The 288,358-nt window shown below is 35.1% G+C and overlaps 3 protein-coding genes and 1 long non-coding RNA gene across 20 annotated transcripts; 3 read left to right on the top strand and 1 right to left on the bottom strand.

Moving 5' to 3' along the window:
• The first annotated feature begins 55,282 nt into the window (after positions 1-55,282).
• On the top strand, positions 55,283-284,650 carry LOC106618396 (nephrin). 17 transcript variants are annotated; one of them, XM_036370819.2, is made up of 27 exons: positions 55,283-55,750; positions 60,598-60,674; positions 101,355-101,796; positions 114,101-115,168; positions 208,937-209,108; positions 210,487-210,635; positions 213,718-213,888; positions 217,000-217,158; positions 218,587-218,663; positions 224,303-224,401; positions 224,582-224,741; positions 224,851-224,962; positions 237,648-237,829; positions 238,206-238,381; positions 238,498-238,629; positions 238,796-238,911; positions 239,500-239,884; positions 240,402-240,531; positions 240,765-240,860; positions 242,963-243,121; positions 245,816-245,898; positions 248,564-248,750; positions 253,750-253,779; positions 258,030-258,170; positions 268,905-268,999; positions 272,185-274,266; positions 275,842-278,127. In XM_036370819.2, the coding sequence occupies exons 4-27, from the start codon at positions 115,039-115,041 to the stop codon at positions 277,504-277,506; spliced, it is 6,888 nt and encodes a 2,295-aa protein (XP_036226712.2). In that variant the 5' UTR covers positions 55,283-55,750; positions 60,598-60,674; positions 101,355-101,796; positions 114,101-115,038; the 3' UTR covers positions 277,507-278,127. The 17 variants fall into 17 exon arrangements, 16 of the variants coding, with proteins under 16 accessions (XP_036226712.2, XP_036226711.2, XP_069968260.1 ...); XM_036370818.2 differs by having other exon boundaries at positions 55,283-55,874; XM_070112159.1 differs by having other exon boundaries at positions 55,283-56,325; positions 101,355-101,512.
• LOC118682348 (uncharacterized) lies at positions 82,986-84,755 on the bottom strand. The gene is made up of 2 exons (XR_004978116.2): positions 83,253-84,755; positions 82,986-83,186 (listed from the first exon to the last, which is right to left on the bottom strand). It is a non-coding gene; the product is annotated as an uncharacterized lncRNA (long non-coding RNA).
• Positions 263,500-264,848, top strand: LOC138857944 (uncharacterized). The gene has a single exon (XM_070112165.1). The coding sequence runs from the start codon at positions 263,950-263,952 to the stop codon at positions 264,844-264,846; it is 897 nt and encodes a 298-aa protein (XP_069968266.1). The 5' UTR covers positions 263,500-263,949; the 3' UTR covers positions 264,847-264,848.
• On the top strand, positions 265,078-265,796 carry LOC138857698 (uncharacterized). The gene has a single exon (XM_070111300.1). It carries the CDS (start codon positions 265,143-265,145, stop codon positions 265,794-265,796), a length of 654 nt encoding a protein of 217 aa, XP_069967401.1. The 5' UTR covers positions 265,078-265,142.
• Positions 284,651-288,358: the final 3,708 nt, after the last annotated feature.

Below are 288,358 nucleotides of genomic sequence, written 5' to 3'. Positions count from 1 at the left end.
ATAATACGAATAAAGGTAGAAAAAAACTTTAATTATCCAGAAAACAAGCATTAATCATTAAAAACCAAAAAAGAAATAAAAAATGCCGTATGTTATAAAAAATTCACGAAACAAACAGGACAGAAAGTCGAATTCAACTGTCGGACAACGCGCCAACGTTGCACGTTGTACACGCAACAAAGGTTCGAAAGTTATCTGAACACGCTTAATGACACCTATTGCCTTATTGAGAACGTATTTTCATGTCAATCAGAAAATTAATTTACGTTTGACAATTTTTAGCGTGCGATTTAAAATTTGTCTGAAAAGATAGCTTTGTATCATAATTGCTGGTAGTTATTAGTGAGAAGAAAATTGACAGTTACTCTCACAAAGAGCGAAATAACGAAAATGTAAAGAAATGGAAAACCAGCAGATATTTGCAAAAAATTATCAAAATCATGTTTTTTTAGAGTCACTTCATATCAACACTTGAAATTCAATCAATAGACTTTTGATTTTCATAATTCAAAACAATGAAAATAAACAAAATCAAAGCAAATGCGTCAAATATCGCTTGTGTATAGTGCTTTAACAGCTGTTTCTTAATATGGCATTAGATATTTTTTGCTTGAACATGAAACTTTGCTAGCTAGTAATAGTTAGCAGTTAAGAGGCAAACATGTGTCTACATATACAAGTGTGTGTGCCAGTGTATGTTGCGAATACACACATATGAACATAAATCCAACTAATGGACCAAGGCTTGTATGTTGAAAAAAATTTACGGAGAAGAGAAGGAAACAATAAGGGAATTTTGGAAAAACTACAATATCATAAATGCTGTAGAAATCATAATCCTTTCTTGGAAAGAGATAACTGAAATATCTTTAAAAGGATTATGGAAGAGCATTGGCCAAATTTAAGTAAGAGCGAAGAACAACAAACCGGTATAAATGAGGTAAAGGAGGAAAACGTCGAAAAAATAGTTCAAGAAATAGCAGCTAGTCTTTCAAATATTTTGACAGTAGTGATTTCAAATAAGAGCAGAAAGAACTTTCGATACCGTTTGTAAAAAGAAGTTTGACCACTATAACTGTAGTTATGGACCAAAATATTGAAATGCAACCAAATTTTTAAAGGAGTTCATAAGTAAGACATTTGATGTATATAATTTATCGAATTATCAACAACTTTTAACAGAACACAAATGGAAAACCTCTAACCCCATTATTTATATTTTAAGATAGCCTCGCTTAGCGCTGTTTCGCTTTACGCTCTACTTTGATATAACATATCCTACGAGTTAAGCGGGGTCTTACTGTGTAGATAACTGCTTTGCGGCTCCCGCAAATGAGCAGTTTATTTCACGTTGTCCATTAGTATATATATTTAATAGGTTTTACGATGTTTCGTTTTTGGTGTTAAAAACTTCGTAGCAAATTTAATATACCCTGTTCAGGGTATAATAATCCAGTGTGATTAAGCCGGTGGAATACTTGTTCACGTTAAAAGCAGTGGATATTGATAAAGCTTGCAGCCGATCTTTTGAAACCAAATGTTCTTGCTATAAATTCCATCAATAATATTGATTTAAATCACTCTCTCATTATAACCCAACTTTCGTAATCTCCAGCGTTCTAATGTGTTTCGATGTCTATCTTTCAAAGTAAATAATCAGAAATATTTATACATACCTATATCATCTTGCTATACATTTCATTTTACTTAACTTTAAGTTACGTTTTCTGTTTGTTTTTCAGGTAAATGAACTTATATATATAATCATATAAATATATATTCGTATATATATTCGTTTGTAGCACAAAACTGGAATCCAGCAGTCTAATACCGTAATTCCTAGCGATCGCCGTATCTTAAGTCCATGTAAGTCTTCATTTAATTACGCAAATCTCCTCATAGGCATTCACTGATTGAATTGAAAATAAGATTAAATGGGGTGTGTAAAATAAAATTACGAAATAGCAGACAACGCAGCTAGGTTACAGATTTCTCAATATATTCCGCACCAGAATTACATCGATAATTTTAAGAATTTTATGTTGTAGTTATATATACATTTTAGATGAAATGAGTGATTCAAAATACAATATATAATACACACGAAGCTCATAAAAACAATATTATCTAGAAAGTGGCAGACTAATATTTGCAAAAAAAAACAATCAGGGCAAACGGTTTCGCTTAATATTGCAACCAGGGTTTTTCACATCTGTATAAATGCGAGGTGTGTTCAAAGAAAAAGGTGAATTTTGAATTTTTTTGAAAAGTACTTATTTATTCATCAATATCAATTGTGTTCCCTTCAAAGTAATTCCCCTCGGATATAATACACTTGTGCCAACGCTTTTTCCAATCCTCGAAGCACTTCTGAAATGCACTTTTCGGTATGGCCATCAGATTTTTTTTCGATTTTGACTTGATCTCATCAATTGTGGCGAAACGCTTTCCTTTCCTTGATTTCTTCAGTTTTGGGAATAGGGAAAAGTCGCAGGGATCCGAATCTGGTGAATAGGGCCATTCAACAACTCTTAAGCGATATGCGACTTTGTTTTTGGTCAAAACTTAGCAATTTCGAAACAAACTTTGCAACCACACGTTTCATGTCCAAAACATTCGAGAAATTGACAACATCATCTGCAACTTCCTTAATAGTGATTCGACGATTTTCAAGAAAAATTGTATTTTTTACTGTTTCGATGTTTTTTTTCGCTTGTTGACGTGGTCGCACCTCCAGGATGCACATCGTCATAAACATATTCTCGACATTCTGTAAAGCGCTTGTACCACTGATAAATACTTTGTTTTTGACAAAGTAGACTCACCGAATGCCACAGTCAACATTTCAAGTGCCTAGGAGCACTTTATTTCATTTCTAACGCATAATATAATACATATTTTTTTATCCATTTCTTTCAAAAGTCAAAAAGCGCAGGGCACACAAAAACGTGATTAACCTTTTCTTTTGTCAAAAACAAATTACTAATCGAAATTGGGCCCTTTGAAGACACCTCGTATGTACATACAAATAAACCAGTGCCATTCATGAGAATTTGTAGTTAGTGTGAATAGCAAACAATAAATGAGGTTTTTTAAGTGAACACAATTTTTAAGTTCAAATTTTGTTGTAAATACATCTGATAAAAAATATTGCCTACCAAATTCTTTTGCAAACTACCAAAGGCAAATTAATCGATCAATCAGATCGGACCGATCGGTGCCTAGGAGCACTTTATTTCATTTTTAACGCAAAATATAATACATATTCTCTTATCCATTTCTTTCCATTGACGCTGATTGCAACATGTACGTTTTATCGTCGCCTCTCGATTGTCAAAGAGCGCTGCCATCACAGGTGTTACACCTCAAATGCGACGCGAATGCTGTTAATAGGGTAACTAAGAGTTGATATCAGTGTCGGAATGCAGGTGGAGTATTCAGCACATTGAATCTAATCTCAAAAATCTAAATCTGCTTACGAAATAAGAACAAAGTTGACTGTAAACCACCTGTAAAGAGTGACAAAAGTGAGCAAGAGAAAAAATTAAATCAGAGCAGTGACAAATCATGTGAAATAGCAAACGCGCTAGCTAACTGAATAATTGGACTCATATGTGTAGTATAAACTTCAAAAATAAATATTTATTATTTTTTGCAGATTTAGATAGTGCTTTAAAAATAACAAACTCAAATTTGGATTGAATTTTTGAAATACTCAAACCCGCAGAATACGGTATATGTGGAAGATAAACAATGTTCAATTAGAATAAAACTTTCTTCATTTTCAACTAGGGCTGTATTTTCTTGATTTCGATCCAAAATATGGACGCCATATCCTTACCAGCTAATTATTGTGTCTTTCCACGTTTAAGATTCGATTCACTGCGTACAATTCACTCTGATAAACGATTGGACTCTTGGGAAATGATAGATGTTTTACTTGTATCAATTATTATAAATGGTTACAAAAAATAAATCTCTCCAAACACTGTTTCGAGCCATCAATGCGTGGTAAAAGCCAGGATAACACTCACGATGCCTCTCTATGGTATCAGGAAATTTTTTCGTCAGAAGAATTTCCTAAGCACACGTTTTTCTAAATGTTAACACATTATACAAGTACCAAAGTCACGTACTATACCCAACCATTTACAGTGTATACAAATGTAATGGAAAATACAATGGTCGAAAGTCTTAAGTAAGCCCAAATTTTAGATATTCAGCAGTCGATATTTGCACAATTTTGAGTAATATTACACAAGCATTTATTTATTAAAAATGAAATATTTATTAACTATGTATGAAATGTGCTTCAAATTTAATAAATAATTTAATTGCAACTAAATTCAGTTTGGGTGGGCTACAATGTGCCTTAGCATGTATTTAACTTGGTGGTTAAACTCTCCCGTTTAATATTTAGTGCAGGGTTGTTTTTCTGTGGAAGTTGTACGCACTTCCTGGAAAAAACTTCTTTTGTGGCAATTAGAACGTAGGTGAAAACCCGTTATAAAAAACACATTGTTTACGAAAAAATTGGCAAATATAAGCGATCACGGCTGAGAGAATGTATAAGTTGTAAATAATCAAATTAAATGCGTGTGTGACGATGGGTGTGTGTGTAGGGCCTCCAGTTTAAGCGGGTGTGTTTTTAGGGTGTGTGCTATTGACACGCTGTGATTTGGCGCTGTATGCGTGCAATACAACAAACAAAACGCCGGTTGCTATAAGCCCGAAATCTAGCATAATTGACGAAGCAAACGACAGCAACAACACTAGAAACAACTATTACCATTAACTGGAGAAAAAGTCAGAAATCAGTGAAAACCGTCGAAAAAGTTCGAGCAAAAAAATTTATCGGCAACAATAAAAACAAATTGTCCACGATGATGATATTAAATACGGGAAGAGATTATGCTCCGAAAGGGATTTTCAACTTTTCCACAGCTTTTTAAGTTTTTCTAGTTACCAGTAGTTGCTACGTATTTACCATGTTGTTTCGCTGCACACATTCCCACACACACTTCTGTATATACAATAACAAACCCTTTCATTTCGCTTTATTGGATTTCAGTTGGTTCTCATCCTCTCAGCGAAAGGGGATTATCGCTGGCAATTAATGTCTGCTTTTGAATGGGGTTAAATTGAAATCAATTTCATTTAATTAAATTAAAATGCTTTGCATACAAGTTTGCACGTTATTCCGACGAAGCGAAATGAGAACAATCGTTGGCGGATCTGGTGAATGCACGAACGTTTTGGCTACTCATCAATTGCTCCAGTTTTTGTTGGTTTTTGTGTTTTGCTATTTCTTTTCCATGTTGCTACATGGACGGTTTCCAATGAGTTATTTGATCTTATTTCTCTTTGTTGGTGTGTTATGAGCGTATTTGTGTAGTTGTGAACAATCTAACGCTAAACATTTGAAAAGCTAGCAGTTCGTCCGATTTTGTTTATTGGTTGAGCAATGTGTACATATAATATAATATTTACGCGTATCGGTTATGATCAATAATTAGTTATTAGCTCCGGTACAATAGAAATTCTTAATTAAATACTATATCCCTGGGATTAGGTGGTTATTCGGTGAATAACAGTCTTCTCATATTTATATGTTATAGTGCGAAAATAAGCGAAATCGGATTACAACCACGCCTATTATACATCCCATATAACACCATTTTAAATTCCATCTGATTCTTCTAACTTTGATTTACAGGGAGCCAAAAAAACGGAAAAATTGCATATGCGGGAAATGTTCCACGGATTCTGAAGATCTTTGCCTAAGATAATATGGGTCTAAAACCGGTTTCGAGCCAGAGAAGTGAATTTTATTTTTCAGGATTATAGAAATTTCTTTGACACAATGCTGCATTTTGAGATTATACTGATCGTTTGCCGGAATCGGCCGGATCAGATAACTATATCACATATCTCCCGTACATCCTATTAATCTGTCATTTTACTTTCCGAATGCCTGCCTTTAATTAACAAGCTCTTAGGTAATTTTGCAGAACTGTTCTCCAATACATACTTAATAATGACAGTGAAAATAAAGAAAATCGGACAACTATATCACAAATCTTTCATACAACCAATTATTCAGATTTTACTCTGGAATAATCCCTTTAATCAAAAAGTTAAAGCTTGAATTTTGCAAAATAGTCCTCTAATATATGCTTAACATAGACAATGAAAATAAACAAAATCGGACAGCTATATAGTTATAACATATATCTCCCATAAAAAAAGCATAAAATAAGTGTGAAGTATATTTTTATAACCCGCATTCGAAAAATATTTTCCATTTCATAAATTATAAATTTCAATTAAAAACTCGAAGAGACAAGAAAAAAGTCGTTCGTTTTTACTGAATTGGTTGTATGGAAGATAGGTCTGTTTGTCTGTTAAACATTTGAACTCAGATTCTGAGCAAGAAGTTTCTTTACAAATAACACGATGTCTCGAAACAGCTTTACTTACCTCCTAGGATATGTTTTATGGATATTTAATAGTTTCATTGCCGCTCTAACGAAGTCTTCCACATTGTAACATACAAGTATGAAAGATTTTTATCTCGATGTACCACTTCAATTTTGGTTTATCCAGCTATAGTTATGTTATCTACGAGGGGTAACGCTCAATTTAAAAACTTTTGAAAATACACATGCCACTTTTGGATTGGACTAGTATTTTTTTCTCTTTTATGACTTAACTAGTTGCTGACTTGCAGTTCTTAGTCGGTCCGACAGACATCCGAAAGTTATGTGTATGTATGTATACCCGAAAGCAAATTTTAGGTACTACAAAGCAACACCGAGGTGTTTAAAATACTTTAGATGTACCCAAACACGAAGTTACCACAAAAAGAGGAAACTGTCAAACATTTTACAAAATATCTAAAGCTAGAGAAAACTCTTCAGGGTTGCGGAAAGTTTTCTAATTGTTTTAAATTTTCATTTATATTTCTATATATATTACGACATTCTTCTAGGGCTCTCCAATATTTTAAGAGTTCTTCTGCTAATCTGGGTTGATATTCGTACAAATTCAACAACACAAAAGTTATTATTTCCTGGAACATGTGTTTCTCCGGTTTAAATCCTACTATATTGTGGTATTACCAGATAATTGAACATCCAAAATATAAGAGTGGTCAAGCAGAGCTTTGCTTCGTATATATTACAGACACATCAAGTCGAATATTTATACGAACCATTGTGTTAGTTTTGTTATTGTCTCCTCTAATTTGCTGCCTCACTGACATTTGGCTGCTTTGAATGACGCAATTTCCGTGATGAAACCTTACACACACGTATTTATACCAATACTTATGTACATCTACATCCCAGCAGTGCCCGCGCCAGCGGAACTACAAGTATTATCTGCCCTTGCATTGCCGCCAGTCGCCAGTTTTCTTTACGCTCCACATATTTTTCACCGCCGAAAAGGCGTCATCATGCGGACGCGTTCAATCGTACCCAAAAAATAAATGAAATTTATTTATCTCTGTGTGGGAATGTGCAAGAAATTGAAAAAATAACCAACATTTATACATATTTGTCGACAAAAAAGGCAGAGCGTGCAGTTGCAGTTTGCACTGGCGGATAAATAAAATCTGCATTTGCCTCCGCTCTGCAAATAGCCACCAACGCATACACCTTGATATGTATGTGAGTATGTGTGTGCAGTGACAACAGTATGCATGTGAAAACAGGATAACAGCTGTCAAGGTGCCGTCGGGCAGATTGGCAAGGTGCTGATTGGTGGCACCAAAAATGGCTGGCTGCAGCTGAGAGCCTCACACACATGCACACGCACAAGAAATGATGAAATGCAAAGTGATGAGCCTTGAATTCATCAGAGCGGAACCCACAATTTTTGCACTGAAACGTGTAATAAAAATGTATACTCGTAGTCTATATGTATGTATATATGCTTATGTTCATGCACTCGTCCTGCACATATTTGTTTGCAAATATATACTTATTAAACCAACTACGAAAAGCTGAATACGTTAAACACGCGCATTGAAATATTCCACGTGTATGTTTGTATTTAGATGTACTCTTGTACAAAGATTCAGAAAATTGGTTGCAGTCAGCTACGCTGGCACTAGCAATGCTTCAGCAATGTTGCCACTTCAGTTATGCTCATGTGGTCGCCATTTTACTATTTTTATACAACGTCAAACATATGCGACGATCTCGTATGTAAGTAGATGTCATATTATCGAATATATAATATTTCAAGGCAGCATTGCTAATCGTGAAACCTATTTGTGTTTCCCTACGACATATACATATGTAGTAAAATATAGCCTTAGTATCAAAAAGAACCCCTTCTATGCGGCCCATCGATTTATGTCGTTTAATGTAGCTTGCTTAAGTCTAGCTAGGGTATTTGGGAATTCACCTAATCGAAACCGCTACATCATCAGTTTAGTTCACGATATGTACCCCCTCCTTTTCTAGATCTAACAACACATTATTCATTATTAAGATACAGAGAAGTGGAGATAACACTCCTCCTTGAGGTGTATCTCTTTAGGCAGATCTGCACAGCATTGACATTCCCAGAGTTGAAATTATTGACCTGCCCATAATCATCTTTTTAATCAAAGAGATACCCAGATATTTAACTGCTCCCAATATGGCCTTGGCCGGATGTTATTGACAGCGCCTTCTATGTCAAGGAATTCTACGTATTCTTTAACTCCACAGATTTTCCAATCTCAGCTACCACCTAGTTTAGTTTTGTTTCTGTGGAATTACCCTTAGATTACACATGTTGCGAAACTGCCAGTTTAATTCTATTAATAATTTAATATTTTCTTAAAGAATCTTACCTTTATGTATCTGTGGGACTGCTCTAAATGAGCCGGGAATATACCCTCAGGTCCCGGCGATGTGAAGTTCTTGAAACTGCTTATCGCCCAATATACATTGCTTTCTGACACTATATCTTCTATAATGTAATCGGTATCTACTCCCTTGTTTTGCATGTAATCCTTAATAATAAATTATAGAGCTACCCGGGAAGTGAGTATGCATTAGTAGGCCTTAAGACTCTGTCCTGCATACGCTTACGCTTTCGCATACGAATACGCATGTTATAGAACTTAAACTTTGGTAATGTTTTAATGTAATTAGGAATCATAGGAAAACGAACTGGCAGATGCACATGCAGGAGCTAAAAAAGCGTATTCCTATGATTCCACCATTCCAACCGGAAAAGAAAGAGGACCTAGACATCCTCGTTAAACGATTCACAGAATCTTGTCGTCAAGCACTAGAGGTAGCTTGTCCATTAACGCACAGTAGGGGAAGAATTAGACCTCCTTGGTGGACCTCAATACTTAAGAACATGCAGAAGAATTGCAGGAGGCAATTCAATTCTGCCAAACTATCCCAAGAAGATATAGAGTGGGATAACTATCACAACCACCTTCGGGCATACAAAAAGGAGGTAAGAAAAGCAAAAAGAAATTCGTGGAAATCTTTTTGTAGCGACATCGAAGATACAGCAGAAGTATCCCGACTGAGAAAGATAATGACACAGTCGAAACATAGCATCGGATACCTTCAGAAGCCAGATCACAGCTGGACGGAATCCAGTAAAGAGACTCTGGGCCTACTAATGGACACTCACTTCCCAGACAGTTCCGAGAACCTCACAGGGGGGCATATAATGGGGAGTGAAGTAAGCTCAGAGACCCCTCCGCTAGACATAGTGTCAGATGACAATGTTTATTGGGCAATAGGCAGCTTCAAGCCTTATAAAACGCCGGGACCAGACGGTCTATTCCCGGCCCAGTTACAGCAATCCCTGAGCTACACAATAAACTGGATAACAACCATGTTTAGAGGGGCGCTGAAATTGAACTATATTCCCTCGACATGGAGGGAAGTTAAGGTGATATATATCCCAAAGGCGGGCAAAAGCTCACATATTAATCCAAAGGATTTTAGACCAATTAGTCTTTCATCATTTCTTTTAAAAACGCTGGAAAGACTAATAGAAATACATATAAAGGACATACTAAACCCAAGAAAAATGGCAGTTTCGCAGCATGCGTACTCGAAGGGTAGATCCACAGAAACGGCATTAAGCTCAGTGGTAGCAGAGATTGAAAAATCTCTGGAAATAAAAGAATACACCCTCGTAGCCTTCCTAGACATAGAAGGTGCCTTTAACAACATCCAGCCGAAGGCCATATTGAGCGCGCTTAAAGATCTGGGCATATCTGAGCCTCTCCGGAAATTAATTGAACAGATGCTCTTGGGCAGGTCAATTATTTCAACGCTGGGAGCTACAACGATGTACAGATCTGTCCGAAGGGGTACACCCCAAGGAGGCGTGTTATCCCCACTTCTCTGGGTCCTGACAATGAATAAAATGCTTGTGGACCTAGAAAAGAAGGGGGTACATGTTGTGGCCTACGCTGATGATGTGGCAGTCTCGGTTAGGGGCAAGTTCCCGAACACCCTCGCTAGTGTCATGCAGACAATACTAAACGAGATTAATCGATGGGCCGTATCATGCGGACTGAATTTAAAAGCTAGCAAGACAGAACTAGTATTGTTTACTAAGAAACACAGTACTCCCGAAATCACGCCGCCATTTTTAAATGGCACCAGGCTAACTATAGGGGATAAAGCAAGCTACTTGGAACTAATTTTGGACAGGAAGCTTTCTTGGAAACAAAACCTGGAAGCGAGGGTAAAGAAAGCTGATAAAGCGCTTTACACATGTAAAAGAATGGTGGGGCCCAGGTGGGGACTGACACCTCGGGTGGCTCACTGGCTGTACACAGCAATTGTAAGGCCGATCATGACCTACGGGATAGTAGTATGGTGGCCAATTACAGAAAAGAAATATGCGATTAGAAGCATGGAAAGTATACAAAGAGCAGCTAGTATTTGCATCAGTGGAGCTCTCAGAACTACGTCAAGCCAGGCACTCAACATAATTTTACACTTGCTGCCAACAGACTTATATTGCAAGCAAATGGCAGCGAAGTCAGCTCTAAGACTGAGGGAAGCCTCCCTATTAGTCGCCTGTAACAAGGCACATTCTAGGATACTTAGGAAGTTCCCGGTTCTTCCCATAACTACGGATTTTCGCAATCCGGTGGAGCTGAACCTAAACGGTCCCCAATATTACCTTTCCCTCCAGAGAGGAGTGGGAACGGGATGTAGTGGACAAGGAAGAAGGGATTAGCTTCTATACGGATGGTTCCAAACTGGATAACCGAGTAGGCGGCGGTGTCTTCTCGGCTAAATTAGATACCAAAATCGCCTTCCGGTTACCAGACCACTGTAGTGTCTTCCAAGCAGAGGTCACTGCAATTAAAGAAAGCCTTCTTGTACTAACAAAAAGCGTAATCACAACAAGAAGTGTATTTATATATACAGACAGCCAAGCGGCTTTGAAATCTCTGATGTCTCATAGGATTTCGTCGAAGACAGTGAAGGATTGCCATGATCTTCTAGCGGATCTGTCATCCTATTTCACTGTAAATCTGCAATGGGTTCCAGGACACAGTGACATCCCTGGTAACTGCGTAGCAGATGAACTAGCCAGAGCAGGCACCACCCTACAACTAGATCCTGGTAAGGTGGACATAAATATGCCTCTGGCTACGTGTAGATACCTAATCGACAAACATGTCATTAATATAGCCGAGTGTCAGTGGAATCAATCCCTGACCTGCTCAACCAGCAGGCAAACGTGGCAAGAATGGAATATGAGCCGCACATGCCGACTGTTAAAATTCAAGAGGAATGATATAAGAACTCTCGTAGGAGTACTAACAGGCCACTGTCTAATAGGCAGACATGCAAGTAGCCTTGGCGCGCCATATAACGACTATTGTAGAAGCTGTCAGGAAGTAGAAGAGGAGGAGACCATTTAACATCTTCTATGCGATTGCGCAGCACTATATAGGAAAAGAATCGCAACCATGGGTCGTGGGTTTCTTGACGACGTCTCGGAGGTTGCACAGATAAAACTTGTCACACTGATGAAGTTCATCAGAAGTACGGGGTGGTTCAGAGAGGAGCCAGTAGAGTGAGGGGATCACAGTCCCAGTGGTATCACAATGGGCCTCCTAAAGGCCTAAGTGTGTCGAATGGCAGCCACTTTACCTACCTACCTACCTTTAATGTAATGAAATTTGAAAAAATAAATTTTATACATATATAACGAGTAACATAAGGAAGGGCTAAGTTTGGGTGTAGCCGAGCATTTTCTACTCTTGCAATTTATGCACAAGGATACATTGTCATTAAAAAACATATTCTTTTAATTTCATTTAGGTAACTCATATATTGACCGATATATGCAGTATAAAGTCAGCCGTAAGTTCGAAAACTTTTCTATTAGGTATATGGTGGCTAAAAGAATTATTTTTTCTGATTCAACCTATTTTTGATGTACAGACATACTATTATCAGAAAAGAATTCTTTTTGAATATCCATAATATATCTTACAGATTGACCGATATTTTAAATGAAAAGTTCGCAATAAGAACTGGAGTCCACATATTTGGTATCTAAGGGCTTGTGCATAAGGCGGCATACCTCAAAGGCACTATTCGTGCAAAGTTTTATCTGAATTCATTGATTAATTATTGAAGGAATCAGATGGAATTTAAAATTGTGTTATATAAAAAGTAGGCGTAGCTTATGTCTGATTTCACCCATTTTCGCACTGTCCTCTAGAAATATTAGAATAATATTGTATTACATACCAAATTTGGTTGTAATCGGTCAAGTAGGTCCCGAGATATGGATTTTGACCTAAATGTCGGCGGTGCCATGCCCATTATCCAAATTTGACACTGGCTTCTATATCATCCCATCCCTTGTATAAACTTGTATATCTCTGAAGTATTTAGTAATTTATTTATCGCGCTGTTATTAGTTTTCAGCAACACCGTTAGATTGGGAGGGGGCGGCGTTATAATCGGATTTCATCCATTTTTACAGTTTTGTTTTTTTATATAGTTTGCTCTAAGCGAATTTGGTTGCTGTAGCTTTAGTGGCTTAGGAGATAGATGCCCCTTTCTACTGGAATTTGCGGTACGAAATTCCACCTTTATATCTTTATTTAGTGCTTAGTTATGGCATTTCATAAGTTTTCGATTAATGGCGTTTTGTGGGCGTGCCAAGGATTCTATTACGCCCATTCACGAACTCGTCCTTTGTATTTTGCCAAGGAACACGTGTACAAAGTTTCATTACGATATCTAATTTTTACTCAAGTTACAGCTTGCACAGACAGACAGACGGACGAATGGACAGACATCCGGATTTCAACTCGTCTCGTCACCCTGATCGTTTATATATACGTATATAACTATATATCTAACTCGAATATTTTTAAGTGATACAAACAGCCGTTAGGGGAGCAAAACAATTATACTCTGTAGCAACATGTAGCAAGAGTATAAAAATTAAACGCTATTTCTTTATGTACCCGCGGAACGTCGGAAACACAGCACAGAAAAATGCGAAAACTTGCACAGTTGTTCATTTATTCCAGAAGAAGGTCCTTATGGGGGTCTGTTTTTGCAAACTCGCCGTCGATTTTCCAATTAAATTTGATAAATGTTGAACAAAACATTGCCATATGATTAGAAATAGAGCATGTGACGCGTCCTCTTTTGTTCTTTCCTGCACCGTTACACAATATAACTACTGTGTACACTCGGTAAGTTATAGAAAATGCAGGGCGCTAATATTACATTAAAATGGAATAAACCGAACTATTTTGCAAAATTTTAACCCGATATCTGGCTCTCAATTTCTATACTGTGAAGAAATTCAGAAGTTTAAAATTTTTTTATATGAGAAGTAGGCTGAACTCGTACATAGTAATATGGGAATGTCAGAATAATGTTATTAACCTAATTTCGTTGAAATTAGTCAAGTAGGTCAAAAGTTCGTTATTTTAAAGTTAAGTTGATTCAATCACAATTCAACTGTGTTCGGTTGTGAGGGGGATTCGTTTTTCTTTTTATTTCCACAGATAAAAGTTAAAAATATTATATAATAAATCTTAAAATTTAAAACCAAAAGCTTTCGAAACGCTTTATAATTCCTGTGAAGTTTAAATGCTCTATTTACGAGGAATTGATTGAATACGGCAATCAAATATTCAGTTCACTTTAAGCTTCTCTTCACAGTTATTATTTACATTTACAATTTTCCATTTCTACCGAAATCAACTTTTCGACTTCTCTTCATTCGATTTTCTATTCCCATTGAGTTATTTATTTTATTTAACTCTTTGTTTTTCCGAAATCTCGAGGTGGTGACAAGACTTGTTTTAAATTTGATATACAATACATGTTTTTTTTCGATAGTTTGACCATGTTGGGGGGAACAATACGGTGCATGTTTGAATACCATAACTAAAACTAATTCTAAATCATTATCATACTTCCGGTATTTGAAAGTTTTGTTGAGTTTATAGTTGAATTATTGCTGTAGGGTAAATTTTTGTCTTTTTATCGACTGTTAAAGCCTTTTTTGTACTCATTGTGTGGTTCAAAAAAATAATAGCTAAACTCAGGCTTGAAACAAGTGGATTTAAAACTTATCATTTGGATTTTAGAACCCCAAGTCTTATTTTAATATTTTGATTTCAGAGTTTTAATATGTGAGCACTCATTTTATCCAGATACAAATACTATGCTCTTTTTGTTTGATTGAAAGCTTTGACAAAAAATATCCAGTAATTCAATCCGACTCCAATAGTATATCTGCATATCCTAGTTTTAATAATAATTAGTAAAATTATCTTTATTCAACTTTGTCGACAAATTTTATTATTTTATATTACTGGTGTTTAGAACGGTTCTCACAGAAAAATGTAGATAATGACTCCTTATGCGTGTCGCGTTCAATAAATGATTCATGATTTTCTGAAAAGAAATTAATTGACGGTCGCCAGAGTTGGTTATACCTATATTAAAAATCAGCACTATATTTTAACGTCACGTATTGGTTTAGATATGTTATTTTAAACAAAAAAAGTTTGATATTTTAGTAAGTCTCCTAAGAAACCTTTCACCACGGGTAGTTGCGTTTACGGAGAGTTAGATATTTGCATGAACTAATCACTAAAACAGGATCTCAGAACTTTAAGGCGGTCTGCTATCTGATTCTTTCACTTTCCACTATGCAAATCAAGCAAAATATATAAAGCAATCTCAAACGAGTACCCCGTTTGACTTTGCGAGAGTATAAAATGTCCGGTTACATCCGAAATTAGCCCTTCCTTACTTGTTCTTAATTGTACTTGTTTTGTATATGTATTTTATCTTAATATTTGCATATAGATAATATTATGTGATATGGGTTCGTTTGTGTACCCATTGAATTTACAATTTTTTGGTACGAAATATATTTTTTTATTCAATATAATCTCTCTTAACTTCAATAAGCTAATTCCAATGATCCTCCAATAATTTTATGCCATCCCAAAACACCAATGCAAAACACACGTCGACGGCTATAATAGCTTCTTCATTCGAAAAAAACGCTTTCCACGAAGGAATTGTTTCAGGTTTCTGAAGAGTTGGTAGTTGCTGAGAGCCAGATCTGGTAAATACGGTCGATGCTCAAGCAATTCTTACTTAGTTCATTGAATTTTGTCATTGTTAAAACACCTTGGTACACTTTGATGAAAAATGATTTTTTGTGCTGCAAGCCAGATTTTTTCATCTAGCTGATCCAAAAGGCGCAATAATATTCAGAGTTCATTGTTTTACCTTTCTGCAGATAGTGAATCAACAAAAACTGATGCCATAACCTTCTTTGCTGATCGTTTTGACTTCACCTGCTTTGGAGCTGAACAACCTGCTTCGGTCCACTGTAAACGTTCTTGTTTCAATTTAGGATCATGGTGGTAGATCCAAGTCTCATCAATTATTAACGACGTAAGAAATCGGTTTTATTTTGCTTAAAACGTTCCAAATTATGCTGAGAAATTTATTTTCGATCCAGTTTTTGTTGAATTTTAACGTGTGCGGCACTAACTTTCCTTTTTTTATATGTAATTCTCCATGTAAAATATAAAGTACTCGTTCGTCTGAGATGCCTATGGCATTAACAATTTCACGCTTAGTCAAACTTGGACCTTCCCTAACAATATTATGAACTTGCTCAATGATTTTTGGTGTGATTGCGGTTTTTGGTCGTCTTTCGCGTGGATCGTCTTCAAGCCTAGTACGACCACGTTTAGGACTCCTTATACACTTCTACCAATTGTTAATAAATTTCCTTTGCCTTTAAATCTTTCAAAAAAAAGAATCTACTCACTGCGCGATATTAAATTTTTTCGATATTAAGAAAATACTCTGACCCGTCAACTTCAAATTACTTGTAAACAAAGAATTAATTAATGACTTGTAACTTGGCATGTGTTCTCATGACTTATGTACCAACTTGAGAAAAAAAAATGTGGAAAACGGTTGGCCTCAAGGGCCATCCCTGCAACTTCCCTCTAATTTAATACGCTAACGTTCAAATTTCGCTTTTTTCACTGCTTTTGAGCTCTTCGAAATTTTTCGTTTTCGATATCTCGCAAGTAAATCAACCGATTTTGACCCAACAACCGATTTTGTGGCAAACGATGTGTTTTTTCAAGGTTTAGAACTGATTAGTTTTTGGTGTCGATCGGTCAAGTCGTTTGGAAGAAATTCGAAAAAAACGATTTTTCAAAATTTTTATTTTTGAGATTTCTCAAAATCTACTGGTCCAAACTCGGTTGAGCCGTTTAAAAGTTATAAGAGGGTCACATACATCCACACACACACACATACATCCACACATTCATACAGACATACGGAAATCATCGTAGAAATGTTCGGGGAAGCTTCCTCGACCCTCAAAACGTCGAGATCTGTTGAGAACTCGATTTTTGCAAAATGGGGTGAAACCAATATCTTCCCGATTTTTAGAAAATTTTCAATTTTCTTAGCGGGAAGTTAAAAAGAATTTGGAACTAGTAGTGCTATTTATTGGTGAGAGCAGAAGCTTTACAACCAACCTGTTTGTAAATGCATATAATTTTATGTGCTTGTTTAATTTTATATGAATATTTTGTACTGCCTAAGCATTATCAATGATAAAAATGTTCAAATATATTTGAACAAAAAGTATTGCTTCATTGAAAACCACGCGTTTAAAAAAAATATCTGAAGTGGATGTCGTTGACACCACCCACGCACTAAAAATTGCAATAACTTCAATCTGAGCTGGGTTTCAAAGTTTTAGTAGTTTTTGAAATATATCTTACCCCTTATAAACAGATAGCTCGGTCACAAACACAGAATGATAGAAAGCGATTTAAACACAGTCTTGCCCAGTTACTCTTGTGGAGTACGTTTGCCTGACAAATGTATTTAATCGGGACATCATAAATCAGAGAAGGTAAAGGCTTTATTTACATCTCCTATGTAAGTTTGACAGCTCGTTTCTTTCATGAAGAAAATTGCCGCAACTCTGTAATCTATCAGTTTTGTCCATAAAACGATGATTGTTACTAAGGTATACTTACAAATACAAAATTAGAGCTACCCGGTATTGCTGCAGCAGTGTAATAATTTTAAAAAAATCTGAATTACCTGTTAGGAATATACGGTTCATTTTAAAAATAACTGAACTTTTTGAATGTAGAATAAAATGTACATTATATTATCCATGAGAGTTATTATTTATTCAGAATAGATTCTATTAGACTCAATATAACGTTTGGAACGATTACCAGCGCATGTATAGATTTTTTTATGTAATTTATAGGACTTCAGCAGTTCGGTTAGGACTGCTTGAATGGCTGGGATGTCATCTTAAAATGCTCCTTTCATGTTAGTTATCAGTTTTGGAAATAGAAAATAGTCAAATGGTGATAGATCCGGCGAATACAGAGGGCGATTGATGAGAAGAATCCGTTTTCATCAGCTGAGTGTAATTGGACCACTGCCACGCCCGCAAAACGCCATTAAACGAAAACCTATGAAGTGTCATAAATACTGATACAGGAGATCACAATGATGAGAGACACTTGTAGGCGAAACATTTTTTTAAAGTGGGCGTGGCCCCGTACTCTAAATGTTTAAATGTACATATCTTCCAAACCTCTTAAGCCGAATCATGCAAAATTGCCGCCAGGAAGTCCTTTTAGTACCTCTTCGTACACTGTGAAAATGCTCCCCACTCTCCATATAACGGTTATGTTGAAAACTACTTAAGGTACGATAACTCACTGAATAAATGCGCCATAAGCAATTAATTTCAAAACCAAGATTGTATAAACGGTTTTACAGGTTCGCGTGTAAAAATTGGACATGGAGCATGGCACCGTCCACCTTTAGGTGAAATCGTATTTCTGTTGAGAGATTAAACCAATTTCAACCAAATTCGGTGTGTGAGATTATCTCAACATTCCTATTATACGCGGATGATAACTACGCCAACCTTCGACATACCAAAATTTTAAGTTATATATGATTCTTCACTTTCAGTATACAAATCAAATATCAATGAAGTTATCAGAGTAAGAAATTGCACAAATAGTGAACTCAAAGTATGTCATCTAAAATCCAAAAATTATCGCAATCGGACTATAACTTTTCAGTGACCCAGACACCAAATACGTGGACCCTAGTGCGTATGATTAATTTATTACCGAACGTAGCGGTCAATCTGTGAAGTCTAGTGTTGAAATTCAGGGAGAATGTTATGACAGCATGCCCTTCCGCCAAAAATGGGTAAACTCGGGTCATTACTATTCATATTCCCCATTTACCTAATATAAATATATGCAAACTTTTGGTTGACTTTATACCGCATCTATCGGTCAATATGTAAGAAATCTTAATGAAATTCAGAAAGAATATATTTCTAATAAGTAAGAAAGGGTTAAGTTCGGGTATAGCCGAACATTTCATACTCTTACAACTTTATTATAAGAAATGTACCGAATCTTCAACTTCATTATCACTTAACTATCAGTTATATCCCCCATATATCTTACATAAATTTTCGCCCGATTTTATCTATTTTAGACACGAAGATACACTGTTATTAGAAAACACGCTTTTTCAATTTTATTAAAATAACTAGCACATTAACCGATATATAATATATGGTATAAAGTTAACTGTAAGTTCGAAAATCTTTATATTATGTATACGGGGACTAAGGGAAGTATTGATCCAATTCAACCCATTTGGACACAAGAGTATATTATTATCAAAAAATCATTTTCGCCAAATTTCAACTATATATCTCACAGATTGACCGATATTTTCAATAAAAAGTCACCCATAGGCTCTGAGGACCACATTTCCGGTATCTGGGGGAATAGTGATGGTCCGATTTTGACCATTTTTAGACTTGTGGTGGCATACATTAAAGGAAATAGTCACGCAAATTTTTATCCCGATATATTAATAAAACTGAATATAAAGTTGTGTGGTATGGGAAGAACGCGTCGTTACTGTCCGATTTCGCCCATTTTCGCAATGGAATGGAAATATAATCCTATGTACCAGATTTGGTTGAAGTTGGTAAAGTAGGTTCTGAGACATGTGCTTTCACTTAAATGTGGGTGGTGCCACTTCCATTATTAAATTTTGATATCTGCTCTTATACTGCTCTTTTATGTCTTCTCGGATGTAAAATTTAATGTCTCTGACGCATTTCCTTATTAATTTATCGCAGTTTTAGCAGTTTTTAACAAATCCGTTATGTGGGGAGTGTACGTGTCCTTTGCAAAATTAGGGTATACATAGCTTGAATAGTTTGGGAGATATATACATTAAACCTATGTAGGGGCGGCGCCACACCTACTTTAAAAAAAATGTTCAAACCACATGTGCTTTTCATTATTGCGTTTTGTTGTACCAAATTGTGGTTTTGTGTCTTAGTTTGCAGATAAGTAAAGACAATTTATAGGTTTTCGATAATAGCATTTTGTGGGCGTGGCATTAGTCCGATTATGCCCATCTACGAAGTTTTTTGCCAAGAAATACGTGAACCAAGTTTCATTAAGGTATCTAAATTTTTACTCAAGTTTTCGCTTGCACAGATGAACAAACGGACGGACTGACAGACAGACGATCCCTCGGATTTCAACTCGTCTTATTATCCTGATCATTTATATAGATATATAATGATATACTTATCTGACTCGATTGTTTTGAGGTGATACAAACAACCGTCAGGTGAACAAAGTTATTATACTTTGTAGCAACATGTTACAAGAGTATAATAACAGTGTATTCTCTTGCCTAAAATGGATTAAATCAGGGCAATACTGCCCCTAGTTATTATAAAGTTTTGTAACACTTGAAAGTATTTTGATCTTCGCAAATTTCTTGGGGGTTAGCACATCCTCACCGGGCAGACCTTTCTTTTAGTCAAATCTTCACTTAAAATTCTCTAAATACTGTTTATATCTTTATTGATCCCTCGGCCATCATTCTCGTGGTAAAATTTGCATCTCAACCAATAATTTCACGGTCTTTTTACACTAATTCAGCATAATTACTAGCTCCTGAACGACCTGGCCTATGTTCAGCGTTCAAATCCTCCCGACCATTTTTAAATCTGCAGACCACGTATAAACTTCAGTGCGGCTCATACAATTATCACCATGAACTTTTTAGTCAATTGGTATGTCGCAAAGATTTTTTTTTCAACTTTAACTCAAAATTTTTCATTGGCTCATTGTAAAAATTAAACGGTTGGACCCTTTTCTTTATTTGAAATGGCTTAAACTTTAACATATGTCTTCCGATATACATGAAGTTAGATGCGTTTGAAATATATATACATATCAAGTTTTCGAAAGATAGCGCTACATGTTGTATGATTTATATAAACTTCGGCGTTTTTTGGACACACCTTGTATATACGACACACCTCGTGTTAACTTTAAAATTTATTTATTTTGAACAAACGTAATGCCCTATACACTAACCTTTTATTTCCAACAGTAAAATCTATTTTTTCTAAGATTGAAAAATTGTTACCAACATGAAAGGAAAATACAATATTTTCGGAAGCACTTTCAATTAATAAAAACAATATGCTCACAATTTAAATGACCAATTTCTGCACTCAGCTGAACTTTTTCCACAAAAGTAGTGCCTAGAGCTTTTTTTGCAAAGCTTCGCTCTGTTCAAGTTTTTATTTTTCTTAGCTGCGAGCGCAGACTAAAAAGAAAATCCCAATAGCCCCACCCAAGTTGCAGCCAAGAGAATGGAAGTCAATATCCAATGTCGCCGCTGCTCGCCTGACATTTACGGTCACCAGCGTTTTTTCTGTTGAAAGCCTTCGAGGAGAAATGAAACTTCGCGCAAAAGTATGACCAAAAGAAAAATATAAATAAAAGCGATGTGACGAAAGAAAGATTATTGCATTATCTACTCTTAGACAGTTGGGATTAATAATAAGAATTTTATCTATAGGATTTTATAAACTTGCTTTTTTTCATTTATTAACTCATGCTTTATTTAAGGCTTTGTTGTTTATGTGTGCTGGGGCTATTATTCATAATATAAATAAGTTGCAGCCAAGAGAATGGAAGTCAATATCCAATGTCGCCGCTGCTCGCCTGACATTTACGGTCACCAGCGTTTTTTCTGTTGAAAGCCTTCGAGGAGAAATGAAACTTCGCGCAAAAGTATGACCAAAAGAAAAATATAAATAAAAGCGATGTGACGAAAGCAGCAGAAATAAAAAACTGTGAGGAAAATCGTGCAAAGCGTACAGCGACGCCCACAAAAGAGCACGCGGAGTTGTTTTAATGTAATTAAGCATCATCATAATTCCCCAAGGCTGATTAACAATAACAACAACAAAAATAACATCAATAGCAATAAAAACAACTACTTGCAGCAAACACAATGGTCATTGCCCATTAAAACACTTTAAAAACATCAATAAAAGCAACAACTAGACCGACAGCAAAAAATATATGGACAACATATAGCTGACGGTAGAACAAAATGCCAACTCAACAGGATTACCAACAACAGAGAAGATGCAACACAAAGCAATAAAGCAAATTGCACAAAAAAAGTGAAAATGTCGAAACGAACATAACACAGCATGGATCGTGGAGCGCTGACGCCAGGGAGGTGGAAACTGTGCGAAAACTGCAAAAAGCACAACAAAAAGTAGAAAAATGTTAATCAAAGCGTTCATTCAGTCGCGTATTGTGGATAACATGCTTTTGGGCGTTCCAAATGAAGTAAGCTGGGAGAAATGCGGAAAAGTTCTAGCAAGCGGAATGATGGAAGTGAGGTGGGTGAGACGAGACAGCGAAGAAGGAAGTTTTGAGATATTCATATCTTATCTTCTTGCAAGCAGCTTATATTATGCGTATTTGGTAAAAATTTTATCCTTATTCGGGGACCCCTACAAGTAGAAAGAAGTTAGCTTTATTGAGAGTAAAGAAATCACAAGTTTTTTTACGATTAACTTCAGCACACAAGAATCTTGTGAGTACTTAAGTAGCCAAGCTCACGAGAGACCTAAAACGCAAGAAACCCGGGAGTTCTGACCCGTTTTTATTCTACTGAGAGCGCAACTAATGTACCCATCTTTGCAAGCAAGTAACTCAATGCCATTGATACAGAGGCTTGGCATTCTTTAATTAATCTCAAGCTCACGGTGAAGGAGGCTGTGCTCTAAAGCAATAGTACCGCTACCTTAAATGCAACCACATCAGCTTAAAAAAAGCTGAAATAGTCAGGAAGAGCAAGTAGTAATAGACAGTTCCCGGTAGTATAATCCTTAATCAGCTATCACCGATAGGTGACGTGGTCATAAAAATTAATTCTGAATAAAGTCGAAGCGTGCCAGAAAGCCGAACTGTTCAAACATATATTTATCTAGATACTCAGATACCTGCCGACCATAATATTGATAAAAACCATTTACGTTCCACACTTCTTCACGATAATTATGACAGAAAAATAAAAAAAAAAAAAATTTAAAGGCTTACATCACCTCACAAGTTATATCCAGTTATATCCACCGGTATGATTAGTATGATTCTGAAACAACACACATTGGTATCAAATAAAGCCGCAAATTATTTTTTCGAAAAATATAATCGATTTGGTCAAAATGTGATCTAGGATAAGTTCTTAAATTAATCAAATCGTATAAGACATGTTCTTGCAGCAGTCATTTTGACTCATGATGTTATTGTTGTTGCGACCGAAAACATTCCAAGTATAAAAATCTGAGTAAGTTCCTGTTTAGTTGACCGTACTCTCGTGGTGCAGATACTATTTATTTCTCCATTTCTTTCCCTCCTCTCCCATTAATGACAAATATTGTTCATAATTCATTTACTGCTTCATAGAATTTACTTCTATTCACTTAACTATAGTATACCAATTTAGCAGTGTCGACTTGTGAAGATCCGATGGAGAACCGATTTTCATTTGTGGGTGCTCGATTCGTGCACGCTCCAGACTATATTCATGTCAGATAGTACCAGCCAGTATCTAACCACCATTCGAGGAATCGCAAGTTTTATACGTTCAGATTTAAATTATAAAATTATAAATAAAATAGAAGTGGAGGCCACACAGCTGTACAAGTATGTAGGCATGTTTGTAATCCTCCGATAGGATATTCGTGTTATATAAATTAAAAAAAATATTTTTACAAGCTCATTGTAAATGACGATCTTAAGAAACCCACAAACAGTTTAATGTACGTGCTAGAAATGTTATAAATTATGACAGATATCCCTTTTACCAAGATCGAGAAAATTTTGATTTGTGACAGACAGCTCATATAAGCTTGAAACCAGTACTTTATTTATGTGACTATTTTAAGACCAGAGGAAAGTGAGAGAATCCCGCATTTTTCTTCATTTTTTCAAATGCTTTAAGTTTTAGAAAAAATGTAGACAGAAGAAAAAGGAGCAACTGCAGCACAAAAAGTTTAAGCCAACTACAAAAAAAACAGAAAAGTTACAATAATAAAATCACAAGCTGCCAACTGACTGTTGACGTTCATTTGCTGCCTGCCAGCCAGCCTTCAAATGGCGTGCCTGTATTTCTGCAACCAATTTGCCGTTCTCCTTTTTATTGCCATTGCATGCACACATACACTCTGATAGCTATTTATGTCTATAAAATGCTGGCAACTTGTCCATCAGCGTATGCCTCAAGTCACTTGTAAGCTTTGCCGGCAGCACACGACAAAATACGAGTGCATAGTTGTCGAGAAGCGGTTCGGAGATTTGAGTGCGCTCTTGTTAAGAGTTTCTGTTTTTTATACTCCTGCAACATGTTACTACAGAGTATAGTAGTTTTGTTAAATAACGGTTGTTTGTATCACTTAAAAATAATCGAGTTACATATAGTTATATAGTTTATATATATAAATGACCAGGATGACGAGACGAGTTGAAATCCGAATTACTGTCCGTCCGTCCGTCTGCCTGTGCAAGCTGTAACTTGAATAAGAATTGAGATATCATAATAAAACTTGGCATACGTGTTTCTTGACCAAAAAATTAGGACGAGTTCGTAGATGGGCGAAATGGGGCTAAATTTATAATTTAGTATAGGGCAAAAACTTTTGAGAAATTAGTGGGGCCCCGCCCTCTAATAAGTTTATTGTTAATATATCCAAAATCACTTCAGCTAGAATAACCAAATTCACTTAGAACAAGTTGTTAAGAACCCCTATCGACAGTGTGAAAATGTCAGAAATTGACTTATAACCCCGCCCTCTCCCCATATAACAGTTTTGTTAAAAACTACTAAATGCGTTATAAATCAATAACTAAATGCACCAGAGAGTTGAATTTTACACCAAGGATGACACAAAAGAGCTTTATAGGATTCACTTTTAAAATTGGACGATGGACGTGGCACCGCCCACATTTAGGTGAAACCCATACCTCGATTTCACAACAAAATTTCCTGGGTTGCATTACCATGGTATTTGTATATTGTAGTGTGAAAATGAGTGAAATCCGACTGCAACACGCCCACTTCCTATATAACACAACTTTAAATGGCATCTAATTTTTTCACTTTCCAGTACACAAATCAGACACCAATGAATATCGTCTAAAAATCGTCAAAATGAGACCATAACTGTTTAAGCTCCCACATACCGAATATGTCGAATCCAGTGCGAATGGCTGATTTTTAGTCGAAAATGTAGGCCCATCGATGAGATATATTTCTGGAATTCCGAGAAACTGTGTCGTTGATATTAGGTATATATAATGTCAAAAAATCGGGTTAGTATTTCTCTTAGCCTTCATATAGCTATCATAAAGATTTTCGAAGTTCCAGTTGACTTTATATTCCACATGTATATCGGACAGTGTATTTTTGGGCCTAAAATGAATAAAATTGGGCGAAAACTTGCCTTAGCCGCCATATAAGTGATATTCAGGATTTTCAAAAATCCAGCTGACCTGTCTCCATGTATAATATAATAAAATAAAATTGTTTGAAAATATCTTCCCAAGTAAACCTGAATAATGTCAAAAATTAATGCATTCCTCTGCCCCCAATATGCCCTATGTAATGATTTCTGACTTTCCACCTCACTTTAAAACGTTTAGGTTGGTCGAAATGTGTGATATTTTAATAAAATTAAGTGGACACAGTTTCTTATAAGTAATGAAATTCTATTTATGGTTTGGCGCTCAATACAATTGTGGGGTTTTTAATATTGCCAATACCTGAAGCTATTTCTCCGGCTCTGATCCTGTCAAGCTGCAAGAGTATAAAATTTTCGGTTACACCCGAACTTAGCCCTTCCTTACTTGTTTTTGTTTTCAATTTACAGTTCCAAATTACATATAAATAAATTTACTTGTGCACTTGGTGTATTCCAAAGCTACCCATCGACCACTTGGTTATTAAGAGCAATGCAGCGGCAGCCCATGTAAACAACGCTTACGGATATGAGTAGACAACGAGAAACCACTTGAAGTCGGAACGCACACACACATGCACGCTACTTTGCTTTTACTTGCAATAAAATGCTTTTGATTGTGTGTGTGCAGCGCTTGTTTGGGAATAATTGCAAAATAATAAAAAGCAGACAGAAACCCTTGTCTTTAAACACAATGATACCACCATCATTGCATGTATTATTTATTCATACATAAAAGCATTATTGGAATTACAAGTATATGCATTGCAACGCACTTAAATGTCAGTACTTGAATATATAGGGTGCCTGTTTTTAGAGAGTTGAATTCCGAACTTCTGTCTGTCCGTACTTTTGTCTGTGCAAGCGATAACGTGAGTAAAAATTGAGCTAACTTCATGAAATTGGAATACATTTTTCTTGGCACTCTATGCATTTTGATATTGCAGATGGGCGAAATCGGACCCTTGCCACGCCCGCACCATTCCGTTAATTCGAAATATATAAAAAGCCATAACAAAGCCACAAATTTAGATTAAAACTTTTATTTCGTATAGGCTAGCACAGTAGGGAACTTAGTCTGCGATTTAAAATTTACAAATAAATGGGCATGGCCCTGCCTTATAATTGATTTGATTTGCATATTTCACAAACCACTACAGCTAATTCAAGTAAGTTGCTAAGGGTAAGAAAGTGCTATAACTTGGTCATGTAGTATGAAAATTGATGAATATAGATTAAGACCATGCCCACATGCCATATGTGGATATAATTTTTTTATTTTTTTTGAAAACTAATATAAGTTTAATGTCACTAAAGAAACATGCAAGGAACATTAATTTTAGAGTGAAGATGTTACGAAGTAAAAATAAGACAATGGGCGTAGTACCGCACACTTTTAGTTGCAATCCCAATGTCAAACAAATTTGGTGCCTAACATTATTTTGATATCTAAATGTCACAGTAAGAAGTAACCCCCATATAACACAACATACTGGCTATATCATATTTTGAGTGCTTATGGTTGAAGCTAACCGAAACCCGAAATAGTATTTTTTAATCTCTTCAAATACTTAGATTGACTGTCAAAGATATTCAATTAACAGAGTCACGAAATTATTTTTAATTGACAACTTTTCTGAATAATATTAGTAAATATTAACGGTAATTGAGACTCATTCTGGAAACTCTGAGGAAACACTGACGGAAAAATTTTGAAAAGTAAATATAAAGGCAATAACAACAATAAAACATCACCAATGACAATCGCACGGCCGGAGTGCATTGCTCCCTTGCTGATGTTGCTGTTGTTGATATTGTATTTGCTGTTTCTGTTGATGATGTAAAACGTTCAATGTTAGCAACATTGCGTTATTTTCATTTTTAATTAAATAAACAACCTCGGAGTCGGGGGACATAGAGAGCTCTTTTCGGCGCAGAGACAATACCCTGTTGTGGCTTGGCGGATTTGCTTGTTTCCGCGCATTTGTTACCGTTTTATTTGTTGCTTTCGCATTATTTCATTTTATTAAAAACAAATGTGAAGTTATGTTTGAGTTGCAATGGCAGCATCAACAACCGTAGGGCACAAACAGCAACCGTGAAGGAGCATTAACATTTAAAAAATACCGGAAAACTTCCTGTCTTCCCAATGCAGGGAAGTTGGCCAAATATTATATAATGTGAATAGAAAATAAAAAAGAGACAGAGAGCAGCCGACGAACGGAGTGAATAAAATTCAATGCCGTAATACGACAATAGCAAGTTCAAATAATGGGATGTGTATAATTATTTAAAAATTAGTCGCACTAAAGAAACAACCACTGGTTTCGCTAATTAAGCGAAATTTTCTGGAAAGAAGAGTGAAGAATACTAAAAAAAGCTGGTTTTCAATTTGCAAAGTTAAACAATAGATATAACTTCCATTTACAAAATATCGAACACATTATAGTTACTAATTTACTTTAGATTAATTGAGATATGTATGTAACTTCAAAGCATATCTCTTTCTTATCATCCGAGATAGAACGAAAAGAGTGAAACATATAATATTTGTTTTATCTAGGAGAGGGTTAAGCAAGTGTGCAAAACGATATATACTATATATACACATTTAGTTACATATACAACTAATAAAGTACTCTAGACATAATCTAATGATTTTCGTTTTTTTCTCGGAAAATATCTTCCGACTATGTGATTTTTCTACACTCTAGGTGGTGTAACTCCTTATTTATTACGAGCTTATTCAGAATTTCAATGGGTTTGTTTTATATGACCAGCACGTTAAGCCATCATAATTATATTAGCTTATTAAAATCTCTCTTAGCTTGTATGTTCAACTAGAGGCATTGACATTTGATTATTTTTTTCGTTCAAATTAGCTGCTTTTTTGCAAAACAAAATCGTTGGAAATACCGACAAACCTTACTTTTAAAGGTTAACCCAAAATTACAAATTCTTGTACTCCTTTTACTCTATTGAGATCAATTAGAACCATATACCTCCATTCCGTTATAAAAATTCAATTGCTTTCGAATCCCTGTTATGAGGTGTTAAATTGTGAAAAGTAAATATATATTTTTTTTACTATCTGTCAGCAGTTGAAGGCTTAGTGCCGGATAGACGAGGAAAAGTGTTGAATTGACAAGCTGTTACGTTATGTATGTAATATAAGGTTTTGTTGTTATTATAATATACTTAAATTTTTGCTGCATATTTGTTCCGATGTATATATGTGTATAAACATGGTTCACTCCGATATATACAAAAATTATTTGCAACATTAAATTCATTTTTACTAATATTTATTCATTGTTGTTAAAATTAGTTTCATTCTGTAAGTATGATTCGTAATTATACTCTGAACAGGATATATTAAGTTTGCCACGAAGTTTGTAACACCAAGCAGGACACGTCTGAGACCCTATAAAATATATACATAAATGATAAGCATGATGAGCTGCGTTGATTTAGCCATATCCGTCTGTCTGTCCCTCAGTTTTTAAACTATCGATCTGAAATTTTGAACATGTCCTTTTTTCACTAAGAAGCTGCTCATTTGTCGGAACTAATAGCAGCCATACAAACTGAACAATCGGAATCAAGTACTTGTATGTGAAACTTTTTTATTTGACGAGGTATCTTCACGAAATTAGGCACGAGTTATTCTTTAAGGCTCCGCTGAAATTGCTCAGATCAGATCACGATTGCATATACCTGCCATACTAATTGTACGATCGGAAGTTTTTGTAAACAGCTTTTGTATATGTGAAGGGTATTATAGCTAGTTAAGGTTTTTTCTTGTTAAATAATTAATTTCTGTACATGAATACAAATAAACGTTACATTTGCACTTCCATCTCAAAAATACTGTACGGTATAGTCTTCATCTTCCTATTGAACTCCATTCAACTCAGTGCCGCATTTGACCAAATCTAAGTCATCTTGAGGACTCGGTCTTTTAAAAGTTTTTATAGTTAATAATGATTGCGAGGGATGTGGTGAAGTTTAGCATGAAGACCGTGATGATGAATGAGAAGAATCGGAATTTATTTCAAGGGCTGACGGGCGACATCTACAAGTATTACGATTTAATAAGGAACGGATGACATATATCTTATATATAATCTTTTTATATTTCTCCAGCAGTAATCAGCCATAATATTTGCTTTCTCACGACCCTGGGATCGTTCTTTCATAGTGCCAATATCGTGAAAGAAAGTGTTCTCCTTGTTTTTCCCTTAAGTTCTTAAGAAATTTGGCCCAACTCAAATGAATCCAATCCATGCAGTCATACAATTAGTAAAATGTTGGTTCTTTATTAGTCAAAATACCAGCTCTAATTGTTTTTGTGCTCAATTTTGGAAATATTTTACTGTCATATTTAAAACATTCCTCATCCTTGTTCAGAGCTTTTACAAACTGTTTTATCAGACCTAACTGTATATGAAAAGGGGTTAACATAATACGGTCTCTGGCTACTAGAGGATCATTCATCACATTCATACTACCCAGTACTAAATTCTGTCTAAGCTCGGCTAACCCATAAGCACATGAAGCAGGGGTATTTGGTGACCAAGCCTAACTTCCCCTTTAACTTTTGTTGAATGTCCAATGAGGAAACAGTATTTTTGATTTCCACTACTACTAATTCTTTTTAATCTGGACATAGCGGTTTATTTATGTAATTTAGTAATTTTTTGCCCTACAAATTAATTCAAGTAATCCAAATAACGATATTTCAAGAAGTACCCGTATCACTAAAACTAGAGCTGCTAGAAAGAAACTGAGGGTAGATTTGAAATCAGTGAGAATAGTAAGAAACATTTTATAAATTTCATAAAACAAAATTATCAATGAGAAATATTGTCTTAATTTTTTCGAATCGATTCTTGGCAATGCATTACCAATAACAAACAACTTAAAACTGTTTATTTCAAGTCAATCGCATAGTTAAAATCTTTAAAGCTTCAGTGTGTCTTTTCAATTATTTCAGTGCCGAAAAACTCAATGTCCCATTCATCATTTCTTGTAACTTTTACAATAAAATTGTAAAATGTTTATATTTTGCTTCTTCACCTTCTTCATTTGTAAGATCTTCGTTATCAGCAGAACCAACAGCTTTTGAGCAAAATTTAACTATGAAAAATTTTAGGCACGTCTCTGCGAATTTTTAACACAAATTTTCGACATAAATAAATGGTTTTTGTTAAAGATCGTGTGGAAGGTGTTTTTAACATTGCGAAAAATAGTTCAACAAGTGAAGTATTTCAAATCGACTCTAATTTGTGCACTGAATAAGCAATAATATTGTACATTCAAGAAAGAATTCTTTGTAGTTACAAAAAAAAAAGTACTGGAAATTCTGAGAACAAAAGTTCCGAGATGTTCTACATGAATTCAATCCATTCAGAAGAAGTAGAAGCTTCGAGTATGTTTTATTAAGAAAATTCTCTTTTCCAAAGAGTGCTGCCGCATAGGATGAATCAGTGTTGATTCCTACTAAGTTTCTAATCAAAAATATATGTGTATCTTGCAAACTCTCTCCTAAACTTTATCTAATCGGTCCATAACATACCTCTTTCAAACCGTACAGAATGGCCAATATGTGAGGCAATTAAGAAAATTGAATGAAACATGAAATTAAGATCTTTAAAACATCTCCTACAATCTGTCATCAATTATTTTTCTGTGAGTATATGGGTAAGAAAACTATCTTGCTCAATATCATTTACGGTCCCTTTGATATGACATTTGTATAGCTGTGATGATCTACTGTGTATTTACATAGAGCTGTAAAATTTAGCTATCTGCTCGAAAGTAAAGCTGATATTATTACCAATATCCTTATAATCCTAATATTGTATCGTTCGACATATATCTGTTGTTACAAATGCATCTACATAATTATTTAGCCTAGTCCATGTCGCCTAACTTAACGTCAATCCTTGTTTATGCGACTTTTCAATACCTCACTCGCAGCACATCCGCTATCATTGGTCTTTCCATTGAATTTAAATAAATTGAATTCAACTCAGTTTGACTTAACAACGCGCGACTCAATTGAAACTGACACTGAATGGCAGTAGAAGCTAACGTGAACTCGAATCCGACTGTGCGAATGCGAATTGAATGGAATTGCATTAAAAGGAATTCAGTTGTTTTAAATTGTTTCGACATTCCACTGCCTGCTCGTTCACTCGATCTCCGTGCGTCGCAGGCGGTCGTTATGTTGGAGCGCCGCAGTAATGTGACGGCGCCTAACGGTGGCGATGACAGCGCTGCAAAATGGACGATATAATGCAAATCAATACACGGACTGACATATATTCACACCAATCCACACACTTACATGCACACTTTGCTTTATCCATTTTGCAATGCACATTAACCTCGTGATTACTGTTCCGGTAGCTTTATGCACACACACGCTCGTCCTGTCAGCAAGCCGCGATCATTTCATATTGATTATGCGTATGTATGTATGGGCGGCATTGTTTTATATCCAACGGACTTGCTCCTTTTTGCAAAAAACAGCTTTTATTTGCGATTTTCCATTGCAATTAGTTAAGTTCTTTTTACTTGTCTGCCTGTCGGAATGCCATTCTCTTGTAGCCATTCTTTTTTTGTTATACTCTCGCAACCTGTTGCTACAGAGTATAATAGTTTTGTTCACCTAACGGTTGTTTGTATCACCTAAAACTAATCGAGTTAGATATAGGGTTATATATATATAAATGATCAGGATGAAGAGACGAGTTGAAATCCGGGTGACTGTCTGTCCGTCCGTCCGTCCGTCCGTCCATGCAAGCTCTAACTTGAGTAAAAATTGAGATATCTTTATGAAACTTGGTAGACATGTTTCTTGGTACCGTGAGACGGTTGGTATTGCAGATGGGCGTAATCGGACCACTGCCACGCCCACAAAACGCCATTAATCAAAAACAAATAACTTGCCATAACTAAGCTCTGCAATAAGATACAAGACTGTTATTTGGTACACAGGATCACATTAGGGAGGGGCATCTGCAATTAGATGTTTTTTTTAAAGTGGGCGTGGTCCCGCCTCTAATAGGTTTAATGTGCATATCTCCTAAACCGCTAATGCTATAATAACAAAATTCACTGGAAGAAAATGTTTTTAGCACTTCTTAAAAACTACTAAAAGCGCGATTAATCAATCACTAAACACGCCAAAGATATTAAATTTTATCTCTGGGATGGTATGAGATGACTTTATAGGAACCGCGTTGAAAATTAGGCAGTGGGCTTGGCACCGCCCACTTTTAGGTGAAAACCCATATCTTGGGATCTGCTTAACCGATTTCAACCAAATTCGGTGCATAACGTTCTTTTCATGTTTCTATGTCATAGTGCGAAAATGGGCGAAATCGGACTACAACCACGCCTACTTCCCATATAACACCATTTTCAATTCCATCTGATTCTTTCACTTTACACTATGCAAATCAGGTAACAATGATTATATCGGGGTAAAACTTTGCGTGAATAATGCAATTAAAGTATTCCACCTTGCGGCCAAAAATTGTCTAAATCGAACCGAAACTGTTCAAACCCCTAAGTACTAATTATGTGGACCCCAGTGCCTATAGTTGACCTTCTACCGAAAATATCAGCCAATCCACAAAGAAATCTTAAACGAGTATACCATTTGACTTTGCGAGAGTATAAAATGTTCGGTTACATCCGAACTTAGCCCTTCCTTACTAGTTTTTGCATTATTTTTTTGTCAATGTGTAACAATGCTCTCATTTGTTTTATATGATATAAATGAGAGAAAGAATTGAATTGAAATTTGAGGAAGAGTGAAGGCAGGTAGGCAGACAGACAGTCTAACGGTGCAGACAGTCGCATGTCTGCAAGTCCATTTCTAAATATTTGCACACCCACAAACACACATACAGGCGCTGCAAATTTTACCATTGTGGCGCTTACTTTTCTATAATTAAACCCGCCCTTTACAATTAGTCTGGTTTTTCACTCACTCACTTCCACTGCATTCCTTATGCTCATTTTTTCCTGACCTCCTTAGCCTTTCCATTTGCATATGTCATTTACTGCCCTCTTCAACACTTCTAAAACCCAGTAAGGATATACATACATATGTGTTTGTGCGCTGTCAATTAATTTGACATTTCAATAGGAAAAAAACGACAAAAAATGCTTGGAATTTTTCATGATTTGGCTACTTGACTTAAGCACAAATACCCTTAAACAAACAATTCACACACACACATACATATGCAAATAAGTCTTGTATCTTCAATAAATTATGAATTTGCTGACATGTTTTAGATTAGTTCTCATTAAATAAGCACAGCTCAGAGCAAAAACAACAATGCCGTCTCGTTAGTGAAACTAAGTCAGATGACAGGGATATAAGTATATTTGAGCACATAAGGTGTAGGTGCTTACTCGTAGTTGGGCACATACAAAAAATAACACCGAATATATGGGTATCAGTGCACACTGCTGTCTTTTTAGACTAATTTTCTCATACATAATGTGGTAAGCCCCATGTCCGTAATATAAAAGAATTGCAGATCATATGGTTGACCTTTTCCTTATATACCCAATATATTGAATTAAACCCTTTCGATTTAGTTTACATCACATATATCTCATTTGAGTTATCTCATACCCGAGTTTCAATACTTATTAATTTTCATACCGGTTATTACGTTCATTATTATTACACCTTAAAACGTCGGAGATCCTCCAAGTATATATGGTATATAAATGATCAGCCTGACAAGCTGAGTCGATTTAGCCATGTCCGTCTGTCTGTCCGTCTGTCTGTATATACGCGAATCAGTCCGTCAGTTTTAGAGATATCGGTCTGAAGTTTTGCACACGTATTTTTCCTCTGAAGTTGCTGCTCTTTTGACGGAACCGCCGATATCGGATCACTCTAGCATATAGCCGCCATACAAACTGAACAACCGCTTGTATGGAGAACTTTTTTATCTAATCTTCATGAAATTTGGCTTGGGTTATTCTATAACGCAATAATGCAATCTCTGAAGAAATCATTCAGATCAGATCACAATAGCATGCAGCTGCCAAACAAGCAGAACAATCGGAATCAAGTTCAACTAAGGAATCTTTGTGTATTTGTGAGGGGATGTTAGCTTCGGGGCAACCGAAATTTACGTTTTTTCTTGTTATATTTATTATATTCGCATTACAACTTTACCCAGTGATTCCTTCTGATCACATTCGTATTGCCGAGGAGCGTTCACTGATGATGCGCCAGAGAAAACAAAAATTTAAAAAGAATGTTACTTATTTTTTATTTTCTTCCCAAACTAAGAAAATAGTATTTCTAGTTCTGAAATTCGAGGTATATATGTACATATATGGCAACCTCGTGTACAAATCAGGGCTATCGCCTTCTAGAGGAGGTAATTAGCCTCTTATTTTGTAAATGAAAGTAGTGTTATTTTTGTTGAAATCATGAAGAAGCTTCAATAAACAAAGCGTATGATTTTACTTACTTTACTTTTTTCTCTTTAATGAGTGACACCCAGCCTTATATTTACGCGGGAATTCATTGATGACTTATCAAGCAGCTGTTTAAGGCTCTTCCTACTTCTAACGGAGCTTGTGGTGTTACTAAATATCCTTTCAAAGAGCGTTTTATATTTAATAGGAATGTCCAATTTATATAAGGTGACATTGGGTATTCTGCGATAGCCAGCTACACAATTAGATAAAGAATCTGAATTATTAGTCCTCGGTTTTAGAAGCGCCCTGCCAGGTTTTCATCAGTGACGTCTTTTATGTCTGTATCATATCACAGAAGCTCATATTATTGGAATCGGAGCATGTCAAATTTGTTATCCATTACTTGGCTGCTGTTGTAATTGGTATACGGTGATGGTAACTTTTTTTTATGCGATATTCGGATTACACATTTTAAATTTTTGTACTTTTATAAAAATATATTCCTCACGGTTTTATTTTATAGCTTTAGTCATTAATTATGAAAAGTAACGCATGCTACAAGGTATTAAAAATTTTATGATTGAGGTTTCGGTGCTGATTTAGGTATTACACACGTTCACATAGGGGATAAAACAAGAAATTTTACACGAGCAATTTAAGCGCAGAGAAAGAGTAACTCGCCGCTTAACGTTGTACTTTCCATAGAAAATTCATTTCGCTGTAAAAACACTCAAACCGCAACATGCGGCACGAGCGCGCGCAGAAAATGCAGTTTAACCGTAACTTCAACATTCCGCATCAGTACATTAAAACCAATTCAGGACGAATTGACATCAGTATAAATGGCAATGAAATGTATAGCAGGTGTGTGTTTGGGTATGTCTTGGAAAAAAGTATGAGCAAAATAGCAGTAGATTTAACGGGAATGAGCTTAAGGCTACAGCGGAACGTGGAAGAAGGTATTCAAATATGCAAAGCATACGTACCTATGTATGTGCAACTGAACACTGACTAATGATACGCAACACATACACACTCATAAGTACATGCGCATGTAGCAGTCAATACCACGTACACCACCACACATACGCGAACGTGCGTCAAAGCATATGTGGCTTAAATATGCACGTACTGAACATGGCGAACGCGTGTATTCACCGTACAGCGCGCGCATTTATTTGCCGCCATAACACTGTCTATTTATTCCACCGACACGTTTTTTATCCTTTACTTGTCTGTCTGGCTGGTGGTTGGTCTGTCAACGCGCGCATTTGCGTTTGCAAATATGAAAATCTCGCCGAATGCGCGCACATTTGGCTAAAATGCCGTATAGAAAAATATGTTAGTGAACCCACACACACACACTTTTCTGACTGCCAACGTTTTTACTCTATTTACCCAACTTAATCCTTTTTACGCGCATAAAAGGATTTGAAATTGAAATTGTGCTAGTGTTGTTGTTGTTTTTGCTTTTGTTTGTCATCAGTACACCATAAGCGATTTACGCGCTTGGCGCTCGCTCGTCAAATCCTCAAGTTGATGCTTTTGCCCTCACTTGCAGCATTCACATAATTTTCCCACCGCTTTGAATTTGTTTTTGGTATACCTTGAACAGGGTATATTAAGTTTTTAACACCTAATCTTCACGAAATTTTGCATGAATTATGGTCCAAGGCAACGGTACAATCTCTAAAGAAATTTTTCAGAGCGGACCATTATAGAATATAACTACCATACAAAATGATCGATCAACACCCAGTTCTTGTATGGAATCTTTTGTATTTATGAAGGGTATTATAGCTTCTGTATAACCGAAGTTAACGTTTTTCTAGTTTTGTTTTAGCTTTAATTTTAAATCGTTGCTTTATTAGCTGTACGCTGCATGTAAGTGTATTTGCTTTTTACGTTATTTTTCTCATATGCGAGTTTTTGAATTTCATTTGCATTCGACTTGCAAGCTCCCGAGGTCCCCTTGGGTACTCAACTTATCAGACAGACCTTAGACCTAATATACTCTTATCTGGCTGAAGCAGCAACTAGAAGGCCATACATACAAATATACAAATGGGTACACAGATTCAGACTAATTTATCTGATTTGTTCGGTTCTACGGCGACACAGTTGATTCGGCGCCAAAACTTTCGAAGGCAGATCGGCGAACATTTTGGTTTTCAGCGCTTTGTGCATGAAAGGGCATACGTGGGTTATTGCGTTTCAACGGAGAATTCAATTATAATAGGATTATGCAATGGAAATTTGTGTGTAATTACGCTTGTCAAACTGTTTGTTGGCTCTGTAGTGTAGGTGGGCTTATTTAAATAATTTTCTGCTTCGGGGTATAGGCAAATGCTATAGTGGCCCGATCTGAAAAATTTGTCCAGACATTTTAGCATTGCTTTAAAGAATAGAATATGCCGAATTTCGTGAAGATATCTTATCAAATAAAAATTTGTTTCATACAAGAACTCGTATATACATACGTACGTATAAATTTGTTTTAAATATAATTAAGATAAACAATGCTATATGTAACCGTGCACTAAAATTTACATTATGCATGGCAAAAGGCAATAACATACACTATAATGTTTCTGCTACTCTTTTGGTAAAAGTTAAGTATTAGGATGGACGGTAAAGATTCCCCTGTCGTAGACTGAGTATACGTGAGGACTTTTGATGATATGTATTTCCCAAAGAAGCTTGAAATATAAGCAGCAGTACATTAGTAACTCTCCTACTTTTAAATAGTATGATTGAAATTGGGAATCATTCTTAAAACAACCCTTGCCGTCCACAACAAATTCCCACTACCCCATACGATCATAATTATAAGAGCGGTGGTGGTTAAATTCATAGCTTATTCGTTGCTAACGGTTTGAAATCAAATAACCATTTGCGGTTCAGTTAACTGTAGTTGATTCCCAGTTGGATTTCTTTGACTAAACTGTTACTTCTGCCTCGGCAACGTGGAATATAAGCTTCGGCAAAGTCAGTTTGCGTCATGTTTGAGTACCAAAGCCGATTTAGTAGTGTGTTTGCGTGTGAATGTGTAACACTCACTCGTACCGGAAAGATTATCCACGCAGGAAATCATTAAATTATGATTGGTACAGAAATCATAACAAATTATGCCGCACAGTGCGGACACACATACAAAAAAGACAAGCAGACAGTCATATATAAACAGAGGGGGGCTGGGCAGGTATGCATCAGGGAACTTTCTGCGAATTCTGAAGGAAAATTGAGGAAGAGGAAAAATTAAGAAAAAGAAAAATTCACTTTCTCATTACAAAGTAAGTACCACGGTGCGTATGATAAACAAATTTGCTGTCAACTCAACAGGGGAAGCTGCATTGAATTGACTGAAGCCACGCAGGGCGGGTGAAAGTGGCAGTGAAGACAGCAAAGGTGCTTGGAGGATAACGAAGCGGAAACCAGTCATATGAACCAAAAAAAAACGCTGAAACAAACAAAGCAGACGACTTCTGAGAGGAATGCAGCGGGGAATGCGAAAAAACCAGCAGAAAAAGAATGAAAATAAATGAAATTTTGTGGTGATTGCTAAAAGAAAAGAAACAAGCAGACATAAAAAAACAAAACGCAAATAAGGGAAAGCACGAAATGCTCGGTCACACGTGCGTGTTTTTCACCCACACGCACTCACACATGGTGAGCAACAAGCAAATCATTTGTTTCTTTTGAATTCACCATTGGGAAATGATGAAGAAGTTATTATTATTATATATTAAAAATTCTACTAAGCCGATTGCAAGACCAAGAACATTGTTGAATGATTCCGAGATGGTTTATTATATACAATTGTAAATTTTTGAAGCAAATGTACTGAGTATACTTTGATGTACAAAGGTTGCAAATATATTGAAATTCTTCTAATTTGAGGAAGTACCGAACATATACATACAAAAATAAAATATTATATCACAAACCCATCACAGCTAACTCACCATACTAAAGATACGCACTATTAGAAATTAACCATATATAGATAAACTTACCTCTGGAGAGTTAAACATATCTGGACATAACTTACTAGAATTGCATTCAATGTCACAATTTCTTGAAGTTATCGAATCTCCAAACTTTTTTCTCGCTATAAGTTGTCAAGATCAACTTCTTCCGATTGCGGCTGGAAAAAGTTGGCTATCATCGATCTTTACCGCTCTTCATTGACAGTAACGGTGCCACCAGCTTCATTTCGAAATTCCAGACCAAAAACCACACAAAACTGTCAAGTTTGGTGAATACTTGTATAATGGTTGTTCATGAATAACTTGTGGATTTTCTTCGCACCAGAACCGACAGGTTTATTTATTTACCGCACCACTAAAATGAAAGTAAGCTTGTTCGGAGAATATTATTATGACCATAAAATGGCAAAAGCATACGAAAAGTTGCAATTGGAGAACGATTATTTTGATAATAAAATTAAATAATTTGTAAACATTGTTCTTGCGTATATCTTTCCATGCTGAAATTGTTAACATTACTGAATACAATAAAAAACAAGTAAGGAAGTTTTAAGTTCAGGTGTAACCGAAAAATTTAACCTCTCACAACATGCAAGGTTTATATTAAAAGAATTATTGATCCGATTCAAACAATTTTTGAAACAAAGTCAAAAAATGTATTAAATAAATTTCAATTATATATGTTGCACATTGACCGATATTTTCGGTAAAAAATCAACTATAGGCACTGGGGTCAACATATTCAGTTCCTAGGGCTTTAACAGTTTTAGTTCGACAATTTACGTAATCCGATTTCACCCATTTCCATAACATAAAAATATGAGAAGAATGTTATGTACTGAATTTGGTTGAAATCGGTTAGGCAGATCCCAAAATATGGGTTCTTACCTAAAAGTGGGCGGTGCCGCGACCACTGTCTAATTTTGAACGCGGTTCGTATAAAGTCATATCACACCGTACCAGAGATAAATTATAATATCTCTGGCGTGCTTAGTTCTTGATTTAACGCGTTTTTAGTAGTTTTTAACAATATCGTTATATTATATATTTGGTATACTCCCCACCAAATAACAGTCTTGTATCTTATTGTGAAGCTTTGTTATGGCAGTTTATTTGTTTTTGATTAATGGCGTTGTGTGGGCGTGGCAGTGGTCCGATTACGCCGGATACAAACAACCGTTAGGTGAACAAAAGTATTATACTCTGTAAGAACATGATCCGAGACTATAAAAATTAGATGATCATGACATATTAGAAATGGCCGAAACGTCACTTAGAAATCATAGCATCCCTATTGGAAAGCCCTTCATTTTTAAGCGATTTGCTACACATTGCTCCAGTCAAAAATTTAATTTTTTTTAAATCGTCATTTCGCCAAAATTTCATCAATTCAAGCGTACTCACTTTTACTAGCAAGACGTATATAGATAGAGAAAAAGGGGTTCCGATTAGAACAAAATTGAATGTTTTGTTTAAAAATGTGAATATAAACTGCTTTTTATAAACTCAAACGCGTGTTTAATAGTTGCAGGACTTTTACACCCTTCTCCTTTGTCCGAAAACAGATTGTTAAAATTAGGCTTTTTTAGGGCTTCTAACCCCTTAATATTGAATAATATGAAATTTTCAAAAATATCCTCATCTAGTCAGCAGGTCTGTATCAATACAAACTTTCTTTATATTAACTATAGCTATAAACACAATAAATCTGCATTTTGTTTCAGATCAACTCATATTCCGCATTAAAGCTTCAACCTTTGATATTTGAATGGTTCGTTGAACCAAAAATATACAGACAAAATTTTTCTGATCAAAAAAACTTCCATAGGGAGAAATCTACAGCTAAGTTTTACTTAACCAATAAAAGTTTAATAAATATCTTTTGCCATTGCATGAGTTATTAAATATTATTTAATGGGCCATGGGAGCGAAAAAATATAACACAAATGCTAAAGTCTACCCTAGTGAAGAAGTATTTTATACTTTCGTATTAAATTAAATACAAACAGGGCGTGCAACAAAACAAGTCAAACACACAATTGGCACCGATTTAGAGAAAGTGAGCTTGCGTCGTGTCACAAAAATTTGTCCAACTTGTAATGAGATGCAAACAAAGTGACAGCTTACAGCGACGCTCATACTCACACGAGTACTTGTACTGCCGATGTGGGTGTGCCTAGGCGAGGCTGTGAGTAAACGATAAAATGGGGTAGATTCCCACACCATCATTTAGTCAAGCCTTACATGTGGAAGTCTATGTGTATTTATGGATACGTTAATCTCGAGAAATACCCTTAGAAAAGTACTACTCAAATCTTATATGAGTTGAAATTTAGCAGGAATGTTTTTAGAAAAGTGCATTAATGTATAAAATGTATGATTTACATTTTTATTTATGATAAAAGACTACTTCGTAATAAAAGATATATTTCAGCTGGCCATAAATAGAATGCTATTTTATAAAGAACTAACAAGTTTTTTCACAAAACGGTATAGAACGTAAGAACATTGTGAAGGACAACTTTGCAACAACAAACGTCCTTAAATTAGATATATGAACGTAGTTATTAGTTTTAGGTAATACAAACAACCGTTAAGTTAACCAACTATTAAAGGAAAAAAAATTCTTCATCTCTGTTTTGTAGTCCAAACACTGAAAACGATTCTTCGTTCAGTGTTTAGTACGTGTGGTTTTTGTTGTTTATTTAGCACACAATTCTTTTTCGCAGTTAATTTATCCTTTTGAAACATTTTTTCATTTTCATGTTTGCACCCAGTTGAAGGGCACATCATAGTTTAGTCCGTTTATTTTACGGTGAAACTTGTTTATCGTTTGTAATTTATCTTTTCAACGTCTCCCCGTTCATTCTTCAGTTTCGCTTTTGAAATTTCTTAGCAACTCGCGATTTATAATATGCACTTGCAGATATTTGTTCAGACAAAAATGCGTTTTTATGATGAAAGCGAACAGCTAGAAGCTCTTCAAATATTTAACGAAGTTTCGCAGAATTTCTTTCGTTTTTTGTTTTTGGAAAGTAAATTGATTTCAAATTGAGATTCCTTGAAGTGAATGCAGATTTGAATAGTTTACTGTTTCCACTTTTGATATTATTACTCTTCTAACTTTGCTTCTTATTTCATTCTTCTTCTTTTTTTTTTGACCGAACTGTTTGCAACTTTTGATGTTTGTGTGCTTAAATTGCATTACGGATAAAGAATCTCATTTAACAGTTAGATTTATTTGTTTATACTAAAAATTCTTGTTGACTTTCCTTTGTTATTCATTTAAATGTATTCTTCACCCCTGATTAAATTTGAAAATCCGATGAATCATAGCTATTAACTACATCCATCCACTATTCTTTTAAAGAAATGAAATCGTTTACACGATTGTTAAAGAACTATTTACTAATAATAATGTATTGTGTATCAAGAGTTATTTGGTTGTTTTGATTCATCGTGGATGAATAAAGTTTCTCATTAGTTGCTCTAGATCGAAATGATTATTATTTAATTATATAAAGAATTTAGACAAACGACACGAAGTGAATTTACAGAAGAGTGTATTACTAAAATCAGAACTCTAACCTACCTATTATTTAGACTCTAAATTAAATATGTATTACTAAGGCAATATTCAATTTTTTGACTTTTCTTACGTCATATCTTCATTTAGTTGTCGTCAGTCGAATATTTTGATAATAATATTAGCTATAGCTTTTGGAAAAAAGTAAGAGTTCTTACAATATTAGTTCCGTACTGAAATCTTCTTAAAAACAATAGAAATCGTTAACGTTGCCAGCACCGAAGCTATAATCCCTATATACCCTTTACAGATGCTTTTTATACCTTGAACAGAGTGTATTAAGTTTGCCACGAAGTTTTTAACACCGCGAAGGACACATCAGAGACCCAGAGATAAAGGATATATAATATGTATATAAATGATCAGTGTGACGAGCTGGGTCGATTTAGCCATGTCCATCTGTTTGTCCGTCTGTATATATACAACTAGTCACTCAGTTCTCTGAGCTTATCTCACTCAGCTGATTCAGTATCGATCTGAAATTTCGCACCCGTCCCGTGCACCGCACCCGTAGCTTCCAGGAATCAACGAAACACTTACTTCAAAGTACCTATAAGACACATTTAGTTCATAATCTGGCATTTTTTCTTTCTTAAGCATGCCTCTGAACTATCCCACATATTATCCTTATCATATATGGTATTTAATAGAACAGACATGACAAGCGATGCCCATATGACGTTACTTTTATTTCGTCGATAACTGTGTGTATTGTTTACTTACTACTGATGTATCTTCTTCATATTTCGGAGTCCCTCTTTTGGCATTATTTATGCAATTTCATTGTCCCGGGCGATAAAGATATCCTTAAGATGCACGAGTCGATCAATAAAGATGCTGACAGAGATGACATTTGAAAGTTTTTTCAACTGACTTTATTCACATTATTGTTTTTATTATTTTCCCATGTGACCAATAGGTAGTAGATCGAAAAGTCATTTCGAGAATTAATTGCTTAATTTAATCCTGCATTGTGTAGTTGCAACAATTGAAGTGCACTTAAATTATTAAAAAAATATGCCTCTGAACTCACTCTTAAAACCGCTTTCCATAATTAATGAGCGAAATATATTCCATTTAGAAGGAATTTATAATGTTCTACAAATTTTTACTAATACCGTAAAAATTTAACTAAATTTTGGCTTGTCTGCTCCTCGTTTAATTAGGGTGAGTTTCGAATTTGAAGCTGTGCATGACAGCAGATATTCGCGCTTCGTTACACTGAATCGCCACATCTTTTTTGGCAGCTTGAGCGAACTTGCCTCGGCTACTTTACAACCACCTTCAACCTTGTCTACAAACATCGCGTCTTCCACTATTTATGTCATGTTCGCTTAAGACATTAAAATATTACGAATGTTGCTCATTAAATGCTGGCAATAAAAAGGTATACAGTGGCCAGAGTGTGGATCTGAAGCAACCCCCAGCCAATTCCAGACAGTTGTGAAGACAATGATGATAATGATGTTGATGGCATTAATAACGATGATACTAGTGTAGTCAATGGTTGTGATGGTGTTAATGCTTATAAAATGCAGTATAAAGCTGAGCAAATGCAATAATTTCAACAAAAATTAAATGTTCCACGACATTAAAACGCATCTACGCGCTTCCAAATCATAGCACATATCACCTCTCTGCTCTCCAACATACACACGTGTGACACTAAGAGCTTGCTTCCTATTTGCCCAATACCTGTCCCAGTACCTGTCCTCAGCCAATCCACCTTTCCTCAGCCAATCCATTTGTGTGCTCGTTTGTTCATTTTCGCCATAATGGCACCCACTTGGCGGCCCACCAATGCCCGTGGGGTGCCCGTCTGTCTTGTGAAATAAAATGAAATGAAGTGGAATTTTCGGAATAAGCGATGCGAATTGCAGGCGACTGGCAGCCTGCGCGTCTTGCTCCTTGTACCGATGTGAAGAAATACCTGTTCAGTTTAATATTAAATGACCGACTCAAGGCAAGTGCAATTGCTAATGTTTCCTCGTTGAATTATCCCTCCCCACGCCACCACTATGCTGTGTCACCCCCCAGCATGTGACTTCTTCTTAAATTCGTGCTGTGTCTTTATTTTCATATTTTATTTGCATTTCGCCTTGCCTGGCGGTGCAATTGGGGCAATCTTTGGCAATTCTGCAAATGGAACCCAATTGAATTTAGCTGAGATATCGGAATTGCTGATAAGATTTGAAAGCGGGAGCATTGAGCGGACTTTCGCTCTAAATGGGGCCTGAAATTTTATTCCAATTGATTTTACGGCGAACACAAATGCGTATTTATATAAGGGGGTTTTAAGCAATGTTGAGTGATTTTATGGAGCAATGAAATTGAAAATGATATCTTTCTCCAATCTATTATGAACATAGCTATGTATTTACGTTGATTTAAAGTGCTTGTGAAACTGGGATTAGTGAATGAATTTTGAATGTAGGTGATCGGATTTTAGTTGTCACGAAAGTGAATTTATAGAAAGACCGTGACGAGTGTTTAGTGTATAATGCAATATATACATATATACTCATGTATACAGTGTATAATAAATATATATGTCAGGAATATTGCGGTAAAATAATGATTATCATTATTAGTGATATGGTGAAAAGAATTGTTCCGAAAACTTTTTAAAGAATGTAAAAGGCCTTTCTAAACTGCGAAGGATAAAAAAAAATTATGAATCTAACACTTATCATATACCCTTGCGGTCAATAAAAACGCACCACCAAATATAATTGAAATAACATGACATGAGCAATTTGTTTATAAAATTATAATATCAGGGCCATTTTTATTTGCTTGGCGGCATAGTGTAAATTAATTATCCACAAATTTTTTCTCGAGAATGGTTGTTATAAGGAATAGCAAATTAATATAAAAAAATTAACAAAAATGTACATTCCATAATATTCAGGATTAATTAAAAAAAAAATTTGAAGTTAATTAAAACCGACTAAATCATTTTCACCATTAACGGAAGAAATACAGCCTGGGATTTAAATTGGGCGAGTTTCCAGGCCAATCCAAGTTGTATCCCTTGATCGTTAAATGTATTGGCCTACTAAAAATAAAAATTCGACCTCAAAATAATCAAATTTACTAATATTGCATAAATGTTTTATACAAGATTTGTTTCTAATCAAAACTTCCCAATTTTGCACGATGACATGGCGCTGAGTCAGTTTAGAAGATTAGTTTCGCGTAAGAATAATGCTTTCAATTGCGGGTACTAAAAAATTGTTTACCACTGTCCCATATTTTTGTGCATTCATTTTTCCATCAAAAAGGTGGAAAGCAAAATTTTGTAAGTTTACCTAATTAAATTTGCTTTCGTCAGACCACATAATCTGTTCCCAATCATTTTATCCCAATTTTGGTAGATTTTAGCCTAAGAAAGTCGTGCAGCCTCATTTTTTATGTTAATAGTGACTTTTGGACAAGGTGTCTTCCATATAAATCCACATCTCTAAGCCGTCGGCGTGTGGTTTCGACACTTAAATCCACTTAGTAAACCCCTCTAAAAAGTGCAGTTTTGAAGTGATGGCTTAAACTTATCCACCACAGTAAGTTGTCTGTTCTCTCAGTTGACTTTTGAGGACGACCTGATCCCTTACAAATGGAAGTAGCACTCCCAGTAAAACTCGCAAACCTTCATAGTAGTTATATAAAGAACATATTCTCGTGTTCGTTTTATTCTAAGCTTTTTCTGTCAAGGCTACTCCAAAAAAGTGTAGGAACGAATCTAACTTTCTTCATCTGCAGACGAAACTTAGCTGCCATGACATTAAAGATAGTTTGGTTTTGTTTGTTTGTTAGTTTCGTTCAAATATTTTTATCAAAAAATTATCAGAAAGAAGAATTGTGCGAAAATTTAAAGCATTATTCCTATGGTAGAAAGAGGAAAACACCAAAAGTGAAAAGAATGTTGCTCATTACGACAATCAAGAAAACAACAAAAATATAAAATTAACTAATATACCATATATTTAGATTTATTATGGGGTAAATGCAAATTGAATATGTACAAATAGTGTATAAAATATATTTTTTTTAAATCCATACATAATCATGGAGTAGTCAATTTTTTCTAATATAAGATAAATTAAAGGTGTTCAATTGAAAACAAATTGGTTTATAAAAGGTGTTAACGTATGTTTTCAGCAGTTTAAAAAAACTTCTAACGAGTGGCTTTCTATACTTCTTACATTTTCCTCTTCTGCCCCTTTCTACTAGATATAAGAGAGACAAGAGAAGCTTGATAAGCTAAGAAAAGGGTCTGCCAACAAGAACGACGTAATTGATATAAACACTCAAATTTGGTCAAATACATTTGTTGTTGTTGTTTTTTGTTACGCAGGTAATTTAATGACATTTATGATTTGAACAAAATGTGTGTTTACGCCAATTTTCGATAAGCCACTGCAGCATTTCCCAATCACCCCAAAGCGACAATTTTGTTTGTGGACAAAGAGATTAAGCCAGATCTAAGAATATGACTTTCCGTTGAACGTGAATTTGTAAATTTTTCAGTGAAATTAAATTTGCTTAATAATCTTGGACAATTTTCAAGCGTTGTTCCAAAGCGAAACGTGACACGATTAAATGGCCATCCTTACTGAACACACTGGCAAATTTTTAATTAATTAATCCGTAAACATACATTACCGTCACGAGCTGTCAAAATCACGTCATCTCTATTGGAAGACTTTTTTGCTTTTAAACTACACTTAGGGAACTAAACTATTATTTAATAAGTAAAACGCTAAAAATAATCTTTTCTGTTCAATACATTGTAATGTCAAAGTTTTCGGTCAGCTTAACAATGTTTTTTTCGTCCTTTTCTCGAAACTTAGGTATATTTCAAAAAGGGCGACAATGGTACTTATAGATTAAAACACTAATTCATCTATTTGGAATTTTAACTGTAGCTAGGCAAGCGGTAACATTATATACATAATAGACCATGACCAATTTCATTTGTTAACTAGCAAAACGTTTTCCGTTGGTTTCAAACCGGTTACTTTACGATTTTGTTATACATATAGCTGTTGTTATTGTATCTTTCGTTTCTAATGTTTTTTCCCTACTATAATTTTTTATTTAAAAGTGATCTACTCTGGTCTATACATATGATGTTTATTTACAGTTTACTACTAATTTTGTTCGGTAAAAAAATTAACTTTGAGAAGGCTGGCATAGTACCAAAAAATCTGTATGAAATATTTTATATTCATTCAAATACTGTAACATACATATGTATACATTCGATTGCTTATTCGTTACTCCCAAATTTAATTATAAAGTTAAGTTAAGCAGGTTGAATAAAAAAGCCGCAAATTAGAATAAGAACCTTTGATAAAAGAAGTATATTATTATTATAAAAAACAACTCAACTGTTGTTTCAGTTATGTTGAAGAAAGTACTTAAATTCTAATCATTATTGGTATTATGTGTGAAGATTATTTGTTATTTCGCTATATACCAAATGGATTTAAGGTGTGTTTTAGTAATTAAGCTCTTGCATTGTAGTAACTGGCATTTTACTAGCTACTACTGCTAACGAATCTTTTCACAGTATGTATGTATATTGTACAATTATGCAGCAACTTGTCGTTTGTGACAGGTGTATCTTTACTAGCACATACCCTTATGTTGCTGTTGCTGGTTATTCTAAGGCGACGGAATTCCTACATTCATAATACCTTATATACAAACTTATTCACATATATACATATCTATACTTATCCACATATGTATTCGTATTCATATACCAACAAACTGACCTTTGTCTATTTCATACACCTAAAATAAACCTGCCACTAATAAGGGTGTTTTTGGAGGGCAAGGGTGAATTGCAAGACGCGCGGAAGAGCAATCTATAAAATACATGAAACAAAGTATGTAAAGGTTTAACTAACCGGGCAGGTGAGTATTACACCTAATTCTACGATCCACAAATGTTTAACTGCAATCAGCCCTCGGCTCTGGTTGTATGGATTGTTGTTCTGGGTTCGCAACATACCGTAATTGTAGCATAAATGTGAATAAGAACAAGAGAAGTTCTGACTGTTTCTCACATTGCTGTTATTATATAACAGTTACTCAAACATTTGCTCAAATATCATTCCGTTAACGATTTTGCCATTGTTTTCCTTTTATGTTGAGTTTGCTTACACATTCATTTGAGCTGTTATGAATTTTTATGGTTTCGCTAACTTACATATTTTGTAATTACCTCTGACTTTATTATTCTTTTTTGCTATATTTGTGCCTAACTTTACTTTAGATATGTGTGTGGTTTTCGTTGCTATTGTAAGGATAAGAGAGTAAAGAATTTAATGACTCAAGGCGCACTCCGATTGTGAAATTTTGAAAAAAATCGATTGTTTTTAATAGGTCGATAGTTTTATTTTTAAAAATAAAATCCGAAAATGTCAAATTAATACCTCAAATAGTTTTTGAGTTACAGGCACTTAAGCCGTAGCCATCCAGTTCAATCAGCTCGATCAGTTTATCTTTACACGCGTTTTTCTCAAAAGAACATTTTTCGAATTTGCGTCATTATTATAGGACTTGTTTCAAGAGTAGTTTGTTGCCATATCAAAATAAAAGAGAGCAGTAATTCTTTATTGAGTTAATAAATCTAATTCTTACATTATTCATTATGATATAAGTCCCATTAAGATAGTAAGCCGTAAGTATCCTTTCTAGTGTTATTAATATCAGATATCTCAACTCAACATGATCTTCAAGTCTTCTCTAATAAATAATATTGATTAGGGTTTAATTCATAACAAAGAAGAAAATTTAATGGAAAACAGAGCTCCAAAGTATAAAAATATTCTTAGAGTTACAGTAGTCCTAAGGATTATTCATATTCAATTTACTTAAATGCTGATATATAAATTACTTTTAAATTGCCTAGAATTATTAGACTTACTCACCATAAATAACGAAATCTGACTATTGGAAGCTGAAAATAAAGAATAAAAAACGTATTGTCAGCCTATAAATATAAATAATATAAAAGTTGAAAAATGTATGTAAACACTAATGCCTACAATAAAATAAAACCGTTCATCTAATATACCTGATTTTTGGACTAAGCATTTAAATTTGGTCTAGTTCAATCAAAAGAGAGCTCTGTTTCTGTACTGCTAACTACCAATACAGTGTCTATCAATAGGGTTGACGTGATTTTGACAGTCACTTCATCAAGTCAGGTTCCATTTTGGTTCTACGCTTGGAAATTGTAAAAGATTACTTCGCAAATTCACGTTCTCCTAACTACTGTAAGGGCTCTTTGAGAAAATATGATTTTCTCGAATGAGGCCCATTTTGGGCTTAATGACAAACATAATTGTCGCTATGGGGTGAGTCAAAGTCCCGTGTGGTTCAGAAACGCCATTACATCTCCAAAAATTGAGGGTTTGGTGCAGAATGTGGTATGGCTTCATCATCGGGTTATTTCTTTCGAGCCGTGGTGGTCATTCAGCCCACATTGTGTTCAAATTATAAATGGCATAAAATTATATATTTTAATTAAAATGGTCGTTGCACCCGTTTTCAAGAAGTATGAATAACACAGTACATATCAGATATTTTTTAATTAACCGTTTCTACAATATGAGATAATTAATTTGACGATTTATGGAAATTCATCCGTTAAATACAAAAACTTTAAGAAACCAGGGAGTCCAACTACAAAAAATTTCCTTAAACTTGTTGAAATTTTCATTCAGGCATCCTTATAAATTATATCTTGTTTTCATTTCGTTTTTATTTAAAAAAGTTCACAATAGAGAGAAAGTTTTTGCTTAGGACCGTTTTTCCAATGTCTGCTTAATATTATTCTTAACCGCTGGTAGCTTAACTGGATGATAGCTTTAACTGACAAAATCGTTTCCACCAAGTTGTGGTTAGCTGACCTACAGATAGTTTGATTATTCTTGAGCATTATTCTGCATGTTCAGACGAGGACACTTTTTGCCGCCCAACTGGGAGCTGCTACGGAATTCGGCATTCCCTTTCATTTTGAAATTCCTTTCATCGTTGCAACAGCCCTCTGTTTCAAAAGATTATTTACTTTATGTTCGGATATTTAAATGTTCCTACTCTTTTTTGTATGTAATAAGCATATATGAATGCAATTATGCTTAATAAATAATGATAACGAGCGACAAAAGAATCTCCGTCTGAACTCCGTCTATACTTATAGATATTACAGTTGACATCTGTCATTCGTTAAAGTTTACCTGAACTTAACTGAGAGATGGTTGCTAACAATTTATTGAGAAAACAATTTTTCAACATATTGTAGATAAAATTCTGGTTAAACGCTTAACCAGACTTTGAGAAAACGGCCCTTAATCCGATTTGCAATCTTAAGACATTTCTATTCGATTTCTCAGAGGATATGTCCGCTTCTCTCTCGTTTTAATTACTACCTTTTGACCTTTTCTGATACAAAAATTGCAGCATCATTGTATCTGTCTGAGCGCTGCTGGAAAGAATCACCTACACCTGTTCTTAGGATTGTTAAATAAAAAGATTTGTGTTGTTTCTTCTTTACTTTAACCATACGCTGTCTGTTGCATAATTATCTGACTTAGCGCCCAATAAAATAATTAAGGCACTCGAGCGAACAGGTGTTGAGCTATTGTACCGAATGGGCAGCAGGTGAAAGAGTTTGAATAGATGAATTTATAATAAGAGAAAATTATTCTGGGTCATATGAAATATAAATACATATATTTTATATACATTTACATTTTATATATGTACATACATATATATATTTAGATTTATTTAACATGTTAAAGATAAAATAAAAATCATCTTTCAGATCGATAATCACACTTGAAATGACTTAACGTTATCGGTATTTTTGTTTTGCTAAGCTGATTCGTCTTTTTGACCTGCAGCTGCTACCGTATGCATTGCCTTTAGTAGCTGCCACGAAGTATATAATATATATATGTGTGTATGCGAGTGTGTAACGGCTTGCGCAACCAAAACAACAGCAGCCGCTCAGCAGATGTACCGGCATTACGCTCTCACTCTCATTTATGGTCTCATTTTATTCCAGAAAAGCAGAGTTTGCTATAATTTTTTCACCATTTTGGAGACTTTTCTTTCGGCGCATGATTTGGTGGTATTTTCTAGCTATAAGCGTTTTAAGCAGCGGCCTTCTTTTAGCGACTATTTTCATATTTATTTTTGTCGTTTTTGCTCTTGCATCTTTTCGATTGTACGTTAGACGCGCGTTTGTTTTGGCTTTGGGCCAAATGACCAGCGAAACGGCAATATATTCAGATTGTCCGTCAAACAAACAACCACCGCACCGAATTCACTTGCAGCTCGCACAAACGGGCGAAACATTCGGGGTGGCATTTAGTCAGCTTTCCATGGGAATAGCAAATGTCACCGTAGTTGTCCCGTTTATCAATGCTTCTGGCGTTTTTAACGATTTCCACGTTTGTGGTGGTTCATATTTATTTATTTGCCTTCCTCTATTACTAAAAATAAGAATGAGATTGAACATATATTAAAAAAAAAATTACTCAACAAGTCTCTAGTTTCTTTCAATTCCATTTCGCCGAATGTTTCAGTGAATCTCTTAGTTTTCATGTTAATTCTGTCAAATTTTGAAATGGGTTTGCCATATGTTTCAGTGTTTTATCTATCTACATATGTACATACATAAATATATACATAGTATATCACAAGTATAATAACGGTACATGATCAGAAAAAACAAAATTTTAAGAATCACATTTTTACGAATTATGGTGGTTTCAATATAACTAGGCTATAACTCACTATAATTTTTTTTCTGATCCTGAATCATTTTATTATTTTTATACAAAATTTACAGTACATCAAAATGAGAAAGAATAAATGTGAAAACAAATATGAGAAATCTTATGGCCGAACATAAAAAAAAACACTGAAGTCGGCTGAAGCGTATGAGTTCTGCTCTTGATAGTTACATGTATTTAAATTCTTCAAGCGTAAGACTTAAATTAGTAAAACTGAGGTCGCAAATTTGATACATGTAATATTTTAAACTAAGTTTAATGAATAAATATTTATAAGATCGTTAAAAAAATTTTTTACCTATTTTCTTTTTCCCTTAATTATATTTTCTAAATATTTAGTATCAGACCGGTATATTTTTGACCGTTATCTGAAATTTTATATGACCTGAATATTAAAAAGTTGAGAAATATCGCTGGTTTGTATTAAAGAAATACCTTTAAGAAATCTATTACTCGGTGAAGTGAATACAACGGTTCTATAGGGTAAAACGTCAGGAATTTACTGTAGCTTGTTTTGGTAACTTCCTTTTTGTTAATATAAAATAAAATGATTTCCAATACTATGTCCGGAATACTCAAGATGCAGAGATTATTGTAGAACATGCGTAAAATTGCAACGTGACAACTGAAAGCCGTAAATTATCCAAAGCAACTGCGCATTTTTATAAATATTTATACCATTTATATAAGACCATGTTTTTGTTTATTTCGCTTCGTATGAATTGTGAATATTTTATCGTGTCTTTCTCCTAGCGAGTAGGTTCTAGTAGGCATTCCAGTGCATAGTGCATACGAAAAATGTGGCTCCCATTTGCACTAAATCTATGCGCGATCTTGAATTTGTGTTAGTTGGACCGTTTGCATGAGCTATTTTGAGACGCGCTGGTGTAAATTTAAGTTCATATAGTATACGTTCGAGTGTGCTCGTGTGTGTACACATTTTATTTATATAACAAGTGAACTTGAACTTTTTAATGCGCTGGAAATTTCTGGCTTAACGGCGAATCATTTATTTTCGTTTTTTTAAAGGAATTTTTAGAAAGGAATACGTTAAGAATCAAGCTAGCAGTTGTGCCATTTTTAAATCTGCTGTTGTTTATAGAAAATACAATTAGACATTAGAAAATTCAACAGCCAAGATCGACGACGTATATAATATATACATATGGCCATATGTGTATATATCTTTTAAATAATCCGGTATACTATACATTTGGCGAGAGTGGAGTGAGATGAAAATTAAGCGGTGTTATATCAAGGTAGAGGGCAACAGTAACATTGAATCAAAAAGTTATGTAGTAAGATCTAATCTTTAAAACACTGTGTATAAATTACACAGCGGTCCAAAAAATTGTTGGAGAAAAATAGCGCTTTGAGTGAAGGGCTGTATGTGTAAAAAAATATATATATTCGTAAAATTAAAAAAAAGACATATTTTATAAAAAAAACTTAAGTCACATAAAAATTTACTTTCAATGTTTTTCTGATCGCATTCAAGAATAAGCTTCTCCGAAATCAAGACAATCAAACTAACAACAACAATGTTTCCCAGACATTTCTTATTTCACTGGAGCATAGGACCTCAACATGGGTTTTCTTACACGGTACAGCGCTGTTATGTTTACGTCGTCCCTAACTCTTGTGGTACAAGTTCAGTGACGCATGCTTCATAATCGAAATATATAGAGAAAGCCATGTTTAGAATATATGCCAAGTTGTTTATAATCTCACGACCTGCACTTACTTGTTAAACATGCATACACACATACATAAAAAAAAGTCGTACCACCCTAGAAACAATTTAGCATGTGAAATTTGATGCGAGGTGAACACCGAATCGCTTAAATAACCTGCTTCAAATTTTCGAGAAATTTGAGTCTCGTGGTATTATCTACATGAAGTAAGGCCCTTCGAAAGCCTATATAATATTCCAAACCGCAGAGAAAAGTAGTTCTCGGACTTTGTTATTATAGCACTAAAAAAAAGCTTATTGATGTCTTAAGTAGAAAGTTTTCAACTTCTCTCGAGGATTTTGAAAATTTGAAGAGATTCACGGGTCATAGATTTTGAATATTATAGTGCTATGTAAGAATTATTTAATTTCAAAAAGCCTAACTAATACGAGTATAAGAATAATTCGAATATGTTAAAGATTTGTCCCTGAAGGAGAAATATTGAAAATTTTTTTGGTTTACATTAGACGGCGAAAAACCATAATTTTTATAACAAAAAGTCAAAAAGTACATTGCAGCGAAAAATGTGGAGATTATCCATTATTTGAAATAGAAAATCTCTTCATTAACACAAGAGCTATTTCCTACGAAAAAATAGATTTACGAATGGACGAACTGAGAATTGAAATTTATAATCAAACACAAATGGATCGCTTGCTCTAGCTGTTTTGGCGCTCGTTAAAGAATGCCGCACGAAATTCAATTTGCTCTCAGCGCAAATGTTTGCTGTTATTTACATATATTTTTGCTACTGTTGGCCACTTGTCGCACAATTGAGTTCACATGGCATGAGGGCCAATTTCTGTTTGCGACAGCGCTTCGTTGCTTTTGCCACGCTGGTTTTTATACATACTTATACACACACGTCATTTGGCTGCGAGAATGGCAGCTGCAGCAAGCAGCATACATAGGTGGTAAGAGCAATGAAGCGGCAACATTTACACTAATAATTTAGCCACATTCTCTCTGAGCCATTAGTGCGCTTGAGGTAAACACTCAGAGAGCGCGCGTTTATATGCGAGTGTGTGGCACTTTTTTAGGGGTTGATGACTGTTTGTTGTCGCCTTTGCTTTTAACTGTTTCTCTTCGCATGGCTTTCATTCTTTATTTTACTGTTTTGAAGCGTTTTCGCTTAACCCTTGTCCGTTGGCGTCTTGCCACATACTCATTCATGTTGCTAACAGTTATTCACAGCGAATGTCAGCAGCCACTTGCCACCAATTCTCGACGACCGTCTGCTGCCACAGCGTCGTCGACCTGCAGTTCGTCTGTCCAGCCATTTAACTACGGTTGACGGCTGTCGGCGACGGCAGACGTGCTGTATCACATTGTGCTGGGTTGTGTTTCGTTTTGGCCAACTGTTGTGCGCGCTCCTTTTGCCGTGTTGTGCTTCCGCTGTCGCTTGTGTTGTGCTCCGACCGCGCAGCGCAAAGGCAGCCAGCCAGCTCGTCAAGTGGAATTCATTTCAGTTTCATTTCAAACGTCGTGCGGTGTTCAAGTGTTTTGCGGCCCGTTTCTTCCGCTTCTTCGAGTTGAATTTCATTTTAAACGCGTCCGTTTTCAATTCTCTTGCACATAATACAAACACACACTCATAAATTTTTGAAAAGCATTTAATTTAAAAAAAAACACCGTTATTGTGTTGCTGTGTGTACGACGACGACAGCCGGAAACCGTTGTGATCAAAAGGAAACGAGTAGCAACAATAAAAAAGTAAATTACTACACACAAAAATAAAAATAAAAAGCTCTTACAAAAATTAAATTTGATTTTCACGATTTTGTGAATTTTATGCGACACAAGTGGAAAAGTAAATCGTAAATTTTGAATTCTTCTGGTAAGCCCACACATTTGTTCACTCCCTGAAGTGGATTCAAAGGCGAAATGTAGCAAAAGTGTGTTCAGTTGATTGTGAAAAGAATATTGTGCAAAATATGCTCGATATAAAAAATTGAGGCCAAAGTTAATTTAAGACTATACACATGATTAGTGAAACAAAGCAAAAACAAAAACATATCTGTACATGTGGCATAATTTCAGCGAAATAGCAACAAAAATACAATATTTGAAATATTTGTACTATTATTAATTAGAAATATTTTACATACAATATTTATTTGTCGGGTGATTTGTGGTAAAAATAAAAGATTTGGCAACAAAATTATGCCTGTCTAATAAAAATTTAAAAAGTATATATTTTTAATATGAATCATATAACCAAAATAAAAAATTCCCGAGTTTATTGCTTCTGTCACTGCTTTAATTAAATGAGACCAAACTGCTTAGAGGTGTGTTTTAATTGTTAAATATTCTTTCATGAACGAACGAAGTGTTCGCTAAAATCATATAGGTTAAGAACATAATATAAAAAATTGTTAAAACTGTTTATTTCTTTCTGTCTAGACTGAAATTTTACTCAGCTGATTTAAAACAAGAAAAAACGTTATAGCATTAGGGTGTTCAAAGATATATTTTTCGATTTCGATCAGTCAGTTTGTATGGCCATATGCCGATATCGGCGATTCCGGCGAATGAGCAGCTTTTTGGGGAGAAAAGGACGTGTGCAAAGTTTCCGATTGATATCTCAAAAACGATCGATATCCCGTATATACAGACAGACGAATCGACTCGTCACTTTGGTCATTTATATATGTACATATATACTTTATAGGGTCCCCAACGTTTCTTTCTGGGTATTACCAACTTAAAAATAATAAATAAAGTAAAAACTAAGTAAGGAAAAAAAAACACAAATTTTTCTATCGCCAATCATTTTTTTATGTAAGTATTTACCCTGCTTAAAGAAACGTGAATTTGACATGCTTTGAAACCAGTTTGTGCTATAGTAATCACATTCTTTTTAAATTCACTTTCCAATTAATCCTATTCTAAAATGTATAGAATTAAAAAATATTGAAATAAGCAAAAAAATTGGACCTTTGACATAGTGCTTTAGCCGAAAAGTTACTATATCTTAAGAAATAAAACAATTATTTATTAATTTTGCGAAAAAAAATGTTTGCGAATGCTTAATGATAACTAAAAGTTCTAAAATTTCACTGGAAAATGTTGTCCTCCATCTTTTAAAACGTTTCTTGTTGTTAATGATATAATTGTTGTTGTAAACGAGTGTACCCATCTCAGAGAGTTTTTAAAATCTTTCACGGTAGCTTGTCTGAATCCATTTGTTACCATATACATATATGATATTTCATATCTTGCGTAAATATTATACTAATATTTATAATGTCGAGGATTATTTTGAAAGCTTGACTGCTTCTCATGGTGTTATTCGGCTTATTCAAATTTCGACAGTTTTTGAGTGTTCTGACAAGAAAAAGCTTTCCATTAATATATTCGACCATTGGAAAGCTCTTTAATAGTAGTGAATCCCTCGATGTGGCGTATGACGTCAAATTGTGTGCTGCAAATAAGCGCTAATGCTCGATTATAAATCTAAAATAGACATAAATGCCAACTATAAAGCGAAATAAATTATAATTAAAGCAAACGGTGTTAAAACAGCGTAACAAATTTGCAAAGAAAATACAAATAACATATTATTTAAACTGACTGCGACAACTGGTGACCATATAATTCCCACTGAAATTTATTTCTACCCGCTTCTTGTGTGATTTTGAACAATGAATAATATTTGCTTACAGTTATAAAGCTATTTACCTTTCATTTCAAAAATTTCCTGTTCAAGGTATTCCTGAAATTTCTGACGGGTAGAGATACTGTATCATAAGGACCAAGTAAATAATAGCAATAAAAATTATATGGTCGTGGTTTATATTCTCTAACAGTATATAATCCATTTTATTAGTTGTGCTTTTCCTACTTTAATTTCTGAATCGAATTTAGTTGTTGTCCATTATAATTCTTCTCCCATATCAAACGATTTTTTTTTATTAAAAGCAGCAATAAAGTTTTACAGCTGAAAATTTATATTATATAAGAGAATATTTTTGTATTATCTAAAGTGGTATAACCGTTTACTATTCTAACTCAATTTAAATATGCCAGTGTATTTGGTTTATACTAGCTGTTTGTTTGATTCGGCCTTCTCCAATACATAATACTTGTACATAAAATTTTAAAGCATAAAAATAAAATGTCTAAATTAAACTAGCAACAGCACCTACACAGAAGAGAACCCAAGTGACCTCATAGTGAAGCATCCAATTTGGCAGAAACAACAAAGGCAAGCGGAAAAAGTCCGCGGCAATCGAAAATGAAAAGCGACAACAAAAATATTTTTGCTAAATATAAATTATTTCGTATAAAGCGAACAACTTTGCGTATTTCGATTATTTAATTTTTATATTTTGATTTTTCACTGAGCGGCTTTAAAACACACAGAGGACATATATCCATACTTGTACATATATTTGCTTTCGCTGTCGAGTTTTATTTTCAAAAGTGTGTCATGCCTACACTCTTATTACTTATGCCTCCTCGGTCTACAGTTAGTAGTCGGGGAATGAATATAATAGCAGTCGTTATTTGAATTTCGAAATAGTTAGCGATATTTACTGTATTGAAAATAACAGATGTGAAATAAAATTCAACTAAATTAATTGAGTTGATTAAAAATAAAAATTTTATTACCAAAAATTTTTTGTGATATATTTTTATTTTACCGTAATTCATTAATATTTCTTAAATAATTTCCCTTTTGCTAATGTTGATATTTAACATTCATAATAATAGCGCAATATTGTTGGAAGAGAGTCCTGAGCTCATTAATTGAACGCAATATCTTTCCGGTTACCACCATCCGATGTAAATTAAAATTAAACTAAATTAGTTTTAAACTAGATATTTCTCTAACTAGATCCAATCTTCGCTTCGGGATCATCTATTTGACTCATATTAATCAAAGTACTAACAATCATTTTGACTTACACTAAGGTAATCTTCGCAATACTGTTAACTAGACACGTACATACTCTCTCTTTTTATCGCTTCCGTCTACAGATCTCTGACCTCTGGATCGATTGTTGAGATTTAGAAAATGTCTCTTCTTTATGTGACAAGATTACAAAGACAGACTACAAGTATTTTCGTTTGGCCATTGGTGTTCGATATTAAAATTTCATGAATAGATAAATTAAAAGAAATTACGAAATTCTAATACAGTAGAAGACAACGTTCACAGCATAGTTTATTTGGTATATGACTTCCACTTAGTGGATCGTGAGTTCAAAACTAGCAAGTTGTAAAGTAACAAGTAAGGAAGGGCTAAGTTCGGGTGTTACTGAACATTTCATCTTGCATCTTGCAAGGATAAAATACGGGAAACACACTTTCAGGTGTTTCATATTAAAACGACTTAAATTCAAAGATTCAATTTCGTGAACCAGTTTCTGATATTTTCGGCATTGAACTATAGCATTTCCAAGAGTATACGTTCCATCACTTTTGCTGATATCGACCAATATATAGAGTATAAAGCCAGCCGGAAGTTTGAAAATTTTTTTCCATTGGGTATACTATATGAGAGATAGGGGGAGTGCTGTCCCGATTTTATCTATTTTTGACATTATTCATTTTAGGCCGATATATGCACCGATGTTAGAAAAACAAGCTCTCTTAATAATATATAATTGGTATAAAGTTGGCCGGAAGTTCGAAAATCTTTCTATGAGCTATATGAAGGCTAAGGGAATTATTGATCCGATTCAACACAATTTTGACATACAAGTACATTCAAATATCTGCTGGGACTTAATGCAGAAATTTCCGTATTGCTTAATGGGTCCCTTCAACATTATATTATCTGCGATATACCGAAAGACCAAGCATAAAAAAGAGGACAGCTGCGAGAATTTATGAAACAGTTACCAACGGTCAATTGGCACCTGCTTTTTTAAGCTTAGGTTCTAGGTAATGTGTTTAGAATTTAATATATTTTTTAATCTTTAGAGATAACTCAGTAGAGATATTTTAAGACGATCTAGGAGCTTTAGCTCGAAATATGACAAGTAATGCTTTGCCAACCTTTAGTTTTTAGGTAGAAATAACAATTTTAAAATTTTAATTGTTGGATCAAAATGATCAACTTCACATAAATGGCTAAATGGTTGGATATGGAGCACCAAAGGAAGAGTGTTAAAATCGCAAAAATAACCTCTTTAGAAATCCTGTTGCTAGCAATTGGTCGAAGATGCATCGCAAGACTGTTTTTCGACAATGATAGAAGCAATCTTAGAACTTGTTGTATATCCAACTATATGTATATACAAATTCTGGTCTGCTTAGATTTATGATAGTATATTTTTTTTGTAGAACCGATAGACCCTGCTAGAGTTTTTTAAATAACAAAATATCATCTCATATACGCCCCAGAGATGCTTAAAATATTTTAGTCCGGTGTGTCACTAGTGCAACTGTACTCTAATCACATAATAGTCTAAATGATATCTGCATTTAACAATTTATGTTTTCCTTTCGTGTACCAACAAAGCTTCTAAGTTTTATATTTTATACTAATACATACATGTACATACACACACGTATGCGTGGGGGTCCTTATAATTCGCCTTTAATTTCAGAACTCACAACGGTCAAGTCTGGTTTACATAGCGAGCAGAAAAATTGAAGCCGAGCGCATTCTTCATACAATTTAATTGTAAGTACACTTCGTTGGCTGACTTCCTGAACTCACTGACTAACTGTCTGACTGCTTGTAAGCTAAAACGAGAGGGGAATTTTGAATTACCGCTTCGCTGGCCACCGGAAATTCCTTTAATGACCAAACAATACCATAACAGAAAGAAAAAAACTAAGTAAAACGAAACAAGTATTGCTTCCTACTCTACATTCAGTTATACTTAGTACTCACTAGAAGGGTGAGAACTAATAAAAAAGAACGCAAGCGGTTGTAAAGCTGTGAGGCACGTATCGGCTAAAATGTTTCGTTCACGCTCAGAAGTTTAGGCTATTTTGCCGGTACAAATACCAATGCAGCTTAAAGAGCGTGTAATAAAAAAGAGAGCGAAGACAGCGCAACGAGTCAGAGCGTAAAGAGAGAGTGCGTTGCCGGGGGAGATTTCGATGCGGTTTTTGTGGCGCCTAATTCAAGAGTATTCTTTTTTTGTTGATGTGTGTGCGTGTGCATGTGAGCAGGCCCATGCATATGTGGCGCTGTTTGGACTATGGTGGCACGTCTCGTAAATTTGCAACGCAACGTTACATTTTATTGTTCTTGAGGCCATTTTACACAGCCGACTTTCTCACAAACATACATATATGTCAATTGTTTGTATGTATGTGTCTGTTGCTGCCAGAAGTACTGTTAGGACTAAGTCTAATGTTATTTTATTTCTTTTATTCGGCTGCAATTACTTTTGTTGCTTTAGTGTTCGTTCTGCGATCTCAGCTGTTGCCTAGCGGCATCAATGCCACTTAGAGAGAGGCGCAATATGTTTGAAATATTCGAACTCGGCTTTTGCTGCTATTTTATTGCGCTGCTACGGCAGCAATACACACATTGTTGCCCAATTATCGCGACTAAATATGAGATGAGCGCGTGCGGCTGTGTGGCCCTGCCAGACAGCGACCTTAAGCCCTGTAAAATCGGCATTAGTTAAAGACAATTTTCCAGCGCTCAAATGAAAATCCAATAAAACTTAACTTAGCATTTGAGAAAATGTGAATTATGCGCATGAGTGCACTTGTACATGCCGCGCATGAAGCATACTTGTAGGCGCACGCGGCAAATTAGGGATTCAAATTTACAAACGCGGATTTCAGAAAAAGAATATTACCGACCACAAAAATAAAAACGACGACAACGAAAAAAGAATAATAACAACAAAAAGTATGACAGTTATCGCTAAGCTCGCACGATTGCGATTGTTGAGCATAAATTACCACTGACATCTGACAAAAGTTAAGTTGACAAGCGAGCATTTTTCAAACAGACAGCGAACCAAATAACCAGCTAACAACCCAAGTCGATGCGAAAAGTTTGAGTTTGGGAGAAATGTAAAAAGACAGCTATTAAATTGGGATTAAACAGCTTGCTACGCGTCTTTAATTTAAATGAGCACATATTTAGCTACATGATAAAAAACAGCAGTTGCTTTGATAATGCATTCACGCCTTTATAAATTGTAGATTTCTTTCCGATCGAAAGCTTTCCATAAACTCTAGTTTTAGTATTCCCTAGCACTTCAGTCTCTAGCAAGCAGAGCGGCAATATTGACCATGATCCCACTGACTGTGCTCTCATTAATCTTCTTCAGTTTTAGACTTGTTGCAGTAATTATCCACAGCAGAATCGCTAGGAACTAATGTCTATGAGCTTCCAACAAAGTGTACTATCGCCCTAATGTCATCACACTGGTAGTGAGTCGGAGCTCCATTGATTGGACAATATTTAATAGGCATCATGCGGTGAAGTGAAATATTTTCACCAGAGCCACTTGTCAATAATTTTTTCGGCAATCTTTGATTCGAATTTTTCAACTGTTCTAAGGCGACTGTATCGTGTTCAAAATCTAAAAACAAATCAGCAAATCTTAACAAAAGACTTTCATGTTCTCTTTAACTATTTGTGTTTCATGGAAATCTTGCGCATTTTAGGTTAGCCTAATATTATATTAAAGTTATTTAAGAGAACTCGAAATGGATCTCAGCAGTAATTATAATATACTTTTGAAAAACATTTTTAAGATTAGCTATTTTTACTATCATTCGAAAATAATTTATTAACATCCATATAAATTTTAGAAATATTCTAAATGATTTTTCTCCATATATTTATGTGAAAATATTTTTAAAATGTACATAAGCATATCAAAGAATATCAACCAACTAAGAAACGTATGCATACTCATACAAGAACATACTACAAAAAGAAAACAATTTCTTGTGTGCTGTTTTATTTAACGCCATTAGTCGTCAACAAATGCGTGACATTGAAATACGTCTGTATGTATTGTTATGAGAGTATATCTGTATCGCACCGGAAGCAAGAACTACCATTAGTTTTTATGTGAATTTCTTTCATTCGACTATGACCACATGAAAGGTGTCTAAATTTAAAAGTATTACAAAATCGTTTTGTTATTTGGAAAAACAATCTAATGAGCGCATAAATTTCACACATCACTTTTGTTGCTGCTGTTTTTGTTGTATCTGAAAAATATTTATATATAAGCATTAAAGAAATGAAAATGTGCGCGTAAACAAACAGCTTGAAAAACAAATAATGAATAATTGATTGGGACACTGTTGCGCTTCTTGCGATGTGTTTAACAAATGCCGTTAATATCGCAGCAAAATTTTATAAACACCTGCCAATTGATGAACCAGCGAAGCAATAAAAAGGATTTATTTGAGTATAAATGGTAGCTGGTTCTGCGTTAAATTTATTTTGGGCAACATATTTGGATACTTTTCGAAAAACATATTCCTTTGGTAAGTAATATAATTCTAATAGTATTTTAGTGAAATTTTTTTGAAAATTGGTAATTCAGATGCCCTTTATTTATACAAAATAAATAGCTTTTACTAGTTAATATTGTTACTGGTAATAGCTTTTAATTACGGAATAAAGAAATGCCAAAACTGGAGCAGACCACGAGTAATTCTTATTATTATGATTTTTTAATAACCTTTTGGGAATAAAGTTAAGTAAAATAATTTCCAATATTTGCGGCAGTCTAATATACTTCTGGAAAATTTTGATTGAGCACCGTATTTCAGCAGGTTTATCATTTAGTACTTATACTTGGACCTCTAGAGAAAATAAATTTCAGTTTTAATTGTAATTCAAATATAGGTGTGATACGAAAAAGGATGCAAAACTTTATGTATTGCGTCTCACAACTCGGCTCAGTTGAAATTAAATTGAAACAACTACAGCTTGAGCATTGCGAATTAGAATTACTTGTTAATTGATGTTGGCTTCCTGGAATTCTGTAATGAAAAATTGAAACCATACAAATAAGTTAGTGATTGCGAAAGTCTGAATAGGGTAGGTAGGGTAGGTAAAGTGGCTGTCATTCGACACACTTAGGCCTTTAGGAGGCCCATTGTGATACCACTGGGACTGTGATCCCCTCACTCTACTGGCTCCTCTCTGAACCACCCCGTACTTCTGATGAACTTCATCAGTGTGACAAGTTTTATCTGTGCAACCTCCGAGACGTCGTCAAGAAACCCACGACCCATGGTTGCGATTCTTTTCCTATATAGTGCTGCGCAATCGCATAGAAGATGTTTAATGGTCTTCTCCTCTTCTACTTCCTGACAGCTTCTGCCATAATCGTTATATGGCGCGCCAAGTCTACTTGCATGTCTGCCTATTAGACAGTGGCCTGTTAGTACTCCTACGAGAGTTCTTATATCATTCCTCTTGAATTTTAACAGTCGGCATGTGCGGCTCATATTCCATTCTTGCCACGTTTGCCTGCTGGTTGAGCAGGTCAGGGATTGATTCCACTGACACTCGGCTATATTAATGACATGTTTGTCGATTAGGTATCTACACGTAGCCAGAAGCATATTTATGTCCACCTTACCAGGATCTAGTTGTAGGGTGGTGCCTGCTCTGGCTAGTTCATCTGCTACGCAGTTACCAGGGATGTCACTGTGTCCTGGAACCCATTGCAGATTTATAGTGAAATAGGATGACAGATCCGCTAGAAGATCATGGCAATCCTTCACTGTCTTCGACGAAATACTATGAGACATCAGAGATTTCAAAGCCGCTTGGCTGTCTGTATATATAAATACACTTCTTGTTGTTATTACGCTTTTTGTTAGTACAAGAAGGCTTTCTTTAATTGCAGTGACCTCTGCTTGGAAGACACTACAGTGGTCTGGTAACCGGAAGGCGATTTTGGTATCTAATTTAGCCGAGAAGACACCGCCGCCTACTCGGTTATCCAGTTTGGAACCATCCGTATAGAAGCTAATCCCTTCTTCCTTGTCCACTACATCCCGTTCCCACTCCTCTCTGGAGAGAAAGGTAATATTGAGGACCGGATTTAGGTTCAGCTCCACCGGATTGCGAAAATTCGTAGTTACGGGAAGAACCGGGAACTTCCTAAGTATCCTAGAATGTCCCTTGTTACAGGCGACTAATAGGGAGGCTTCCCTCAGTCTTAGAGCTGACTTCGCTGCCATTTGCTTGCAATATAAGTCTGTTGGCAGCAAGTGTAAAATTATGTTGAGTGCCTGGCTTGGCGTAGTTCTGAGAGCTCCACTGATGCAAATACTAGCTGCTCTTTGTATACTTTCCATGCTTCTAATCGCATATTTCTTTTCTGTAATTGGCCACCATACTACTATCCCGTAGGTCATGATCGGCCTTACAATTGCTGTGTACAGCCAGTGAGCCACCCGAGGTGTCAGTCCCCATCTGGGCCCCACCATTCTTTTACATGTGTAAAGCGCTGTAGCAGCTTTCTTTACCCTCGCTTCCAGGTTTTGTTTCCAAAAAAGCTTCCTGTCCAAAATTAGTCCCAAGTAGCTTGCTTTATCCCCTATAGTTAGCCTGGTGCCATTTAAAAATGGCGGCGTGATTTCGGGAGTACTGTGTTTCTTAGTAAACAATACTAGTTCTGTCTTGCTAGCATTTAAATTCAGTCCGCATGATACGGCCCATCGATTAATCTCGTTTAGTATTGTCTGCATGAGACTAGCGAGGGTGTTCGGGAACTTGCCCCTAACCGAGACTGTCACATCATCAGCGTAGGCCACAACATGTACCCCCTTCTTTTCTAGGTCCACAAGCATTTTATTCATTGTCAGGACCCAGAGAAGTGGGGATAACACGCCTCCTTAGGGTGTACCCCTTCGGACAGATCTGTACATCGTTGAAGCTCCCAGCGTTGAAATAATTGACCTGCCCAAGAGCATCTGTTCAATTAATTTCCGGAGAGGCTCAGATATGCCCAGATCTTTAAGCGCGCTCAATATGGCCTTCGGCTGGATGTTGTTAAAGGCACCTTCTATGTCTAGGAAGGCTACGAGCTTAATGCCGTTTCTGTGGATCTACCCTTCGAGTACGCATGCTGCGAAACTGCCATTTTTCTTGGGTTTAGTATGTCCTTTATATGTATTTCTATTAGTCTTTCCAGCGTTTTTAAAAGAAATGATGAAAGACTAATTGGTCTAAAATCCTTTGGATTAATATGTGAGCTTTTGCCCGCCTTTGGGATATATATCACCTAAACTTCCCTCCATGTCGAGGGAATATAGTTCAATTACAGCGCCCCTCTAAACATGGTTGTTATCCAGTTTATTGTGTAGTTCAGGGATTGCTGTAACTTGGCCGGGAATAGACCGTCTGGTCCCGGCGTTTTATAAGGCTTGAAGCTGCCTACTGCCCAATAAACATTGTCATCTGACACTATGTCTAGCGGAGGGGTCTCTGAGATTACTTCACTCCCCATTATATACCCCCTGTGAGGTTCTCGGAACTGTCTGGGAAGTGAGTGTCCATTAGTAGGCCCAGAGTCTCTTTACTGGATTCCGTCCAGCTGTGATCTGGCTTCTGAAGGTATCCGATGCTATGTTTCGACTGTGTCATTATCTTTCTCAGTCGGGACACTTCTGCTGTATCTTCGATGTCGCTACAAAAAGATTTCCACGAATTTCTTTTTGCTTTCCTTACCTCCTTTTTGTATGCCCGAAGGTGGTTGTGATAGTTATCCCACTCTATATCTTCTTGGGATAGTTTAGCAGAATTGAATTGCCTCCTGCAATTCTTCTGCATGTTCTTAAGTATTGGGGTCCACCAAGGAGGTCTAATTCTTCCCCTACTGTGCGTTAATGGACAAGCTACCTCTAGTGCTTGACAACAAGACTCTGTGAATCGTTTAACGAGGATGTCTAGGTCCTCTTTCTTTTCCGGTTGGAATGGTGGAATCATAGGAATACGCTTTTTTAACTCCTGCATGTGCATCTGCCAGTTCGTTTTCCTATGATTCGTAAATTTCTCTTCCCTAACTACATTTTCTTCAATTATACACTCAATGTAGCGGTGGTCTGAGAAGGAGTGTTCTTCCAATACCCTCCAATGTGTTATTTTATCCACCAGTTCTTCCGATACCAGTGTTATATCTAATACTTCCTGTCGGTTTCTGGTTATAAATGTTGGCGTACTACCTTTGTTACATAACAGAAGCTTACTTCCTATTAGATAATTAAAGAGCAACTCACCCCTTTCATTAATGTCCGTGCTTCCCCATAGATTATGGTGCGCATTGGAGTCGCATCCAAGTATGATCGAACACTTGGATGCTTTGGCGTCTCGTACCAGCTCCTTGAACAGCTGCGATGGTACTGCTACCTCGTCGTACGGCATGTAGCATGATGCGAGCCGGTATTTCCTCTTGCTCGTCTCCCAGCTTACCACCGTAGTGTCGTTACTACTGTAATTGTGTAATAAAAAGACATTAAGCTTTTTATTAGCCAATATACATGTCCTAGGCTTACCTACACAACCATTCGCGTATAGATTGTAACCTGGTGTCCTCAGACCGCAAATACGCCCTCCGTTAACCCATGGCTCCTGAATGAGGACAAAGTCGGGCCGTTCTTCTGCCATGCGGTTAACTAGGGCTAGAGACGCTAGTTTGCTGTGGTGTAAATTAATTTGGAGAAGACGCATTAGTTATGGTCTTCTCTGCATCATCATGAGATTCGCTTAAAAGCTCACTCTCAGTGTAGAGTTTAGAGAGTCTGTCCGCAAGTTCAGACCCCGAAGTACACTCACCTTGATCCGTGATTTCTGCGTCGCTCGAGGACTCCACTGGATCTTCCTCGACTTCGCACTCCGATTCCGATGCCAAGTTTTCTCCTGCATCGGCGTCTGATTTGTAGGTCATGACCTTTACTTTTGTGAATCCGTAGTTGATCTCTCCGCCACTTTTCGCTAGCGGTTCTACGGATTCTTTTGTTAGAAGCAGCAGAATCTGCATTGTGGCTCGCTTCGTCTCCACTCCAGATTCTGCTGCGGGGTCGTCAAAGGCCTTGACGAATCTCCATCCCTCCGTTGGCAGATTTGGGTTGCAGGCTCTTATGAGCTGCATTATTTGGTCCGGCTGCGATGGTGTAGCCGGGATCCATACCCTTGCTCTCGGTCGGGATGGGATATCTTTCCTGTCTACCGCCACCAATTTGGCTCCGGGGTAGACCTCTCCCACCTTAGCTATTGCTGCTTTATATAGCTGGACCGATCTCTCGTCGTCACACGCTATCATCTTTATTTGCCCTTGATACCATCCGGCATCCGCACATGACGGGGGTGGACCTGGATTGCTAAGTAGCACTTCCAAAGCCACATTCGTCAGTGCGGCTTGCACCCATTTCCATTGGGCTCTGGAGATTTTTCCTTCGGGATCACCCTCATCCAGTACACCAATGACAATGCGGTTTCGGGCCACATCAGCAAAAGATCTTACGGGCGTCACGCCCTTAGTTTTCGGTCTCTTAGCTGATGGCTTAGCCTCTTCAGCGGACCTTTGTCTTTTTGTTGCCACTACCGGCGCTTCTAGTTTGAAGTTAGGTAGGACAGCTCTCGCGCAATCAATGGATTCTCGGAGCTCCTTTGTGAGCTCCTCATTGTTTGGCGGTTGCAGCTCCACCTTCTTCAACAGGTATGCAGCGCGTCGCCTCTCTGCATACTTTGCTTTTGCCGGGTCATCAATCCTGAAGGAAGGTCACTCTCTGGCTGACCCACTACTGGCAGCTTCGCTTTTAGCATCTCCCACCTTCTCCTGCTTAGCTGCCAAGCCTTGGCTACAGGGGTTGGTATGGGCTACCTCCAGCGTTGCTGTTTTTGTGGCGCCAGCCTTGGCTACTGCCCCCTTAGTATTCGCCTTTGCTCCAGGACCAACCTTCGCTCCTGTCCTCGCTTTGGCTGTTGTCGAGCTCGTGCCAAACGCTGCTCTTCTCTGGGAGCAACCCGCTCCCTCCGGTCTTTTTGAAGGAGGTCCGGACTCCTTTTTGTTTTTATTTACAATGTTATTGTTTTTGCTCATATTTTGGACCCACGAGTGTAGGGGAAAGTATGTCCGCTTGCGCATAGCCTCCGCTTTGCAAGTAAGGCTATCTTATTACGGAGGGCGCCAGGTATCCGTAAGCTCCGTGCGAGACTGGGCTATTTAAGGGCCCCCAGCCAGGTTGATCTTCGGCACGGGTCGCATGACACCTTGATCCAGCCCTTTACCTCCTACCATGGTAAGACCTCCTATCTGGATGCTGCACTATCGAAGAGTACCGAACACCCAGATAGGAAGCCTGACCTTAGCTAGACACCTCACTACTAACGACGTGAACCTGTGGTATCTATTTCCAGTCGGCACCCTCGTGGAGGGTTCAGCGGAGGATTTTTGCCAACCAAGTCTGAATAAATCAGGGATAAAGTTATGCCCGACTTATTCCAGTATGAGGGCGCCTCAAAATTAGCGTTTTTTATAACATTTTCCATTGTAGCTAGATTTAACAGAATAATTTTTAGGCATATAAATTAAAACACCCAAAACTTATTACGATTAAAAATTATTATATATATATCTGTTTAAAATATGGAGAAACCATTTAAATCTTTCATTTTGTGATATGTTTAAACAACTATTTATTTAAGTTTCAATACTTAATAAAGTGAATTAAACGTATTAGCTCTCAATTAGTAAATGTTTTTTATCATTTTCAATTGAAAATTATTACTACGAAGCATGACATCACAAAATATTTCATCATATACATTTCAATTTCGCGTTTTCTTTAATTTTTATTGTTTTACAATTCCCCCGGTCCCTCTTTTTCCGAATGCGAAACGTTAAACCCTCCTGACCTCAACTCAACTGTAAAGGTGCAGGAGGAAATTTACTGTCTCACTTCCAATGTTAGCATTTCTTTATCTCAGGACTAAATATTGAAACGAGCACTAATTTCTATAAATTTTCCAAAAAAAAAATTGTGATCATTTGAAAGCTCTTTTAATTTGTTTTTCCATTTTCAATAATACTTTTTTCGAAAACAGTTTCAAAAATCGTTATGGAAACTGCTAGTAAAACATTCCTGTTTCTAATGTCCTGCATTAAAACAGAGAAATATAGGTAAAACAATAAGATTTGGATAATTTTTTTTTATGTTGACTATTAGGCTCGCACAGAGTCATTCGATTTCTTAAAATTTTTAAGCATTTCGTTTTTGATATTATATTTTAAGGTATTTCTTACCCACATAAAATATGTAACATTTCTAACATTTACATATACTAGTAAAAGGTTTTCCAATAAGAGGGATATGGTCAAAAAAAAAAAACACATTAATTGTTTTTATTTAATGTGTTGTACAATCGATACAATTAAGTTATGAATATAACATCGTTCGAATGGCCCCCACGACTTTTTTAATATATTTTCGAGTACTTTTACCACTAAATCAAGTCATTTGTCATGAAACGCGTTCAATATTGGCTTTTAAAACTTGAAGAGAGTCTGGTTTATTGCTAAAGACCAATGACTTTAAATAGCCCCACAAGACGAAAGGTTCTAAATTACAAAGGCTTGAAAGCCATTCAATGCACAATTTCTTGAAATTATCGAATCTCCAAACTTTTCTCGCAATAATTCGGTTGTTGCACGTGCTGTGTGGCACATAGCCCCGTCTTAGCGGAACCAGATGTTGTCAAGATCAACTTGACAGTAACGGTGTCACCAGCTTCATTTCGAAAGAAGTACGGACGGATGTTTCCACCAGACCAAAAACTACACCAAACTGTCAATTTTGGTGAATATAATGGTTGTTCATGAATAACTTGTGGATTTTCTTCACACCAGAACCGACAGGCTTATTTATTTACCGCACCACTCAGATGAAAGTGAGCTTCATCGGAGAATATTATTACGACCATATAGCAAAAGCGCACGAAGAGTTTCAGTTGGAAGAACGATTATTTTGATAATAATTTATAAACGTTCTTCTTGAGTTTATCTTTTTACGATAAAATTGTAAACATTACTGAACATAACGAATAAGATTACAGATCATGACATATTAAAAATGGCCTCAACGACACTTAGAAATCATATCATCCTTTTGGAAAACCCGGCTAGGTGTTGCTGTGGCTATGGCATACATTAAGTGAATACTATTGTAATAAATTCCTCAATGACATTCAATGCAATTAATATTTGCAAATAAAGGCAAACACATTATTGTCGGTATAAGAATAAAAAATATTATGAAATTTCCATTTGGTATTTTATTCAAAATTATTATTATTATTATTATTATTATTATTATATTAATTTTTTTTTTTTAATTTTCAACACGTGGTTCTGTCGGGAAATATATTTTCTTTATTTAGGAATTGTTTTGACCTTTACTATAATTGAAATTTAAACTATCTTATCTTAAAGTTAGATTAAACTGCACACACATAGCACTGCACTTTTCTATAATCGGTTTAGTAGCTTAAGAGTTTACCCCGGAGAAAACGAGACACCTAATTCTTATATGTATACATATTTAATTAAACAATCGAAATCATTGAAAACGTTTTAAAATTATAGCTAGATTTTGATGCAGTGAAAATAGACCAACAAGAAAACAAATGAGTTGCGGGAACTGTAGTCGCCCCCTTCGGCATTGAGGTATTTACTTCAAAATTTCATCGAGAATGAAAAATTAGCAGTGCAACTATCTGTACTTCCTTATATATAAGTAGAAAGGTTTTGTAGATGATTAATATATGGAAGTGCTTGAGATTATCTTGAAAGAAATTGTTGACTTCGGTTCACCTGGCTTATATCACCCTCTCATGCTCTGCGCCATCTATAAAACTGATCGTAATGATAAAAATTTTAACAATGCATAATAAGCTAAGTTATACCTGTGAGTATGTAGGTATAATTTAAGGCCATATCCTCCACATTTTGAATGCAATCCCCGATGTCATACATTTACCTTTATCACTTCAGATGACCCAAAAATGCAATTACAATTCTAATCGCCTTAAAGTATGCTGCGCTTGAAATTGAATTTTAAATATTCAAAAGAAATTGTATTTAGTTTTAACTATAGTTTCTTCGGTATGCGCAACGCAAGGGTAACTGAAACAGGAGAATCGTTTAGTGATATTTGCAGCAAAGCTGTTGGATTTGGGTAGTAGTTGAATTGGTTTTGCTGATGGGCATTGGTTAGCTCCAACGGGACTTTAAACAATTGTCAACGATGGTTGAGAGCTTCAGTTTATTTTCGGCTTATATACTTTTTCGCTTGTTCTACTTAATTCGTTTGCTTTCAACTGCCAACAATAAAGTGATTCTAAAAGCAGTCTTCAGGGGAAGGAGCTGACTTGACGTCGAATGCAAGGCCACAAAAGACAGAAAAATAATAACACAACAGAAGAAAAAGCATTTAGCTTATAACAATGGAAAAATTGAAGCAAATTTTTAGCAAAAACGAGCACAAAATTGACAGAAACGAAGCAAAATGAAATGAAAAATTTAGACAATAGCCACAACAGTTAAAATTATTCCCAAGCTGCGACAAATGACCACGACCGGTGGCGCTGACCGCGCTGTGAATCGTATATTTTCTAAACAGTAGGTTCGACAATGTCGGCTTCGGGGAAAGGAATGGTTGTGTAAAGCGCTGCGGCGGTTGTAATTTCGCTTAAATCAAGTTTACTTGGTGCTGACATTAAATAAATCTTTTTTGTCATTGAGTGTGCGGTGGTGAGTAAGTAAAAAGTTCGTTTCTCTTCTGTCAATAGCTTTCTGCAAATCTCGCTGTGTTTAGTTACCTTGTTTTTTGCTTCAGTTATGCCTTTTCATTAATCTGTTATATTGATGCATCGAGTTTTAAATATTATTATAAACGATTATGGCAAAATGGTATAAATAAATGAAACTATAACAATCCTATGCAATATATCCATAAAAGATAGATATCATAGTCTACTAAGCGAGAGAACACGACGAGGCAGCACAATGATAAAATACAATAGAAATGTCAATACGAGTATATCATAGTAATTGTAAACAAAAACTTCGTTCATTCATGACAACACGAGCTATTATATTTATCTGTCGAACACACTAGAAAAAGTAACGTTATGAAATTATGATCATCTCTATTTTTATTATTCTTGGTGTCTACGCGATATACTTGTATGTACACGTATATCTTTTTTAATAACGTTTTCTGCGCTCTAAAGTATAGTTTAAGTCAAACAAAAAATTTAAAATCACAGACTGGCCAAACACGATAATTGCTTGGCGATTGTATCGTATGTAGTGTAGTATAATACAATTGTCATATACATATGTATGTAGCTCAGTGCGCTGTTTTTAAGACATAACTTAATTTGTTCCAAAGTAAGTGGCATAAACACAAAATTCTATTGAAACATAATATTTCTATTTAATTATAATGTATGTAAATATTATTGCAGAATAGTGTAGTTTGTTTACCCCATACATTTTTTTATAGAAGAAAATGAATTTGAGGAAGGTAAAATGTTATCGATTAGCGGTGATTATCGATTGTTTTATTGCTCCTGAATTCTACAATCAAATCTGAAAAAATTTGGTAACTATCCAATAAACTTCAATTTGCAAATCATCCAAATTAAATGTTAGGGTTCAAAGGCGAGAACTATGCGCGGAATGGCGAATTCAGTCGCTGAACACAACAAATGATTCAAAGCGGGAATACAAATAAACAATTTGGAGAAAATTTTAAATTACTCAAAAGTTAGTTTCGCGCTAGACAAATATATATACATATACAAACACACACACTTATATATTTGTATATATACAGTATCTCTTCTAACCGCTTTACGATTTCCTTGCTAAAAAGCTCATAAAACCAAGGAACAGTAACAATTTACGCTTTCGATTGGTTTTCAAAACTTTTTAACATTTTTATAGGCCCTCTGTATAAATATATTATTTACTTTGTATATGCATTTGTATAGCGACCAAGCAAATGATTAGCCAGCTCGACTGCGACGAAAGAGCGCGCAGCGGGACAAACGAATGTTCGTGTATTTTCAATTAATTGTGCGCCGACTGTGCGCATTCTTTTATATGTGTGTTTATTTTATTCCATTGCCGGTTTTCACTAAACTATTTTTCAATTTAAAACGTTTTGTGCTATGTTCGCACGCACACCCGAAGGTAGCAAGACGCCGAGGCAATGAGTAGCGGATTAAAACAATTTTTAAATATTTACACAAGTATTTTCAATATTTAATTGCATAGTTTAAGGCATTTAGCAGTAACTGCTTTAGATGTGCCAACAAAATTTTTACAGCCTCGATTGCGTGGCAATGAAGTAAAAGGGAGGATTGCTTTTCTAGGCTGAAGTGTAGTCTAAGAAGTTTGTTGACATGGACAATATTGCGAAAGCACGGGAAAGTACAGAGACTACAAAGCAAATACCCACAAGTGTAAGATGAGGTTGAGAACAGTTACGAGCGATTTTGATACTTGGTATTATGCATGCCAAAACATACTGAGGCATTTAGAGCTTAAATAAGAGTTTTTAATAGAAACAATCGTTCACATTATTCGCAAGACGGACCAGGTTAAAAAAACACACCAAAAATACTACATAATATTCATTCAAATATTATTTGATTGCTTGTGTAATTTTTTGACAGTGGTCGTAGCACACCTTGAATTTTGACAATTTATATTAAATTCAAGTTTAAACTGATCATTCTTCGCCTGATCATTCTTCTAGATTAAACATATCACAAATCTAGTTTGGTTTAATGATAATGGGCGGGAAACTAAAAAACTTTTCGATTGAGTACTTATTCCTGAGGTTTCATCAGTTAGGTAAAGTTAGGTTAGATGGCAAATTCCTCGGCAGGGCGGAATGATCACGCTTTGACTGTTATGTTTAGACTTTTGTGAAACAAAACGAAAAACTCCTGTAGTTGGATATTAGCTATCGGCAAAGCGCCCTGAACCTATTACAAAGCAGCTAAGGTGTTTTATTTATATTTTTGCTATTTCACCTAGATGTCTAAGTGTTTTTACTTGAACTGGCATATGCGGGATATTTGAGGGGAAGCGCTGAGATGTTCTATCTCATCTTTTTTCAAACAGCTAATACAACTGTATCCGATAAGATGTTCAATCTTACAGCATGAGTCCCGCAGGCACAGTGTCCAGTTAGAGCTTCTACACCTAAATAATAATAAAATATCAGAAAAATATCTAGTCGAGTTGGTTTAAAGCGGAATACTTCCAATGTAACTTTCTTTAAGTCCATTGAATTGTGCCTAAGTGGGGCTACTTGGATCAGATACCAAATAGTTTCCTTAACTGCACCAAGGAGAAGCAGCAAACCATGCCTCAATAGTTTAAGTTTGAGTATGCTTTGTATAATTAGGAGTTCCATACCTTGAGAACTTAGTATGTTATTTCATGCGCCTTTCTAATTGTTGGTGTAAATTTAAATAGCCATATTTATAATTTATTTAGCATAACTTTAGCCGCCAGCGTTTGGTACGTCTATATGTATGCCGTAAGATATGTATATAACACATATCCTATTATGAAATCTATGTCTTGCTCATCGTTATACGTCAACCCAATATAACATGCACTTTTTAGAACGAGGCTTTTCATTCATTATATTGACCCAAGTAAAAACGCGTAAAACTATGCAACACATAACCATGATTTATGTATATGCAGTACTGCCACAGCCAAAAGGGACAACATTTGGCGTTCACAATAGTTACACTTTGGAAACCTTGCCTGTTCGTAGTATCGAAAAAAATTTTAGTGACGATCGCAACAATAGTTTACGCTGAAGCATTAATAATACAAGCAATAAAGACCGAATTGTTATCTGCAGGGTTGCGGTGTGCTTTTAGGCGTTTTTTCCATGGCCTGTCCACTATTTTTTCATTTGTTTTGGTAAGAAGCTGTGGTCAGCAGTGTTGCTGAAATGAAATTCCCAAAATTTGTTTGCTCACTGTCTGTTCGCGCTTTTCGTTTCGCCGTCTGTGCCCTCATACCTACTAGTCTTACATAAAAGTGAATGCTTTTTAACAATATTTGACTTACTATGGCTTGCTTTGCGACCGCCGGGTCGAGACTTGCTACATTTCATTTACATGAAAATATATGAATCATATGTGTGTTGGTGTTGAGGTGTTTGTATGAGTGGTTTGTCTGTCTGTCTTTGGCATATTGTGATAATATAACATGTTTAATATGTTTGAATATTTACTTTCTCACTGTATTCTGCTATAGTCGTTGTCGGTGCTTGAGTTTCTATTTTGCAATGGATCTAGAAAAATATATAAACCGCCGTTAAAGTATTATGGTATCAGCGCCACCTTCAATATTTACATTCAAAAATGAGCACGGACACAGGGTGCATTTGCATGACTCTGCAGGATTGCAACTTTTACCACAAATATTTTTATACTTTGAAGCTAAAATCGATCTAAATTAGTATGAAGAATTCACAATATTGTGCATAAGTTATTCCAGACTCAATGTCGCATTTTTAAGCATGAATGACATAAACAATGACTATAGATTATGATATAACAAGATATTGTAAACAGAATTAACCAAAAATCAAAATACTTGATTAATTGAACGTAAGTTATTTTTAGTATTCTTGCCTACTTATCTTATGAGGATACGTCTCGAGAACGAGAATCTTTGCAGATCCGATCGCTGAGGAAAAGCTTATTTGAGCTCATATTAAATCGTACTCTGTTTTTGGTTTTGTATTGGATATATTTAACCCCTAGTAAATGCTGTTTTATTTTCAAAGCTTACACATTCTTTCGCTTTAGTTTTTATTGCCTTGGCAACGTTTGGAGCGGCATATTTATATTTGAAATTGTTAGTGAGAAAATAAGTTTTTTTATTATTTTACACACAACATTTTATTTTAACGCGAGTTTAACAATTTAAAAAAATGTTTTGAAATGCTTGCGCACAGATTCGGGCTACTCATTCTGTTCGGCGCTGCCATAACATCAGATTGTCCACTACACACAGTGCAAACGCAACTATGCGCGCTTATTGCATAAAACATTTTGTCGTTCCAACATTCGAATTCGAAATATGTTAGCTGCGTAAAGTAAAAAATTGGATTAAGCAATGTCGGAAATTTCGTAATCGTCGAAAAGTATGCAAAGAGTTTTCCATATGCAAAAACTAGAGAGCGCTTAGTACGCAAAAAGAAAAATATGATGATTGCGTCGGGTAAATCGTTTAACGTTATGCAAAACGACGCTGCCGTAGGAATGCAGCACTGTAAAATATGCAAACACTTTTAGAGCGTGTTTTTAGAACCTTATATTCGATTCGGAAATGAACTTTGTTTATAGCCGGTAATATAACAGCTGACAATTATTTAGAGACCATTAAAAACTTTTAAGTTTTCACTGCAAATCAAATTTCCGCTGCGCATAACTGCCAAAATTTAGAAAAATAAAATCACCTACCTGAACTTGCTTGTCAAATAATTATATATTCGCAGCTTATACAAAAATATAGAGCAAATTGGTTGTAATGCTAACTATTAAACGCATTGAATATCGTCATTGACTTTTGCTATTCACCCCTAAACATGCTGTTAGCCAAGTCGTAGCGCTTAAAAGGTTTATCATCACCCAGTACTGCCACTTCACAATTCAGCTCCTACCAACCGTTATGAAGAGTCGTAAAAAACTTGCTGAGTAACCACAGGAATTCGTGAGCCTTCGACAAGGCAGTAATAATATATGAGTTGCTAATGCGTCTAAAAATAGGCGAACGCACGCACAAATCGCATATATCGCTTTGATTGTGAGAGGGTGTGCGCCTTTGTTTCGCAAATCACATTAAAATCCGTAGTGGCAATGAAATTGCGCCTCAGCAATAAAGTTATTTTACGTTTATAACTTTTTATACGACACATGAAAGCGAGTCAGCAAATTGGCAGTGGCATACATTAAGGCGCAAACACAAACACTATATGCACCTGTGAGTTCCGCAAAGTAAAAGCGGCGCGCATGTACCTTGAGTATGTGACTTTAGCAAAACTCAATATTGTCGCCACGAACACCGCAAAGACTTGAGCTGCTCATACAAATACTTGTTCTCCTCTGATTTGCGAGGGAGATATGTAATTTTTACAAAGTTAATAAAAGCAAACAAAAATAAATTTTTTGGGTGTGTGTTTAAGTTTCAGATATATATATATGTGTGCATGAGTCTTCTATGTCAAATAGCTTGACAGCAGTGCGTGACTTTTGCCGACGTCAAGTGTGAATTATAGACGCTTGTAGTACACACGCCATCAATTGACAGCGTGTTTAAATATATATGTGTTCATACATAAACACCCTGTATAAGCTAAACCTATATTTCAGATTGAAGAGAGAAGTGAACAGGGAGCTTCGTAGCGGTGTGCAGACAAATCAAATTGGCGTTTGCCTTCGAGTTTGATACTTGACACTACTGACACAGCTGCACAATCGTCCAATAAATATCGTATGTGGTGCCATATTCGGCGCTCAGCTTCATCAGCCTCTGAGTAATTACACAACAAATCAAAGCAAGTAAGCTCATTAAGCTAATTTGATTATGCAAGCGCATTAAAAGCACAAAGTTGTATTGTTTAATTAAAATTTGACAAGCGCAGTAATGTTCCATATTAAATCAGAATTGTCAGAGTAAAATTATTAAACAAGCATTGTGTCGCGCTAAATTGTACAGAGACATTGCAAAGTTTGTATATATTCCTTTTACCTACCTAAAAACATAACTCGGTAGTAAATTTCGTTCATCAGTGAATTTTTTGAGCGCTGAGATTAGCATGTAGTGTTGGGTTCTCCCGCTGCACAAATATCCATTTATCTCCAGCACCCTGTTAAATTCCGAGATTGTGCTGGAAATCAGAGAGCCAATGTATTCCCTGCTTGAGTTTTTAGATCCGAGAATTCAACTCGTTTTTATACTCTCGCAACCTGTTGCTACAGAGTATAATAGTTTTGTTCACCTAACGGTTGTTTGTATCACCTAAAACTAATCGAGTTAGATATAGGGTTATATATATATAAATGATCAGGATGAAGAGACGAGTTGAAATCCGGGTGACTGTCTGTCCGTCCGTCCGTCCGTCCATCCGTCCGTCCGTCCGTGCAAGCTCTAACTTGTGTAAAAATTGAGATATCTTTATGAAACTTGGTAGACATGTTTATTGGTACCGTGAGACGGTTGGTATTGCAGATGGGCGTAATCGGACCGCTGCCACGCCCACAAAACGCCATTAATCAAAAACAAATAACTTGCCATAACTAAGCTCCGCAATAAGATACAAGACTGTTATTTGGTACACATGATCACATTAGAAAGGGGCATCTGCAGTTAAAACTTTTTTTTAAAAAGTGGGTGTGGTCCCTCCTCTAATAGGTTTAATGTGCATATCTCCTAAACCGCTAATGCTATATTAACAAAATTCACTAGAAGCAAATGTTTTTAGCACTTCTATTGACGGTGTGATAATAGTTGAAATCGGGTGGCAACTCCGCCCACTCCCCATATAACGGTACTGTTAAAAACTACTAAAAGCGCGATAAATCAAGCACTAAACACGCCAGAGACATTAAATTTTATCTCTGAGATGGTATGAGATGACTTTATAGGAACCACGTTCAAAATTAGATAGTGGGTAGTAGATAGGTGAAAACCCATATCTGGTTTTTAAATGTACGAAATCGGATTACAACCACGCCTATTTTCCGTATAACACCATTTTAAATTTTATCTGATTTTTTCACTTTCTACTATGCAAATTAAGCAAAAATGATTATATCTTGCGTGAATTATACGTTTAAAGTATGCCACTTTGTGACCAAAAATTGTCTAAATCGAACCAAAACTGTTCAAACCCCTAGGTACTAAATATGTGGACCCCAGTGCCCATAGTTGACCTTTTACCAAAAATATCAGTCAATCCACAAAGAAATCTCAAACGAGTATACTATTTGACTTTGCGAGAGTATAAAATGTTCGGTTACATCCGAACTTAGCCCTTCCTTACTTGTTAGTTTTTAACCTTTTTTTATTTAAACTATCAAAACACTTCGACCTACAACATTCGTGCATGTATTTTATTACAGCCCACTTTTAGGTGAAAACCCATATCTTGAGATCTGTTCAACCGATTTCAACCAAATTCGGTGCATAACGTTCTTTTTATGTTTCTATGTCATAGTGCGAAAATGGGCGAAATCGGACTACAACCACGCCTATTGCCCATATAACACCATTTTAAATTCCATCTGATTCTTTCACTTTCCACTATGCAAATCAGGCAACAATGACTGTATCGGGATAAAACTTTGCGTGAATAATGCGATTAAAGTATGCCACCTTGTGGCCAAAAATTATCTAAATCGAAATAAAACTGTTTAAGCCCCTATGTACTAAATATGTGGACCCCATTGCTTATAGTTGACCTTCTACCGAAAATATCAGTCAATCCACAAAGAAGTCTCAAACGAGTATACTATTTGACTTTGCGAGAGTATAAAATGTTCGGTTACATCCGAACTTAGCCCTTCCTTACTTGTTTTGTTGAGTGTTATGCATTCAAGATGCAGGTGCTGCGGAGTTTCCGCTTCCATGTCGCACAAGCGCAATTCTCTGAACGAACTATATCCACGATATATAGATGCTCTGAGGTCTGCAGTGGTCTGTATATAGTGCCACAAGTAAGCTAGTTTTGTCCCTTTAGGTGTTAATAAGTTCTTCAAACATATCATGCATATCAAATTGATATAATTTCAAAGGTAACGACTTTTTCTGAAAAATCCATACACTAACTGACTTGCCTAAACAAAAGCGGCAGCAACATTTTGTAAGTATCAATTTAATTCATTTTGCATTTAATTTCGTTTTGTACTCATTTCAGCACTCAAGCCAGAACTTGAGGTAAAACTGCCACTTCATTTAGGTCTGCCAGTAAGTCGGCGCTTGATGTCATTATCATTTCGTAACCAAATTGGTCTTTGATTGACTTGAAATTGCAATTAATTAAGGATATAGCAAAACTATTACTCTGATGTGCAGCCTCCTTAGGAAAGATTCAAGACTTTAGTTCACTGACCCTGCGCTAGGTAATAGTTAAGGAACGCCTGGCTCTATTATCAAATTGTCGGGATGATGCGTTTAATCTTGTCCCAATATCAACAGATAGATATTGGGTCGGAGTACTATTGCCATCTGATTTAATACTGTACTATTTGATCTCGTGTGTGGAATTTGAACACATATTAACCGTAAATATTTCAATATTATTTGAAGCAGCTTCTTGCTCAAGGTAAATCACAAGAGGTATAGAGGGATTCTTGCCTTCTGTAAGACTAACCGTTCTCTAGTTCCAGGCTAAATAAAAACCGATTGCTTCAGCATGCGATTTAAAGACATTTGCTAGATTAGGTTTATCTACTCACTTAAAAATGCAGATTAACTGTACGACTTTTTGTATAAGGGCTGCTGATGTTATCAATTTGACTTGCAATTACACTCTTTGCATTACATAAATTTATCTGTTTCGTCGATTTGCTAACACAATGGTCTGTCCATCGATCGAAATGGCACATTGTTCGTGTCCCTTTTTGTTGCAACAGCCGCTTAATGTTTACTTGTGTATGTATGATGAATTGTTAATACGTTTTAATTCAGTTGAATATTTAATATTCGAAATTTTGTACTTCTAATACATTTGGTTTAATTACTATTGGTTTTCTTGAATATTTACACTCACAAAAAGTATAGTCCTCATTTTTTTTTTTATAAAATATCTTACTTTCATTTTATCTGCCGGCTGTGTTTATAGGCCAACGTCATTTAAATATTAATGGATTTGCGTTTATATGTATTTACTAAGTTATTTGATTTTTGAAAACATTTATTTGCTACTTTGTAGTTATTAAAGCATGTGGTTGGTAAAAATTAGTTATTATGCTAATTTAAAGCAGCGCGCAAGTGATGTGGTAATTAAATTAGGAATTTGTAATTCACGGTATGCATAATAAAATAAATAAATTCTTTTATTTTTAATTTTTTTATCAATCGTTATAAAACCAAAACAGTCATAAAGTTCAATCTGAATAAATTGTTGTTTAGACTTAATGGCGAAGTGCAACGATTCTAGAGCCTCGGAAAATTCCGGTATCTAACTAGGTGACTAGATAACCAAAAAAAAAAAAAACATGCTGCGGCAGTGAGTACGTACCAAGCATTCGAGCGTTGAAGAATTGTTAACTAATTCTGAACAAACGTAGTAGTTTTATTTTCAAAAAAATGTATTGGAATATTTTACGGAATTTTGGACAAAAAGTCGTATTCTGCGATAAAGATAAAATTTGCAATTAGCCAGGGCAACTCTGCCTTCTGAAAACTACGTTTGTAAAATCGTTTTTCAGTAGATTGTTTAGAAAGTTGTAGAAGAAATATTTTCCATTTCATCTATTCCAAAATATGGGCTTCGAACAATACTGAAACTTTTCCAAACCACAGCTAAGTTAGCACATACAAACTGTAACATGATACTAGGTATGCCAAAGATCACCTTGGAATTAATATGAGTATTCAGACTAAACTTCGATAGTTTGAACCGTTACAGAACACTCATAGATAACAGTAAAAACTAAATTATCATATACAGTAAGATATTAATTACGGTGGGATTATATGTAAATACTGTAATTAATAGGTTTAATATACATTACCTCCAAATCACTTTATCTAATCATATGCTTAAGCATTCGAAATTGTAAAAATGGTTGAAATCGGATTTTAATACCACCCACACCCCTAATAATGGTTATGTTGAACTAAAAGTGCGATAATTCAATAAATGAAAGCGTCAAACACTCACAACAATAACACAAATTTTGTTCTCAACATGATAAAATAAAGCATGGTAACTGTATAGTTTAGGTCTCCCAACTAAGGAAGCCTCAAAAATGAAGTTTAAAACGTTTTTTTTTTATTTTTTTTTATAAATATGCATTAAATATAAAAAGTTGTGATACATTTAACTTAATTGTTTTATTTTTTGCTTTGGAAAAATTACATATTGTTCAAGTTTTTGGTGTATTTACTCCTCTTCTTCATAAATGTTTCTGAAAATGTATATTAAAATATCAATGTTAGTGCACTTTTATTGTGATATTAATAATTACACATACTCTGCATCGTGATAAAAATTATTATCGAAGTTGAGAGCCGCGAAAAGGAGTTTGACGTGATTGAATTATGAACATCCTGGTTTTGGACCGACCAGGGTTATTTTTTTGAATCGCGCCCGAAGGCCCCCAGTGCAGAAAGGAGTTTGACGTGATTGGATTATGAACACCCCGGTTTTGGACTGACCAGGGTTATTTTTTTGAAGCGCGGGCGAAGGCTACGATCTCCGATATTCGTCCATACCATCAGATCGCGGCGCAAAAGAATTTGTGACTGTTACATTTCTTCAGTATATTTTTGTTCAAATGTTTAACACCCTGAACTGGTATTTAGAGCTAAGTTATCTGAATTCTACAGAATTTTGCCGCTACAACAACAACAACTAAGTGACTTGAATATGTGTTATGTGCAAAGTGTGTTAAATGAATTTTTAAAAATATACATAAATTACCTAAAGCATTATAGAAGCCGGTATTAAAATTGGACAATGTGCGTGGCTCTGCTCATATTTAGTTAAAAACCCATATCTCGGAACCTGCTCTACCAGTGCATAGATAGAGATAAGCAATATCATACACCATAACATTATAAATATATTGTATTAGTGCATAACATACTTGTACAACATATAATAAGAAATCATTCTTAGTCTAGTTATACTAAAAATTAGTCAGAATAATACATAACATAATTTAAATTACAATAGTTCTAATCCACTTCCCAATAACCTTATTCAACGTTCTCTTAGTACAATTAAGAATTTTAAGATTATTAGGAAGTAGATTAAAATATTTTACAGTCACATTATACGGATTAGTGTTTTATTCATTTTCGGTAGTGATATCTATCTAGTTCGTGTATTTATTTTCCTCTCATAATAAAGTAGTTTACAATCATCATAGTAGTAAGATAAAGCATTAACAGTAAAATAATGTTTAATTTTTAAAGGTGCAAGCAGATCATATTCTATTCTCATTTTACTTATCAATTTATTTTGTAATTTCGCAAGTATTATCATAAGCACCACCCCATGCAATTATTCCATAGTTGATGACACTTTCAAGAAGTCCATGATATATCGATTTCAAGATAACAGGTTTAAGCACTTTACTCAATTTATAGAACAAGATCGTAAAATATTTGACTTTCTTCATTAATTCAATAATATGCTTGTCCCACTTCATATGACAGTCAAAGTAAATACCTCAATATTTGCAATTTACTACTCTTTCTAATTTACTATCATTAACGAATAATTGCAAGTCATTAGGAACACTATCGGAATAACTTCCAAAGTTAACAAAAGTAGACTTATCAACATTTAGGGTAAGCTGATTGTTCTAGCCCAAAAATAGATTAATGTCCAATTTACAATTTTGATTTTATTTAATTTAATTTTACATATAATTTTATTTTCACTCTTAACACTCCTAATGCTCTATTAATAATGTGCTTAATCTTATGCTAGCACGGGTTTTTATCCCGTCTTGTGCTTATTTTCTCATTACCTACCTACATATGTAAGCATATGCGTATATGCTTATGCGGGCGTAGGTACGAAAATATGTATTATGTATGTGTACATGTGTATGTGCTTATGTACCTACTTACAAATTGCAAAGCAAAAAGTGAGAACATAAAAAATGCAATTATGTACAAATCATAGAAAATCGAAACATATGTATATGAATGAAAGAATTTGTGTGCATATGCATAAGCGGTGCTCTCACAGAGGTGAATAGCCTAATTCACGGTCACGGTCATCCGATTTTGCACAGTGTCATACTTCAGACCAAACATGCTCCATCGGAAATAGGTAATGGTGCAACTTTATGGACTGCTCTCCGTATAATCCCTTTTGTAGTTTTGATATCCACAACCCTCACTTTGCCATCTGAACCTGGAGCGATATCGATAATTCTGTCAAGTGACCACTGTTGTGGAGGCAAGTTGGTTTCATGGATGATGATCATTTGACCAATTTCGATGTTGGCCTGCGGCTGCAACCACTTGGAGCGTTGTTGTAGGATAAGAATATAGTCGTGTGCCCATAGGTCCCAGAAACGCTGCTTCAAATACGACGCCCGTTGTCATTGCGTTAACGAAGATACAGTGTTGATATTGATGGCTTTGTCTGGCATCGACAGTAATGACGTTCCGATCAATAGATGAGCTGAGGGTTAACGCTTCGCCATCATTAGGATCATTTGAAAGAGGCCTGAGCGGGCGAGAGTTTAAGATAGCTTCAACTTCAACCACAACGATCTGCAGTTCTTCATATGTTAGGTGTGCATTTGATATGTTTTTTATCAAAATGGACTTCACCGATTTTACTGCCGCCTCCCCATAAACCTCCGAAATGCGGAGCGCGAGGCGGAGTAAAACGAAACTCGAACCCAGTGTTGGTGCTGTAATTAGTGATGTCATCAGTAACCGCTTTATTGAAGAACTGTTGATGAAGATCCTTCAATTTGGCTTGAGCACCGACGAAATTTGTGACGTTGTCGCAGTAAATGCGTTGAGGTATTCCGCATCTTTCTACAAAGCGTTTTAGACAAAGTATAAAATTATTAGTAGACAAATCGGATACTAATTCTGCATGTGCGGGCATTTATAACCCATACTCGCTGACGCAACAGACTTATTAAAACCTTTGGGCCAGCATGTAAATGCTTTCGATGAAGATACTCTATGTACAATGATGTAAATCTATGATCTTTCGGAAGAAGTGCGGGAAATTTTGCATCAAAAGGTATGGGTGCTTTTGACGAACGGCCACCGACTCTGAGCACTGAAACTGTCACTCCGTTAAGATTCATTTGATGTAGAAAAGGAGTCAGCTTCTGTATGAACGATTTAACTTGTTGTTGTTTTTGAAGTCTTTCAATTTCATCCACGAATTCGATCTGTTGAATAGCGATGATGATTCTCCACCGAGTCTGATCAAGCTCCTCTACCGGTAGACGAAGTATCATTGCTGGGGTGAGTTGCTTGTTGACAGCAACTTTGTTGAAAACACGAAAAATGTATGTAACTGTGCGAAGTAATCGGTGGTACGATAAACAGCGGTTGATAATGACGTTGATAACATTTCCCTCGTTGCTGCTTTTGCTACACTTGAGGTTAATTCCTTTTCGCTGTTCCATGTCGTGCATTTTAATTTTAGCTTCCTTCTTGCTTACAGGCCATTCTGACGAATTTTTCATTAGAAACTCTGGGCCAGAGAACCAAATTGTCGCTACAAGATTTTGAGCACTGCACCCACGTGAAACAAAGTCTGCAGGATTATGCGTACTTGGTACATGTTTCCAGTTAATGCCAGATGAAATTTCTTGAATTTCAGAGACCCGATTGGCAATAAAGCAATTTAAGGTTGCCGCATGAGTGTTGAGCCACTTCAGCACTATTTCTGAGTCAGTCCAAAAATAAATATTGGTGCTGAATATGACTAACTTCTCCTTAGTTTTTTGCCAAGTCCTACTCAGTAACAGTGCTGCACGTAGCTCCAAACGAGGAAGCGATTGTGCTTTAATAGGCGCTACTTTAGATTTCGCAATAAGTAATGTTGTTTTGTAGGTGTGATTTATCTTAGAACGTATAAGCCCATACGCGCGCGTTGATGCGTCAGCGAAACCATGAAATTCACAATCAGAATTGGATGTTGTTTGTACCTAGCGGGGAACTCCGATTTTATTAATGAAGTTTAAATCGGCCTTAATCTTGTTTGTATGTTATGTAGATCGGGTGGTAGTGTTTCATCTCAATCTAATCGGCGAATCCAAATTTCTTGCATTAATATTTTGCCACGTATGATCACGGGGCTCAACAAACCGAGGATATCAAATATTTTGGAGATAAGACAGATCGCTTAGTAACTGACTGCATATCTGGTAACTCATAGCGATAAAAAAGGGTGTCAGCTAAAGGTTTCCACGATGTACCTAGAGCTTTGGTAATATTTTCTTCAGTTGTTTTAATTATGACTTCCTTATAAGATGCGTCACATAATTGTGTAGAATTCGAGTGCCATTTAGTAAGAGAAAGACCATGAGAACGAAGAACTTCTATAATTTCAATTTTTAATTTTTGTAAATTGTCTATGATTTCTGCACCAGTTAACAAATCGTCAACATAAAAGCTTTCACGAATAGCAGACGATGCAAGTGGAAAGACATCTTTATTGACGTCAGCAATATGAAATAAACTGCGAATCGCGAGGAATGGTGCAGAAGCCAAACCATAAGTTACAGTTTTGAGTTGAAACAACTGCAATGGCTCATAGGGTTCGTTTCTCCATAAAATTAGTTGATATCGTTGATCTTGTTCGTCAATCAAAAATTTCCGATACATTTTTGATATATCGGCGGTTAATACGTAAGGATACAAGCGAAATGACAATAATGTCATGATTAGTTCTGGTTCAATTGTTGATCCGACCACAAGTATTTCATTTAATGAGCGATCAGAAGTAGTGCGCGCAGAGGCGTCGAATACAACCCGAAGCTTGGTCGTAGTACTTTGTGGACGAAAAAGTTTTTTGTAGCAACCATGTGTCCAAGTTCAATGTATTCTTTTATAAAATCTGCATACATATTCTTTAATAATTTGTAGTTAGATAGACGTCGTTCAAGAGCGATAAATCTTTTCCTGGCATTGTGGAAAGAGGTGCCTAATATTGTAGGCGAAACCTTAAATGGTAACCGAAATTGAAAGAAAAATATTTCTGCATTAAACAATAAATCTATACGTTGCGGTTTGTAGAAGTAAGGATCCGCAAGCTGAAGGTTTGCAGGAATATCCCATTTAGAAGTGTTGATAAAACTACTTGGTATGTGTATTGTGATCTGTTTAGTTATAGCAAATTGCGATATACAAGTAAAATTTCCAATTCGCGATTTGATTTTCGCATTTACTGCATACTTTGAATTAGAACGAATATCTGAAATACCTGAGATTTCCTGATGTGAGAAAAACCTTTTAAGCTGCAACCGCTTCGCTGTTTCCTCGGTGATGAAATTTAATTCGGAACATGAATCCAATAATGCACGAGCTGGCTGCATCACTCCAAATTTGTCCTGTATGTAAAGTAAGGCTGTTGGTATTATCGCTCTTTTGCGTGTGCATGCGATGAGTGAAACTCATGGATTGGTTGGTGAATGATGCGATGGATTCGACGAAGTAAACGGCACAGATGTTTGGTCTTTCTCTTTAGGTTCTAACTTTTGTACAAATGGATAATTTGTAGTTCCAACGGTGGCGAAATGTAGATGAGAGTGGTGCGATTGATGACATATACGGCAACGAGATTTCGATGAGCATTTAGACATACTGTATGTCCTTTGCGTAGGCAATTGATGCAAGCACTTGTTTGCTTCCCCCAATCAAAACGCAGTTTAGCTGATAACTGTAGAAATGAAGGACAATTGCTTAGACTATGTTCTGCGTTATTGCAATGTATGCAATTTGACATCGCGTTAATTAATGAATTTGCTAAGAGGAAAATAGGTTAGATAAGAGGGAAATAGGTCTGTAGTTAGTAGTGAGAAGTTTATTACCGGATTTGAAGATTGGGATAATTTCCACTTTAAATTAAAAAGATATTCCAAAGGAATACTTTCAGTACTTTGCTATGAATATTATTAACTCCTCCAGCTTTGTTCTTTAAATCGTGTATGATTTTTTCAATTTCATACTTATCTGTTGTTACGAAAAATATACTATTACAACTATGTTCAACGGTTTCGTTGATATTAATTTGATTATGAGTGCCTATTTTATTTGCAACTTTCACCTATATCACTTGTTATCCGTAATGATTTCTTCAACACAAATAATGTATTCTAGATTATTATCCACTTTACCTTTACCAAGTTTACCATTAACATACAAGTACTGCCAAAGTTTTTTACTATCATTATAATAATTTTTCCCTCTTTCAGACTCAAAACTACATTTAGCAGTTTAATTAAACTATTGACACTTTAGTTCAACATTGTACTTATCTAATTTCCAGATCTTATATAGGAACTTTTAGTCTTACACGAAATCATAAGACCTTGAGTAATCCACAGCTTTCTAGGTTTATTTTTATTACTTTTGTTTTATTTTTAATTCTCATCTTAGAAGCACAATGATCGGAGGCTCTATCCTTATAAAATTTCTGGTTATAGAGCACACAGTTTAAACATTTCTATGTTTGACTATTGCACTGATCAGTCTCATGACTACCATCACAGATCAAACATGTACATATTTACTATATTTTTTATGTTTGTCGTTGGATCTTCCACATTTCAGATTAAAGTAATCATAGATCTTACAGTATTGATGACCAATGTATATTCTAAAACCATTATTTCTAAGACGTAGATATGATTTCAATATAAGTGTACGATAATCAGAGCGGGTGACATAGCCCGCAATAATAATTTTTAGAATCATTCAAATATAGGTTATGACATAAGTCCTTTCTTTATTGAACTTTATGAAATAGTTAAATCTGGGCAATTATTTACGAGCATTACCATCCAGCGTGTTTAGATCCACGTTGGCATTATAGGTTAAGTCCACTGTATCATGATTAGGACATATTACCAGCAATTTACTAACATATTTACCCTTCGAATATTTATTAAAGTCTCTTTCATGAAAAACATTTTCACACGCAAGACAGATAACAACTTTTGGAACTTTTATATTAGAATGACGCTTATCCCGACATAACTATGTTACAGTGTGAAAATGGGTGAAATGAGACTTTTAATGAAATTGAATGAGTGAGTTTCTCTTTGTGAATATAATGGATCAAATGGGGAATGTTTACTATCATTCTAAATAACATTCCTTGGCATTTATTTTTTGATTGATATCACACGATCTTGGTGACCAATCGACCTGGACCGCTATATTTTCTTCACTGTGCTGGTTATTCGGTCGAATATTATTCAATGATGAATGCTAGGTCTCAAGATGGATGATGGTGTGTGCGAATAGGATGCTCAGTAGGCCGATTATGTGGACCATATGTTGAAGCGCGCGCGCACACATTCTTAACACAACATGAATTTTCGTAATAAAGTTGAACAGTTTGTAAACGTTGTTCAGGCGTAAGTCTTACCATTATAAAATCTTTCTAAAATAAAAATAGCATGGCAGCTTGACACGACTCACGCATGATCTGTCAAAAAAGGCTATTAAAAAAGTACCTCTATTTAGATCACCCGTTACTTACACCATAAGTAATATGTTACCGTCTGCCGGACTGTTGCAACCGGAGAAAACGCCATTACTTTTGGGCGTTGCATTTATTGTACTATTTAATATGACCAAACGGTAGCTTTGTTAAAATACTTTCAAAACTCTTCTAATTTACGTACCTGTATTACGTTACTGACGTCATAGCTATAAACCTGGTAGTGTTCTTAGTGGTTCCCGATCTCATGTAAGGTAGGTAGAGGGGAATCTTTAAGCAAAATATCACCTGTGGTAAAATACATACAGTCTGTCGTCCACTGGCTCTTAGTTGCAACAACAATAGCCATATAATTACTAACAAAAGCATCAAAATGTTGACAACACAATGACAATGAAACTATCAGACAAGGGCATTGTCACGGCAGCAGCATCGGATACATAACGGCTTGAACACCTCAACAGGCAGACATTAAAACAAGTATAGGCGATTGCAGATGCTTTCAGATAAAGGCTTTCACACTCATTATATGCTTCTATGGTATAGGTATAACGGTATTTACACTTTTGCACATAGTGGCACTTTTACATATTTACATCGCAACAGCAGTCATAAATGCAGTTACAGCAGCTGTTACTTTAATGTTATTGCCACAGAAGGGTTGGTTGTTGACAAGAGAAATAGTGGGATTTTAATTGTTGCAACAATTTAAGAGTCAACCGCAACATTTTAACACCGCAATAATGCCATGGCAATGGCAAAAAAGTATAACCTCAAATTATTTATGTGCGACCAAGAGCCGAATAGCGCTGCACTTGTGCCGGTGACCGCTGAAAAATGTGTGGAAAATCGCTATTTATTATTACAGCGTCGCTATAAATAATTTGCAATGAAAAATACAGTTTTAAAGGAGCAAAATGCTGCGATTGAAAACAACAACATACGCGTCGACAACTTTTTAATTAGAGTGTAGTGAAAGGCTGATTAAAAGTTGGTGAAGCTAAATTCGCTGGGCATATTAACAAATTTCAAAGAAATTTATAACAATAAAGATATAAAGTAGCCAATCAACAATGCTTTAATTGTAGCGCTCAAATTTGCATGACAATAGTTGCGCCTGCAAGCATGCTGCTTAAGTGCCTATAAATATGCTTTAATTTATGGAGAGCACGCTAGCAGATTGTGTTGGAGCATGAATTGTTGCAAGTGATGGTTATGCTGATGTATGTATGTGTGTGTAAAATACCATTCTCACTATCTAATTTTTATTTTATTTTTTATCTCCAAATATTATTGTCGTTTATGATGCCACAACTTGTCGTAATTACCTGCACTTGCCACCCTCTCACCACTGCGTGGAAAGCCACTACGACCTTTATCGTGTGACATTTTAGTGGAATTTTATCGCATTACAAGTGCCCCGTTTTATATTAGTCACACCGCGTGACTATGAATGTTGTTGCAGGCACAAATAGCTCACAGCGTGCCGAGGTGTCGGTTATGTGCTTCATCATCCACAATGAATACGCAGCTGTGTTGGGACAAAAGAGGATCATTATAATTGCTCTGGCTAAACAAAAACTATAGTTACTCGTGTGCTGAACGTCATTAAACACATTGAGAAAGTAGAGAACGTTTGTCGCTTGTAAAATATGCTTAATGTTGTTGTTTTTGTATTTTGTTTATTACGTGCAAATAGGTCTTAGTGTGCAATATTTTGAAGCTTTTTCGTTGTTTTTCGATCAGTCTTTAAGCCAAAGAGATGGGTTATAATAGTTAATATCTTCACTTTGGGAAAACTCTTTCATAGCTATTAGTCCTAGGAGAATCCAAAAATTAATTGTAAATTAAATTGAAACAAGAAAAACCGTTAACTTCGTTGCGCCGAAGCTATAATACCCTTCACAAATACAAAGGCCCCTTACAAGGACTTGATTCCGAACGTTCAATTTGTATGGCAGCTATATGATATAGTGATCTGATCTGACCAATTTCTGTGGAGAATAATTTGTTGCCTTAAGCAATAACTCGTGAATAATTTCGTGAAGATACCTCGTCAAATAAAAAAATTTTCCATGCAAGCACTTTACTCCGAGCGTTCAGTTAATATGGCAGCTATATGCTATAGTCATCCGATCTATACAATTTCTTCGGAGATTAGATTAATGCTTTAAATAATAATACATTCCAAATTTCGTGAAGATACCTCGTCAAATAAAAAAAATTTCCATACAAGCACTTCATTCCGATTGTTCAGTTTGTATGGCAGCTATATGCTATAGTCATTCGATCTGAATAATTTCTTCGGAGATTACATTGTTGCCTCAAATAATAATCCGTGCCAAATTTCATGAAGATACCTCGTGAAATGAAAGAGTTTCCCATACAAGCACTTCATTCCGATTGTTCAGTTTGTATGGCAGCTATATGCTATAGTCATTCGCAGCAGCTTCTTTGTGAGAAAAGGACAGGTGCAAAATTTCAGATCGATAGCATAAAGACTGAGGGACTAGTTTGTATATATACAGACAGACGGACATGGCTAAATCAACTCAGCTCATCATGCTGATAATTTATGTATATATTTTATAATGTGTCCGAGGTTTCCTTCTAGGTGTTACAAACTTCGTGGCAAACTTAATATACCCTGTTCAGGGTATCAAAATAATGTTTTGATTGGGAATTCAGTTTTAAGAAAATTTAGTCTATTAATATTTTTGTGCGGCTATTGCTAGAATTTGAAAATATTGCTGAAAAAGTCCTCCTTCACTAAGGATACCACTCGGGTAAAAACACTATAAAAATTCAAAAATATCAACTAGACAACTGCTCACATAAACGGGACTTAAACATACTCCAAACTAATGAATTGTTTAACTTAAATCTAATCCCAGCTAAGCGTGTACAATTCGACAATTATAAAGTCAATAATTCAATTTGTCTAAGTACTTTTTTGTTGTTCGATTAGAATTTTTATACGGGTAGGCGATTATTGGAAGTGCTACCCACAACCACATCAACCCTGGCAATCCACAAGCTATCACAATAATTCCGACGAACAGATTACTTACTTCATATTTTATTGTCCAGGTAGTAAGAAAAAAAATTAGAACAACGTGGGAATTATGAAAATATTTCACAGTAACATAGGTATGTTATAAGGCTGAGAGAGCTCATATAAAACAATTTTAGTATGTTTAATAAATGTAAAATTTTTTTAGACGAGCTTCACTATTATGCACTTTTTGCACACTTTCGGTTCGATAAAGTTTAGTAACTACAAGTACTTACAAACAACTCAGACACTTTGGGGATCTCTAAAAAGTCCCGCCGTCCTCAACGTTAACTATAATAACATTAGTGGATTCCACCGCCTAAGGTCTGAGTTGATGCGACAAACTTTTTCAATAATTTAAATACGGGAAGAGCGCTGTTTCAATTGACTGGGGTTATTATTCGCCAGTGTATCCTTCTGCGCTAGCAAAATGTTTGTTATATATTTATATGCACATGTATAACGTGTGATCCAAATAAAGATACGTTTTTTATTATTATGCATTTTATTATTTGGCATTTTATCATGGAAATACTTACGCCTAAACAACGTTTACAAATCGTTTAACCTTATTACGAAAACTCACGTTGACGTTTGACTTTTTCCGGTAGGAATATGTGAAGTCCAAAGTTTATGTGGACAATACCGCTTCCATTCAGGCCTTGGAGCAAAACATCACGCGTTTCATTCGCCAGTTACCAGTCGAAATGCTCGAACGAGTCATCGAAAATTAGACTCAACGGATGGACCATTTGAGACGTATCCGCCGCCAATATTTGAAAGAGATAATCTTCAAAAAATAAATGCCAAAGAATACCGAATGATAGTAAACACTTCCCACTAAATTTTAATAATCTGTGGTTTCTTCTTTAAAAAATTAGGGAACCTCAAAATGGATCACCGTATATATAATAATATATTATGTATATAAAAGTATTTCGACTACTTTTTTTTATATGGCAGGTAATTATTTAAATTTTTAAAAATGAAAGCTTGGGATACCGAAAAGAGGGTTGGGATAATGCAGCGCTACCATGCCTTGCAGTCCGTCATTTTGCTCCAAAGGGAATTCAAACGGTAACTGGCGGCACTCCATCGAGTGGATGGATCGTTATGAGGTTGGTAAACATGTTTGCCGATTCTGGAAGTATCGCCAGAAGACTGTACCATCGAGATCCGTATGTTCATGTTGAAGAAACAATCGCGGCTGTTGCATCGTCAATTCAGACAAGTCCAACGACACAACTTGGAGTACACAACTTGGAATACACAACTTTCCGTACAAAGTTTAAATAACAAACCCTCTTAATTTGCCTATTCACCTGGAGTTTCGCCAAAAAATTATTAAAATGGCCGAAGAAGACAATAACTTGATAAAATGACTGTTAATATCTGTTGAGGTCCATTTTCATCCAACCGAATTGTAAACAAGCAAAATTCCCGTATATAAAGTGAATCAAATCCAGAAATAATCCACTAGACAGAATTTCACCCAGAACAAGTCACTGTGTGGTGGGCAGGTTCATCAATGTGTATCGTTGTCAATGTGTATTAAATGCGGTTTTTTACCCAGAACTGCGCAAAAACGTATCCGTTTCAATAGCGGTTGGTTCCAGCAAGATGGAGGACCTGCACGCAAAGCCAGATTGGTTATTGTGGGACTCTAACGAAAAATTGAAAACAAATTAATATCCAGAAACTCCGCTTTCCGCTGGCCCCCAAAGTCACCTGACCTGACTGCACCAGACTTTTTTATGGGGTTATGTCAAGAAAGAGGTGTGCAAAACAAAACCCAGAAATCGGACTGAATTGTAGCAGTCCAGTAAATCGATAATTGAGGCAATCGCGATTTCACCCTTCAGGCCGCAATGAATAATTTTCTAATTAGTTGTCGCATTGCGTGGCATGCCTGGAGCATCATTTACGGTCCATAATTTTTAAAAATAATTAAATATATAAAATAAAATTTGGTAAACAATAAAATAATTAATATAATGCAAGTTATTATGGTTTGTTTTTGTGGCATGATTTGTGAGCCACTCTCTATCAGTGTAAGAATCTGTTATTGAAATTAAAAAATTAATATTAACAATTAAGTGCAAAGCATAACCTATCCTTAATATTAGTTATTTAAAAATGTATATATATTATCACAGTAATAGTCAAGAATTATAAGGTAAACAAGCTTTTTCCGAATCTAATTTAAAGAAATAATATTTTTCAAATATTAATTACACATAAAAGAGTAAAAATACGAAAAAATTCATAATTTAATATTTTAGTAATTTGTATGCTCTTGCAACATCTTGCTACATATTATAACAGTTTTGTTTACCTAACGGTTATTTGTATCAGCTGTAAATAATCGAGATAGATATAGGGTTATATATATATAAATAATTAGGATGACGAGACGACTTGAATTCCGAGTGACTGTCTGTCCGTCCGTCTGTCTGTGCAAGCTGTAAATTGAGTAAAACTTGAGATATCTTAATGGAACTTGGTACACGTGTTCTAAGCTCCACAAAAAGATACACAACTGTAATTGGTACAACGATTTGCAATAACGAAAGCCACCTGCGGTTTGAAACTTTTTAAAAATGGGCGTGGCCACTCCCCTTATAAGTTTTATGTATACATCTCCCAAACCATTCAATCTATATCACCCAAATTCGTGCATAAGAATTTATTTCAAGAGGTCGCGACAGTGTGAAAATAATTGAAATCGGGTGATAATTCCACCCGCTCCCTATTAAACGTTGTTTTTTTTTTTTAAATACTAAAAGTGCGATAAATCAATAACTGAATGCCTCAGAGACATTAAATTTTACATCCAAGATGATACAAGAGGGGTTTATGGAGCCGGAGTCAAAATTGGACGATGGGCATAACACCGCCCACATTGAGGTGAAATCACATTTCTCCGGACCTACTTGACCATGTTCAACCAAATACGTTGCTTAACATAATTCTGACAGCCCTTCCTCACATTGTGAAAATGGGGGCAAGCGGACTTAAACCACGCCTACTTCCCACATAGTACAATTTTAAATTCCATATGATTCTTTTACTTTTCAGTACACATCACAAAAACAAATCAGTGTATCTGGATAAAACTGTGCACAAATGTCGCTTTTGAGGTATGCCATTTCGAGTCTACAAATTTTCAAAGTAGGACGCTAACTGTTCAAACCGCCACATACCGAATGTGGACTCCAGTGCGTATGGCTGACTTTTTGCCGAAAATATCGGTCAATCTGTAATTATATTATATATATAATAATAATATACTCTAAAAAAATGCCAAAAATCGGTTGAATGGGGTCAATACTCCCTTAGCCTCCATAACCTAATATCAAGATTTTCAAACTTTTTGAAGACTTTATACCACATTTGTCGGCAAATTACAACATTTGTGTGGCAGTTATTTTAATGAAATTGAGAGAGCGTATTTTTCTGATAACAGTGTATCTAAAAAGGATAAAGTCGGGAGAAATTTTGTCTTAGTCACTTTATAACTTATATTCAGGATTTTGAAACGTCCGGCTGACTTTACTCCATATATACCTATGTTTACGTTTACATATTTATTAAATTTCTTGAAAATAAGTTCTCAAGCATACCTGAACTATGTCAAAAATTAAGGCTTTCCTTTTCTCTGCCCCTAAAATATCCAATAAAATTATTTCCAACTTTCCACCAGACTTCATACCATTTAGGTAGATCAAAATGTTTGATATTATATTAATATATGTGAAACTATATTAATGGCTTGGCCAATATTCATAATTAGATGATGTGTTTTATATCATCTTAATATAATAAATTTAGCCTCTTCGGTTGTGCTTATATCACATATATCTCATTCGAGGATGATTTAAGTATAATTTTCGCTCACGGGATGTAAAATATAGTAATAAAACTATGTGGGTCTATGACATTCCAATTAAGTTAATATGATACCAAATTTGGTTGTAATCCATTCACGATTTCGTCGAACAATGAAGTTGAACCCTTTCATTATATATTATATTTAAATATAAAGTTTTGCCAACCCCTGAAGGTATTTAGCCGGCTTTGATCCTTGCAAGTTGCAAGAGTATCAAGTATTCGGTTACACCCGAACTTGGCCCTTTCTTACTTGTTTTGTTTATTTTATAATCCAACGCTCACCCCAATCGGGGTTACAAGGCTCTGAAAAAAGTTGCGTTCTACTAAAAACTCTCTACTGTGTATTTTGTTTACTGTTTTGCTAGTCGCAGCTCCCAATGCTTTTAAGGCAACACTCCACTTTGCATGCATGCATGCTAAAAAATTAAGGGATTTAAAATTTTCCTCATTCGTTAAGGCTGAGGTCGAAGTGTAAATTGCGCTGCAGCCACAATGCCGCTAAGCCAATAAATTAAATCAAACAACAGCGATAAACACTACCCCCACCACACACATGACTTTTTAAAAAGCATATCATATCAGTTTGCATATATTAATACACACTTACATATATACATGCGCAGGTACCTGTATATGCATATGTATTTATATATACTCGTTTCTTAAATTTATTTAATTTCTGTTTTGGAATTTTAGCCACGCATAAGCGTTTATCGCTGCCAGAGCATAAGCGAGAGTTGATTATTCTTTTTGTTGTTGCAGTTTAATTCTACAACACTTCAGCAAGTCCTGACTCAATCAGGCATGCTGCAACGTATTTTCCCGGTAGCCAAGCTATTTTGCTATACTTCTATGGATGGATGGGTATATGCGCGTGTAAGTATGCATGTGTGTGTATATGCATGCTATTGGATACCAGCACGTAAAAAGTGCTTTAAACCATAAAAAGTGCTTTAAACCATAAACATTTGCTTTTCGTCGCAAGCGCTTGGCAACTCTGCAACTCTTTCCACAACACCGCCAAAAATAGCAATCAAGCCGCCCACTTTAGCTCACGCCTGCAGTTGACAGTCGCTACAAACCTTACAAGCGCCACAATGCTTGCCACCACACAACGCCCAATCGAGCTGTTTCCAATTTGCTCCGCCAGTACATCAATTTCTCCTACCCCAAAACCCTCGCACGTGCGCTCACGTCGCAGCATACCAGCGTTGCCACGTTTCGCCTGCGTTGCTCTGTTTGGTTGTGTCATTACGCACATTTGTTACTGCCATTGTCTTTCCTACGTCTATTGTTTGGGAATTCGTTGTTGGTATTGCCACAGTCGCCTTTGCTCATTTTGGAGCAACCCTACCCTGCTTACTTGGTTTTGTTTGCATAATTCCGTTAATTTCTGACACTTCATTTATGAATATATTTGACACTTTGCGAAATAAATCACCAAACAATTGTGGGCGTGTGCTGCAGTGAAAAAAACAAATGTTGTGTATCGAAAGATAATTGAAGTCATTCATCAAAATGCAAAACATATTGATATGGAGGTGGCACTATATAATCTTACATATAAGCTATATGTAAATACTTTCCTCAAGACTGAAATAGAGATGTATGCTATGGGTATCTCTGTAGGTATATTTACTTCATAGAGCAACAAAGTGTAGATATACAAATAAATGCACTAGTATATCCTGCCACGTGTTGCTGCGGCTATGTTTTACATTAAATACTGGTATAAAGACTATTTAATACAGTGAAAATATTATTTACGGATAAAGGCTATATATATATATATATATATATAATTATTATAATTATATTTATTATTATTTTTTTTTTGATTATTAAATGTAGTGTTTTGACTTTTTTCCATCTTCGGCATACGCTCTATATTTTGCTGATTTCATATTGCCAAATTTCTGAATGCGATATCCCAGGGGTTAATGCTCTGTAATGATCCCTACCGTATTTCATAGTTTATTTGCCGAAACCTTTGCCGTTTGGCCTCTACACCATTCACACTAACTCAAAATAATTTTATGCTGGTGTTTCAAGTATCAGCCATCAGTTCAATTTAGATTTAAAAGAGGCGCCTTCTGTTGAACTTTCAAACTTGGCTTAAAATACAAATTTCTGATTAGTTTATTTGAATCTATCTTCATTCTATTATTTGATTGTGTTCTAAACAATGGAATAATATAAAATGTTCGAAATTCGTCGATTGAAATTTCGTTTTTCTAGATTGGTACAACGTTTTTTTATGTTCGTGTGAAGTTGGGTGCCTATATGTGATTTAGTATGTGTTTGTGAGCTGTTGTGCTTACGATTGAAAAAATTTTGTTGGGCGATTTTTATACATTGTGTCAGTGGGCTCATGGGGCGTTCCCCGAAGCAGATTTTTCAATTACCAAAACAGAAAAAAGTTACAAGGAGGCAAATCTGACCAATGCGATAGCTTAGCCCTGACTCTCTCTTCGTGTTTGGCCAAAAAGTTAGTCACAATCATGCTAATATGTAGCGGCGCATTCAGGTCTTTTGGTACGAGTCTAGCATTACCACGCCTCATTGCGTTAACATTAACCAACATGTGTTGGCACATAAGAGATGTTGACATCCTTTTCAATCTCACTGATTCCAACACGACGATTTTCGCGCTATACTTCTTTAATTTTTTCGATGTTATCATTATTAACTGAGATGAATGGAAGACTCACATGAGGAAAGTATTTTATTAACTTCACCACCTTCACTGAATGACTAATGCTACTCAAACACTTGTATTCGTACATCAATTCAACCGAAAATTTTTCATCGATTAAAATTTGATATTGAGTATATATAGACATATAAAGCAATAGGAGAATATGTCACTGCCTTGTCACTGTTATTGCATAAGCTCTGAGGAGTATACATTCAGGCGTCAGGGTTTTTGTCAATATTCTTATTTTACTCTCACTATAGCATCAAGCTACTAAACTCTTCGTCATTAGTCTGTTAAACCGTCAGTATTACAAGGTAATAACATATACTTATCTTGATGTATCAGACTTTTGTTTAGCTTATAATGAAAATTTGAATACACCTTGCTATTAATTGAGGTCGAATTACTACGTAAAATTAAAAATATCTAAAGCGCCACATGTTAAGAAACTTTTACGATTTGTTTTTTGGTATTTCAATAGCTTTATGTGCTTCTGCCAATCCAGTCAGCCATATTTATATTGCATACAAACCAAAAACTGCCAAGTAATAAAACGAGAAAACCCATTATATGGCTACCTCATGAAACAAATCGACTTAAATATGTTTATGCATAATTTTGCAGGCTTATGCATATAATATACACATTAAGATACGGTAGACTTTTATTAACAAAGCCATATAATACTTAGGTATATATATTTGTACATACCTATGCGCTTGTACATATGTATTGGGTCAAGTAGAGTGTGACGGTCCAATGGACTGGCCAGCCTCACATGAATATAAAAGCAATTTTCTGCTTGAAAAAGCGTGCGAAAATAAATACATTGTCGAGAAATGGCAACAGATGGAAATAGCCAAATTAAATGAACAAGAAATTGGTGAACATTTTCGCCAACAAAATTCGGCAGCAAAAAAAGAAGGCAACAGGAGTAGTGAGGGAAATGAAATGTAAGATCATGGATATAAAACAAATAAGATAAACTAGGAGCATGTATGTTTCAAATATATACTTTAGCTTTTATTTGTATGTATGTGTGCGATAAGTTTAGAGTACAATGCGTTCAGTTGAAATTTGTAGCGCAATCAGACACAGTATATGACCAAAAATACTAAATTACGAGAAATTTAAAAAAAAAGTTTAATAAGTTTTGCTAGCTAGGCATATTATATATACATACTTGAATGATAATCGGTATACCGAACTTTTTTATGACGGAGTTTTAGCTAATATTCACACTTCTCTTCTCTTCCTTCTCTTTTTAGTTGACTGCATTTGCCATTGAACGAGCTTGAATGAAGCGGAAACTCAGAACTAAGCAGCAAATAAAGAAAAAAGACGTGACGCCCAAAAAGTCCAATTCACACTGACACCGAAATTAAAGCAGCTCAGATCCTGCAAAGTAAAAAATACGCTCTCGAAGGTAACTGTGGAAACAAATGCAGCACCACAAGAAAAAGGGAAGAGAATGTGACAATTCACGAGAAAAAAGATATTCGATTTTCGGACTCGCATTTCAGCTAATGAAGGCAGCAAGCTTGTGATGACCTCCAGACAATTTTATTCAATATGCAAACACCAACGCAACAACAACAAGTGTGCAAATAATAATAAAACGAACTTGTGAATAGCAAACAAAGTGGTGGATGAAAACGTAGAATGTTTGAACAAAATTCATGAAGAAAATTATAAACTCAATGAAAGCGGGTAAAAGCAATAAAAAAGAACAAAAACTGACTGAAAGTATTATGAGTGTTGGTCAAAGTTAACCAATGAAAATTCGGACATTTAAGAAATAATATATCTTAGTGGATATAGACCACAATAACAAAATGTTACTTAAAAACAGAAAGCGAACACAACTGAATTGTTAAGTTCTACAAAATAGTTTTTTATATATGACTCAAATAATCTTATAGTTGAACAAGAGCGATACCAATTAATTAAATTTTTTAAATTAGCTTTAAGGTATACCGTTATACAATCAAGGGCAAAAATTAAGATTTGAGATTGACGGTTTTAAGGATTCTTTAAAATTACAGTAACATTGAAATAATGAGTTTTTTGCGGAAACAAATAAATGGCGGCTTAAAAGGTTTATATCGATTTAAGAAAAACTCTCTATTTTTAAATCGATTCAGTATTCAACCACGTTTCCGTCGATAGTGGTACACTTATTATAGTGACTTTCCTACTTATCGGCAACATTTTTGACTCTCGTGTTTGGTCTATACTCCGAAATAAGCTCTTCATCGTCACTTTAGGGAAATTTATCGCGATCGCCCTTTTAAGCTCCGAGGATATGAAAAAATGGTTGAAAACCAGATCTGTAATACACGGAGGATGCGAAAATATTTCTGAACAATTTTCATGTAATTTTGCTATCGTTTCCATCAAATTGTTAAACTTAACTTTTTTTCGTAAGCTGAACCCATTTTCCATGATTTCATCTTTCAAGTAATAATCTCTAATGGTATTTCCCTTTTCAATAGAGTCGATCAAAATTATTCTATGTGACTCCCAAAATATATACCCCATAAGCTCGTGCAGTGCACTCAGATGACTGCCCATTGGACTCCAGAGTGATGTAATGGAATTATATCCAAGCCTTATTACGATTGAACTGCTCCTAATACTGTTCATAATAATTAGTTCGTTATTCTTTTTGAACGATGGTGCGCTCGTGTGACTTCAGATTTTTTTTCATGTTGCCTTGATATATGTAGAGTGTGAGTTTTTCTCTTAATTTAATTTCTAGATCATTAATAATTTTTTTGTGTGTTTCGTTCATAGCTGCGTCTATGGGATGTCCATTGTATTCACCGTTTTCGTTGCTTATCGGACAACTCACCAAATTACTATGAAGTCAAGTAGCTTTATAGACGTATCCTTTGAAAGTTAGAATTGATTATATGGAATCAGTTCTATTAGAGTCCTCTCTTAGGAATAATATACTCCCCACTCGTAGATCTCATTTAACAGTCCATCTTGTAAATCTAATTTGCAAGATACTATAATGAATTTTCTAAAAGTGGAAGGCAATATATATACCAAATGAAACTTTGAATAAAAATTAAATGAAGTTATTTATAATAACTGGCTGAGGCACTTACATCTTCAAAATACGCTCCACTTTTTCAGGACAAGTTTTAAAAACTTTTCACGTTTTACATTTTTAAAAAACCTTTTACATAAAGTTATTCTGCGGTATTTCCAAATATATTAGGGTGAGTAACTTGAAATCTAATAAATGGTGTCAATTTAAAAGTTTTGCAAAAACTCCATATCAAGTAATTATTTATGTGAACTGTAATTATTCTCGTGCTCGTTCTAGTTAATTTCTGCAGTCAACTATTGTACATTCAAGGTTCAAGTCTCCACACCTGACTGCGCTGTCATCAAACAGGTGTGTCTATTCGAAAAATTCTCCACTCACTTTATGTCCGATTAAGTAACATTAAAGTCACCCTCGTAACAGCACATTTCCTTTTGGCACTGAACTCCTTTTCAAGCAAATACTTTATCCTTCAAACCAAAGCAGCGGCAGTAGTCGGAGAAAATAGGATAGACACACACACAGAAAAAAATGTACAGGCATAGATATTTAGTTTACATACTTTTGGAAGGAAAGTTGAGCAGTTGTGGGTGAGTTGGACAACACGAAGTGGAGCGGTGCAGATTAAAGCGCCCAAAAGTCGATTTCATTAAGCACAAACAAGTAAATAATTTATAGGCTTTATAGTGGCACACATGCGCCCAGAGTCACAAAAAATACAACAAGTCAACAACAGCAGCACGTTAAACAGAAGTTAACATGGCAAGCGGTTGCGTTCCTCACCAGGATAAAAGACAAAAACATACAGTGCTGAGTACATTGAGCAAATGCTGCCGTGTATGACTCGCAAATGAACTATTGTAAATGACTGGCTAGTTGATGTTTTCACTCCTTCATATGTTGTTGCCTCGGAATGGCATGGAATGTCACCATATGAAGCATGCAGCCCACTCAAGTCCCTTAATGTCATGTGTAGACAAATCTTCGTAAATTCCTAAAGCGCTGCCGCTGCTGCCGGGGCGTATGAGCGACATTTATGTGTGTTTATTTGTTCGGCTCGCCCTTTATTCACAAGCATGGTCAGAACTTTTATTTGATTCATGCTTGATGCTGCCAGCTGAAGTTCCGTTACAAATGCATATTCCAACACACAAGGAGTGAGACTAATATACAGGCATTTTTGCTTCCTAGAAAGTTATATTCTTCCTTCTTCTTCACTGCTGTTTCGCCCCTCACCTAATCACCGCCTCTATCATTCAATCAAACGAGTCAGGTCTAAGTTTGCCGTTTTCTTTATTCACGCACACACACGAGTGTTAGTGGTAGTTACTTTAGCACAATTTAAAGCATTTATGTCTGCCAAATTGAAGGGTAGTTATGTTGGTTAATATGGAGGGAATTTATTTTGAGTTGGTAAGCACGTAGAATAACGGAGCAGTGACTGCACGAAGATGACATGCAATAATGGTAATAAAACACTCCACAGAATTAAATAATGAAGGATTACCGAGACTTTTTATTTGCAAGCAATTTTTTATTAAAAAAGCAAATGACTAACTGAAAATATATTAAAGCAGAAAATTGATTGAGGATTATTTAGTTGGCTTACTATGAGTGCAGAAGACCCAAATAAATCCCAAGTAAAGCTTTTTAGGCAAAATTTCTTCATAAAAGTAGTAATTGATTTGATATTCAGATATACCTACATATACTATATGGTTAAGCTTTCTCGGTTAGATTTGGTATATGTGGGGTATATATTTTCATATACAACTTTAATTAGGTACAAACAGCTTAGTCATATGGAGGCTTGCTTGCGAAATACCTGTAACCTTAAAATTACGATTTAAAAAAATTGATTGCTTTTATAACTTCCTTAAGTAAAAAGAACGGGATTAAGTATTTTGTATTGAAACGATGCAAATTTGAAACTACAAACAAAAATATGACTCCTGTGGATGCTTTTTGGGGTTACTTATACCGAAAAATTTTAAGATGATTCGCTCTTATTTTAATTTTCAAGCAAACTGCTATATTGAACTTGGTGTTTGTGTAGTCATCTAGCTAAAATTTCATATTTATAAAATAGTATTCAGTTTAACTTTTCTGATGGCAACTCTGTGCCAAAACATATATTTAAATCTATATAATATTTTTTGCTGATCTCCAAACACCATTTTATGGTATACTTTTTGATTGTTTCTGAAAGACTTTCCTAAAAGGCAATTCATCATACTAAATATTGCAATATTTTCTGTACTTCGTTGATATACAGAAGTTAAGGATTCTCAGTACTGAAGATTACACAGCTTTGCAAAAATAACAAATTTATACTTTTTTGAGTTATATGAGATCTTCGACTGCGCTAAAAAAGGTCCACCAGTGATTTGGGCCTTCACCGTGGATGAAACCTAAAAATAAACAAATAAGGAAGGGCTACGATTGGGTGTAACCGAACATTTTATACTTTCGCAACTGGCAAGGATCAAAGCCGACGAAATACTTATTCAAAGCTGTTGTTCATATTGAAGGTCATGTACACATTTAATTTTATTTGGAAGTACAAAAATATTTATTATAGGTATGTACATGGCGGCTAAAAGAAGCCTTCATCCGATTCAACCCATTTTTAGCATGCCGTTTTAAAAATAGGATTTGCTCGAAATTTTAATCTCACAGATTCACTGATATTTTCGATAAAATGTTCGCTGTAGGAACTGTGGTCCACATATTCGGTATCTAAAGGCTTGAAGAATTGTTGTCTGATTTTGACCATTTCATAAGGTGGCGTACGTTAAGCGCATTATTTAGGCAAAGTTTTATCCTAATTCATTCATGGGTACGTAATTTGCATAATGAAAGAATCAGATGGAATTTAGAATTTTGTTATATGGAAAATAGGCGGGTACTCCAATTTCGCCCTTTTTTGCACTGTGATAAAAAATGTCATAATTATGTTTTGTGCCGAATTGATTGAATTTGGTCAAATAGGTCCCGAGATATGGATTTTTATCGTTTTTTTTTCATCGTCCTATTTTAAGATCAGCTTAAATAGAGCCATCCCGTTCCATCCCGGCTTTAACAATTAATGTATCGGGCGCATTTATTTATTGCTTTATCACGCTTCTAGTAGTTTTCAACAGAACCGTGGTATGGGAGTTGGCGGGTTTGTCATCCGATGTTATCCATTTTTATGTCGAAGTTAAGCATGACTTAAGGGATTTGTCCTCAGGGAATTTGGTAATTGTTTCTTAAGTGCTTTAGGAGATATGTACATTAAACGCCACGCCCATTTTCACAAAGTTTTTAGCCCACAGATGTCTTTTAATACTGCGATCTCCTGCGCACAATTAAACTTTCATATCTTATTTTAAGACTAAGTTATGCCACTTTATAGATTTTAGTTTAATGCCGCTTTGTGGGCGTGGCCATGGTCCGACTACGCCTATATACGAAATCGTTCTCACTCTTTTGCATGAACACGTGTACCAAGTTTTCACAAGGATATCAATGTTTACTCAAGTAACAGCTTGTCGGACACACGGACGGATAGACAGACATCCGGATTTCAACTCGTCTCGTCATCCTGATCATTTATATATACATAACTCAATACCTATCTCGATTAGTTTTAGGTGATACAAACAACCGTTAGGTGAACAAAACTATTACACTCTGTAGCAACATATTGCAGGAGTATAAAAATTCTCGTTAGAATAGAAGATATTCTCCGTACAAATCAAACCCGACCAAAAAATAGTAAAATAACAGCGTTTAAGAAAAAAAACATGGTTGAATTTTAGTCACAGTTTTGTCACTTTTGACATGCTATTGATAGTCGAAAATTTTCATAACCTGAATCATCAAACTACGAAGAAACTGTGCAAAATATGCGGACAAATTTGCAGACTCTAGGATCAAATATGAGTGTAAAGTTCATATGATGTCAGACTACTGCTGGTTCTTAAAAATAATTTGTCCCCTGGAAACTTATGAAAAAAATGTTCATGAAAGGAGCTTTATAAAAGTAAAACATATATTTTCGATAACTCTATTTACTTTGAGGTGTCCCTATTTTTCAAAACAAAAGTGATATTACAGAGATATCTGATAATTTGTTCATGTTTTCTGATTCTTGTAATGTAAAATGAAAATAAGTAAAAGGTGCGTTTCAAAGTAAACAGTAAAAAAGTAACAAAGTAAAATTTTAGTGGCGCCATCTATATGTCGACTAGTGCGTTAGAATCTGCTATCCTTTATCGAGTTTCAGTAAAAATTTCATGACAATTCATCTATTGGAAGGGAAGCTATTGCGTTTTAAGTGTCAGTATGTTTATGTCATCGGTGCGAAAATGAGCTTCGAACAAAGAGCCAACATTAAATTTCGTTTTAAAATTTGTAAAACTTTAACCGAAAGGTTTCAATTGATGAAACAAGTTTATGGCGATGATTGCCTATCCCGTAGCAGAGTGCGCGAGTGGTTTCAACGTTTTCAAAGTGGTCGTGAGGACATAAATGAGAAATGAGCCGAAACCCAAAAAATCGCGCCTGGAGAAGTCAAAAGTGAAAACAATGCTGATTTGTTTTTATGATTCCAAGGGTATTGTCCACAAAGAATTTGTTCCACCCGGCTAAAACGTTAATGCGGTATTCTACCTTGGAGTTTTGAAGCGTTTGGTGCGCCGTATTCGACGTGTTCGGCCCGAATATCGCGAAGATGGAAGTTTACGTTTGTTGCACGATAATGCACCGTCTCATCGATCGACGCTTGTGGCCGATTATTTGACCAAAAATCACATTTTAACAATCAACCACTCCCCGTAACTTTTGAATAAAATTAATTGATTTTGCCGATAAAACCATTTGTTCTGTCTTTTTTTTTAAAAGTCCTGTTTTATTTTGAAACGCACCTTGTATTTAAAAATAAACAAGAGCAAATCGATCTAATATCTAAGGCAAAAACTGTTCTTCACCAGTGTTATTACAAGTATTGTGTCGAATTCTAAAACAATCGGTGAGATAGCGTTGAAGTCTTAAGGTCACAAAGAACTTTTATTTGGTAATTCGGTTGACGAATCGCATCGCTTTTTTTGTTATTCCAATTTTTAGAATTGATTAAAAAACTTATTTTATGCCAACTCGCTATCTATATATATATCTAGTTATATAATCTTATGACAATAATCACCCAACCTAAACTTCCTTACTTGGATTTAAGTATTAAAAACCTCAAATTATTATTTAATAATATTAATTAATATGAAAAGCAATTTTTTCAAAAAAAAATTTATTATGTGTCATAAGAAAAAACAGCCAATTTATTATTCTCTCAAAAATGAAATATATACATAATTAAAAAGCCAAACTTTTTGTTAGCACATTTATGGCTTTTATATAAACGCTATTAAATAGACTTTACCCATACACACATAAATAATATTATTTATTAAGTAGAGCGTGGAATAAAGATTGCACACTTACATAAGTTGTGCTCTTAGGCCCAAACATACTTGCACCATGTAAAAAAAATACTATGGCTTGCCACGTATACATAACCTAATTACGTGTAATGGTGCGTAAGCTATAAATATCTCAAGAAAATGAGAGAAGAAATCAAAACGTTATTGATGTTTTCGCTTTTGATCGTGAAATTCTGGGTAAAGGTAAGGCAAGAGTATATGCGATATTTATTGGGATTTTCTACATGCAATTTGTCCTACATATTCATACTTACCGTTTTATATATGTACTCGTAGACACGGCAACAAGATATAAGAGTGTCTTGCGACTCTTCCGCTTACATATAAGCATCTTTGGTCACAAGCCGCACATTATTAGTGCGTTTGGACCCAGTCATCGCTACTGGCAACATAATCCAACTAAATAAAAATAAGAATTTCAAATCAGGCAACCAATCTGAGCGTCTTTAATATGTTGCCCGCAGGTCAATGATTGTGAGGGGTGCAATGAGGATTCAGTTTTACATATGTGAAAGCTTAGGCGCCTACTAATTTGGTACATGTGCAAGAGTTCTTATGTAAAATTGCCTGTATGCATGTATGTATGTGTATAAAATTCGCATTAGATAAAGATTTGGAGAAGTTATTCCTCTTGCTCTCTCAAATTGCTTTTTCATAGTATTCGACTTCATCAAATTTTTGAAATTTTTTTATTGCCAACATTTTGCTCTCTTCATTGCTTTACCCAACCCTTCCTAAACATATATTGAGTAATAATTGTCTAATCTACTGCCAGTATTGCCGCTTGACGTTACTTTGAGTGACCATCCATTAGATTCTGCCAACCTTTCTCGTCGGCCTTCGAATTTTCTTATTAGAATTCTAAAGCTCGAGGCGCTGGCTAAGCAAATACAGAGCAAATTTGATTTTCTTGTATTCTTTTGTGGTCATCTTCTGCTTCGTCGCAAGTTTTCGAGAGGGCAGCTCTACTTTTGGTTTTTGTAGCAGTAACTTTGGAAAATGATGTTGTTGTAATACATAACTGTATATGCATATGAAATATTTCGTGTTTAATTCCTCATTTATTGTCTACTAACCAAAAACATTTGAGTTGTTCGAATCCTCTCGACCATATAAAACGAATATAGGTTATTTTGGCTAGCAGCAATCCCAATTTATGTATTTCTTCTTAGCATTTTCCATGCAAGCGCCAGATTTACATATTTTCTTACAAACATATGCGTTTTTATTTTGCTTGGACTCACAGACATTTTTGAAACATTTTTATAGTCTCGCAACTTGTTGCTACAGAGTATAATAGTTTTGTTCACCTAACGGTTGTTTATATCACCTAAAACTAAACGAGTAAGATATAGGGTTATATGTATATATATATAATTATCAGGATGAAGACACGACTTGAAGTCCGAGTGACTGTATGTCCGTCCGTCCGTCTGTCCGTCTGTGCAAGCTGTAACTTGAGTAAAAATTGAGATATCTTTATGAAACTTGGTACACATGCTTCTTGGTACCGTAAGACGGTTGGTATTGCAGATGGACCCACAAAACGCCATTAATCAAAAACAAATAAATTGCCATAACTAAGCTATACAATGAGATACAAGATTCTTATTTGGTATACAGGATCACATTAGGCGTGTGGGGGTCGGCACTTGCAGTTGAAACAAATTTTTTAACTGGGCGTGGTCCCGCCGGGTCACAACCCCGCCCACTCTCCATACAACGGTTCTGTTAACTGTTAAAATCTACTAAAAGCGCGATATATCAAGCACTAAACAAGCCATTGAGACATTGAATTTTATCTCTGGGATGGTATAGGATGATTTTATAGGAACCACGTTCAAAATTAAATAGTGGACGTGGCACCGCCCACTTTTAGGTGAGAACCCATATCTTGGGATCCGCTTAACCGATTTCAACCAAATTCGGAACATAATATTCAAATTCGGCGAAATCAGATTACAACCACGCCTATTTCCCATATAACATCATTTTAAATTCCATTTGATTTTTTCACTTTCCAGTATGCAAATCAAGCAACAATGATTGTATCGGGGTAAAACTTTGCGTGAATAATACGTTTAAAGTATGCCACCTTGTGACCAAAAATTGTATAAATCGAACCAAACAAGCCACTAGTTACTGAATATGTAGACCCCAGGGCTTATAGTTGACTTTTTACATAAAATATCGGTCAACATAGAACAAGGCGGCAAGATCCACAAAGAAATCTAAAACGAGTATACCATTTGACTTTGCGAGAGTATAAAATATTCGGTTACATCCGAACTTAGCTCTTCCTTACTTGTTTTTTTCTGTTTTTCGATAACATTTGCAAGGCATATTAAATGAATGCAACAAAAGAAACAACTACACAAAACCTCACAATCAATGATTACAAGAGCTGTGTATATATCTGTGCACACACAAGTATGTTGTATATGTACATATAAATATATTCTATAGGTATTAGTCAGAAATGCAAATATTGATTCTTCTACAGCAATAACAACAATAACAAGAAATTACAGAAGCAAGCCGGTCTTGTTGACAATTTCATAAAATTTATCATTTCATTTATTTTCCTAGCCTATCTGACTTAATGAATCGAAGACAAGGCAATCGATAGGGCAAACAAGCAAATAAATGGAGATTATTTCAGTTGGATTTAAATTTTTGCCAACATTTTGGTTATCATCTCTATATACATATTTAAAAAATAGAAAACTTGTCTTTATGTATAAAATATTTATTTTATTATATCAAAAATATTGGAACAAATTTGTATAAACGACTAGACCCGGTATTTCATCCGGCGATCGACTGTCAAATCATTGTATATTCCTTGTAAAAAAGTGTATATTTAAATAATTTACAGTGGCTCAAATTCTTCGATTCTTTGCTGTATTAGTTGATAAGAAGAACTTATTTTTGGACTCAGAAGTAAATTGTCAAGCTAATTACAACAGGTCTCATATTTTGTTTTTCTAGTCTAAAAATAATGTATTTAAATTGACTTCCGCGTGACAAAATAGAATATTTAGTTTCTGTTTGATATTTTAGAGGCTTTAGGTTATGGTATGAGGCTGATCTCCGCGGTTTTCGTCATGATGATCAGCTTAACAAAATACTCGTACTCTGAACTTCCTTCAAGTCATATTAAAGCTATTATCATTTGCGGGATTTTTAGCAGCTTTAGCAAAATTTCTGAAAAAAAAAAATACTTACATTGATGAATAACCATTTTTTATTTACTATTTTTTTGAGTTTTTCTTTAATTTTATTGTTTGTTCATCTAAATTTTTTGTTCTGAATTTTTAATTACAACCAGATATAGATTTTTTGATAATTTTAATTTGAGTTAAAGTAAACGTAAAATATTCGCTTCACCAAACATTATTTGCAAGAGTCAAAGCACCCATGCGGAGGCTCTTCAAATTTGGTAATATCAAGTCAATTGCGCCTGAAAACATTCGACGAACGAATGCACAGAATGTTATAGAATAATGTGCATAACTTTTGAATAATGTAAATAAGGACAAATCAGTAAAGGCACAACAATATGAGCACAATTTGCGAAACAAAAGCGAACGCAGGCAAAACCATTAAATGTGAATTTCTATATTCTACACACACACATGCACATGTAGGTACACAATTTTATCATCGCCTAGCAAGCGTTATGTGAAAATATTTGATTATGTGCGTCTGAATTGATCATCAATTCTTTGCTGCTCCTTTGATTCTTGATTTATATATTTGCGCATAACAATATGAATGAACATGTATATGTTGCCGTATACACAGATGACTATACAACACAAAGTTGTCAGTCAGTCGACAACTCTCTAACAAAATACGCAGAAATTCGTAGCGTACTTCTGTGCGCAAATCATAGCTATCAGACTAAAATCGATGTGGCAGCGGCAGGCTGCTACTGCCTACAACTACATACACAGCAGCACAGCAACACTCGTAGTTTGATTGAATTGAAAGTTTCAGCTTCAGCGATTGTTTCGATTGAGTACGTTCTCATCTTTGCACATCAGTTATGCCATATAACGATGGGAGTGTCCAGGTAGCAGATTATACATCATAGCAAAATATTCAAATATTAAATAGTTTTCGAAACTTTGTTGGAAAGATCAATAATTTTATCTAATTAAGTTCAAAGCTATACTTTACTATGAATCCGGGGCATAAAAGCTTATAACGTTATATTTTATATAGAATTTGTTTGGATTATACTCATAAAACATTTATTAAGCCGTTAATCATGACGACAGTGCTAGCGTTATAATTGGGGCTACTAATCTTCTTCCATAATCTGTCTTCTGTGCTTGAATGGCTTGTGGGCTAAAAGCTTCCCAACCGAGAGAAACCGTTTCCAGTTAGTTGAAACACTTAGGAATCTCTATAAATTTTTTGTTTTCAACCAAAATCTTTTTTTTGTCTTTTCTCATCTTATCAATAAATAAATAAAAAAATTTAAATTATAAAATTAACCGCATTCTGCCTAAGTTTTTACGAATCTCCCCATCAAATACCATCGTTGGTTATCTACTAAAGAACGATGAGGTGACTGGTCCTAGTCCCTAATCTCTAATAAAAATTAAACAGAGAGGTAAAAGAGAAACATAGTGTTCTTGTGCAAAGCTGCAAAACATGCATATCGGTGCAGTGCTGTGCTCTAGCTGCCTAGGGAATACTTAATACTGAATTTTCTTTTAGGATAAGTAGAAAATTGTTTAAATCTATCTTCAGTTGAATTACTGACAAAACATTGGACAGCAAGTCTTGCAATGTCTTTATTCTCTAAATTCCATATAAGAAAAGCAAGAAATTGAGATCCAACTATTTGCTATTCTTATGCAAATCTAATATCCAAAGACGTATATAGATTTTAACCCCATTTCCCTCATCTACCTTCTAGATAAGGACACTGCTGAATTATTTTATTATGATAATAATATTTATCAGGTACGGTTCATAAGATTATAGAATTTGTTTAAATGTGGGCGAAATGTAACGAAACTTATGGGTTAAAATTGATAATGTTTCTTCAAAAGATTCTTCAAATTTTTTAATTTTCTGGATTCACAAAGGACGTGTGGTTAGATGTCCAAATGTATTTCCCATATCATATAGGTCAATACTGTTGTCTGTGAAGATTATTAGTTAAATTTTAAAAGGTAAAATTGTTCCAAAAAATTTTTTAAAATAATAAATGATTGAAAAATATTGGTTTCTAACTTAAAATATTCTAATGTTTGCTAAAAACGTATGGGGATTCAACAATAGTTGACTTTTGCAGAAAAAAACTCTGAAAAATTAAAAATAATTTTTTCTTTTTGTCATATATTCTGGCTTTGAGACATTTTTTATTGTCATTATATAGATTTGCTAATTTTAACTCACAATTTTAAGATTTACTGAAATTCATAACTAATAAATTAATTTTTTTTCTTCTTTCCAGTCATAAACCAAAACCAAGAGTTTGCGTTAAAATACAAGAAATTTCATCAAAATTCACATATTTCTAAACTCATTATCAGAAAATATATATGTAGTGATATATATATATGTATTAAAAAAATTTAATTATTTATTAAAATTTTTGAAAATCAAGAAATCTGTATTCCGTGCGTGAGATATTCGATCTTATAGAGGAAAAATAAATTAAACGCAACTACAGCAAACTCTTTGAAAAGCAAATGCAGTGAATTATTAAAACGTCAGCCAAACTGTCATATGTGTATTGCGTAAACACATAAATATAAAAACACATATTTGTATAGAAAACACTATTCTGACAGAGACTGAGAATTGAGAACAAAAAATTTCAAAACTTCACAGAGCACAATCAAAACGGTTCGAAACAAGCACAGCATGGAAATAAAAACCAATAGACCGACGAACATATACACATAAAAACAAACAAAACACCAAATAATATACTTGCGACCAACCGCCGGCGGCGGAACAGTAGAATCGACCCTGAAAGAGTAAAAGGAGCACCAGACGACAACACCGACGACGACGACGACAAAGTCAATGACGTAGACGAAGACGAATGTATAAATACAGCAACAAATCTTTGCATAAAACGAGCAATGTCAATGCGAGTTCTTAAACAACAACAACAAATAAAAACATACGAGCTGAAAGTAAGCGAGCGCAGAAACAACCTGAGATATAAGAAAAATTGTATGTAAACGTTGTTAAAAACAAATTTATAGCTTATCGAATATCAAAACGGCAACAAGAACCTTGGTTGCAAAATTGAAGCATTTTCAAAGCTATTGAAATTCAACATTATCAAACTATTTTAATATTCAACCAATCTAGTCGTTTAAAACAACAAAATTTACCTACATAATATAACAACAAGTTGATGCAACATTTGCTTGCAACATGTTGCTAGCCATACGAAGAGCACCACCCACAATGGTGGTCCAAAATGCCCACCACAACATAGTTATCGGCATGCTGTTGGCAGTGTTACTAACATTGGTGTGCAGCTCACCCGCGCAAGCAGCGATAGGTAAGTGACGAAATTTTTACTTTGCAATATTGATTTAAAGATTTCAAACTTGGTAACCACTTCCATAATAGGTAAAAGAAATCAGCGTACAAAAGAAACAGTTAGAATGTTTTGATTACGATTTAATAAATCAGTTTATTTCTGTGCATCTTAAGAAATAATTATTACGGCAGCTTAGTCCACGATATCGTAATTGAACCGTGGAACGTTTAAAAACTGTTATTTTCACCATTTTACCAACAACTTTTTGCAAATTATAACTTTTTAGGGAATTTGATGCCTTTATCCATTATTTTTTTGGGGTGCGTTTAACATCAGAATTCTATATATAAGTATGACGTCATGAGCTAAGGTTTCTAATTATAATGTCAGTTTGTCAGTTAATTTTGTTCAAAATTTTGATATTTCACTTCGTTTATGACGTAGCTCGGTGGAATATTTTACTTATCATTCTTGGCATTCTGTGCATTGGATAAAGACATTACTTTCATAATCGTGGCTTATACGATATGCGGGTGTGTTTTCCCTCTTTCTATGCGGGTACAAAAAAGAAAATTTAATTTGTTTAAGGAATGTTTTCTTCTTTTTCACTCATAGAGTTGACTACTCCCCTACTTGCTATAGAATATTTTGAGTGGTAGTTATCCAATCAGCTGTTAAAATGTGGTACTTACTCGTAAACGCATATACTTTGGAGCGCAAACTAGAGTACTCAGATTTATTGGTCTTCAAAATATTTTCCCAAAAGCCAAATTTGTGTGAAGAGCACACGAGGGTTCGACCTGACTTTACTCGTCAAAAAACAATACTTTTTCCCTCCGCCGTTTAGAAAGCTTAATTTCAGATATTTCAAGTATACATAACAATGACAAACATATATTTCCATTGTCGCTTTCTGATTTCCATATGGAGGTGGATATTTACTTTAAAAATGTATTGCACAAAACGCAAAAAGTTAAGGAATTTATTTATTTCAAAACAAATTATATTTTCACTCTGCAACTGTTCAGCTGGAAGTTGTATACTATCCTTTGGATGAAGTAATCAGATCAGCGCACTCTTCACCAATATTATCGTTTACAAAAGAATTCATGAAAAAATTCGGCCAGCTAATGAGCTCAGCAACAAGAAATTTAAAATTGTAGAAAACATGTAACAGAGTCACTGTCAGCGGCTGCTTGCTCCGCCTTACTCGTATTAGACCATAAACATACTTTTGTAACATATATGTATGTAGTTGTAGATATTTTTAGAATTATTAGGTCATAAAATTTCGCAGAATTATTCATGACTGGTGCGCTAAGAAACTGCATACTTTGCCATAAAAATATCAATGCACACACGCAGCTACCGAGTGCAGAAGTATATTGACACCATGCATACAGTTAGTTGCAAACATAAATACGCAACTCAAGAGATTTTTGTAAAATATTTTAAAAGCAGTATCTCATGTTTAAGTATATAGTATTTATTCTCAGCTAAATTAGTTTTCACTTTTATGTTCTTATGTCAATTAGAACACATGTTTCTGGCATTCTTTAGCATGGGAGAGGCGGGGTTAAAATGCCAAAGAGTAAATAAAGAACCCAGAAAAAAATTCGACAAGTGCGTGACTAGTTGGCGATTAGTTGCAAGAAAACACTCGATAATTTTGATATTTCTCTTTGGAAGAAACTGATCGAGCATATCCTGTGAAAAGACTAATTGTACTTTTTGGAAAAAGACTACCGACGACCGAAAGACTACTAATCATTTTCAAATTTTGAAATACTAGTACGCTTTTCTAGTTCTATTTATTCTAGCATTAGACAGCTCCAATATATTCGCATGTCTTAAAGATGTTCGCTCCGACGTAATTAATAATTAAATGTACTGTAACTGTATGAGTTGTAAAATTCGTTCACTCCCAATTCCTATAGAGAATAATGCGAAAGTACTCTCTTTAAAGATCGCTCGCACAATATTTGGCAGGGTTGCATTTGGATGTGTGTTTTTATACATTTGATCACTCATATCGCTGCGTATTTTTCTACCCTAAATCAGATGATGCATTTCACTAGCGCGTCGTCTTAAGCATATTGGCAAAAAGTGAAAACGTGAAATGAGCATTGCTGATGAAGAAATGAAAAATGGACAAATTGCAAACGAGTGGGAGAAATACATAAGTATTCTCTGCGCTTGCTATAAATACACTGATTTGAAAGCTTTGCTCACTAATGCATTGGAACAATGTGCTATATTGCAAGTGTTTACCATAAATTGATTTGTGAATTCCATATCTCCGAGTTGGCAAACGCGAGGCAAAGAAAAGTATTTTATGACAGAAATTTGCGAAGTACTTGGCGCCATCACAAACGATGAGGGCACATTTTTATGATCAATGGCAGTGAAGATATGAAAGGTAAAAAAAAAAAGAGCAATTACAATTACAGCTTTTGAGCGAGGATATAAAATATACTTAGTCCTCTGAAGCTTTGGAAATCGGTGATGGAAGCTCAATATATCAAGTTGGCTTCGATTTTGTATATACAGAGAGAAGAAATCAAATCTAAGCATATTTGAAGGTTCTGACATTCATGAAGGATTACAGCTATCAAGCTAAGACTCTTAAAAACCGTGCACTAAAATAACTTATAAAGTTTACTTTATCACAAAGCTCTGTTGAATAATAAATAATAATTTTATTACACTCTCGCAACATGCTGCTACAGAGTAAAATATTTTTCTACACTTTACGGTTATTTGTATCACCTAAAACTAATCGAGATTGATACAGAGCTCTAAACGTATATATAAATGGAAAGTGACGAGTCTATTGGAAGTTTAGGTGATTGTCTGTCCGTCCGTCCGTGCAAGCGATAACTTGGGTGAAAATTTAGATATCGTGATTAAACTTGGTACATGTGCTCCTTAGCACCCAAGAGAGATTAGTATTGCAGATTACAACGAAACGCATTAGGGAGGAGCATCTGTGGTTTTAGAAATTTGATAAAGGAATAGAACCACTACCACGCCTACTTCCCATATAACACAATTTTAAAATCCATATAATTCTTTCACTTTACAGTGTAAAAATCAAGCACCACTGAGTATATTGGGATAAAACTTTGCCTTTGAGGTATACCATCTCAAATCCAAAAACTGTCAAAATCAGACTATAATTACTAAAGTCCTCCGAAAATGTGGACATCAGTGCCTAAGGCTGACTTTTCAGCAATGACCAATATTATATAAATAATATAATTGAAATTCGGAGAGAATGCTTTCCTGATAATAGTATGTCTGTATGTCAAAAATCGGTTGAATCGAGTCAATACTTCCCTTAGCTTCCGTATTACTAATAGAAAGATTTTCAAAATACCAGTTGATTGTATACCGCTAATATCGGCCAATATGTTAGTTATCATAATAAAATTGAGTGAGCCTGTAATTCTAATAACAGTGTATCTTTGTGCCTAACCTGGATAAAATTGGGTCAATACTTCCCCTAGTCCTCATATACCTTTGATAAAAAATGTCGAACCTTCGTTCATTCGACTTCATACCGTGTGTACCTGCTAATATGCGATATATCTCAAAGACATTTAAATATCATCTCTCTCTTATAACAGCGTCTTCTTATGCCTAAAATGGATGAAATCGGGTCAATACTACCCATATACCCAAGATAAGGATGTAAACTTCCGGTTGTCTGTATACCGTACATATCGGTCAATTTTTAAGATATCTTAGTAAAATTAAGTGAACAGATAGCATTGGATATAGTAAGTTTTGATGCAGAAAAGGGGTTAAAATGGTCAATAACTACATAAAATGATTTTTGTCAGTTAAGCAACTTTGATTATTGGGAGGGAGGACCTACTTCCTCACTTATTATTAAATCTGGCTACGAAAAACCAATTCAAAATTAATCACGTACATTGTACTTATGCTCAAAAATTCAAACCTTCAACCGTCTCAACCCCTCTTTCTCATGTGGAATATTGCAGCGTAAGAGCCTTTAGAACGCATAAGATTCTAAAAATCACTAGAAATTCACACATATACGCTCCAAAATACCGGTGATTAAAGTGAAAAAGAACGAAAAAACAATATCTTCTTTTTTATAATTGCCAGTCAAAAAAAAGCCGGCATTAGTGCCCCACAAAAATAAAGCTAGAAAAAGGAAGCAGCTCAAAAAGTGTTCTTCAAGCTCGTAATTTCAGGCATTTATTTTTCTGGTGGAAACCTTCTGTTGTTGCAGTAAAGACCTTTTTGTATTGCTGACTTTTTTCATCAACCAAAGCTTTTCAGCTTGTCGCCTAACCGGCTGTCATGCAGTTTTTCTACACTTGTAGCTGCAAATGTGCAGCAGCTTTTTTGTTTTTCTCGTTCATTAGCATTTTTACATGCCGCCTTTTATGCGACGTTCACATACACTACCTTAGCGCATGCAAGGTTTTGCTGCCCAGCATTGTATGCCATTTGTAGTTGCTGTTATGTGCTTGTTAGTTCTTTAATACCTTTTTTTAATTTTTTGCGGACTTCTGTTGTTGTCTTAATTTGGCTTGTCTAACAACAGCCATAGTTGCCAGCGCCGCCCTGACGACAACACCAAGGCGTAGAAAAAATCGCTGCACCGCTTTTCCAGCCTGCACTCTTAGTATATGTGTATACTTTGGACATGCACCTCGTCACTTACAACTTTCGCTTCTTCTCGTTTTTGTTGAACTGAACTTTGTCAGCATTTGCAGTGGTTTTTTTTCTACAAACTTTTTTGCTCTGTGTAACACACATATAAAAACCTAAAAAGATGTGTGTGTGTGTAGGTTTATATACATAGTTGGCTTTAGTTTCGTTGTTCGCGAGCAGATTTTCCTTTGTTGTCGTGTTATTTTGTGGTCAGTCTATTTTTCTGCGTTTTCACTCTGTGTCTGTCATTGTCAACTTCAGCAGCTGCACAAGTACAGTAATAATAAAGCACGCGACAACTAGCACAACAAACAACAACCACCATTACGTGCACTACAATGGTGTGAACAATTTTTGGTGCAACAGTAACAACTAAAGGGCATAAATAAAATATGCTTTAAGACCGCTGCTATCCACTGCAACAAACAAACAAGTATTACTCATACGCCGTGGTTGACCACATCTCTTCTTATGCGTAAACAACAAACACACATCCACATATATATATACACTTGTTTGTTTCACAGTTACGATAGCTCGCCATTAAACATGATTCTCGCTGCATCACCGTTTTCCACTATTTCTTCTTTTTTTCGCATTTTCTTGGTTGCAATTTACTTTTTTCTTGGCCGCCGTCTGCCTATCCGCTTTTTCGTGATTTTGCAAGCGTGCTGCTCACCGCGGCTTTAAGCGCAGATTACGACATTGCACTTTACCGGTTTTAACGTACGTTAGCGCGCTGCGCGCGGCGTGTGCAAGTAAATTAATTTGCAGAACAAATTTCACTCAAAGGCTGCAACAGCAAAAACAACGGCTTCGTTTGGATGCTGCCACCACCAACCCAGTAGCTGCGCTCAATTGGCTCGCGAGGGAGTGGCTTAAGTAAGCCCATGTTGCATGCTGCTGCTTCAAACGAAGATTTTGCAACATTTTCACGCTGTGACCCAAGCAAAAGCTTTTAACAAATTTACGCCAAAGTAGTGCAATTGCTTAGCGTGCACGGGGCGTAAGAAAAGTAAATGCACATATTACAACAAAGTACACGCTTGTGCAACATGCAAGCAAATAGCTCAGCGAAAAGCTTTTCAAATAAATAGAATAAATTTTATACTAAAGACGTTCCAAATCCAAAACCAAACATTTCAATTTTTCGAACTTAAATACAAACGTTAAGAAACTGTTGATGTTGTTATTGTCTGAAGAACCTCTGGTGGGGTAATGGGTGAAGCAACATGAGATTTTTTTGATATATGGTATACAGCGTCTACCAATGAGAATAATGTGATTTTGACAACTCGTGGCGGTCATGTTTGTTTACGGATTACTGTTTGTTAGTGTGTTCAAAAAGGTTTGCCATTTCATCATGTCACGTTTCACTTTGGTACAGCACTTGGAAATTGTTCAAGATTAAACGCAAATTCACTTTCTCCGAAAAAATCACAAATTCATGTTCATCGAAAAATCATTTTCTCAGATGAGACCCATTTCTGGCTTAATGGCTTCGTCAAATTTTTGCTATTAGGGTGAGTCAAATTCTTTGGAAACGCAATTCCATCCCTAAAAATTTACCGTTTACTGCGGATTGTATGTAGCATCACGAGCATTATTTCTTTCGAAATGAGACAGGAAATTCCGTTACCATCAATAGCGAGCGTTATAACACGATGTTGACTGACTTTTTTACCCGAAATTTGGTGAAATCGATGCGGACAATCCCTATTTCCAACACGACGGTGCGCCGCCTCTTGTTCCAAGTCTAAATATGGATATAATGCGTGCAAAGTTTAGCGACTCATTAATTTAACAAAATGGTCTAATCAAATGGTCGACAGTTCATGTGACAATGTCAGCATCAATGATAGCTCAAACGAACGAAATAGTTAACGATTTAAACATGTAACGAATTAAAAGATGTAGTTGATAAAGTTAATAGCACATAAAGAGGGAAATCATTGATATACTTGTTAAGTTTATGAGAGGGAACCATATAGAGAGAAAATCATATCTGAACTTGTTTTTTTTAAATTAACTTAACATGTGAAATATACCTATGACAATGAATTCAGCAGATTAAGGACTGGCCACATGAACCTTCTGTGTCGTTTACTCTATGATATTTAGTATAAGAAATGTTGCTGTATACATTTTGGCTAAATTTCACTATTCTATTTTCAAAGCTAGTAGTTAATTAATTTCTTAAAGATATGCAACACAACACAACTTCTAAGTCCGACACGTGAAAACAATTTTCTTACACACATATAAGTATATACAGATATGCCAACTTAAAGTTCTACATGCATGACATTGCTTAGCACTGATATCCTTCTGCGCGAATGGATGTCAATCGATTAATGTATTACAAATAATATTATATTAAATGCTGAAAACCGCGCTTTAGAAGACGTACAAATAGTTTTGCAGCAGCGTCATCCTCTAGGCATGAACATATACCGCGTTATTCTCTAACGCAGAAACGTTTACAGAAGGTGCACAGGTATTTCAGCACTTGAAAATTTAACGCCTCATTACGAATTCATCATAATTAATGCGCAAAATCGGCATCATTTTAATTGTGGGTACGTTATTCAATGGCGCTCACAAACCGCTCCTACAACACCTTTGTTGTACCTCAACCATTTTCGCCCTTCATTAGTTAGCTTTTTAGGTGAACAAATTTATGAATTTGTCTCAACTCATAAATGGCTAGGCATGCATTAATTTTAAATGGTTAGACATTTTTGCCGCCGAAACACGTCCGTCCGTTCACAGTGTTTCAATTACATACTCGTATATATTTGCTGCTCTGGAGCTCTTTGGCGCCTGCAGGAAGCGGCCCTAATGTGTGCACGCTTTCATAATTATATAATCTGTCATCGTATTTTTGTTGCTAGATGGACCAGTTGCATTTTACAATTTGCCGGAGAGTAAATTTTACTCGAACATTTGACTTTAATTGCTGGCGATAAATATCTGCGGCGGTGTGGTTTTCAAAATATTCATATGTATATGCATATATACCTGTGTATAAATGTGAATCTACACAACTTTCCAACGGACAGCGCTCTTTAGTAGTGTGGCAGCTGGTGTTGCTTTTAGGCAATATTGTCCTATCAAAATTGTAGTTTAAATTAGACTGGTTTGCAACTAATGTATTTGGGCCCACTTTCTCAGAGCAAATTTTATTTGGCTTTGTTTTTATTTGTATAAGGTATTAAAAAAATATTGGCAATTTTCGTTTTTTGAAATAAATAGTTCTCATTCGGTATTATGCACTTATGCCAGCGCTCCTTCCAATCGAATTCAGAAACAAATTTCAGAACGCCAATCGGCAAGTTCAAAAAAACACTTTAACCTTAGCGGCTGCAACAAACAAAATATGCAATGGTTAGAATTAGCAATCGTTATAAAGTTTGTTATAAATTATTTTATTGGTTATATTATTTATTATATTTTAATTTTTTTATACAAATTTTTTTATTAATAACTTATAAAGAGGAATAATGATAGAATTAATATATTGTTTTGTTTATTTAATTTTGTATGATAAGTTTATATAAAGAACTCGGTATATATCATCAACGGATGGTTATTTCGTTGTTATCATCACATATTATTATACAATATTTTACATATTGTATTGAATTCTTTCTCATTCGAATTATTTTCTTAAATTACCTCTACCTATCATCGTGTTTACTGCGTCATACTGTTCATCCGCATACAGTAGTTTTGTTTTTGTTATTTAGGAGTCATAATTTTTGGTTAAAGGAACATTCTATAGTCTTCAACAGTGGGTTGCCTTTGTCATCTAAATAATATCCTCTTATTTCTTTTATGGAAGATCGTTCCTTTCAATAGAAGTTTTGGATACGCTTTTATTGAGCAAATTCTCTCGCCACCTAAATCTTTCTATAATAGAGTAGGAATTAATTTAATTATCAGAAATATTTTCAAAAACTTTCGTAATAGTTTTAAGATAACTTCCAGACTATATTCAAATTCCAGCTAACACGAAAGCGAAGTCCTTGCACAAACTAGTCATGGTCGCCAACTCATGAGAAAGACACCAGTTTAAAACATGTAAACCACCTTAAGTTAACCTTGCATAGTACATGAAGCATGCACAATTATAGAAATTTAAAATTTTGCATATTCGCACTATAGATCATATCCTGTCAACCGTGTTTAGCGCATTATTTACAATTTATTCATTGTTTGCTAAATGTTTTCGGCTTTACGTCATCTTTTTTCATTTTATTGTTGATGCTGTATTTGCGCCACAGCTGCATTCTTGATGTGTTTGTGGTGGAGTTGTGAAATTCCGTTTTGCGGTCAACGTTATATGTAAACGCTTTCATTGTTGCAAATTTGGCCAATAATGCAAAATTAAATAGCAATGAATTTTAATTATTGGTTTTATAATGAATGTAAATTTTAATGAGACCTGAAAATTTCGCGCCACCAACGGACGCAATTATATTGTACAGAAAATAAATTATGGGTGAGCACAAACATGACTGGTGTACAGGGTTGTAAGTATTTGCTCTAATGGATGATATATGGGAGATATGGGATAATGGTGATAGAGGACATATATACCTAAGTATATATGCATAAGTACTTAAGTATGTACCATATATACATGTTATGGTATATTTATGAGGATAAATTTTAAGTATATTGTAATTTTTCATATTTTATAAGTTTTAATATTTTTTGCAGTAAATTAAAATGCACAAAATATTTGTTTAAAGTGGTTTTGAAACAATATTAATGTCTCAAATCGCCCATCTGTACATACAAGTTATTGTGATCGGGTGGTATCTCTTTATTTTAAACTTATGTATATCTGCAAAAGCTAAAACCAATATTATCAAATTGCTTTCTCTACTCATTTTAGAAACATTTATTTAGCTTACAGAAAGTTTGTTTTAGCATATTCAATCATCTAAAGGCACATGATATTACTCATCTCTTTTAGTACCACTTTGGCAACGTTACTATAATTCAAATTACTATAAAAGCCCACCTAATTTTCATAGCATAATTATTTATCTAACAATTTAGATGTGGAAAAATCCTCATTAATCTTTTATTATTCTAAATCTATTCTAAAAAGTCATTTCACTCAGTCGGAGCTTCTGCGGCAGACAAACACTACTACAATTATCCAGCGAAAAAAAAGAAAAAACTATTTTTAATGAATTCGATATACAATACTTTTCTGCTAGAGTGTAGTCGTATAATTTCTCTTCCATTTCGCTTCCATTTCGCTCGACTTTGTGTCCACAATGTAGCGCAAAATTCCCACGGCATCGTCAGCAGCCACCATAAAATTACTGACCCTTGAAAAATCATCATAGAAATGAAAATAATAAAAGTGGGGAGTATGATAAAAAATTATGTAGCAAGTAGTTACGCTCATGCCCACACTCTCACTATTATATATTCGCAGTAATAATGATTATAAAGTATGTACACAACGCCAACGCCAACTGGGGTCTCTCAGCGGTAAGCGTATAAGCGAAGCGTCCGATGAAAAGCACAAGCAAATGAAAGCGCGCCAAAGAAAAATAAATATCCGCAATGAGTAAAAGGCAAGCAGTCAAATAGCAAGCATATTTAATGCATACCATACTTATATGCTTATGTTCGTATATACTTAGTTAGTTATGTATTAAGGTACTTATATACTTTTACATATTTCGTGTATCTATTAGCAATGGAAGTTAAAGCTATGCCAACTAGCCTCCTATCACAACAAAAACAACAGCAATAGTTTTTAAGCTGTATTTAGTGTTTAGGCCAGTTGACGGGAAATGTTGAACTTATTAAATCACAATGAACCAACATTAAGTGCAGACAAACAAATGCATGCGAAGCCAAAGCCACTAACAAATCGACACAAACACATGCACACAGACAGCCAGCAGGATAAAAAGCCGAATGAAACGTTCAACACGCAATCTTGCGCTCAGCTCAGCGATGGAAGTAGCGTTGAAGTGGGAGCAGCGCTGTTGGCTAACAGCAAAGCTCACGCTGTACGTGTGAGTGTGTGTGCGTGGCTACAGCAGTTGGCTAATGTTCCCAGTAGTCGGGTGTTGCCGCTCTTTTGCACGTCGTCATCAACTTCGCTGTAATTGCGATTATGTTAATTAAATTAAAGTTACTCTGCGACTATAATGATAATGTAAGCTGCACCATACACACGCGCACATAAACATATGCACATATATTTACGTTTTTGTTGGTCTTGTGTTCTTCTGTGTTGCGCTGCGCCATGCATGGGCGAGTACATTAGCGGTAATGGAAACTTGTGTGCTGCTGTACTTAGCGGCTTGTTTGTGATTACTTCGCACACAAAAAGATTGCATTGTTGCTGTCGGCCCACACATTTGCACAAGTAGTTCCGCAAAAATTTCTATGCGTTTGCCAGTAAGCGTGATATCAAATGTGGAAATTATAGTACGCTTACTTTTATTTAAATGATCGACATAATTACAGTGCTTTGGTGTAATTGAGAGTAAGGGTAGAATGGTCATATATGGGTAATTTGGGTCTTGAATGTTTAAAAGACATATAAAATACTAACAACTTTTAGTATAATTATAAATATTTATCAGATACAGATATGCGCATTAAATGTTTTCCAAAAACTTTAAGTCTCCGCAACGTCGAATTCTAACACCTGCTAGGATGGGTAGCATACAAAACGATATAAAAAACCCGAATGTTTTGGAGAGATATATCATTATCGCCGCCCGTGAGATAGATATTTATGTGTCTAATCTTCTATAGTGAAGTTAAACTTTAGTTGTTACTTTCATCGGAGGGAAATTATTGCTAATGGTAATCATTATAGTCCAACTCCGCACGACTACTGATTTAATAAAATAATAGTTTAAAAAAACACGCTCTGAACGAATTTTTACACCTCCTACTATAAAGCTCTTCCCTACCATCTTGTTTGTGAAATTTAATGGTTGGAGCTCATTACTCAGTGAGTTATAGTACTTTTAGCTGTTTTCAACACAACCGTTATATAGGGAGTGGACGCGGTTATTATTTGATTTTGCCCATTTTCACACCGTATGAAAAAGGGCTAAAAGGACTTTCTCTCAGCAAATTTGGCTTTAGCGGTTTAGAAGAGGTAGGTAACGCCCACCTTTAAAATAATGGAAAACTGTTATCAAATTATTGCATTTTCATCAGTCCTTGACACGACTGCAAAGTTTCAAGTTGAACAGACTTCTGGAAACCGGTAAAAATTAAGCTTTAAGATTCCATTACATACATACAACCCAAGCTAATAAAAACGTATTAACAAAAATTAAAAAACTATAAAGTGACTTGAAACTTTAATTTTCTCTTCATTTGCTACATAAAATAATGGAGAGAGAGAGAGGAAGCGACAGTGAGAGATCAAACTAGGCACTACTTCGTCGGCTTTGAGTACCTTAATTTTTTGCGTCGCAAAACATGATATATTACAAGTATATATATAAGTAAGTTGTAATTCATTACTTTGATTGGACTACTATACTTTATTTCAACTACCATTACCATAGTCGAAAAAAACCGCTATTAATTATTTAGTAATGCATTTCTCTTTTGGCGCTAATCGAAGCATTGTTATTCGCTTTCTGCAACTACTTGAATTCACCAATTGGTTTAAAGATATTAATGCCGCGTTTACACGACAGTCTTATTATGTTAATAATAGTTAGTTACTTTAAAATTTGAGAGACATAAAATGAAAGTTGAAGAAATTTGTAAATTAACAGATTTGTTCAATGAAGACCCAACTTTAATGTAATGTAATAAATCACACTGTTGTTAAGTTTTAACATTTACTGAGTTTTTTTTTACTAAAGATTTATATTTAACCTATTGATATTTCATTTTCTACTTCAAATCACGAAAGATTTAATCATGCTAGAGTTTCGAAACCTACTTATTTTTAAGCTGCTTTAAAAAAACGTTCAACAGTCTTTTGGATAAATCAAGATTTGATCACCATCGGAACAAGTGATTTTTCCGCGAATGTACTTTTGACATCCGTAGAAATTGATCAGATCGGATCGCCCAAAAAGACTGATCAAAATCAAGTTCTTGAGAAATGTAAAGGGCATTATAGTTTCGGTGCAACCGAAGCTAACGGTTTTTCTTGTTTTAATATCATTTTACTATGCAATTAACATCCACTCGGTAATGACACTTATTTGATCCACATATGTATAGATGTTTACATACCCTTGCATTTTGCTCATAAATAAACCGCACAATTTTAATTTAGATGTTTGGACCAATTTCTTACATTCGAAGTTATTAACCCAAATATTACTTCTACATAGCAATTCTCTCTTTTCCTCTAAACGACTGGTCAAGTGTAAGAGAATATTATTTCTATCAGTCACGAGCCTAAGGCCCTTCAATTTTGAGGTCCTTCCAGATCATTTCCTAATATGTTGAGATGAAGTTATCGCTCTTAAAGTAATTCGACTAGTAGTAGGAAAAGTGATTTGAAAATGGAAAAACGGGTTTACTGGGTAGGGAGTTCACGTTTCCTCTTCAATATATGTAATATTCGTTGGAATACTGATATATACTCAGAAGTATAAAAAATTATATTAAAGATTTTCGTATTAATACTCTTCTACGAATAAGGCTTAGTAGAATCCCGACGCCAATTAAAAATGACAAACTCACTTGCCATTTCCCACTCGTGTGTATTTGCCGAGAACATGGAATGCGCCTTAAATACTGCCAAATAAATTACGGCAATGACAATGTGCTTCTGCTACTTAGGCTTCCCCTTTCGCAGAGCGCCGAGCATCTTCTCCCAGACGCTTATGCCGCCAGCTGAACAAGTAAAAGCATTCTAACGGTGCTGCAATTAAACGAACGAATGTGAGTGTGTGTGGATTTTTACAGCCTTTGGTCCTTAAGTGCCCGCCAGTGTGTTAGTGCGTTTAGTGCAAATGTGTGCACTAATTGTGCATTTCCCTAATTATGCGAAGCGGCTCACCAACACAGACACACACGTATATGTGTCAGTAGGGGGACAAAGGGGAGAAGTCATAAGCGTTTGCATGCAAGGAAACGAAATTAAGCGGAGTAAACGTGTCTGCGTGTATTTGTGTGTGCAAAAATTCTTAGTGCCGCACTTTGTGGCACGCTGGTTGTGGCAATGTTAATGGTGCCATGGGAAATGCGTTTGCGGAATTTCCAATTTCTTCATTCGCGCGAATCGCAAGAAGAGCGGCACCATTGAGTAAGATGTGTGTGTGTGTGTGTATAGTTAACTTTACATGTATATGTGTATGTGGCAGAAACTAGTAAGGCTAAGAGTATACGACAATAGTTGTCACTTCTTATTTGGTTACTTCTCCGCCGCCCTTCGGCGCCTCTGCCGGCAAAATTCACAGCATTGTTTTGTTGTTACAGCCACAAAAAACAAAACAGCACTCAAATCAAAGCAAGTTATGTATGAAAGTAAACGGTGAAAGAGGCAGGAGAGCATGTTAAGCAACACATAATTTTGCTCTGCTTTGCTTTGTGATCTTTCTACACTTGGTTTCATTTGTGAAATTGCCAGAATATTTTTTTTATTTTGTTGGGCGATTTGTTACTTTCACACCTACATATACGCGTATACACATATATATATTTGTCTATATGTAAACTTAGGCGCTTTTTCAACTGCTTGATATGTTGCATATCCATTCTCTCTCAATTTCACCGAAAGCAGAATTGTTGGGTGCCCATAAAAAGTGTGTGTGTGTATATGTAAAAGAATGTGTGTATTGTGTAACTGAATAGCAGAGAATTGAAAAATATACTCTTGTGGCAGGCATAAATCGCCGGCAGCAATTAAAAGTGGTTCCACACATTTTGTTGTTTTAGTTATTGTGTCGCAAAGCTAGACAGAGAGAGAGAGAGGTTTTATTACACTTTTAAGCAAATTCTTTTGCTATTATTTTTTCCTCAATTCTTCATTTATTAATGCAGCATTGCATATAAATTCTCACGATTATTTTTATTCAGTTTGTTGTTGTTGTTTATTCACTTGCAACAATGCACTCGTAATACAAAACACCTCATATATACTTGTGTGTAACAACGAGAACACGCAATGGTTGATGTCAAGAGAGATAAATTTATATGTGAGCTGGTGAATTAAGATACACTTTTTAAAAGCTTTATTATGGTTGCTTTTCTAGTCATTCAACCGTTTCATTTTGGTTTCATTTGTCAATGCGATTCAGAGGGACCGGTAATAAATTCAATAAAAATTATTCTCAAATAAATATACTCAGAATAATATATTATATTTATAACCAATTAACAAAAAACAGTCTAATAAATTTTAAGATATATTAAAGCTTTTGGCTCAGATTTCTTGAGTTTCCAGAAATCTTTGTTGATGGACTTCGAAATACTTACGAATTATATGTAAATTTCGTATTTTTCACCAATTTTTTAATAATACCTGTTATTTATAGAGTCCCGAAAGTAAATTACCATTGGATGATGTTCGTCTGCTTTTTCACCTGCATATCCCATTCATTAGTCGCTGTCGTCGACATTTTAATCTTCTTTCCCTCATTGTTGCAATGGTTTTTCTACAAAACTTTTGTCCAATTTCACTCTCTCTATAAGTGGGAAATCTCTCATGACAGATTGTTTTGTGAATTAATTAATTTTTAATAAATGTTTTAAAATCGCGGTACCAGACCCACTCAAACCTTTTTCATTTGTAAAAACTCCTTTCCTTTAAGATGCCAATGATGTTAACTAATCCATCATTTGTGCTTGTACCGTTAGGATGAAATTCAGCAAATCACTCCCAAACCATCGAATATGCTGGGGTGGTTTTGCTGTAATACTTATCAAGTCATTGCTTTGCATTAAATCTAGTTTTTGCCATCAGCAGACAATGCCTTTACAGCATTCTAGATAAAGTTAGCAATCCAGGACAAGGATAGACAAGTTAGCAATCCAGGACAAGGATCGATTGTTTGTAGCGATCTCTCGTTTAGGTCATAGACTTTTAAACTCATGTAGTATTATTACATCAGAAGAGATATAAAAACAATTATAGAATATGTGAGAATATTGTTTGGGTAGATATTGTAGATTGGACATATAAATTTTCATCTGTGAAAATTCTTACGATTTAAATTTTAAGTTCTTAAAATTCGTCCTTGACACCACTCAGCTAAACCTTAGCCGTTTAAGGTCAAAATAAAAATTATTTAGCTATGTGGTGATCAGGACCGGTTCAGGTTCTATAACCGCCAATTCCTGGACCTTTAGCAGAAGGATAATTGGCTCAAGGACAGGTATATTTTATTCATATACTTTAACTTTCTATTGGAACTGAATCATTGCGAAATATTAAGCCCTTTAATCTTAGATGTGCCAAATGCTTACACAACCACTTACTCAAGTTCATATTTGTTCCAATCGGCTCTTCTATGCCAGATGTATAACGAAGGTGTTCATTACAAAAGACAAATAATCTTTTCATGTAGTAAACATTGTGTATTTTACAAAACGAAAATAGTAAGAAAATGTCTCCGAGTGGCATTTGCTAGTAAACATTCATTTACCATTACTATTTGCTATTTCCGTCCACAAAGTTGTAAGGTATTTTTGTCTTGATTTGTAGAGCATTTGGTAAGTGTTGATTGCTTTGTACATATATTCACACCCGCAAAATCTAAAGTATGCATCTGTAATAGGAAATTGTTAGCAACGTTCGAAAAAGCAAAAACGACAAAATAGATATTAAAAGTGTGTTTGCGTAATTAAGAGGGGGCTTGAGGTCTACGTAACTACGCAACTTCAGTGTATAGATGAAAATCTAGCTATAGTTGGACTAAAAGGCTTAAGTTGAAGAGGCCGGAAAGGCTACGCTCAAGTTTTGAAGAATATATTCCATAATCGATATTTGAGCAGATTTGCTTATAACTGTTGCTTTTAGGCTCAGTGAGAAAATGTATGTAGACATTATGCAAGTCACTAACGACTATTGGAGACTTCCCATTTTATTTCTGCAACTATGTTTTCTCCGGACTTCTCTTTTTTGTATAATATAATATAATTAAAAACCCCTTGTATTTTTATTCGCTGTAAGCCTCTGGCTTTTTAACTTAACTTTCTTTTTACAAAGTAATATAAGCATATATATGTGCATATACAATATATATATGTACGTGTTAATCATTCATATGCTACTATAAACATACATTTATTTGTCATTTTCTGCATGCGACACTTACAGCAGCCGCAGTTGCAACACACTACCCATGTGACATTCAGCACAGTAAGTTGTTATCGTTGTTGTTGTTGTGTTGGCGCATGGTGTTGCAACCATTGTTTGTATGCCTTCCAGTGGTTTTGTCCTGGCGATGGGCTATCCGCCCTATATGGATGAATATGCGAGTGTACATGTATGTTTGTGTAAATATATATGTGTGTGTGCCATTGTATATAAACAACATTCCGTACAATATTCTGCCGCACTTCCTGCCATTTCAAACTTAACTTGTCCAACCATTTATGTAGAATTGTAGTTATTTAGCTGCTGGTGATTGCATTTGCAACATGTCATACAATCGTGCGGCGCTCACGCAATACTCGCACATATGTAAGTATTGGAAAACACAACAATACACAAGGATATGTTTGCTTCTGGCGCCGCAAATGTGCCGAGTGGCAAATATTTTTATTTCGTTTTGCTATTGAAAATACATGAACATGTGTGTGTGTGTGTGTTTCCTGCTGCTGGCAACTTCAACTTCATTTTACTCATGCAAGCACACTCACATGCATGCAGACGAGTAGAGCGCGAAAGAGCTCTGCTAATATTTGCTAATACCGAATGTCGTCTGATAAAATGTTGACAGTGATTAAATGTGGCTCCGGCAACATTTCGCTTTGAGCAGCAACCTGACAAGCAACTAAATCAAAGAGAAAAGCATGCAGCAGCTTCGTCGGGTGGCAAGTGTGCAACAAAGCAGCCATCCGCATGAATAAGAGATGAAATTATGAGAACATGATAAAATATGTAAACCTAGGGAGTTAAAGGAATATGCTAAAAGAAAGCTTTTGCGGCAGTGCAAGCTGTACATAAAACAAGCATACTTAGCTCACATGTGCTAGTTGAATGAATGCATTTGCCACATGCAAGACATGACACAGTTATTTTAAAGCATAGTGTACCGGCTTCGCTAATGAATTATGCATTAAATACAGATTTATGAATAACTGACAACAAATCCGGGCTATTACTAAAGATAATACGTTGATGAACTTAACGGTGTCTTACTTTAAAGCTGGGAAGCGAAAACTTTAACTCTTTAATGGCCGTTAAACTCATATTCTCCTAAATATATGAAAATTTGTTTTGTATTGCTAACTAGAAACTATACAGCATTGATTATTTTGCCTTCAAAGAATCCTCTCAACTATGCAATTTACATATATATCGTTTATAGCTATACATGGTTAAGAGTCTAATGAATTCAAGTTAGCTAGCGCAGTATTTGGTACTACAAGTATAAGCGAGTGGTTTCTTTTTGTGATTTGAAAAAATCAAGTAATATTTTTGGTTCTTGAAGGTTCATATAAAAAACGAACATTTTGAAAACTAGCATACGGCTCGGGTTTTAGATTAGATTAGTAGATCAGTAGTGAGCGATTAGGGTAAGTACTTATCGGTTGGATGTTGAATTTGCTATTTAAAAGGCAAAATGTTTAGCCTAACTGTTAAAACTATATAACTAGGTAACTACTTTTAGCTATTAATATTAATATTTCGGAAGATGTGTATTTGGAAAACTATAAAATAAATAAAATATATTATACTTAATGTATTTATATAAATATCTATATATTTTCCATACATTGGCTTCCAAGGTTTTTTAATCATTTTGTTAATACATTTTTTACATTTTCCCCAGTTTATATTATGTGTGACATTCTCTACAAGAATCTCATGTGATGAAAAATCATAAATAAGATCGAATGTCTGTCTGGCAAAGGTCATATGCTCAATTCCCTGAAAGCAATATAAAAACTTGAATTTCAAAGCAGTCACTGTGAAATGTGTGCGTTGAATAAATGCTAAAAAGTAAGTAAGTAAGTATGACAGTTTATGCAATGCAACGTAGCACTAGTAGTAGCAACAACAACCAACTTCACAAGTACACATATACACTCAGAGAACTACAAGCGCTTTTAAATTTTAACACAAAATTATCACCAAATATGGTATTTTTTCGAGAGCAATTTCTTTGAATGGATTTTCTCAGTAGTAAGTTTGAGAGTACTTTTTGAATTTCGCTTTAGGCAGTTTTGATTCATGGTAAAGCAGGTAAAGCGTTTTAAAGTTAAGTCCCTAGAAAAAACTAAAACAAAAGTATTTTGGGATACTACTTGTATAATTAAGGCTACATTTTAGTTTCTTTCAAGTTTATTTTTAAAAATTCCAACTCTAGGACAAATAACCTATTATAAATATTCATATTCATTTAGGCACTCTATTTACCGGCAATATCATACAAACAATTTTTCCATTTGGAAAAAATTTCTTATGAAAATAAACCCCGGTAAAAGATGCGCCATGATTCCTCCACTAAGTGGTTTACTGACTGAGTGGGCGAATGTCCGACTTGACGAACCGTAGTGCTTGCTGTCTATCTCTGCCTTTATATACTGCTCGAACACATGAACATACCTGTGTGGCGGCTACTCCCGCCACTCACGCCAACAATGCAATTTAGTCAACTGTCAAAGGCGTCCGCGTACTTCGTCGTTCGTCGACAAAATATGGTATTAGACCGTAAGCTGGTTTCGCATGGCGCCTCAGGCTTATTTTCTACATTCAATAGACTCTTTCTGCGCGAGTGTCATGTCAAAGCTTAGCAACATAACGGAGAGTCAGAGAATTAAAAAATGGCAAACTGTAGCGAAATTAAATGACAAAAATGAAATGCAAAATGAACAGAAATGAAGAGCAATGAATGCAGCGTAAGCTTATGAAATGATATTTGTTAGTGCAAAAGAACGATTGAAGGATATCAAGGGAATTGCGCAAATTGACACTGAACAAGACAGGATCAAATCCGGTACATACTCAGTACAACCGCCTAGAGATTCAAAGCATTATTACTGTGCTTTCTTGTGTTGCCGTGAGGGTTTTGATGAAAATTGATAAAATTCATTTTAAAATGAAGGAAAATTAAAGAGTTGGCAAAACCAAAAGTATACCAAGAAAAAACGTTAACACCGAAGTCATAATACTCTTTACAAATATAAACTTTTGCCTAATTTCGTGAAGATACCTAGTCAAATAAAAAGGTTTTCCATGCAAGCACTTTATTTCAATCATTCAGTTAATATTGCAGCTATATGCTATATACATCCGATCTATATAATTTCTTAGGAGATTACATTGTTGCCTTAGGAAATAACTTATGCCAAGTTTCGTGAAGATATTATGTCAAATTAAAAGTTTTCCATATACCTAAGCACTTGAAGCACAGCTTTTATTGCAGCTGTATGCTATAGTTATCTGATCTGAAAAATTTATTCGAAGATTGTATTATTGGCTTTGACAATAACCTATGCCAAATTTCGTGAAGATATCTCATCAAATAAAAAAGTTTTCCATGCAAGCACTTTACTCTGATCGTTCAATTAATATAGCAGCTATATGCCATAGCGTTCCGATCTAAACAATTTCTTCGGAGATTACATTGTTGCCTTAGGACATAATTTATGCCAAATTTCGTGAAGATGCCTCGTCAAATGAAAGAGTTTCCTATACAGGCACTTGATTCCGATTGTTCAGTTTGTATGGCAGCTATATGCTATAGTGGTCTGATATCGACCATTCCGACAAATGAGCAGATTCTTAGTAAGGAAAGGACAGGTGCAAAATTTCAGATGATAGCTTAAAAACTGAGGGGCTGGTACGTATATATACAAACAGACAGACGGACATGGCTACATCGACTCAGCTCATCATGCTGATCACTTATATTTTATAGGGTTTCCAAGGTTTACAAATTTCGTGGCAAACTTAATATACCCTGTTCCGGGTATAAAAATAACTCTAGGAATGCATACATTATTTCGGTTGAAATTTACGTAATTGGTTGTAGTTCACTCAAGAAAAATTTTTCGATATTTAATTTTAATTCGATTTATTTTTTTAATGACTTCTTTCTTAGTAAGATTTTATCAAAATACTCAAATGAGTTTTGGAGGTAACTATTTTAGAAAAATATGAATCGAACTCATGGTAGGGCTAACGCAATTTGAAGTTCCTTGGTTTATTTAAATGAATTTATTAGTTTGATATTAATTATACCAACATTATTTGGGTGGTTCAGTGGCCTTAGCCGAAACAAGTTTTGAAACATAAGATTATAATGCTTAACTCTAAGTTGTTCAAAATGCTGTTGCCAATTGTAAGGTTAAAAAATGATTTTAATGTCAATTATTGAATATAATAAATGTATTCATTCACCAAATCATCTGAAGATAGAAATGCAACAGTAAAACTATTCAAGAAATGCGGAATTTTCTATAATTGAATAAAAACCTTCTTAATTATGCTTAATTTTACCAAACATGATGATGATTTTCTCCAAATAAATAACAATTTCAATTACCAAAGATAAGAAATAGAAACGGAATTTGAATATACAATAAGAAGATAAGTAGGTAATAAAATATACTCACAAAAATGTATGAAATTCATCAAGTTAAATGTGAGGCAAACATGAAAATAAACTTCCTTCATTCAATTGTCGTATCATGCTATAAGCTGAACCAAGTTTAATTGTTCTATATATTATATCTACTATATATAGCTACAAACTCAGTAAACTTGTTTATCTTAATTGGCGGTGTTAATAAAATTTGTGAAAAATTCGAAAAATTTAACAGAAAAGAACGGAAAACAGCGTTGAAAACTGATGTCTAAATTTTACTCTTTACTATAATAATATGTATGTATAATTTACTATAATAAAACATGGCGAAAACAGGTAATACACCCAAATAGCAACTGGCTTGTCTATGATTAGTAGCCAGTTGCCATGTATAAGGGAAATTTAGGTTAATGGTTATTTAGGGATTGTTATATTACATAATAGTGTTGCGAATTTCAAGTATTTCGCTACCATCCTACACCGTTTCTTTGTGCAAAATTTACCCTATAAAATTACACCCAATTTTTTTTCGAAGCATATAAATGTAGCTGAACTATACATAAAGAGCGCAGAGTAAACGAAATTTATGTGTGATTTCAAACTTGCAACATATGGCAGTACGGAATATTCAGTGGTTTTATGAATAATGAACCACGGCTGTTCTAGGTGGTCATGCCAATACCCGGAAAAGTAATTTTTTTTTCGGCAATCCTCTCTCAACTAGTTAAACTCTTACCTTAGATATGGCCGAAACTCTGGCAGTTAAACTCTTCTCTTAATCTGAATTTTTTTAGTTTTACTCTGGATATTTAAAATTTACAGACAATCCTCCTCCTGTAAATGCTTGCAAAACTTACCATTTAAAACGTATATCAAATTAATATGGGTAAGAGAGTTGCTTATACCATAACATAAACCGTTTTTATTATCAAAATCAAAGGGCCGAAATAGATAACAGAGCCCTTAAATTGTATCTTCCATAAAACCCGAAAAACGACAAAATGAAATTGAGAAATTTTAATATGCAAAAAGTGTAAAAAATATAATTGCGATATATTTCTTATGGAATGCCATAAACTCAAGGACACACTAATAGATACATTATTTGTTCGCTTTCAATTCAATCCACTTGAGGTATGTATATTCACATATGTATATCTCGAAAAGCATTATATATTGAATCACTTTTTAGAGGTCACAGCTGCGCAAAAGCCACTTAAATGTTAAATTTCAATCATCTTGGGAGCAAATTAATTGTATCATCTGCTGAGATATTTAAAAAAACCGTTATAAATGTGGCATAGTGCATTGCACAGACACATACATTTTCAATCACTTTAACAGGTGTAATGTGAAAATTTTGATATTTATCACGTTCGCAACATATTTTTAAGCGATTTATTTGACTTAACCTAGGCGACCAAGCAAAAATGCTGCGACAAAAATCAAACAAAAATTCACCGCATTCTTCTCGTACGCCTGAAAATGGTGGAAAGTGTAAAAAGAAAAATCGCTGTGGCGATAGGAAAAAATTGCGCTTGAATAATTTCAGGCACCTGCGCGCTTTGCGAAGGCGCTCAGCTGCCTGTCGGGTACTTTAATTTGCCTGCGGCGAATACAAACAATAAATAGGTGTCGTCGACACCATTATGGAGTCTATATCGGCGCAATTGTATGCATCTGTGTATCTACAGTGTAAAGAAAAGTACACAGCTTGCGCTGTTGTAAGTATGTAGGTATATAAGAATTTATATATGTATGAAAGTATGTACAGAAGCGAGTAACGACTTTAGCGAGTAAATATTGTAACAACTGTCGCGTCATCTTCGTTTTCCTCTGCTCTCGTTTTCTATTGTCACTCAACGCGTTTCTATCGCATTTCCAATCAAATCAATAAAAATCTAAGTAAAAGCAAAAAACATGTAAACAATAAAAACAACATCACAGTGACAACGCCCCAATGAATAATGTTACAAATTTAAAACACCTGTTTCTAACGTTTGAAAGCTTTCGCAGGAGCGTAAGTAATCAGAGTACTCCAGTTCCTTTCCACACGAGCTTCCATCAGCAAAATGTGTTCTTGAGTTTTCCTCTTGTGTTACGCCAAATGCATAAAATATTAGTATAACACGCGGTACTGAAAAGCTGGCGTAGAAAAAGTGGAAATTTAAATTGAAAATGTTTCTACGCACTTGTAATTTTCCAGTTTGTTCCCCTCTGGGAACGATGTAAACGCGATATAATAAAGCATGTTAACAGCATTATAAGCTGCACCATTTTGTTTTCTAAAAACATTTAAAGTTTTTTGCTCAGCTACTGTACTTGTAAAAATGATGGTTGCCAACTTGTAAAATGAATAGTTTTTATTTGTTTTATTGTTTAAATTTTTTGATATTTTTGCCTGCAGGGTAATGACAATTTCAACACCTCGCCTGACAACTTAATCAGTTTGTAACAGAAACAATTTTCGCATATCACACGTACGATCTCTGCCAACCCAGACAGGCATATGTACGGTTCTATGTGTCAATGTAGAACGTATTTCATATAACTTTCTACTAGTACTTTAACATGGTCGTCTATAGCCATAAGGGAAGCCAAAATGTGTTCCGCACTCATTTCTATGCACAAATATATATATATATAATCATGTCCTTTTTCATAAAAAGAATAGACGTTAACTTCGGTTACACCGAAGCTATAATACACTTCACAAATACAAAAGGTTCCTCAGAAGAACTTGATTCCGATCGTTCAGCTTGTATAACATCTATATGCTATAGTAATTCGATCTGAACGATTTTGCTAAATCGACTCATCTCATTATGCTGATCATTTATATATATATTTTATAGGGTCTCCGACGTTTTCTTCTGGGTGACTAAAATCAATACGCACTATGTCTGTTATTAAGCTTTGCCACGAAATATCAGCATAGTTATGTCAGAAATGATGCTATAATACTCAGCTTGAACTGATATTATAGACTTTGCATTAGATTCCTTCTTATGAAAGGACATTTGAAGTTCAAGCGACACACAGCACGGCAGAGGTTTTAGGTCGGCCGCGAACCCGACCAAGGTGGAATAGGTGTCCCTTTCACACTACCGTTTATTGAGACGCTGATCAACGCGTTGTTTTGATCCATGAGGTTAGGCCGTCGCCGGCAGGTACTCACGTAAATCACAACGAAAGTTATACCCTGTTCAAGGTATAAAAAACCTTAACTTCGGTTGCACCGAAGCTAGAACACCGTTCACAAATAAAAAAGTTGCCAAACACTGTAGCACCTATATGTTATACTTGTAGTAGTCCAATCCAAAAAATTTATTCAGATATTGTAGTAATGCAAGTTACGTACGCATTTTTCATTCAGGCCAGCTGGCAACCTAAAATAAATAAACGCTCTTAACGAATGACGTAAGCGCTACTTTAAAGACTTTAATTAAAATAATTATCTTCCATTACCATTAATAAAATTAAGCTCTGTTTAGACTAAGCAGAAATAATGAAATAACGGTCTCTTAAGACCAAACATAATTAAGGTTCTATCGTTCAATGGCGTTATTTGCTTAAATTTGCAAATGTTATAAAGGCTTCCCTTCCAGTATAGCATTAAGGCGCTATTCTAATCACTGTTTCCTGTAGGAATTTAAGTAACTTCTATAAATCTCGAGGTCGGAGCAGACTCGCCCAATCAAGGGGTGGCTGAAAATATGTAGAAACCTTAACTTCTTGAATTATAACATTATTAATTTTTAAAACTCTGAACTAATTTGAGTTATATACATAATTATTTCACTTTTTTTAACTCTTAAATCGAATATTTAATTAATGCAACAGTAATTCCATTAGCTTAGAATTCAATTGCTGCAATTTGTTAGGCTTAGTGCAACATCTCAAAATAAATTACTTTATTGCTTCTTTTTCCGATGGCATTATTTATTTCATTAACGAACCATTTAGAAGACATCCAATTATTTCGTAGTTAGTCTGCATTAGGAACTAAGCAATTAAAAGTTAACTGTTAACAGAGATTATTGGCGCTATGTATATGTATAAATGTATATAAGACTGTGTATGGGCAACACACTGCAAAAATGGAAATACAGTAAAAAATTGACAAAAGAAAATTGCCGATTAAACGGATGGCAGAGTAATTGGTTGGAAAAACAGTTATACGCTAGAATGTCGAAGCTATGCTCGATTCAATTTTATTGTTTCTAGATTTGCAGTTGTTGCATTTTTTACGTAACAAGACCTGGTGATAATTTCAAAATTATTATTTATAGAATGTGTGGAAAAAATTAATGTATACCTATGTATATACTATATACTTGTATATGTATATAAATTGCATGTCACGTTGTACATACTAAACAAGTGAACCGATTTGGTAAAGTTTAGCACACTGTGTTCAGTTTAATGCAACTTAAAAGATAAGATTGTTTATATCTCAATTATGTAGAAAGCAATGGTCCTTTGGTATCAAACCCGTCTTTAGTATGTTTTTGTTTCCCATTGGTTTAACTTTCAACACATCTATAAATACATAAGTCTTAAATCAACACATAAGTTTTCGGTTTGGATTCATTTCATTCAATTCATTATTTTTCCCAATAACAAATATGTATTTCAATTTCAATCAACTGGACCACTTTAGCTTCCCTCAGAGAGTTGCGCATTTTCTCGGCTCGCTGATTATGAGCTCAAAACTAGTCAATGTGTGCATGACCTCATTAGTAATAGCTTCAGAACTTGAGCGACTGCGAGTTTGTTCCTGATCAGAGTGAAGCGTAAGAGGTCGTCCGAACTACTGTCTCTTATCAAAGTCAATTTCGCCGCTATTGTATGGGTTCTGACTGGGCCACGCGGTGCTCCTAATTATTGTATTCTGTCGGACGCTCTTTGCCAAAGCTGTATGGAGGAAGGCGAAGTGGATTCATCTTGTCACTTCCTCCTCTATTGGCTGACTTTTACCAGACTGAGATTGAAATATCACATTTGGCGAAACTAGTGAAGCTCTCCAGCAGCTTTATATGAGGATAATTCATCACCTGATTCCCTAACTGAGCAAATTGAGAGCGAAACAAAGAGTCTTCCTGGAAGTTAATTTCTCTTAACTTATTTAAGAAAACATACAGATCTGGTAATTGAAAATATGTTATGAAGATCAGATAAAATAAGATTATAAAGCGGCACGATTATACTTGCATCCTAAATCACAATAATGGGAGTAGTTATGTATTATTTTGAGTTTTTAAGATATCGATAAAAAAACACACTCACATGCCTCTTTCTCCCCAAGAAGCTACTCATTTGTTGAAACCGCCAATATTGAATCACTATAACATATAGCTACCATAGAAACTGAATGATCAAAACCAAGAGAAGTCCTTGTATGGGCATATTTTTTGTTTGAAAATATATATTTTTCGGGATCTATTATTGTCCAAAGCAACAGTACAATATTCGAACAAATTGTCGAGATCGGACCGCCATAGGATATAGCTGCAATGCAAACTAATCTTTCAAAATCTAGTTCTTGTATTATTTCACTATTTTATACGTGAAGGGCAACGCTTTTTCGTGATATTATGGTAATGATAATGCCACAAAGTTATAATACCTAAAACTACTTGGTTAATGCACTGAGCAAAATATATAAGTATATACTCAAGCAAATTTCCATTTGTTGCTTCTAGAAATGACTGCCTTCTCTCTTCGATTGACGAGCTCTTCAAGCGCATTTTACATGTACTTCACTGTTTACTTCTATCACCATTTCTATTTATCCTTATCGCATTGCATTAACTTAGGTTTTAATTGATTTAGTGATGTTTACTACGGTTCTCTCATACCCTCAACAACGCCACTATCACAACAAATATCAACACTGCGTATCCTCGGCAAGCATCAACAATATCATCAGTGACCACTTAATTGTCGCTAATTCCAATTTAAGTGGAAAATTTAATTGCGGATTGATTGAGAGCGCAAAAGAGGCTGTCGCTTCACCACAACACACACACCTCTGGCACTTCAGTCGCATGCAGCACTGCTGGTGTCTTAACACTGTCGCTGCCATCCTTGTAGATAGTCCGGTAGATAATTTGCTTTAGAGCTTGCGTCAGCCGCGCGTATTTGTCAGCTAATTGGCAGAGCGACTTGGTCAAAGGTCGCATACTCGATTAAAACGCCAATGCTTAGCCAGTCGGCTGCTTACCTGGACTCCGTTGTCCTGTCACTTCATTTGACTGACACGGCGATTTCTATTAAATCGCATTCACTGCAATTACAAGCACCGCCGTGTTTGTAAACAGAATTAGTATGAGCAGCTAGCTAAGTACACACATATGTGTGCATGTGTGTTTGGGAGCATGTGGTGTAAGATGGTGACTTATTGGTGGCTTATATTTGTGTAAACGTGATCAATTCAGTTAGACCGTTAATTGTCGCACATATTACCTGTATCCAATCACCGCAATCACCCTAAGGATTTGGTATTGATTTTTAATACATATACAATAGTATTTTATTACTTTACATATTATTTGATTATTTCCTTATCTTAGAAGAATTTAATCTTTTCTGCCTCTTACTCATGAACCTATCTTGATATAAAAAACCGCTTAAGTCGAATGTGCCTTTTTTACAACAAGTTATATTAAATAAATTCATTGAAATTTTACATTCCTATATAATTTTATAAGAGGTGAGTACAAAAACAATAAACCTCAAACCGAAAATTAGTATTAAAAAAATCTAAAGCACAAGAAGTTTGAAGAGTAATTTAGGAGTTCAGAGAGTTCCATTCAATTTCAATCACGTGTTGATGGTTAATCAATGCTTTATGGTATATCGTTCCGTCCACGTAAAGTCTGACTTCGAAATGTTATACAAAGAATCAATCATCTCCCCAAAATCGAAGGAGGTCCTAGCGGGCGAACGTGATTGCATCATCACCGAAAAGCTTTATTTTCTCATAACATAAATCATATTGATTATTTAGTCATTGCGGAGAATTGGCCATTAAATCTTCAATATATAATTTTTATACTCTCGCAACCTGTTGCTACAGAGCATAATAGTTTTGTTCACCTAACGGCTGTTTGTATCACCTAAAACTAATCGAGTTAGATATAGGGTTATCTATATAATATCTCCCTTCCGCTTTTTTGCTCTTCATTCAATGCTTTATAAAAAGTGTTACAGTGATCGGATTTAGTTAAAATATGCGCCGTTTTGTTCGATGATCTGTTTACATCTAGACGGCAACTTCATAATACCTTCCTCGTAGAAGCCCCCTTCCTTATTTGCGAAGAATTCGGACAGCCACTTTTCACAAGGCTCTTTTGAGTTCAACTTCACACCACCAAGGGCATTCGCCATGGACAGGAACAGGTGGTAATCACTTGGCGCTACGTCCGGGCTATATGGTGGATGCGATAAAACCTCCCATCCGAGCTCCCGTAGCTTCTGACGAGTCATCAACGAAGTGTGGGGTCTGGCGTTGTCCTGGTGGAACACTACACCCTTCCTGTTGGCCAATTCTGGACGCTTCTGGTCGATCGCCTGCTTCAAGCGGTCCAGTTGTTCGCAGTAGATGGTAGAATTAAGCGTCTGGCCATATGGGAGCAGCTCATAGTGGATGATCTCTTCCAATCCCACCAAACACACAGCAAAACCTTCCTGGCCGTCAACCCCGGCTTGGCCACTGTTTGGGACGATTCACCGGCCTTCGACCACGACCGTTTTCGCTTGATATTGTCGTATGTGATCCATTTTTCGTCGCCAGTCACCATCCGCTTCAAGAATGTGACGAGTTCGTTCCGTTTCAGCAGCATATCGCAGGCGTTGATTCGGTCCAGAAGGTTTTTTTGCGTCAAATTATGCGGCACCCAAACATCAAACTTTTTTTTGTATCCAGCCTTCTGCAGATGGTTCAAAATGGTTTGGTGACTAACTCTCATCTCCTGGGCGATGTCACGAGATGCCATATGCTGGTCTAACTCGATGTATTCCATGATTTGATCGGTATTTGTCGTTACAGGTCTTCCGCCGGCTGTCTTATCCATGGTGTCGTTTTCACCGGCTCTGAATCGTCGAAACCATTCCTCCGCGGTTCGAAGTGATAGAGTACCGTCCCCTAAAACAGCATTAATCTCACGGAACGTTTCTCTAGCGGATTTGCCGATAGCGCGGAAGTTACGCTTAAAATGATCAGGATTTAAGAGACGAGTTGAAATCCGGGTGACTGTCTGTCCGTCCGTCCGTGCAAGCTCTAACTTGAGTAAAAATTGAGATATCTTTATGAAACTTGGTAGACATGTTTCTTGGTACCGTGAGATAGTTGGTATTGCAGATGGGAGTAATCGGACCACTGCCACGCCCACAAAACGCCATTAATCAAAAACAAATAAATTGCCATAAGTAAGCTCCGCAATAAGATACAAGACTGTTATTTGGTACACAGGATCACATTAGGAAGGGGCATCTGCAGTTAATTTTTTTTTTAAAGTGGGCGTGGTCCCTCCTCTAATAGGTTTAATGTGCATATCTCCTAAACCGCTAATGCTATAATAACAAAATTCACTGGAAGAAAATGTTTTTAGCACTTCTATTGACGGTGTGAAAATAGTTGAAATCAGGTGGTAACTCCGCCCACTCCCCATATAACGGTACTGTTAAAAACTACTAAAAGCGCGATAAATCAAGCACTAAACACGCCAGAGACATTAAATTTTATCTCTGGGGTGGTATGAGATGACTTTATAGGAACCGCGTTCAAAATTAGACAGTGGACGTGGCACAGCCCACTTTTAGGTGAAAACCCATATCTATCGTATATATCGTTCTTTTTATGTTTCTATGTCATAGTGCGAAAATGGGCGAAATCGGACTACAACCACGCCTACTTCCCATATAACACCATTTTAAATTCCATCTGATTCTTTCACTTTCCACTATGCAAATCAGGCAACAATGACTGTATCGGGATAAAACGTTGCGTGAATAATGAAGTATGCCACCTTGTGGCCAAAAATTGTCTAAATCGAACCAAAACTGTTTAAGCCCCTAAGTACTAAATATGTGGACTCCAGTGCCTATAGTTGACCTTCTACCGAAAATATCAGTCAATCCACAAAGAAATCTCAAACGAGTATACTATTTGTCTTTGCGAAAGTATAAAATGTTCGGTTACATCCGAACTTAGCCCTTCCTTACTTGTTAAGTTTATGATTGTAATTGTTTGTTTATTTCAATGACGTTTGATGATAAAGAGATGAGAAAAATCAGTCAAACTTACGCCGTATAATTACATGCATGTTCCTAAATATGGGCTTCCTTTGTTATGCTCGATATTTTTACTACTGTTTCGACGTTTTTATAGGCGCAAGTATGTCTTAGCAGGAATTAGCTCCTCATTTTAAAAGGAAAAATTTTCAAACTGCTGTTTGCTCTGAAATTTGATACTTGCTTACCATAACAAATGTATTGGCTGCACTTCAAGCTTCGATGTCAAGATTAAATTCAGTAGGCGATAGCAAAATCGGTTTCTATATCGGCACATAGTCATTGTGTACAGATATGCAGCATGCCACGGACTCAATGAGCATAAAGAATTTCGAAAGCTTCCACATACTATATGACAGAAAAAGGCTAAGTAAAGACAAGAAGAAGACATGCACAACTATATAATTGAAAAAGTGACTGCTGAAGAAGTTCAATCAGTCTTAAGCCCGCTTTGTTTGTTACTTGATACCTTGTTACATTGAGTGGCAACATGAACAACAACTACAAAAGCATGAAAAAAGCTCAACGTTTGCTGCACTAATTGAAGTGAAGTATATGAGCACCTGTGCCGCAGCAACAGCCGTTGAGCAGCCGGCAGCTTGCTATGGCTTCCTCGCTACGCTTTCAAATACATTTTTATCTTAAAGCTATACAGCAATTTGTATAAATATTGTACACAAAAGCATATGTGTGGCAAGTGTGTTTATTATTGCACTGTGCCACTGACAATGAGGAAGCAGGCAATGAAGTAAAAGAAAATCGGAATTGTGGCATGAAAAAATCAAAAGTGTACTAACAAATCCCCAAAGAGCTAAGCAAGCAAGAAAGCGGCAGCGAGTGAATAGAGGAAATCCGTTTTGCGGCGCTGAGCAGCATGCTACAAACAATATATTGTACTAGAGTGGACAATAGGGATATTATTAACAGGCACTCAAGTGTTGTCAACACCTGCTTGCTGTGAAGATATGAGTGTATGAGGGTTTGATGAGTCACAGGCTGAGACAACCAGCCGGTATCGCATTTGAAACACTTTTTTCACACTTGCCACATATTTTGCGCGTTTTAATCCGCATTTAAAATATCACTACGCTGTAAAAAATACTAAAGAACACTAATTTTTTCTTTCCACTAAGCGTGTGTTTATTGCCACTTCGCTTGATTTACTGCAAAAGTCATATTTGCGTGCATAATTTTTTGTGCCACACAGGCGGATATGCTATTTTTGTTAATTTCCGTTTGCCGTTTTTAATTAAAAAATATAAATAATTAAGCGTAAACATGTTGGGGATGTAAGGAAGCATCAAAAGCCATAATGATGTTTATAATTTTCCATTGGCGGTCCCCCTTCAACGCAGTTGGTACGGTATTGCAACCCTGCTACAGCGGCGGTGACGAGTGTTTTTATATGAACGGTATAAATTTTGTAAACAGGAAACATATATTTTGAAATATTTAATCATTTAATGATGGGATTCGAAGCATTTTTGCCACTCTGATTGAGGTATCGCGTTCTGAAGGCATCAACCGCCAACTTCAGGTGTCGAATAAGGTTGACCTATTAGTTCATTTTTACGTACGGGAATAAAAATAAATTATTTGATGACAAGGCAGGTCTATACGGTGGATTACTCATCAAATCGATGTTTTAAGCACTCAAAAATGCAGTTGTCTCAGTCGATGTGGAAGAGTTCGCATTGTCGTGGTGAAGAGTGGTCCGTCTTCGGCGGTTGGTTTTCCTGATTTCTTGAAAGACAAGATGACAAATGGATGTGTAGAAGGCTCAGCATTACTGTTCTGTGTTGTTCTAGTGGTATGTTTGCGACATGTCCAGTTCTTTCAAAAATACAGGCAACCATTTGCTTAGACGTGCTTCGTGCGCGAACAACTTTTGTTGGATTCGGCTCATCTTGAAACACCCATACAGTCAACTGCTGTTTACTTTCGGGCTCATACGCGAAAACCCACACTTGTTTCGAAGCATGGATATCGTATTTCTTTAACATTTCTCTCGAAAAATCGACACGAGCTTTTTTTTGAGTGATTGACAAATTGTGTGGGATTCAAGGTGAACAATTTTTTTTTTAGTCAAATGCTCGTGGAATATTGAATATATGCTGGTCCCACTAATGCCTATAATCGTCTCTATCTTACGATAGGTCACATGACGATCTTGCGATATCAATTTGCGCAGAGTATCAATACTTTTCGGAACAAGAACTAATTTTGGCCGACCTTCACGAAACTCGCCTTGAAGTGAACTACGACCTCGATGAGTTTACCCTACCAGCGATAAACACTTGTCCTTGATCGAGCTCAATCATCAAAAATGGAATTAAGTTCATTGATGCACTGTTGCTGAGTTAATTCACGTCGAAAGTTGTAAAAAATAATCGGCCGAAAATGTTCGCTATTTTATTCCATGTTTTGGCTGAGATGAATATTTTAAGTTGTAGCGGTAAGCAACACAAATAGTGCCCGTCGTCAAAACTTTCTGAGTATAAATATCATAAAAATTTTAAACTTTACGATAAAGTTGTGAGTTACCAGATTGCAACAATAGGGTTGTCAAATGTCGAAATATAAAAGGCAACCAACGTACCGGTCTCTAGCCCTGACTATTATAACATAATATTGTATTGCATTCGTCTGCCGATCTCAGTATACATGCAAGCGCAGACATCAACACAGAAATTACATTTTTGAGAATCTCTTAAAGTATTTTTCAGCTTTGTTGGCGTTCACTTTAAAATCATTATGTTTAGTTTATCGTGACGATAATTCATGCTCTAATTGAAAACTGTTACTGTTCTGATTATAGCTATATATATTATCAAATATTTATGTTTCTCAAATATTGTTAAATAAAGTAATTAAAGGCCAAAATGGTTTCGGAGATACGTTTTGAAAAATTATAAAATTAGATATAAGTAAAATTGAAACATAACTCCCAAAACCTTCAAGATCATTTGCTGGAATTTGATATTTCTGTATACAATGGCAAGAGATTGTAGCTGGATATGTGCCCTGAAATTGATATTTATTGTTAATATAGCAAGAGATAGTCATTTGTTGCCTATGAAGAGTAGCCGGTTGGCATCTTTAATGCAAATCTTGGTATACGTTTGCGGCTACTATACTTGCACTAGTCGTCATCCATAATAGTGATGTAGGACAAAGTTATTTTAACTTAAATCCTTCACTTCCGAAATAAAAACTCGGTAAAGAAGATTGGCAGCAACAGGCCGACAGTGATTATAGCAACTCGTATTATCTGATTTCCCAAAACAACTGTTACATAGCTTCCGAGATAATGTTAATGTGAATATTTAGTGAAAGTTTCAAGCGGATATGTCCGGTAGATTACGAGTGCCATCGTCACCGATTTTAAAAATGCAGTTTCAAGGAAAACGCGACTAAAGTTTTCAGTTTACTGGACAGGTAAACATAATTTTTTTCACAATTGTATAAGATCTTTAGTACCTTTTAGTGTATTTTAAGCCAAAAACAATATCTTTTTTGAATCCTATAGTGGCCTCGATGAAATTATACAATCAATATTAATTCTAGCTTCTTAATAACAAATTACAATCTTTATACCCTGAAGTTTGCCACGAAGTTTATAACACCCGGAGAGGGAAATCTCATAAATATATATATGTAAATAAATAAATGATCAACATGACGAGCTGATTCGATTTAGCCATGTTCGTCAATCTGTATATACGCGAACTAGTCCCTCAATTTTTGAGATATCGCTCTGAAATTTTACACACCTCCTTTTCTCCACAAGAAGCTGCTCATTTGTTGGAATAGCCCGGAGAGGGCCACTAATCATATAGATGCCATAAAATCGATCGGAATCAAATACTTGTATGGAAAAATTTTTAATTTGACCAGATATCTGTAAGGAATCTTTTGTATTTGTGAAGGGTATTATATCTACATGCACACGAAGTTAACGTTTTTTTCTTGTTTTTGTCTAAATCGTATATACAAAATTCCTGACAATATACTAAACTTAATTCCAAATCCACTTTTATTACCCTAGTCCATGTTCTATTTCATTAAATGTATCCACCTTTATGATGGGAATTTATTTTATCTGCCTTGTAAATCTAAGATCGTCCTTAACTAGAATCTTTATGATTCACATGCTATTTACCATACTAAATTAATATATAATCCGCAGTTTTGTACATTTTACTACCATTTACAATTTCCATTTATTGACCACACACGCCCACAAACACTTTATTATAGCAAATCTGGAACTGCAGGCATTTCGTGACATCTTTTTTGCTAAATTTTTGTTTTATTTATTTGTGTATTTAGCTCTACATACATTTTTTTGTCTGGCTCGGGTGGTTTGAACCCATAAAGCCAGGCAACTTTTACTATCCACATTTACTTCCACTACAACAACTAACTGGCTTTTACAACTCGCCCGGTTTATGACTGCTATTTTAGAAATGTTTAACAGCACATTTGGCTGCTTAGGTGGCGTATAAGTTGGAAAATAGATAGAGATTAATTCATTAAGTAGACTATATACATATATTGTGCAGGGGCTATAAACATTTTTAATGAATCAACTGTATACATGGGTAGATTGCAGATGTACAAATACGCAAATGCACAAATGCATGACCTCGGTGTAATAAAATTGAATTTGTAGTCAGCACTAAAGCCAACTTAGTAGAAATGGTTATCTGAATTGCGGTATCAACAACCCTGTTAGCGTTTTTATTAGATGCTTCATTCTTAATCCAACTTAACTTATATTTAAAATGCGCCATTTTTCCAAGCGATTCTCACTTTCAATTTAATTTTTCTAAAATCTACGGAATCCATAATATGCGTTCAATATACGGTTTTGGCCATTAACTTTGGTCAGTGACCTAATCCAACCCGAATCTTTTTGACGAGCTTCCGTTTATTGTAAATGCCTTTGTTTATGACTGTGTGTGTCGGTCAGATTTTTTTTTTTTCATTTCGTACAAAATGAGGGAAGCTTACCTCACCCACACACCAACAATACGTGAGATTAAAACACTCTCTTTTTTGCTATTCAGTGAGACCTTTACAAAGTCGCAATTTTATTTGCGTACCTTTTTTAACCGCTTATAAGACCTTTCCCCCGCCACACACGCATATCACACGGTTTCGGAACTTTTTCATTTGCTTTTTGCACCTCCTGCAACGTTTTTCTTTTTTTCACAATTTTACGCTGCCACTACAAAGTTAAGTGAAAATTTCCCATGTAATTGGATTTTTTAGCTGAAAAGGGCTGAAAGGTTCCGAATACGCTCACGTAGCTACAAAAGTTCTATGCATACCCGTTCACAGACACATGCATATACATATATATAGACATACTCATCAGCATGCGCGCATTTATATCGGCTTCAAAAAATAAATATAAAGCATAAAAGAACATGTAAAAAAGAAAGAAAAAGCAAAAAAACTATTTTTTTTAACAAAAAAGAAAGGCGAAAAAATCACTTGGCAAAGTAGCATAAAGTGTGGCGCTCGCGAAAAGTGTAGTGTTGCATTTTGTACCACCGACAGCGACACAAGCACACAACAACAACGGCAATGCAAAAATCTCAACAAGCAGGCAGCTTTATCGCTGTCGGCTTTGCAACAGCCCGTCGTCAGCAAGTCACATTTCCATGCAACCCTGCAACTTGAACAGCGCTCAGCAGTCGGCGGTCGAGGATCGGCTGTCGCCTGTCACCACGTCTGGTTCGTTGCCTTGTTAACTAACAAGCCTGCAAAATACAAACTACTTGCATTAAAAAGCTTCACGTATTTAACTTTTTTAGAGCATACATTATTAAAAGGTTACAAAGTTGAACGCCAAAGCGTATTAAAATTTTGCTCAAACGCACAAAAGTGAAGGCAAACAAAGCCCAAGGAGCGCTAAAAACTTTTTACAAAAGTTTACAACCCGACAACAACTGCCAATATATACCGCTACCACAATATAACTATAAGGGCAGGCCAAAGGTAGGGCAGGGTGATTAATTGAAACCATTAGCTGATTTGTTGGCAGTCTTTACTTCACTTTCCGCTCATAAACTCCGTACAGGTATTCGTCAACAGGGACAAAAGTGCAAAAAAGAGAGGCTGATTCCTTTGAAACGCTTAATTGCAGGGTTGCATTTGAGATATATGTCTCCAATACCACGGCGGGGTGCTCTTTGAATTATTTTTAGTACTTTGTTATACTTTCTTGGGCTTTCTTAATGAAATTCAGAGATCATCTGTTTCTGGTAATAATATGTCATAACCCCAAAACTGAATATAAGCGGGTAAAAATTTTCGCTAGCTCCCATATACCTTTTTAAAAAAATTGTATAAGAATTTTGTAATACCCAGAAGGAAACGTCGGAGACCCTACAAAATATAAATATAAATGATTAGAATAATGCGCTGGAACAATTTAACCATGTCCATTTGTATGTCTTTTCGTCCATTTGTCTGTATATACACGAACTAGTCCCTCAGTTTTTGAGGTATCGATCATCGGACCACTATGGAATATAGCTGCCACACAAACCAAACGATCTAAATCAAGTTCTTGTTTGTAATCTTTTAAATTTGTGAAGGGAATTATATCTCCTGTGCAGCTTAATTTAATGTTTTTTCTTGTTAAATATAAAGTTTTCAATTAATTGAAAGTATTGCCGCGCCTTTAATCTTTTCAAATTTCAAGTGTATGAAATATTCGGATACACCCGAACTCAGCTCTTCCTTACTTGTTTTAAAATTATTTTTTGATCATTTTGCTCATTGGTTCAAGGGGTCAGAGGTTCTAAACCCAATAGTTTTACTAGCGAAATTTAAGCTTTTCAACAGAAAATTTTTTTGAAATATCAGCGTATACAGCTTCAAACAATTATGTTACTATTATCACGATCTAATCGGATTTTCTTGCTGGTTGCCATTAAAGCTTAACAAGTTTGTGTTTCTTGTATAAACACACTCAAAGCGACTTTCTTAGACGAATATATTCAATAGCTCACGCTTGCCTTTCAGCTTCACCTAAAGTCGAATGAAAAAGTACAAACTTTAAGTTAACCTGTCACTTTCGACAAGTGATAAATTTTTCTCAGAAGTTATAATATTTAAGTGTATACTTTGGAGAATCAACTGAATCCTACTAAAACCCTTGCATTTCTCCTTATTAACTGAGGAAGACCCCAAATATAGCACACACACACATACATAAACATTTGCGACTTTCGTTAGCTTACGGCACAAGCCTAAGGCTGCAGAAGTTGAGCTTATGAGAACGAAAGTCACATCAAGCGGAAAAATCAAAATGATTTACTCGTGAGCGTTCGTTATTAATGCATACACACATATGTATGTATATTTTTATGTGTGGGTTTGTACGTTTTCATAACTCTAAACGGTTGTAGTTAGTATGTATATATTTTTGGCTAGAAATATTGTGAATATCTAAAAACTTTTTAAGTTAAACTTTTCGGTGAAATATGAAATCTAATATAATCCAAGGCGAGAATTGTGCATTTCTTTTGCACACACACTCGCAAAAATTTAGTAACACACACACCCACAAATAAATGGCAAAAGTTTCAAAACGCCACATATAAAATAAAATAAAATTGAGAAAAGTTTTTAGTGCAAAATGTGCGTTCTCTTTTTTTGTTCTTTTGTTGCCAAATAAATGTTTCGCACAACAGTTCATCAACATATAAATTAGTATCGTCAAAGTCGTGCGCGTGCAGAATATTGCAAAAACAACAACACATACATACTCCAATCTGATATAGCGCACACTTCTTCGCCAGCAACGGCATCAAATGTCACACTCATCGCGCTCTTCGCACTTCATTGGTGAGAGTTTTTTCGTCGTGTACTTCAATACAACACCTGCCGCACAACTATTTATGTGCGCTGTTATGAAGCTGTCAGACATCAGCAGCGGTGTTACGAGCATTTGTGAACGATTCGTAATTTTCGTCGGCAACTTTTCATTTGTTTGAGCGGAACTTAAGAACTTTTAATATTTTTCGTGCAATTGCACGTTTTGTTGCCATTGTGCCACGCCCTGCCAAACTAACTTTAAGAGTGTGTCACATTCTGTCACATTACAAATTCACAGCTTGCAACTATTTATCGCTAGTAAATTCCAATGTCAGGATCTTGTCTTCTGTGCTTCTTTCTTGTTTCTCATTATACATAAATGCTAGCTGCTTGTCGGCATTGTTGAGTTCTCATTTGTTAGTTTCGAAAGTTGATTTATCTAAAGTTTCATAAACAAGTTTGTTAAGTTTAATATTTTATGTTTGTCACACTTCTGCATAAATATGTCACATTTTAAATGCGTGAGAATAAACTGATGTCAAATTCAAACAACGGAATGACAAACTTCCTTAGAGCGAAGTTAGACAAGCGCTGTGAGTAATTAAGGCGTAACTGTTCGGTGGGTCAAATCAAAATCGCGTTAAGACCATAATTTTATTAAAGGAAAAGTTTTTCCAACCACTCAGGTTCTTCTTCAATTTTTTTCACGAAGCGTAGTACATCTGCATATATTATGAAGTCTAAAAAAGAAACTTGAAACTATCTTGAACCCTATCCCTTGAATCATTTAAAAAAAACTTTACATTGTACCAATTATTTTCAAAAACTGAAATTTACAGTTGTAATTAATAGCACTAAGTACCAAATTTTAGGCAAAACATTTTAAGATGCGATCATTACTTGTCACATCATCTCACAGATACCTAAATTTTGAAGTCAAGATTAATTTAGAAGCCTAAGTCCACTGATATTGTGGCAATGGACTCTCATACTTGCTTGACTTATAAGAGTATACAAGAAAGTTTTCATCCGGTTATCTAAATTTGTTCCTTCAATAGCATTCAGAGCGATGATTTCTTCAACTTAATCGTTTGATGAATTTAACAAAATTTCTTGCCTGTTTCTGAGAACTTTTTATTGACTTCTAAAGTTTCTTCGAGTTTATAGCATCGATAAGACTGTCGGCTATCAAGAATTCGAGAAAAATATAAATATATCTTGTTTGAACTTAATATCCAGAGTTGGTCATGATATTCTCACCATACGATTATAATCGTAACTTCAACATTTCCAAGGCACGTTTTTGCGTCATTATCTACAGTAGTCTTTTCGGCCATCAATCGAAATTGATCCAAGATTAGTTGCCTTTTTTTTCATTTATTCATGAACATAAACAATTAACCTTTCCTTTATTTTTATACTCTCGCAACCTGTTGCTACAACGGTTGTTTGTATCACCTAAAACTAATCGAGTTAGATATAGGGTTATGTATATATAAATGATACGTCCGTCTGTCCGACTGTCCGTCCGTGCAAGCTGTAACTTGAGTAAAAATTTAGATATCCTTATGAAACTTGGTAGACATGTTTCTTGGTACCGTGTGACGGTTGGTATTGCAGATGGGCGTAATCGGACCACTGCCACGCCCACAAAACGCATAACTAAGCTCTGCGATAAGATACAAGACTGTTATTTGGTACACAGGATCACATTAGGGAGGGGCATCTGCAGTTAAAAAATTTTTTTTTAAGTGGGCGTGGTCCCGCCTCTAATAGGCTTAATGTGCATATCTCCTAAACCGCTAATGCTATAACAACAAAACTGGAGGCAAATGTTTTTAGAACCTCTACCTACAGTGTGAAAATAATTGAAATCTATCTGAAAACTACTAAACGCGCGATAAATCAAGCACTAAACACGCCAGAGACATTAAATTTTATCTCTGGGATGGTATGAGATGAATTTATAGGAACCGCGTTCAAAATTAGACAGTGGGCGTGGCACAGCCCACTTTTAGGTGAAAACCCATATCTTGGGATCTGCTTAACCGATTTCAACCAAATTCGGTGCATAACCTTCTTCTCATATTTCTATGTTAAATTGCGAAAATGGGCTAAATCGAACTCCAACCACGCCTATTTCTCATATAACACCATTTTCAATTCCATCTGATTCTTTCACTTTCCACCATGCATATCAAGCAACAATGATTATATCAGGGTAAAACTTTACGTGAATAATACGTTTAATGTATGCCACCTTGTGACCAAAAATTTTCTAAATCGAACCAAAACTGTTCAAGCCCCTAAGTACTAAATATGTGGACCCCAGTGCCTATAGTTGACCTTCTACCGAAAATATCAGCCAATCCACAAAGAAATTTCAAACTCAATTTGACTTTGCGAGAGTATAAAATGTTCGGTTACATCCGAACTTAGTCCTTCCTTACTTGTCTTTATAAATATAATAATATTCAACGAGTTCAGGCACCTGGGGAATTACCCGGCTAACGAAGATATTAAGTGCTATTAAGAAAAGTTTACCAAAGTATTGAATTTAAGTGAATTTCGAGGATTTTATTGCAGGCTAACGATAAATTTAAGAAAATTTATTAGATTCATTGAGTTACATACAATTTCGTAGTCGGATATATCTCTGGCTTTAAGCCGCAGACTACCATTTTTCCAAATTTCTTTAAAGCAGGGAGTATTTCATGAAAAGTATCTTTTGCATATTTTTACCACATTCGCAAAATATATCTACCGAAAAAGTTGAATTCAATGTTCAAATAACGCGCTTTTGCTTATCAGCTGACACTTCCAGTGACACCTGCCACGCCAAATGGCCGCACATGTTGGTTTGGCTTGGCCGCGTGCACGTACAACAATATGTGGCACGTTGTTGGCCCTTCGGCGCATGGCAGGACATAAAAAAATATGGCAAAGTGGGGTAAAAGGGCTGAGATGGAACAAACAGATATAATTTAACACTGCCACACCGGAAAAAAACAATCAGGTTTTTCGACATTATCAGATTATTATTTTTTGTTGTAGTCGATTTATCTTTGTATGAAAACGTAAAACCTAGCATTGGCGATTGTGGAAATTACGTGTTATTCGTAAAATTAAATTTCCTTTTACCATATCGAGTATAATGAAATTTATTTCTCAAGTCTTTTACATATATGGGACTTACGATTCCATAAGTTTTTAAAACAATTTTCTCGAGTTTTTTTCGAGAAATGAAGAAGTTATTTTCTTTGCTCATTATCGAAGGAAATGTTTACACTTATTAAAAAGAATTGAGCTTTGTGTCACATAATTCCTCCATTAAAAATAATGAAATTATCGGAAAAGAATAGCGGAAGAATATAAGATGTAATCATAATCGACACAAACTTATTCGTCAGCCTTTCCGACCCACCTTCATTTGAAAATTATGTTAACAAGTAAGAAGGGGCTAAGTTCGGGTGCAACCGAACATTTCATACTCCGGCAACTTGCAAGGCTAAAAGTCAGGAATTTAAAATAGTGCTATATGGGAAATAGGCGTAGTTGTAATCCAGTTTCGCCCCTTTCCGCACTATAATGTTTTGCACCGAAGTTCGTTGAAATCAGTTAAGCCAATCCAAAGATATAAGTTTTCACCTAAAAGTAGGCGGTGCCACGACCACTGTCTAATTTTGAACACGGTTCCAATAAAGTAATCTCATACCATCCCAGAAATAATATTTAATGTCTCTGGCGTGTTTAGTGCTTAATTTATCGCGCTTTAAGTAGTTTTTAACAGTACCGTTATATGGACAGTGGGCGGGGTTGTCACCCGATTTCACCCGATTTCACCCATCTTCACACTGTCGATAGAAATGCCTAAATCATTTCTTCTCAGTAAATTTGTTATTCTAGCGTTCCGATTACGCCCATCTGCAATACAAACCGTCTTACGGTACCAAGAAGCATGTGTACCAAGTTTCATAAGGATATCTCAATTTTTACTCAAGTTACAGCTTGCACAGACGGACGGACAGACAGTCACCCGGATTTCAACTTGTCTTTTAATCCTGATTATTTATATATATACAACCGTATATCTAACTCGATTAGCTTTAGGTGATACAAACAACCGTGAGGTTCGTGAATATCAGTTATATGGAAGCTAAAGCAAGTTTTCGCCCAAGTTTATCCATTTTAGAAAAATAATACACTGTAATTAGAGAAATATGCTCCCTCAATTTCATTAAAATAACTACCACATTCGCCGATATATGTATGTGTTATACAGTCAACTGGAAGTTCGAAAATCCTTACATAAGGGTATATTATTATCAAGGAAACATTTCCCCTTCATCTCAATTATATATCTCACAGATTGACCGACATTTTCTGCAAAAAATCAGCCATATGCACTGGGGTATATATATTTAGCGCCTAAATTCTTAAAAACTTATAGTCCGATTTCGACAATTTTTGAGTGTGAAATGAAATACCTTAAGAGCACTATTTGTGTAAAGTTTTATCCGGATGAGCTTTCATCATTTGATATTGTTTTCTTTACCCTATAAGTAGTAGCTTGCACACAATATTGTCCATAAACCCATAAAACGGTGTTTACGGGGAAATAAAGTAAAATATTTCGAAAATCTCTGAGTTTGCAAGTATTGGCTAATCCTAAACTCCGAAGTTATTATTAAACTCAAGTTTGCGGCGAACCTGACAAGTTCATTTCTTTTCGCCATTGATAGCTCCCCAAATTTCGTATAGTAAACTAGTGTAGGCGAGTAGTGTTTAATCATAAATACCGAAACAATTTTAAACTCGAGTTTGGCAACTTGAAGATATTTTTAATTACGATATTAATAACACTTTTGGCTTTTTAAGAAGAACTAAAGTAATAATATCGTACTGAACTCTCTAAGTTTGCGAGTAGTGCCTAGTGCTAAAAACCGAAACTATTTTCAAACTCGGGTTTACTAAGGAACTATTAATGAAATTTTCTAAACTATCAACTGGGAAAAGTTTGAGTTGTTTATTAATATGTACTGAACACCAAAATTACTCCTATACACGAGTTTATGCGTCATTTTAAAGTTACTTATAATTTTGGTAGTAAAACATAAGTTTCAAGCCTTAACTCCATTAAATGCAGGAAAGAAATAAATTGTACAAAATCATTCCCATTCTGACACATATCGGCTCCAAGCGAATTAAAAATCAGTGAAAAGAATCTATGAATAGTAATGCAAATTCATTATTAATTTTGCCTGCGCAATCAGACTTAGCAATAAGTGTGGCATTCATTTGCATACAACTTCACTAACTTTTGCCTTTTACGTTTCCTGTTCCTTATCATTGATTTGGCTGGTTGCTGGTCATTCGCCAGCATACTGGCAGGTCAGCAGTAACGGACAAGTGAAAAAAAAAAACAGACAAATAAATTCACAAGCGAAACAAGGTCGCAGGCAAGTCCGAATTATCAGCACTAAAGTAAAATCGAATAAAACAGAAACTTTAACAATAACGGAGTTGGTGGCCATTGCCAACAACCACACGTCAGTGCCAAGAACCCTATGCCACAAGCAGACCCGAAAAATGGCACACTTTACTTCACCTGAAATCGTATTTAAGGCGCGCACCGCAGTTTAGTTAGGCAAATACATATGTATAGGCACTACAAAATTCCACTTCGAAGTAGGAAAAGTACAACAGTAAATGCAAATGGAAATGTTACAACAACCGCTCGTACTCGTGCCACATGTCAGCGCGTGATTTTCGTACATAAAAGTTCGCATTAAGTTGAGCACACCATTTTTCCGTGGTAGACCATGGTCCTAAGCCGAAGGACCTTGCCGCCAACAAACACCGATTCCTAGGTACCGTATATACCATGTACCGTATATACCATAAATTACGGCACATATGTACGTGTGTGGGCAACACCGGCTTGCGTCTCAGTATGTCGGATGATTCGGACGATAAGTAAGGTGGAAATCGCTTCGGATTTACCTGTTTCGTAGAAGCAGCTCCTGGTGTTACAGTTTCTTGCTGGTTTTTGTGAGCGGGTAGTGGGTGAGCGCCGTCGTCATTTTGCCACCGTATGCAAAGTTAACTTTTTAGTGTCATGCTAGTGCAGCCATTTCACCATGGTTTACATATGTTAAGCGCGTGCGCCGGTAACTTTTTACGAAATTAAATAGTTACGGCACGACGCAAGCAGGACTGACCTTAATATTCGAGAGTTATATGATTTTTAACGCAATTAAACTTTGAGCGCTGGCAGTGGCAACAAATTACATATGGAATTATATTTTTATAAATTGTCATAGAATTTAATAAATTAACTTCATTTTACCTTTGAGCGTAAACTATTTTTATGGCAATCTCTCTCTCTTTATACTCTTACTTTTTTTGAAATTCGTTTGATCGTGAAATCTTGAATGGAAAAAAGGAAAGATATTGTTTGCAACTACTATGAAAGTTCGACAAATCGTTTCGTTTATACAAAGTGTGGTACATTCTTGCCTATTTCGTTTTTGAATAAGATTAAGACGGTTTATTAATATAAGATATTGATTGTTATATAAATAACCAGGCTCATTGGACATTAAATGGCTTTTAGCCACTATGTTTTGAATAAGGTAAACTTTTGGTTGTGAAAGCTTTTTACTTAGTCAAGCTATACTCGTGACCTAGTCTGTTCCTAATACGAGGACCGTATTTTCAGTTAAATAATCGACGAGAGATCAATTTCAGAACTGTCGGTAGTGTTAGTATCCTTTCTAATGTATGTATAACCGAAGTGATTTGAGCGTTTTATACCATCTATTACTTTTCAGTATCTACTGCTTGATTTTCCAAATCTTATCAAGTTTATATTCTACATCGATACGACAAATTTTGTTCAGAGCAAATACACAAACTTTCTTACTTCGTCCTTTCTACACATAGCGGCGCCATATTTTTGCGCTACTGTTGATGGTCGAAAAGTTTTTTAATAAAAATATTAAATTTGCATATGTTTCATTGCCAGCGTCGCAGCAAGCACATTGATCTTCTCCCTGCCTTGCAATAATTTGCGGCAAAGGTGAGTGAAGAAAGTCTGAATGATGATTTCTATGTGGTGGCTTGACTGTGTTACCTGAGAGCACCCGACACCCAGTTAGAGTCCTGAATTCTGTCCTAGCCTGTACGGTATTTTGCTTGTGACGCAGAATTTCACGTGTGTGTGAGTTGTTTATGTAAGAAACAGGAAGCGGCACTGTCGAACTTTAAGTGCTTAGCTACGTAGCTGTGAATATTCTCCAACTCTATCCATACTACCGCCGTCAACAACTGCTTGTGGCATGCAACAAAAACACGTCTGACGAATTATACTTCATTTTACTTGGCGGAATTTGAGCTCAAGCAGTGCACATAAAGTGGAAGCTGTGGCTTGCGGCTGGCTGTATGTGTGGAGCCAAGTGGCTGCCAAGCAAAAGTTTGTTGGCACTTTGTTGTTGTTTCGTTATTGCCTCGTCCAAATTAACTTCGCTTAAAGTTTGTTCTTGTTTATTTTTAAAGATTGAAACTTACTCTCTTATGATTTTTCGCCATATATATTTTACTTTTCTCACTACTTTGGGAATTTATGTTGCTTCGGCATTGTTATTTTAAGTAGGCGTACGAAAACGGCATTAAATTATTGGACGTTATGAATACTGGAGCGTCGATGCTCACAGGTGTTGCTGTGTTGTTGTCTGGGTGGTAGTTAGCTTGTTTTGCGTAATCAAACATATTATAAATTCCATTTAAGGTATATGAAATTTCTTGAAAATTTGATTTTTTATTATTATTATAATTTCTTGGCAACTTTTTTTTGGCAGATATTGGTACCGTTGTAATTAACTGCCTGTGCAAAGTTCATAGAAAGCGCGGAAGTATTTTTTTGTTTACATCTAAAGTAATCCGTGCCATTGTTTTTTTTTTAGCAATAAAATCAAGAAGAAGTGAACGTTGGAAACGTCTTGTAGTAGAAAACAACCTTTGTACACTAACAGAAGAGACGCTTAGACTAAAACGCTGTGCGCAGGTTCACTTCTTCAAATTTATATGTAACTGAAAATATTTATTAAGCAATAAATTATATTTATATTAACACAAAGTAGTGCAAATAGACGTATGGCATTTATGTTCTATAAATTGCTAGCAGATCATTTCATTTGCCATCCCACTTGGAAGAAAGGGTACCTTATATAGACGATGAGATGTGAACACCGAACTTTTAATATTATTTATATTCAACTCCGCACTCGACCGGGGCTAATTGGGCGAGTGAGCCGCGCTACATTGTTTTCACGACATTGACTGCCATCCCGTGGCCAATGACTCTTTCCTTGTATATTATGTTGTAGTTGAGCAGAGAGGGTCGCCAATCACCACGCTACTTTTTATACTTTTACAACATGTTTCTACAGAGTATAATAGTTTTGTCCACCTTACGGTTGTGTGTATCACTTCAAACTAATCAAGTTAGTCCGTCCAACTGTCTGTGTGGCTTTGTACGCTGCAACTTGAGTAAAAATTAGTATATCGTAACGAAACTTTGTACACGTGTTACTTGGCAAAAAAGTGAGGATGAGCTCGCAGATGGACATAATCGGACCTCTGCCACGCCCACAAAACGCAGTTATTCGCAAACTTATAAAACTCCATAACTATATAATATACATAACACGATGCAAGTGAGCTTTATAGGAGAAGCTTTCAAAATTGGATGATGAGCGTGGCACCGCCCATATTTTGGTGAAAACATATATCTCGTGACCTACCCGACCGCGAGCTGCCCGATTTAACAAAATTGTAAAATCTATCTGATTCTTTCACTTTCCAGTGTACAAATCAAGAACGAATCGATGTATCCGGATAAAACTTTGCACAGATAGTGCACTTAAGATATTTCATCTCACACTCAAAAATTGTCGAAATATTTCTATAACTTTTTAAGGACATAGACGCCAAATATGTGGACTCCAGGGCGTATGGCTGACTTTTTGCCGAATCCGGTCAATCTGTGAGATATATAAATGAAATGATAATAATTCTGAAGGTATTTATCCGGCTTTGCTGCTGGAAGTTGCAAAATTTTAAAATGTTCGGTTACAACCGAACTCAGGTCTTCCTTACTTGTTTTTAATACTTATATTTTGCGTATCTTTCGAATGAAATGTCCGAATCGAATAATTCAATAAGTTAGATAAAGGTATCGAATCAGTCTTGAACATGAAGTAATTAATTTTGATAAGGATTAATACTAAAGTACAAATAAAGAGCTTTTACAGAGGCGGCATTTTAGTTATGTTTTTCTTCAATTAAGGAATACTTATTGTGACGTAACTGTAACAGTTAGACATATTCTGTCGTGAGATTTTTTGTTGATGATTATATGTTTTAAGGGACTAGTTCTCGTATATACAGACAGACAAGGGACTTGGCTAAATCGACTCAGCTTGTCACGCTGATCATTTATATGTATATTTTATATGATCTCCGAGGTTTTTTCGTGGCAAACCTAATATACCAAGTATAAAATTGAGGTTGAGGAATAAAATATCCCTTTTTGTGGGTAGACATTTTAGTAAGTATAAAATTAATATTTTTGATTAATATTTTATTGATATTAAATAATTTTACCATACAATATGTATATATTGATGCGCTCACCAAAAATATTTAATCAACACAAAGCTCTTACCTCAAATCTCATTTAAGTAATTTTTCAAATTACATACTAACAATATTGAACAACAAGACAACAACAACAATTTCTGCTCACTGATACTAAACAATGCCTACAACAAAGTACATTTGTTGCTGCTCTCCTTCGACACCTGTGTCACAGCGCTGTTCCCAACAATAACCACACTGCTGGTTCTGTCCAGTTGTTATTGCTGTTTTCGTGGTTGTTTTTGTGTTTACAAGAACATAATATTTGCCACAGTTGTTAGGTTGGCTGAGTATATAAATACACTCATTTACATATTTTAGGTTAAGTATCTACTTGCACTAAGCTTGCTGCTATTTTTTGTTGTTTTTCCTGGTTATACTACATTTCGCCATATGATTGTTGCATTAGCGCTTCACGCATCGATAGTTGGGGAGATTCGACGACTGTATACGTGTACTATGCAACTAAAAGCTGAAGTGCAGCGTAGAAATGAAAATGGAAAGATAATAATTTCGTAGAAGCGGGTCTATGAGGGTCAAATTTTTTGATATTTTTTTTTGACAAATGATATGTTCGAAACAAGTTTTGGTTCTTAAATGAAAAAATAATTATAAATATTAAGTGATAAGAAAAGTGTGTAGATAATTTACAGAGTTGCATATTTTAGCGTTATTTGAACGTGTAAATATCAGATATATGTATGTACATATGTACATATACTGTACCTTTTCTGGAAGATTGTTCCATCCAAACTCGTTATTTCTCTAGGAAATTTTTGTTTTACTCGATAAATTAAAGTTGGCTTATTTGTAATATGTACAATATCTATAAAAATATAACCGTTGAACTTTTCACCGAGAATAGGAAATGTAAAACAGTAGAACGTTCCACCTTGTGCGTCTAATTGTATGCACGTGCAATAACGAATTAAAAATTGAAGCATATAACACAGTGCCATCCCACCATTTACACACTTGTCATTATACTCTCGCAACCTGTTGCTACAGAGTATAATAGTTTTGTTCACCTAACGGTTGTTTGTATCACCTAAAATTAATCGAGTTAGATATAGGGTTATATATATATAAATGATCAGGATGAAGAGACGAGTTGAAATCCGGGTGACTGTCTGTCCGTCCGTCCGTCTGTCCGTCCGTCTGTCCGTCTGTCCGTCCGTCCGTGCAAGCTCTAACTTGAGTAAAAATTGAGATATCTTTATGAAACTTGGTAGACATGTTTCATGGTACCGTGAGACGGTTGGTATTGTAGATGGGCGTAATCGGACCACTGCCACGCCCACAAATCGCCATTAATCAAAAACAAATAACTTGCCATAACTAAGCTCCGCAATAAGATACAAGACTGTTATTTGGTACACAGGAACACATTAGGGAGGGGCATCTGCAGTTAAAAATTTTTTTTAAAAAGTGGGCGTGGTCCCGCCTCTAATAGGTTTAATGTGCATATCTCCTAAACCGCTAATGCTATAATAACAAAATTCACTGGAAGCAAATGTTTTTAGCACTTCTATTGACGGTGTGAAAATAGTTGAAATCGGGTGGCAACTCCGCCCACTCCCCATATAACGGTACTGTTAAAAACTACTAAAAGCGCGATAAATCAAGCACTAAACACGCCAGAGACATTAAATTTTATCTCTGAGATGGTATAAGATGACTTTATAGGAACCGCGTTCAAAATTAGACAGTGGGCGTGGCACAGCCCACTTTTAGGTGAAAACCCATATCTTGAGATCTGCTTAACCGATTTCAACCAAATTCGGTGCATAACGTTCTTTTCATGTTTCTATGTCATAGTGCGCAAATGGGCGAAATCGGATTACAGCCACGCCTATTTTCCATATGACACCATTTTAAATACCACTTGATTCTTTCACTTTCCACTATGCAAATCAAGCAACAATGATTATATCGGCGTAAAACTTTGCGTGAATAATACGTTTAAAGTATGCCACCTTGTGACCAAAAATTTTCTAAATCGAACCAAAACTGTTCAAGCCCCTAAGTACTAAATATGTGGACCCCAGTGCCTATAGTTGACCTTCTACCGAAAATATCAGTCAATCCACAAAGAAATCTCAAACGAATAGACCATTTGACTTTGCGAGAGTATAAAATGTTCGGTTACATCCGAACTTAGCCCTTCCTTACTTGTTTTTTGTTTGGATTCATGTCGTCGCTGTTTGTACTTCCTGTTTACCTGCATTTTTCCATTACAAATAACTATAATTTTCCTGAGTTGCTCATCACCTGGTTTTCAATATCACACATACAAGTATTTATATAATATAATATATGCAACTATGTTATTTTGTTCTTTGAACTGAAATATTGATTATAATGTTAGTTTAATTTTTTTAGAATTCGTCATAAACTCAGTATTGTTTTCGAAGAACCATCTGCTGTTAATATATGTACGAGTATATGTTAGTTTTATTCCGTGAATGAGTAATGTTTTTTTTTCTAAATAAGTAGTAGAAAGTAATGTTTATATGAGTAGTATTATATAGTTTGCACCAGTAAACACTGAAAAATACCAAAAACAATAAAGATAATATTTGGTGCTTTAAGACAAACATAACAAATGATAATACCGTTAAATATCTACTTTTTCTATTTATACTTCATTATATCATTTTCTGCTTCTCAAACTCCAAACTAAATACATAATAAAGAAAAAATTCCGCTTTTCCGACAGCTCGCACCTGTTTCTTGCCGCTTGTTTCGTATAAGTTCAAGAATATGTACTTTACGTGTTTTCATCGCTGAATTATACAGACCCATACACAAATATGTGTACGTTGCCCTACATTGTAGCATGAAACTAGTAACCCAAAGAATTAGTTTACGCCTAATATTTACTCACCAAAACTGTAATAGTTCGAAATGCATCAAAAAAGTTACGTTGACGAATCAATAAGAACGCGAAGAAACTGAGTAAAGTCGACATTAACATTATTCCTGGAGCATAAAAAGATTGCATGGAACTAGTATGATTCTACTATATTTCTGTTCAAAATCTGACTAGTTTTACTTCCGGTTTACACGAGTTTGCAACTAAATGTAGTAGTTCTCAACTACTTATTATATTATTTTATAAATACAAAATATACGAAGTAATTGATACCATGGTCTCGAAAGCAAAAGCTGTCCTCAGTTTTGTTAAACGTTGGTCTAAAGAATTTAGAGATCCGTATATTACTAAAATACTTTATACAACTTTGGTTAGACCTATATTGGAATATGGCTCTGTGGTATGGAACCCTAGCTACCAAATCCATTCTGACAAGTTAGAGTCGGTTCAAAAACAATTTTTACTTTTCGGCTTAGCGCATTTCCGATGGGATGCTAGGGTAAGTCTACCTCCATACACTTGTCGTTTAAAACTTATTAATCTACCTACACTTTCTAGTCGTAGGGAAATGCTTGGCATAATATTCTTAGTGAAACTTTTGAATGGAACTGTTTGCAGTTCTTTTCTCCTGTCTGCAATTAAATTTAATGTCCCGGTTCGCCTTTCGACTCAGTTTAGACCTTTACTGCTAAAATCCTGTAGATCAAATTTTGAACTAAACGAGCCATTCCGCCGTATATGTTATGATTTTAATTCTCATTCCAGCACATTTGACTTATCTGACTCACTTTTTAAAATTAAAAAGACTTTATTGTTTTCTCTTAATAAATGAAAATGTAACAATTTATTATATTGTAACTTTAGATCTTAGCTGTTGAAATTTTTGTTTCTGTAGCTGAGCAGTTTTAGATCTCAACACTTAAAAAACTCTCTTGCCTTTTCTGACTCGGCTAATTCCGCACGTATGCGGATTGCGCCCCTCGCGTCGGTTGGGCGGGAGGAGGGTAATCGTTGGGTTATTATTAATAAAAAATTTAGTTTCGATTAAAATTACGAATAATTTCCAACACTTTTTCTATTAATTTAGTAATGATAAGGTAAAATATTACAAAAAGCTAACAAAATTTTATAGCAGTTGCAAACCCTGATGATTTTCTCATTTTGTGTTTATGACGTCACAAATTAAGGTATGCTTCTATCGAACCCACTCCTAATGGGAAAAACTGTCGAATAGCTAGAATAGAATAAATAATACAGTGAGGGAGAGTGTGACTAAATGGGATAGAGGGTGGGAAAGAATGCAAAAGAAAGAGAGAGAGAGAGAAACAGATTTGTAAATCCCGGTACCCATTTCAGAGGTGATTTCGATTGTTTGTATATAAGAAGAAGAAGTATAATACTTCTTGTTGCATATTTGCCTGTTACATAAATATCTGGAGGTGACATTTTTAAAATCTTTTCAATTTCTCACCAACAAGCATTCAATACATAAGTACAAAGCATTGCGTGTTAGCTGAAAGGGACAACATTTGAACATTGCAATGGCAATCCTATTATGTTGAATAAATAAAGTCGCTTGTTTCCCTATTCACCTGTGGCGCTACACTTAACGTTTTATTTAACCCTCCCAAAGGACACGTATAAAAAAATTTAAAAACTTTACGCGAAATACATATATGTAAATATATTATTTGTCTATATAAGTATGTGTGTGTTCATATCTAAGCGACGCAGAAAAACACACTTGTTAGAATTTATTTAAGTTTTTCTCCAACCAGTGCAGAACTATAGAACTAAGAAGCAACACATCGAAAAGTGTCCCAGCAGTAATGGTTGGTTTTGACATTGAGTATATCTGGAAACAGATATACATACATATGTATGTACATGTGGGTGCCTGCTATATGCTAGGGTGTGGTTATCAGTCACATGCGTCTGGCGCGGCACATCGTCCTGCGGCACTGACAACCACATCGCATGGTGCGCTCATAAATATCGGCCGCAACAAGTTTGTCTCGAAAACAATCGCCAACGCACACATTTGTACACACAGAACTGGAAATGTGCGTACGTATCATGTGTGCGCTGACACTTCGTTGAAGGATTGCAGCCAGAGTGGTGAAACGACGTGTAAAGAAGCATGAAATCTTACAGCCAACAATGCGTACGTGTAGTTTTCTTCTTTCAATTTGAGCAGCTCTCCTCACTTCTCCCCACAAGCGTCCTGTTGGCAAAGGCCTACTGTATGTGAAGTCTTTGCTGTTGTAGTTTTTCTGCCACTTGCGCGTTCAGCAAGAAAATTACAGTTTTATTGGAATGGCAGGCCGAAATGTAGTGGAGGAAAATTCAAAATAAGCAAAAGGATTTGTTGAGTTGAAGGGGGAGAGTCTGGTGAGGAAAAATGATACTGAGGCAGCATTAATGTGCAAATTTTACGAAGTTCAACGTGGGTACCATATGCTTTTTTGTGCAAAGTGGACAAATAGTCAAGCGTAGTCGGACAAGGTTCAGAAAAACAAAAATAGTTTTATATGAGCTTTCTTCGTTCAACATGTAATTTGTACCCTCTACATTTCTGTGGTAGACATTACAGTTATGATAATCAATTGCATATATTATAGAGTTTCCTTTTTCAATCTGGTTAAGTAAAAGATCTCTACAAATCTGATTGATCTTATCTTCCTAATGTGGGTAATAACTTTTAAATTTTGGCTGATTTGCAGCGTTATTTTGCAACTAGGTTGGAACAAGACCTAAAACATAGTCGCGTTTCATAAGAGGGATATTTTAAAGATAGCTTTGCGTTGTTTCGGACGGTGAGCCACAATATGATGTTTAATGAGTACAGAACTACAGCGACAATGACTTAGTTTTAGTGTTGCAAGCATTGCAGTACAGCGCTGCTGGTATTGAATAAACTGGAAATAAACGTATCTATTATAAATTTATACCCTTTTATTGCTTATATGAGATGGAATAATATCACTAACGATTACTGACGAACCAAACCATATACATACATGCTTCTAATAAGTTAAGAATTCCTACCAGTAAGCTTTTGTGGTCTGGAAATAAGGGTTTCTGCTAGCGTTTATTTTCACTGAAGTTCATTTTAGCTAGCGTAAAGAGGCGAAAAAATATTCGAAAGCTTTTTCAATCACTTATTCTTGATACACATATTTTAAAACAACTTCAACATTAATTAAGCTTGTGAAATAGAAAGACTTATAAGCCAATAAAAAGAACGTGAGCTTAGGGTCTAAACTTTAGGCCGTCGAGTATATTTTTAGATTTTTTACAAGTTTTCTCTCTGCTTTTTTGTTTTTATGTGACCACGGCATGCATACATAATGGCGATTTCATTCACTTAATGACTCATTATCTCAAGTAACATTTAAGAACTTTGTTAAACAACTTAAAATAGTGGTAATACTTAATTCATGTAATAATAATAATTTCTGATGAAAAAGAATACGAATACTTTTAGTTCAAAACATATTTACGTTATCTGTGAAAGCGCTGAGTTTTGTACCCTCGATATTGCTTTGATATATAAACTTTACTATATTTTATGCTTTTTATGAACGAAATGCATTTATTTCATAATTATTTTATAACTTTCTACATTAAGAGTTCACACATTCTTAGTTATATGTATAACACACAATGCTCATTGTAGCATCCGCAAAGGTGCCACTCGCTCCATTATTGCTTGTTTTACAGTAGTCCAGAGCTTGCTTTGAGATGTTTTTTTTTCAGCAATACGTTTTAAATTATATATGTATAAAAATGCATGTGAAGGAATGTTAAATATATTTTTCCATTAATTTTGTAGCGAAGTTCATTTAACATGCACCGCAGATTTGCACCGTTGCCATCAGTACTAAGTTCACGAGAAACTGGCAATGTGGCACTGTGTGGCAATATTCATAAAAATAGCGATTTTTTCTTGCACAAATGTGCAACGAGCTACCACCGTCAGCAGCCAAAGCACTTGACACTTGTGAATGTGGGGGGCAGCAGTGGCACTTTGGCAACCGTGTTACCTGGAGCACTGAATGTGCAACACTCCAATTCTCAATTAAAATGGAATGCAATAAAATTTACATTTCGTAAAAATGTACCGCAGAGGAATAAAAATTTCTAACGAATATTTGAATTTTCACACGAACCAGCAACCCAAAGCGCTGCTGGCCAACGAACCAAAGAATCGGTGAATCGGTGGATATGTCGACTCGCAAACTGAGCGCAACAACTACAGCGATGCGCTGAAAACGGTGTGTGCCAAACAAATCACTTCTATTAGTATTTATTTTTACATTCCTGGAAGCATAGAAGAAAATGGTCTCAATGCCACAAGTGGTCGAGAGCTCTCTCCCTATTGGTACAAGTTTAAATAGTAATGCAAATATAATATGTACTTACGTTCATATGAATAATTTAATTTGAATTACTCTCGCTTGCATTGCTCCCACTCTCCCTCTTCAATTATTCTTTTGCTACTGCACACTTTTTGACTTTGCTTAGTAAAGCACAATTTTATTATTACACTTTGCTGGCAGAAACTCGCTTTTAACTGGCCACCACGCACTCGGCACAACACTAAATTGCAGCCAGGTGCGCAGTTGCAATTCTCAGTGTTTGTAAGTATTCAGGCCAAAGAGATAGGTTGTGGAGCATAAAACTGCCAAACTGATTGAAAATTGTTGTGGTCAAATCTGTGTGAATGTGTTGGTGTGGCATACACAAATGCTGCTACCAAATACATTTCAATTTCGAAAATTGTCATTTCGACCAAATGGGGTCGAACAGCTTCTAATGGCGGTTTCACTTTTTGCGAAGGATCTCAATACGGCCAAGTACAAAATGGGTCAATTATATAAAAAACAAGTACTCCAGCCTGTATGGTGCAGATGTAAGAGGTGTATGTTACGCATTGAGTTCGATCTATAACGTGCCTAACACCAAAATGTTGTTTTCAGAGAACAGAAGCATTTATACCGGGTACTGGCAGCATACACTTTTCTTTTCAAATAATCAAACAAAAAGAAGTCAAGGGATTCAAAATTGGACATTTAAGAGATCCTCAGTAAAACAGAAAGACTAAGATCATTGATGCCAGGAACACTTGAGTACATACAGAATGAGCCAACATCCGTCCAATTTTGCAATATATTAAGGCATTTTTGAGGGTTTCATAAAAAATGCACCAACACAATTATTTAAAATTTATCTTAACGGGCTTATTGTGTGATGCTTGGGATATCGATAATATTTTTATCTGTTAAGAAATGTCATTTTAAGTTTTAAGTTTAAAATTAAAATTTTGTAATATTAAAAGTTAACTTGACACCATACCATAAGTACTATAACCCTTATAATTGTATCTAATTAAGATTCGTGTAAAAGTCTTTAAAATAAAATCATATTCGAAGCCAATATTTTCATTGCCATGGAAGTAAATAAAAAGAATTTAATAATTTTTCACTCCCATTGTGAATTCCAATATTTATATTTTGAATATCTTTGAAAAGCACTTAACGCTAATAATACAGATTCACTGAGTCTCCAACTGACAGGGCCACAAAATATTATTACAAAAGCAAATATTTTCCTTTCCAATCTCTCTATACAACCACCGTGGAGTCCGTCATTTCTATTAAATATTTTTGCAAATCTTGTTCATGAATAAACAACGCTATACTGTTGAAATAAATATCGCGAAGAAGGCAGGAAAGAAGACATAAAAAGCAGATAAATAGCAGAGCGAGGTGGCGATAAACATTACAACATGCTGCTACACATGCACCCATAATAAAAGTTAGGCGGCAGACGAAGTGGGAATACCTTTAAGCGACCCTCAAATGTCCTCGGAAGAGTGACAAAATCGAATCATTAACAAGTTTACATATCCTGTCGACTGGGAATTTCTCTTCACATTTACATACAAATGTAGATATAAACGTATCTAATGTGGAGACATAAAATTTTTTTATATCAAAGTTTTGGATTTTCATTAATTTTGAAAATAAAATTTTTACTTCTCGAAACACTCAAAACTAACAAAACTCTTTCGAAAGCGATGAACACTTGACAGTTATGTGTTTTAACTGTGATTGTTGGGAAAACCAACAACAAGCAGTGGACTATAGGCTGAGCTAATAGCGTTAGGTAAAATGAAGGTTTTTACTCGGCAGGGGCAGTGTGGCAAGATGTCAACAAGACGCTGCTGGACGCCATATTTGCCACTTGAGTCACCAACCTTTTTCGTTGTTTACACTTGCAAATATTTGCTTTTATTGTTGTTGCTCTCAGCAAATTAATTTTCATTTTAATGTTATTTTTGCGCATTTCATTTGTGCAACAACGCTCACAAATTAGCCACATGCTGCTTAGGATGCTTGTGTGGTTGTGGTTTCTTATTTTTCAAGCGCTTTCCTTCATTGCTTTACTGTGTTGCGTATCACAGCGGTAATTTCATATACAGACAAGCATACTTTTAGGCGTTTTTGTGTTGCGTGGTAACTGCTGCCCGTTTGGCCGTTTCGTGTAATTTACATAAAAATTAAAGGTTACATTTTTTCTTCTTCTAAAGAATTTAATTACAATTACAATTAGCATTTGTTGGCAAGCAGGCGTAGGTATGTGTGTATGTGTATTGCGTGTAAACATGAGGCATTTAGGTTCTTTCTAAATTTCGTTCTATCATTATCATCTGCATTAATTAAGTATGGAATACTTTTAGGATTGCCCACTTGCGCACATTAAGGGCCACCTTGAAAGCAACTAAAACACCTGAGCACATACTGCATTTTTACTTAAGTTGGGCTTGCTTGGAGTAGATAGCGTTATTTTTTCTCAATTTGAGGGTTTATAAATTGGAGTCATTAGTATAAACTAATTTGCATATAAAATTGCAATTTCATGTTCAAATGATTGCTATAATGATTAAATTAAATACTTCTGCTGTTGCCTATTGCGGTGCAGATTTCGATATGTTCTCTAAACTGTGAACAAGTAATTGGAGTGGATGATTTTGGATTTCTTTCGAAACTTCTGTAGTATTATAATTATACCGTGCAATAGTTTTGCTGGGAATAACATATTTTTAGAAGCAAATTGATATCACTCATTGTTTGTTGCTGTTTTTAAGAAACACCAAATTATTTGTATGAAGTGACTATATTTTGGCGAACGGTAAAACGGCAGTTTAGTCGTCTTTCCTCTAACACCAATACCAAGAAACACTCGTTATTTCCTTGTTGGTTACCAAGGTGTCAATGCTTTCTACACCCATTACATCGATTGAAGAGTTCATAGTTTTTGGTCGAATGGTCGTATCTGTTTCGATTTCTGCTACATAGACTTACTACGGTCGCTGGAGTGGAAAGACTATACTTCACAAGATGTATCAAAAAAGTACAACTTACAATTTAATCTTATGATTTATTTTTTTAACATTTGGTTAGGTTCAGAAGTAGACAATTAGATAAAAGGTAGTTCTGTTGCTTATATCCAAGGTCAATTACTGATTTGACAAGCATATTTATAGGGTCCAACTCATTTCTGGATGGCGATATTTTTTGACTACAGAAATTTAATCCATGAAACTTATTTGGTATGCGAGATGGGTAGTGGTATTTATAGGATCACTCGTTTTGAGAATATCCAAATTACATCAGAAATAATACATGCACTTCAACAAGTCTTCGCTGCCATTGTTGGTTAGCTCTAAGCGGCAACGAGGACTTTGATGTGCTCGTGGCAATTCCGTATCTTCCTTAATTGGTTCACTTTTTCATTATTCCTGAACTTCGAATTTAATTTGATTAATTTTTACTTACTCCCAGAACAAATTTTCAAAGTTAAGACTTTTTTAAGTGCCTTAGACTTAAACCAATGATTGAATTACATTACTACAAGGACCGTTCCAAAGTAAACATGACTATTAAAAAAAATACAGAACAAATGGTTTTATCGGCAAAATCAATTAATTTTGTTCAAAATAGTCTCCCTCTGCTTTAATACAGCTTTTTGCACGGTCCAAAAGAATGTCGAACGAGTGTTTTAGCTCGTTGCTCGGTATGGCCGCCAGTATGCCGGTGCACGCCTTTTGAATGGCCTCCTCGTCTGCATAACGCTTTCCTTTTATCGGCAAATGCATTTTTCCGAAAAGGTAGAAGTCGCACGGTGCCATATCAGGTGAATACGTTAAAATCTGATTTTTGGTCAAATAATCGGCCACAAGCGTCGATCGATGTGACGGCGCATTATTGTGCAACAAACGCCAACTTCCATCTTCGCGATATTCGGGCCGAACACGTCGAATACGAATGCCAAAACTCCAAGGTAGAATACCGAATTAACGTTTTGGCCGGATGGAACAAATTCTTTGTGGACAATACCCGTGGAATCATAAAAACAAATCAGCATTATCTTCACTTTTGACTTCTCCAGGCGCGATTTTTTGGGTTTCGGCTCATCGTCATTTATGTCCTCACGACCACTTTGAATACGTTGAAACCACTCGTGCACTCTGCTACGGGATAGGCAATCATCGTCATAAACTCTTTTCATCAATTGAAACGTTTCGGTAAAAGTTTTACCAATTTTAAAACAAAATTTAATGTTGGCTCTTTGTTCGAAGCTCATTTTCGCACCGATGACAAAAACATACTGACACTTAAAACTCAATAACATCACTTCCAATAAATGTCATGAAATTTTTATTGTAAGTCGATAAAGGATAGCAAATTTTAACGCACTAGTCGACATATATATGGCGTTTACTTTGTTACTTTTTTACTGTTTACTTTTTACCGCATCTTGTATAAGATCCAATACTTTTTTTTCTTTTATTCATGCTCTAACAGCCTTCGGCAAGCAATCTCACTTTTAGTGTTTAAATGTGAAATTAGCTTAACTCGTTTTTAAATTTAATATTAAATTTTCACCATATGACCAGGCAATATCATATGTTCACGCTTGCAACCACAATTTTATTTATATTCAAGTCATCGTGTCAATCTATTGCCATTTTTTCTATACTTACTCAATTATGTCAATCTGGCGCACGGTTTGACACGCAACTGCTATATGTGTGTGTGAAAGTATCTTTTAATACTCATGTGTGGGTATGTGCGTGCTGAAGATTTCAATACCAAATTACATTTTCCATTCGAAAGCACGATAATTGCGAAACTGCCTAACACGAACATCGAACAGCTGAGGGAGTGTGTGTGTGGGAATAGGATGGTGCACAGAGGTGCCCATTGAAGCACTTTGCGGTTAAGTAACGCTGTCATTTACTATTTAGTTCTTTCTCTTTCATATGCTCTGCGCCCACACACACGCACATACTAAAATACAAGCGAGAGCACGCCATTAGCGGCAAGCAGTCTGTGCAGTTTGCAACAACAACCTAAGCCATATATGCATGTGTGTGTATTTGAGCGAAACTAAAAGCGAAAAACCGCAAGTGTAATTTAGATTTTGTCAAATGTAACTAATGTGTTTGCTGCGCCGCTCCTTTGCTTCACATTTGTATATATGCGCCTCAACTACGATATTTTTATCATACCGTAGGGCTGACACACTAACTGCCGTTACAGACCAAACAACCAACTGTTTAAATGTGGAGCTACGCCCGAGTGACTGACTGGCTGAGATCCGGGCCGTCTAACTTCTTTCGAAGTAAATCTGCCGCGCTCCGAGTGCCTCGAAGCCTTTGTGTGTTGGCCTGGTTGACTAGTTGCTCTTAGTGGGTTTGTTTATGGAAAAATGGCAAAATGTAATTAAATTAAATTATGAGTCACACCAAAGTAGTGGAACTTGTGGCAATGTGTATGTGAACGCAGACAAATTAAGCAAAAATGGCTACCGCCATAAAATGTCATTTAACCAAGTATTCTTGTATAATATACAAACACATTATATTCACTTAAAGTGACTCGGTATATCTGTATGTCAAGATTGCTGTATTTAGCGCTTTAGAATTTTACTTAATCTGCTTTAAACGGTAAAAATCGGCTTTCAAGAAGGTAATAAATAGTTGGCTGATATATGATTGATATTACATTATATAAATAACAAGTAAGGAAGTGCTAAGTTCGGATGTAACCAAACATTTTATACTCTCGAAAAGTCAAATGGTATACTTGTATGCGATTTCTTTGTGGATTGACTGATATTTTCGGTATGGGGTCCACATGTTTAGTACTTAGGAGCTTGAACAGTTTTGGTTCGATTTAGACAATTTTTGTCCACAAGGTGGCATACTTTAAACGCATTATTCACGCAAAGATCCCGTAAGAGAAATCCCCGATACAATCATTGTTGCTTGATTTGCATACTGGAAAGTAAAAGAATCAAATCGAATTTAAAATGGTGTTATATGGGAAATAGGCGTGGTTTTAATCCGATTTTCTCACTATAACATAGAGATATGAGAAGAATGTTATGTACCGAATTTGGTTGTAATTGGTTAAACAGATCTCAAGATATGGGTTTTCACCTAAAAGTGGGCTGTGTCACGCCCACTGTAAAATTTTGAACGCGGTTCTTATAAATTCATCTCATACCATCCCAGAGATAAAATTTAATGTCTCTACCGCGTTTAGTGCTTGATACTGCTGTAGGTAGAGGTTCTAAAAGCATTTGCTTCCAGTGAATTTTGTTATTATAGCATTAGCGGTTTAGGAGATATGCACATTAAACCTATTAGGAACGGGACCACGCCCACTTTAAAAAAAGTTGTAACTGCAGATGTCCCTCCCTAATGTGATCCTGTGCTCCAAATAACAGTCTTGTATCTTATTGCGGAGCTTAGTTATGGCAATTTATTTGTTTTTGATTAATGGCGTTTTGTGGGTGTGGCAGTGGTCCGATTACGCCCATCAGCAATACCAACCGTCTCACGATACCAAGAAACATGTCTACCAAGTTTCATAAAGATATCTCAATTTTTACTCAAGTTACAGCTTGCACGGACGGACGGACGCACAGACAGTCACCCGGATTTCAACTCGTCTCTTCATCCTGATCATTTATATATGCATAACCCTATATCTAACCCGATTAGTTTTACGTGATACAAACAACCTTTAGGTGAACAAAACTATTATATTATACGCTGTAGCAACAGGTTGGGAGAGTATAAAAACGGAGGCCTATTTATCGAAGAGCTTTCTTGGGTTCCAGAATTTTAAATTTTGCCAGATATTTGGTCGTTCTGCTCTTTGGGTTATGTATTATGGTGTTATACGGCAAACGAAGCATACTACAAATTTTTTTATGAGCACCTTCATAGCATGAGCACATTGAATCATAAATATTCCTTATGACATTATATTTTATACAATCACTATTTAAACCATGACTTCCCGCTTAGCAGAACTGGAGTTAACTCATTTGACACGAGATTAAAGTTCGTGACTGGACAGTATTTTCGAATTTAATCCGCGATTGAGTTGTTCGCCAAGGAATTAATAGTGTAGCTTTCAGTAGTATTTACTATATTTGTTAAACTTGTGGACAACTTCTCTTCTTCTTCATTGAAATTTTATATCTACTGATTTTTGAGTGTGGACAATAAATCCCAAATACTTTTAAAATATTTGAATCCACTTATGCTTGGTGTCAAGGTTGCTACATCTTCATCATAAGTGCATATTGATTATTTTCCAGATGCCAATACGTTCCTTTGAGATATTGCTTTATTCATATTCAACTTTTCTTTTTATAAATTTAAAGATTTAGTAGATTAACCAAAAAGTCAGGATTGGGCGTATTAGGCGATTCGGTGGAATTATGTAGACACTTCATCTGTTATCTTCATTTTTTTTATGAATGAAAGGTGATACTACTCCATATATTTTACAAATTTGTTACATAAATAACAATGGTTCTTGGTTTCTTCACCGAATATATTTTTATGGTCTTAGTCCTTGAAACCAGGACGCTTTCGTCAAAAATTAAATATTTTGTCATCACTAACACCATTTCCGAACACAATATCCTGCAGAGATGGATATACTGTTTGAAGGACGCAAGTTTCTTTCCTAAAACAGACTTCCCACTTCAATACACTTTTCAAAATCATTCAATTATTTTATATAGAACTTTCAAGAAAAACATAGAGTTTTAGATTTTAAACTATATTTACAATCAAGACCAAATGTGACCGGGACTGTTCAGTTTTAACTGCGCGCGCAAACCGAATCGATAAATATTTTTTCCCAGATTAGTACACTTTTTTTATGTTCGAGTGAAGCTTGATATTCATATATCAATTAGTATGTGTTTGGCAGCTGATTGCTTATGACGCAGTTTGTTAGACCGTAGAAAAAAATGTCTCAACGAGTTTGTTTGATTGTGTTTCCATTGGTTAGAAATATTGCAGAAGTGTTTTATGAAGTGTTATTTATCACGAACACAAGTAGGTATTTGAGCATGCTAAGTCATTGAAGACTTGCATCATGCCAGTGACCAGTCTATTATAAAGATAAAATTGTAAAAGCTAAAAAACAGGGCTTGAAAATTGGGGGCAGGATCTCAACATCTCTTATGGATCGACTGAAAAATTTTGGTTAATGTTTTGAGTATGAAGCATGTTAATGCTAGACTAGTACCAAAAGACCTCAATTTGCCGCCACAATCTAACATTATTGTGACTAACTATGGTTTGTATCTTTTTTCTGTTTTCGAACCTGAAAAAACCGCCTCGGGGTACGCGCCTTGAATCAATTGCCCCAATGTACCATATAAAAATGGTCTGGCAAGCTTCTGACGTCGTATGCAAATTGGCAGCACACACTAATTGACATATAAAGATCGAACTTCACACTAAAATAGAAAAGGTTGTACCAATCTAGGAAAAAATATTTATTCGTTCGTTTACGTGTGTTTAAATATGTTAGTCCGAGTCAAATTCAATCGTGAATGTATCATTTAAGACACTGAATTCAAATTTGCATTAACAAAACTGTGAGTTCTAAAAATTCTTAATAAATAGTAAATTTAGTACTACTTTGGTAAAATTTTAAATTCCTTAATTTAAGTAAACATACTCAACAAAATTTTTATAAATTCCAAATTCATTGGAGTAAAAGTTGCTGAAAAATAATAATTTTAAACTTCATACACTTCTCCATTTGGTCAATTCCCAAAGTTTAAAAGACGCTTTCAGTACAAAAAGCGCACAAATACTTTATCCTTGTGTCAAAAGCGTAACAGATGGAGAATAATTTTTGCAATTTTTCAAACTGTCGCAGGAAACATTTTTTTCTCTGGCCTCTTTGAGCCTTGACACTTGTGGCCAGAACAAGCATTAGCAAAAGTTATGGTGAAAATGTGTTCAGGCAAGGGTATTGTAAAATATTTACGTTATATGTAAGTCTCGAACTATACATGGATGTGTTTGTTTTTTCGTGTATATGCAACCGTACACAGTTGGTGACACAGGAGACACACGCTTATGCGTTGGCCGATAATTTTAGAAGTTTGAAATGAGTCCCTTGTGCACAATTAAAGTACACCACAAACAACAATAACAACAAACATGAAAACATATATATAAACATCTAAATGTTGTTAGCAAAACCAGCAACATATCGCACAATCAAAATATTTTGTAAACAACAAGAGGGGTGATATTAAATGCGTACACACCTACATACTTGTACATACATATACCTACATAGCTAAGTCTAAAATCATCATGGACCCTTTGCCATTATGTTCGCTTATCTAAATCACCCCTCATCACAAACATACATACACACACCACGCACACACATATATATAGATTTGCAAACACGCCCTTATGTTCCAAACAGCATAAGGGTCCAACTAGCGCCGTTAATAAAAGTCGAAATGTTTTAACACCTACAATTTGACTCTCTTCGAACACTCCGTTAGATAATAATTTTTAGTGTTCGTTTCCGTTCTTGGTGCTTTTATGCACTGCCGCTTCTGCAAATGTTCACAATTCTGTGCATTAGTTCACTCTTAGATAAAAGCGCGTTATGAGACACAAATTTTCTGCCTTCAGGCTTCAGATTTAAAGCTGAAAAGATAGCCTCGTGTGCCCTTCAACTGCCATTCACATGTCTGTCGCTCGTCCATTAATTAGTTTCTGTCAACACTGGCCAGCGCAGAGCCCTGGCCCCCTACCGGTGAACCCTCCAATGGCTCTTGTGCCGACTATGCCTGTGCATGTGTCGGCATAGAGCTTTAAATTCCACCTCCACTTTTTATAAAGCACATCAAATGTCCGTACAAAAACAACAAAATCAGCCTCTGTGTTTCCTTCTAACGCACTTATCATGTCTGATGAAGTTGCCGATTGAAATCAGTTGACATTTTTTGCGGCGCCTGCCCACAGTTTGTCGCTTTAATGCCTTTCACGCTTGTGGCGAATGTCTTTTTTACACTCGTTGCTTGTGCTTTTACGGGTGTGTGGTCAGTTGGTGTTAATGTAATGTCTGTTGTTGGTCAGATAATTATCATTTCGCCCCAAAAAGGTGAAATTGATTTGAATTGCTCAAAACTGAGGTTTATTGTTTTTTAGTAGCGGCTTTAAACATTAAATCAATTTGTAGTGGAGTGTTTGAAAAGCTTGACGGTTTAAATTAATTGGAAATAATTACCACTTGAAGAGTTAATACATATAACGTGCGCAACTAAGTTCCCGCTGTTTGTTAATAGATGGCTCCAGCAGGTAGTGGTAATCGATTTTGATATATCCAAAACGTGATAAACTTAACCTAGTCAATTTTTGCCAAATAATCGTGTTTTGCGGAGAAGTGTTGATTTTCTTCTTTCGGTCAAAGAAATCGGCGTCTGAAGCACATTGGGAACTCCAAAAAGTTTACGGAGGTGCTGCCCCAAGTGAAACAACGTGTTAAAAGCGTTCGAAGACTGTGAATTGGAGACGTTGCTTGTTGAGAATCCGTGTCAAACACAAGAAGGACTTTGTTTCAGAAGTGAGATACACCCGCCAAGCCATTTTAAAGCGACTATATGCGCTGGGGGAAAAAAGTGATTCTGCTGCATGACAAAGCTCAGCCTCACGTTGTTAAGCCCGGTAAAACCTACCTGGAAACGCTTAAATGGGAGATTAACATATTTTCCGTAATAGTATTCGAGCCTTGCCAGAAAGATGGGAAAAAGTTTGGACTAGCGATGGACTTTGAATATTTCATTTGTAACCATTTACTTGTAATAAAATTTCATTTTTAATTTAAAAAAACAGCGAGAACTTCGTTGCGCACTAAATAAAGCCTTAATTGTTTTCTATGTGTACTTATGTACCTACACACATATACAATACATATATGCTTATGAGGGTAATAGTAATTTTTTCCCTTTTGGGTATTTTTCTGAAAATAACACGAATATCGAATTTCAAGCTTTTAAAAGGTAAATTAAAAATATATATTTAAATAAATAATTTTTTTCTTCATTCAACTATAATAACCATGACAAAATAATCATAAACAGTTATTACGCTACGCTAACTTCGGTTGCGCCCTTCTCAAATAAAATATTCCTTACAAGAACTTGATTTTGATCGGTCAGTTGGATAACAGCTATATGCTAACTATAAAAATCCGATGTGAACAATTTCTTCGGAGATTGCACCGTGGATAATAATCCATGACAAATTTCTTCAAGATATCTCATCAAATGATATACAAGCACTTTATTCCGATCGGTTTTTTTGTATGGCAGCTGTATGCTTTACTGACAAATTTTATATTATTTTCTTCAATTGCAATTTTCGGTATGTGACAACTTTACTCCAAAATAATTTTAAATTGTAAACTTTTCAAAAAGCGTTCTTAAATATTCTATGTTTGGCAAGCATTGTGTTTTCATTCTTTTTTTCTTGACTAAAACTATTATACTGATTATAGAATAATTTTTTTTTATCTCCTGAACTTATATATTCCCCTCAGAGTTTGGTAGATTTTTTAATAAGTATAACCTCCTCTTATTTATTTCTATTTACATGTGCTCTTATAAATTCACCTACCTATAAAGGAGTACAATTATTTTCCAACCACATAACACGTGACGCACAGTGGTTTAATTAATACCTACCCAAAGCTCTCACTAAAATTTTAATATCTCAATTAATGTTGGGCAAAAATTTGAGTACATAGGCAAAAGCTTGCGGAAAGTTTTAAAATTATATGCGCATGCCTAGCTTGAGTACTTACAAATCGGCTTTTAAATGTCAAGTATTAAATTTCATTTGCCAAATTTTAAAAGTAATTTTTTAGAGAAATTTGAGATGTATTTAATGCATATGAATTCCTTAGAAGCCAAAGCAAATAAGTTTTTTTTTTTCTTTTATATATACATATATTATATATTGAAGTTAAGAATTTAGCTTTCTTGAGAATTTACAGTCCTATCAAAACATTTTAAATCGTTCAGAAGATTTTAAGAAGTCTGAGGTAGTGATTTTACTGAGCTAGAAATAAAGCGGTAGTATACCAATTTTCTTTATTTGATATATAAATCAACAAATATCTACAGAAGCATTGCTCTTCTTCAAATATAATACATACTTAATCAAACAAAAGAACAACAACACAACACATGTATAAAAAAGGCGGAGCCGAATGTGTCACAGAAGCTAAAGTTACATAAAATTATCAAAAAACAACAAAAAATATTTAACTTAATGTATTTTCAATTGCTATTTTTTATCGTAATGCTTTTTTGTGGTCTACAGCTATTGTTAAAATAATGTATGCACTTACATATATAAAACGAAATTATGTGCACATCATAAACGCTTGATTTTAACACATATGTATACATTACGAGTAAAGAGAGTAATAACTTCATTACTTATTTGTGGGGCGTCATATAATCTTGCTAGCTGCTGAAGCGCAAATATTTTCATTTATCATGAAAATTTAAATATTTATCACACTGACGCCATATTTTTTCTCAACAACTAATATATTTTTTATCAGCAGACATGAGTTATTCCAAATTTTTTTTTTGTTTTCGCAACTCGAAGTATAAATATTAATAGCGCGTAGCAGGCATTAAAGAATGTATATTGCCTTAAATCCCTATAAATACGCGCTACAATGTGGCTTATCGCGCTTCAAATTATGCTTTAATGTTTGTGTGCACAACTTCAATTCGGCGTGTACGTTTTCTAGCTGTACCAAATCACCATTTTATGCATCCTTGAAGTACGCATCACTTTTTATTTTTTTTTTTGGATTCTTCAGTTTTTCATCTCGTTGCATATCAAAATGGCATAATCAACGGTAAATAAATGTGTATAAGTGTATGTGAGTGTTCACATACGAAATTCTATTAAAACTGCTGATGGCATGTTTTACACCTCAGCGATTTATGCATATATGCTGGCGTCCAACAACCCACGTACACATACATTATATATCATGCGGGTGGTTGTGTGTGTAACCGGCGAGCTGAGTATTGCTGACATGATGGAGCGCACTTTACCCAGTCAAGCAGGAAAAAAGTATGCAATACAATCAATTTGTTATCCGCCAACAACGTTCGAACGGCGTTATGCTGTTGCTGTTGAGCGTTTGTGTTTTGCGTTATTCCCTTTACGAATATATTTATTCATGCAATACATACTTAAATTTATGCGCATGTTTGTAGTTGTAAGCGTGTACATAAGTAAGTGATTGCTTCGCTAGTAATTTTGTTTGTTTTCCCTTTGGCGCACACACACGCACATTCCATCTTCTTTCACCTATCCATTCTGCATCTTGAACTTTGCTAACGACGCCTTTGCACGTTCAATCAATTCGTTTAACGAAAATAAACACACACACGCATACATATGTACATGCATTGGATTACACATTCATGTATTTGCATTTATGTGTGTGGGTGTGTGCGTAGCACTGTAATTTCCCTGAGCTCTCTTCAGCCGCGTACTTTCTTGTTTCGCGCGTGGTTGCGGCGCTACAGAAAATAAATAATGCTCGAAACGCTGCCAATCAGCCGACCGGGTAGTGCTGTGGCTTCTACGCCAACCGGAAGTACTGGCGGCAACAAATGAACAAGGAACAAGTAAGGAAGGACTAAGTTCGGATGTAAGCGAACATTTTATACTCTCGCAAAGTCAAATAGTATACTAGTTTGAAATTTCTTTGTGGATTGACTGATATTTTCGGTAGAAGGTCAACTATAGGCACTGGAGTCCACATATTTGGTACTTAGGGGCTTGAACAGTTTTGGTTTGATTTAGACAATTTTAAGCCACAAGGCATTATTAACGCAAAGTTTTATCCCGATACAATCATTGTTGCCTGATTTGCATAGTGGAAAGTAAAAGAATCAAGTGGTATTTAAAATGGTGTCATATGGAAAATAGGCGTGGTTTTAATCTGATTTCGCCCATTTTCGCACTATGACATAGAAACATGAAAAGAACGCTACGCACCGAATTTGGTTCAAATCGGTTAAGAATATCCAAGGATATGGGTTTTCACCTAAAAGTGGGCTGTGCCACGCCCACTGTCTAATTTTGAACGCGGTTCCTCTAAAGTCATCTTATACTATCTCAAAGATAAAATTTAATGTCTCTGGCGTGTTTAGTGCTGGATTTATCGCGCTTTTAGTAGTTTTTAACAGTACCGTTATATGGAGAGTGGGCGGAGTTGCCACCCGATTTCAACTATTTTCACACCGTCAATAGAAGTGCTAAAAACATTTGCTTCTAGTGAATTTTGTTATTATAGCATTAGCGGTTTAGGAGATATGCACATTAAACCTATTAGAGGCGGGACCACGCCCACTTTTTAAAAAAAAGTTTTAACTGCAGATGCCCCTCCCTAATGTGATCCTGTGTACCAAATAACAGTCTTGTATCTTATTGCGGAGCTTAGTTATGGCAAGTTATTTCTTTTTGACTAATGGCGTTTTGTGGGCGTGGCAGTGGTCCGATTACGCCCATCTGCAATACCAACCGTCTCACGGTACCAAGAAACATGTCTACCAAGTTTCATAAAGATATCTCAATTTTTACTCAAGTTAGAGCTTGCACGGACGGACGGACGGACGGACGGACGGACGGACGGACAGACGGACGGACGGACAGACAGTCACCCGGATTTCAACTCGTCTCTTCATCCTGATCATTTATATATATATAACCCTATATCAAACTCGATTAGTTTTAGGTGATACAAACAACCGTTAGGTGAACAAAACTATTATACTCTGTAGCAACAGGTTGCGAGAGTATAAAAATATGGAGAAATTCACATAAGTGCATAAGCGCAAAATCGTACAAGAGAAATAAAATTAATAGACCAGTCGCACCTTCATCTCGTATTCATGGTCTGCTCCATCAATCAATTAATCGATTTTAAATTTGGTTAATAAAAGTCGACTGGAATGCCGGAAGTTACTATCCTGTGTGGTAGAATAGAGGTGGGTTTATGCGCTGCCCATGTATAAGTATGTATAACTATAAATAGTGGTTATAAACTTATATTAGCTCTGTATAGTATTTTTAATGTATGTCGCCTAGTCGGATCAGTATTAATCAGCAGGTAAGGAAGTCAGGAAAATGGTGGTTGTTAAGCAAATATGGATTTCATAAAAATATTTTTAATGAATATCTGACTACGCTCCTCAAATATTTCATAGTTTTTAGGTTTTATCAAATAAAACGATCTCATTTGTTTGCTGCAAGTTTGTGGTTTTTCTTCCTTAATTTAACCTCAAAAAGGTGAGCAACTAGATTCAGATCATTGCTATCGGTTTGCTAATCCAATTAGTTTATTCCTTTGTTATCTATAAAACCTTGGAAACTTGAAAGCTTGCTCATATTTTATATAATAATAATAATAATAATAATAACCCAAAGATTACCCTCCTCCATACGTGCGGAATTAGCCGAGTAAGAAAAGGCAAGAGAGTTTTTTAAGTGTTGAGATCTAAAACTGCTCAGCTACAGAAACAAAAATTTCAACAGCAAAGTTACAATATAATAAATTGTTACATTTTCATTTATTAAGAGAAAACAATAAAGTCTTTTTAATTTTGAAAAGTGAGTCAGATAAGTCAAATGTGCTGGAATGAGAATTAAAATCATGACATATAAGGCGGAATGGCTCGTTTAGTTCAAAATTTGATCCACAGGATTTTAGCAGTAAAGGTCTAAACTGCCTCGAAAGTAGAACCGGGATATTAAATTTAATTTCAGGCAGGAGAAAAGAACTGCAAACAGTTCCATTCAAAAGTTTCACTAAGAATATTATGCCAAGCATTTCCCTACGACTAGAAAGTGTAGGTAGATTAATAAGTTTTAAACGACAAGTGTATGGAGGTAGACTTACCCTAGAATCCCATCGGAAATGCGCTAAGGCGAAAAGTAAAAATTGTTTTTGAACCGACTCTAACTTGTCAGAATGGATTTGGTAGCTAGGGTTCCATACCACAGAGCCATATTCCAATATAGGTCTAACCAAAGTTGTATAAAGTGTTTTAGTAATATACGGATCTCTAAATTCTTTAGACCAACGTTTAACAAAACTGAGGACAGCTTTTGCTTTCAAGACCATGGTATCAATATGAAGACTCCCAAATCAACATAGTTTAAAACTTGCTCTAGAATATGGTGTTTTATTACATAAGAAGAGTTGTGCACAGATCTACGGGAAAAGCACATCGGCTTACATTTATTGAGATTCAATGGCAAATCATTTCTATCACACCATGCAACCAAATTGTTTAAGTCTGTTTGCAACAGACACCTTTCCTCAGTTGAAGTGTATGATTTAAAAAGCTTTACGTCGTCAGCGTATAATAAAATTTTTGAGAATTCTATTACTGAAGAGATATCGTTAATAAACAAAAAGAACAGAATCGGGCCAAGATGACTACCTTGCGGAACACCAGAAGAAACATTAATTGTATCTATAGGTGTATCCTCAAATATCACTCGTTATGTTCTATTATAAAGATAGGAAGATACCCATTGAAGGAATCTTGGCTGAAAGCCCAGCAGATCAAGTTTATGTATGAGAATCGAGATATTTACTTTATCGAAAGCTTTGCTAAAGTCTGTGTATATAACATCCGTATGCTTATGCTCCCTAAAACCCAATGATACATGGTTTACAAATTCAAGTAAGTTTGATATAGTCGAGTTCCCTTTACGAAATCCATGCTAAGATGAGGAAATTAACGGAGAAATCGAAAAGGTTATATGGTCAGTGATGATAGCTTCAAAAAGTTTAGGTATAACTGATAGTTTTGCGATACCTCTATAGTTTTCAATGTTGGATCTAAATCCACTTTTATGCAAGGGGATTATAAATGACTGTTTCCATATTGAAGGAAATATACCGTGTTTAAGAGAGGAATTAAATATCCTTGTCAAAGGCAAGTAAATATATTTGGCACTATTTTTTAGGAAACATAAGGGTATCATGTCTGGGCCATAACTAAAAGATGGTTTTAACTTATTTAAATTAAAAAGGACGTCTTCTTCAGAAATAATTGGAGCGTTAATTAAAGTATTCGAACACAGCACTTGCTGATAAGAAAAAATTTTGGAAGAATTATTACAGTAGTTTGACTTGAAAAATTCTGCAAACATATTGGATATAATATCATTGTCACTTGAAATGATAGATTTGTATTTCATTGCGGACGGAAATTTGGAAATCCCTCGTTTGGAGTTGACGAAATCATAAAACGATTTTGGGTTACTTACAATATTTTTTTTAACTTTATTTATGTAATTATTATAACATTTTTGGTTTAGGTCAAAATATTGTCGACGCAATAGAGAATATATAATAGCTAAGAAAAGTAAGGTAAAATCTGATTTATAGTTATTGCATGTTGGCAAATAGCAGAATCGTGCTGAAAAATGTTCGAAAAACTCTAATCTATGGACAGTATAAGATAACGGTCTAAACTTATTTGATCTCTTTGAAAAAACATTCTCAGATCCTTGGGATCCTTGAGGACAGAATATGATGGACACTTAAGTTTTTACTTCTTTAAAGCGTCCAAGATTATTTTGCTAGGCAACACTCATAAAAACCAGCTACCTAAAGGCATCTTTGTACATTTTTCGTTGATATAAATCGGTTTCATATATTTAAATGCTCCAGAATACGGTCCTTCTGTCGTTAGACTTCTTTTTCCTCACAGTGCTGCGGTTTCGAATAAGCATCAAAATTCTTTAAAAACAAGTGAGGAAATGCTAAGTTCGGGTGTGACGGAACATTTTATACTCTCGCAACTTGCAATGGAAATTACGTCAGGTGTTGGCAAAATTGTAGGAAGTATTGATCCGATTCAACCCATTTTTGACGCAAGCACATACTATTATCGAGAGTTTCATTTATTAATTTTATTATATGAATTTCAATTATATATTATATCTTACATATTGACCGATATTTTCGGTAAAAAGTCAACTATAGGCGTTGGTCTCCACATATTCAGTACCTAGGGGCTTGAACAGTTTTGGTTTGATTTAGACAATTTTTGGTCGCAAGGTGGCATATTTTAAACGCATTATTCACGCAAAGTTTTACCCCGATAGAGTTATGGTTCTTGATTTGCATACTGGAAAGTGAAAGAATCAGATGAATTTTAAAATGGTGTTATAGGAGAAGTAGCTGTGGGTCTATTCTGATTTCACCCATGGTTAAAATAATCCTATGTATTAAATTTGATTGAAATTGGTAAATTAGTAGTGCGTAATTTCACTTCACTACTTTTGCTCTCCCTTGTGTCATCGCGAATGTAAAATTTAATGTCTCTGACACATTTAGTTACTGATTTATCGCAGTTTTAGTAATTTTTAACAAAATCGTTATATTAAAAGTAGGCAGAGTTAATATCCGTTTTCATCCATTTGCAGACCGTCGAAGGAGAGTCATGTATTCTGTGCAAATTTGAGTCATATAGTTGCCCCTCCCCAATGCAATTCGATGTACTGAATAACAGCCTTGTATCTTATTGTGGTGCTTAGTTTTGGCACTTGATAAGTTTTCGATTAATAGCATTTTGTGGGCGTGGCAGTGGTCCAATTATGCCCATCTACATTACCAAACTTATGGTGCCAAGGAATATGCTTACCAAGTTTCATCCCGATATCTCAATTTTTTCTCAAGTTATCGTTTGCACGGACGGAGCAAAGACACACAGTTATCCGGATTTCAACTCGTCACGTCATATATACAGCCCTATCTCAATTAGTTTTAGGTGATACATACGAAAGTTAGGTTAATGAAACTATATACGAGATGCCATAAATACAAAAGAATAGTTTTGCTGGCTACTCTAGACGTCCGAAACGCCTTCAACAGCGCTAGATGGGCGGACATGATCGACGCTCTTGAAAAAAGCTTTAAAATCCCCAACTACCTCAGATCTGTGGTGCGGAGCTACCTCAGCAATAGATATCTGCTGTACCAAATAGAGAGGGATCACGACAGATAGCGGTTACGTCAGGAGCTGCACAAGGATCCATTTTAGGTCCAGACTTGTGGAACATCAACTACGACGGCATACTAAAGCTCGAAATGCCAGACGAATCGTACCTAATTGGCTACGCGGACGACATTGCAGCAGTAATTACAGCCCGAAACACAGAAGATGCGCGAAGAAAGCTAAACCAGGTCATTATACGGACACAAACATGGCTTGACTCACACAACCTCCAGCTCGCTACGGAGAAAACAGAACTACTACTGCTAACAAATAAACCTCTCGAAATAAGTATGCAAACGATTACGGACACTCTAAGGACACATAAAGCGGTGAACTACCTAGGCGTAAGACTGGACCCCAGATTAACTTTCTGGGTAAAAATCCAGCACGCCGCAGGAAAAGCAGCGAAAATCACCTCCCAACTCAGCAGCCCTCAGAGTTGCATCAGCTTACCGAACGGTGTCAGGTGATGCAATATTAGTCATAAGCGGAAATGCCTCAATTGACCTTCTGGCATGCGAAAGGAAAAAGCTGTGGGAGCTAAAGAAAATGTCTGAATACAACAAGAGCGAATTAGACCAAATAAAGAAAGACACGATATCAGCATGGCAACGAAGATGGGAGAATGAAAGTCGCGGCAGATGGACGGCCAGACTTAGAAGAGAGCTAAACTTATGGACAAGTCGTAAAGTTGGAGAAGTCGACTTTTACATAAAGCAGCTACTATTCGGTCATGGATACTTCAAAAAGTATCTCTACAGAATGGGAAAAGTCGAAGAGCCATGCCTATACAACGATTCGACTGAAGACGACGCTGAACACACATTCTTTAAATGTGAGCGATGGCAAAGGGAACGTACCGCCGTAGAAGACCTGGTCGGTCCAATAAGCGCAAACAACTTAAGCAGCGTCATGATGGAGAGCGAAGCTAACTGGGCTATTATCCAGAAATTCGCAGAAACTTTGCTACGCAGCAAAAAGCGGGACCTGGACGCAGGTGCGTAGATGTAAATCTCTCAATGAGGAAAATGGAACGCCACCCTGAAGTAATGCAAACGCGGTTCCAGGGTGGGCGACGGTTCCCTAGAGGGGGGGTTTTTAGTGGCCTGCAAGTGGCACATACCGTGGCTGTGACGACAGCACTGATGATGCGGAAGGCATTTTCCAACCCCCCAGCAAAAAAAAAAATAATAAAAATAAAATCACTATTATACTCTATAGCAATATGTGCAAAAGTATACAAGTTCCACAGTACACAACCAGAGGTTTCAATACTTTTGTTGTTATTTTATATTTTTTAAGTTATTCCAACATTAGAAAAATTTAGTCGGAGACATGAACTAGTACTTGGAAGCTTTCATACATATACACCGAATAATACACAGATATAGTAAGTTTGCCACGATGTTTGTAACACCAAATACAAAATGACAGAGACTCTATAAAGTATACATATATATTAACGATCAGCGTGATGAGCTAAGTCAATTTAGCCATGACTGTCTGTCTGACCGTCCGTCTATATATATACGAACTAGTCCCACTCCTAGATATCGATCCGAAATTTGGCGCACCGCTTAAGAAGCTACTCATTTGTTGGAACCGCTGTTATCGGATCACTATAGCATCAAGCTGCCATACAAACGGAACGATCGAAATAAAGTGCTCGTATGGAAAGCCTTTTCATTTTACGAGATATCTTCAAGAAATTTGGCAAGGATTATTGCCTAAGCCAATGATACAATCTCCAAAAAAATTGTTTCGATCAAGTCACTATAGCATGCAGGTGCCATACAAATTGACCGATCGAAGTTCATGTAAGGAATCCTTTGTATTTGTAAGGGGTATTATAGCTTCGGTGCAACCGAAGTTAACATTTTTTCTTGTTTAAATATTTTTTAATCTCAATTTAATAGCAAGTCGTATAAGTGTCAATCAGCACTTCGATGCAACAACCATAATACAAATATAAAAAACACAACTTTCAACATGCCGTCAAGCTGCAAATTCATAGTCTAAGTAAAAACTATCACGTACACCACACACCTTACAACAACAAAACATTGACTTGGCACCCAGTCATAATATATCCATGTTTCTGCGTGTATATGTTTATCACCAATGACCTCCACATACAAATTATGCGACTTACTTTCTACATGATTGTATGTGGAACGTGTATTTATATGCGGCACACAGAGAATTCTGGCGCAAATCCGCAAACTACTTTACTAAATTAAGCTCAAGAACGATTATCCTTTTATCCTTGACAACAACGTGAGCGAAACTAACTAATTTTGGCAAAATATATTTTTATCAAAGTGTGTATGTGCAATATTTGTGTGATATTTATGAAAGCTTTTGCGCGCACAACACATAAAGCGCTTTACAAACGTTTACACATAAACATATATATTTTAGGATGGGTAATAAAAGGATTTTTTTTTTTGATAGAAACATCTAAGAAAGTCTCTTCAAGTATGAGCTCTTAATTGTAATGGGAAAGTTGGAGGACTCCTCCTTACAGTTTTCTATCTTTTTCTTATTATCAGAAAAAAATGCATAGCGCGCTTCCACCTACTTGAACAAATATTTGCTTTTATAAATTTTTTATTAAATTGAATGTTCTGTAAAAAAGGTCTGAGTCGATTTTTCGTGAACCTAACTGTTTAAAAGACATTAACAGTTGAAGTTTGCATATTTTAAAACAAAGTTATTTTTTCTTTGGAATGTTTTAAAAGTATTGTGGAAAATTGGCTACTGGTCTGGTCTAAAGTCTGCTTTTTGTAGAGGAGTAATTTTTCTACAAAACTATTAGTATTCCGATTCATAATGATTATCATTCATTGATTTATAAAATTCATAAGAACAAAAATTTCGCCTTAAAATAATCAAACTTCAACCGTTAATATTGTATAAACGGTTTGGTTTACGAAATAATCGTAAAAGAGCATTAAATTTAAATTTTTTTATTTATTTTACCCTCACTAATACATACATATATACCTCACTAGTCAGCCGAGTAACCACTTCCTCTTCAGACATTCACATATTTGCTCTCGTTTATCTGCGCGCCCTCAGCTGCGACCCACTGTTTCAATCCAAACAGACAGTTATTTTGGCCGTTTATCCACTCAAATCACACACATGCACATAAGCAAACACATACATTTGTCGTTGGCGTTTGTTGCGAGAATTTATCACATCATTTTTCATTTTGGCACATTTTAACTAATTTGTACAACCGCTTGTGCAACGCCACATCCGGCTGCTGCCACCACATTCACTCTTAGATCACAACCACACTACCACTACTACACAAGTACTCAAGAACTCAAGTACATATATCAAAAGTACGAATTGTGTGCCACTAATTTCGACGCTCTTATACGAGCAAAGGAAAGCGTTTGCTAATGCCCAGAAGCCTCGCCTTTTCTATTAAGAAAATATTCACCAAATTATAGTGAAAATGTTATCAACGGCTTAACTGTATTCACATCCGGACACTTTGCACACACACCGTCATGCATACACATTTTGACCGCTTGTCCGTATCCACGAAAGCAATCAACTCAAGTAAAACTAAACTTTGATTTCAGTGGCCGTAAATCGTTTCTGATTCCTCTTAATTTCGCCCAACTACAGTGCTCGCCAAAAGTTACCTACAAATATGTATGTTCACATCGCCTTATACATATTAAAGCAGCTGATGGTGGCGGTAAGTGGGTGCGGTTTCCTGTTCATAAATTTCCAATTTTTCCTTATAAAATAAACACTCGCAGCGTCTCGCCAAGTCAAGTTTTTCGTCAAACATTTGCGCCCACTTTTTGGCGCACAAAATCAAAAATCAAGCAGTTCTGCTCTGTAGTGCTCAGCTATCTAATAAATGTGTATGTGTGAGTTTGGAGGTTTCTATGGTATTTAAGCCATTTCCAAATATTTTCTTATCTCTGCCATTTCCTACATTTTCATTTGTGGTTTGCTCTTTTCTATAATTGTATGTGTACTCGCGTATTTATTTTACTGTGTTTTCCCTTTTATCAGTTTTATGTGTTTTTTTAGTTGCAATTTCTGACCAATTGGTTAGCTGATTTGACTTTTATAATTCTATTTCCGCTTCCGGTTACTAAAGAAGCAAAATTTTCTAGAGGTCTCTTTAGCAAATATAGTTTGGTTTTTGCTCTTCTTGCTGTAGCAGTCTGCTCATTTGCACTTTCGGCTCCTTTGAAAAGCAATCCAATTCGCTAAGTTCTCTTATTACGAATGCTGGGCTTCAATAAATTCTACATGTCAGTTAAGCCCTGTTTAATTTCGCTAAAACGGCAAGATTTTTTGTGGAAAACTTAATAAAATTTGACGGATCGCATCGATTCTTTATAAACAGTATAAGCCTACTTTGTTATCCGACTTCTTTTCAAAAACTGCAAAGTATATGAGCTTGCTATAGAGGACACCCGTACCATAATTTGACTCCATTGTCCTTTTACGTTATAGCGCTGGATGTAACCTAACCCTATTCATATTTTACCATTTAGAGGTGATATTTGAACATTCTCGTAACAGTATTGAGTTGAAAGGTCTTGACAGGACTTAAAACCAAATCCGCTCCATTTCTGTAAGCCTAATTGCTGTTAAAACGATCATAATTAAAAATTTAAATCGAAAAAATCCATGAATCATGATATGCTTTTGCATTTAGTGTAAAGAGTTTTAGATGTATTTTGACCACTAAGATGGAAACCGGGTACTATTTGTTTGACGAGCAAACGGCTTCTGTAGAATTTACTCTTTGAATTATGTAAGCCCCAATAAAGACATATTTTATAACACGAAGTGATCACAAAAATTTCAATGATGAAAGTTATTCTAAAAATTAATTATAAATTAAATATTGCGCCACTGCGTGATAAACGTAACCTAGACATTTAGAAACAAACTGCGTTTCCACATTAGTGACTTTGTTTATGTGATATTTACTTTTGGTTATGCGAATATATCCGATTTTTCGCCAAATAATAGTTAGTTGCGGAGAAATATTGATTTTCTTCTTTGAGTCAAAAAAATCGGCGGCTAAAGCCCATAGGGAACTCCAAAAAGTTTACGGAGGTGTTGTCCCAAGTGAAAAAACGTGCCAAAAACCTTCGATGACGGTGAATTGGAGACGTTGCTCGATGAGAATCCGTGTGAAGCTCAAAAAGAACTTTCTTCAGCATTGTGAGTCAACCCCCAAACCCTTTCAAAACGACCACATGCAGTACTTCGAATAATTCATTTGTAACCATGTCCTTATAATTAAACTGAATTTAAAAAAAGGAGAGAACTTAGTAGCGCACCTAATATATAAATTAATATTTTCAACCACTGTATAGAACATTATTATTAATTTTAGATAAAAATATCATACTCCATACACATACCAAGAGCCTGACAACGTGTTCAAAGCCGAAAATATGCAACTCTTGTAACTAATCCCTTTTTAGGGAATTCAGCTTAGTTAGAATGTTTTACGAGAGCTTTCAAATAGCTTTTTCCAAACACAAAGCTCAAACTTTAGTAGTTCCTGTCAAACTAGGGTAATATATGGCTTACATTTTTATCCCATAGCATTAAAATAATAACATTTAGAGGGTATCGAATTAAGCAACAGTTAAGGAATTCACTATGAAATACATCCTAAAATATTCATTGATAACAATAGCAGCAGGGCGGCTGTCTCGGAATTTTAAATGTCGAACTGGCGTGTTTGTTGTGTACTCTTTTCTATTCCAACTGTCATTGTTCTTGTACTTTTTGTATTCAAGCTATCATTCACATCTTTTTAGAGTTCCCTTAAATAGTAACAACTTATTTAAGTTATTATACCTCAAACGTTATACCACAGAGCAGACAGAGAGCTAGAGTGGTTTCATCATCGTCAGAATTTAGTTTAACCACAAACAACTTTCCACAAAAAATAAAAATGACATCAGAGAGCTTTAATTTTAGTTACCGCAATTTGTTTGTAGCGAAAGTCTATATTTTGAGAAGTTACTTTAATATTTGTAATATCTGAACTTTAAATAATATTTTGTAATATTTATATTGCTTGGGTTATGTGTGTTTTGCTTCTTTGTAGATAATCACCAACGAGAAAAATATATGAAAGCTCTATCAATTTATTTAGTAAAATGTTGTAATAAAACATATCGAAACTATTTCAGCTAAACAAGTGTGATTTAGGATATAAAACTTGTGCATATATGTGTATGTCTAACTACTCGTATATGTGCACTTTGAAATGACAGTCAGTAATATCTTCAAGCTATATCTACAACCATAACTCTGTATGTTTAACCACATAAGAGAGTTGTTCACCATAAAACTGTCCATTCACTTAACCGTAATCATTCAGTTTAAGCAGACGTCGTCCATCGCTTGTCGGGCGTTGGCTGGGCGCAGTTGCAATTCTTATACCCGCTGTCCTTACTCGTTTGGAGCTTTAGAGGAAAACGTCTGGGTGTTCCAAATGTCCATTCATTCATTTATCTACTAGCATCGCTGGATATATAAACCATGCATATGTATGTATGCCTTTGAAGTGGTTGTCTCGACGTTGATTCTTAACTGCTGCTTACTTCAAGAACCATATTAGATTATCTTGTGGTTGGCTCTTTGTTGTTGCTAACTTCAAATATTACTTACATGCTGGTCTTCTGTTTCGTTTTCGACTTATTGAACAAATGTAATGCGTTGCGTCCTTGCATAGAATATTTTTCAATTTTTATAACCAACCATTCAACTTAGACATGATTGCTATTATTTTATTTAAGATTTTTATCTCTACTGAATTCGTGCTGTGACAACTGATGAATATGTGTGTATGTGTTTGTGTATTCCCACGTATTTGTGGCTGAATTATTGTTGTATGCTTCGTAAATTTAGAAAATGAAAATTATATTGTATAAATGCGCATGTGAAATATTAGCTCGTTCTTCCGGATCTAGTTGGGTATATATGTGTGTATAGTGCTTATATCGGGTGTCTGTTTCGAGGTATAGAACTTTAAGTTGGCATTACTGTTCAAGATGGCGACCGATTTAACAGCTTTCAAGTGATTTATTATCAGTTTGGTTTGCCAATTCATCATGAATAGACTCACGGCTGAACAACGCTTGCAAATAGTGTAATTTTATTTCGAAAATAATGGTTCTGTGCGGAATACGTAAAGCGGAATACGTTAAATTATGATGAAGCGCACTTTTGGTTCAATGGCTACGTCAACAAACAAAACTGCAGCATTTGAAGTGAAGCTAATCCTCAGTGTATGCCGAAACACGGTTATATCCAGATAAACTGACTGTTTGGTGCGCTTATGGGCTGGTGGAATCATTGGTTCGTACTTCTTCAAAAACGATGATGGACAGAACGTTACATCGGTATAGAGCCATGATTACTAACTTTTTCATTCCTGAATTGAACAAAAATTATTTCCAGGAGCTGTGGTTCCAAGAAGACGGCGCAACATGTCACACAGCTCGTGCCAGAATCGATTTATTGAAAAACACGTTTGGTGACCGCCTAATTTTACGTTTTGGACCTGTGAATTGGCCTCCAAGATCTTGTGATTTAACACCGCTAGACTACTTTCTGTGGGGTTATGTAAAGTCATTGGTCTATGTGCATAAGCCACAAACGCTTAACCATTTGGAAGACAACATTTGCCGTGTTATTGCCGATATACGTCCACAATTGTTGGAAAAAGTCATCGAAACTTGGACTCCAGATTGAACTACCGAGCCGGCCGTGGCGGTCACATGCCAGAAATCATTAATATTTAATGCCACAAGATTATCTTTCGGATAAATAAAATTCATGTCAATCGAATAATCCATCGTTGCTCTATTGCAATTCAAAGTTCTATAGTTCTAAAAAAACACCCGTTACACATTATTGCTTTTCGATTGGATAACCTGAGTTTTGATCGAAAAATATTTTCTATTGACTACAATGGTAGCATTTCAAAAATACTAGACGATTACAAACGTACAAGGTGCGTTCCAAAGTAAACAGTAAAAAAGTAACAAAGTAAACTCTAGTGGCGCCATCTACTTGTATATGTCGACTAGTGCGTTAGAATTTGCTATCCTTTATCGACTTCCAGTAAAAATTTCGTGACATTTCATCTATTGGAAGTGAAGTTATTGAGTTTTAAGTGTCAGTATGTTTTTGTCATCGGTGCGAAAATGAGCTTCGAACAAAGAGCCAACATTAATTTTTGTTTTAAAATTGGTAAAACTTTTACCGAAACGTTTCAATTGATGAAAAGAGTTTATGGCGATGATTGCCTATCCCGTAGCAGAGTGCACGAGTGGTTTCAACGTTTTTGAAGTGGTCGTGAGGACATAAATGACGATGAGCCGAAACCCAAAAAATCGCGCCTGGAGAAGTCAAAAGTGAAGACAATGCTGATTTGTTTTAATGATTCCAAGGGTATTGTCCACAAAGAATTTGTTCCATCCGGCCAAAACGTTAATTCGGTATTCTACCTTGGAGTTTTGGCATTCGTATTCGACGTGTTCGGCCCGAATATCGCGAAGGTGGAAGTTGGCGTTTGTTGCAAGATAATGCAATCACATTTTAACACTCAACCACTCCCCGTATTCACCTGATATGGCACCGTGCGACTTCTACCTTTTCGGAAAAATGCATTTGCCGATGAAAGGAAAGCGTTATGCAGACGAGGAGGCCATTCAAAAGGCTTGCCCGGCATACTGGCGGCCATACCGGGCAATGAGCTAAAACACTCGTTCGACATGCTTTTGGACCGTGCAAAAAGCTGTATTAAAGCAGAAGGAGACTATTTTGAATAAAAATAATTGATTTTGCCGATAAAACCATCTGTTCTGTCTTTTTTTTTAATTCTTGTTTACTTTGGAACGCTCCTTGTATTTACATAAAATACACACATAGGTGCATAAAAAGATGGATAAATATGCATGTTGACAATCCAGATGTCCTGATTTACTATTTGAATACAAATAAAAACAAGAAAAAACGTAAGCTTCGGTTACCTCGAACTATAATGCCTTTAGAAGAAGAACTTGATTTTGATCGGTCAGTTTGAATGGCAGCTATATGCTATAGTGGTCCGATATCGAGGATTCTCCGACCTTTCCCTCTGGGTGTTACAAACTTCGTGGAGAACTTAATATACCCTCAGCATGGTATAATAACCAGCCAATAATCATCATCTAAAGTATTGAGCACAATAATATTTAAAATATTATTAAAGTGAAGTTTGTATATCGATTCATATTATAAAGCATTTTAAACCGAAATAAAAAGTTTAACTGGCATTGAAAATAGAATTTGCAAAAATTGCAAGAGTGCGGGTGTTTAGCTACTTGGACCGAGCTGAAGGTTATTATAAATGGGAATATTAGTGTGGATGTATGGTATATAAGTAATGTAGATTGATATTCAAGACTATTTACAGACTTTAATGACAAAGCGTGTTTAGTAATGAACTTCATTAAGAATATTGATTTAGAAGCCATCTTGAATTTCAATATTACGTTTATGTATGGTATGTAGTAAACAGGTTAAATTGAAATGTTTTCAGCTGAAAATTAATGCTTTTAGGGGATGATATAGCTGTGAATATGTGAAAGTGAAGAGAATAAATGTCGCAGTTTACTTTTCTTGAAAATAAGGCTGTTAAACTTAAAAATGTTTTAATCAAGATCCTTTCGAAATCCGAAAATGATTTCAAGAATGTAAGAAATATTGGTAAAATCTTCGAAATCACCTCTCCGTAATAATTTTTAACAGTAGACTCTCAATTAATATTTGAAATTTCTAGGCTTATTTTAAGAATAAACGCACTTGGCACATATCACATAAACTGGTTCACTTACTGCAAAGAAATTTGTAGGTTAAGGTAGCGATCATACTTTTTTGACAAATTCATGTACTATAGTAACCCACAATTTACACGTTTTTTACACTTGGCAAAGGTGTAGCCAGATCCGTAGCATAACTGTCAGAGGATTTCTACTGCAAAATACTCTATTACTCTCTAGCTTTAGCTTATTCTTATTTTCAACTGATACTACTTGTACAATAAGTTACGAACAATTTAAAATGTAAGTCTAATATGACTATGAATCAAAGTTTATAGAAGAGAATACCCGGCCACTCTAATGTCAAAAAAATGAGAGTGCCCTGGTGAAGTAATTTTGGACCGAGATCTGGTTGGCCAATTCTAAGGAAATAAATATTTTAGCGATAGAAAGTAGTTGCCTCATGTAGCGTTTCGCTATTAATGAATCACTCATATTGACAAACTATTTAATCATTTTTTATCTTAATATATAAAATTACATGAGCACTACATTACATTAAATTTAAATTTATAGATTCAAAAGAAAAACGATGTATATTTGCACGTAAAAGCATATATATATGAAAAATGCGGCAAATTTTTGACTACAATTTTCTATTTCCTACATCGGACATACAATCCGAATTGGCATATACATAGTAAAGGTGATATGATCTAATCAGCCTATTACAGATCCTCTAAAGCCTGATCTACAGATCCTGGGAGGCCATTGGCTAGATTTATGTATTTTTCAAATACTAGTACAATCCTGGATTGGTAGTACCAAATCTTTTAAACTTTTTTATCTTCTGGATTTACTTAGTATTTAACTGAGCAATACGGCATTTGCATCTCGATAAAAAATAAACAAATAACAATAATTCTGCAGTTCTGTGCGGGGATAAAAAATGTCACGCCATATCACGCTCATCTCCATCCATCTCAATAAGTGGTAGATTTTTCTGGTTTGCTTTAGCGAAAAGTAAATAAACTTGACTTGACGTGCTAGTCGCAAAAATACAGTGGCAAGCGGATTTGGACATCTTATGCAAATTGATTGGGATTAGCTGTTTCAGGAGTCAAAGTCGTGAGCAATATATTCTAAATGTAATTTAATGTACTTAGAAGTATTTGGTTAAGCTATGGTGATATCCGCAATTCTGAAATTCTCTTTTTACTATGAGTGGCTTATTGGTTGGAGTATTATCAGTGAGTTACGCAGCAACAACACTGTGGTGTAACATTCAGTCACTAACCGATTACCTCTCCCACTGGCGTCAACCGTAATGCGGACTTTAGGAAATCGGTTCACTCATTAACATTGAAACTGAGCTTGATGAGCATGATAAAAAAAAAGCAAAGAGCAGAATAAATTAGACGGCGAACGGAAGAAGTCGTGCAAACAATTAATTAGTAATATCATTAACTTCAACTGGCGCCCAACGTGGGGCACATCGAACAACGACAATTTCCATAGTGAAAGCATAATCGGTGGAGCTCCAGTATCCTAACCCATAACTTCGTGGAATCCTATAGTTGAATTCTGCAACCCTTCCTCACATCGAATAAAAGGAAAATTCCAGCAACAATCAAGTCAACACTGTACGTGTGTCTGGCGAATTGACAAAGTATTTTAAAACTAAGTAAAACGAACGAGGATATTTATTTAACATTCAATTAAGAATTTTTGTAAGTTGGTCCTTAAAATTTGTAAAAGTGAAAAAAAACTTTGTTATACAGAATTTATTTATCAATTAATATTTTTACCGTGGAAATTTAACACGCGAGAATTTTTCTGGAACACGTGTTCATAAGATTATTGTGGCAAATATCGCGTAACCTAAAACTAATTTCAAACCTCTTTTTTAATCAAATTTTTGCATTTCTTTATCCTTTATCCTGATTAAAATTCAGCAATTAAAAACAAAAAATTTTCTGAAAATTTTGTAACCTGAAAAAGGTCTGGAGAATTTTTCTTTGGTGGCTCCCATGTGCTCATAAGTATCTCAATTAAAATATTACGTAACGTAAAACATTTAGAAATTTCATATATTCCTTTTTTTGTGTGCGCCTGACATAAGGGGTACCAAAATTAACATTTTAGTATTTTTCAAAAAAGGAGTTTTTGAATAAATTACCGCATTTAACTCAGACATTTTTTATAACTAAGTTCACATGTGCTTGTTAGTAGTGAAAGTGTATGTATATGCTTGTACTAAATTTAGATTTTTGTTTGAAAAGCATTCTGTTAGATATTTCGTACTTATACTGTACTTTTCCGTCCGCTGCAAGTAAAATGATTGTTACTAGGGAACAGGTATTAGAGATAGTTAGAACAACCAACGAACGAACAACGCAAGAATTGGTTAACAGAATTGAAGCAATTACGTTAGCTCTTGAACGTTTGCAGCCCCCAAATGTAGAACCTTATTTGCCAGTTTCGATTAACCCTGCGATCGCACCAGGTAACTCTAGTTTGGATTTGATTAAGTCCTTACCTGAATTTAGTGGTGAAGCTTCCTCTTAACCAGCATGGCGCTCTGCAGCCAATTTTGCCATTAGTTATTATAATGAGAGTTCAGAAAAATATTATGTGGCAATAGGCATTCTTAGGAATAAAATAACAGGTACCGCCAATTTGACACTCTCCTCCTTTAACACTGTGCTAAATTTCAAAGCAATAATTGCTAGACTCGACCAAACATACGCAGATAAACGTCCAATTTATGTCTTAGAAAATGAGATGAGTATTCTAAGGCAGGGTGACCTTTCCATCACGGATTATTACGATACGGTCGATAAACATTTAACACTCATAATTAATAAACAAATTATGACTCATGGGGAAAATAACGATATAATTGAAGCTCTTAACGAACGAGCAAGAGAAAATGCACTTCGCATTTTTATCTCTGGTCACCGTCGCCCTCTCTGCAATATCCTTTTTTCGTCACGACCAAAAGACCTTCCTACAGCGTTAGCTGTCACACAAGAGTTGGAAACAAATAACAAACGGTATAATTTCGCACATACATTTGCCATGGGAAACTCAACAACAGCAGAAGATAGCTTTCAAACGTCTTCGCGAACCATCTGGATCCTTCCAGAGACCTCAGTTTAAAACAACGAGTTAATCATATGCCCGAAGCGATGGCTACAGTGTATGACGAGTCCAGTTACGAGGGGCATAACGATCATTTTAACCTTTCGTACGCTAATAATGGGCACAATGATGAGCTCGAATATGACGGTAGTAATTGGAACGACGAGATCATTTTTTTAGATTGAATTCGCTCCTACCATTCATAACAAAAACCACAACAAATGGTCAGGAGCTGCGAATACTAATTGATACCGGAACTTCTAAAAATTACATTAAAGACCTTCCTTTCCTACAGGGAATTCAATTAATGGAAAAAAATTTAAACTCATTCGATGGTATAATCGGGTATGACTTCCTTAAACGCATTGAAGCCAGAATCGACATAGAATCAGGATATCTATATCATCGAAATGGTAAAATGCAACTTCAGCATCTGTATTGTAATCAAGTTAATTTGATAACAATTGCAGAAGAATCTGTTTCCGTAAATATTCGTACCCGATTCCGACAAATGATAAATAATAACATAAATGCGTTCGCGAATCCGAACCGAGCTTTACCTTAAAACACAAAAGTGGAAGGTACTATTCGCACTCTCACAGAGGAACCCATTTATAGTAAAAGCTATCCCTACCCAATGTCAGCTTCTGAATTTATTAACAATGAAATCAGTGCCCTCCTAAAGGATGGAATAATTCGCAAGTCCTGCTCTCCATACAACTCACCCATTCATGTCGTGACAAAGAAAGGTACCGACGAAAATGGAAAGCAGAAGTTGCGAATGGTAATTGATTTTAGAAAACTCAACGAGAAAACAATCCCTGATCGCTACCCTATACCTGACACTACTGTCATACTAGCGAACTTAGGCAAGTAACGCTACTTCACTACCCTATACTTGAAATCGGGCTTTCATCAAATTAACATGCGCGAAAGAGATAGGCAAAATACAGCATTCAATGTAAATAATGGCAAATACGAATTTTGTCGCTTGCCATTCGGCTTAAGGAATGCGCCAAGTATCTTTCAACGCGCAATAGATGATGTTCTGCGTGAAAATATTGGTAAAACATGTCATGTTTATATCGATGACATCATTATTTTTTCTCCCGATGCGGAATCACATTTAGTTCATGTCAATACCATTTTAAAAAAACTAGAAGCGTCAGGAATGAGGGTGTCGTCTGCAAAATCACAGTTTTTCAAAACGGAACTCGAGTTTCTGGGATTCTTAGTCTCGCAAAATGGGATAAAGACTTGTCCTAGTAAGATTAGGGATATTATTAATTACAAAACACCAGAGACGTTACGCGGTTTGCGCTCTTTCCTCGGCCTTGCAGGCTACTATCGTAGATTCGTCAAGGATTATGCCGCCATTGTTAAGCCTTTAACAAAATATTTACGAGGGGAAAATGGTCACGTCGGAACAAATACATCAAAAAAAATAAAAATCACTCTGGATCCCGAAGCTTTGTCTGCATTTGTTAAAATCAAGAAAATCCTTTAATCGGAAGAAGTCCTCTTACAATATCCTGACTATAATCAACCATTTGAATTAACGACCGACGCTTCGTCTAACGCTTTGGGTGCAGTGTTATCCCAACTTAATCGGCCCATAACAATGATTTCGCGTACTCTTTCCGTAACTGAACAAAATTTTGCTACAAATGAACGCGAAATGCTAGCTATAGTTTGGGCTTTAAAAACTCTCCGTCACTATCTATATGGTATTAAAAACATACAAATTTTTACCGACCATCAACCAAAAAATAATCCAAATACTAAAATGAAGAGATGGCGTGCCTTTGTTGAGGAGTTTTCACCAACCTTCCATTATAAGCCAGGAAGGAAAAACATAGTGGCTGATGCCCTTTCTAGGCAATTCATTAATAATCTTAGTGAATTGAGTGAAACAATACATAGCGAACAATCTCTCAGTTACGTAATTAAAACAATAAAGTCCCCAGTAAATCAATTCAAAACCCAGCTGATTTTGTCAAAAGGTGCAACTGTAAACAAACGTACAAAAATTCTTTTTCAAAAATTTTTCCGCCACACAATTAGTTTCGACACTATAGAAAACTTGTTATTATGTTTAAAAGATGTGATAAACCTAAATACGACTAACGCAATACATTGTGACCTCAACATTAGCAAAAATTCAAAATCCTTTAGTATCGTCTTATCCTGGAGTTAAATTTTTACATACGGAACTACTGGTAATAGATTTAACAAACAAAAACGATCAACTAGAAACGGTTGCCACTGAGCATAACCGCGCTCATTGTTGCTTGCAAGAGAATTTCAAGCAAATTTCAAGCGAGTATTACTTTCCCCACATTAAAAAGCTTTTAAAATATATAATTGTTAATTGTAAAATATGCTTGGAGAACAAGTACCAGCGTAAACCAATCAATTTAGCATTAGGAAAAACACAAATTCCCAATTATCCTGGAGAAATTTTGCATCTCGATATTTTTATAACAGGTAAACAACAATTTCTAACATGCATCGATAAGTTTTCAAAATATTGCATTGTCCCGATCTTCATTAGATATTAAGGATGCACTACTCGAAATGCTGTTAATATTCCAAAATACAAAGGTAATAGTTTCAGACAATGAAAAAGCTTTCCAATCCAATTTAATAAAAACCATCTTAAGAGATAATTTTTCAATTACGCAATTTTTTGTCCCAACACTGCATAGTCAAACCAACGGGCAAATCGAAAGGTTTCACTTAACTCTTATGGAGATAGCCCGTTGCATTAAAGAACAGCAACAGCTGAACGAAACTGTAGATCTCCTTCTTTTCGCGACACATAAATACAACCATTCCATACACTCTACAACAAATGCCAGGCCCATTGATATTTTTTATAACTGTTCACCTGAAAAACTATCCGAAGTCCGCGAAAGATTGGTTAAAACACAGGAAAAGACCTTAGAGCGGTATAATCAAAATAAAGGAATGAAAACTTATGAGCCTGGAGAAAAGGTTTTCTTGAAAAGAAACAAAAGATTGGAAAATAAATTTAGTAGAATTTTTATTGAAAAAACGATCGAAGGAGATTTAGGTACTACGGTTTTAATAGACGGAAAAAAAGTCCATAAAAGTAATCTCAGATGAGTATTTCAATTTTCCTTATATGTCTAACAGTAACATAAATTAACACACATGCAAATAAAGTCACAAGAACAATTAATAAATTTTTTTTCCTTTTCATCAATTTCAAATATTTACAACAACAACAATAAATAAAATCTGTAATAAATTAAGATAACTCTTTATCCTAAGTTTTTCGAGTTACATAAAAAAGAAACAAAAACCAAAATGTATTATTGTATGTTAAGTATTCAAACTGTAAAGCAATCTAAAATGTCATTGACACAAATTATAAATTATTTTTTATTACATTCGAAAATTTACACATATAAACCTTAAGTAGAAATTGTAATAAATTAACGTTTGTACTAAGCCATTCGAATTACACATAGATTTAAAATTAATTATTATATTGTTAAGATATTTAAATTGTAAAACCATGTAAATTATGCTCAATCATGCTAAACAAGCCGACAAAGTTGCAAACAAATCAAAATCAAAAGTTGCCGAACTTAAAAGTAAATAGACTTCCGCAACAGGGACGTTCCGGACTTAACAAGGAGGGTAGTTATGGTGATATGCGAAATTCTGAAATTCTCTTTTTACTATGAGTGGCTTATTGGTTGGAGTATTATCAGTGAGTTACGCAGCAACAACACTGTGGTGTAACATTGAGTCACTAACCGATTACCTCTCCCACTGGCGTCAACCGTAATGCGGACTTAAGGAAATCGGTTCACTCATTAACATTGAAACTGAGCTTGATGAGCATGATATAAAAAAAGCAAAGAGCAGAATAAATTAGACGGCGAACGGAAGAAGTCGTGCAAACAATTAATTAGTAATATCATTAACTTTAACTTATACTAGTGCTGCAAGTAAGTATGAATATATAAAATATTTATGTGTTATAGCAGTCAGTAATCTGATGTGCAAATTTTTAAAACAACTTATTCTTTCAATGTGTTTGGTGCATCAACTTGCACCAGCATAGTTGTTACTAGGCAACCAATGGTTGTATAATGCGTGACAACCGGTTAATTATGATTGGCATAGGCATAGGATATAGTAGTTAGTCGACATTTTTGATGTATTATGTAGTTTTATTATTCCTGGTTATATACCTATAATATACAGAAATGACTAAATCAAGAAAATTAGCTTAAACAGTCCTTCTCCGAAATATAAGCCCATGTTTGCTTTCTCTATTTTTTACTACAGTTACATCAGTAGCCATACGCAATATAAGATCATATATTAGATGTAGCAAAAAGAAATTCATTATTTTTGCATGAAATTGAGTGCTTAAATTATTACTTACCGTATCCAGCTTTATTCAAATGGTTTCAAACGGTTTTTTGTGCAATGCTTAGGTCCTGCACAATTGTAATCGGTGTTTGGACTCGCCGATTTCCATTATTTTATCGATTTTTTCGAAAATTGGTCTTCCAGAGAGTTGTGTATTTTTGACATGGAAATTACCGGAACGGATACGACGAAACCAAAATTGTGTACAATTGGCTGTTACAGTATCAGGACCATAAACTCTATTCACATTTTCAGCCACCCTGCTTACGTTTTCGCCATTATTGGAAAAATAATTTCTTTTTACTACACAAATATTTGGGCTAGCAAATACAATTATATAGCAGCCGTCTTACATAATAGGTGTAAAAACCTTGCTGCTCACATAAGATAGGAAAGGACGCACCGAATAATTAAAGGATTTCTTTAATTGCGATGATGCTATATCAAAAATATATTTTTGCTTAAACTAGATCTTTCATCAGAATACAAGTAGTTCGGAATACAAAAGCATTAGCAAATATTTTTTTATTAGAAAACTTAAAGTTTTTACCTAAGTCTTTTGAGATGTGGTGTTGGGCATAAGAGCTGTTTTTTTTAAATTATTATGGGAAAAACTTAATTCGAAATTGAAATCGAATTATGCGAAATACCTTAGCTGTAATTAAGGGTTTTATTAACTTGATCAGAAATAATCCGAATTGAAATAATATTACAAAACTGGCCAAATATTATTAGTGCTTGAGTTGCAACATAACAACATAAAAATTTTCTTTGTAGAAATAGATACTTCATAACTCATAGCCCATTGTGTGCGTATGTATGTACATTGGCCTGAACTGCTCTCTTGAATTTATGACTAACGGCATTTTACGCAATCACTTCATTCAACGAGACACATTGATACAAAAGGCGCAGGAAACGGAAATAATACACAAACGAATCAAAATAAAATAATATTAGCAGAAGCTGATGCTGGCAACAATAACAAGAAGCAAATTTACAAACTTCTGGTGCTCTTTGGCAACATTTCTGCGTCCTTCGTATGTCACATATCTCTTCATCAATGTCGGTACGCGCTTTATCTGAGCATTTGAGTTGTAAGAATTTCATGCATGCATATATTCAAAAATAAATTATTCGCAGCTTATCTGTGTCATGCGGGAGACGCAGCCTTCGATAACCACAACTTAAATGAAAGGAAAAAGAATGAAAACCAGAAAAATATGTAAAATTTTGCTCCTTTTAAATTGGGGACAAAAGAACTGTATTTTCTGCGTGACCGTAGTCAGTTAAGCGTGACAAGGATATGTTTGATTTCCCACATATTTTCTTTTTTTTATCATCTCTATTTGATTGTCTGACTGTGTCCACATAAGGTCCCTTAACTTTTAGTTTTTCGCTTAGATTTATTTATTTATTTTTCATATTTGAGTAAGCGGCATTTTCTTCATTCGTGTGTTAAGGGTTTGAGCACACATATTTATTTTTAAATTCGAATCTCAAAATAACTTCACCAAGTGATTAAGCACATTAGTAAATGCCCAGAGGTAAAGATTGGTTGTTTTATTTCCAAAAAAGTTGAATAAAAGGGTAAATAATGAATACAAATCAGCTCATATTCAAGCGATTTGAATCGAGATTTCTTTAATAACACAATAAAAAATACGAGTACAGCTTTGTATTTTTTAGTTCGGAGCAATATTAAATTATGACAATTGATTTTAACCCCTATTCAGTTGCACTTCAAATGTTGAGCACTACCAATTATAATAATATCTACAAAATTTCACTCCATTTCTTGCAGATGAAACACTGAGCGAACACGAAGGTAAATCGGTGGTGATACCCTGTCCGGTCAACAAAGCCAAATGCGGTGATCTGCACTCGATAAATTGGTTTAAGGGCGACGATCGCATTGCGGCGATGCTATTGGGGGACAGCAATGTGACGAGTGTATCAGACGAGTATGCGAACAGGTAATGTGAAATTAGTATCAAAATAATATATGTAATACATATAATATTTAAAAGCAACTAACAAAAAGATTTAAGTGGTTTTTGGTTTTACTCGGTTAATCATCATTTAAGGTGAGAAAATCTATTTACAAGTGTTCATGGCACTAATATCTCTTAGCCATTCTGAAAAGGTATAAAGTTGGTATTCTGAAAAGGTATAAAGTATAATCAGTGCCCAAAAATAAGAAAAGCTCTTTATAAAAACTTTAAGAAGTTATCATTATAGGTTTTAACTCTACAAATACAAATATTATTACTGCTGTGAAAAAATCTTGTGAAATTCTAGAAGCCGTAAAACGGAGCAGATGATCATATAATATAATACGTATCCTTAAACTTTAAAAACATCTTTTTAATTTTTGCTTAATATGAGTTATAAATAGGATGCATCATCTATTTTTTATTGAATAATTTTTCGATCGATTCGAACGAAATCCATACATTTGATACAGACGTTTGCCTCACTAGTTTTTCAATCGTTTGCTGTACAATTAACAATACAACAAGAGCCTACTGTAGTCACATCTGAATGTCTTGGTGGTCAGTTAGGCTCAGTGTAAGCCATCCAAGCAACCTGAAAACAAACTTAAATCATCATGACACAAAGTGACAATACTTTCTCTCTTATTAAGAGACTTTCAGCGAACTGCATTCGCATTCTTTATTACGCCTATTTGTCTTCTATAATTACCACAAAACAATAAAAAACGTTAACTTCGGTTGCACCGAAGCTATAATACTAAAAAATTCCTTACAAGAACTTGATTTTGATCGGTCAGTTTGTATGGCAGCTGTATGATATTGTGACTCGATATGAAAAAGGAAAGTGGTTGCACCATTTTCTTAGCCAATAATACATGCCAAATTTCTTGAAGGAAGATTTTATTTTCTTATTTAATAATAATAAGTAGAAATATTTTGCAGTTTTGTAATATTTTCCTTTTTTGCAAAAGTTTGATGCGCATATAATTATTTGTATAAGGTATCACTTCAAACAAAAATACTTTCCAGACAAATGAGCAGCTCCGTGGGGAGAAAAGGACATGTGCAAAATTGCAGATCGATATCTCAAAAACTCAGGGACTTCGATTCAGCTGATCACGGTTTATGGTGTCATGGTACATTTCTTTCTGGGTGACCTCGTGGCAAACTTAATGTATTAAAAAGAGGCATACTTTGGGCGAATTACTCTTGCACTGCAAAATCTTATAGAATAAAATGTGTTCCTCTTTGACTTCTTTTAGGCAACTTATAATATTTGAATGACTTTATTTGTCTTGGACTGAAATCTATATAAACATTTTCATGACATTAAAAATATTTACTTTTCTTTTTGTAGAGTCACAGTCGAGCAAAATCCATTTAGATTAGTAATAAAGGACCTAAAAATAGCTGATGAGGATATCTATCTTTGTGATACAACATTTCTTATACCAATCGAAACGTGTGATAATTTCAACGGTTATCGTGTCGAGTTGAATGTCTTAGGTAAGTTAAATAATTTCCACTCTTCCAAACTTTTTTCGTCATTTGTATTGTTCATAATATTATATTTAACTACCTATATTGTATAAATTTATTTCATGAAAAATCTTAGTTTTTTGCACTGATTGCATTTCGCATGTCCAAAAATTTTGTTTCTTTTTAATTAAGTTGCGAAATTTGATGATTCTCTCATGCAACATACTTGTACTTTATGCTTTATTTAATATATTTTAACTTGTTATATATTATTTTTTGTCATTTTTTCTCTTATCTGTTTTTATTTGCATATATATTAATAAAGCAATGATATTGCCACGTCCATTAAAAATATTAAACATTTGTAAAATATTTGTAATTTTTCTCGCATGTATTTTGCACTTTGCATGGCAACTGCTGTATGAGTTATTGATTTTTGCATAGAGTTGTAATTAGATGTAGGATTACCGTTCTTTGTTATACCCTACTTAAACTAACACACATGCGATATGAAAAAATGCTCGGTTTTTCATATTTTTATAGTAATTTGCACATTAACGAAGTAAACCCTTCTAAAACAAAGATTAATATTGTTTAATGAATTAAACTAAATGTCATATGTTTTGATAAATGTAACCCTGAAACATAGGTATAAGATATAGTTGCTATAAACTTTACAGTGTAGCGAATCGAACAAACTGTGCAAACGGACCTACAGCGTTTGCGTTGCAACCATGCGTTAGCATATCCTCCGACGAATGCGCAAATGGTTTCGTTTCTCACTTTAATGAAGATATGCCTTCTTTTGCGACAAAAAATTTTAGTACCTTACGATTTATAATATAAAAACGTTTATAATTTAATTCATGTTTTATCATTCATGTTTGAATTATATATGACTATAATTTGTCATTCGATTAATGGCTCGTCAATGGGACAATTGGCATAAAGTCTGTAAAAAAAGTTTGGTAACATTAAAGAAAGCAGTTTAATCATATAAATGAGGTATCCGTGTATTCTCTTGCATCGTTGTACCATACTTTCTTGTTGTAAAATTTTTGACAATAGAGCAGGCATCAAAATAAAGAGAACAGAGAAATGGCGCGTATACAAGACTGAATAACAGATTCATCAACGCTTTTCGTAAAAGCTCGTAAGACTGATTATTTCAGCGAGAGAGATGCCACGCTATATTAAATTCAGTCAGTGCTTCTGTTGAACGATCTCAATTTAATATACTCAATTAGCAAAAAGGGACTTGTGCCAATCTACCTTAAAAATAGTCCAATCAACAAAGTATTTCCCTTGATTTTAATTAATGGTACAGTTTACTGTTATTTCGCCTATCAGAGGCAAATTTTTTACGTTTTGAATCCCATTGCCGAAAAAACTGTAAACTTTTGCAATGAACATTTAAAAAACCCGCCTTTTTTGTGCAATTATTATACACACTCCATCATTTGTCTTAACTCCAAAAAAAAACTTCGGTGTTTGTCAATAGAACCTCACAAAAACATAAATTAATGAAAAATGCTCAACGCGAGTGCTCATTTTGGCTCAAGAGGCAACCCAATAATTCGTTCATTTATTTTATTCTGCGCGCAGTTATTACCTACTAACGCAATTAAAATGGTTTTATGCTTTGTTATATTCTCCAATAATGTGCGTAACACAAAAACTTATCAAATTTGATTGTGATCACTGCGTTACATACATTTTTAATATTTTAGCACAATCTTCATGGCTCAATAAAACTAGTGAATGCTCTTTCATTGCCGATTTTTTGTTACTATACATACATCCTTCACTAACTCTCTGTCCGCTTTTCATGCGCCTTAAATTTATTAATCATAAAACTTTGAAAGCAATTTTATTTTTTAAATAATATTTTTTTGTATTTCATAATTCATTAAACAAAAACAAAATATCATGCGATTTTTTTAACTGATTGTACTTTTGATAAACCCCATTCCCACCGCTCTCTTCTACTACTACTCGTACTCGTTCTACTACTACTACTACAAAAACCAAATCAAAACCGCTCGTCAACATCATCATCATGGATTTGTATATGCAAAATGCAAATGTAATGTTTTATATATACGCAAAATAAATTATATATACATATATGCCTGTATCATACTAAATAATCAAAAACAAAAAAATAATACAACAAATAAAAAAACATGCGCCATTAACACCCGCCCAACCAAATTAAATCGAATCAAATCAATGAATGTCAAATTGAAATGTGTGCACACAACATAACCTTAAAATCGTTTACTTTGTGATTTTCCTTTACATTTGATAATGTTACTGCTAAAAACTCACACGAAAAATTAAATCAATATGCAAATTAACCGTTTTTTCAAAAACAAATACGTAGAAAATATTGGTAAATTACTAAACAAAAATAATTTTGATAAAATTCACAATTTTTTATATAGTTCAAATGGAATAACTAGTTTATTGTTTATTGTTTAGTTGTTTTTGTTTCGTTCCATTTTAATTTCATTTGGCACTTGCAGTTTCGTTTTATGCTTCCGATTTTGACTTTTAAATTTGATTTGAGAGAGAATTATAAATATTATTTAAAATTATTCAAGTTTTAGTACAAAAGCTATTTTGTTTAAAATATTTATTAATTTAAAAAATGTATGTCATTTAAAAAGCTATTTTGCTTTAAAAAACAATGTTATTCATTTCTTATATTTTATAAATCAAATTCCGTAAGATTTACTCAATCATTAATTTTGCCTCTACAAACTCACGAATTTTTCTTTAATGTATCAACACAATAAATGAACTACTACTACAACAACAACTACCGCAAATATCAAACCTTAAAACACTTGCTGTATTGTCAACGCAACGACAAACACAACACCACTACATTCATATGAATGTATCTGTCTTACTCCAACTTACAACACACACACAACCTGATAACCGTTAAACTTTGTATTTGTAACATCTACACAACACCCAAACGACGAATGCATCACCTACACACACATCCACACACACGCATCCATATGAACACCCAACACCGTGGCGATTGGCGTAATTTGTGTATACGACTATTTGGTTGTTGTTGTTGACTGAGCAGTGCCACCAACGGAGGTTGTAATTCTGGATGAAAAAGGTGATTGCATCGAGAATGGTTCCATCATTGGACCCATGCAGGAACGTCAAACATTGAAAGTGTCATGTGTCGTACAGAATACACGACCGCAACCACAGGTCGGCTGGTGGCGAGGAAATAAGCGACTATTGACGCGTAAGTACTTTAACATTTTTACACTACTTTATTTTTATAAACGCTAACAATTAACAATATACTGAGAATACATAAAGTTGGTTCTAATGTTCAGGGACTTAAGCAAATATGTAAATAGAAGGGCTTCGTATAACATAATTTCTAATTCTTGTAGAAAACTGTAGGTATTTTATGTTAACTAATGTATGTTAGTTATGTAGTCGGAAGTGAAATTTCTTCTTTTACAACCGCAACCAAAGTTAACGTTTTTTTTGTTTTTTGTTTTTATTGCTTTTAGTTTCAGTTGCAAAATCTCACTTTTTTAAGATTTTCAAACCGCGGGTGCCCTACCGTAATGTGATTCGTTGTGCCAAATTTGAGCTCAGTTTCTTAATTTACGGTTTAGTTATGGCACTTCATACGTTTTCGATGAAGGGCGTTTTGTGGGCGTCCTTACAATTTTCGAAGGAACATGTATACCAAGTTTTACCAAGATATCTTAATTTTTACTCAAGCTATCGCTTGCACAGACGGACCGACGGACAGACAGACAGACAGTCTATAGATGATCCTATATCTAACGTGATTATTATTAGGTGATACAAACAACTGTTAGGCGAACAAAACTATTATACTACTCAAAGAGTATAAAAATTTAAAACGCAGCTCTATTTGAGTTGATTATAAATCAGACACGATGCACATTCAAATTTATATTATTTTTCTATGTCTCTGTACGTGTATTTGTTTTTGGGACTTTTATGTGCTGCACCAACTTGTGGTGGTGTAGGTCAACCACTTGAGCTGACACTTAAGGCTAATCTCAGTCAAAAGTCCTGCTGAAACATTACGTAGGACAGAAATTTACGACCAAACACGCCCCGCATAAACCCAGGAAACTTCGGTGGCAGACTTAACACTTTGAATATACAGTTTGCTTCACACATTTCTACTCTACTTATTGCACCGACACATGCGGCTTCATTCGAGCAAGACGAATGCGTGTCTGCTATGAAATTTATTGGCGAACGAAAAAAAATGGGTGAGCGCATAAAAAACTTGTGGATTCAAGCAGCGTCTCATCAGACAAGGCTCAGTAGAGGTTGGCATGCAGAGAGGTGCAAAGAGAAAAAAAACGAAATAAAAGCTTGCCAGAGTGAAAGGATCGCACTAAGTCCACTTTTAAAGATGAACAGTGGTGCGCACTAGGTATGAACAACCGTTAAAAGGCATCAAATGCTCAGCAATAGTTCACACACATTCTGTTACGGTCGAGTGTTGTTGTAAAATCACTGAAAATGTTGCTAATAAAATTTTTTTTATTGGCATGCATAAAAAAGCAATCGCATTAAATTTCGTAGCTTACTCGCTGGCGTAACATAAAAATCGCGCTTACTCTTCTTGGATGTCCTTTTATGCTCCCTTCGCACTGCTGGTAACCTTCTTAACGATGATTGTGCCACCAAATTAATTGGTTGTTTTAGGAAGTAAGCAAAGATAGTAAAATAGAAAGAACCTCTTAATGGAAGGTGCAAAGAATCCGAACAAAAGTGTAATGCAAAGCACGTTAGCCACCGCTTGACCTGACATACACTCTACAACACTCAGCCAGATCCTTCTGTTCGGTATACTCGTATATACTTATAGCAAAAATTAATGCGAAGAGACAAGCCATTACTTAAACGGAATTCCGGACAAAATTTTTACGAAGCAAAAACAAAAAACCTGATCAAAAGCAAATTCCATTCGAGCGTATAACTTAGCATGCTTCTTGGTGCAATTTCTTGCATAAAACGAGCTTCTTCTTAAATCTCCTACACTTTTTATATCTTTGCGAAGTTTCTGATTTCGCTAACAATTTCCGGCGAGTTATATGTTTTTGTCGAAAGACAACCACTCTACCTATATTTTTTTCAACGACACAAATCTCAAAAGATATTCATTATTTTCTGTTGGCCATTTACTCAATTTAGGGGTGTGCTTCGCATTTATACATTTATCAGCGCTTTCACAAAGTATAATCTCTTTTTGCTCACTTTTTAACCGTTATCTAAATTCGTCCTTTTCTACGTGCGACCTTTTAAGTGATTTGCTCAATTAGATTTTAATCCGTTCATACATCCGTCTTAATTGTTGTTGCTGTAGTTAAAGTGTCTTGTATACGTCACTTTGACGCGAGTGTTAATGAAGGCAGCTGCAAGAGTTGGAAAATAGGAGAAGTGTAATAGAAAAGTTACTTAAGTTGATAAAAGGTTTGATTGCAGTATTTATTTATAATATCTGTTTTCGGCCTGAAAACTTTCAGAACAATATTCAGAAACATTCTTCAGTGGGATTTCTAAAAAAACGAAATTGGCCTGACCTCGAAACCTTAGAGGAAGGCGTTTTATGATCTAGGCGAGCATAATTTTCAGTAGATACAAATCCACTCTTTCGAATCAAATCAGTGTTCAATTCAGGAAGTGAAACTTCGTGTGTAACTCGAGTTAGACAATTTAGTTTTTTAAAAAACGTTACTCAGTTAGATTAAATTATAACTACTATCTCTTAAAAAATATATCTGGTCTCTCTGATTATCTAACCCCAATTCTTTTATTTTTCGAATTAACTTCATTCCAAATGACTTTCAGCGAATACATCTGTACTCTTTCGAATCCAACCAAATATTTAAATATCATCCTTTGTTTCAGCCTTTAAAGTTTGAAATATTCACTAATGTTTTTTATTCTAAAATCCCTCTGAAGGTTTTATAAGAAAGAAGAACTTATTTCTTCTGAAAAGGTGCCTCGTGAGAATGTGTTTCCATACGCTACTCTATTTAGTTTTCATTTAAAATCAGTTACAACCATCATGACCTCTTTGTTTCACTAATAGATAAGCTAGTAGCTCCGACCCCAACTGGTATTTGAAAATATAAAATGCTTCCTTTATTTCGGAATCATAAGCCTGATATAATTTCACGTATCACAAGTGTCTGGGTTGACAGAGATAGCTATAGGAAGTGCTATTATTAATAAATGTCAATATAGCATCTTAAGATAACATCAAATTTTCCGACGTTTTCAGCCATATCGGATCAGCCTATTTCCAGTTAATGCTATTTTATATAAATTTCTTATTTATTCTTCATAGATTCCGCTTCCTATGTTGAGACGGATGGTCTGTTCACTGCCACGCTGGAGTTGAATTTGGAGTTGTCACGTGATGATCTGGCGAGAGATATTGAATGTCGTGTCGAATCTGCAGCACTGCCAAAAAAGCTCATCAATAAGTTTCGTGTCGATTTACAAGGTAATTACAGAAAAAATATTGCCCTCACCGCCATGTTAAGTTTTTTAGAAATATTTGTTAGAAAAACTATTTTATAAAACTTTTTAATGGGAAAATTTGTGTACATTTATTAGTATTTTTAGCAGGGTTGCTTGGAAATTTATCATTAATTATTAAAATGTAACATTTTCGTAAAATGTAATTTTCGTAATCGATAAGTAAAAGGTGCGTTCCAAAGTAAACAGGAATTTTAAAAAAAAGACAGAACAAATGGTTTTATTGGCAAAATCAATTATCCAAAAGCATGTCGAACGAGTGTTTTAACTCGTTGCCCGGTATGGCCGCCAGTATGCCGGTGCAAGCCTTTTTCTTTGTTCGAAGCTCATTTTCGCACCGATGACAAAAACATACTGACACTTAAAACTCAATAACTTCACTTCCAATACATGAAATGTCATGAAATTTTTACTGGTAGTCGGTAAAGGATAGCAGATTCTAACGCACTGGTCGACATATAGATGGTGCTAGAGTTTACTTTGTTACTTTTTTACTGTTTACTTTGGAACGCACCTTGTATACATGTATTGAAATACTTGAAATTATAACTTAATGAAGTTAAATACCTAAGAATAATAAGGTACGGTTTACATAGAGACATACATAAATATTCCGACATCCTGTGTAATTGTGAAAGTGTAAGAGCAAAATTAATGAACGTCACATTTAAGAGACCGAGGGTCACTTAATTAAGAAATTGAGCCGGAGGAAAAATAAAACTCGCGCACACTACAATATGCAAAACCACTTAATTATAACAAAAAATGTGACTATATCCGTCTAAGTAAATAAAAAAGTTTTAAAAATGGCGCGAGGAAATTAGAGCTATAGCATTAAATACTTAAGTGTAATTGGACAAAGGCAAAATAGTAAAAATAACAAAATAAAACTAAGCTGGCAGTAAAATTGATTGATGGCTTCTCTCATTGTATGGAATTGAATGGAACTGACAGTGGGCGCGGGTGTGAACAACATGCCACAGGAAGCCACTGTCAACGTTCTATGCTGGGCATTACACTCACCTTCGTCCTTTCCCAGTATTCGCACATGCTTCTGGCGCTATTTGAAAAGGGTACCTAAAAGTTAGATGCCATCTAAATTGCTGTTATTAATTATGTATGTACAAAAACAATACCGATGCAATAAAAAAGGAAATGGAAGTTATTTGTGCGCTAAAAGCCCTGTATCAAGTGTGGTGTGGGTGTGGTGAATGCTTACGGTGACACAATGGCATAATTGCCAACAATGCCGAGCGTTTATTTATCAATTTTTCATTGCTACGTGGCCGTTTTTCACCTGGCTGACTATTCTCTAATGCAATTTTAGAATTCCTTAGTTCATGCGCTTTATTGATCCTGATTTACTTATTGTTCCTTTTTATGTCATTTGCAGTGCGTCCGACGAGTATATCCATCAATGGTGTGGAACATCATACGGTGCAGGGCAGCAAAGTGGTGCTGACATGTGATGTAAGTGTTGTAGTTTGTATTTTTATTTTTTTTAAGGAACTAAACACTAAGATATGTAAAGAAAGTTATTCTGTTCTAGGAACTTCTTTTCAACGGAATTACTAACCCTCACATCATCTTTGAATAAACAAATAAAATTTGATCATACTTGATAATTTCTTCTAATATATATATGCGGACATTCACACCCACAAATAGGCAGCTTTTTCTACAATTCGGTTTAAAAACAGTGTATTTTTATTGAAATTATATAAGAACTAATATTAGGCAATTCACAAGCTTCGTCTTATGTCTTATGTCGTATTTCAATAGCTTAAAAAGTACGACAGTTGTGTGCACCCCTTATTTGTTGTATGTCATATTATGTAATATTTCTACACTTCACCAGCTGGTAATAAAAAATTAAGAATACAAAAATGCCACGGAAAAGTGACAAAAATAAAATTAAAGCTTCTTTATGTTGAAACAGCGGCATTTTGGTTCACATTGCAACCACAGAAACAACAAAATATTTTTATATTTTATTTTTCTTTAACTTAATTTACCTGAATATCGTGGCTTCCTTCCATATTATTAAAAAAATTGATGAAATTTATTTAATTTAATAATTTTAGACACTTAAACGTCAACAATTAAAAAAGTAAACAGATACAGCTAATAGAATAGCACACTCAAAAAACATACCTCGCCGTGTTGTATTTGTCGTATTTCAATTTTGTTATGGGAAACAACAACAGTGTTGATATGACAGTCATAAAAAAATAAGACAATACGACGATATGACATAATATGACACCTTGTGAATACCCTATATATGTAATAGTACATCGTAATTGAACCCTATAGAATTTGTTTTGGACCCTATGAAATTTACATTGAACCGAAAAATTGGAATTTAATATATAAGATGTACATATTTGAAGATTATCAAAGAATGAAGTAATTTCTTACAAGATAAACGACTAGGAGAACCCAATGTGGAAATCACATTTGAAGGTCAAGAAAGGATAAATCAATGCCTTACAAGATGGCCGACTGGAAGAACCTAACCGAAAAATTTTGATAACTCAATGCATCCGTTTTTTCCGTACTAACTCGCCTGTATTCTCCAACATTTTCCACGAACAGTCGAAATATATGTTACAGTCCCTTTAATTATCCAGTTAGAAATTGCTCCTTATTTAACCTTTTGACAAGCAATAACAATCGAGATAATTTTCAAAATAACACAGAAGGAAAATTTTACAATAAAGAGTGTGAAATTATGCACATTAAGCAGTTATACGGGCATGTGAGTTTTTAAAAAAATACCGATATGACTTCAAATCCGACGCAATATTTTTGAAGATCTATAACGTTCTCTAAAATTCTTTGGCGTTTTACTTACATACCATTCTCAACTTCAGATTAATGTTACATATTAAATTATTTTACTGTATTAAATCGAAATCTACTTTATCCCACATTCAATTTCCAAAAAATATATTTTAACCTAGCCTAAAAAAATTGGAAATTTTTAAACATATATATGAATTAGTATTTTTGTTCAGATTATTTTTAATTGGCTTAAGTTAAGATTATTTTCGTTTAAATATTAGTGTTATTAATTTGGGCGGTTGAAATTATTTAAGTGCTTTAGAGAAATTTGAGAACTCTGCGATCTAAATAACCGCTAAATTCGAGTTAATATTTACTATATCTCTTCTGAGAAATTTTACATCTATTGCCTTAAATATTGTTGTTGGGCTTCACTTTTTAATCACTAACCGAGCCCTTCCTAAAAACGCTTCCCTACATGCAAGCTGACAAATAGCTTGCTCGTAACTACTACCTATATATGCATATATGGTATGTATGGACATGGTGTAAGAGCACACCATGCCGCACGAGTTCAAAAGCCGTGGGGTAATTGCCAATAATTAACTGTCAATTATTACTTTGATTTTTCTTCATGAAAATTTTAACAAGCATAAATGAAAATGTCGGAGTGAGCGTATAACGCTACGTAAAATTACTGAGGATGTATACACATGTACATATGTATGTATAGCTATTAATATATGTCAGTGTATCGACAAATTAATACTTTAATAGAATTAACAACGTTTAAACTTTTTACAATAAAGCTTTTGCAAACACTTACTAACAGTTCTAAGCTCTATGGCAAGGTAGTGATTTTTGAATAGCAAAATTGATATTACTTAGTGTTTGAAGGGTGGTAAAAATGGATTAGTAATAGATGTCTTCGATCCGCCAAACATTAGAGAGTATTCAAGCGAATAACCAATTTAAGCCATCCAAGCAGACAGAAATTACTGTGTAACCTTTTCGTCTGGGTTGGCTAAGCGTTGTCTTTTTTTGATGAAGAAATTCTTCTTTCCACGTTTAATAACATTTTGTAAACCCTTGACTTAGAGCAGCGACTTTAGTCTTTCAACTTTCAACTTATGTCTTTCAATGAAATTTTATTCTGAATCAAAACTTAAATTACTTAAATAAAAAAAATTCAAAGTCAGGTATGACAATTATATCATATTTGAGCCAATCACAGAAGACAAAACTTGTTTAATATCTGTAAAACGAAAAGTTTATACAATTTTAATGAGGCAACTGCATACTCTCATCTATCGAAGCTTTCTTCCGATAGTAGAGCAGCGATATTAGCCTTGAGTTCGCTGACTGTGTATTTCATGAATACACTATTTTGGATGTCTGTCACAGCGGTATTGCAGGAAACTGTAAGACTAATGAGCTTTCTAAAACAGTTCTTTAGTCTCAATAACCTGAAATGGAAATGGGTAGAAGTTGCGTTGGCTTTTTGTGATTCACTACTGAACTATTGGGCCTTAGATCAGCTCAAGCGTCAACTATCAGCAGATATGCAGTCGCAAGGTCCTTCTGGCCTAATTTAATTAGTAAGAGCGCTAGGGAACTCTTCGCTTTAAGCAAGGTCACCTCTCAATGATTGTAGGAGTTCTAATTGGACACTGTTCGATCAGGATTCATGCAGTATGTACATTTTACCAGATTGAACATCTTACTTAATGCCAGCTGCATTAGTTGTTTGGAAGAAGAAGAGATAGAATCATCTCAACACGTCCTCGAAAGTCCCGCTTTTGCCAGATCAAGTCAAAAACACCTTGGATCTCATACATTTAGATATCGAGGTGAAATAGCAGAAATAGAAATAAAACACCTAAGCAGATTGGTGAAAGGTTCATAGCGTTTTTTCCGATAGATAGCTAATATCCAACTACAGTAGTTCACAAAGGGTTGTACATAACAGTCTAAGTGCGATCCATAGCATGTAGATCATACGAGCGGACCCACTCATTCACTTACATTTATGTCAATAGCCAAAAATAAGAGTTAGGTGCCAGCTCTAGCAGCTTACTGCATGTCACTTTGGCTCCTTTCGTGTAAATTATTTAGAGTGGTGGAAATATTAAGAAAAAAACTGAATGAAAATAATGGAATGGAAGTAAAGTAACACATCAAACAACCTTGAAGAAACCAAGTAGAAAAAATATTTCAGTTCCACCCTGTTTAACTGATAGCCACGTAAAATGATGCACGAATGCATCAAAGTAAAAATGAACACATGTATATCATTCAATACATACCTGTATGTCAAAAAGTCTACTCTTTTCATGTACACATGGCCGTATATTCCTTTCGCACTCACGCTCACACATACACATAAATAACGGCATAATAGTTATTTGCTCCATAAATGTGTATTGTTCCCTGGCTTTCGTGTCAAGTTATATGCGACAAATTGCTATTTATTGTAATTTTAATGGCTTTTTGTAAAATTCGTTACAACACGTGGCATTTTGCTTTCATACGGTTATTTAGATCAGTGAATAATAGGCGCTTAATTGATAGTTTATTGTTCTTGGCTCAGCTTCTACAACGGAAAATTTAATTATTAAAAATAAGTCAAAGGCAAATGCTCTTGTGCGTGTGTATTGGCGTTGAAAATTGTGTTAATTGATTTTACTTTCAATCAGTGGTAATCAATTTGCAGCCAATGGCACAAGGACAAGTTATCATTTTTGCTGTGAACTTAATTATTGTAGAATTTCTGAAGAAATATGTGCTTATTTTCTCTGTAAGTTATAGAAGGAAAATGCGGCATAATTGATACCGACTTACTTTGGTAAGTTTGTTCAGTGATATTTCACACATGAATCTCCTTCAAAAGAGTTTAATTTTAAAGATAATTGTATATAAATTTAGATATATTCCGTCTTTTGTGAGTATAAGGTTAGGTTACAAGTTATTTTTGCTCGAATAATTTAAGAAGCTGAAACTGGATATAGATATACCGAAACCATACCGATCTGATCCAAATGTTTATACATAAAAAATCACGAAACTAATTTTAGTAGTTATTGTTGTTGCCAAAGTGGCATAAAATATTCCGCTGTCGATCAATAAAATACTGCTCTCGTGTTTTAGTGATTAGCAATATCAAAACTTCCACTGTGTTGCTGATATGCCAGTAGGCTAGATTTAGTTTCCCGAAGGGTCCAAATCCTAGAGAAGAAAATCGCTAGTTGACAGATAATAACTACTAAAAAGACCTTTCATGATGATACGACTGAATATTTAGCCTGCATCTAGCCACTATCCAGTGACATAATATAGTCTAAATTTTATTTCAACTGCCATTGAATAAAAATGCTAATCTTTTGTTTTATATGTACGCATTTCGGGCAATATTTTTCATAACTCGGCGAGATATCGTTAAGTTATCGGGCATTACATTTTAAATGAAAAGGTGTTTCAATCAACATATTTCAAATAAGTTCACTAAGTATTCAAATGGTACACAAATTCAACACACTTATTAGTGTTCAAAATTTATTTACCTTTTGATAATATGAAAAACCAATTGTAATGTTTAACCTCTAACACACTTGGATTAATATAATATTATAATGTTTAATTTTAATGAAGCAAGGCATTGGTGGTGACCAGTTCACAATTTTTAATCCCCTCCGGGCCGCTCTTTGAATATTTGTGGTATAAATTCGGTGACAAATAAATTAACGTAAAGAACTTCATGAGAACATCAGAATTGTCTGGCAGATTTGGCATTAGCTAATTAGAATATCTTTGAAATCTTGTTATATAATGCTTTTACTTTATTTTAGGGCTATAAAACCATACTAAATTATTATACTACCGACGGGAGACACTTTGGTATTATATAAAGCCGAGCAACGCCTATTATTTCCGTTTATGACGTGACGAACCAATAAATTTTTCTATCAAATGTACTTCAAAAATAATAAGGGGAGACAACTGTCGTAATATCTATTTTAATAGTTCATTAATTAGACTTCTAGTCTGACCCGAGTGTCGTGAGATACAATGCTATCAAACTGTCACATCGAGAGTTTTCTACAACTCTTCGTTGAGAGTTCCTCGATAGAGAAATAGATTACTCCTGAGTTTGTTTCTAAATAATTTCATGATAAAATGAAATGAGATTTTAATGGATTGGTTAAGATGTGCCCGAATGGGATGAAAAATTATCGTCACGGCTATTAAAAGGAAAATATTATAATTAATTATTTAGTTACGGTTTTGCTTTTTAATTTCATATACTTCTTTTAAAATACTTTCAGATTCATGGCGCTCGGCCAGCAGTGAATTTGACGTGGTTCAATTCCTCTACAGTCATTAGTCCCGAAGAAAATGATTTAACCGAAATTAGAACAAAGGCGGTAAGTGAATTAAAGAATTTAACATAAAACTAATTATGAATTGGTTTAAAAAGCTTGCTCAGAAATTTCTTATAAAAAATGCCGAATTAAATGTATTATAACCCCATTTTCTAAGCTGACGTCGATGTTTTTCATAACTTCTTTCATACATATTTGTCCTTTCATAACGCAAATCGTCAGTTCGAGAAGGACGACGGCACGTATCACACGCAGTCGGAGCTTATCTTCAACGCGACACGCTTCGAGAATGACATGATTTTCCGGTGCGATGCGGACAACGTGGTACTGCAGATAAACCGGGAAAAACCATTCACATCATCGTTGACGCTAGAAGTTCTGTGTAAGTTGCACGCAAACGAAAACTACAAAATCAACAACAACAAGAAAATAAGTCCAAACAAATGTTACATAAAACCATTCTCGTGCTTTTTTACATTTCCTATATATAGATCCACCAGTGGTTAAGGTTAGCCCACCCGAGATTACGGTAAACACTAGCGACACTGTGCTGCTCAACTGCGAATATGTTGCAAATCCAGCGTCGCTGACGCAAGTCATGTGGTAAGTGGAAAATTATATTTTATTTGAAAACAAAAATAATTTTAAAAATGGAACTACTCACACAGACACATTTATTTACTTTTAATTTTTAATTGTCTTAAGTCATTTGTTTGCACAACAAAAATAAAAAAATTTAATTGCAATGAAGTCCATTAATGGGTAGCAAATGACAGCGATTACCCGCTGTTGCGCAAATTCACAATGCAACAACTACACAAATACCATAGACAAATAGTTGCAAAATCACACTGCTTTTAAAGTAAAAGCCAGCGCTGGAGTCGTATCCAATGAGGGACAATGCCACACTCCGCACGAGGACAAATATCGATACAGTAAAGTGCAAGCCAATTTAACTAAATTTCCAAATGTAAATAAAAAACTAATTAAAAGCAAATACAAAGGCAACGTTCGCAGGAAGGCATTGTGAAAGCGCAGAAATAGCAGTGCAAATAAAGCAAATGGCAAATCGAAGCGCAAAGCGAATGTCGACAATAAACGCACACAAAGGCACTGTAGCAGGGTTGCATACATTGGTTTGACGATCGAAATTGCGTAAATGCACTAATGCAGCCGCCAATAGCTTGTGCAAACAGCTCTACAACTGAACAATGTTTGTCAGCATCGTAGGGCTGACCAAGCAGCGCACAGCGGGGAACTTGTGTAGTGACAGTCACACAAGAAGTACACTTATAATATGGGCGTGCAATGTGGCATTTTAGGAATCGAGTTGGAATATTCGTGACAAATACCTACCAATACTCTGTTAATGCATAAGCTGAACTCAGCTTAAATCATGAGTATTTATATAAATAGGGTGAACTAAATTTACTACGAGAAAGCGTTGCTATTTTCGAACACCATTTCACACAAATCGGTAAAAATATTTTCAGTAGTTCATTTAGTATTGTTCCGAACGTTCTATGATTTACAGACTAAAGCTTTTGAGGCATTGAAATCGTTCGAATATATAGGTTAAGGAAATCGACTTTTGGGCAAAACTTATTTGTTATTTAACATAGTTGTCATCGACGGAACTACAAAATTTTTGTAGTGTGATTGAACTTTTGTTCCGTACAAGCCTTAGTATTGAGGATTAAAGCTAAACTTATTTTCAAAGTTTTCAACTTTCTGGTCTTATGATCTGATGATAGATGATCGGAGTTCATTATATAAGGGATATGAGGTTAAGACCAAGGTATAGACCAATTCCATTCATATTGAGTGGTAAGCCACATAGGTTCACAGTGGTAAGCCACATAGGTTCAGTGGTAAGCCACATAAGGTTCCTACCTTGTCCATTTAACTTCAGCAAAAGATAACATATTTTGACCAATCTGTACGGTTTAAAGTCAGGTGGAAATTCTATTTTATATGGATGTTCGAAAATCGTGGTATTAGTTATATGGAGGCTAGGTCAAGGTTTCAACCGATTTTATCTATTTTGGGCGCAAAGATACATTGTTATTAGTAAACCAAGTACTCTTGTTTTCACTGAGATAACTATTGGCCGACATATACAAGTATATGTATAAGAGGGGCTTTCATCCGATTCGACCGATTTTTGACATGCAGACATACCGCAATCTGGAAAGAATTTCCTCCGAATTTCAATAACATATCTCATAGATTGTCCCATATTTTCGATAAAAAGTTCACACTGGGGTCCATATATCAGGCTGCTTGAAAAGTTTTAATCCGATTTTGATAACTTTCGGTCATATTCTGGCACCCTCTAAAGGCAGTATTGATGCAAATATCTAACCCAACACATTCATTTGTGCTTAATTTGTATACTGGAAAGTGAAAAAATCAGATGGAATTTAAAATTGTGTTATATGGGAAATAGGCGGGGTTTTGTCTGATTTCGGCTATTTTCATACTGTAATGTAGAGATTTCAGGGATATATTGCATACTGAATTTGATTTGAAATCAGTCGACTAATTCCCGAGATATGGATTTTCCCTTAAACGTGGGCGAGGCCACTCCCATTGGTCACATTCGACACAGTCTCCTCCTATAAACCTTCTTGTACCATCTCTGGTGTAAAATTGTATGTCTCTGAAGCAATTACTTGTAGTTATGGATTTATCGGGCTCTTAATAGTATATATTTAACGAAACCGTAATATGGGGAGAGGGCGGGGTTATACTCCGATTTCATTCATTTTACCCCTGTTGGCATGGGCTTTTGAAGAATTTGTTTTAGTTAATTTGGTTATTATAACTTTATTGGTTCGGAAGATATGAACATTGAGCTTATCAGAAGGCGAGACCATACCCATTGCTACTATGATTTCCTGTGCCAATTTACAGTTTTATATGTTCATTAGTACTTAATTATGGTATTTTACAGGTTTTCGTTTAATAACGTTTTGTGCTCCACTTTTGCCCGGGAACACGTGTACCAAGTTTCATTAAGATATCTTAATATTTACTCAAGTTACAGCTTGAACAGACAGATGGACGGACAGACAGTCATTTGGATTTCAATTCGTATCGTCATCCTGATCACTTATATATATATAACCCTATATCTTACTCGATAATTTTTAGGTGATACAAAGTTAGGTGAATAAAACTGTTACACTCTGTATCAACATGTTGCAAGAGTAAAAAATCTTAACTTTTTCTTCTAAAATGTCTTCGTCCCAAATGGGAAGATATTAAATTGCATAGAAGCCACTGAACGTGTGATGCACTTGTAAACAACAATCAAATGCTCTAATCGGAAGATGGGAATGTTTATCAACTTGTCGAAAAAATCTAGCCAATAACTATTTTTTGAGAACCATAATTTTTTTTTTCAAATCAAACCTTAATCACAGCATGAAATTCACTGAATTTAAATTTATATTGATATAAGTCTGGAAGAATATTTTGGAGTAAGTGAAAAAGCTCTTAGTCTGTCAGTTATATTGTATTAGTATAGTTAATTATGCTATATGATGATATCGCAATATCTCTCCTTGATAACAATTATATTTTAAACTCACTCTCACTTTTATTTATTTTTATCATATAATATGCTTGAGCCTGAAAATAATGCTTGCATTGCTGGATAACATCCACGTTAATTCACAATTTGTTAAAGAAAATCGCCCTTCCAACTAACAGAGGTGCAAGTGCCGATCTATAATTAATACATATGTATATATAACAAAGCTTCTTCTTCTAGATCTGAATAATGTAAATAGTCTCTGCTAGCAAAATAATCTAAAATTCCAAAAATTAATCATTTCTATATATCCAAATATCCTATAGTACGAAAAACGTGCCGAAAGATAATTAGTCCTTGTAATCGCCACACATGTGACTGCCACACATAGACTTTTCGTGACCGAAAAAAAGCACACAAACACACATTCATAAATGTATGCAAAGAACTACTCAATTACCAATAAGGCTAACTGTTAGATTTATGCACACACACATCCATGTAAGTGAATGCATTCATATGTCGTATGTTGTGAAATGCGTTGCATGTTGCACATACATATATTACATTCAAAGAGATGTATTTACGTAGTTGCGGCGCGTCAATGCCTGCAGCAGACCAAAATAAGATATTCAAAGATATCTATTCTAGATCTAGAAAACAAGCGACACCGACACAGGGCGCTTAAGAGGCGCAAGTGAAAAGTAGTTGGAGCGCACACATGCTTTTCTTTCTCGCTTCTGCAGTGTTCCAGCTGTCAGCTTGAGTGCAATTCTTCATTTCGGTATTTTCTCTATTTCAAGCGCCAATTCATAAGTCAAGTCCTGAGGGCGCATCCTTCCTGCTGTTCCTCTAACACAACTGTACTGCCTGCCACAAAAGCAGCGAGATGAAAAGATAGGAGCTTGATTGAAGCACAACTACAACAGCGACATATGTAACAACAAGTAAATATGCATCTTGCCACTGTGGCAGCAGCAGCGCAACGACTTCGCACGCTGATTGTACGCTTGCTTGCTTGGCTGCATCGCCAGTTGGTGTGACTTCATATATGTTGCATGTTTTTATGGTTATTCCTCTTCGCTGCACTCAGCAATGTGGCAGGAGAGCAATGCAATGTTTTGTTGTGTTGATGTTCGGCTTGTTTACAGTTGACAGTTCGGCTAACTAGCAAGTGTAGCATGCAACTTCAACTGTAACAAAAACAAGCCACTTTTGCAATAGTTCAAAGCAAGTGTATGTGCTTACTTGCGAAGCTTTGTGGTAAATATGCGCAGATTTATGCACATGTGCCACTCTGTGCCTGCATGCACTTGCGACGTTAGAATGTTGCATAAATTGCAATTGCCACAAAAGCGCAAATTCTGTATTCAAAAAGCATAAAATTCAACAACTGCAGCATGAACAACAACAATAACAACACGTTTAGCTCATAACAAACTTTCGAATAAGCAAGCAAGGTTGCATCTACAACACCCACTACTTCATCGGCACCCTGGCACTCTGCGCTTTCGGTGGCAATAAACAAACAGATTCTGTAGCTGCCACTTGGATTGCAGCAATTTCATTGTGAGATTACTTATACTCTAACTCTGAGCATGCAAGCATGTGTGTAATTGACTGGTTGGCCCCCCTTTGCGCGAACATCTCTTATTGTTGCCACTGCAATCTTGCACCAAAATGTATGATACCAGCACACCAACTGGTCATGTGTGTGTCTGTATGTTTTTAGGTGACATGCGATTTCTTTACATGGCATCGACGGCACAAATATGTCACAGGCATTCTCTTCACATGGCTTTAGTTGTCGCTCAACAAATTCAGCCACCTCACCAGCATCAGTTGCCGCTACCATTCACACTCTTTCTGCACCCCTCCAAAGTGTAACGCACTTGCCTCGTCGACTACTCTGAGAATGCGTAAGAGGTCATATTTGGAAAAACAATAACAGTGTTTGATATAACGACTTTTCAGTTAAGGATCTGAATTACTTGACGGTTGCTAGTGCGGCTCGGATTTCGAAGCTGCAAACATACTTGTACATACATACATACATTTGTAAGATTTTGTGTCGCTACAACGAGCAGCAGATGCTATTTCAACTGTTAACCGTTGAACTCGCGTTGACATACCCATATGCCACGAACGTCGACAAATTTTAAGGAGATACAGTGAATTAAAAAAGTATTAGTAGTAGTAAGGACCCCTCGCCGTTTTTTATATTTCACAAATTGCGAATACATATGCAGACGTTCTAATAAAAAAATAATATTACTTTTGAGTTTATCTATAAATATTACTTAACGATAGTCTTCGATTCGTCAAGTGTTGGAGAGTGGTGAATCGAACAAACTATACTAGCTGTTCAAATAGACTAAAACGTCTTGTGTTCCTATTCATACACAACTGTGACGCGTAGTAGTAGAGCTCATTTATTTATTAAAATCTATAAAAAAAAAGTTTGTAGTTTTCTGGTAGCAATATTACTAAAACGATCTCATTTTTTCTGTCGATTTCAACTCGCTAACATATTTCCTGACAAAAGAGCAATGACAAAGATAGTGAGCAGAAAAATGTTTAATCGAAGGCAGCTACGAAGAACTAAGTTTTTAACAAAAGAATGGACCGGGTCAAATTTGATCAGATGGGATCGTTTTGTAAAATATCGCACCAAATCTGCCCCAAAATATTCAAATGAACTTAGCTTTGACGAAAAGAATATACGAGGAAAGAAATTGATGTACAACACGTTGATTTTTATCACATGATAGATAGAGAAGATAATATTCAAAGGTCGAGCCACTTCCTTACATACTGACTTAGACAAACTGATTTAGTTGCATTCGCCTAATTTGAACAACATAGGTTCGTCCCTTTTAGTCTAGTAGACAAGGTTTACTTCTTAACACCAGCTTTATAATGGGTAAACTCAGCACGTTTGCTTCACTGTTATGGATAATATTTCAAGCTATCACATCACGAAAGTGCTCCAATTTTTTTTTTCTTGATGCATAGTGAAGAGTGAATAGTTTTTCAAAAAAAGTATGCCGTAAGCCCTTGGCTGGATAAAACCCTTCTCCGTTCCTGTTACGCAAGCCCGACTGCCAAAAAAATACTGTTCGTGCTTCGGGGTTATGTTAGCCCTACTGATTTTTCAAATATCGTCAGTTTTCTTCTCAATTGCATAGAATCTTCATTTCGTCACCCACTTTTGTTTCTAAAGCTGAGTTTTAGTAGACTTTCCTACAGTAAATTTCAACTTCGCCTGGGTATTACCTGGCGTTTGAGCATTCACAGGAAATCAATTTAATGTTTTTTCCAATCAAGACAACTATATACTTCTTTTATGAACGACCTTTTGGGACCTTAAGCTATAAAAGAACATATATACATTCTATTGTAACAAAAGTTGGCATATAATTTCTATCTAGTAAACCTTCCTAAAAATTTTTCACATCTCAACACATATTTTACACACTGTACTGTTACATAGTTGCCACCGAAGCAGTCTCGTTCACTATTCTACTAATCATATCCGCCATAGTTTTTCCCAGCAACAGACTGTGTCTCTTAATTTCTTTAAACTATTTTGTTCTACAATGTGTCATAAGCATTACCACTTTCACATGCACCTATTGTTTATGCGTGCAATTTCGTTTACCATCCACACTTCAGCAGCAGCACATATCATATACCGTTTTCCGCGTTTATTCTTTCTTCATTCTTTCACATTTGCGCGACCACTTCAGCGACTACTGCTATGCTGCAGCAGACAAATACATTCCCAGTTATTCACTGACCCCAAAAGTTTATTCGCTGTAACATCTGCGACGCTTGCGTCGTTTGTGTGTGCGTCAGCACAAGGTGAGTGCATTGGAATTAAGAGCGCGGAGACAGCACTTGCACCGACTTCACTTCTATGCATTCTCATGCAGATGTGATTCTCCTTCTGGATCCACCTTCGAATTCATGAGTGCTCCTGACACAATCCTCGAGTGTCACGCGCTTTTATCGAAATTTTAATACAATTTTAAAAATGTTCGCTCGTTGGCCCACCGATCCACATCCTGACACGTTGCAAGTGAACTTGTCACGCGGTTGTTTTGATTAAAACGCATAAATTGTCAACTGAGAGCAAGTGTATGTACAGTCAACCCTCTTACAACGCGGTACTCTCAAAACGCGGTTTCCACATAACGCGAAGCTGAAAATGCGACAGCCCTCCTATAACGCGGTACTCTCAGAACCCGGTTTCCGTCAACAGCATCCCACAAGTTCCTTCCATGTAGCCTAAGAATGTTTAGCTAAGCTGTTTAGTTCGTTAGGACCGTTAGAAAAACGAATGGGTGCCAAATAACGATTTAGAAGATGTCAAAAAAGGTCTAAATTTGGCAAAAGAATTAGAACACCATTTCATTGAAAGTGATCATTCAACGGTGAGTACCGCAAAGTTTAAAAGATAGTTAAGAAATTGCTTAGCTCCCTATAGAGAGGTTTTAGTAGAGTTAGAAAAAAACAGCTACAATCGAAAGCCTGCGCTTCGAATTAGCTCGGTTTGTACGGTTAAATCCGAGTTCCTTGTAGCACGATTTCCATACTACGCGGTACGCACTCACCGCGTTATAGGAGGGTTGACTGTATGTAACACAGCACCTTAGTAAATAACTATCGGGCTATTCTTGATATGAAATCAATTTTGGTAAATTGATGGAAAAATTACTGACGTCGATTGCGATCGAAGAATGAAATACTATGGTATTAACTTTGAAATACTGGTTTAAATTACATACTTATCGTATATTGTTTTGCTGGACTTGTACCGTGATCTTTTAAATGATTTTGATCGCATCTACTATTTTTTTGGCGAACATAATGCTCGATTCAAATAGATATAATATAATAGGAACCATGCAGCTAATTTTTAGTAGGCTTATTCAATAGAAGTTATGAAAGTTGTTTAATTTCACTTTTAGTAGAATGTTCATCAGTTCCAACCGGCAAACTTACTTTCAAACACTTTTCACCATTAATACTCGTTCCTCCGGCTTCAAAGAAGTTGAGTCCAATTGTTGGAGTGTCTGAATCCATCGCCTCAACTTACAGACCTGATATTTATAAATATTTTGATATTAAACTACATAGCGAGATAAGTTAAATAACCGCAAAATATAAACGACATTCTATGGAAATGACATATGACTTAATCTTTCAAAGACACACCTATATTCACTTTTTAAAACCCTCATTAAATGCCATAAACTGCGGTCGCAAGTGCAATCCAATTAAAAATCGGAATTAATTGTAAATCCGTAGCCATAGCCATTAAAATTCATTACTCGCAATTAAGCAATTTTAAGTCAAGCAATTACGCTTATAGAAGAATAACGCCATTCGTACCACGAAGACCTTAAATTTTGTTGCGAAACGACGTCGTGTAATATTTTAAAGTGCGAAGCGCTTCGCGTACATATTGACTCTTTGAGTTGCCTGGTAACTCATTTTTCTTTGTTCATGCTATATGCATATATCTCGTATATATTGTACATATATACACATCTACGAGTATAGCGATAAAATTTCATATTCAAAACGTAGTCTGAGATGCACACAGCTGGACCTTTCCATGGGCAACCAGCCATCCTATCGCATTGAGGCCAACTGCGCTCGAGCGTTCTTAACTTTTCCGACATGTTGGCTTATTGCGCCTTTTGGCATTGTTGTTACGCCCGATAATTACAATAAAATTAATTACGCCCTACAGTTGGTCGAATACCGTTGCCGACAGAATACGACGCGCAGATTTATAGCGTGCGACGCATTGCTTGTTTCTCAATTCCCTGCAATTGTTGTTTTAACTGTATGCGTTTGTGTGAGTGTGTGCTCGGACAATTGTGCTTGGGCAGGTGATGCAAAATACTCTTAAAAAGTGCACAAAAATATTATCTTTCGCTACCTTCGCGCGACGTCCGCAGGCAATGGAGTCATTGCAATTATTTTTTGCACTCCAATTGCATATTGCTTAAAATTCTGTCTTATTCCCTAGCCAAACCTGTTGCAAAAGGGTATGTCAGCTTTGTTCATAAAAATTGTTTATAAAAAATTTTCAAAATTCTCGGAATTACTTATTTAGTTGGGTACAGTATCCAAATTGCGCAAGCACAGAGATTGAACATGTCATTGAGATAGGTAGGCAGAAAAAATGTTGAAACACAGTCCACAATCATAATTATGTGCTATATATATAGGGGTAAATTTGTTATTGCAAAACAAAATTTTTTTTTTATTGAAGGTTTAATCGAGAGTAGTTTTGCTAGCTTATGAAAACATTGACGACAGGTTTAAGACCTACTCTTGGTTTGCACGATATTTGTCTTTAAAACCTGTGTTAGTAATGGAGAGCTTGTAGGATAATGGGCAATAAACCGTCCAAAAAAGGGGCAGCCATTTGACATAGCCAAATCCTTGTGGGAAGATTATGTGGCATGACGCACTAACCAACTAATTGGGAAGGTCAAATAATGGTAGAGTGAAAGATTGCGGCCTGCATCATTAAAAACGAAACTAACTGTCACTCTTTTTAATAGTTGTAACACCTTTATTTCAAACCGACGTCACGAAGTAATATGTTTTACTGTCAAACATATCTAAAAATTTAAAGGGACGAAATTTTCATAATCTCTATTTCTATTATATTATCAAAATACAATATATAAATAAGAATTTTTGGAACATAATCCGAAAGCTACGTTCAATCCTTTAACCTTACCTATCTGACATGTAACTACTCTCCTGCTTACTTCCTTCCGCATCTCTTTTAGCGGTATATGCTTTTGTTTCTGGTAAATTTAAATAAATAAATTTTATGGCACACCTTCTGTCAAAAATGTATCGCCACAATTGGCAAAATAACCACAATTAAGAGCAACAGAATAATGCACAGTATATATGCGTATAAACTACAATATACTAACGACATATTTTTCGTTCTGATATTACGGGAATTGATAAAGATTTAATACTCAGATCCGCAATTTTGTTGCAAACCATATCTTCGAGTTACAAGAATAACTGAGCAAAATTTGGAGACTATGCTCTTGAAAAGGCAAATCAGGTTGTTGGCAAATATCCCTGGTTTTAATTCCCTCCAACGGTGCATAAAATTTTACTTCCTGGTTTTGAATATATATAATATATTTCTTGGTTCCGATTAGAGAGCTTTCTGAGGAAGTTAGCAGGCAAGAATTAAAGATATTAAAAGGTTACGATTACAATGTGCACGGAAAGTTCCACAAGTCGCTTCAAATGCAGATTTAATGAACCAATTGCTTTAAGGCTGATCACTTTATTACTAGCCTACAAAAACGAGTTTATAATCAGAAGTCAACGCTACTAAAGTCAATTATGGATTTACTTGATGAACCAATATAAAAATTACTTGTAAAATTTTCGTCGTTTTCCAATTATAATATATGAATGTTATTCTTGTTTTTTTTTTTTGTTATCACTACATTTATGAGTACCACCAATCAATGCGAATATTCTTGAAAGTGTGTATTTTACTTTTGTATTGTATTATTATTAGTAAAACCACCCCAATTTTCCCCTAAAATACTAAATATAAAAAGTTAATCGATCCGTTAGTGACTGTTAATATGGGAGCTATAGGATATAGTCGTACGATGTGCCCAATTTTTTTATAATATACCTATATATGATATTTTTATATTGTAGATTTTTGATAAAATTTTCAAAAGGATATCTCATAAAAAAGTATTTATGATCGCGGCTCTCATACAAGCGAAACTACTGGGCAATGTATTAAATTTTCGTACATGCAAAGAGAAGACAGGTGAGCAATGCTCACACACATGCAACATTTTTAAATATTTTGCACAAATTCAATTCCATCGTAAATATACTCGAATTTTCATTAAATTTATGCGGTGTCGGTTTACTTTTAGCAATTCGCAACAACATTACAGGCTGCTACCAGCTTCCTTTCCACCTAGAAGTATGCAACGCGGCACAATTGATACTCGTTAGTTTGCACAGTAAGGAGTGGCTATTGGATATTGAGAGTTTGCGCGGCCAGATATCAAAATTGCGAGGAATGAGTAAAAAATTGCCCATAAAACGCTGCAACAAACGCCACAAACTATTTAAGCCCACTGGGAAACGGCGTACGGTTTCATGCAAAGCAAATATTCCATTTTCGTTATGCTTTTGCTTTTCTGATGAGCATAAATTGAATACAACCCACGATTATCGTCTACGTTACGCTTCAATAGTTAATGCCTCGCTTAATTAATTTTAAATCGCTTCCAAGTAAATGACTTTCCATCCTACAATTGAATTAATCGAAAGCGCTGGGTGTACTTGTCTAAGCTTCGACACATTCCAGCAAATGATTTAACCCCAACCAAGACACATTGTTTATCATCGGGCGTATGCAGGACCATTCAATGCAAACATGCAGTCGGCAGGTTGTCGGGTGTAATCCTAGTTATGTTTCAACTTCATTGTCCTTCATTCAATTCATGTGGCACCCATTTTCCACTATTTGGGAAATTTCCCATAACTTTCAAACGGTCTGAAATTGTTTGTGCCATTTACTTTTGACTCAAAGCGTCATCTTCATCCAATATTGCTTGCAGTTCGGCGTCTTCAAACTTTTTTGGTCGTCTTCAACGTACTTCATTTCTCACATCAAAATCGTTATATCTGAACCACTGAAACCATATTTTGCATTTTGTTTCTGATATAGCATTATCACCATATGCCGCGACAAGCACTTTTCTTCAGATGGAAACTAAATATTATCCGATTGTACAGTTTATATGGCAGTTATATGCTATAGTGGTCCGATAGCGGCCATTTCGATAAATAATCAGATTCTTACTGAGAAAAGGATAGGTGCAAAATACAGACAGACGGACAAAACGGGTCCTTCTGGGTGTTACAAACGTCGTGGCTGGGTATAAAAATTAAGGCTCGTTCACAACAAATGTTCCCTACCAAAATATTTGTATATTAACGCTCACTTCATATATATAAGGTTTACTTTCTTTTTTCATGCTTCGACTTCGGTTTAAGGCCACTCGGCTGTCTTTCGATTTGTCTTTGTGGCGAAATGAAGGAGTCATATCCCTGATACTGCTCAGATTCATCAATTCCTTGTCATTTTTGGTCTGCGTGGCATCCACAGAGCCTTTTCAACTATCGATACGCAGATGCCGCAGTTACCTCGCCCATTTCATTTTATGGTCTGCTTTTGACACTTTTATATAATTTTTGTTCATAACGGCATTTTCTAGACGTCCACCTTCGTCTTTGGGATTTCATCCAAACACGAAACTTTACGCAATTCACACAAAAACTTTCATCTTTTGGTGGTGATAGGGCCACTGCTTTAACTATTTCGCGTTTCTATCTATATTGTGCCAGGTTTTTTGGGACCGCTCTAAAATTCAGTAAACTCTCAGGGTTTTATTACATATATTGGTACTAAACAATTTGCAAAAATTTTAAGAATTTTAGGCAGAAATCTGAATATCAGTAAAAATATCAGTTTTGCCAAGCTGTTTTCTGTTTAAAGCACCCCCACCCATAAAAGTTAAGTGCAATTTAGCTTCTTGGTTCACACAAATGCACATACCTATATTAGGAAATACACTTAGCAAGTAACTATCTACACCTATTGTAGCCTTCGTAACACAAAATACTTTTTCTTCGTTTTGCATCCAATTCTAGGTATCGCAACGGTGATTTAGTCAATGTCAACGACACGGAACGATACGAGGGTGGCAATTCCGAGAACGTTGCACTGGTTATACGCTCCACCGACAAGGAGGATGTCGGCAACTACACCTGTCAACTATCAAATGTTATCGGCAAGGGCATATCCGAGCAGCAAATCGACCTAGATGTACAGTGTAAGTGTCGAAAGTGTCATGCTGCATAGATACATACAGTTATATATACAATGTTTATATGTTTATTGCTCCGTGACAGTATTCACGTACCAAATATATCCGAAAATCTGCTCTCCCATCTCTTCTCGCCGAAATAAACTTTTCCTTAATTTTGTTGTTATTATTATCTATAAGTGTTTCACTGTTATTGTTATTATTGCATAAGTGCTATTGTCATTGTCAGTTACCCATGTTGTATTAACGGTTCACGTAAACGTCGCTAATGTCCTTAACCGATGTCCTCTTTTCTTTCAGCTTTATCACTCGCATATTATATGAATCTGTTTGTACATATCTGTAGACAGCACTAATGTGCTTGCGTTCATATTTATTTCAGTTGTGCCAATTGTAGAAGTGCTGATGATACCCGAGGGTCCCGTTAAGGAGAGTGACGAGTCGAATGTTACACTCTACTGCAACATCTTAGAAGCTAATCCGGCATTGCTGACAAAAGTGCGTTGGTATGCCAATTCGACGTTGCTCAAAGAGCTGCCCGATTGTGAGGAGACAAAGGTAAGTACAGGACACTTGTATAAGTTGTGAAGGTGTTGCAGGTTGAGAATAGTTCACTTCGAAATATGCCACTTTAATATTTAATATATTTTGATTTTTTTAACCCGAATTTTCAGGAGGACTTATGCCACATTGATCCAAGTAAATTGCTGTTGGAGAGCATTGGACGTGGCTTCTTCTACAATTACTCTTGTGAAGGCTACAATGCCGCCGGTTGGGGACCACGTAGCGAAGATAAAGAGTTAATGGTGAGTGGAACTAAATGCAATATTTAATATTTTATTTCTTTTGAACTAGACCGGCTAGCGAATTTTGTAATATCTTCATGATGATCCATTTTTCTTTGCAGTTATATTTTCCACAAACAATTTAAACCATTTAGTAAAACTCCCTCATTTTCTATTACACTCACAGGTACACTACGAGCCAGGTCCAGCCATGCTCACCCACTTTCCGTTGATTGCGGTGAAGAAGAAGAGTGTGACATTTTCGTGCTCTGTCGACGACCCTGGATATCCAGAATCGAATAGGTCTGTAAAGCAGCATGACAAAGCCTCCACATTTGCATCCTCATTCAATTCCATTAATCCCATAACCAAATTGTCAACTACGTTAACAACCAAATCACAAACATCACATGCTTCTACCAAAGCTTTGTCCACACCCCATACGGGTGATCAATTCCATATACATTTCCATACCGTACAAGTGTTACAACCTTCTGAGGCTGAGGCAGCTTATGAGGCGTTGATACGACAAAATTCACCATTGCTTGACAAACACCAACAACAACACAGCAATCAAACAATACAAAAAGAAACGCATACACTAATTGGTCTGAACAGTCATACACCCTTATGTACATTACTCACACTCACCACATTCTCACCAAAATCACAAATTCTAACACTCTACAATGTGGCAAAACCGTATGCGGTGGACAACACTTCATCACAATTATCATCATCTTCAACATCAAAAACATCGACATCAACCCCATACGATTCATCTACAATATTTACCGACATCAATTCATCACTACAAAAACAACAACTCTCATTATATCGAAAAATGGGCTCCTTTACTTATCGTGCACAAATGTTAATGCATCCACATAGATTCCGTTGGCAGCGCGGTGGACTTGGACCCTTGCAGGATATCGTTACCAAAGATTGGACTGTGGAGCCGGTGGGTTTGGATAGTCGCACCAACTACTCTTGCTATGCTTACAATGAGGGAGGCAAGGGCTCCATGGCTAGCGTTAATCTAGAAGTGCATGCACCACCATTCTTCATCAAGAATCTAGTGCCATATACGGGGATGTTGCACACATCGCGCACGGCAAATCTAACATGTCGCATCGAATGTGTGCCACGCTGTGAAATCACATGGTTGAAGGGCACCGAGCCCATTGAAAAGAACGACACGCGGTACTTCATCAAGGAGAAATATGTGGACGCGTCACCAGCAACGGGCGACTTTGAGAGCATGCTTTCAGTGTTGGTAAGTAGAGAAATAATTTGCAATGAAGTAACTTTGTGAGTTTGTTATAATTGTGAAATGATATAAAAGAATTATATTTATAATAATAAAGTTATCTTAACAAATATTTGCTTGACCTTGTTGTGTGAGTTGGGATTATATTCGCAACTAGAGAGAGAGAGAGAGAGAGAGAGAGAGAGAGAGAGAGAGAGAGAGAGAGAGAGAGAGAGAGAGAGAATCTTGCACTGATGATCGACTATTTTATAATATTTGAAGACAGAATTCCCTCTCCTACAAACTACTCCTAAAAAATGCATAACAAATTTAATTATAGACTTGAATTTCGCTAAAGGAACGAAAAAATCGACAAGTAACAATGACTTTTAGCCTTTTCCATTACAATTTTTATCAGTGAGAGTGCCTTGGTGTAATTTCTTTCTAAATACAAACCATATAAGATCTTAAAATAAAATATTTTTCTAAATACTCTATAACTTAATTTAATTATTCTCTTTTTCTCCTACTCACGAACCCTTAGCACTTTAACATGTCAAATTGGCCCAATCAAAAGTTCGACATCGAATCAGATAGCGCAAACTACACTTGTGTATCTACAGGAAACACCGTTGGACCCGGCATCAAAAGCGCCACTTACTTTTCTATAGAATGTGAGTTCTAATAAGAATTATAAGCAAATATCTAAGGTTTGACAAATTGAGGGAGTTAAAGGCTACAACAAATATGTGAATACAATAGATCAAACCTTTGAAGAGCAAAATACCCATAAATATTAAATACTTGTATCATTGCATAATAATTTTGCATAACACCCTTACATATTCTTAACTGATTTCCATTTGCTCCATTTTGTAATCCTCTTCTTTTACTTTCTCCCTAACAGATGCGCCGGAGAACTCAACCGTTTCGGAGGAGAAGGTTTCCGTGCAAGAGGGCACTATACCCGGACGTGTCATTTGCAATGCCAAAGCTAATCCGAGTAGGTATCCATTGCACATTACAAATATGTATATCTCTTTTATATCCGGCAGTTATACAAATAATTCGCACGAACGCACGTCGTGTCAGCTCGATTGTTATTGTGTTATACTGTATTGACGCTTGTTGTAAATGTCAAGTTTAAAATGTCAGCAATTTCTGTCAGCGTTGACATAAATGATAAGAGTGACATGACAACACACAGCAGCCTCAATTTCTGCCTTAGTCTTAGCAGTCCAACTCACACACACTTAGCCAGTGGACTATGAGACGCGCCGGTGGAGCTTATTGACTGGCGTGCGGTTTCAAGTAGTGCAACGTTCCCGTTATATTATGCGCTTATGTCAGCAGCGCGTCAAGGCGTTTGCGAAATCTCGAGGTTGAGTCATGTGGAAATTGACATTTCTGAAGGGTCCCTATGCGTGCTGTTGGGAGTCTTAAGCACGCTTCAAAACATTTTTGTAAACACTTGCAGCAAAACGTAAATCAACAGGATTTAAATATGTGGCAATATGCGAAACACATACACTTACACGTTAGTGAAGGTTGCCTTCCCGACATTTATACTAATCAATGTTGGCAGCCCGATTATTTAGGGAATTACAACTATTTTTTTAAACTGGGCACAGATTCTAGTTAGGAAGTATATATCATTCAACTTGCCACAGTTGATACTTATGGCTGACATGGCTTTACTTCAGACATTTGCTTTGACAGATAAGTTTGATGGGTATTTTTGTATGAGTTTGACCACATCGAGGCAAAGCAAAGCAAAATATTGGACAACTCTCATCGAAAGCAAGCGCTTGTTCTGACATATCCATTGTTTTTTTCCATTCGTTGCTAAATTATGAGTTGTCAAGCAACACGAGGAAAGTTGTATGCGAATTGGCCTTTAACGTTTCATGTAAATTTTTCACATCTGTCTACAAAAAACTCTTCTTCAATTCAGAATTTTGAAGACGTTTTACTGTGACTTCAGGTTATCAGGGTAAAAGAGTTTTAATACTAAGCCTCCATCATCTTGCTTCACTTTCTTTTGAGTTTGTCATGTTTTAAATTTACAGTCCCCGAGAGAGGCCGACACAGAGTCTCTTTGTAGTGTCACTCACTTCTGTTTGCATAATTCTTGTTTGCAAAAGTTGTCCAAAGATTCGTATAAGCTGATTGAATATCAATAAGATCGTAATACTAAAAAAAATGATGATCACACCAGTAAATAATTTTATTGACCAACGAAAGCGCTCGAAGTAAAGCAAATACAATCTCTACAATATCTTCTTCTCCCGATGTTCGTTAAGGGAATTAGTCTTTCAAAACGAAGCTGAGTCATAATATTTGCAAAAATAATTAAGTTTTAAAAACATAGGGTTTGATAAAAACATATATATTTTAAATCCTGCCATAAGTTCCGTTACAAGTACAAGTATTTATAACAATTTAACTACAATACATATTTTAAGTTAATTTTCTTTAATAAGTTAATTTGGTTTTTACTTCTTGATGCAACAATTTTGTGAGAAGTATCTCCTGATCACTCTCGATTCAGTTTCATTAAAAGTCTCGAACTTAATGGTTTATCTTTATTTTACCTTCGCACCTAAAGAAAGTATACCCTCAATAAATTTCAACTTATGCTTTTCAGACAAAATTGTGTATTCTATAAATTATTACAAAATGAATGAATTTCGGATATATTCACTTTATTTAATTTGCTGATTTTATAATTAACTACTCAACAGTAGTACCTATTTGCGTTCAAAAGGGGACAATTGTAAATGCAAATGATATTTCCCTCAAAGTTTCCAGGAGATTCATCCTGGCCTGGCCACATATTTATATATTCTATGTGAGAACAAGCAATTAGCTTAGCTTATCTTACCTATAATTTCCACGCTTGCCATTCAAACGCCAGTTTTGGTTTACTCATAACAATAAGTGGTTTACTAGCGGAAAAGTATAAATCTTTTCTTTGTCAATTAAAAGCAAGGTAAGCTACTGGAAATCCACTACCATAAATTACTATAATTCCCACATATCAATTTGCAAAGCACAAAATCCATTCGAATACACATGTTATTCAATTTGATTTTTCAATTGCAGGCGCTCACTACAGTTGGTACTTCAACAATACAAAACTGGGACAGGATCAGGCGTTAATCATCAACAAACCAATGACACGCAATGACTCCGGCGTCTACACATGTGTTGCCTCCAATAAGCACGGCAAGAGCCCAGCCGAAACAATCATCGATGTACAATGTAAGTAGAAACACTCCTCTCCTTTTTCTTCAACTTTGTCGATAGAATACGCATTACAACTATTACAACTTATAATATAGAAAATGGACGGTTTTGAAATTACAACCGTTATAAAATTGTCCCATGTCATTTCTAAGCGACCTTTCTCTCTAGAATTACAATTGCAAAAAAATGTAGCGCTTTAAAATATCTGAAATTATATTCAGTCAAGAGGTGGAGCTGTTAACGCAGCGGGATTCGTATTACAAAGGCACATAAATATGATATTTGAAAGTGTCCTTTTATGCGCTTTGTTTGGCGGCTTGTCAAACTAGTGTTTGAAATTGTCCGAATAATTTTACGAATTTTTATGATTATTTCCATTATGATACTTTCACTTTGAGCGCAGTGCATTTTATCGAGCATTTTATTGAAACCTTTTTCGACAATTGTTGCCAAGTCACAGCCACAAAATGTTTGTGTCCTTTGTAATGTCACACATTCATATACATATTATTGCCCGTCGCGTTTTCTAATATTTCTATTATTTGCGTTCGCTCACAATTGTTTGTCCCCATTCGTTTTATGAAGAATTATTCGGCAAAAAAATATGCGGTAACGGTTCGAAACCATAAATTTTTGCATTCTAACCACACTAACTCTCCTGCTAAGTTTGCTGTGGTGTGCGGTGTGGGGAGTGTTTCGGATTTTGCAGCTGGTCACGCTATGATAAGCCTATTTAATATTGATTATTGAAAAGTTTCAACACCATTCACATACCGTTAATACTATTTATGCTGAGTTCGGCTGTTTTGTCGCATTAAATGGCCGCTATTCAATTGAAATTGACCGGAAATATCACCAAACGGCTCCGCATTGTCCTTTTGACCTTTCGGCGTCAACTATGTGTTGGAATTAAACTTTCGAAACAAATTCAATTATGTGACCAAGAAGAGGTGCTGCAATGCATTTTATATTCTATATTTCAGCTTGCGGTAACAGAGCATATTAGGTTTTATGTCAAAATAGCTTTTTAGAATTGCAAGCAATAAAAACATAATAAATGAAATGTCAATGTAACAGTTTGCATCTTACAAGTACAAATGAATTTTATACAATTTGCGATTTAATACTTTATATGAAGTGTTGTTAGGAGTTCTATAAAATGATATCCTTTTGATTATACTAATTTCTCTCAAAACACCTACCATGGATTAAAAGTCGAATAACTGAACTGTATTACGAATGTTATAGGATCCGGATATTAAAGCCTAACACTAGATAAAATCCTGTCACATTTCTGCTTGAAAGTAGTGTAGCCAGTTTGGGGTTCTATAGTTAGGTTAGATTTTAGGATTGATCCTGATCGATAGATCTTACTTGGATAGCTGTTAATCCTTTGTGTTATCAATAAACTCCTAAAAATTAATCACCAGTTTATCATAGATCGTTGAAGCGTTTTGTGACTACCATAACATTTTTAAGACGGGTAATATCAAGCCCAGCCACTTCGCTAGGTTCACCAAAGGTGTGTCTACCAAGATATTTCAATCTCAGTCTAGTAAAAGTCGGGAAATAGAGGAGAAATCGGAGTGAATGCTCCGATCTCCGAAGATAGCTGCACTTCGGAGCTGCACTTCGCCCCCCACCAGACAGCGCCCCATTAAACATTATTGGCATAATAGAGTCTCATAAAGCCAGAACATTTTTGATAAAAGCACCATGACTTCCCAGTTGTTCCTCTACAGCAGTTTAAAGCGACCGATGCCTTTCTCACTGTCTTCTCATTGTTTGGCTTCCAAGAGAGCTTTCCATCAGGGAGAAGCTCTAAGTACTTCGCCCTGCCCACCGGTTGAAGAATAGAGCCTCCCAACGATGGGAAAGTAACCTCAGGAATTTAGTATCTCCTATAAAACTAGCTCAGTTTTATTTAGATTCGATCCTTAAATTGCTTCAGTAGGAAGGGCACTTGGATCCAGAGCAAAGCGAAAAAGACGCCAACTTGCGGAGCCCTTATTTACTTTCTGGGTTCTATCGAGAAAGTTAGACATTTTTAGACTGATTCTATCAATGACTGAATCTTCCTCTTTTTAACACAACTCATCATTCTCAAGCAGTGTTTAGATTTCTCAAATCACTGACTAAAGTAAGATTATCAGAACGCTAATTCTACAGTTTTTTTGTGAGGATAAAACGTTGGAAAATGCGTTTTTCGAAGGAGAGAGTATTTTTTATTATATTAACCCTCAGACTAGAAGTTATAAGAATCTTGAATCTTTAGTTTTTTCTTAAACTAGCTTTAAGACAATTTTAGAAGAAACTGAAGAAAAATTATCGCTATTATATCATAATAGTACTGCGCCAAATGTTTTACTTGCCTTCTTTCGCATTTGTCAAATTGATTGCACTAAAGTCAAAACACCACGATAACACATGAATATATTTTTAACTGATTTCCATAAAATTAATTACGTGATAAGGTCAAACAAAAATATCTAAATTATGCAGCACTGACTTTCTGTTTTTTTCTCTTCGTTTTCCATGAACCCTTCGGCGGCCATGCGGACATTTCGGACTTCTGATGACAACCAAACAACATGTTGATGTTACGCTGTATGCTTATTTTTTTGCTGTTACCAATACTGTCGATATTTCTGTTGCTGACTTTTTTGCCGTTTGGATTTTTGGCATTGCTGATTGCATGTCTGCCTGCAGTTAAGCCACGTTGCGATATTGAAAGGCACGAGATCGATGACCAGGATACACTAATTTGCACAGCATTCGGAAATCCTGTAGAGGTAAGCACACAAGCATGCAAAAACAACACACATCTAACTGTAGATAGTTGGTAGCGTATAACCACATACTGGGGTATTTGCGAAATATACTCATACACACTCATATATATACAAATTGAGGGGTTCGGAGTTCCTCTTTCGCAAAACGAGAATGCACCCGAAAGTTCGGTGTATGTGCGTGTCACTGCAACCCAGTTCTTCGTAACTTTCAATGTTACCAGGGCGGGCGCTGCATATACCAACAGATCAACAAACACGCCGTAAAGTATGCAATGCATACAATTTTTTGATTTTGTTTTTGCTTTTTCTGGTTAACGATGCTGATTGCTGCGTAAAAGCGGCAGCTAGCAGCTCAGTGACTGCCGTAGTATAGTTGAACTTCGCATAGTTTGAGTTCGAAGCGCTCGGAAATCGGATATTTGTGTGCGCATGAGGGCACTGATGTGGGCGGCGAAAGTGCTGGCTAGGGAAAACGGCGCGCTTCGCACCCTTGTGCTGTTACTATGTATATGCATGCTTACATATATGTCGGTGCATGTGTGGGGTTTCATGTGGCTTATCGGTTGAATGCTTGTACGCCTGAATAGCGGACCCCACCTTCCGCCTGACTCTCGCTGCTAGCGCTGATGTGTGCTTTAACTGGCATGTTATTGCAACAGTTGCCCGAGTTGGTATTTAAGTTGTTGTTGTTTATTGGTTTTTTGCTGTTGCCAGTGCTATTGTTGATGTTGTTGCAATAGCAATAAAACGATAGCATTTCATTTGCAAGCACTAACGCGCGACTGCTATTTCAGGAACACTCAAAATATATACCAACGGACGGACATATACATACAGATATGAGCTGTGCGATTATGCAAGGACTTGTTCGAAGCTTTAAGAACACGCATACATATATATGAAGTGTTTTGCTGTTTGCATAAAATCGTAATGTCTAGAATCGGCTGCATTTCAGTCTTCCAGTGTTGCCTTTACAGCGTCCTTCTTATGCATCCTGTTGATGTGTATGTACATGCACTGGGTCACCTATAAGTGTTTGCATATTTAAAAAGTATTTGTTCTATTTTGACTTACCTTGGTATATGTGGAGCTACTTGAGCCTTCGCACAGAGTAATAATGCACAAGAAGTGTAAACCGGAAGGTTCATGTCATATTTATCAAGTAGGAAATACAATGTGTGCCTGTGCGTTATTGAAATCTAAAAGCTAAAGTGACGTAAGTCCCGTTGGAGATTTTCTTTGGTCATTTGTGAATGACGAAAAATAGTAAAAGTTGTTCAAATATTTCGAAGGTACTGCCACGCTTTTCTTTAAAAAGCGTGTAAAAGCTCCCATTTTCAAAGCTTATTATATATCACTTCAATTACAAAGTCCGACCAAATTGACTAACTTGTCGTAGTCTTTGTTCCATCAATTCTCAAGTAGTCTCATGATGTAATTTCGGAAACTAACATATTTCTGATGATTTCTTTGATTCTTTATTCTATAAAGTGAATTTATATTCCAATAATTTATTGACGTGCTTTACGGAGGTTAGTGTGGCGTTGGTGCCTCAATGGCTAAGTGTTCGACATTGTAAAACTAAAAGAAGCAACAGCCTTAGCAATAGATAGTCTGAATAATTTCATATTCCTTTTATTACAATCACCGTGGCTTTATTCTAATTTAGATATTTTCAAGGTTCTGTGAATATTCCCACAAACTAATAATATTTATACCCTGAACAGGGTATATTAAGTTTGCCTCGAAGTTTGTATCATCCAGAAGGAAACGTCGGTGAATCTATAAAATATATATATAAATGATCAGACTCAGTCCAGTCGATTAAGCCATGTCCGTCCGTCTGTCTGTATTTACGCGAACTAGTTCCTCAGTTTTTGAAATATCGATCTGAAATTTTTCATCCGTCCATTTCTCACCAAGAAGCTGATCACCTGTCGGAACCGCTTCGCTGCAACCGAAGTTAACGTTTCTTTTTTTTATTTTGAATGCCTTTATATTTATTTTCAAAACCCTTAGCTCGTATATATTTCATAATATATTTTGATCTTTGGGCGCATGTACATTAACGACATATGAGGAATGATTCAAAAGTAGCAAGTTAAAAATGGTACATAAAGGAACATTTACCATTTAAGTGCTAACAGACCAGGTTATCCAAACTCATTATTTGACTTTTATATCGCATTCGCCAGTAAATTTGTTTGTCAACAGCTGTTTAAACCAATTCTCCATGTGATACGCAACGGATTTATATCAAATAGGATTGTACATGCATAAATGGTACATATATTTAACTGTATTTGTCATTTGTAAGTGTGTGTATATTATTTTAATTGACTTCCTTGTCTGCAAGGAATTGCTTGGACATACATTGCTGACATGCATACAATTGCATAAAAATATTTGTGTTTTTCGCACGGCTTACTCTTAATCAAACAATCGAGTATTTATAACCCGTGCCACAAAAAGCGGCATGTACAATGCAAATAGTAGTAAAAAGCTCGGCGAGAACAGCGACAAAAAAATTTAAATGTAAATTTGGTATTGCTTACACACGCACGCATACACTTGTAATCATCCGAATGTTATTGGTATATTTGCTTGTTTGCATTTATATTTCTATTTATTATTATTATTGTTGTTGCACGTTTTTTCGTTGCAGGCTGATTTTTCATGGTCAATTAAAGCGGAAAATGACAGCGCCGAATGGCTGGGCAGTGGCGAGCGGCAGGGTTTTACAGACAAGAGTTTTTATGTGTTGGACGATGACTATGCGATTGCTCGAACTTACCGTTGCGTTGCGAACAACACCGTCGGCCCGGGCTCATTCTGTGAAATCGAAGTGGCCGGTAAGTAACGGATGCGAAGGATAGGCAGTCAATATCTGCAATCAGTATGTGTTGCTCATACGTACATATATTTTATATATCTGTAATACTTGTACATATGTAAATAATATTGTACCATGTATACGGTATTGTGGCCGCTTAATATATGGGATTCAGAAGTTGGTTTGTGGGCGTACAGCAATTACTTTTGTGGTAAGGGTGTTACGCGTTTACCACCATAAATGTCGCATTAAATACTTTGTGCTGCTTGCAGAAATAAGATGTGCGGAAATTATGGTGTACTCACACATGAAGGTTATATGAGGAGGTTGAGATTTCCTAAATTTATACTTTTTTGCAGTAATCTTAGCATTTAATATCATATTTTGTTGACATATCTTGTGGATGTGGTCTTTTATTACACTTTTAAAAGGAGTTCCTTAGGACAATTGTGTACAAATAAAGAAATCATTTGATTCTCAGCTTGATACCGTTTCTAAATTTTGGTTTATTTTAATATATATTATATTACAGTTTGGGATATGCTATGATTAGCTATCTTTCACTTCACTTTCTAGAATTTTGCTTAAAAAATGGTAAAGTATCGCTCATCATATGAAGAATAAGGCACTCGGTCACCCAAATTCACAGTTGTAATATCAACCATGATAAGCTCTCTCTCTAAGATGATTTTTATTCGCTACCTTTCCTGTAGTTAGCAGTCGTTATTCTTCGTTATACTTTTACTCTATTCACAACATTAAAAATTGGTTTTCTTAATATGTGTCTCCCAAGTAAATATATAGAGTGATCCAATTAGAGGTTCCCTACTTAAAAAAAAAACATAAAATTCATATTAAATACGGAATGTTTATTATCATTCAAAAGAACATTATTTGGCATTTATATTTTGAAGCATATCTTTTTCAATTGTTGTCCATCCATTGAGTCCAATTTTCCATAACTGGTTCGAGCATTTCGACTGGTAACTGGCGAATGACAGTGATGTTTTGCTCCAAGGCCTGAATCGAAGCGGGATTGTCATATTTACATATCCCTACAGGAAAAAGTCTAACGGTGTGATATCACATGATCTTGGTGGCCAATCGACCAGCCCAAAACGTTAAATTATCTGCTCACGGAAGTGTTCTCTCAATAAATCCATGATTGATGTGCTGTGTGGGAAGTGGCGCCGTCTTGTTGAAACCAAATGTCGCCGAGATCACGAGATTCAATTTTAGGCATCAAATAGTCGGTTATCGTGGCGCGATAACGGTCGCCATTGACGGTTACGTTATCACCGGCATCATTTTTAAAGAAATATGGACCGATGATTCCACTGGCCCACAAACCACACCAAACTGTTGTTTTTTTCATGATGAAATGGCAGCTCTATAATCTATTACGTAATCATTGAGTCAGAAATGGGCCAAAATTTGACTCGAAAACGTCGGATCTTCTTGGAACTTTTCAAGAGCCGGTCGAGCGAAGCGATGTCTCTTGGAAGGATCAAGCGGCTTCAGTTCTTGTAAAAACTGTATTTTGTACAATTTCAATTTAAAATCTCGACGTAATGCTCCAAGTCGTTCCGTACGTCAATCCGAGTTGCTGGATCGGCGACGAATCGACTCTCCACGGTCTTCTTGTACACTCTCAGCTTCGGTCGCTATATTTTCTTCACTGCGTGCTCTACGTGGTCTATTCGGTCGAATATTATCCAATAATGAATGCTGGGTCTCAAGATGGGTGATGGTGTTGCAATTAGTACGCTCATAAGTTGAGCGAAGCGCGCGAAAGACATTCTTTACTGAACGTCAATTTTCGTAGTAAGGTTGAACGATTTGTAAACGTTGATTAGGCGTAAGTCTTTCCATGATGAACTGCCAAATAATACTAAATAAAAGTGCCATAAAAGCTTGACACGACTTACGCCCGATCTGTAAAAAAAAGCTTTAAAAAAAGTATTTCAACTTGGATCACCCGTTATGTTGCTAACTATAGGGCAGATACAAAATTTTTTAATATCAAATGTTTTTTACACTTGCAACATGTTGCTACAGCGTTTAATAGTTTTGATCACTTAACAATTGTTTGTATCACGTAAGCCTATTCGAAATAGATATAGGGTTATATATATAAAGACAAGGATGATGAGTAAAGTTAAAATCCGAGTGACTGTCTATCTGTCCGCCTGTCGGTCTGTCCATCCGTCTATTCGTCTGCCTGTCCGTCCGTGCAAGCGATAACTTGAGTAAAAATTGAGATATCTTAATGACGCGTGTTTCTTGGCAATAAAGTGAGGACGAGTTCGTAGATGGGCGTAATCGGACCACTTCCACGCCCATAAAACGAAATATGCCGAAAACCCATAAATTGCCGTAACTAAGCCTCAATTTAGAATAAAAAACCGTAATTTGGTACAACGAATCGGCACCTGTGGTTTGAAAATTTTTATATAGGGGGAGTTATAGGAGCCGATGTCAAAATTGGACAATGGGGGTGTCACCGCCCACATTTAGATGTAATCCATCAATTTCAACCAAATTTGATACCTAAGATTACTTTGACATTTACATGTAACAGTACAAAATTGATCGAATTTGGACAGTAACCACGCCTACTTCCCATACAACACAAGTTTAAATTCCATCTGATTTTTTCACTTTCCATTGTACAAGTCAAGCACTAATTAATATATCGGGATACAAATTTGCACGAATATTACCTTTACGGTATGCCATCTTTGCCCATAACTGTTCAAGCTCCAGATACCGGAAATGTGGACCTTATCCACTGTCTGTGAAATATAATTCGTGGATAAAATTATTATCATAATAATATACTCTTGCGTCAAAAATGTCTTGAATCAGATCAATATTTGCCTTAGCTCCAATGTACCTAATATAAAATTTTTGAACTTCCAGTGGACCTTATAACATATCACATATATCGGCCAATGTGGGAGATATTTTAATGTAATTAAGAGAGCGTGTTTTAAATAACAGTACCAGTAATTTATTTTGCTTAAAATGCATAAAATCGGGCGAGAACTTGCCTTAGACCCTATATAACTGATATTCACGATTTACTGTTCACGACTGACTTTACTTGGTTGTTTGTATTTATATATATTTATAAAATACCCAAACTGAGTTCTTCCTTACTTGTTATGACCATGTTTGGCCTAACACATAAAATCGTTTGTGGCATTGTCTCAAGCAGCACTTATAATTTAGAAACTCTGAGAAAAATATATGAGAAAAATCTTAAAGAAATGTGGAATTAATTTTTACAACAAAGTGTGCTTCACTGGCAGGAATTTAGGAATTTAAATGTAAACATTTCTGATACTTTTTTCAAATCATAGATGCCGAACAACTAATGCTTAGAATGTTGCCGTTGATAGAATTATCAAGATGTGTGAACAAAACTTTAGGCATAGAATAGAAATTTAACAAAATATTATATATATATCTTTTATTTCGATTAGCAAAAAAAAAAATTCATTTTGTTGAGTAATGATGGAGAATTTTAGATTACGAAACATTTGCCACCAGTTTCCCAATTTTGAACTACTTTATTACTAACACCGCCATGAAATCACTTTTAATCACAGTACAGTTCTTAAGGAATAACTGGAACAAAGTCTAAGTCAAAGCTAAGCTTCCATCGGTAAAGTAAATGAGCTCATCTTGGGAAACATCCGAGCATTACAATTGTACGTGCTCGGCATTCCGCACACACCAAGCTTATTTACAGTTATTGCTTTTAAATACTTGCTCCATTGCAATGCATTTTCACCATTCGTGTTTTACAACAACAATAAAAGCTATTATAGTGAAAATATGTCCTCTAATATATTTGTGTAAATGTAGTTTCAAAAGAAGCTGCCACCCGTTCGCCGTCAACTGCATCGATTGGCACTGATTACCATCAATATTTGTTTCAGGTGGCACCATCGCCACGCTGGACGCGGTCACTCGCGTTTAACAGTCAAGAGCTATGCCAAAGGTTCCGCATTACTGCCAACAACAGCATTGCAACAAATGAATGTTTCAGTGAGTGAAATGGAAATATCGAGCAAATGAGGTTAATATAAGTCGGATGGTGGTTGAAAATGCAACAGTAAAACTGACGAAATACTGTACTGCTTATATATAAATAAACAATAACTAAGCTTTATTTGCGCTAAACCAAACTGGCACCAGAGGGAAATCGCTAACACACAAGCCAGTTAGTGTTGCAATGCCGATGAATTGATTGCCCGATCTACATTCGGATATGCCGACATTAGCAATTAAGGAATTTTTCGGATTTTTATTATGCAGCTGACGTATCACAACTATGGAGTTAATAATCTTCCCACCAACTTGGCAACGAACCGCGTTATGTACCCTATCCCTCTAACCGAATGTATCCAGTGTTGGTCAACAACGCTGCACTTATTTCGAAATTCTTTGTATTTGTACCGCAGCGGAAACGGAAATTGGATTTGTTTTGTTACACCACTCCCCACCAACTCACTGCCAGTCTCTCAGTGCTTCTTCTATGTCGATTTGAGCTTTGTTTAACATTTCCTCTACGGTGAATCAATTTCTTAAAAGCGCATTTTTTAAGCCGATTAAATTGCAATATTCTAACCAGATTTGAGCTTAACTCTAACCCATTCTGGTTTGGCGACTTAGCGCAGAGAAAATGTGGCGAAGAAAAAGTGCAAGGAAGAGTGTATGGAGAGTGCTCTGTAAATACAATGGTGCTTGTGATGGCTGCAAATGGTGAATTAATCGTCTAAATTTTCATTTTTATTAGTTTTTGTTAGTGGAATCGTGGGGACAGCATTTCAACAGCTGTAGCTGGCACTTTAAGCGGATTAAGAAACAAGTTCAAAACGTTTTTTTATTTTTATAATTTGCATTTGAATTTTTATTCATATTCTTATTTAATTTAATTTTCTCTTTATCATTACATTTTTTATCAAATGATATTTGGTGATTTTTATGATTTCTTCTCTTTAAAACAGCGGGTTCACCACTATATGTCTGGTGGCAAGGTAATAATAATTTACATTTAAATAATTCATTTGGTGTTAGTTGTTTGTTCCTTTCTCCTTGTCAGCTTCGAGTTTTTGGCGTTATTTTTATTTGGCCGTCCCCCCCTACACATGTGTTGTGATATAAACTGGGCTGTTTAGACAGATTACTCAAGACAATCTAAAAATAATTTCTGTGCTATTTCAGCTGTTGATTCAGAACTGCTGTAGATTTATTCAATTCATCTTAACTTTTTAATTTTTTTGTTTTGTCTCATACCAACTAATACAAACTTATTAAACATTCAATAATATTGATCAATATGAGTATATGATGTGGTTAAGGGTATGAGTAGGTTTCAAATTTCACAATGGCAGCAATCTATCATCTATATTCAAAGAGTCTAGAAGAGTATCTGAACTTGAAATTTAATTTAAATGCATTAATGCTTTAAAATTAATCTACTTATTGTGAGGTGATACCTAACTACTAATCTGACAAAAAAAAGTCTATTACATTGGAGGCTAAATGCAAAAGTGGCTATACACGAAATGTATCATTACGAAATTACGAATTGTAGTTATGAACTAATAAAAGAAAAGCAATTTACATACAACTTTTTTGTGCGCTTACACTGCAATAAGTTTCACACACAGTATATCGCAAAGATATGTACACATCTTGTATTTTATAAAATTAAAGACTGTATTTAATTAATTTATCGATATTTCTATCTCTTTACTGCTATTATCTCTTCTTCATCACTCATAAAAAATTTGTAAACATTTTCCAAACAATGCTTCATTGAAATTGCAAACGTAAAAAACAACATATAACTGCTAACTACAACTGCTACTAACAAACAGTGCGCCCAAAAAGTAAGTAGACATAAATACGCTATGATCCGCTATAATTACTTGCAAGCAATTACCGTTCATTAAATACTGTAGTTGCTTAAATATATTTATGTATATAAATATTTATGTATATATATGTTTATATGTTTATAAAGATCTATAGTTATGTAATATTATATTTGTAATTTTGTACGAAAATTTGTATCTAATTTACAAAACTAGTATTATTTTTTCGCACTATTTTTTGTGTATTTATGTCCCATTTTTTATTCTCTCCTATAATATTAGGCACATGAAAATTCACTTTTGTTCGCCTGAAACATTTTCATAGTAATTTACAGTTTTATTTATGTTTACGTTTTTGTTGTAATGCGAACCATTACAGAAATATATGAGCCGTATATGGCATATCTTTACTTGTCAGAAATGAGTAAAAAGAAATTAGCAATAATGGAGTATATAGTAAAAAAAATTGTGCTATTAATCATTAATGAATGTATGCTAGTAGTGATTTCGGTATATTTTGCTCTTTCAACTAAGAATATCCGCATTTCTCTGTGAGTGCAGACAATTTTTAAACAACTGATATTTAAAAGAAAATTTAACCTAGAAAACTAGTTTGAAACGAGGTTTGACAAAAAATAAAAATTGTTTTGAAACGGACTCTAACACTAATTTATCGCTTTAATCGTTTACGAATGTGAATGATTTGTCCAAAACAACATAAAGTTCTACCACAGTAGAATCGGATTATAATATATTATATTTCAGAAATATTGGACCAAAAGAGATTTAATAATAAATCGATTAAACCGAGGCACACTACACATTTCCGAAGATTCAAAAATATGCTCTTGATACAATAAGGGTATTTGTGTAAATTTTCATTAAATCAAATCTGTTAATTTTCAAAGTATTTTAGGAACTCAAGCCGAGATTAACTCTATTAATGAACCCTTAGGAACTTCATAAACTTTAAAATTTTGATATAGGTATATTTTATTCTAAAACATAGAAATAAAATATATAACTAAAAAAATAAACAATTCAATAAGAATGCAAGCAAATAAAGTTAGAAAGATGAAAGGTTTTATTCTGTATAATTGTCCTATATAAATCTTTTCTAAATCTGTGATGGCTTCTCCTCCCGCCTTGTATAAATAATTTAACTAGTTTTTAGATGTCCTGAAATATCTGAGAAGCTATTAGTTAAAAGCTATTCAAACCGTGAACCTTCTAGTTAAAGTTATGAACTTCTCAAGCAATCATATTGACAGAGAAAAGATCATAACTTAGCGTTAGATTTATTTCAGCAGGGGAAAATTAAAGTAACCAAATTGAAATTGCTAACATCTTCTACCTGTGCGCAATGAAATGAATGTTCACGAATTCACTGACACATCTTTAGCCTTTACTGTGTATCAATAACTCTATGTCCAGACCATCTATGCGACGTAAAGTATGCAATTAATATTTATCAGCTTCTAGACACATTTACCCAGTTACAATTGTCACCTACGTGTGTTTATATATATGTATATGTATACGCATTTCGCCTACAATTACTTTGGAAAGCTCCCTGATAGAATAGATAGTGGATTGGAGGGGCATACAATTCATTTGTGTAATAAGCTCTTGAGTATGTAGCTTTTGTAGACAAGTAAATATTCAGTGAATTTCACTTTAAGCTGCTTGCGATTGCTGTAAAAAATATGATAATAATTTAGGAAATAGTTGAAATAAGTTTCTCTCTGCCACTATGCGGTTCTGAATGAATTTTATACTCATATATACTTGTATGCACATGTAATGTACGTTCAATATCTTTTGATATTTTCCTACTGGATAACTTCTTAAGAAAAATCTTATTTTTTTCAAAAATTCACCACACAAGTTTTAAGAATGAATATCTAATCTCACATAACACTTTTGTTTGTATAATTTGGATGCAATATTTATATGAAAAGATAGAAGATAGAATATAAATTCAAATTTTTTTAACTCGCTGGTTTTGTACTTTCTAATGTACTGCGTGATTGCAGCAACAGCATATAGGTCATACACGAATATGAGTATAAATCTACCATTCCTAAATTACTTTAGTATTGTATATATATGTATGTAAGGAGATTCATTAAATTTGTATACTCTTGCAACAAATTGCTACCATGTACAAGTAAAGTAGTTTTGTTCACATAACGGTTGTTTGTTTCACCCAAAACTAATCGAGTTAGATATAGGGCTTTACTCGTATATATATAAATTATCGGAATGACGAATAGAGTTGATATACGGGTGAGTGGATGTCCGTTCCTCCCTCCGTCCGTGCAAGCTGTAACATGAATACAAGTTGAGATATCGAAATGAAACTTTGTACACGTGTTCCTTGGCAAAAAAAAGGACGAGTTCGTAGATAAGCGTAATCGGACCACAAAACTCCATTGATTGAAAACATATAAAATTCCATAACTAAACACTAAATTAAGATATAAAGCTTTAATTTGGAGCAGGGGATTCCAACAGTAAGGGGCACCAGCGGCCTAAAAGTGTTTTAAAAGTGGGCATGACCCCGCCAAATATATCGCTCAGGGCAAAACCCTTAAGAACCCCTACCGATAGGGTGAAAATTGATGAAATCTCATATAACCCCGCCTTCTCCCCATTTTTAAGGGATATCTCCATATCTTGGGACTTACGCGACTTATTTAAACTATATTGAGTACTTAACATTTCAGTGTGAACATATAAAGATTTTCGTACTTCCAGTTGACTCTATACCACATACATATATCGGCAATGTATCTTTGTGCCTCAAATGGATAAAATCGACCCACAAGTTGCAAGAGTACTAAACGTCCGGTTACACCCGAACCTAGCTCTTCTTTACATGTTTTATATATGTGTTCTATATTTAGTATATACTGTATTTGTTTGAACAATTTATTTTGTTTTAAATACTGAAAAATTACGAGAAAAGACATTTTATAAAAAATTTAGAAATAATAACAAAAATCACAGGTAAAAATGAATCGATGGTTTTAACGGCCTATTATCCCTTCTTTTTGTTTTTATTCTTCGTCATTAACTGGGAGACGTTTTAAATGTTTTATATATATATTTTTAAGGTTTATTAAGAATATTTGTTTTTAATTTTTGTACATAGTCTCACATAAATAAACAGAAGGATAACATTAATTATATTATAAAATTGATGGTGACAAAATTGCTGTTTTCTTCCGTGACTTATATGTTCAACTTTTAAATGCAGTTTATCCACGTTTTCTTCCAGCACTTTACCCATCACATTACCATTTACAAGTTTATTCGTTGGTCTTAATTTACAATTTAATTTTACATAAGAAGAAGAGAATAATCACTAAATAGTTTTTGCATTTTCTCACCCAAACCCACAGAACAACTAGTATGGTGGCAACGTTGGGATAAAACGACGCTCATCATATTGGTAGCCTCGATATTGGCGCTACTTTTGGCCGTGATAATTATCTGTTGCATCATCATTTGCATATGCCGCCGACGCAGACGTCAAGATAAATGTGAGTACAAGCAAGCATATAATTTTATGAGTATTAAGAAGGAGAATACGATTAATATACAGAAAATAAATTTTTATTTAGAATATTTTAAAGAATACGAAAATATCTAAGCAAATTTGAAGTAGTATTCGAATTTTTTTTAAACTAATATCATTATATTTATTTAAATATTGTTATTTAACACAAGACACAATTTACTTATTTTATTTAAAAAAATTTATTTTATTTTTCACAAAGAAATCTAATAAATATAATTAAAAAACAAACATATTTAACAAACTATTATATATTTTTTTTTTATTAGAAAACCAAAACTATTTGTGTAATTTACTCAGCAAATTTAATTTGCTTATCATCTCTTCTTTTCGAGATATCTAATTCATTTACTTGTAGTTCATCATATTTATTTTGCGTTTTCTTACGGCTTTTTGTGTGTGCATTTCTATGCATGAAGAAATAGTCGTTAGCTCATAATTTTACAATATTTATCTTTTGATTTAACTTCAAAGCAATCAATTACTGTTTCTAAATTGCATTTCTTCTTTTATACTTTTTTTACTTTACTTCAAAAAACTGTATTTAATTGGCAAAAAATTCAAAATTTTGCAAAAAAAATTCAATAAACAAATTTCAAAAATTTCTCACAGGAAATTTCCACTTTTAAACTCGTTCCTCATTAAATTCTTTCAACTGGCCAACGAATATACGGCCAACTACAATCCATGCCAATAAGCCCTGCAATTGTTTATTTATTTAATCATAATTAATAATAACACACCCTCACACGACACATGTGCTGGCTATTCTTTATTTACCATCCCTCCAGCGTCCACTTTCTAATGCATGGCAAATAATTCAATTGTGTGCGATTCCATTACATTGCGCCTGCAGCTATGCTCCGGATTTGTTTGAATTTATGTTTATACCGTAAACACATATATTTTCGCTCGCTTATTTACATGCATTTGCTTAATATAATATAATTTGTAAGTGTGTGCATTTGAGGCAAAAAATAAGAGTTAATAAAAAAATTTGAAAAAAAACGTAAATCAACATGCATTCCACTAATGAATTATTGTACTTAAGCAAGAAACTAATTAAATTATATGGCAATGCTGTTATTATGAATTATTTATTTTACTTTTTATGTTATATATAACCAGTTTGTTTGAGAATAATTTATGTCGATGCATGGTGTTACAAAATAAAAAAAATAAAAACAATTTTCTTTTTGGTAGAAAAGCTGTGGACCAGAATAAAACGAATTTACTTAGTTGATGATGAGGTATATAGGGTTATGTAATTAGTTTATGATAACATGACTGGTAATAACTCATCTTTTTTATTGGAAATTGGAAAATGTCTTTCCGATATAAAAAAATACTTGCGAAATTATAATTTCCGCTAAAGTCCCTAAATTGTTTTAACAAAAGAGCTTTACAAGGTCAATTAGAAATAACTGTGCGCTGGATATTCTTCTCCAGACTACAGCGGCTATTTATAATACTTTTGAATGCACTTTGGTACGAAGAATAACTTAATCTGTTATATATTATTAAATGATCTGAAATTTTATTTACACCAGCAAACGCAATAAGCATAAGGCGCCAAAAGTTCACAGAGAAAAACTTTTTGCTTACTATTAGTTAAACATTTTCATAAAATTTCAAATCATTTTCTCTAACTCTTTCTACTTGCTTTTGTGGAGTGTACTAGCTATGCTGTTTGAAAGGATTATTTGGTTATTAATGATAAACAGAAACACTTCCTATAGGGCAAAAGAAAAGGACACTAACCCCACCTTTCAAAGTTCAAAACTGGACTCATACAAAATGGTACTATATTCTAACGCTCTGTAACTGCGAACTTAAAAAACATATAGCCTTCTGGTATATTCTTAATATTAATCTTATCAAAAATTTTTTTTATATCCTGAACATGGTATATCATCATTAGTTTTCAACGATATTTGTAACCCCAAAAGAAAATGTCGGAGACCACCCTACAAAGTATACATATTATATATGAGTCATTCCATCGATAATTTACGTTTAAAATTTTTTTTGTACAACAAATTTTTTATTTTGTGTCCTGTGAAGCAAAATAGTGGGATTTGTTTTTTATTTCGACTCAATATAATAGATTTTGGTGTTATCAATTTTCAAAATTTAAACGCTCGAAAAATTTGCGTATACGAAGAAATGCTTTTAATTATAAAAATGTAGTATATAATTCAAGCCTTTATATAATTATTACTGTGAGGCTATAGTTAAAATTTCAAAGTCAAATAAATGCAGTTTCGAAAAAACGCGTTTAAAGGTTTCCGTAAGTTATAGTTTTCACAATTGCGGATCGATAAGAAAAAGATTTTTTTTAAATAATATTTTTAGGACAGCAAATTATACCTTAAAACACACAGCGAGTTCCAGCTTAACTTTAACTAGTTTACTTCTTACAAATTTTTAAATATCATATTTTGTATAACACCCTGTGACTACAACTTTTAATACGACAGGTATTTGCATTATGAATTTGTGTAAATTTTGTGTAAATTAACCATATTTATTTGCTTAATTAATTTTGACAAGCTACTTAACTGCAAATTTATGTTCTCTCTTTTCTTCTTATATTTTGCACTTTTATGTGTTTTGTGCGTCAACAAAAACTAAACAAAAACAACATACACCGAACTGATGAAAACTGTATTATGCAATAACATTAAATGCAACAACACTTACCACAAAAAAACACTAACATTGTCATAACTGCATATACACACATACATACATGCCTATTGTGCGAAAATAAATCGGTTTAAAATTTATGTCTATGATAAAATCAACAAATGCACAATGAAATATTACAAATCGTGCATTGAATGCAAAATTGCCTGGAAAATTGGTAAACAATGCGAAATTCATACGAAACTCAAACATGGAAACCGAAAATTATTTATTACCGAAAAACATAAATAAATAAATACAACAACGCACACTCACACAATTATATTTATTAACATAAACAAAAAAACACACTTTACACAAATACACGGAACCTTACAAAAAATGCCTGAAAAAAACAAAAATGATTGAATTCTATTTATTTGTATGCTTAAATGCTTTCAAAAATGTTTTTGTTGCTTTTGCTGGGCAAACATAACGAACGCATCGCATTTGCTTGGAATGGCTTGAATGAAAATTAATTACTTATATGTATGTGTTAACTGAAATGCATCGAACTATGCGTACGTATTTTATTTGTCTTCACTGTACTGCCTGTGGTCGTTGTTGTTGGCTTTTGGTGTTAATTACGTTGCCAAAATAAAATTAACACCAAATATATTTAATTGCATGGCAACTCTTTTGTGCATACACATAACACAATACAACAACATTAAATAAAAAAAACTAAAACGCATACAAACAAAACAATGTGAAATCAATAAACACTTTCTGCTTTTGGCCATTAACTAATTTGCTGCGACTATGCACACAAACACATGTGGCATATAATGAACTCGATTCCAAACAAAATCATCCATCACTATCACGACAATCAACCGTCATTTATTTACGCAATTATATAATTATTCCACACACAAATGCACACGCGCGCATTTGGATTAAATTTATTATTCGTCACAAAAATTAACTAATCGTTGTGCAATCAAAATTTAAATGGAAATATTTATTGGCAAATTGTGACTGCAATTATACGCGCGCATGTACTCACACCAACACATACACACACACACACGAATGCAACTACCAATACTTGTGCTGTCGATTCAACAATGCATTGTCATTCATACTCGCACAATAACCACAACAACAACTAAAACACTGTGCTGAAAAAAAACATATTCAAATACAATTTGAAATCGAATTTGAACATGAATTATACGCAAACCCCTAAAAAAGATCGCACCGATGTCTCCATCAGCGCCACGCACAGGTAAGCTTTAAAAAGAGAACTAATTAATAAAATCACTAGAATTTAACCAAATTCGCCAAGTAAAAAGTATTCTCTAAACTATTTTCATGTTTTACGTAGTGTTTTTTTGTTGTTTTCTTTTTTTCTTTAGTTATTCCGACCCCTTTCGAAAAGTATTAAACAAAGAAGTGAAAATAGTAAAATAAATAGTACTGGAAGTAATTTAATAAAATTTCGCCTGAGAAAAAACAAAAAAGAAAAATTATCAGCTGAAAGACCTGTCACTTCACACATGTCAACAAAATATTACAATTTAACAGGTCCTCCAATGTTTGAAGTACCATGCATACAGAACTGTCCCTTCGGTTGCTAAGCACGCATTACTTACGGAATATGTAGTTCATATTTCCCATACCTGAGTACCATAATGCTGTTTTCGACTGCTCCCTGCTCAATATCTTAGCTGCACCGACATGGCTAGCCATTTCGTTGAATGTCTATCGATTTCGCTAATAACTAATTTAATATCCATAGAGTCCATCATTTGGGATGACTTATGATGAACTGTTTGACGCTCATAAATTGTTCTAAAGTGCCTTTAAAAGTTGCGTTAAAGAAACTTTTTTTTTTTTAATTTAATTACCCCATGTTGTTCAAACGCTTTATTAATTTTGTTGATGAAATTTTTCTTTTCTGGATATGACGATGAAAACTCATCCTGATAACTCCGAGGACGGTCGATCAGACTTAGGAGTCAAATGATAGAGCCCTGAGCCATTGTCACATTTCGACACAAAAAATTGGGTTTATTACGTTTGAACAATTGCAAACTCTACGACTCCGAACCTTTTTCCGTTGACACGAATATCTTCCAAAAATATGCAAATAGACATAAAGTGGTGCGAAAAAGAGCTTTTGGAATCCTAACCTCAAAGAAATATATCGCCTTTAATTGAAAAACTAAAATTTTTCTTTTCAATGGAAGGTTCGAACTTCTACTCAATATGCTAGTTTTCTATTACTTCGGTATAAGTCACAAATATACATTCGGTTAAAATACGATCTCAACCGGTTACACTTGCATATATCCGTTCTCCCGATTGCCAACAGTTTGCCAAATTCTATTATTTATTTATTTAATTTAATATTTTAATTTATATGTGTTATTCAACTAAATTGTTGTAAAATTTTAATGCAAATTCACCTTAATTATTGTTAAAAATAATTAATTTATTTGATGCTATTAATTTTAATTAATTTTTGTTTTTCTTTTTCGTTGCATATTTATGATGCGTGCACCATTTTTTACGCCACAAAAACTGTAACATTTACAACACTAATATTTGGTTGCTTGTGTCAAATAAATGTTGTTGTTGCCACAATTTTCTTTTAAATAAATGCTTTTCATAAACTAAAATATATAAAAATAAAAAAAAAATCATCGCCACATCAACTGCATCTAAACATCTACTCGTCGTCACACACACACATACTCACATTAAATCAATCACAATTTTATCACACGAAACGGATAAACAGCGTACTTTCGTATCAATCGAATGCACCGCAAGTGGGCGTGGTTGCGCCGGAACTTGCGGCAGTCTGTCCGCAACAAGTGACTACAGGTTGTCTAATACCTAATTTAGCCGCACAAGAATTATCACAACTACCCGGACCGAAGTTACCACCCAAGTCACCTCCACCCAAACCCCCCACCAAACCTACATCCGCACCTACATACAAACCAACAATTGTCGCAACACCCAGTCGAACGCCCAGCCTACGTGTGCGACATGCTGCACAAGCACCGAAATCACCGCCGCGCTGGCCGTTGCGTCCCGGTGTCATGGTACATGTCAGCAGTGATACCAAACAAAATCTGGAAACTAATCGTATGACACTGCGACCGCACACACTGACAACACAACTATCGAATTTGACAGCGGTGACATCTGTGACAGCGGCTGAGCGTAGCACTGTTTCAAGCGACACACTAAATGCATCTGGCTTCTCAGCGGCCACCACACAGACAACACTGCTCAATTCATCCACACAAACGGGGAATTCTGTCACCACTAATGACGCGTCTATAGATGTGGTTCACAATGGCGACGACGCTGCTCTTGGACTTGACAATGCCAAGCAAACGTCAACGCTTGGTCGTTTTAGCGTGAAACGCGCGGCTGGCGTGGGTAGCGATGAGCCCAGCGCCAGTGCTTTCACACAGACTTTGCCACATAAATTTGGCAATTCAGCGCAACTGCCGACGATGGCTTACACCAGCCACGAAGTTCAACTGAATAATCAGATTTTTGTAGTGCACATACCGCAACCACAAGCAGAGAGCGAATGCATACCGTGCGTTGGCGCGCTTGCAGAGGACACATCAACTACTGCGAATACGATTGAAACGGAAGCTACGGTGCAGTTGGAAGTTGACAGCACAGAGCGTAGTGGTGAAGGCGCAGAGGTCTGCGGCAGCATGCAAAAACGGGTTGGCGCGCGGCGCTTAGGTCGCGTGGAAAAGTTTTTGACAGGTATCTTCAAGCGACGCGGTGCCGGCGTTGATATGACGCGCGACAGCCAGCGCAGTCATGTCGGCCTGCTTGGCGGTATGTGGCAGGCGCGCGCGGGCGTGCTGTGGCAACGCCGTGCGGACGGCACAGAAACGTCGGAAAAGACGCTATTCGCCCCAGCGCACCGTCTGAAGGGCATTCGTTGCAGCGGTAGTGGTAATGAATGAAGTCTCACTTCTTTGTATTTAAGTTTTCAGTTGATTTGCGAATATTTTCATTTTGCTTTGTATTCTTATCGGGTATCTGTTTTTTAATTTTTGTATGGCTTGATTAAACACACTCATCACTCAACAACAACAACATAAATCCACAACAAACGCACTCACCACTTGTAGTCACGTATAAAAAGTCGCCAGTACGCACTTTGCCAGGTGAAAATGCTGTCGCCACGTGTAGCCGTAGCGGTAATTGTAACAACAATAGCAACAACAATAATAATAATAGCATCAGCAATCACACTTGCATGCCGCTTAGTACTGTTGCGACCGCAAACGCTAGTGCTGCTGAGTTTAATGTAAACACCACCGCACCAACCGCTTCTAATATAACTACTACAGTCAAACCAACAGTCACAGTCGCAGCGACAGCACTGCCACTACAATCGCCTCCAGCTATGCGGCCGCTTATGCAGCCACCAGCCAACAGTCCCCGATCACCTGCCTCTGTGACATTTCAAATGCCTTCATACGACAAGACGGCAGCGAACATTCCAAGCATAGCGACGGCCACCAGCGGCGCGAATGGGATCGCCAGCGGAAGCAACAGCAACAGCAGCAATACTACAACGCCAACATGTGGACCACTGCAACAGCTACACCATGGCATATTGAAGAGTCTTACGCCACCGCCACGGCCACCCCCGCCTTTCAAAGCGGCGCCGCCGCCCTTGCAGAAACGCAATGTGGCAAATGTGACGCCGACAAAGGTAGAGCGTGTACAAAGTAAGAACATATTCATAACATGTACACATCCACTCATATATCATATTTATTTCATGCACATACATCATACACACCTATATACTCGCATTTATTTACCTAAAATTCAATATTTGCATACTTTTGCTAAAAACAATTGTGTTTTTCTTATGAATACATTTATTTACATAAGTATTTGAGGTTATGTGTGTTGTGCGTACTGTAACCGAGTAAGTTCGTCGTGCCACAAGTTCGTTTACAGAAATGTTAGTATTTTTCTCGTTATAAAGCAAATGCCGCTTAGTTTAAGAACAATTTGGATCGCTGCAGTTTCAGCTTAATCTGAGAACTCCAATAATTAATTAAGAAGTAATTTAAGAACCAATGAAACCTCTCTCTTTGTATGAAATTTATAATTTTAAATACTGCTGCCAATTTTGCCCTTATCATTCTTAATCATTAATCCAATAAAAGAGAGCTAATGTTTTCTCTTCATATTATTAGAAAGTTACCTTACGACATCATCTCGGCCAACGGCGTTATGTTCTTTGTTATTCAATAAGTTTTTGTTCTCATGGAGAGAGGGAGAGAAAATGCAAGTCAATACAGATCAGGGATAGTATTAGATAATTTTCAATTGTGCCGATTTAAGTGAAGAAAATGTGCGAAAATGTAGCTGAGAGTGCCAAAATTAATCAAGTTCGAATAAATTTTCTATAAAAAAATTTTATTTCAAACAATTTATTAACATAAACATCGAATAAAGCCTTAAGTCTGAATTAAGGCGGCACATGTCTTGGGTAAGCTAATTAGTTTTGACATTTCGTTTTAATTAAATTTTGTAAATTTTGCCCCGAAGAATAAAGTAATTTGCTTCAAGTAAATAGACACAGAAAGGTCGTTAAAAAAAATAATGAGAGACAGTTGAATGTATACATTGCTTGCTTGAAACGATGTCGAGGTTCTAAACAACCGAAATCTCTTTTCAGCTTTAGGCTATTGTCGGCTTTTGATGTGACTTCTACACATTCTTTTGTCAAATTCGACATCGTTGAAAACCAATATTGGCCAAATAAAGCAGATATATGAAAGCAGTAATATGAAAATAGGACACTTCGAAAAGCTTGAATAAGCTTCAACTTTCACAGAGAACGCAGTTACGACTTTCATAAGTAAGGTTAAGCGTTAATCACTTTCAACGCGGAACAGTCATTTATTATTGATTTCTTTTAAACGAAAGCTTCTTAGCAGCCACGATACTTCATACATATCATAGCAATATCAAACTTCCAAATATCTATAAATAATCACATTTAATAAGCATATCTTTTCATAGCACAATTATTAATTCGACCTTTAATTTAAAAACAAGGAAATAAAAAGCTTAATATAAGCGTTTTAAGTACAAGGTGCAATTCAAAAGTTTCAGGACTTTTATTAAAAAACGAATATTATTTGTTTTTTTTTTTAAATTTATTGGTCGCCTTCAAAATAGTCTCCTTCCGCCTGAATACAACGTTTTGCACGTTCAAGAAGGTTACCGAATGACTTTTTTAGGTCATTTGTCGGTATAGCGTTGAGGATGGCGGTCGTCGCCTTTTGGATGGCTTTCATGGCCAAATGTAGTTTTTCGAACAAATAAAAATCGCAGAGTGCCATATCAGGCGAATAGGGTGGATGGTTGATGATATGAATGCGATTTTTGGTCAAATTGAATGTTGAATTCTGAGGTCTTTTTCATGTTGTTTCAAAGTGTGCGGAACAAATCGAGCACAAACATTTCTGAGACCCAAATTTTCCGTCAAAATACGATAAATCGACGCTGCGGATATTGATAATTCCGATTCCATATATTTAAGCGTTAATTTCGGCTCTTTTTAAATTAATTCACGCACAATTTCCGTGTTTTTTTCGTTCACAACATCTGGCCGGCCCGAACGTTCGTCGTCTTCCAAGTCCTCCCGTCCCTCTTGGAAACGTTTAAACCACTCGTGAATACGGCTACGGGATAGACAATCATCGCCATAAACTTGTTTCATCATTTGATGAGTTTTGGTAAAAGTTTCACCAAGTTTAAAACAAAACTTAATGTTGGTTCTTTGTTCCATGCTCATTTTCCGACCGACACTACAAATGTAATGTCACATGTAGCGCGATATCTCAGTTGTTATACAAGTCAGCTGTTATATAAATTTTATACGACAACACTGAAGAATACATAATTGAGGGATAACAATTTCAGACAGATGGCACCACTAGAAGCCCCGTTGTTTAAAAAGTCCTGGAACTTTTGAATTGTACCTTGTAAATCAGCTTTAACGAGGTTCATAGATTAGATAATCTTTTCATAGTCAAAGTAGAGACACCGAATAATGATCGTTTAGTGCGTTCTTTTAAGTGAAAGCTTAAGGAAAGTTTTCCTCTCATTCTTAATTCATTTGAATTTCATACATTGCATAGCAATATCAGCTTGAAAACAATCAAAATTTCACATTTATTAAGTAAACTATTTCTTAACACAAACTTCAATTTCGAACTAACTTAAAATCTTCCAATTTCAATATTATTATACATAATTAAGTAATACTGAATGTTTCATCGTGTGAAGTCCTTATTTAACAACTGTTCACAAGTAAGCAATTTTTACTTAATAAAATATGATTTTTTTTATGCTAATTCACTTGATTTTTCGTCATTGTTATCAATGTTGTGACATTTTATTTGCCCCCTAACATTTAATGCTTCAGTTTATGGCCAGTCCTGCCAATTAATGTTTTTGACTTTTAATGTCGCGCTATAATATTTTTTGCCTGTCATTTTTGTTACCTATAAATGTCGCGCATGCCACTTTATGTTTTAAATCTTGTATCATATTTCCCTAAATGGTTCACACTTTAGTGAAGTAATATATATTTTTATATTTTATATATTTTTTATAACACTTTGAAATTGTGATTACACATAGTTATACATATATTTTTTTAAGTTTATGTAATTCTAATTTAAGTTAACTTTAAGATTTTTTTAAACCAATTAAATTTTTTTTTTAATATCTTCAAGCCCTATTACCCTATAAATCCAGTCAAATTAAATTTTTAATTTAATTAAAAAAAATTTTTTTTTTAATTTCATTTCCAATTTTTTAACCGTCTGCGTTCATCTTTTATTTTATGAAAATGACAAATCTGCTGCGACCAAAATTATACTACGAATTCGAATAAACAAATGCAACACTATAAATGCGTATTAATACGACGAACGTTTGCAAAAAATCTTGTAATAAATAAAAAAAATACCATAAATAATAGTACAAGACAAGTCATCTTCACTGGGGGATCCATTGACGGAACCTGGCGAGTATGAGAATCTACCATTTCATGGTCTGCAAACGGCTCCTAACAAGGTACTTGTATATTAAACATTTCAATATATAAAATTAATTATAATGACGTAAATAATGTTCATCACATGACATTACATCACATCACATGATAGAGAATTATATATTATCACATCATCACAACATCAAATCGCTCTTAAGCACAAACCGCACACGCGTTACACTAACGTAAATCACGAACATCACATACATACAAACATATGTGGCAAACCTGTCACGTTAGCCGATTTATAGGTCGTAGAAACCTTTTCTTTTTTTCAGATATGAATTTAAAAACTCATTAGTTGTATCGATGTAAACTGTTGCTTATTTTTCATATGCTAAATTGTAGCACATTTGCCAGAAAAACACACGAAATTCTCGTATAAATACGTGTTTGACTATAAAACTGAGTAAAAATTAGTATTTGTTTATTCTGAATAAGCTGTTCTGTTGTGAAATGTATTTGTTGTAATGCATCTGTTTACATTTGGTATATTAATATATAATTTTTTGCTATATTATTTATTAAACTCATGTTTGCACCATATTTCTCATAATTTCATACTTTCTAGTTTTAATTAGAGAAAATCAAGAATTTGGTTTCATTTCTGAAAAAATGTGATTTTTGCCATTTTTGCGAATTATTTGTGAGTGCTTTATATTTTTTTGTGCTATGATGTATTTAATATTCAAGCTCACATTTTGTATATATTTCTATCTGTACTTTTTCCTTCAGTAGTATTAAGACTATAATTAATTTATTATTTTATATTTGGGCACTAGAACTACTTAAAGTTCTTCCACTATTTATTAGTTATTTGTTTATTCTCTAACTGTTTAAGTATTTTTAAACTTATTTAAAGCTGATTTTTGGGGTATATACAACTTTATATATATTTTTTTAAAACTTAACACATATTGTAAATATTAAAATTAATTTAATGGATATTATGCTCCATCCATGTTTTAGCCTTTACTTTTAATTTGTGATTTAGCAATAAATATCCTTGTGAGTACTATAACCCAAGAGGTTAAGTAAGATTAATTGTGTCTAACTTCGAGAGTTTATAATTTATTAGATATTACATATAAAACTTAAAAGCTGTGCTATTTAATGACTCATTCAATCATGAATAGATATTAGAAACCAGTGGTTGCAACGTCAATGACTTGAAGCTTAATACTGCCTTAGAGTACCCAAAAATACTAGCTGTCATCGATTCGCCAATCATTTGAGAGTATTGGCTTAAGTTAACAGTTTTTGTTTAATAACAAGATTTCTATTGTCATTTTGACACTTATTTCATATTTGAGCCATTTACAATAGTAACAAGAAAAAACGTTAACTTCGGCTGCACCGAAGCTATAATACCCTTCACATACACAAAAATTCCTTACATGCACTTTGATTGGTCAGTTTGTATGGCAGTTACTTATATACTATAATGAGAGGGTCTGAACCACTTTTCATTGATTACACCACTGCCTTAGATAATAATTCATGACAAATGGACGGCTAAATTGGCACGTCATGCTGATCATTTATATATGTGAAATATATATTTTATAGGCATTTCCTTTCGAGTGCTACAAACTTCGTGCAAAAACTTATATACCCTGTTCAGGGTGTAAAAACGTAAAATCTGTAACAGAAATCTGGATAGCTCTTAAAGAAGCGATCACACTACTTTAACAAGATATTCGCATAGTGCTTTGAATCGAACTCAGTTCACTAAAGTTGTTGTTGCTTTTAAATGTAAATTTTTTTTTACAAGAGAGCAAGGCCAAAAAAACGAGAAGAGAATTGGGGAATCGATAATACCTCTTCTTGATTTTTTCTTCATGAGATTTTTATGTAAAAAACCAGTTTATGATTTATTCTGAATTCATAATTTATGTCTTTAGGGGTAGGATCTGTAGTTACTCCTTTATTGACTCCTCTATGTCACTAGGCATAAACATTAACTGTTATTAGTTCAAAATACTAATAGTAAAAACGTTCTCTCTTTGAGTCTATTTAAGAATCATATTATAGTTCCGAAATTAGTCTGTGCAATTATGAAGTATTATATCGCTTTTTAAGCGTTTTGATTTCCAAATATTTCATAGTATATATACTTGTATAACATATAAATCAAAAAACTCAATTGCCTTACACTACCGATGAATACTATGCAGAAAATTTCTACCGATTATCGAGTCTATTTGACTTAGCAGTGAGGAATCACAGGTAGATTAGACGTAACGCTGATTCTGTTGCTTTAGTATTACATATGAACAAACATCTTACTACGTGACATGATCGCTTTATTCGCGAGCAACACCTTCTCTAGATACTTACTTTTAAGGCGTTGGTATTGGTCCATGTTTTAAAGTATATCGTCTGATGAGTTGTTTATGATGATGATATTATTGTATACATATTGTCTCAACCTAAGGGACGCCACAGAATTCATTACTCAATAAAACCGTTGCTGTTACCGTTAATAAAGACAATTTCAAACCACAGCCCTGTGGCCACTTTTCCCAAAACCTATCTTAAAAATAGCTGATGCAATGTTCAGTTAATACGCAGTTCATTTCATAAGCTCCTTAAGGCCAACAGCATTGGTATCATAAATTATATAGGGATTTTAAGAATCCCCAAATATTCTAAAATTATTTACAGTACCTTTCAAGGATTAACGACAATCAATTCATCTTATGCAGTAATAGAACTCCACTTCAAACTGTAAATTCACTTCCATTAAACTTTCATCTTCCATTACAATTATATTATTTTATATAGAAAACCACTAAATTAATGTATCTAGGTTTTAATGTTTAATTGTTGTTAATTTTTATACACCAATCACCATAAATTTCTAACATTCTTTTTTTTATTAAGAGAATTTATTTAAATTTCTTAGCAAAATATTACAGTTCTTCACAATCCTAAATTTTAGCGCTGTAACTAGTTCTCAATTTATATGCTAACATAACTGGCTAATAATACTCGAAATTCAATGCATAACAAAAACTAATCCAAAGCATTCGTCTGATTTCATTTCGCTCTCCCGTATGTAACACGCCTCCGCTTCCATAAATGTAATGCAAAACGGAAACAAACAACAACTAAAAACATGCAATCAACCGACTAAATCCCCACTAACCACCAACACCCTGCATACGCCTTCCTGTATATTTCCGACCGCACACACTCGCAGTTCTCTACGACTCTTACAAATTTTAATAACAACACCAATGTGGTGCGCGTTGCTCCACGACCCAAGAGACTCAATGGAAATATTGGCCCGCAACAGCACCAGCTGCAGCAACAGTACGAGCAGGACCAGTACGACCAGCAATTTCAATATCATCAACACCAACAGCATCATCAACAACAACATCAATACAATACCATGCAATATGTCGGTGCCGGTGGACGAGTGATAACAACGAATCCCCAACACCAGCAATCGCACACAATGAATTCCCACAACAAAAGTATGCTGTCTCTTCATCAACAACATCAGCAGCAGCATATGCCGATATCAACTGCCGACGGCACCAGCGGCAGCGTCAGCGGCGGTATGATTGGGGCAGGCAATACAGATCCTGGTGGCAGCGGTTATATGAACGGCAATGTCGGCGGCGGCGGTGCACCCCATCAAATTACATACAATCTGAATAATTGCTTTCCGAAAAGCTACACAGAATATTATCACCAGCAGCAACAGCAAAAACATAAAAATGGCGCCTCGAATAACACTTCCAGTGCTCAATTTTTTAATGGCTTCGAACATGAATACCCCAGCTACACGGTGGTTGAACGCAACACCGCTGCTGCTAGCGCCACCGATATGGGCGGCATAGGTGGTCAAAGTCCGCGCGCTGGTTCAGCACCCACCCCAGCTGCAGTCAGCACCAACCCCTTCTTGGCTATCAACAATTTTAAAAAATATGACACCAGCGGTTACACGACGGATAATGTGTATCAGCCGCACATACTGAACATAACTGGCAGTAGTTCGATGCAGCGCAGTGGCAAGCGGAAACCCATGCTAGATGCCAAAATAGAGGATAAGAAATTCTACTCGCTGAAATTTACCGGTGTTGGCGGTAAGAACAAGGCACCGCATGTGGTCCACAAGTCGCCGGCGAGTGGTTTGTTGAACGCGTCCATGATTTGGCACGGTGGCAGCAGCAACAGTGGCAAATGTAAGCGACATCATTCTTTTGCTGGTGGTAGCATTGGCGATATTGATTCCGCCGGCCCGGGCGTCCAACACAACACCCACCAAGTGAAATCTTCGGCTTTAATGCGCTTCTACGACCCGCCCGCCTATGAGAACTTGGCTGGTGACAACACGGCCGCAGTGCAGGTACACGAGTGCGCCGTAGAGGCGCATTCATCGCCTGCCGCTGGTGGTATGACTGGCACGGCCACCATATTGCTACATCCGCAGCCTACGGCTAGCGGCAGCGGCGTAAGCAGCAGTCATGCAACGGCTGGACAAACGGGCCACAAGAAAAAACATCACCATCGCCAACACCAGCAGAAGGATGATTTCAATTTGATCGAACCGGAACGTCTGAGCATCTATCGGAGCGATTCGGGCATTTCGAACAGTTCATATGAGTGCGTTACGTCGGGGCCACCACCGCCGGGTAGCACGCTCACCGCAAGTGCTCTGAATGGCACACCGCCACCAAAAACACCAAAAGGTAACAAATTAGCGAAACACCCGTCCACTGTTAGTAGCGGACCCAGCACTGGCAGTTTCGTCAATGGCGCTAATTGTAAGAAGTCCGTTCGTCAACTTGGCGGCAGTAAGTGCAACATTGCGAACGCTACAGCTAGCGGTACCTCGCTGCCCGTTTATATGAATGTGGATGGTCAGCATGTAAGCACGTTCGAACGCTCATGTTCGCCCAGTTCTAACTTAGTCAATTCCTCGTATGAGTCGGCTTCGTCTTCACAAAATGACGGCCATGGCGGTCATGGCTCAACAGATCCGACGTCCATGTCCTCATGCAACTCGTTGCAAAGTAGCGGTACCGGTACTCTAATTGGCGTGGCCCCGCTAATGAAAACGGGTGCAGGCCTAACGGCTCCCCATTCTGGTCTGCATCAAAAACCCGCCGAAATTACAACGCCGGAGGAGTACGAACAATACCAGCTGGGTCACCACCGCCACTCTGCCTCCTCGCTTAGTGTAGCAAGCACGGTGAGTGCCAGTGGAACGCGTCGTTGTAAAAAACAACAAATCATGTTAGCGCCAGCGGTATCTGTTACAGGAAACGAGGTTTGTATCTTTGTTGTACTAATGCTTTAGCTTTTGTTTGAAATAGATCTGTGAATCTGTATCTAAAAAATATTATTATTATTATTATTTAATTATTTTGATATTTACGTACATTTTACAAAAATTACATATTTTTCTAATAATTAAACTATGAATACATAGTTATAACAAACGTTTTTTGCTAGGTATTATCTCATTGGTCCTGTATAGTTCTTCATCTGTTTATAGACAGCTCTTCATATATATAAAGAAAAGAGAATGTTAGATCGATGGTTTCTTGCTTTAAGTATGTTGTCCTTGTTGTCACAGATACAGTCGATCTGCGACGAGCTTTGATCTTCGGACATGGACAACGGCTTCCTTTTGCTACTGAGTTTAACTGTTGTTTGCATTACCCAAAATATTTGAGTTCAACAAAGATATATATATATATATATATTGTATAGAAATGATCAAGATGACGACACGAGTTGAATTTCGAGTAACTGTCCGTCCGTGCAGTGATAACTTGAATAAAAATTTGGATATTGTTATGAAACGTCGTACACATGTTACTTGGCACCCCAGTAGGGGTGGCATTGCAGATAGATAGAATCGTTCCCAGAAAACGCCATTAATCGAAAATCTATAAAGTGCCATAATCCAGCCTTCTAATAGGTTTAATGTACATATCTTTTTAACCACTAAAACTAAAATAAGCAACTTCGCTCAAGACAAATCTTTTTGACACCCCCACTGAAAGTGTGGGAATGGATGAAATTATATTATAACTCCCCATATAACAGTTTTTTTTAAATACTGAATGCGTCAGAGACATGCAGATTTGGCACAACGAATCTAACTAAAGAAAAGCACCTGTGGTTTGAAAATCTTGAAAAAGTGGGTCCCACCCACTATTAAGTTTAATGAATATATCTCATATCATTCTTACAATATTCGTACGTTACGGTGCGAAAATTGGCAAAATCGGACTAAAACCACGCCTAATTTCCATGTAAAACAATTTTAAATTACATCTGATTCTTTCACTTTCCAGTATACAAATTAACAACAAATGAATATATTGTGAAAAACTTTGCACGAATAGTTCGTTTAAGATGCTCACAAAACTGTACGAGCCCCCCCTTACTTGATTAGTATTAGCTTTGGATTTGCATTTAACTGTTTCAACAAATATGCAAGGTCAAGTAAATCTCGCCTTAATTCAAAATTCAAGAGAAACAATAGTAAACAGTAAAATATTGTAATTATTGCATTATGGGTGTAAAATATATAAAATAAATAAAGTTTATTTAAAACACTTTTATTACAGTTTGTTATGATTGTATAAAATTTTTTTATTTACTTAATTTGTTATTTGTTTTTCCATTCCATATTTCGTTGTTTATTTGCGCAAATCTTCAACATCATCTTTAATACTGGTTCTTGCAACACCTGCCGATTCATATGCTTTTTACGACCTTATATTCGTACACAAATATATATGCGCGTTTTTTAATGTGTTGCATGCTACAATTAAACTGACAATTATGTGTTTGCTTGAAACCCCAATAATCCTAAAATACTAACTAACAGCATTATGTTATTGGCGTGACTAATCCATTTCTAGCAAGCGAACGCGATGTCACAGCGACCGGCTGCGCTACCAACGCCACCTCCTCCGCCGACGGGTACAGTTCCCCCGGCAGAGATAAGAAACTACGACGAAAGACTATCAGCGACCCCTACGCACATATCCGTTATATCAGCTACAGCAGAAGCGCCGCCAACAACAACAGCAACAACGGCGCAGCCGACTGCCAAGCACATGCCCACAATTATCGGGCCAAATGTGCGAACAATGCGCTCGAGGCAGCAACAACAGCAGCAGCAGCACATCATCAGCAACAGAAAGTTAAATTACAACAACAACATGGCAACAACAATAGCTGCAAACATCAACAATCATTGCTAATCCCGCGAAAATTGCGCAACAACAACAAAGAACACGGCAACAACGACGATGAGGATGTTGATGAGCACAACAACAAGGATGTTGCAATGTTCCAGCAGCCACGAAGCAGATTAGTACCTTTAGGTGGTAATGCTGATGAGAGAAATATTGTTGATGTTACTAAGAAGACTGCCACTACAGAAGACCGCACGTGTGTCGAGAATGTTGCTGGTGGGGCTGATGTCAGCGCGGAAGCAATGCTGCCATATATCGACGATGTTCAAAGTGCAGAAACAACAACAGCCACATACGCCGCACACGGCGATTATCTACCACGTCGACCAGTTAAATTGCCGCTACGCAAATATCATACTTTCCACTTTCAGCCTTCGCAAACGGTGGCTGGCACACTACGTCACTGCCAATTTCAGCAATTACGTATTCAAATGCAACACAAACAACCACTACAACACTACAAGCTACCCGCACAACAAGCAGATAATGCCGAGCTTACGACTCCCGGCCAATCTCCAACTACCATTATTGCCGAAACTGCCGCCGCAGCACGTCCAACTAGACGCTATGCAACCGAAGGTGGACCACTCGTTTTCCGGCCGCTCTCCTGGCACGAGCAGTGCACCTTCAAGCCAATATCATCCCCAGTTGACGCTGCTGAAGCGCCAGTCGTCCACCCCATGATAACAGAAATACCGTTAGAGAAAAGACGCTCAGAGGAGGAAAAAGAACAGCCGGAATTGAGCGAAGAACTTTTAGACGATATCAAACAAATCACTAGAAGTGTACAATTACCACATGTAAGCCTTAATCCTGCCGCTTCGCTGGAGGCGCTCGAAGCACTTACCAAACACCATCCCGAGTTAATTTATGTCACCAAACCGGGCACACGTCAGAATCTGCACAAGCAACTTGCTCTGCCGGAACAGTGGAAGAACCAACTGGACGTTGAAAATTACCCAACCGCTAGCCAAACCTCTTCACAGGACTACACCGCAGCGCGAAGTGATAGTAACACTAAAGTGGACGAAGTCGCCGCAAATGCTACGCTTGACGCTCAGTGCGACGAAGAGGAAGATCTAGGTTATTCTTTCTGCGAGGACGACAATGAAGATGAAGGCATTGAGGAACTAGTAGGCGAGGGTGTTGAAAGCAGAGAAATTGAAAGTGCTGAGGAGCAGCGCACAATCATTCATACGTCGGAGTCGCCACGTGTGGTACTCTCTGCGGGGCGCAATGGTGGTCACGTGAAATACATGCTGCGGCAAAGCTACCGCGAAGTGCATATTTAGTTGCCACAAGCAACGTGCCCTTTCTGATATTCTAAAGTTGGATTACAAAGCGCCGCCAACCAGCCAACATTAATAACTGTAAATAAATACCAAAAATTCCAATTTAGTTTAAAGTGCATATTGTTCTGCTCTGGCAACAAGCGCCCATGCAAATAAATTAAATCGAGTAAGTACGTGCATTAAGTTCTAGTTATGTGTAATTACTTAGTTGTAACTGCATATATATACATACCCAGCTGTAGGTAAATGACTGTCGACATGTTAAGTTTGTTGGTACTTTTCTATCCAAATACAGATAAATAAAAATAAAATCAAATACAATTAAGGTTTAGTCTTAACATAAAACCAAATTAATCTAGTATACGTACATGTACGTGTATTTAAAATATTTATGGTATGTATAATTATTGTGTAAAATATTAATGTTGCCACATTATTTGTACACAACCTAGGCAAAAAAGTTCATTAAAATTGGATTTTTTGTAGAATCAAAAGTGCACATGCATACTTAAATGTGTACTTTTGTATACGCAAGCTACAGTTTCATATAATTTTAATAGAAGAAGCCACAACTTAGTCAATAAAATACCCTTATTTACTTAACAAATTAAATATTAAAATATTTATTTATTTACATAAATTAAAACATTAAAATACTTTAAGATCAATTGTTGGTACATTAATTTTACATAGTTAACTATTTATTTCCTTATCGTCTAGCCAATTATCAATTTTTATAAGCAAATGCCTTGAACTCAGTATACTTTATGAAATTAAATAATAATTTTTCACTAAAATTAATACTTTATGAATTCACTTATCGTAAGTCAATCTGAAAGAAAACGTTTCAGTTCAAAAATAACAATAATAATTTATTTACAATTATCGAAAAATATTCAAATAGGTTCAACTACCGTTATTTACATATTTAATTTTTTACTATATTTTTTATTTTAATTCTTTAAACTAATTTAATTTTTATCAAAAATACCAAAAATGTAACTTTTTATGAATCCTTTTTATGAATTCTTGTATTTCTATAAGTTATTTTGTTAAATTTTTGAGTACATAAATTATGCTACATAAAAAACGTAACAATTATTTAAACCAAAAATTTAAGTATTTTAAATGCAAAATCCAATCTAGTAAATTCCCAAATAAATTTTATAATTCAAATTTTCTAGTATTTTAATTTAATGATTTAAATTGTTTTACAATTCTTCTTTTACAAATAAAACCATAGTATATATATAAAGTAATTTTTTAATGTCCATTATTTACAGACACAAACATATTCGTATTTACTGTTCTACTAATTATTTGAAATAAAAATATCTACCAAATCAAACTCTGCTACTGAAGCAATTCCACAGTTATACAAAATTAAACCCTAGAAAACCTAAATAAGGTCAGACGAAGTTTCAAATATCTATTTCACTGTTCTTGAAACATAATTTTATAACGTCGATTTTGATTAGGGGTAATTACTTTCGTTAGCATTGGTATATACTTGTACTTTCGCTAGTTAGGTTATGTTATAAATATTGGTATAGACCTTGTCTTAAGGGGGTGTTCTAGTGTAGAGACATGAATTTTAGGTAATTAATATTTTTACAGTCGAATTTTTTTATCAGTTATTTATTAATGTTACAAGAGTACAGAAAAAAATTTAAAAAACAACCAAGTAAGGAAGTTCTAAGTATTGGTACAACCGAGCATTTTATACTCTCGCAACTTGCAAAGTTCCCAGCCCGGGAAATTACTTTAGGTGTTGGCAAAATTTTATATTAAAGGAAGTACTGATCCGATGCAACCCATTTTTGACACAAAAATATACCATCATCGAGAGTTTCATTTATTTATTTTATCATATGAAGTTCAATTATATATCTTAACTGATATATTCGGTAAAAAGTCAACTATAGGCACTGGGGTCCACATATTCAGTACCTAGAGGCTTGAACAGTTTTAGTTCGATTTAGACAATTTTTGGTCACAAGGTGGCATACTTTAAACGCATTATTCAAGTTCTAAACCGCTAAAGTTATCGTTGCTTGATTTGCATAGTGAAAAGTAAAAGAATCAGATGGAATTTAAAATGGTGTTATAATGGAAATAGGCGTTGTTGTAATCCAATTTTGGCCATTTTCGCACTATAACATAAAACTATAAGAGGAATGTTATGCACCGAATTTGGTTAGAATCAGTTAGGCAGATCCCAAGATATGCGTTTTCACCTAAAAAAGGGCTGTGCCACGCCCACTGTCTAATTTTGAACGCGGTTCCTATAAATTCATCTCACAGCTTTTAACAGTACCGTTATGTGAGGAGTGGGCGGGGTTGACACCCAATTTCATTCATTTTCACACTGTCGATAGAGGTAAAAAAAATGTGTTCTCAGTGAAGTTTGTTATTATAGCTTTACCAATTTAGGAGTTATGCACATTAAACCTATTAGGGAGGGGGACTAGGTTCACTTTTTAAAAAAATATTAAGTTTCAGATGCCCCTCTCTAATGTGAACCTGTATACCAAATAACAGTCTTGTATCCTATTGTGGAGCTTAATTATGGAAATTTATCTGTTTTTCATTAATGGCGTTTTGTGGGCGTGGCAGTGGTCCGATTACACCCATCTGCAATATCAACCGTCAAAAGGTACCAAGAAATATGTGTACCAAGTTTCATTTGGACGGACGGACAGGCAGTCACCCGGATTTCAACTCGTATCTTCATCCTGAACATTTATATATATATATATATATATAAACCTATATCTAACTCCATTCGTTTTAGGTGATACAAACAAGTAAATAATTTAAAATGTTTGCAGCTGATGAAGTGGGGGTCTCAAAAAATTGGCGCATGACCATGCCCATGATTTCAACCCTCACTTCGAATTCCATGACTCCGAAAACCCCCAGATACGAAGTTTAAGCAAAAACGCTACACAAAAAACAAGGTTTACAATGTTTCATTGATACTTAAATCACTTTGTAGACCTTGAAACTTCAACTGCGTGTAACGAAAAACTGAGACGAATCAGTCTATTACTTTCTTCGGATCAAATGATCAGGACAATCTCCTCTTTCCGAAAATTTTTATCTAATCACTGCGGAAAAATGCATGTTGTACTGTGTTATTCAAAAAGTCACTATTTTGCATACAAAAGCTCTCTATGTGCAAAAGCTTTACCTTAATGTTTAGAGAAATTGTTTTATATACTATTATAAATTGTTCGAAATATTTTTGTCGGGACGGTATAAGTATAATAACTTCATAATTGACAATATCAAAGAGTAGCCTTAAAAGCCCATTTCTATGGTAAAAAACATGAGAGGTTTTGATGAAGAAAATTAAAAATTAAACCCTTTACAAAACCATCTATATTTGTAAAATCGCTTACAGTCCTTTAATTTTTTTTTTATTGTATTAAAAACGGTAATATACCAATACAGTACAATTATAATATTAATGAGTTAGTTCACAAGCTTTAAGCTTTAAATTAGAGAATTTGTTCAAAAATTATTAAATGAAGATTCGTGAGAAGAAAGATACTTAAGTATGTTTAAGGAAACAACTATTAAAATTTTAATTTTTAAATTCGATTTCCCTTACCACTCAACAATGGCAAAAATTCATATTTTTCACGCAGATATTTCAGCATAAGATTTCTGTTGCTCACTTGATTTGCCATATACATATAAATGTGACCAATCAACGGAAGATTACATTTGCGAACACTTTTACAAACAATTTCATGCATACACACTTTCGCAACCACAAAATCACATTAATGTTATGAAACTTTATATTTTGTTTAAAAAAACCAGAGAATAAAAAAATAAAAGATTAGAAAATACTGAATATTTTTTTATCTTCGTGTCTCATTGTAGCAAATGTCCGATTTTGAAGATCCCTATAAAGGCAGTAACACGTACATTTTCTAACCCAAAGACGAAAACTATTTTTACAACAAACAATACAAAAATACAAAAAATTAAACATTGATCTTGTACAACAATATATTTCATAACAATGTACATAATTGTCTTTTTACTACAAATATACGTGTTTGACTGTAAACTAAGGTGCATTCAAATGTTGAGATAATTTTGGAAAGGTAAATCGAAATGAAACATTTATTAGCTTGCAAATCATGTTAACAGTAAAAAAAATCAGTAGAATTTCTTTTTTATTGCATTAAAAAGTTTTGGTAACTCTAATTTCATTTAAATCCTCGTTTATTTTTCTGTCGTGAGCTCGCTGTTTTGTATTTTTATTTACTCGTATGTACAGTTATACATACTCTATAAAATTTTTTGTTTAATATGCTTTTTGAGATTTATAATATTATTTGTTGTAATTCAGTTATATTTCGAGATTTATATTCTTATTTAAAAAAAAAAAAAATCAAATTCTTGATGTTTTTCTTGTGCATATCTTTTCGGTCTCATATTTCACCAATCATATTCATAACCTTTCGTTGAATACTTTCACCACTCATCCCATTGCTCATATCTACATTTGTTGCATTTTAACTAATCGTATGATAAACATGATATAATATTTACAATTATTTTGTATTTAGTTAAATTGGATTAACAAAATATCATTCTATGTTCTTAAAAGTGCACTGCACGACAGAAAAATAAATGACTTGCGAAAGCTTTCAACTTAACTACAAACATTTCGAATATAAGTAAAATTTGCCAATACTAACAGAAACACAGCGCTTCGTTTGTTTTTAATGCAGTTTTCAGTTTCACTTGATGTTTGTTATTGAGTGAGAGCTTTATATAATATATAAGCATTACATTTTTTCTTAATGAGAACTGATCAAAATGCTTTTCCGCGACAAAGCAGAAATGTTCAACAAATTTTAGGCCAAACTTTCTCTCCAAGGTTTTTCCTCTAAAGTTCAAGCTTAGACCCGTTATTAATTGTGATCACTCTGAATATAAATTTGCAATATTTCCATTTGTTAATCGTATATAAAATGGTCAATTTAATGCTTCAAAGATAGAACTCGACTTTCCGTCAAGATTTCTAATGAAAATATAATTTTTTGGACAAATAACAATTGATAGAAGAATTGTTTTATGGGCCTGCCTTCACATATATAATTTCTGGATTTTCTTAGTATACTTGAGGCAATACTACTTCGGAGCTGTTTGCCTATAATAACTGTTAAAACTAACAAGCTTGCAGAAACTGTGAATGCCAATTAAATTTTCTGCTAACAAACTAAACACCACAGAAAATCAAATGACATGTCGAAAAATAAATTCTACAATGATAAAAATAAATAATTTTCCTCACAAAATCCTACACTTTAGCCCTTGAGTGCTGCGGAGTTCGATGATGAGCTAATCTATGCTGATTTAGAGAGTCAACACTATGGACCGATCAACTACAAGGCCGCCTCAATTTATGCGCTAGTGAAAAAGGATAAGAAAAACGGTGCTTTGAATGAGGTGAAAAACTGAGAAATTTGAGAGGCAAAAATTGTACACAAAGCCTTTACAACAAAGGGGAAGTGTGCAAAGCGCAAGCGTGGTATACTTACATACATATATGCTCCTTCGCACGTGCTCCATTTAGTCCCTACTTTTTTTTTGCTCAAATAGTGTATTTTAATTTCTATTTTCGTAGCAATGAGTTACTAAATGAAACTAATTACTTAACAGGTAAAAAAGTAATAATTTTTTTGTTGGCTTTATTTTTGTAAAATATGTCGGAAATTGTCAAGTGTGAGCTTCTTTTCTAGAACTAATCTAAAAAATAGTTGAAAATAAATAAATTGACAAAAAGATTATATGAAACTACATAGTGTACTTATTAATAAATAAACAAATAGTAAACGAATTTCATACTTTTTAAAGCAACTAAACCTAATGTAAGACTAAACTAATGATAATTATATATATATATATATACATATATACCAAAAAAATTTATAATGTTGTTGTTTTTATTGTAAATCAAACTAGTTTAAGTAAATTTCAAAAGAATAAAATTTAAACACAAACCAGCATGCAAGTATATATGTAGATGTTTGGGTACAACATCATCCATTGATACACGGACATGTTTTTGTAAAAATACTTAACATAAAATTAGATACACATGGCCAAATTCAACAACTCAAAATATAAATACTACCCCCTACATAAACCTTTATTCACACCACTTCTACAGTGTCCTTCATTCTCCCGCTACTCTAACCGACTAATTCAAACAGCAACAAGGACACAATTAAATATATACTATATAGTATAAGATACAAGAAAATATAAAAACAAAAATTTACCAAATTTGTACGCAAACTTGCTTCTCCATAGGCATTAAGGATCACCACCACGAAATTTTAGTGTGGAATTGAGTGAGCGCTCTTAAACTCTGCGCTCAATTTCGTAATGTGCTTGATTTGAAGCGAATAAAATTAGACAACTTAGTCGCAAGGTCCTAAAATCCTAATCTGTATGTAAATTTATGCTCGCATTAACAATAAAAATACGTTTATTATGAAGCGAAAGGAATTTTTCTACTCAAGATCAACTTGCGAACAAATATTAATATACACACATACATATTTACATACATATATGAAATGTAGCTACTAAATATAATAGGCAAATTAATAAATAACAACTATCACAGCACTCATAGTTTTGTACATACACAAATAACCTAAACAAAAATTAAAATTAATAAGAATCACCATTGCAATTGTATGCATCTACTGCATAACAGTAAATAGGCTAAGAAATTCGTAACGGGGGAGTAAAAAATTAAAAGTACAGATACTAAAAACCATTAATGATATGTGTAATTAATAAAATGAAGGTTCAAAATTTAATGCAGAAAAGTGAATTTAACATTAGTAAACAAAATATCAATTTGTATATTATTATAATTGTTATAAAATGTATATAAATTTAATTAGTTTTTTCTCACTTAATTGAAACAGAGAAAATATTTTTAAAATTTTACAAATATATATTTAAATAATTTAAATTATTTTTATTTTTATTTTAAAACCAAAAAAATCTCTTGAAATCACAGAGTAAGCTATGAATTTATGCATTTATGAAATGTTAGTATCACAGCAAATGGAAATAAATACAATTTATTAAAGCGTAATGTTTAATAAATTAATCAATAAAATATAGACTTTATTAAAGTAGTCAATGAATTGCAATTTGTAGCTATTGCAATGGTAAATCAATATGCGGATTATGGTTTTCGATTATGTGACATGATTAAACACGATTATTAGGCTGACGATATTCATAACAAATTTAGCCTTCAGTATATAAAAGTGAATACAAATAAATGATGAAAATAAAAGAAAAAACAAAATTTAAACACAAATTTATTTTATTTCAAAACACATATGTACATATCATATGTTATATGGAGGAATTTAATGGAACTATGGAGGTAAGTTGTGGAAAGAACATTCTTTAAACTTAGGGCACACAATTTTCTGGATGTTAAATGTAGTATTAGTTTAAGGTACATACAAGTAATACAAAACGAATGGGGGCAAAAATATTAGTAATTGTCGAATAGTAACAATTATTTTAAAGCATCTAGGGCACTCCCTGTTAGGGATGCTTTCAGATTAAATTATGTGCACACTGCTAATTATATTACATATAAAGTAAAGTATCTCAAGAAATCTAGTGAATTTTTACTTGAGATTCCTTATTTATTTTAAAACATTGCAGGAACTCTTTGACGATTTTTGAACTATGAAATCACTGGTATATAAAAGAGTCTAGCAGCACTCATTAATGGTTTATATAAATGTAAACTAAGTAACTTAGTTTATGCATAAACTAAAAATGAGCTATATATTTACGTAATGTGAACAATGTAGAAGATACGGGTACAATGAGAAATCTTTGATCTTGAGTTCTGGAAATACCGAAACCTACCGTGCAAATTGTACAAATTGGTAAAAATTAACAAGAAAAAATGTTAACTTCGGTTGGACGGAAACTATATTACCCTTCACAAGGGAAAAAGGTTTCTTATAAGATCATGCTATAGTGACGCGATCTGAAAAATGTCCAAGTAGCTCCGTTGCTTTAATAATGAAAAAGTTTTCCATACAAGCACTTCATTCCGATCATTCATGCATGACATCTATATGCTTTAGTGGTCCGATCTGAATTTCTTCGGAAATTATATTATGTTGTACAATAATCCATGCCAAATTTCTTAAAAATATCTCGTCAAATGAAAAAGCTCTCCATACCAACAGTTGATTCCGATTGTTCAATTTATATGCAAGCTATATGCTATAGTGGTCTGATATCGGTGTTTCCAATAAATGAGCAACTTCTTGGGGAGAAAAGAACGTGAGCGTGGTAAACTTAATATACCCTGTTCATTGTATAAATATTGTCCGATCGAGTAATTTCTCATATGTTCCACACAATAGGTTGTAAACAAAATTGATGTAATTATAATATTAATTTATTTCTGTACAACAACAAAATCAGTGTTGGTTGATCGATACATATATCTCTTCAATGTCTGACAGATAATAAGCCTCCAAAAAAGTAAAAACAAAAACATTTCAATTAATTTTTATATGATTTGCTGAATTTCAAGGCTGAATTGACAAATTATCGTAATCTAAACTTGCGGTTTACTTACAATTAGAAGGAAGAACTTCTGCAAGAGAATACGTTTTAAAGTTGAAGATTAACTTTTTTAGTCTACCATAATTTTTATCATATGTACTATATGATTCCATGTTTATTTAGTTTATACTACAAGTATATGGAACCATAGAATATATGCGTAAGAGGAAGAAATATATTTATCTTGTATCTAAGAAATTTATGAATGTATTATTTATCCATAACTTACACAAATCTTCCATAAATTGGGATCATAGTCAAAAAATAATTTCGAAGACTAGCTACATGAAAATGATCAGGTCAAGTGATCTTTGCCCCGCTCGGGTGTAATCGAACATTTTGTACTCTTACAACTTGGAAGGATCAAAGCAGAGGAAAAACCTGTACTTGTGGCAAGACTTTATAATGAAAAATATTGCGAAAGAATTCAGCATTCATTATTAGATGAAATCTTGAATGGATTACGTGATATTTTTAAGAAAATATGACTACTTAATTTAATTCAAGTATCACACATTTTGGCCAACCTGAACGGTTTATAGTCAGCTGAAAAGTTGCAAATCACTATATAAATAGTATATGGGGGGCAAAAAAAAGTATAAGCTTGTATAGTATCCTTTGACATTATTAAAGTATACTCGAGATAATATTGAAAATCGATTTTATAAATAAATAAGTCAACACTGACTAACATATCCGGCATAAGGTTTGTAAAAATAACAAATATAATTTTATGTACATTCCATATGTAGTATATGGGATTTGAATATTGGGTATTTCGTACACTAAATTCACATTTTTTCTGCGTTAGACTATACATATTATAACTAATATTATACGTTCATTTACGTTTTCTAACGATATCGTACATATTTACCGATATATACGGAGTAAAGTCAACCGGATGTTTGAAAGTCCTGATATTAGTTATATGGAGGTAATTTCGGTAAAAGTCCACCATCGACACTCTGGTCCACATCTTCGTATATGGGAGGTTGAACAGTTATGTCCTGATTTTGACAACTTTTCGGCTTCAGATGGCCTATCTTGAAGGCACTCTTTTTGTAAAGTTTTATGTTAATATATTCATTAATAGTGCTTTATTTGTATACTGGAAAGTCCAAAAAATAGATAAAATTTAAATTTGTGTTATATGGGAAATAGGCGTGGTTGCGATTTCGCATTTTTATACTGTGATATATGCATGTCAGGATAGGGTTGCTTACCAAATTTGGTTGTAATCAGTCAAGTAGATCCCGATATATGGGTATGGTGGGCGGTGCCGCACCCATTGTCCAATTTTGACACCTGCTCCTATAAAGCCTTTTTGTGTCATCCTAGTAGCAAAATTCAAATTATTTAACGAGTTATCGCACTTTTAGTAGTTTTAATCAAAACCATTATATGTGGAGTGGGGGGTTCTTACCCGATTTCACGTATTTGCACACACACAGAGGGTGGGGCCACGCACAATTTTTAAAAAATTTTAAAGCTGCAGACGGCCCTCCCTAATGCGATTCGTTACACTAAATAACAGTCTTGTGTCTTGTTATGGAGCTTAGTTAAGGCAAATTATTAATTTTCGATTAATTCGTCTCCAATACTAACATTCTTACAGTGCACGGAAACAAATCCGCAGAGTTTGGAATTTTAATGGTACTATTCCTTTTCAGCAATTATTATCCAGTTCAAAAGCCAAGAATTACACATAGCAACGTCTATGAAATGGTAAAAACCTCGTATATAACATATATAACATACCAAAGCAAACAAATGTATAAAAGTGGGATAGGTTGACCAAGCAATACGTATCAATTGAACGTCCCAATGTCGTAGCAGAATATATTCGACATATAGAGGCTGTCGTCATTTTAGACTAATAAGCTTTGGTATGTTATATATGTTATATACGAGGTTTTTACCATTTCATAGACGTTGCTATGTGTAATTCTTGGCTTTTGAACTGGATAATAATTGCTGAAAAGGAATAGTACCATTAAAATTCCAAACTCTGCGGATTTGTTTCCGTGCACTGTAAGAATGTTAGTATTGGAGACGAATTAATCGAAAATTAATAATTTGCCTTAACTAAGCTCCATAACAAGACACAAGACTGTTATTTATGGGCTTACTCGCTTCTCTCTGCACGGAATATAAATTAGTTTGATCCCTGAAAATATTTATAATATTGTTA

The sequence above is a fragment of the Bactrocera oleae genome, chromosome 6, assembly GCF_042242935.1.
Source record: "Bactrocera oleae isolate idBacOlea1 chromosome 6, idBacOlea1, whole genome shotgun sequence".
NCBI lineage: Eukaryota > Metazoa > Arthropoda > Insecta > Diptera > Tephritidae > Bactrocera > Bactrocera oleae.
The sequence above is the reverse complement of the archived record's forward strand: the minus strand, read 5'-3'. Positions and strand labels throughout refer to the sequence as shown.

Coding starts and splice junctions, on each gene's coding strand:
- LOC106618396 (XM_036370820.2), top strand. CDS start 115,039: ATGTTGCTAGCCATACGAAGAGCACCACCCACAATGGTGGTCCAAAAT. Junction 218,664..224,302: donor AAGTGGTGCTGACATGTGAT/GTAAGTGTTGTA, acceptor AAATACTTTCAG/ATTCATGGCGCTCGGCCAGC. Junction 224,402..224,581: donor CCGAAATTAGAACAAAGGCG/GTAAGTGAATTA, acceptor GCAAATCGTCAG/TTCGAGAAGGACGACGGCAC.
- LOC138857944 (XM_070112165.1), top strand. CDS start 263,950: ATGGTACATGTCAGCAGTGATACCAAACAAAATCTGGAAACTAATCGT.
- LOC138857698 (XM_070111300.1), top strand. CDS start 265,143: ATGCCGCTTAGTACTGTTGCGACCGCAAACGCTAGTGCTGCTGAGTTT.